The following is a 249,869-nucleotide window of genomic DNA, read 5'->3' on the forward strand; positions in this document are numbered from 1 at the left end:
GAAGCAGCTGCTGCAGATATGTGTTGTACGGACATGCTCAAACTTTCCTCAAACTTTCCATCGAGGGTTAAAGGAATCAAGATGAACTTCTAACACATCAGTACATGTGTTCTGCTATTGCTGGGACGCAGGAATCCAGCCTTCTAGCGCAGCTATGGAATGCTTCACAAGGTGGCTTCAGCACTCTACAAGCCTCCTCTAAGTAGTCAGCTGCTGTTTCCAGGCTTTTCTTTATGGTTCTCTGTCCTCGAAGGAGGGTCCGTATGAAAATTAAAGAGGAGGAGGGTAGAGAACAAAGTCTGAGCTGTTGTGATGTTTCACCTGAGGAGGATCTGCTTACCGTGGTGCTTGGTGGCTCATTTTGTTGCAGCATCTTAGCGATATCAGCATAGTCCAAGAGAAGTTCTGATACATGGAGGGATAAAGCAGGTGAACTCAGTAACTGATGAACAGCAGCCTCTACTGTGTCAGGGAAATTATCTGTTTGTAAACTCATTCCAACATATATATACACCAGGCTTCTTACAGCAAAACTATAATTTTTATAATGGCATTGTACTGGTGCCACATTGTCCTGCAAGGTGTCCATGGACTGAGACATTCTAGAATAAAATGATGGGTCTATGTATTCATCTTTATCATATCCCATTGTGGCTTTCATCTCTTTCAAAGCATTGATCAGGAGCTGCAGATTCTCTTTAATGCTAAAGTTTTCTTTTACTACCAAGATGGGGAATTCAGTGCCAAGATAATGATTGAGGATTTTGTATATTATATTGGTTGAAGAGACACAGATGTATACTAAGTCATACAGATTCTCGCAGGCTGTAAAGATCCTTTCTTTATCACTCTGAAGACCGAGGCAGGCTAACATTTCCGGAGTGAGGGTTTGGCTCTGAAAAGGAAACAGAAGAAATCCAGGAGACAGGGAAGGGTGGATGGGTGGGGGAGTGAAAATATTTTCATCTAGAATGTTACATTTCTGAAACTAGTATTACAAATTATCAAACTACCTGACCCTCCCTCCAGGCGTTCAGAGTTAGAAAAGGCTCTTTGTTAGCCTCTGAAGGGGTCTTACCAAGCAGGCCAGCAAAATGTGGTGTAAACAGCTGCTAGTGTAGTTATTCTTGTGGATGCAGGAATTACAGATCTGACCTTCAGCATGTCATCTGAAAAGCAACAGAAGTAGTGTAAATGAATTATTCTCTCCTTTTTGATGTTATTGGTGAATGTATGGAAGTCCTATCAAACAATCTACTTTACATCGTCCTTAGAAATAGAACCCTTTGGTTTGTATGTACTGGGGGGTCTGCACAGAATTAAATGTATTCTGGGGAGGGGGAATGGACACAGCAGAGTCAAATGCGTGAGTCATCTACATGCAACAGGCAAAGCAATTGAAGGCTGAGCAATGCAGTGTTTTTTCTCAGGCTAGTGCTTGCTGTGAAGTGACCCGTGTCTGTCAGTTCACACAGTGGCTAGACATTGCAAGCATTCCTTGAGAGGTGGAAGTGAAAAACATTCTCCTTGCCTTGGCTCCTCTCTACAGCTCCGAAAACAAGTGGGGTTTGGTACTCTATTTCTGGGTTGACTACAATAGCTCATTTTTTCATGGGAAAAGAAGCTGGAAATTGCAGTTTACTCATTTTATGCTTTATCTTGCGCTTTCATCTTAGAACCACTCTCTCCTGAGGAGACAACACTGGCAACCAGATGCCTGTGGGCAGGAGGCCCATCTTTTGAAGGATCAGAGCTTGGAAGAAGTCTAACCTGGATGAATGCAGAACTACAAGATTTTGTTTTGCTGGCACACATGAAGCCTGTACTGATTTCACTGTCAGTGCTGGTTTTTTGTATTTATGTGGGACTGTTCAACTTTTCTTCCATAATTCACAGGTGTACAAAACCAGTCATGACAACAATTCATTATTTCAAAAACAGAAATAAAAATGTATAAATCCCTATAGGAAACCAAATCTTGTACCCATACAAATGAAAAGTGCTTCCCAACATGTTTTATATCCTGAGATCAGCAAGTAATACCTTCCCCTTCCAGCCCTGGCTGCAGGTACCTGTGAAGGTACCTCTGTCATAGGCAGACACATTCATGCTGTACTTATTCTCTTCAGGAACAGGTGGCCTTAGGAGGAAATAACAATTTTGAGGTAGCATCAAATAAACTGAGTTAAAATTGGAAGGAAGGGGAAACGAGGGAGAAAATGAGAAAAATCAGGGTAAACATCACATAATAAAATTGATGACAAACAGGCAGGCAACAGGACCCAGCTGAAGCCCAGCTCTGGATTCCTAACTCATCAGATGCTGCTGGAAACCACCAGAGGAACACAGGGGAAAGAGGATGAGATCACTGTCCTGTACGCATTCATCCGATTGCAGGAGCACTCAGGCAAAAACAGGTAGGCAGTCTAAATGTTTAACTAGAAAATCCTCTGGGAAAAATCTCTGGGGAGCTCGAGAAATAAGCAGAAATACAGAGATATATGTGGTGTCTGCCTAACTGTAGAAAACAAATGTAAAAATTGGAAAAAGTGTTAATGTGAAGAGTAAGAGGCTGTTTTAGGTTTAAAGGACATAAAATCAACAGCAGTCACAGGAAGATGAAAGAATGATTCAGACAGAATAGATGTTCCAAGTCTCTTCCACAGCTTTCTAGTATGTAAAATGTTCACTGATGTGCCGTTCCTTTTGGAATATTTTTTCTTCTCAATTTCTGCAAATGAGCATAAACAAATGGCCTTTCAACAAAACGTCACTGGAGTGGAAAGGATTAACATAACACTGAGTCAGAGAGCACGCCACCAACATCCCAGAGGCAGAGCTGATATGAAATTATACTGGCAGGGTTTTATGTCTCCTGAAAATCACAAACTTTTACTGTATACGAACTTTGCTTGCTCCAGCTTGAAGAAAGATGAGTTAAAGAGTTTATTCTCTTAACAGAGATGCAAGGTAAGCGGCTGAAAGAAATGTACACTGCTGTGCAAAACACTGTGGAAAAAATATCCCTTCAGACTGGTTTGTATTTCAAAGCTGAGACTAAAAGCTGTCTAGAGGACTGCTGAAATCATTCTGTTTCTACAGTGATCTTGTTGGGGAGGGTGTGTTTAGTGAAATACAGCTGGGTCAGTGCCAGTTGATTTGCAGTTAGCAGATAACGCAAGAACTCCAGAGGACCAAAATGACACAAATGAATCTTTTAAGAAGAAAAATCTAGCTAGTCTCCTACACACAACTATTTGTACCTATAGCTGTGGTGTGTAGGCACCAAGAGCAAGAAAGGACTTATCTTGGAAAAACACAAAGTAACGCATGAAGTTGGCCCAGATTTGCAATAAAAGGGTTGAGAAAATGAAAGTACCAACAAGAAACCAGTCATCCTACTCCTCCATAATCTGCCCCTGTTGCAATGTAAGATGCACGCATCTAAGTCAAAATCATGCTAAAGCATTTTTACTTTGCAGCTGGTGATGGGTTAAGAGAAAGTGGCACGGGGTTGATTATAGAAGCTTAGAGATGAGAAGTAACTCCACAATCACTGATAACTCAGTCACTTTGGACGCCGTATCTTGCCAGGCAGGTAATGCTTGACATTCACCAGTGAAAAAACAACGGGGATTCAATGACAGCATTAGAAGGGGATGTGATTAGGAATATTGAAGAAAGAATCAATGAGGGAAAAGGGACTAAATATCAGGGAAGAAAACACAGTTGGAGCTGTGTGTAAGGTGCAATAGGTTAGGATGTGTTTGGGATAGATAATTTTGCCGTTCTCTTTGAATTCCCAAATGTGAGTTGATTAGCATGCACACAAATGTCTTATATGGTAACATTTCCTCTTAAATGCAAGGAGTGGCTTTAAACACCCTTACACTGGTACAGACTGTGCGCGCTCCACCAATCATCACAGTCATTTAAAAATTAGATGCCACTGACTGAAAAAAATAGGCTGATACAAAAGTGCCTCGGTAACAGGCCTTTCATTTCCACAGCTTATTTTAGACTTTGCTGACTAGATGAGCTTGTTCTGTTTTTTAGTAAACGAGTTCGGCTTCTACCATCTGCAGTTTCCTAGGTGAAGAAAGACCCATGCTCATTGTAACAATATGCTAATTACATGTTTGTTAGCTGTTTTTGTTGCTCTCATGTCTCATAAGGTCCTTTTGCAATCATTTGGCTAATGATATGAATCAATGTTTAAGATTTCTAGATTTACAAGCTATGTTTTGGGATTTGATTTGCTGAGTATAAAAAGAATCGGTGGGGCAGGGACAAAGCAGCTTACATTTCACTGCTTTTTAAGGGCTGGGACTATGGGTGTAAACAGTGAGAACTTTCTTTGATCTCTTGAAGTAGCTGACTTCTGAGGAATGGCGCTGAGTGACCTCCTTTATCCAGATAACCCCAAGAGACGACAAGAATTGATCCATCTGCACCAGGAATTGCTTGACTGCATGTCCATGAATTTCCACGCAACAAATGAGCTGGCTGGAGTTCTGAATACACACCTGGGATGTACTATTAGCCACATCAAGATGAGAGAGAGCAGCACTGTCAAGGAAAACTGTGACATTATCATTCAAGCGATGAGTGAGATTCAGCGTCAGGTGCAGAAGATTGATAGTGACATGAAGGAGAAGCTAGAGCCTGTGCTATACCAGAAGCTGTATGACATCAAAGAGCCTGAACTGGAGAAACTTGCAATAGCCCATAGAGTTTTTTCCATCATTCTCGGAGAAGCAACTTCTACAGCTGGGATGGTAGCTATCAAGCTAATTGGCTCCAACCTTATAACTCTCACTGTTAGCAAACTCGTCAGCCTCCTTGCCCAGATCGGGGCATCCGTTCTTGGGGGAATCAGCATCACCATTCTTGGGCTCGGCATTGAAATGATCCTGCATGCCATTCTGGGAGCTGTGGAGAGGAATCAGCTCCTGGCTGCCGTGAGAAGCTATGAGGAGCATCTGGCTGAGTTTAAAGAAGCCTCAGAAAAATACCAGCGTGCCATACATGAAGTGACTTCCTCAGTCAGACACCAGGTTCAGTGAAAGAAGTCAGTGTTCTCTTTCCTGCTGTGACAATGACTGCAGCAGCTACTCCTGCAGATATTTTTGTTTGTTTGTTTGTTTGTTTCATTACAGTAGATGAACTTTGGATTTTTTTATTATTATTATTATTATTTTTTCTTATTAGTGGCAGCAGAGAAAAGATAGATGTGTCAGATCAGAGAACTGGCACAGAAATATGTTGATAGTGAACTGGCTTAAAGGTGCTCCTGGGAGGCAACAGTTTAACTACTTGGCACCTTTTCAGCTGTTTTCCAGAATGCATTGTAGATAACCTTGAAACGTTATTAGTAGTGGTGACAATAATATTCACTGCTGAAACAGTAGCGGTGAGAAGGTGTGATTTTTCTCTTACCGAGTTGCTTTGTCAAAATGACATCATGATGGGAGACAATTATTTCAACAAAGCATTCCATATCCTCATCTAGATGGTTCATCACAACAGGTGCAGTTGCTAAACTCTCTTAACGTGGATTTGTTCTAAATCTGATAGGCTCAATTCCCTGTTCACAGAAGCGATTACAAGGACTAGCTGAAGCACATTTCCTGTCCCATTCCTGCCTGAGGAGCCAGCCAGAGATCTTTAAATAAAATCTAATGCCAGCAGATTAACAGATAAGAAAATCATGGGCCTACAGCCAAACACACACAACCTTGCCCCACAGTTGAGGGAAAGCAGCTGTAGAGCAGCAGGCGTGTCTGACTGTGAGTAACCTCTCATGCTCGGTATTGCCCTGCTCCTGCTCACCCACAGGTGAACATTTCTGTGCACAGCTGCTGCTCTGTTTATTGACATGGCACTATGCACTTAAACAAGGGTTGGTAGGATTACAGCCCTATTAATGTGCTGAATTTGTTTTCAAGTCCTTTACAAGCCACCAATGGGGGACTGCCAAGAACATGCACAGATTCTTCTTTTTGCAGTGTGCTCTCAAATGTCCTTATTTTGCAGATTTTAAAGAGAAAGCTAGAAGAACATGGTTTGCTGTCAAGCTCTGATTTGCGTAGAATGCCTTTTTTTTGTTTTGATCTTTGAAGAAAAAAAATAATAAAAAATATCTATTTTAAGAGCTCTCTTTCATATACTTTTTTTTGTTGTTGTTGTTGTTGTTGTCACAAAGATCGATCTCAAACCAAATCGTGAAAAAGATTAAAATCTTCATTATACATGCAGTTTATCAATTCTTGTTTGTCTCCATGATCGATTAATCTAGTAAAATTACAGTCAGTAGAATGTATAGATCCATTTTGAGTACCAGCTCCCCCCATACTAGAAGCATACTCAAATTCATACGTACTTGTTAATATTCAATATTATACGTTTATTTTAATAGCTAGACCGTGCCTGTGAAAATAAAGAGACGTGTGAGATTACATCAAAGAAGCTCTCCATTCCATTGTCTTCTTAACTATTCCACCCTCCCCCCCCCCAGCCAGCCTCCTACGATTCCCATTCTAAACCATTATCTTCCGACTCCTTTTTCTTTTGTGTTCATCTGCGAGGAAGCCACTAGATGGCAATGGGAATGCAGCTGCTGGCTCTCGAGCAGCTCTCACAGCCGCTAGGGACAAAGCCCAGAGCTCGGGAGCTTAGGGGGCTCAGAGGCCAGGGCTGGAATGAAAACCAGGGACCAGCACAAGCTGCAGACTGGGCGATGTGGCTCAGGAGAGGCAATTCAGAGGAGACAAAAAGCATTTCCTTACCTAGACACAATGTTTGTGGTGACATGGTGACCTGAAACAGCTAGTTTCTATAAGACATGACTTCTCCTTGCTCCTGACCCACATGGCACTCAGTTTAGGGGTATTTGTTTAGAGGCGAGCGATCAGCAGAAGCAGCAATACTTTGAGTGCTGGAGAGGCAGGAATTCCTGGTTCCTGCTCACTTTCTATGTGCAAATGTACATTCTAATTTAGGAAGAAAAAGCACAAGCTCGGTACGTGCCTGTGAGATTGCTAATCACTGCCGTAGGAGAATAGTGGAGCCAAATAAAAACCAATCTATTGCACTTTTCAGGCATTTTGAAAATAAATGCTAAGCAGTTTGGGGGAGGAAGGACATGGAATGAAGGTCATAAATCCACGCAATTTGTATTTACCTTTTGATAGATCTTTGTTTCTGGTGGTCTTAAAAGAAAGACATCTTCCCTGAAAAAGCAGGTGTTAAGGTGTTATGTCCATGAGATGTTGGAAGATGTTGGTGGTGCTGGAGGCTGATGGTCTGCAGCCTTTTCTGCTTATGAGGTAGGCCGGAATCCTGAGCGAGGTGGGGCAGGCACCCATGACCTCACAGAAGGATGTGTATGGCACCTTCCAGCCCCATGAGGCAGTTTTGAGGTGAAAAAAAAACACACACAAAACACTGATCTCCTTAAGACCTTCCCAAACTCTTTCCCCCAGCTCCAGCAATAAGAAAATCATGGGATTTGCTTGTGTTACTGACAGTTCTGTTTTATTTTTACTTTGTTCTTGAACTCAGTGCAGCATGCATCCAACTGGCTAAATGAGAGAGGCCAGCAGGGCAGAATGAGTTCACCTCTCTGCTTCTGCTAGGTTACTGAAACACTGTCCCTCCAAACAGGATATACTTGCCTGCTTTTCCTAGTCCTCTAATCAGTCTTACACTTGATCTTCCATGGGTATCATAACCAGTCTGAGGCCAGGCTGCTGGCTCTTCTCCTCTAGACTCCTGGTGCTACTTCTCTGAGTGACAGAAGTATATGGCAAGTGAGAAGTATGGGGCAATATCACACTCCACATCAGCTCTGGGTCAGCAGTCACTCCTGGGAGAATGCAGCTACAGCTGCTCCAGACTCCCACAGACTTATCAAATAGCTGCAGTTCAAGTTTGTTAGCAGAAGCTTCAGCTCCCGTAGGAAAGCAGAGCTATCTAAATCCGTGCTTGCTTTTTATTTTTATTTTCAATGTAGTAATTTAAATGTCATCGGTTTTCTTTAGTGTGATTTTCTTAATTTTTGTTTTTTCCTTCTTATTTTGTGTGATCATTTTTTTTGTGATCAAAGTTATTACCTGTGGACCAATTTTGTAAATACATCTCGTTTCCAGGTCAGGAAATTCCAGAAGAAGGGAGAGAAGTGGAGGAATATTCGGAAGAGGAGGAGGAGGAGGAAGACGACTCAGAGTCTGAGGAGACATCACAACAACAGCAGCAGCAACACAGTGATTAAGGAGGTATTGGGGAGGTATTGGGGAGGCAAGGACAATCCCCAGACATGGACTGTATATCTCGAAACAAGACACTGGAACTCATGATAAGGAAGCGGCAGACGGACAGAGAAACAAACGTAAGGACTATAAATCTCAAAACTGGACATTGGAATTCATTATAAAGATACAACAAATGGAAGAATTAGCAACAACCAGCTCTTGCAATTAAGAAACCTGCCAATTCAGCAGATTCCTGACCAAAGGTGAAAAGTACACTGTGAGGAAGACTCGGGGTCTTCCTCCCAAAGACCCCTGCCCACGTCCCAAAGACCCCTGCCCACAATTCTTGGAAGGCTCTACGCAGGCGCAAGGTGCCAAAAGGCTAATTAGCATGAGAAGCGAGGGAAGGCGGGGATAGGTAATGAATATGTATAGGTGCTTGTAGAATATTGATAGATTGATTGTATAAATTCAAGACTGCTTTCCGCTTTGGGTATGCACGATAGGTGGAGAGATCCCCCGTGCATCCAGCGCTGCAATAAAGAATATACCACTTAAAGGAATTTCGGCTTCGATCTTTGAATCAATCTGGCGACCCAGATGGGACAACCTCTCTGCCGGACCGCAGGACCCGCTGGGGACAGGACTCCCTAGGGTACCCCCGGGATTTCCCGGAGGGACTCCTCGACTCACCGGATCACTGCGGAGGCAGACAAGGACCCCATCATTGTAAGTGAGTATATTCTTTATTCTGGTTTGGTTTTCTGGTAGACCGGTCATCTGGGACTGTCCAGTAAGTCGGAAGGTGACTTCTGCAGGACAGTATTTGGTATATACTTTGTGGTTAGTACCACAAGTATATCTGGGGACCTTGGGGTCCATCTGTATCTGGAACTGTCTGTAAGTCAGAAGGTGATCTTCTGTGAGGCAGTGTTTGGTATATACTTTGTGGTAAGCACCAAAAGTATATTTGGGGACCTTAAGGAAAGAGCTCGCTTTAAGGTCCATCTGGAATTGTGTTGTCTATTTCGGTTTTCTGACTCATGGAGTATGGTATTTAACTTTGGTTATTGTTACTGTGATTTTGGCTATTTTTCTGGTGGTAATAGTAGGTTCGTGGCATTGTTATAAGAGAGAGATCGTTACGGTGTTACACAGTTCGGTTTTCTGACTTATCGCATGTGGAATTTGACTCTGACTATTGTTATTGTGATTTTAGCAATATTGCTGGTAATAGTAGCTTTGTGACATCGCCACTGAAAGATATTGCGTGCCCGTATTTTTGTGAGTGATACGTTTTGTGATACGCTTTTGTAAGTAACATGTGTATTCTGAAAGTGTAAACTGGAAAATGGGGGGGCAAACAAGCAGTGAAATTTTAAAGAAAAGTGTGTTAGGATGTGTTTTAAGTCACTGGAAGGATATTGGAGGATCTGCCGGTGGAAGTGTGAACAGGAAAACATTGATAAAATATCGTAATCAGTGGTGGCCACTTTATAAGCTGGAATGTGGAGAAAAGTGGCCCCTAAATGGAACTTTAAACTATAATATTTTGCTACAGTTAGTGTTGTTTTTGGAGAAGCAGAACAGGATGAAATGTTGTATACTGATGTTTCAGCATCTTGGTGGGAAAAGGTACAGAATTAAGTTGGCCCCTGACTGAGCCTTTGATGATGGCATTAGAGAAGTACAGGCTGGAGAAAGATAAAGGAAGTGTTGAAAGGGTTGTTGAAAGTGTTAAAGATGTTTGAAGTTGAATGAGCAGGGAAAGAGGATGTAGGAATGATAATAGTTCTGCCTCTGCCCGAGGCAGAGATCTTAAAATCAGGGGTGTTAGCCCTTTGGGGCAAAGGGACCACAATGGGTCTGAGAGAGTTGTCACAGAAACAGAAAAGCAGTTAACTCTTAAAAAACCTGAGTTCATGTGCGAGCTCAGATTGCCGATGGGACCGCTCAGGGAACTGTGGACAATTGCATTCCCCTGACCGACCCCCACTAAGACCCGAATCATCCTGAAAATTATGAACGGTTAAGTAAATACTAAAACCTGGATGAATTGGGAATTGAGAATATGCTTCCAACAAGGTCTAAAAGAAACCCCTATGGAATTTTTGGACCAACTCCGAAATGTAATGAAAATAAATAAATAAATAAATAAATAAATAAAACAAAACGGTTTGGACCTGGCTTTGGAGGACAAATTGACTAGCCTTTTCCTAGGGTAATCGACCCCTGATTTCAACAGGAATAATGGGGACTTGGGGAATCTACCCTAGCGGATCCTCCACTGGTTATAATGAAGCTAGGGGAGGAATGGAAGTGAAATTTCGTATTGATATGGGGCAACATATTCAGTTCTAAATCAAGCATTAATGCCTTCACAGAATTATTATGTTAGGGTAAAAGATGTGTCGTGGTTTAACCCGGCCGGCAGCTAAACACCACACAGCTGTTCGCTCACCCTCCCCCTCCCTCTCTGGGACGGGGGAGAGAAATGGAAAGTGAAGCCCGTGAGTTGAGATAAAGACAGTTTAATAAGACAAAATAATAATAATAATAATAATAATAATAATAATAATAATAATAATAATAATAATAATAATAATACAATGATGATAATAGTACCACTACTAATAATGTGTACAAACAAGTGATGCACAATGCAATTGCTCACCACCCGCTGACCGATGCCCAGCCTAACCCCGAGCAGTCCGGCCCCCTCCCCCCGGCTAGCCACCCCTATATATTGTTTAGCCTGACGTCAGATGGTATGGAATACCCCTCTGGCTGGTTTGGGTCACCTGTCCTGGGTCTGTCCCCTCCCAGCTCTTACTGCACCCCCAGCCTGCCTGTTGGCAGGACAGGGCAAAAGGCTGTGATGTCCTTGGCTTGGTATAAGCACTGCTCTTTAACAATTAAAACATCGGGGTGTTATCAGCACTCTTCTCATCCTAAGCCAAAACACAGCATTGTACCAGCTACTAGGAAGAAAATTAACTCTGTTCTAACTGAAACCAGGACAAGGTGTAACTGAAAAGGCTTATTTTTGTGATCCTTTGAAGTACAAGTTAGGGAAACAATGGGGCATACACAGATTTTTATATATGCCTAACTCCTCATGGGCACTCTTAGGTAGAGATTTATTAGAGCAAGTAGGAGCAGAAATTGTCTTTGAAAAAGGGAAAATGGAATTAAGTATAGGAGAAGAACAACTAACAAATATGTTAAGCTTGGCACTAATACAAACTGACCCTAAAAGTGAAATACCTTTAGAGATCACAGATCAAGTATGTCCAGGAGTTTGGGCTACTGAAACCCCTGAAAGAGCTAAAAATGTGACCTTAATAATTATTAAATTAAAGCCAGGAGAGAAACCCGTTAAGGTTAAGTAATATCCTTTGAGGATAGAAGATAGGAAAGGAATTAAAGAGATAATTAATAAATTTTTACAGTGTAGATTATTGAATGCGAATCAGAATACAATGCACCCATATTGCCAATTAAAAAGGCAGATGAAAAAGCTATAGGCTAGTTCAGGATTTGAGGGCCATAAATAAAATCACTGAGCATATACATCCAGTAGTGGCAAACCCTTATACTTTGCTGACTAAATTAAAGAATAGTCAAGTCTGGTTTACCGTACTGGATTTAAAAGATGCCTTCTTCTGCCTAGGCTTAGCCACAGAAAGCCAAAACCTATTCGCCTTTGAATGGGAAAATCCCGATTCAGGCAGAAAGACGCAGCTTACGTGGACATTACTACCTCAAGGATTCAAGAATAGCCCCACTATTTTTGGAAACCAATTAGCAAGGGAACTCGAAACATGGATGCCTCCGGACACTGAAGGTGCTTTGTTACAATATGTAGATGATCTCTTAATAGCTACCGAGACTAAAGGGAGTTGTATTCAATGGACTATAAGTCGTCTTAATTTTCTGGGTTTAAATGGATATCAAGTCTCTTGACAGAAAGTCCAGCTGGCTCAACAAAGTGTGACCTATCTGGGATTTGAAATTTCGGAAGGACAACGAGAACTAGGAACTGAACATAAGGAAGTCATTTGCCGGACTCCAGAACCTCAAATGGTAAAGGAGCTACAAACCTTTTTAGGAATGACAGGTTGGTGTCGCCTTTGGATTTATAATTATGGGCTATTGGTAAAGCCTCTATGTGAATTGATAAAGATTAACCAGTCAAAGTTAGTCTGGACTGGAGAAGCACAAAAAGTCTTTAAACAACTTAAACAAGAATTGATGATTTTGAAATATCAAGCAATATTGGTAGAACAGGACAACGTGGAAATTGTGATAACTAATATTGTGAATCTAGCCTCTTTTCTTAGTGATGCTCCGGCACAACCTGTGATTCACGATTGTTTAGAAACTATAGAGACTGTGTATTCCAGCCGACCAGACCTTAAGGAGGAGCCTATGGAAGATGCGGAAGAAACTTGGTTCACGGATGGGAGCAGTTTTGTTACGCAAAGACAACGTAAAGCTGGATATGCTATAACAACTACTCAGCAGGTAATCGAGTCTAAGCCTTTACCCCCTGGAACATCAGCTCAAAAGGCGGAGATAGTTGCTCTCACGAGAGCATTGGAACTGGCAGCGGGAAAAAGGGTAAATATTTGGACAGATTCTAAATATACATTCGGCGTGGTACATGCTCATGGAGCAATTTGGAAAGAACATGGATTGCTGACCGCTCAGTGAAAACACATAAAGTATGCTGAAGAAATTTTAAAATTGTTAGAGGCTGTAAAACAACCAGAAAAAGTAGCTATCATGCATTGTCAGGGACACCAAAAGGGGAACACCGATTTTGAAATTGGAAATCGATTGGCAGAGGCTAAGCAGGCAGCTGAAATAACTGAGGTGAAGGCATTGTCTTTGATACCAGACAGTAAAATCCAAACTATATCCAAATTATACAAAAGAAGACTTAAAATTAATTGAAGATTTGAAAGGTAAAATGAAACCAGATGGATGAGTATATTTAAAAGATAACCACATAGTAATACCCTCTAGTTTGACATGGCCCATAGTTCTTACAGAACACAATAAAACGTATTGGGGAGCTGGCACACTGCATAAGAGCCTGAGTCAGACATTAGTGGGACTCAACAATGTAGCATTTGCTTACACAGTAACCCCAATACCAAGAATAGAATAAAATTTGGAATAATTGGTAAAGGAAATTATTTGGGGCAACAGTGGCAAATTGATTTTTCAGAACTCCCTAGAAAAGGGGGGTATCATTATTACTGGTTCTGACTGACATGTTTTCAGGAAGGCCTGAAGCCTTTCCCTGTCGAACAAACAAAGCAAGAGAAGTGGTTAAAGTCTTGTTAAATGAAATAATACCATGCTTTGGGATTCTAGTAGCAATGTCTTCTGATAGAGTTTCACATTTTTGTGCACAAGTGGTAGGACAGATAAGTAAGATTCTAAAGATAGATTGGCAACTGCATACTCCTTATAGACCACAGGCAAGTGGACAGGTAGAAAAAATGAACCATTTAATTAAACAATAAATAGCTAAAATTGGATAAGAAGCTAATTTGTCATGGCCTCAATCCCTCCCTTTAGCATTACTTGGAATTAGAGTTAAACCTAGAATAAAAGGGAATTTGAGTCCCTTCAAAATCTTATATGGAAGGCCATAGCAATTTCTATTTAGTGGAGAGGACCTAACGCAGTTAGGATCAGAATATTTATATGCTTATATAACTGAACTTCAGAAACAATTAAATAAAGTACATAAATTTGTTTTAGGGACCAGGGCTAGAGGGTTGGATCAACCAATCCACCCCTTTAAGCTCGGGGATTATATATATATAAAGACTTTTTCAGGACAACCCCTACAGGAAAAATGGAAGGAAAGTGGACGGAACCATACCAAGTATTACTGAAAACACACACCGCCATTAAGATTAAGAAGCAAGCAGCTTGGATCCACAATTCAAGGGTGAAGAAGGTCCCGGCGAGGATATAGACCACCACTCCAATTGGACCAACAAAATTACGGTTTTCCAGATCCTAATGATTGCAGGGGTGCGGTTCTCGGATTCGGGGTGGGCAACTTGGGATGAGAACTTACACCTGACCTTAATACAAACAATTTCTCAAGTAACTAATAAGACGAACTGTTGGGTATGCACCCATCTGCCACAGCATGGGAATAAGGGTGTATCGTTAATCTGGATTCCATTGCCTGCAAACTTATCTTGGACTAATTTGTGGGAAAACACATCTTGGGGTCGAAAATATTAAGCAGTTTTGGAACTAGAAGTGAGTAGCTTCATGCCGTTAGAATCCTATTATGTATGTGTACAAAGGTGTAACCCGCCTAAGGGTATAGGAAAACAGCATTGTATAAATACGGATACTACTTATGTGGGAAATCAGACATCTTGTAATTGAACAATTGATATTAGTACGACTAGCGGCTGGGCAAATTCAACCAGCTGGACAGTTCCAGAAGGAAAAGGGTGGTATTGGCTATGCAATGATACAGCCCGTAAGGTCTTGCCTGAGAATTGGAAGGGAACTTGCACTCTTGGAGCGGTAGTCCCCAATATGACAGTACATGATGTAGTGCCTCGAGGTTACCTGAGAAATCATATCCGGAGAATCAGATGAAAAATTAACAATACATTGGTAGAGAGACACACCCCTTTTCATAGTTTTGTGTGATGGTTTATCACATGGTTAGGAGTGAGTGAATTGGAAAAGGCAATAGTTAATATTTCTGCAATTATAGAGAAGTTAGAAAACAAAATTCTGGATGCTATAAAGGCTCAACAAGAAGAGATATCTAGTTTATCACAGGTAGTATTACAAAATCGGATGACCCTAGACTTGTTACTGGCCACTCAAGGGGGAGTCTGTACAGTAATAAACACAAGTTGTTGTGTGTATGTAGATCAGAGTGGAAGGATCTCTACCGACCTGGAAGAAATATGGAAGCAGACCAGGATCCTACATGAGATCAGTAAAGATGATCTTTCATGGAGTTTTAGTGAACTATGGAATAAGTTAACCTCCTGGTTGCCCAATTTCCAATGGTTGAAACAAGTATTCATTGCTCTAATCGTATTAGTAGTGTTAGGAATATTTGTGTGCATGTTGTTTAGATGACTGCTTTGTTGTGTTACTGTAAATAATGAAAGTATCTGATGCAAAAGAATTTGCATGGGAAAAGAAAAGGGGGGATTGATTAAGGAGGTATTGGGGAGGTATTGGGGAGGCAAGGACAATCCCCAGACATGGACTGTATATCTCGAAACAAGACACTGGAACTCATGATAAGGAAGCGGCAGACGGACAGAGAAACAAACGTAAGGACTATAAATCTCAAAACTGGACATTGGAATTCATTATAAAGATACAACAAATGGAAGAATTAGCAACAACCAGCTCTTGCAATTAAGAAACCTGCCAATTCAGCAGATTCCTGACCAAAGGTGAAAAGTACACTGTGAGGAAGACTCGGGGTCTTCCTCCCAAAGACCCCTGCCCACGTCCCAAAGACCCCTGCCCACAATTCTTGGAAGGCTCTACGCAGGCGCAAGGTGCCAAAAGGCTAATTAGCATGAGAAGCGAGGGAAGGCGGGGATAGGTAATGAATATGTATAGGTGCTTGTAGAATATTGATAGATTGATTGTATAAATTCAAGACTGCTTTCCGCTTTGGGTATGCACGATAGGTGGAGAGATCCCCCGTGCATCCAGCGCTGCAATAAAGAATATACCACTTAAAGGAATTTCGGCTTCGATCTTTGAATCAACAGTGAGGAAGCTCTTGCAGAGACTGGGTCTTCCGCTGCAACCTCAACGCAGCAGCAGCAACAGTCCTCCCAGTCTGCTGCTGCGAACCAGATACAGGCACCTCCTATGCCTGGGCCACCTCTGCTAGGACCGCCTCCAGCCCCTCCACTGAGGCCCCCAGGACCACCCACTGGCCTTCCTCCTGGCCCTCCGCCAGGTGAATGTTTGATCTGCTCTGAAGGCTGCAGGCTGTCAGTTGTACAGACATTGAATCAGTTTGGGAGGTTTGAAGCAGAGCATGTTGCACATGAAGTAGAGAAGCCCAGTGTGGTAATTGCTGAGGCCTGTGTGGTGTCTTCTATGGTCAACGTATTGTTTTCTTCCCAATGTCTCTCCCACAGTTTGATTTCTGTTATCTCCTAGAGGAGGAACCTTAAACGTCAAAACAGCTACTTAGTCAGTAATTTTGCTCTATTCTACTTCTCAGGCCAGAAGCACAGTCAAATGCTTGACTGAAAACTTATTTCATTTCTAGCTCTTTAAATTCAGATAACCCTAACTGAGTAGCTGTTCCCAACTATTACTTCAATGCATGGAGAAGAGTCTTTCTCCAGGTTAAAGAAGATGGATGCACGAAATGGTGGAGTTCTCTATTCTTGGCAAGGCCAGGAAGGGGACCAGTAAAACCGCTGTATTGGACTTTTGGAGGGCTGACTTTGAGCTGCTCAGGACACTGGTTGGTAGAGTCCCTTGGGAGGCGGTTCTGAAGGGCAGAGGAGTCCAGGAAGGCTGGGCGCTCTTCAGGAGGGAAATCTTAATGGTGCAGGAGCGGTCTGTCCCCACGTGCCCAAAGACGAGCCGGCAGGGAAGAAGACCAGCCTGTCTGAACAGAGAATTGTGGCTTGAGCTTAGGAGAAAAAAGAGGGTTTATAATCTTTGGAAAAGTGGGCAGGCCACTAGGGAGGACTATAAGGATGTTGCAAGGCTGTGCAGGGACAAAATTAGACAGGCCAAAGCTCATCTGGAGCACAATCTGGCTACTGCCGTTAAAGATAACAAAAATATTTTTATAAATACATCAACACAAGAAGGAGGACTAAGGAGAATCTCCATCCTTTACTGGATGCGGGGGGAAACTTAGTTACAAGAGATGAGGAAAAGGTGGAGGTGCTTAATGCCTTCTTCGCCTCAGTCTTTAGCGGCAATACCGGTTGTTCTCTGGATACCCAGTACCCTGAACTGGTGGAAGGGGATGGGGAGCAGGATGTGGCCCTCACTATCCACGAAGAAATGGTTGGTGACCTGGTACGGCACTTGGATGTGCACAAGTCGATGGGGCCGGATGGGATCCACCCGAGGATACTGAGAGAACTGGCAGAGGAGCTGGCCAAGCCACTGTCCATCATTTATCAGCAGTCCTGGCTACCGGGGGAGGTCCCAGTTGACTGGCGGCTAGCAAACGTGACGCCCATCTACAAGAAGGGCCAGAGGACTGACCCGGGAAACTACAGGCCTGTCAGTTTGACCTCAGTACCAGGGAAGCTCATGGAGCAGATCCTCTTGAGAGTCATCACACAGCACTTGCAGGGCAAGCAGGCGATCAGGCCCAGTCAGCATGGGTTTATGAAAGGCAGGTCATGCCTGACGAACCTGATCTCCTTCTATGACAAAGTGATGCGCTGGGTGGATGAGGGAAAGGCTGTGGATGTGGTCTACCTTGACTTCAGCAAGGCTTTTGACACCGTCTCCCACAGCATTCTCCTGAAGAAACTGGCTGGTCTTGACTTGGACTGGCGCACGCTTCGTTGGGTTAGAAACTGGCTGGATAGCCGGGCCCAAAGAGTCGTGGTGAATGGAGTCAGGTCCAGTTGGAGGCCAGTCACTAGTGGCGTCCCCCAGGGCTCGGTGCTGGGGCTGGTCCTCTTTGATATCTTCATCGATGATCTGGACAAGGGCATTGAGTGAACCCTCAGTAAGTTTGCAGATGACACCAAGTTAGGTGCATGTGTTGATCTGCTTGAGGGTAGGAAAGCTCTGCAGGAGGATCTGGATAGGCTGGACCGATGGGCTGAGGTCAACTGCATGAAGTTCAACAAGGCCAAGTGCCGGGTCCTCCACCTGAGGTGCAATAACCCCAAGCAGAGCTACAGGCTGGGAGAGGAATGGTTGGAGAGCTGCCAGGCAGAGAAGGACCTGGGAGTGATGGTTGATAGTCGGCTGAATATGAGCCAGCATTGTGCTCAGGTGGCCAAGAAGGCCAACAGCATCCTGGCTTGCATAAGAAACAGTGTGACCAGCAGGGCTAGGGAGGTGACCGTCCCCCTGTACTCGGCTCTGGTGAGGCCGCACCTCGAGTACTGTGTTCAGTTTTGGGCCCCTCGCTACAAGAAGGACATTGAGGTGCTTGAGCGGGTCCAGAGAAGGGCGACGAAGCTGGTGAGGGGCCTGGAGAACAAGTCCTACAAGGAGCAGCTGAGGGAGCTGGGCTTGTTCAGGCTGGAGAAGAGGAGGCTCAGGGGTGACCTTATCGCTCTTTACAGATACCTCAAAGAAGGCTGTAGCGAGGTGGGGGTTGGTCTGTTCTCCCACGTGCCTGGTGACAGGACGAGGGGGAATGGGCTTAAGTTGCACCAGGGGAGTTTTAGGTTGGATTTTAGGAAGAACTTCTTTACCGAAAGGGTTGTTAGGCATTGGAACAGTCTGCCCAGGGAAGTGGTGGAGTCACCATCCCTGGAAGTCTTTAAAAGACGTTTAGATGTAGAGCTTAGGGATATAGTTTAGTGGGGACTGTTAAGGTTAGGTCAGAGGTTGGACTCGATGATCTTGAGGTCTTTTCCAACCTAGAAATTCTGTGATTCTGTGATTCTTATATTTGACTATAACCAAGAAACTTTCACTCTACACCTCCTGCCTTTTTTTGAGACTTTCAGGTCTATTTAATCTGACAGCTGGTTGGTATTAGAACACCTTTCAAGCTTGTGTTGAGGATCATTAGTGGTAGCTGATGGGATTGTTCTTTTACCCATGAATTCAGTCACATGTTGGATGTGACTGAAATGTATTTACCTGTCTTTTTGCTTCAGTGCTCTGCAATGACTAATGTTGGGGGTTGAACTTCTACGTGTTTACTTACCAGTTTTGGGGCCTTAGATGCCCAAACTGGAGCAGCTATGAAGTTCTTCCATCCCCAAAACATAACAATGTGGAAAAGATAAAGAACATTTTCTGCCTGCAAAATCCCCCTTCCAATATGCCTACCCTACTTCTTCACCCGTGGTTCCTCACCCCTTGGGCCTGGGCTGAGGCTATGGTCAGGAGACCAGCTGTGGTGATTTAACTTTGCAGTGGAGTCACCAGATAATTGAACTGAAACTCACTGATATGTTTCATAAATGACCCCTGAGTGGTAACACCTCTCAGTCACCCGTGAACTTGGCAGGAAGCTGTGTTCACCATCACCTCTCCAAAGTGGTAAGCAACAAGTTAGTGATCCAAATGAGATCTGAATATAAGAGGACTGCACAAGTCGCTGACCAGCTTATTAGTTAAAGGTAAGGATATTCAAAAGCACCTGGGTGAACTGCTTTACTCTCTGAGCAGCTCCATGAAAGCTTGGAGGTGCCATTCCCTTGGAAATCCTGTGGCAAGGAGTGCAGAACTTCAGGCACCTGAGCATTAGAAATGTAGATACCTAAGGAATGTGGGGGTCTTTTTTTTTGTTTGGTTGTTTGTTTGTTTTGGGTAGACTAAAAGGAGTAGCTTGAGTATCAGCATTGCAGGTACCAGATTTAGGCATATGCAATGGCAGAGACCATCATCGTCTGATATGTAGTAGCATGTTCTGTCCAGCTGAACTACTGCTCCTGAAATCCTGAGGCGTATTTGTCCACACAGTTAGAACAGATTTAATACAGAACTATTTTACTATAAGCTTATTTTGTATTTATATTTCACACCACATTTTTGTTGTTTTTGCTTTACCAGTGACTTCAAATAGTTTACCAACAGAACTTTATTTTGACGCCTAAATGCTCGGAGATACGAAGTACAGATTTCAGAAAGAACTACAGAGAGAACCAGAAGCAGCTGCTGCAGATATGTGTTGTACGGACATGCTCAAACTTTCCTCAAACTTTCCATCGAGGGTTAAAGGAATCAAGATGAACTTCTAACACATCAGTACATTTATGGAGCTTGCAAGTTTTCTGCTATTGCTGGGACGCAGGAATCCAGCATTCTAACAAAGCTATGGAATGCTTCACAAGGTGGCTTCAGCACTCTACAAGCCTCCTCTAAGTAGTCAGCTGCTGTTTCCAGGCTTTTCTTTATGGTTCTCTGTCCTCGAAGGAGGGTCCGTATGAAAATTAAAGAGGAGGAGGGTAGAGAACGAAGTCTGAGCTGTTGTGATGTTTCACCTGAGGAGGAGTCGCTTTCTGTGGTGCTTGGTGGCTCATTTTGTTGCAGCATCTTAGCGATATCAGCATAGTCCAAGAGAAGTTCTGATACATGGAGGGATAAAGCAGGTGAACTCAGTAACTGATGAACAGCAGCCTCTACTGTGTGGGGGAAATTATCTCTTTGTAACATCACTCCAACAAATGCACACACCATGTTTCCTACAATCCCCTTATAATTATTATAAAGACCTTTTACTGTAGCCACGTTGTCCTGCAAAGTGTTGAATGGTTCAGCAATTCTAGAATAAAATGTTGGGCTTACGGTTCCATCTTCATCATATCCCATTGTGGCTTTCATCTCTTTCAAAGCATTGATCAGGAGCTGCAGATTCTCTTTAATGCTAAAGTTTTCTTTTACTGCCAAGATGGGGAGTTCAGTGCCAAGATAATGATTGAGGATTTTGAATATTGTATTGGTTGAAGAGACATATATGTATACTAAGCCATACAGATTCTCGCAGGCCTTAACGATCCTTTCTTTATCACTCTGAAGACCGAGGCAGGCTAACATTTCCGGAGTGAGGGTTTGGCTCTGAAAAGGAAACAGAAGAAATCCAGGAGACAGGGAAGGGTGGATGGGTGGGGGAGTGAAAATATTTTCATCTAGAATGTTACATTTCTGAAACTAGTATTACAAATTATCAAACTACCTGACCCTCCCTCCAGGTGTTCAGAGTTAGAAAAGGCTCTTTGTTAGCCTCTGAAGGGGTCTTACCAAGCAGGCCGGCAAAATGTGGTGTAAACAGCTGCTAGTGTATTTATTCTTGTGGATGCAGGAATTACAGATCTGACCTTCAGCATGTCATCTGAAAAGCAACAGAAGTAGTGTAAATGAATTATTCTCTCCTTTTTGATGTTTATTGGTGAATGTATGGAAGTCCTATCAAACAATCTACTTTACATCGTCCTTAGAAATAGAACCCTTTGGTTTGTATGTACTGGTGGGTCTGCACAGAATTAAATGTATTCTGGGGAGGGGGAATGGACACAGCAGAGTCAAATGCGTGAGTCATCTACATGCAACAGGCAAAGCAATTGAAGGCTGAGCAATGCAGTGTTTTTTCTCAGGCTAGTGCTTGCTGTGAAGTGACCCGTGTCTGTCAGTTCACACAGTGGCTAGACATTGCAAGCATTCCTTGAGAGGTGGAAGTGAAAAACATTCTCCTTGCCTTGGCTCCTCTCTTGCTACTGTTCTGACTACCAAGCAAGTTCTGCTGTTCTGCTTACACCTAAGAGGCCAAGGCCAACTCCCAAGGCCAACTGCCAGCACAGTCCTGGGACAACATGCTGCTGAGGGACTGCTTCCGATATCGTCTTTGTCTCTCCTAGAGCCCTGGGAAGACAGACTGGTTGCATCAGACAAATTTTATCAGCTCCATCCCACTCCATACTCTTTAAGGCTTTTCTCTCAGTATGCAGCTCAACTCTGCCTCTTCCTTCTTTCCCTTCCCATGAAGCAAGTGGTATGAAATCATATGAAATAGCAATTTTTTTTTTTTCAGTATCCACCGTTGTTCATCCAGAGCTGTCTCTGGGACTCCACATCTTCTTCCACTCCCAGAGCACCAGAGGAAAGAACCTGGGGAATTGCACCAAAGAAGGGTGAGAGACACTTCAGACGAAGTCCTTTCCCCAGACTTCATAAAGATTTGAAGCAACAGCTATTTATCTTCCTTAAAGAACTGGAGTAAACCAGGAACAAAACTGCTTGACTATTGTTTAAAAGATTTTCAGTCATGTTCCAAAGGATAGATAGAGACTCAGAAGAGAATTGGCACCCATCGCTAACCTTGAGAATCTAAAACTGGCTTCCAGACTACAGGATGTGTCACTGGCAGTTGCCAGCCTGATGAATTCATTTCAGTCCTGTATTTGAAGAAGTATTTCAGGCCTACATAACATTCTCAGTTAATAACAGGAGTCACAGATGGGAAAAAGCTGTGAGCAACTAACTGATCATTGCAGACATGTAATAGTGGTAGCTAAATGACTACTGATCTCTCAAAGCTCATCTTCACGTCTACAGCTCTGAAGACAAGTGGGGTTTGGTACTCTATTTCTGGGTTGACTACAATAGCTCATTTTTTCATGGGAAAAGAAGCTGGAAATTGCAGTTTACTCATTTTATGCTTTATCTTGCGCTTTCATCTTAGAACCACTCTCTCCTGAGGAGACAACACTGGCAACCAGATGCCTGTGGGCAGGAGGCCCATCTTTTGAAGGATCAGAGCTTGGAAGAAGTCTAACCTGGATGAATGCAGAACTACAAGATTTTGTTTTGCTGGCACACATGAAGCCTGTACTGATTTCACTGTCAGTGCTGGTTTTTTGTATTTATGTGGGACTGTTCAACTTTTCTTCCATAATTCACAGGTGTACAAAACCAGTCATGACAACAATTCATTATTTCAAAAACAGAAATAAAAATGTATAAATCCCTATAGGAAACCAAATCTTGTACCCATACAAATGAAAAGTGCTTCCCAACATGTTTTATATCCTGAGATCAGCAAGTAATACCTTCCCCTTCCAGCCCTGGCTGCAGGTACCTGTGAAGGTACCTCTGTCATAGGCAGACACATTCATGCTGTACTTATTCTCTTCAGGAACAGGTGGCCTTAGGAGGAAATAACAATTTTGAGGTAGCATCAAATAAACTGAGTTAAAATTGGAAGGAAGGGGAAACGAGGGAGAAAATGAGAAAAATCAGGGTAAACATCACATAATAAAATTGATGACAAGCAGGCAGGCAACAGGACCCAGCTGAAGCCCAGCTCTGGATTCCTAACTCATCAGATGCTGCTGGAAACCACCAGAGGAACACAGGGGAAAGAGGATGAGATCACTGTCCTGTACGCATTCATCCGATTGCAGGAGCACTCAGGCAAAAACAGGTAGGCAGTCTAAATGTTTAACTAGAAAATCCTCTGGGAAAAATCTCTGGGGAGCTCGAGAAATAAGCAGAAATACAGAGATATATGTGGTGTCTGCCTAACTGTAGAAAACAAATGTAAAAATTGGAAAAAGTGTTAATGTGAAGAGTAAGAGGCTGTTTTAGGTTTAAAGGACATAAAATCAACAGCAGTCACAGGAAGATGAAAGAATGATTCAGACAGAATAGATGTTCCAAGTCTCTTCCACAGCTTTCTAGTATGTAAAATGTTCACTGATGTGCCGTTCCTTTTGGAATATTTTTTCTTCTCAATTTCTGCAAATGAGCATAAACAAATGGCCTTTCAACAAAACGTCACTGGAGTGGAAAGGATTAACATAACACTGAGTCAGAGAGCACGCCACCAACATCCCAGAGGCAGAGCTGATATGAAATTATACTGGCAGGGTTTTATGTCTCCTGAAAATCACAAACTTTTACTGTATACGAACTTTGCTTGCTCCAGCTTGAAGAAAGATGAGTTAAAGAGTTTATTCTCTTAACAGAGATGCAAGGTAAGCGGCTGAAAGAAATGTACACTGCTGTGCAAAACACTGTGGAAAAAATATCCCTTCAGACTGGTTTGTATTTCAAAGCTGAGACTAAAAGCTGTCTAGAGGACTGCTGAAATCATTCTGTTTCTACAGTGATCTTGTTGGGGAGGGTGTGTTTAGTGAAATACAGCTGGGTCAGTGCCAGTTGATTTGCAGTTAGCAGATAACGCAAGAACTCCAGAGGACCAAAATGACACAAATGAATCTTTTAAGAAGAAAAATCTAGCTAGTCTCCTACACACAACTATTTGTACCTATAGCTGTGGTGTGTAGGCACCAAGAGCAAGAAAGGACTTATCTTGGAAAAACACAAAGTAACGCATGAAGTTGGCCCAGATTTGCAATAAAAGGGTTGAGAAAATGAAAGTACCAACAAGAAACCAGTCATCCTACTCCTCCATAATCTGCCCCTGTTGCAATGTAAGATGCACGCATCTAAGTCAAAATCATGCTAAAGCATTTTTACTTTGCAGCTGGTGATGGGTTAAGAGAAAGTGGCACGGGGTTGATTATAGAAGCTTAGAGATGAGAAGTAACTCCACAATCACTGATAACTCAGTCACTTTGGACGCCGTATCTTGCCAGGCAGGTAATGCTTGACATTCACCAGTGAAAAAACAACGGGGATTCAATGACAGCATTAGAAGGGGATGTGATTAGGAATATTGAAGAAAGAATCAATGAGGGAAAAGGGACTAAATATCAGGGAAGAAAACACAGTTGGAGCTGTGTGTAAGGTGCAATAGGTTAGGATGTGTTTGGGATAGATAATTTTGCCGTTCTCTTTGAATTCCCAAATGTGAGTTGATTAGCATGCACACAAATGTCTTATATGGTAACATTTCCTCTTAAATGCAAGGAGTGGCTTTAAACACCCTTACACTGGTACAGACTGTGCGCGCTCCACCAATCATCACAGTCATTTAAAAATTAGATGCCACTGACTGAAAAAAATAGGCTGATACAAAAGTGCCTCGGTAACAGGCCTTTCATTTCCACAGCTTATTTTAGACTTTGCTGACTAGATGAGCTTGTTCTGTTTTTTAGTAAACGAGTTCGGCTTCTACCATCTGCAGTTTCCTAGGTGAAGAAAGACCCATGCTCATTGTAACAATATGCTAATTACATGTTTGTTAGCTGTTTTTGTTGCTCTCATGTCTCATAAGGTCCTTTTGCAATCATTTGGCTAATGATATGAATCAATGTTTAAGATTTCTAGATTTACAAGCTATGTTTTGGGATTTGATTTGCTGAGTATAAAAAGAATCGGTGGGGCAGGGACAAAGCAGCTTACATTTCACTGCTTTTTAAGGGCTGGGACTATGGGTGTAAACAGTGAGAACTTTCTTTGATCTCTTGAAGTAGCTGACTTCTGAGGAATGGCGCTGAGTGACCTCCTTTATCCAGATAACCCCAAGAGACGACAAGAATTGATCCATCTGCACCAGGAATTGCTTGACTGCATGTCCATGAATTTCCACGCAACAAATGAGCTGGCTGGAGTTCTGAATACACACCTGGGATGTACTATTAGCCACATCAAGATGAGAGAGAGCAGCACTGTCAAGGAAAACTGTGACATTATCATTCAAGCGATGAGTGAGATTCAGCGTCAGGTGCAGAAGATTGATAGTGACATGAAGGAGAAGCTAGAGCCTGTGCTATACCAGAAGCTGTATGACATCAAAGAGCCTGAACTGGAGAAACTTGCAATAGCCCATAGAGTTTTTTCCATCATTCTCGGAGAAGCAACTTCTACAGCTGGGATGGTAGCTATCAAGCTAATTGGCTCCAACCTTATAACTCTCACTGTTAGCAAACTCGTCAGCCTCCTTGCCCAGATCGGGGCATCCGTTCTTGGGGGAATCAGCATCACCATTCTTGGGCTCGGCATTGAAATGATCCTGCATGCCATTCTGGGAGCTGTGGAGAGGAATCAGCTCCTGGCTGCCGTGAGAAGCTATGAGGAGCATCTGGCTGAGTTTAAAGAAGCCTCAGAAAAATACCAGCGTGCCATACATGAAGTGACTTCCTCAGTCAGACACCAGGTTCAGTGAAAGAAGTCAGTGTTCTCTTTCCTGCTGTGACAATGACTGCAGCAGCTACTCCTGCAGATATTTTTGTTTGTTTGTTTGTTTGTTTCATTACAGTAGATGAACTTTGGATTTTTTTATTATTATTATTATTATTTTTTCTTATTAGTGGCAGCAGAGAAAAGATAGATGTGTCAGATCAGAGAACTGGCACAGAAATATGTTGATAGTGAACTGGCTTAAAGGTGCTCCTGGGAGGCAACAGTTTAACTACTTGGCACCTTTTCAGCTGTTTTCCAGAATGCATTGTAGATAACCTTGAAACGTTATTAGTAGTGGTGACAATAATATTCACTGCTGAAACAGTAGCGGTGAGAAGGTGTGATTTTTCTCTTACCGAGTTGCTTTGTCAAAATGACATCATGATGGGAGACAATTATTTCAACAAAGCATTCCATATCCTCATCTAGATGGTTCATCACAACAGGTGCAGTTGCTAAACTCTCTTAACGTGGATTTGTTCTAAATCTGATAGGCTCAATTCCCTGTTCACAGAAGCGATTACAAGGACTAGCTGAAGCACATTTCCTGTCCCATTCCTGCCTGAGGAGCCAGCCAGAGATCTTTAAATAAAATCTAATGCCAGCAGATTAACAGATAAGAAAATCATGGGCCTACAGCCAAACACACACAACCTTGCCCCACAGTTGAGGGAAAGCAGCTGTAGAGCAGCAGGCGTGTCTGACTGTGAGTAACCTCTCATGCTCGGTATTGCCCTGCTCCTGCTCACCCACAGGTGAACATTTCTGTGCACAGCTGCTGCTCTGTTTATTGACATGGCACTATGCACTTAAACAAGGGTTGGTAGGATTACAGCCCTATTAATGTGCTGAATTTGTTTTCAAGTCCTTTACAAGCCACCAATGGGGGACTGCCAAGAACATGCACAGATTCTTCTTTTTGCAGTGTGCTCTCAAATGTCCTTATTTTGCAGATTTTAAAGAGAAAGCTAGAAGAACATGGTTTGCTGTCAAGCTCTGATTTGCGTAGAATGCCTTTTTTTTGTTTTGATCTTTGAAGAAAAAAAATAATAAAAAATATCTATTTTAAGAGCTCTCTTTCATATACTTTTTTTTGTTGTTGTTGTTGTTGTTGTCACAAAGATCGATCTCAAACCAAATCGTGAAAAAGATTAAAATCTTCATTATACATGCAGTTTATCAATTCTTGTTTGTCTCCATGATCGATTAATCTAGTAAAATTACAGTCAGTAGAATGTATAGATCCATTTTGAGTACCAGCTCCCCCCATACTAGAAGCATACTCAAATTCATACGTACTTGTTAATATTCAATATTATACGTTTATTTTAATAGCTAGACCGTGCCTGTGAAAATAAAGAGACGTGTGAGATTACATCAAAGAAGCTCTCCATTCCATTGTCTTCTTAACTATTCCACCCTCCCCCCCCCCAGCCAGCCTCCTACGATTCCCATTCTAAACCATTATCTTCCGACTCCTTTTTCTTTTGTGTTCATCTGCGAGGAAGCCACTAGATGGCAATGGGAATGCAGCTGCTGGCTCTCGAGCAGCTCTCACAGCCGCTAGGGACAAAGCCCAGAGCTCGGGAGCTTAGGGGGCTCAGAGGCCAGGGCTGGAATGAAAACCAGGGACCAGCACAAGCTGCAGACTGGGCGATGTGGCTCAGGAGAGGCAATTCAGAGGAGACAAAAAGCATTTCCTTACCTAGACACAATGTTTGTGGTGACATGGTGACCTGAAACAGCTAGTTTCTATAAGACATGACTTCTCCTTGCTCCTGACCCACATGGCACTCAGTTTAGGGGTATTTGTTTAGAGGCGAGCGATCAGCAGAAGCAGCAATACTTTGAGTGCTGGAGAGGCAGGAATTCCTGGTTCCTGCTCACTTTCTATGTGCAAATGTACATTCTAATTTAGGAAGAAAAAGCACAAGCTCGGTACGTGCCTGTGAGATTGCTAATCACTGCCGTAGGAGAATAGTGGAGCCAAATAAAAACCAATCTATTGCACTTTTCAGGCATTTTGAAAATAAATGCTAAGCAGTTTGGGGGAGGAAGGACATGGAATGAAGGTCATAAATCCACGCAATTTGTATTTACCTTTTGATAGATCTTTGTTTCTGGTGGTCTTAAAAGAAAGACATCTTCCCTGAAAAAGCAGGTGTTAAGGTGTTATGTCCATGAGATGTTGGAAGATGTTGGTGGTGCTGGAGGCTGATGGTCTGCAGCCTTTTCTGCTTATGAGGTAGGCCGGAATCCTGAGCGAGGTGGGGCAGGCACCCATGACCTCACAGAAGGGTGTGTATGGCACCTTCCAGCCCCATGAGGCAGTTTTGAGGTGAAAAAAAAACACACACAAAACACTGATCTCCTTAAGACCTTCCCAAACTCTTTCCCCCAGCTCCAGTAATAAGAAAATCATGGGATTTGCTTGTGTTACTGACAGTTCTGTTTTTCTTTTTACTTTGTTCTTGAACTCAGCGCAGCATGCATCCTGTTGTTTTGAACAAAGATTAGAATTAAAACTGTACTTTGTGCATATTCTTGATAAGAACAACTCCAACGAGGAAACGAAACTGTAAAACAGGCAAAATGAGTCTAAGTTGGTCCCAAACCTATGTAGGGAGATTGTTACAAACAAGAGCTGAGGAAAAGGCGGAGGTGCTCAATGCCTTCTTTGCCTCAGTCTTTAGCGGCAATACCGGTTGTTCTCTGGATACCCAGTACCCTGAACTGGTGGAAGGGGATGGGGAGCAGGATGTGGCCCTCACTATCCACAAAGAAATGGTTGGTGACCTGGCACGGCACTTGGATGTGCACAAGTCGATGGGGCCGGATGGGATCCACCCAAGGGTACTGAGAGAACTGGCAGAGGAGCTGGCCAAGCCACTGTCCATCATTTATCAGCAGTCCTGGCTACCGGGGGAGGTCCCAGTTGACTGGCGGCTAGCAAACGTGACGCCCATCTACAAGAAGGGCCAGAGGACTGACCCGGGAAACTACAGGCCTGTCAGTTTGACCTCAGTACCAGGGAAGCTCATGGAGCAGATCCTCTTGAGAGTCATCACACAGCACTTGCAGGGCAAGCAGGCGATCAGGCCCAGTCAGCATGGGTTTATGAAAGGCAGGTCCTGCTTGACAAACCTGATCTCCTTCTATGACAAAGTGATGCGCTGGGTGGATGAGGGAAAGGCTGTGGTCTACCTTGACTTCAGCAAGGCTTTTGACACCGTCTCCCACAGCATTCTCCTGAAGAAACTGGCTGGTCTTGACTTGGACTGGCGCACGCTTTGTTGGGTTAGAAACTGGCTGGATAGTCGGGCCCAAAGAGTCGTGGTGAATGGAGCCAAGTCCAGCTGGAGGCCAGTCACTAGTGGCGTCCCCCAGGGCTCAGTGCTGGGGCTGGTCCTCTTTAATATCTTCATCGATGATCTGGACAAGGGCATTGAGTGAACCCTCAGTAAGTTTGCAGATGACACCAAGTTAAGTGCGTGTGTCGATCTGCTTGAGGGTAGGAAAGCTCTGCAGGAGGATCTGGATAGGCTGGACCGATGGGCTGAGGTCAACTGCATGAAGTTCAACAAGGCCAAGTGCCGGGTCCTCCACCTGGGGCGCAATAACCCTAAGCAGAGCTACAGGCTGGGAGAGGAATGGTTGGAGAGCTGCCAGGCAGAGAAGGACCTGGGAGTGATGGTTGATAGTCGGCTGAATATGAGCCAGCATTGTGCTCAGGTGGCCAAGAAGGCCAACAGCATCCTGGCTTGCATAAGAAACAGTGTGACCAGCAGGGCTAGGGAGGTGACCGTCCCCCTGTACTCGGCTCTGGTGAGGCCGCACCTCGAGTACTGTGTTCAGTTTTGGGCCCCTCGCTACAAGAAGGACATTGAGGTGCTTGAGCGGGTCCAGAGAAGGGCGACGAAGCTGGTGAGGGGTCTGGAGAACAAGTCCTACAAGGAGCAGCTGAGGGAGCTGGGCTTGTTCAACCTGGAGAAGAGGAGGCTCAGGGGTGACCTTATCGCTCTTTACAGATACCTTAAAGGAGGCTGTAGCGAGGTGGGGGTTGGTCTGTTCTCCCACGTGCCTGGTGACAGGACGAGGGGGAATGGGTTTAAGTTGCACCAGGGGAGTTTTAGGTTGGATTTTAGGAAGAACTTCTTTACCGAAAGGGTTGTGAGGCATTGGAACAGGCTGCCCAGGGAAGTGGTGGAGTCACCATCCCTGGAAGTCTTTAAAAGACGTTTAGATGTAGAGCTTAGGGATATAGTTTAGTGGGGACTGTTAGCGTTAGGTCAGAGGTTGGACTCGATGATCTTGAGGTCTCTTCCAACCTAGAAATTCTGTGATTCTGTGATTCTGTGAAAATCTGTACTGCAACAAATTCCTCCCAGTAGCAGGACAAACATAGAAGCCCAAAGAGGCACAAGGGGCTCTGCTGCCTGTATGCACAGTGAGCACACACGGTGAGTCTGAGGTGCTGAGAGCTCTCAGGACCCTGGCCCTGGAAATGCTCCCGGTGTGACCGTCTGGTAACTTGGGTGCCGTGTGGCTTGCGGCTGCTGTTGGTGTCACCGTGCTGCAGTTCACAGCCTCGTGTTTTGCCTGCAACGATTCTTCATAAAGCTCCAAGTTCGCCCCCTCCCTATTACAGAACGGCACAAGGGCATCCTCCACGTATCTTTATTCTGGGAATTCACGGGGGCTCTGACAGGGGACTTCTGCCAGGAGATGCGCTGCGGGCACTGAGGCAGAGCAGGGAACCGCCCCCCCCCCCCAACGGCCGCCCCTAACGGCCGCCAGCCCCGCCCCTGCTCCGCCCAGCCCAACCATAGAGTCGCGGTACCATAGAGTCGCGGTGGGCGCGCTGTCGTCCCCATTAGCGGAGCGCGTTGCGACAGCCGTGCTTTACGGCGGCGCCCCGCTCCGTCCCGGTGCAAGATGGCGGCGGGGCCGCGGCGGCGGCGGGCAGCGCTGCGGGTGTAGGGGCCGCACCGGGGGGGAGCAGGGCCCGGCCCGGGGTGAGAGGAGCGGGACGGGGACGGGAACGGGAACGGGCTGGGAGGGAGCGGGAGCGGTAGGGAGCGGGTTTCTTGCGCTGCTTTCCCTCGGGGGAGGAGGAGAGGCCTTCGTGCGCCTCATGGGAGGCTTCTGCCTCGCTCCCCAGCGGCCGCGAAACGGTAGATGGGGCTCCCTGGTTGCTTCCTGTCCCCTCCCGTCCTTTTTGTTTCGAAGCTCTTTGCTTTGTGCCCGATAAGGGTTTGGGATGGAGGTTTGAGGAGCTTTCTCGTTCCTCTTGAAATGTGAGGTGTCTGGGGAGCGTGGGGTGCAAATGGGAATCCTGGCTCTGGTTCCTATGGAAGGAAATAGTAGCATCTGTAAAATCGCGAAATTATTATAAAATACACGTAGTCTGAGGAGCAGGAGGTACGCTACTGGTGTTCCCAAACCATGGGGTGCTTTAGATGCCAGCAGGCCAGCTATGAGAATAATTTGGTGATGTGAGGCATGAGCAGAGCTCTGTAGTTTTTTAGTGGACAAACATTGAATGTGGTCGCTTCCAGGAGCTTGCTAAGAAGCCTTTCCATGAGGTGTTAATGTGCTAAATGACGCTTCAGCTTATTTATTTATTTTTAAGAGGGTAGATACTTCAGCAATTTGTAGGTGGCATCTCCTGCATTTAGGAAAGAAAGATGTGTTTGGTGACTTGGGTGAGGCTGTGGGGAACTGTAGATTGTGCTTACAAAGTCTTTGTTTGGATGCTGCTGGTTTGCACACAGGATGGCGACAAAACCTGCATCCCATCAGCTCCTGGATCTTAGAGGTTGTTTCAGATTTTGGCGTGGAATCTGGGTGTGTTTGGTTGCTTTTTCTCTAAAGTGGTGGGTTGCAAGGGGTACCAAAAGGTACGAATTAAAGCTGTGAGAATTTTGTACCAAAAGGTACAAATTAAAGCTGTGAGAAAGGCAATGTGCCTGGCTGTAGTTTAACTGCTACTGAAGTTGTCTATAAGTTAAAGAACTTCTAAAGGTCTTCTAAAACATCTAAAGAAAGGAAATAACTCTCCTCAGAATAAACTTCTTTCTTTGGTCATTGTAATGCAGCTTGAAACAGTGCTGATGGAGGTAGCATAGGGGCAGGGGCGTGGCAGTGGTCTGTGAGGAGCAGAAAAAGGCAGGAATGTGTGCAGAGCACTCTGATGGATATGGTGGTTGCTGGGGAGAGATCAAGAGCAGCTTAGAAGCCTGAGGGAAGAAGGGAATTTGTGGGAAACAAATGCTTGAAATGGAGAGCTCTTATGGGAGTAAATGAAAAGCTAGAATAACTCTGATATGCAGAATGTGCTCCCCTGCCCCCTTCCATACCATAAGCAAGAAGGTTCTAAATTCAAGTCTGGAGCAAATGCCAAACTGACTAGTTTAAAGTAGGTACTTGGTTAAGTGGTTGTAAGTACATAGTTAAGAAGTGGCACTTAGTTAAAATAGGATGGTTTTGATGGGAATGTCTGAACTTCTGTAGGATTTGAAGATCTCACAGTATCTGAGGGTTTTCTCTTTTTTTTTTTTATCAACCTACTGCTGATACAGGGAGGAGGAGTAAGTGTACTCATACTGCTTGTGTGCAGTACCTGAAACTGAGGTTATCGTTTCCAGATCTTTTTCATTTTGAGACAGAAGAAAAACAGTCAAAATGGGGCGGAGATCCACGTCATCCACCAAGAGTGGGAAGTTCATGAATCCCACAGATCAGGCCCGTAAGTATGCATAAAATCTAAGCAGAAGGGAATGGGGGTGATAAGGAGTAAATCTGTGTCTCTGGAAACAGATAAAAAGCTCAGTTTTGTCTGGTGTAAGAACTTCCTGAGAAGGCTGCTTGCTTGTGTGCTGTGGCTGCTCTGCAGTATTTTACTTTTGACTGCAGTTAGCAGTGCTCTGAGGTCTCTACTTAATTGTTGGCTAAGCTGCTTCTTAGGGTGAAGTTTGTCTGAGGCTAGAACCTGAGGAACGTGTCAAATTTAGCAAATGCTGTGGTTACATGAGGGAGTTGTCCAACTCTGTCTTACCTTTTTGTGACATCCCAAATGGCATCAGTGCTAAACAGATACAGAAAACCCAGACTTCCACTGTGAATGCTTCATTTCAGATGGGTGTTCCAAACCTACTTATTTTTAAAGTGCATCATTGCTCCTTGGCACTACATTTCAGTGGCAATCCTTTCATGCTTGCATGAATTGCTATGACTTGTGTTGTCTTTTATTCTTTTCTGTGTAAAACACCCCAGCTTCTGGACGTGTGGAGAAATGCTGTATTTCCTTCTCCTTCTGTATAACACACATAACATAGGCATCTATTTCTAGACTTGAAATCCATTTCATATATGAAATAGGAATGTATTTCACACTGTATTTTTCTATCAATGGGAATATGACCTTAAAAGTTGCATTTTTTTGTAAAATGAATGAACTCTTAGAAAAAAAGCACTAGTCTTGTTGAAGGTAAAGTTGTTCATGGATTTGATTGTCTCAAGTTATTTTCTTTTCCTTTTTTTTTTTTTTTTTTCTTCCACCCTCTCTAGGGAAGGAAGCCCGGAAGAGAGAACTAAAGAAGGTAAAGAGACCAGAAACATTTACTTGGCATTCCCTGTGCTATTCGTTGTGTTTGTGATTGTAACGACACATGGCAGATGAACAGACCAGCTACGTGTCGATTGATTTTGTAAGATTTAGTTTGGAAAATACTGTCCGAGTAAGTGGTTTAAGAAAACACAGACGTCTGGGTTTGAGCAGCCATATCACGTCATCTGCTATGTTTTTGAACTTTTGGTGATTACAGCTTTCCACAGCATTGTTGTAAATACTTGGGAATTTAAAAACAAAAAACAACAAGAAAAAAAAATCACAAAAACAACATAAACTTTTTTAGTTGTTAGCACGATTTATTATGTGTCTTAATTGGATTATAGAAGCATTTATAAGTAGTGAGGTAGTGGAATTAAAACTCATGTTTTTTTAAATATCTTTGCTGCTGACTTGTGCTGTGGTTAGTATTTGCAAAGCATTTTGAGGTGCCTTTTTTGCAGACTGGGAATATTGAGAGAGTAACTGGTACAAAGATTGTCTCTTTTTTCCTGTGACACTGTTGTGATTTCCTTGATCTTTGATTGTCTTAGAACAAAAAGCAACGAATGATGGTACGAGCAGCTGTACTGAAGATGAAAGATCCAAAGCAGATCATCCGGGACATGGAAAAATTGGATGAAATGGGTGAGTGAGAGGTACCAGGTGTTGGACTTAGGCAGTGGTTTATATAAACACAAAACATAGTTCAAGGGTTGACTGGGAGACTAAAATAGAACAATCTTGTTTTTTCCCGCTTTAGAGTGGGAAATTCTATGAATAATCAGGAATTGATTATGGTTTTAAGTAGATTTCTTCAAAGTGTGTTTTTGTCTTTTTGGGAAGATAGCTGACATAAGCACTGAGTAAAGGATATGGGAGTGACTTAGAGTCTCAAGACTGAGGAACTCATGAAAATAGGAACTGGAGATGTTTTACTTTGAAGTTGTTTCATTAGTTACAGTTGCAGAGTAGAGTAACTGTAGGAATTTCTGGTTTGTTTTTGCTGTCTTGGGTTAGAATTTAACCCAGTACAGCAGCCACAGCTTAATGAAAAAGTGCTAAAGGATAAACGCAAAAAGCTCCGTGAGACTTTTGAGCGTATCTTGCGGCTTTATGAGAAGGAGAATCCTGACATCTATAAAGAACTGCGCAAATTGGAAGTGGAGTATGAGCAGAAAAGATCACAACTCAGCCAGTATTTTGATGCTGTCAAGGTAATACTTGTGATACTTCAGGTTTGTAACTGTGGTAGTGTATACTTCAGTGTCCGCTCTTACGTGCAACAGTTAAAAAAAATGTGGGATCTTCATAAGAGACCATTGTATATATACCTTATGTGGGCCATATTAAGCACTTGTGTTTAATGGGCTGTATCTACAGTTCTAGCATTTCAGTGAAGACAGCATGAGGGATGTCAAGTCTGTATTTGTTTCTCATGTATTGATTTCATTTAACAATAAATTACAGGGAAAAGGGAAACTTAGGTTGCAAATCAGTATCAGAATCTGTTCTCTGTATCAAGAAGAGAGTTTGTGAGTGTGCAGTTGATACTTCTGTGAATTTCTGTTAAACCTGGTGCTGGAAATAGTGAGTATCTTTTGGCATTTGCTTAAAGAACTTTCTTTTAAATTCTTTCCAGCTGTATTGTAGAACATAATGTTGCACAACTGCAAGTATCTAAAGTTTTCTTTTCTTAGAACATGCAGTGCCTGTGATTTGTGCCTTCAAGATACTTCACAGATGTGGGCATACTTGTCTGCAGCCGCTTTTCTTTGAGGATAGAAGGTCTAAAGGGGGATGGAGATTTGACTGGGGTTTGCCTGAAAGACTGAAGCTTTTCATGCCTGCACCTCTTGTGTGGTTTTTGTATTGAAAACTTACTGTTGACTACTGCAAGGCAGCTTGCCCTCATAACAGACCTTTGGCAAGTGATAGCAGGTCCCTTGTGTTGCAGACCTCTGAAAGGTAACGAGGCTGTGTGGTAGCTTCTGTGGAAGTAACTTGTTCTCTCTCTCCCCCCACCCACCTCTGTTTTCTTTTTCCCTCAGAATGCTCAACATGTTGAAGTGGAAACTATCCCGTTACCAGATATGCCACATGCTCCCTCCAACATCCTCATACAGGACATTCCCCTTCCTGGGGCCCAGCCACCTTCTATCCTCAAGAAGACATCAGCCTATGGGTGAGGGAAAATAAGTGTTCCTGTTTTAGTGGGGAAGAGTTGGGTAGAAACAGAGGTAATACTAAGTAGCATAAACTGGGGATTCTGTGGGAGTGATTTTTTTATTTTTTTTAGTGAAAGACCTTAATATTTCTCTACTGTTACAGTTTTTGTTTTAATTGGTTTATGAGTAGTATACTGTACCTTCTGGCACTTGTCTTTCGGTTTTTCAGTGAAACTGCTGCTTCGTTCTAGCATAAATACCTATGTGACAGTTTAAGAGGCATTTTTCTGTTTTGCTGGTGTATTCAGTTTAAGCTCGTAGTTTACTTGTGTATCTGGTTCTCATTCTAATACTATTTCATTCTCAATGTGTTGGTTAGTTCATTGTATTTCTGTGGTTGGATTCAATACTTGCTTTGTCATCTTTGGTTGCCTTCTAAGAAACTTTCTCTTTTTGTCTGATTTTAAGCAAAAAGGTTGTAAACTCCTTGGGGCACAACTGTACTTTTGAAACAGTCATGTTTCTTTATGGAAGTCTGCTGTGTAAACAACTTGTCTGTGTTTTTTCTGGTTTTAATTTCCTGTCTTCTTTCCAGACCACCAGTTCGATCCATTTCCATGCTTCCTCCTCCTGGTCTCGGTATTCCACGTTTACCTCCTGGCAGGAAGCCCCCTGGGCCTCCTCCGGGGCCACCCCCACCTCAAGTCCTACAGATGTATGGCCGTAAAGTGGGTTTTGCTTTAGAGATGGCTCCTCGAAGGCGAGAAGAAGAGATTTCTTACGGTTCTGAAACAGGTAAGGACTCTCCCATCTCTCTCTTAAAAGGTGTACTCTGGGCAATGTGGATGTTTATACTACTTGAAGAATGTTGTGATTTGCAATTCTGAGATATTTTGGTATATTTCATAATATCTACGATTTAACAAAATTAGCTGTATTTTTAAATACTGTGACTTGTAATTACAACTTCTCCGTTACGTTGCATAGATTATTTTCCCATGTAGTCTTAACAAGGCTGAAATGTGTGGTTTTTTTTTTTTTTTTTTTTTTTTTTTTTTTTAAAAAAGAGATAGTACGTATATCCTCAGAGAACTCTTCCTTTTTCTAAAAATGAAACCTGACAAACCAAACAAAAACCCCTCAAAAAAAGTAGTGAGGGAATACTTTGGCTAGGAGAACGTAGTTTCTCCTTTTTCATACAACTGCTGTGTCTGCCATAGAAAACTGTGAATGGGTAGATTAGGCCTATTGCATGCCAGAAAGGATAGATAAGAATTGCCTTTACTTGTTCACTGTGCAAATTAATCAGCTATTAATAAGAAATTTTAAAATAGACTCTCTAAAATACTCTTTTAGAGTGTGCTAAATAGTGAAGGATTGACAATATATTCACTTGGTTTCCAGGAAAATTTTCCGAACTGTGGACATAAATATTCTGTCTTTCACACCAGTATATTTGGAGTTTATGCATTTCCTAATACTTTGCTTCCTGCAGGACAGCGAGGGCACGATGATGATATGTCTAGTACCAGCGAGGATGAAGGCTATCCTGAGGATATGGATCAAGACAAGCATGATGAGAGCAGTGATGACAGTGACAGCGATAGGTCAGATGCAGACAGTGAAGGTGAGGACTTCCTGCATCGTGATAATGACAAGGAGAGAGAAGGTGGAGAAGAAAAGAAATCAGGTATGATGGGAAGTTTGAGGTTGGGCTTTGAGTTTTCGGAAAAGAATATTTACTTAACAGAGTTTCTCTGTTTTCCTTACAATGGGGTGGGGGGGAAGTAGTTGGCTTATCCGATTAACTCTGTTCTAACTGACTTAAATTCCAGCTGAAGAATCTTCCTGATAAAATGGATCAGAAGGAAACTATCTAGAAGTGAAGTGGAGAAGATGTGCAATGTACATCTCAGATTTAGCTGTTTATTAGCAGTTGAGTTAGCCTAGTGAGGGTGTAAGCTGTTTTATCACCTGAAGTATTGGGGAAAAAATACAAAAATTAAAAAAAAAAAAAAAAAAAAGCCTTAATATAAATATAATTGCTGTTCAGTGACTTAAATGTTACTTTGAGATAACCACGTTTTGTACTACTAGTGCTTCTGGATAATTTTTCTTTTTTTTTTTTTTTTTTAAGGATCACAATTGTTAGAGAATATTAGGTTAGAAAAACTTAAGGCTAGGAAGACTACGCCTAACTCTTATGTGGGAGCATTGTTACATTAGCGTGATATATTATCCATACCTGGTAAAAGACTTCCATATGTCTGAAATATATTTGTGTATGTATTTTTGTTTTCTCTCCCCCCAGATTTTCACCCTGGTTTTTGTCTGTGCTTTGCTTTCCCCAGGTCATAGTGTACGGTTTGCGGACATGCCTGGGAAGTCACGGAAAAAGAAAAAGAACATGAAAGAACTGACTCCACTCCAGGCCATGATGTTACGTATGGCAGGTGGGTGGTATAGATAAAGTGGAGCTATACTGTTACATTTCTGGTTAAGGTTTCTCTTGTGAGCTTGCTTTACGCAATTCCTATTTTACAGGTGTAAATGAATTACTGTCATGATGTAAGATCTTCTAAGATTGTCAGCTGTGAAGCTGTGATTAGTGTTTTTTTTAAGATTATTATTTTTAGTTTAGTAATGTATGTTTTTCACATTGAGTTGAAGTTAAAATAGCAACTTTTTATATATGTACTGGGATTTTTCTTTCTTTTCTAAATCTTTGCTTAATTTTTAATCAATTGGCCAAATGAAATATGAAGCTCTTAATGAAAAAAGGTGATATTGTGTTCAGCTTGTAATCTACAGGGGTTAAGACTATCTAGAATATAATTTTGCGGAAAGAAATTAACCCGTGGAATTGAGATTGAGGTGTCTTTCTAGAAGAAGAAAAGCAGTATCTTTTAGGAGGGTTGCAGTTTCTTGCAAGTGGGAATTATGTCTGTTTAGGGGGCTAAATAAACGTTTTAAAATTAAAATAGAACAGATTTTTCTCTCTCCACCCTCTTTCCTTTTTGAACTATTCTGATCATAGGAAATAATTCCATGTTCCTTCTGCCCTCCCTGCCCTGCTCCAGACTCCCACAGACTTATCAAATAGCTGCAGTTCAAGTTTGTTAGCAGAAGCTTCAGCTCCCGTAGGAAAGCAGAGCTATCTAAATCCGTGCTTGCTTTTTATTTTTCTTTTCAATGTAGTAATTTAAATGTCATCGGTTTTCTTTAATGTGATTTTCTTAATTTTTGTTTTTTCCTTCTTATTTTGTGTGATCATTTTTTTTGTGATCAAAGTTATTACCTGTGGACCAGTTTTGTAAATACATCTCGTTTCCAGGTCAGGAAATTCCAGAAGAAGGGAGAGAAGTGGAGGAATATTCGGAAGAGGAGGAGGAGGAGGAAGACGACTCAGAGTCTGAGGAGACATCACAACAACAGCAGCAGCAACACAGTGAGGAAGCTCTTGCAGAGACTGGGTCTTCCGCTGCAACCTCAACGCAGCAGCAGCAACAGTCCTCCCAGTCTGCTGCTGCGAACCAGATACAGGCACCTCCTATGCCTGGGCCACCTCCGCTAGGACCGCCTCCAGCCCCTCCACTGAGGCCCCCAGGACCACCCACTGGCCTTCCTCCTGGCCCTCCGCCAGGTGAATATTTGATCTGCTCTGAAGGCTGCAGGCTGTCAGTTGTACAGACATTGAATCAGTTTGGGAGGTTTAAAGCAGAGCATGTTGCACATGAAGTAGAGAAGCCCAGTGTGGTAATTGCTGAGGCCTGTGTGGTGTCTTCTATGGTCAACGTATTGTTTTCTTCCCAATGTCTCTCCCACAGTTTGATTTCTGTTATCTCCTAGAGGGGGAACCTTAAACGTCAAAACAGCTACTTAGTCAGTAATTTTGCTCTATTCAACTTTTCAGGTCAGAAGCACAGTCAAATGCTTGACTGAAAACTTTTCATTTCTAGCTCTTTAAATTCAGATAACCCTAACTGAGTAGCTGTTCCCAACTATTACTTCAATGCATAGAGAAGAGTCTTTCTCCAGGTTAGAGAAGATGGATGCTTATATTTGACTATAACCAAGAAACTTTCACTCTACACCTCCTGCCTTTTTTTTTTTTTTTTTTTTGAGACTTTCAGGTCTATTTAATCTGACAGCTGGTTGGTATTAGAACACCTTTCAAGCTTGTGTTGAGGATCGTTAGTGGTAGCTGATGGAGTTGTTCTTTTACCCATGAACTAAGTTGCTCTTCTCTTGTGTGTATGCTTTCAGGAGCTCCTCCTTTCCTGAGACCTCCTGGTTTACCAGGTCTGCGTGGGCCTTTACCTCGACTTCTACCACCAGGCCCCCCACCTGGGCGACCACCTGGCCCTCCACCTGGCCCCCCGCCTGGTCTGCCCCCAGGCCCTCCTCCACGTGGGCCCCCTCCTCGCCTGCCACCTCCTGCCCCACCAGGTAAAGTACTCTGTTTGCTTCAGAGCCAAGTCTCTCCCTGCTTTATTTTCTCACTTTGCTTATAATCTTTGCTCTGGTGACCGAGCCAGTACATCTAATTGGTAGCAAGGCATTATTTAAAGTCTAAAAGAATGTTTCTCCAATTTCCCTTTGTTCCTGTACATGTGGCTAAAAGCACACCCGTAAGTTTTTCCAGGTTTGCACCTTAGGGTTGTATCTCTTTTGGTACAAATAATTCCATATATTCCATATTGCTGTGTGTAGCTTGGTAGCAAGATATCTGTCATTAAAAAAAAAAAAAGGAATTTCAGAGTTTAAACTTATGTTCGTCTGTTTCTGAGTTGGAGATAGGGTGTGGTTTGTGTTTTTGTCGCTAGCCATGGGTTTGTGATGCTGCTTAAGTTCTAGTGGGATAAATCATCAAAAACTTAATTTTCAGGTTACTTTAAAATTTGAAAGAGCAATACATGGGATCCTGTAGTTTTCAAAGTCAGTGGGGCACTTTTCTTGTCCTGATTCTTCTTCCTTCTACCTTCTTGGTGGGAGCTAGCAATTGGTGCATGGTTAAGTATTTCCCCTCCCTCCTTGTCTAAAGAGAGCACTACTCTGGTTGACGTTCCTTGGCTTTCAGAGCCTTTGCATTTTATTTGTAAAGAGGTTTTAGAATTCCCAGGTTTGGAGCCATCTTATGCTTTCTCTTTGTCTTACAGGTATTCCTCCTCCTCGCCCAGGCATGTTACGGCCACCTCTGGTGCCTCCATTAGGACCTGCTCCACCTGGGCTCTTCCCCCCAGCTCCCATCCCAAATCCCGGGGTGCTGAGTGCCCCACCCAGCTTGATTCAGCGCCCCAAGGCGGATGACACCAGTGCAGCCACCATCGAGAAGAAGGCTACAGCTACTATCAGTGCAAAGCCACAGATCACTAACCCCAAGGCAGAAATCACTCGCTTCGTGCCCACTGCCTTGAGAGTGCGCCGGGAGAATAAAGGGGCTCTGGCTGCCTCCCAGAGAAAACAGGATGATGAGCCTGCTCTGCCATTAACCAAAGCTGCCCCTAAGGCTGGATCGTCTGCCCCTATCTCTGTACAGACAAAGGATGATGTGTATGAAGCTTTCATGAAGGAAATGGAAGGTCTCCTGTGACCTGTCCCAGTCAGCTTTCCTGCCCTCTGAACACAGATGTGACCACCACGGAGGAAGAAGGAAAGGTCCTTCTGCAAGCAACGAAAGGGCTCGCATGACAGGGAACAGTTCCCTACCCACAGGTCAACTTGCCCAGTGTGCTCTGAATAGAGACCGCTGCAGATGAGGTGTGGCTAGGCACCTCCTCTCAGAGCTAGCATGTCTACTTGGTGGAAGGAAATCACAGTCAGTAAGGCGATGCTGCTTCCCTCGAGCCCTCCCCCTTCCTTAGAGGGAGGGAGTGGTACTCTGGGGAGGGGGGCTTGGGAGTGGGAGGCACCTCTGCTCTGCCTGAGTCCTTTCACGTCCTGAATGCGCTGGTGAGGGTAGTGGAACCAATTTTTAAGGAGCCAGAAAAGTGTTAGCAGCATTTCATACACACATGGTTGTCCAATTTTTATTTTCTGTACTGTTCTTTTCTGTAAATATTTTATAGTCCTGTTTTTTTAGTTGCAGTGAGATCGATCAATCATCTTCCGGGGTAGTCAGGGAGGTAATTTGCGTATACTGTACACTGGAATTTTGCACCCTGTCCCCTCTACAGTCCTCTTGATGGCTTTCATCGGCAGGGGAAACTTCATTTTGTCTTGTGAAAGACAATAAATGTTCAGTGTATCAAAATACTGGCTTTCTTGTGATATGTATAAATATAGAATACAGATGGAAGGGGAGGAGGTTCTTCACTGGCCTTGGGGTACAATACCAGCATTCTGAACCTCAGGAAAGAAGAGCAATAGCTACATTATAAATAATATATACAATTAGGCTTCTACCATCTACCAACAAAGGCCATAAGAAATGGTTTAGAAGTTTTTGAGTGTATCAGGACTCACCGTAAAAAAAAAAAAAAAAAAAGTCTAATGCTAGTAATTATAGAAGTTTATTTTATGTATTTGAAAGGCTAACCTGATATCAAATGTCAGATACCCACTGCATGTGTCCTGGACAGAATACTTTAAATAAAAATTAGTAAAGAAGTCTAAGAGCTTGACAGATGATTTAACTTTTGTAAAATCTCTGGTTCCAAGTTCATGAAGCTGTTTATATAGCTGCAGGTCTTTTTTTTAAGGGCATTTTCATTTTCCATCTTATTTTTTTTCTGATTTTGATTGAAATGTTTCTCTTGTTTCATTATTTATGCTGACAGACAATATTCTAATAAGCCTTACCACATGCAAGAAGCAAATATTTGCAGTCTATTTCAAATGAGAATAAAATATTGTGGGATCTTGTAGACAAAACTACCTACAAGACATTGTAAAAAAAAAAAAAAAAAAAAAAAAAAAAAAGACCGGTGGAATAAGTTTGTGTGGGCAATAAGTCTTTTCCAAATGAATTTTGTCTGGAACACTGAATTTGAGTACAAGATTAGTGATTAACTATGTAGGTGTCTTTATCCTGCTTTTAAAACAACAACTACAAAGAGTTACTATTAAAAGTAGCATATCCCATAAGAGAGATTGGTAGAACTTTGTTTTCCTTGTTGAAGGTCTTGTGGGTGTCTTTAGTGCCTTACGAATGAGTTCTCTAAGAACATATCAATTTCTAGGTGAATATATCCAGACACTGGTGATTCTTCTTAGATTTCAATACAGTTTATAATAATTTTAGGCTGCCAGACTACCAGGTAGCTCAAACAATACCTTTTGTTGGTTATAAGTCTCAGACATTCAGTGTTTTGAGGTTAAATCCATTTTAAGGAGACAAAATGATTAATGACCCAAACTCACACTTGGATTTTATTTTCATGATTTCTGGATACAAACAATCTTTTTTTACAACAGATTGCTTCCTGGTTCAGAAGTTAATTACAGTTGTGTCAACAGCATCTTAAATATTAGTGGAAAAGACTTATGGGATATAATCTGTTTAGTTTATTTTAAATTTTTGTGTTTTTGTTTTTATTCTTTAGAATGAAATATGTGAATGATGATTTGGGGAAGGGAGGGGTTGGGTTATCGCTGTCGTACTTCTGACCTTGGTCTTGATAATATGGTTAGACATCCAGCCCAGGAAAGAGCTTGAGAAGAGGAATTTGTTCTGGGGTAAGGACCTCTGTCCCTGTCATTCAAGATCCAGAAAATCTCCCTAGCAGGCCTGTGATTACATCACTTGCCTGCTGGAGTCATTTGATTCATTCCATTCCTTCACTTAAATCTGATTTATTATTTTATTTTTAACCTTTTTTGTTTAGGGGTTCTATTTGCCTTATTCTCACATAGGTGAACCAACTTTTTTCTTCTGTTGGAACAGCGAACATCTGCCTGAGCCGTAACTATCCTCTTCAGACATGGAAAAGGATTCACCAAATGTATAAGCGGGCTCAAAAAAGAAATTTCATGCACAAGGAGTGTGCATAATGTCAGAAACAAAGCTTCTTTTCCCCTGCCTTCAACCTGGGCAGGGCAAGGAGGGAGGTAGGTTCCTACAACTGCTAGATCTCTCAAATGCCATGGGGAGGGAAAAAAATACAGGTAGGGGTGAGATAGGGGGAGGGTGCTCCTGGATGGGCTCTGAGTCCAGGCAGAAGAGCTGGATTTGACTATACAAATTCTCCAGGAAACAATTTTTATTTTCTGGGAAGAGTCCAAGGTGGTGCCTACCTCCTCTTGTGTAGTGCTTGTTCACAAGGCTTCTCGCATTGTTCTGTGGTTTTGGATAAGCTGCAAACACACATGGCTGGGACTGTGCATGTAGAAACTGGTTCATACTTCATCTGAAGGACCTGATCTCTGGCTTGTCTTCAGCTAAATTAACATGGGGGATTTTTTTTTTTCCCCTTGCCTTTAGCACAGTTCTAAGTGGAAAGAGCACAAACAGACAAATTCTTTGTTGTTTTTATCAAAGCAGTGGGTTCCGGGGGTGCTCGTGCTTCAATCCATTTGCTCCTGTAACTGTCTCATACTTCAATCACTCAAGTGATAGGCTTATGGCAGGAAGGTCAGATCCAGCACTGAGGATTGCTGCCAACCTTTTCTCCTCCAGTTGCAGTGAAAGCACTCAGAAATGGTTGTGAAATAGTTTCATTTCTAAACTGGCAATACTCACAGCATCTAGATTATTTTTTCCCTTTATCCGTGTACCTTGTCTTTAGCTTCTGGCAATGACAGATCAATAAAATTTGCTTTGGCAAAGCATTCACATCCATTGAATTACACAGGTGTGTTTTTTATTTTTTTAAGGTGTATCATGGATGGCCTGGTGGGTGTGGGGTCTCTGATTTTCCCTGTAATACCACAGTGATAGTATCCAGGGTGAGCAGAGTAGTCTGTTATCCACACTGTTCACTTCATCATAATTTTGTGATATGCATCTCAGATTCTATGATATGAATTACAAAGAAGAGTGATGGGTCAGAGCATAACAGCATCAAGGAATGAAGGTGGGAACAACAACCAGGCAGAACTGGAATTTATTTAAAGGAGAGAGCAGAACTCGGGCTGTGGGGAAAATGGAGGAGGAGCCTACCAAGCACTATGGGATAGGAGAAGGATGTGGCTAATTCCAGCGTGCAGGCTTCTTTGTTGGTTTAGACAACGATAGTGCGTGCACTTGCTAGAAATATATAGAAGAAAGAGAAAAAGATAGCTGGAAATAGAAAACATAAGTAATTAGAACAATGAAAGAGGAAAAATGTATATGAACCTGTCCATAAATGAGAGCAGATCACAATACAGGCATCTTGAATGTTGATGAAGTTGTTTATGTGTGCAGTTGAGATGTTTTCCAGTCTGAGTAAAGCATTGCAGACTGACCTCTAATGCTCTGCAGAACAGACTTACACCCAATATTTCCCTTTGATTAGAGTTATAGGTGAGTGCTCAGAGAATTTTCCTTTGTTTCATGCTCCTGTCTCATTTCCGCACATATCGGTAGTGCGGGGTTGCAAATGTGGTTTGTAAATTAAAACTTAACAAAGAAAGGAACGACAACGACCATGATGCTGTAGCAGCATTTGTAAACACGGGCATTTCTAAGCGACCGCGGCCTTAGCACAGGTTCCCCTTGCTCCTGGGAGGCAGCTGCACGCCTCTGGTCTCCTCGTCATGGGATGCCCGGACTGGGGCACGGCCGGGGCCCGGGGCCCGCCGCCAGCGGGGGCGAGGCACGATCGGGGCCCGCCCCGGGAGCGCCCCCGCGGAAGCGCCGCTGGCGGGCGGGGGCAGCGCGCGGGATGGGCCGGGGCCCGCTCCCCATTGGGTGGATTTGGATCCGCAGCGCCATTGGTCGGAGCGAGCGAGAGCGCGGTGCAGCCAATCGGAAGGCGAACCGGGCCGCGCGGGGAGGCTATAAAAGGGGCCGGGCGGGGGGCGTAGCGACGCGTGTTGTACGTCAGCTTGGGTGGCGTAGGGGCAGTGTCGGAACCATGTCAGGCCGCGGGAAGCAGGGCGGGAAGGCGCGGGCCAAGGCCAAGTCGCGCTCGTCGCGGGCCGGGCTGCAGTTCCCCGTGGGCCGCGTGCACCGGCTGCTGCGCAAGGGCAACTACGCGGAGCGGGTGGGCGCCGGCGCCCCGGTGTACCTGGCGGCCGTGCTGGAGTACCTGACGGCCGAGATCCTGGAGCTGGCGGGCAACGCGGCCCGCGACAACAAGAAGACGCGCATCATCCCCCGCCACCTGCAGCTGGCCATCCGCAACGACGAGGAGCTCAACAAGCTGCTGGGCAAGGTCACCATCGCGCAGGGCGGGGTGCTGCCCAACATCCAGGCCGTGCTGCTGCCCAAGAAGACCGACAGCCACAAGGCTAAAAGCAAGTAAAAACCCGGGGACTGTTCCCACCTCAAAAGCAACACAAAGGCTCTTTTTAGAGCCACCCACTTCCTCGTAAAAGGAGCTGTAGATCCTGAGCAAAAAAAAAAAACCCATCTTTGCTGTTGAAAGGCAGCACAGTATCGATGTGTTCTACACACCGGAGTAGAAAACTCCATCTGATAAAATAACTTAATTGCCCATATATATATAGTAGGAAAAAAGAAATGATTCCGTATCAAAGGAGTCATTTTATTATAGAACAGGTGATAAACATAAGAAGCGGAATGTTAGTACAACAAAAAAGCTTCATCCAGCAAGTCTCCTTTTTCAGTTCAATCCTACGTCAGGTTGAGCTAATTCACTGATGTCAGTCAAAAAAAAAAAAAAAGAAAAAAAAAGTCTGTAAGCCTGTCCCTAACCCCCTCCAAACCACTTACAGATTTAGAGACTTTGTCATTTTTCCCTAACAATAGGCATTCAGAATTATTAATTTTTAATGCAGATTTCTCATTGCTATGTGAGCTACCGTGTCCATTTTCTGTCTGAAATCTGAATGAGAACAATTTAAAATCATTGGGAGGCACTTTGAGGTTAAAAGGACTGTTGCCAACTTTGATTTTGCCTCATACAAAGCGCTGAACATTACAATAAAGATATTGAAACAAACAAAAATCACTGGGCATGGGTCAATAAACACATTTTAATATTTTTCCATTTGAAAACATAAGAAATTATGTGAATCAAAGTGATGCTAAATTTTAGCACCACTGACAGTTACAACAGCAGCAAGAGGTAAAGAACAGCTTATGGGTAGTCTTTGGAAAAACAAAGGGCTGTGGACAATAATGAAAAGAGCATGGGGAATTAAAACTAGCATCTTCTGATAATAAGAAACAAAACGTGTTTATTTTATGGTCTTGATAAAGTGTGTGTGAAGACTTTCCCCTCTTGCTAGCAGTCACTCGCTTTAGAACAACAGATGCATCAATTAGATGTTATTAATATGACTTCCAATGTAGGAATCAGTCACTGTATAGTAAAAAATGCAATATTTAGCTATCTGTTGTGGAAGGAGAGGTGTAAAGAACGACTTGAGAAAGTTTTACAGTTTAGAAGAATGGAAAATCATCTGCAGCGCTGTCTCCCTAGATAATGATGACTCAGATTTTCACCAATCAAACTGGATCAAAATAAAAACAATACCGAATTATAAATTGTCAGGGTATCAGTTATAATTGTTAATAACAACAGGCTGTTCGAAATTTTGATGCCACGTACTTTATTAAGAATAAATATTTCTGTAAAGCAGCAATAGGGAACCATGTCTGCATTGTGCACACAGAGCAACACAGTACAAGCTGCAATGCTATAAAAAGTCATCTCCTTCTGGGGCAGAAAAAGTCCTTTAAGAGACTTTAATCTGCTTCTCGCCTCGTTGCATGATGCACTAATTTAATTTATTTTAATTATTTTTAAAGGGGTAAAGGATTTTGGACAAAGAAGCTAATTTCTAATCCATATTCAGTGCTCAAGATGAGCCTGTGTTACTTCCTCCTCTTTGAAATCAATTTGCGATGAAAATATCGATTCAAATCCCTAGTTTTCTGTTCAGATTAAGAGAAGACCCTTTAAAGAATAATAATTAATTACTTTGGAAATTTAGGTGCCCACGACGTAGATTTTATTTGGAAGGAAAAACAAAAGTTTCTGTCTCCCGAGGTCTGTCCAGGTCCAGGACTCAGGGTTTATCGGCTCTTTTTTAACTCACCCTTTGCCTCTTCGAAGGGAAACTTTGCCCAGGGGAACAACAGTCTTTCTTTTCCACGCCGCTGCGAGCTGGGGCGATTCGGTGGCAGAAATTCTCGAAAAAACACGCTTTTTTGACTCCTAAGAAACACAAAATGAGCGGGGAGAAGGGACCTTTCTGCCGTGCAGCGGGGCGGGCTCTGCAACGCACCAATCACCGCGCGGCTCCTCTCTATAAATACGAGGCCACCGACTTGCTCCAGGCCCAGTGGTTTCCCCTGATTCGTGGACGACGGCTGCCACCATGTCGGAGACCGCGCCTGTTGCCGCTCCCGCTGTCTCCGCTCCCGGGGCGAAAGCGGCCGCCAAGAAGCCGAAGAAGGCGGCGGGCGGCTCCAAGGCGCGCAAGCCCGCGGGCCCCAGCGTCACCGAGCTGATCACCAAGGCCGTGGCCGCCTCCAAGGAGCGCAAGGGGCTCTCCCTCGCCGCGCTCAAGAAGGCGCTGGCCGCCGGCGGCTACGACGTGGAGAAGAACAACAGCCGCATCAAGCTGGGGCTCAAGAGCCTCGTCGGCAAGGGCACCCTGGTGCAGACCAAGGGCACCGGCGCCTCCGGGTCTTTCAAGCTGAACAAGAAACCAGGCGAGACGAAAGAGAAGGCAACTAAGAAGAAGCCAGCGGCCAAGCCCAAGAAGCCGGCGGCCAAGAAGCCCGCCAGCGCTGCCAAAAAGCCCAAGAAGGCGGCGGCAGTCAAGAAAAGCCCCAAGAAAGCCAAGAAGCCGGCGGCTGCTGCCACTAAGAAGGCAGCCAAGAGCCCCAAGAAGGCTGCCAAGGCTGGCCGCCCCAAAAAGGCAGCAAAGAGCCCGGCCAAGGCAAAGGCGGTGAAGCCCAAAGCTGCCAAACCCAAGGCAGCTAAGCCTAAGGCGGCCAAAGCCAAGAAGGCAGCGCCCAAAAAGAAGTAAAACGACTGAGAAGAAATTAGTCTACTCATTTAAATAAACCCAAAGGCTCTTTTAAGAGCCACCCACTTATTCCCAGAAAGAGCTGGAGCGCTACGCTAGTCGCAGCGGCAGAAATCTTTCCAGGGCACGGATTGAGGCGCATCGGCTCCAACCTGCACGGCCGATAAGGGCTCCCTCAGAGAGGAAGCGATTCCTGACGTCTAATTCGGGAGCCCCGCGACAGCAGCGCCGCGGCCGCGGCCCCGCCTCCCTCCCGCCCCGCCCCGATGGGCGCAGCCGGAGCGCGGCAGCCGCGGGTCCCCCCGGGCGGGGCGCGGCGCGGCCCTTCCCGGGCAGCCCGGGGGAGTTCGAAAGTCCCGCGCTGGGGCGGGATTGGCCCCGCCTGGTCCTGCCCCCCGCCGGCCCCGCCCCGAGCCCCCCCTCCGCGGAGGAGCCGCGGCCCCGCCCCCTGGGGGGAACCCCGGCCGTGTCGCACCGGGGGCGGGCAATGGGGGGTGCGCCACCCCCAGCGCTCCTCGCCCCGTGCGCCCCCGCCTGCCCCCAGCTCTCCCCGAGAACTTTATCCTACAGCGAGCCAGCTGCAGCGCGAGATCGGGCGGTGTCGGTGGTAAAACGAGGGTGATGAAGAATTCCTCCCCCTGTCTAATGGGCTAAGCACAACACCATTAGATAGTAATGAGGGGAGGGGAAACTGAGGAGGGCACGCTGTGACATATGGAGCGACAAGGAACGGCTGGAAAACCTGTTTCAGTATGTGCTTCCCACACACTTGTTTGTGACTGAAGTCACTTGTTTGTGACTGAAGTAGGTAAAAAATAGGACTTTTCTTTTATGTGTGAACATTTGTAGAGTACACAAAGCAAACTGCAGCATCAACTAGGACTTAATTGCAGTAACACTTAGAAGTACAAATCCTTAGAAATTAGAACAATTATCACAGCAATGTAGATGAAGAAGTACTTACCGTCCCCAACAACTGAGTTTGAATAGCTAGCAAAAACTGCATCAGAACTTGCCCAAATCAATAGCATACAACTGCTTCAGCGTATCAAATGTTATTCAGTACGTCTAGTAGAAGCTTAATTCTTGCCTATATTCACAACATTTCTCTCTTGAAAATGAAATGCCATGATTAATGACACCTGCCATAAGAAATTAAGTACTTCTACAGCTAATCGCACACCTCCTACAGAAACCAGCAATACAGCCCTTTTACTTGAGCAAGTTGGTGGCTCTGAAAAGAGCCTTTGGGTTAAAAACAGGATCCGCGGCGCTCTACTTGGAGCTGGTGTACTTGGTGACCGCCTTGGTGCCCTCGGACACGGCGTGCTTGGCCAGCTCGCCGGGCAGCAGCAGCCGCACGGCCGTCTGGATCTCCCGCGACGTGATGGTCGAGCGCTTGTTGTAGTGCGCCAGGCGCGACGCCTCGCCGGCGATGCGCTCGAAGATGTCGTTGACGAAGGAGTTCATGATGCCCATGGCCTTGGACGAGATGCCCGTGTCGGGGTGCACCTGCTTCAGCACCTTGTACACGTAGATCGAGTAGCTCTCCTTGCGGCTCTTCTTGCGCTTCTTGTCGCCCTTCTTCTGCGTCTTGGTGACAGCTTTCTTGGAGCCCTTCTTGGGCGCGGGCGCAGACTTGGCCGGCTCAGGCATTGCGAACGTTCCCCTGTCCCTACACGGCCCGGAGTGGCGGCCGAGGCGATTTCTCTCCTATTTATAGGGACCCTATGCAAATCACTGGCTCCAGCTATCAGCGCCTCCATTGGATAACGAAGCCTGTGACGTCTCGCCTCGTACGGACGTCTTTGTAATTGGTCCATGACAAATCCCATGCTGCTATTGGTTAATGATTCAAATCCCTTCAACCAATCACGGTCAGCTCTTTCAATCCCATCGTTCTACGGCAGAGCTCGTCCTCCGTTGCCTGGAAGCGCGCCGCCTGGGGGGACGGCCGGGAACAGCCCCCAGCCGCCCCCAGGGGTCGGTCTGTGCATAGAGAAAGCGTGGTTATCGGTTATCTCCAGGAAAAATAAAATAAAATAAAATAAAATAAAATAAAATAAAATAAAATAAAATAAAATAAAATAAAATAAAATAAAATAAAATAAAATAAAATAAAATAAAATAAAATAAAAAAATATCTGCAAGGCTACTTTTTCCCACCCCCTTCTTCTTCAAAAAGAAGTTTATCTGAAAATATCATTAATAATCTGCATTTGTAACAAGCGTAAATTAAATACAACCAAAAAGGTATAAAGGCTCTGGAATAATATTCATTGCTAGTACTGTTTGAAAGGTGGGGCCCTCACATCATGGTTCATATTTCAGAATGTTAAATGAGATTAAAGCCCTGATTTAATTTGTAATTGAAAGAACGTGGACTTTTTTTTTTTTTAATCGTAATAAATATTAGAATATTTTGTTTCAAAACCGAAGATATTCCTAGCAATAAAATTGAAACCTGGATTTAAGATTAAGCTTTAAACTCATCATGAATCAGAAATTCAGCTGCTTTCTTGCTGAGTTGACTTCACTGCCCGAGAGGAAAATAAAGTTGTTTAAACAGACTGAAATTATTCTATGATGTTAAGATTCCTGATTTGATGATATTTGTGCATTATGATAGAGAAATTGTTATGTTTTATAGCAGTACTCTATATATTCAGAAAAGGAGTATTTATGATTTTAGAATTAAAGTATCACATAGCAACATTATAAATTAAAATTTTAATTAATTCATGAATAAATTAGTGTTATAAACCACTTTTAAAGAAATTAAGTTATTTTTTTGGTTGGATGGAACTAGGGCTACATAGCCTGATACATAAAAATAATACAATATATATATATATATATTCTTTTTGGAACCTTTAAGGGCCATTCAAAGCCTAGATTTCTTGGTATCAGACAAATTGATTTATAGACCTATAAAAGAGACCTGTCTGGCATAGCTAAATGCAGATTAAAAAGGATTAGACTGCTAAAGTCATAACAAATCTAATCTTTCAAGGTTTGTCAGAATAGTGGGAAATATTCTGATGCAGCAATACAACATTCTGTACACCTTACCAGGGTGTTACTGATTTTGCATTTTGCCTTTTACCCTGCTGTACAATATTCTGGATGCACAAAGATTTCCATCCTATGTCCAAAGTAGTGTTGTCTGAAGAGAGGGACCCAGGATGCCAGGGGGTTTGCTGTGCTGAACTTCTAAGCAAGGAGAGAAGCTTCACTCAGTTTCTGTGATGCTCAGACTCTCCGATTTAACACCCATTCCCCCCACCCATGAACTCCCCTCATAAGGAACAAGTGGGCATAAAAATGGTTTGAAAACTACTGAGAACACATTTGTCTAGTAATGGCAGTTCTCTTGTGAACATCTGCAGTGTTCAGATGTCCAGAAGTCCAGACCTCAATGTACCAGTCTGGGGCAGTGTAGCCCTAAGATCTCTGGTTTTGTCTCCACAACACATTTTGTTACAATGCTCTGAAAGAGAAAATTTAGTGTAACATTTCATAAACCTTCCTTATAACTTCAAAAGGACGCAGCATACCTTAGAACCACATTTAAGAAGCCTATTTTAAAGGATATCGATACTTATGACAGTTATTTTAGATGTTCAGACTGAAATATTAAACATGTGTTATATTTTGTATACATTGTCATCTATAGCTGCAAGTTTTCTATTTTTATTAGCTGTTGACTGTCACTATTGTCTAAAGACCTTATAGCTATTTAAAGATGAGAAAATTTCTACAATATTTCTAGAGCATTTCTGTACTGAAAAAGACATAAAATGACAGAAAAAGATAAAGAGGGAGGGAGAATTTATTCTCCATTTTCTGTGTTGAATAACATGTGAACACTTTACTTTTCTAAAAATGATTATGATGCAAATCATTAAAATCATGTACTCTTCCCTGTCAGTGCAGTTGCATAACTGCAGTTAGAAAAGATACTGTGCTTTCTGTTCAGAAAGTACAAACATGAAGAAAAAAAGCAAAGGGAACACTTGGCAGTATTATGTGTCGACAGTGTGTAGCTATCGATTTGGAAAGAGTATGAACATGAAAGTGAGCAAAGAGTGACACGTTCTTAAAAGATTTCGAAGCAATGTACATATTTCCATGGGTACATTAACTTCAAACACAAACCTATTCCTTCACCAGCCCCACAGTCCCATGAAAGCAAACAAGCGCCGTGTTTCATCATACAGAGATGTGGCAAATAAAAGCAAACAACTCTCCGACACACAGGCACACGAGAACGCGAACGCACCCCCGTAACGAAACGTAGGAAGAGGCGACTCTCCCTAGGAAAGGATGAGGTTTCAACCCGAGAGCGCGGGCGCAGCTGCCCCCGGTCCGGGCCCTTTGTGTGAGCGCCGCGAAATGGCGGCGGGGCGCGGGCGGGGAGCGGCGCCGCCATTGGCTGGGATTTGGTGCAGGGCCGCGGCCGCGGGGCCCGGGTCCCCCAGCGGCTGCGGGGAAGGCGAGGCGGGCGCCGGGAGAACGGGCCGGGCCGAGAGGCGGACGGGTCCCGGTCCCCGCCGTGCCCGGGCCGGGCCGAGCTGAGCCGAGGCAGCAGCGGCGGGGCCGTCGCCTCCCGGGGCCGCCCCGCGGCGCCCGCCCCCTCTCGGAGGCGCCCCGGGGCGGAGGCGCGGAGGAGAGCCCGCCCCTGCCCTGCCCCGCCGCAGTCCTCAACCAGGTCGGACCGCCGGCAATATAGGGGAGCGCGGGCGGCCGTTCCCGCCACTCGCTGTTGGGGCAGAGCGCGGCGGTACCATGTCCGGCAGAGGCAAGGGCGGGAAGGGGCTCGGCAAGGGGGGCGCCAAGCGGCACCGCAAGGTGCTGCGCGACAACATCCAGGGCATCACCAAGCCGGCCATCCGGCGCCTGGCGCGGCGCGGCGGCGTCAAGCGCATCTCGGGGCTCATCTACGAGGAGACGCGCGGCGTGCTCAAGGTCTTCCTGGAGAACGTGATCCGCGACGCCGTCACCTACACCGAGCACGCCAAGCGCAAGACGGTCACGGCCATGGACGTGGTCTACGCCCTCAAGCGCCAGGGACGCACCCTCTACGGCTTCGGCGGCTAAACTCGTCGTAGGTTAGGACTCGCTTTTACCAAACACAAAGGCTCTTTTCAGAGCCACCCAAGCTTTCAAGAGAAGGGCGTTAATCACTGCTCACACGCGTATTGCTCGTAGTGTCGTGATGTACTTCACTGGGGAAAAAAAAGGCGGCTGGGTTCTCCCGTCTTGGTCCGGGATCGTCGCCCCCCCACCAACACCCCGGTCTTTATCTCTCCTTCCTTCTAAGCAGCAGGAAAGCTTGCACTCGAGGACGGGGGGGGGGGGGCTGCCCCTGCCGCTCTTGGACTCTCCTGCAAAGAATGCGCGGGGAGCGGCTGGAAGGCTTGACTCGCTCATGCGGTTCGCTGGGCTCGAGGAAAGAATCCCTCGGTTCCAGCTCCGGCCTCTGCCATTCTCCCCCAACAGCCGCTTCCCCTCTCCCAACGGTCCGACGTGGGGTGGGGGCGGGGGCGGAGAGGGAAGGGAAACCAGCGGTGCGGGGAACAAGCGCTATTGCGAGCCGCGTCTCTGCTACCGCCCTCGGAGCAGCAGCCTCAAGCGGGAGGCTCCTGAAATGGCGGGGCTCTGTTTCCTCCCGTCCGCTCCCTACGCGGGGATTTGGGGGGGGGGGGGGGTGTGGAATAGCAGCAGCCACCATCGCTCGTGGCGCCCCAGGGACAGGGCAGGAAGGAAGCGGCACGCCCTCAGCGAAACCCGCTTCGCTTATTGCCCTCCTCCCGCTCGCTGCCCGAAAGGCTTCCTGCCGGCTCCCTGGGCTCGTCTCCCGCTATCCCCCTTCGCCCCCGCCCCCCCCCTCCGGCAGTTTGAAATAAAGAACCAAGGAGATCCCCCCCACCACCACAACACACAAGGGGCGGGGGCCCGAACTAAACACAGCTTGTGGGCCGCATCCCTCCCAGCTCCTTCGTTTCCGACCGTCGCAAAAGAGCCCTTGCACGAATCATCGCGCGCCTGCCGCCGAAACGGAGATTCAGCTCTCTCTGGTGGTCGTGTGGTGGCTCTTAAAAGAGCCTTTGGGTTTGGTGGTCGAGGGGCAGCAGCCTCAGGCGCGCTCCCCGCGGATGCGGCGGGCGAGCTGGATGTCCTTGGGCATGATGGTGACGCGCTTGGCGTGGATGGCGCACAGGTTGGTGTCCTCGAAGAGCCCCACCAGGTAGGCCTCGCTCGCCTCCTGCAGCGCCATCACGGCCGAGCTCTGGAAGCGCAGGTCGGTCTTGAAGTCCTGCGCGATCTCGCGCACCAGCCGCTGGAAGGGCAGCTTGCGGATCAGCAGCTCCGTCGACTTCTGGTAGCGGCGGATCTCGCGCAGCGCCACCGTGCCGGGCCGGTAGCGGTGCGGCTTCTTCACGCCGCCCGTGGCCGGCGCGCTCTTGCGGGCCGCCTTGGTGGCCAGCTGCTTGCGGGGCGCCTTCCCGCCCGTCGACTTACGCGCCGTCTGCTTCGTGCGCGCCATCCCCGATCTCAGAGGCTTTTCTTGGGAAAAGAAAGAACAAGAGCTGCCGGCTCTTATTTATAGGAGGTGTCCCCTCCTCCTCGCCTGAGATTGGCCGACAAAGCGATGCGTGTTATTGGTTGACTCGGAGCATTCCTCGATGCCTCACGGTGCGGTGAAGATGTGCTCGGTCCATCCATTTCTAAAGGGAGTCGTTTGTACATTTTCAACCTCTATTTCCTTCCTAGAAAGAAGGACTTTTAAAAAAATCTTCCTTTTTTTTTAATATTCATCTTTGTGCCTGTGTGTGAATCGTCGTTGTTGTGTATACTTGTGTACATGGAAAGAAAACAGGATGGATGTAGTACAAGAAAAGTGCACTGGCATAACAATCTTTATTGTTGAAATTCAAATAAAACGATCGGTTAGGAAAAAAATTCTTAGCTGTAACAACAAAACAGAAGCCAGTAAGATATTTATTACTTCAGTTTTGCAATGTAGAAATGAAAAAGCACTGATTTCCTGTCTTCTAAACGTGGAAAATAGTATGTATATATCTGCTTAAGGGCTTATAAAACATAAATATAGAGGAAAATAGCTTTAAATAAGTAAAAAAAAAAATACACTCTGCTTTACTCTGAGGATATATTTACTGCTCTTCGGTAGCAGACTTCTTCCAAAGGTTAAATGGGGAACATCAGAATATTATTGAAATCTGAACGTGACCATTAACGTAGAGAAATAGTTAAAAGGAAATGTTTGTAGAAGAACGAAAGCCGAAAAGATCGAGCCTTGGATTTAACGATTAAAGAGGTTATCCAGAACACAATGGGGTTAACGCGGGATTTTCAAAATGACCCAATGAGATCGGTGCTTTCCATCAGCCAATGGAGAGGAAGCGAGAGGTATAAAAAGGGGGCGGGCAGCGCCACAGCTCACTGCTCGCCTTGTGCGGCTTTGTCAAGGTCCGAGGCGGACGCTGAGCGATGGCGCGCACGAAGCAGACGGCGCGTAAGTCGACGGGCGGGAAGGCGCCCCGCAAGCAGCTGGCCACCAAGGCGGCCCGCAAGAGCGCGCCGGCCACGGGCGGCGTGAAGAAGCCGCACCGCTACCGGCCCGGCACGGTGGCGCTGCGCGAGATCCGCCGCTACCAGAAGTCGACGGAGCTGCTGATCCGCAAGCTGCCCTTCCAGCGGCTGGTGCGCGAGATCGCGCAGGACTTCAAGACCGACCTGCGCTTCCAGAGCTCGGCCGTGATGGCGCTGCAGGAGGCGAGCGAGGCCTACCTGGTGGGGCTCTTCGAGGACACCAACCTGTGCGCCATCCACGCCAAGCGCGTCACCATCATGCCCAAGGACATCCAGCTCGCCCGCCGCATCCGCGGGGAGCGCGCCTGAGGCTGCTGCCCCTCGACCACCAAACCCAAAGGCTCTTTTAAGAGCCACCACACGACCACCAGAGAGAGCTGAATCTCCGTTTCGGCGGCAGGCGCGCGATGATTCGTGCAAGGGCTCTTTTGCGACGGTCGGAAACGAAGGAGCTGGGAGGGATGCGGCCCACAAGCTGTGTTTAGTTCGGGCCCCCGCCCCTTGTGGTGGTGGGGGGGATCTCCTTGGTTCTTTATTTCAAACTGCCGGAGGGGGGGGGCGGGGGCGAAGGGGGATAGCGGGAGACGAGCCCAGGGAGCCGGCAGGAAGCCTTTCGGGCAGCGAGCGGGAGGAGGGCAATAAGCGAAGCGGGTTTCGCTGAGGGCGTGCCGCTTCCTTCCTGCCCTGTCCCTGGGGCGCCACGAGCGATGGTGGCTGCTGCTATTCCACACCCCCCCCCCCCCCCAAATCCCCGCGTAGGGAGCGGACGGGAGGAAACAGAGCCCCGCCATTTCAGGAGCCTCCCGCTTGAGGCTGCTGCTCCGAGGGCGGTAGCAGAGACGCGGCTCGCAATAGCGCTTGTTCCCCGCACCGCTGGTTTCCCTTCCCTCTCCGCCCCCGCCCCCACCCCACGTCGGACCGTTGGGAGAGGGGAAGCGGCTGTTGGGGGAGAATGGCAGAGGCCGGAGCTGGAACCGAGGGATTCTTTCCTCGAGCCCAGCGAACCGCATGAGCGAGTCAAGCCTTCCAGCCGCTCCCCGCGCATTCTTTGCAGGAGAGTCCAAGAGCGGCAGGGGCAGCCCCCCCCCCCCCGTCCTCGAGTGCAAGCTTTCCTGCTGCTTAGAAGGAAGGAGAGATAAAGACCGGGGTGTTGGTGGGGGGGCGACGATCCCGGACCAAGACGGGAGAACCCAGCCGCCTTTTTTTTCCCCAGTGAAGTACATCACGACACTACGAGCAATACGCGTGTGAGCAGTGATTAACGCCCTTCTCTTGAAAGCTTGGGTGGCTCTGAAAAGAGCCTTTGTGTTTGGTAAAAGCGAGTCCTAACCTACGACGAGTTTAGCCGCCGAAGCCGTAGAGGGTGCGTCCCTGGCGCTTGAGGGCGTAGACCACGTCCATGGCCGTGACCGTCTTGCGCTTGGCGTGCTCGGTGTAGGTGACGGCGTCGCGGATCACGTTCTCCAGGAAGACCTTGAGCACGCCGCGCGTCTCCTCGTAGATGAGCCCCGAGATGCGCTTGACGCCGCCGCGCCGCGCCAGGCGCCGGATGGCCGGCTTGGTGATGCCCTGGATGTTGTCGCGCAGCACCTTGCGGTGCCGCTTGGCGCCCCCCTTGCCGAGCCCCTTCCCGCCCTTGCCTCTGCCGGACATGGTGCCGCCGCGCTCTGCCCCAACAGCGAGTGGCGGGAACGGCCGCCCGCGCTCCCCTATATTGCCGGCGGTCCGACCTGGTTGAGGACTGCGGCGGGGCAGGGCAGGGGCGGGCTCTCCTCCGCGCCTCCGCCCCGGGGCGCCTCCGAGAGGGGGCGGGCGCCGCGGGGCGGCCCCGGGAGGCGACGGCCCCGCCGCTGCTGCCTCGGCTCAGCTCGGCCCGGCCCGGGCACGGCGGGGACCGGGACCCGTCCGCCTCTCGGCCCGGCCCGTTCTCCCGGCGCCCGCCTCGCCTTCCCCGCAGCCGCTGGGGGACCCGGGCCCCGCGGCCGCGGCCCTGCACCAAATCCCAGCCAATGGCGGCGCCGCTCCCCGCCCGCGCCCCGCCGCCATTTCGCGGCGCTCACACAAAGGGCCCGGACCGGGGGCAGCTGCGCCCGCGCTCTCGGGTTGAAACCTCATCCTTTCCTAGGGAGACTCCCTCAGGGGTCTCCCGTCAGTACGCGTCGGCCCCGGCCCCTTCTCCTGAGGGCAGGCGGTGCAGAGCCGCCGAGCCCCGGGTGCGCTCACATGCCGTGTGACTTTGGCCCTCTTTCTTCCTAATTATACTTACCGGGAATATACATTTCTGGGTATTCTCCTGTGTTCTTGAAAAATCATCGATTAACTTGTATTCCAGACGTTGAGAACATACCGTTTAATTCTTTCGAAGACTATTCTCTGTCATGCCTGGTTAGTTACAGTATTAAGGTCTTCATATATCCCACACTTGGGTATATAACTATATATTTACTGTATTTTTCTCTAAAAGGTCTCTACTATTATTATCTTGAACATAAACAGTTCATGTTTGTTTTTCATGTTAATTTAGTGACTCTTTTCCTTTCAGGTACTATATTAGTATTTCCTATTTTTTTGTCCTTTTACATTTCTTTTTCCCGAACTTAACCATATATTGGCCAACACTAGGCTTGTCAGTGTTTCTCACATTTTCCTGTTCTAGTGTAAGAGTACTATGAAAAGCAATGAAATTGTATCCATTTTTTTAAACCATGTAGCACAAGACTGAATGATTTTTTCTCACATCCCCTAGATTTTCTGGAGTCTTTCTTTTTGCACTTTCATAAAGTTTGAGAAATTATCAATGTTTCATAAAGTTTGAGAAATTATCAATGTTATTTTATATTATTAGTATCTTCCTTAATTAAGTTTAATCCGTTGTTGTGGTTTAACCCGGCTGGCAGCTAAACACCACACAGCAGTTCACTCACCCTCCCCCCTTCCTCTCTGGGATGGGGGAGAGAAACGGGAAAGTGAAGCCTGTGAGTTGAGATAAAGACAGTTTATTAAGACAGAAAAATAATAATAACAATAATGATGCTAATAGTACTACTACTACTAATGTGTATGAGACAAGTGATGCAGAGTGCAATTGCTCACCACCTGCTGACCGATGCCCAGCCTGTCACCGAGCAGCCGCCCCCCACCCCTGGCTAGCCAACCCTATATCTTGTTCAGCATGATGCCCTATGGTGTGGAATACCCCTTTGGCCAGGTTGGGTCAGCTGGCTCTGTCCCCTCCCAGCTCTTGCTGCACTCCCAGCCTGCCCACTGGCATGACAGAGCGAGGAGCTGAAAAGCCCTTGGCTTGGTGTAAGCACTGCTCTGCAACAATTAAAACATCAGCATGTTATCAGCACTCTTCTCATCCTAATCTACAACATAGCACCCTACCAGCTACTAGGAGGAAAATTAATTCCGTCCTAACTGAAACGAGGACATCAGTAAATGGAGTATTAAACTTTCCTGGATGAATTAAATATCTCCTAATGTGACATATTGGTCTTGTATTCCACGCCCAGTGTTTACCCTTTACTCCTGGTGGTTCTTTTGTATGGAGTTTGGTACTCATAGACCCCAATAAGTTGTTATTAAGCTATGAACTACCTATTTGTCATTTTTATAGGTCAGCTTTCCCTGTTAGTCAGAACAGAACGGAGAGGGTAATTAGTTCTGTTCTCCTCTTCCTGATCAGGCAGCATCAGTTGGAAGAGGCTTTAGCTGTCTCTCAGACATGGCAAGGCAGACAGAGAAAACAGTTGGAACAGTCTGGGAGAGGGCAGGAAAGGAGAGAGAAAAGAGCTCTGCTCCTGTATGTCATAGCAGATCATAGCACTCATCTTCCCCTCTGCATCTGCTCTCAATCACACGTCTTGCCATTCCCACTAATACTTCTGACCTTCCCAAAAGACAACCAACACTTCAAGGAGAAGACTGGTGAAATAATGTGAATTTCAACATTTTTTTTCCCACTACTTTCTACTCTCCTTGGGGTGTTGAGGAAACGTGTTTAGTTGTTATAAAGGAGCTCACCCCACAAATATGGAACATTGAAGATGTCAGTCTCTGCTCAGGCCATCAACCTACACCTCTGCACAGGTCATCTTCCATGAAACTGAAGACAGGTCTGTAGTCAAAGTTGGTGGTTACCCATCAATATAAAGGAGAATCCTGCAGTTTGAGCCTTGTAGCTCAATATGCTTCTAGATTACAGATGGTCTGTCTTAGTTTTGGTCAGTTTAGCCCTCATTTCTGTTTTCCTTCAGGTAGACTAACCTGTTGGCCCTGACAGCTGGACTTACAGCTCCCTGTGGGTTTGCCTATCCAAGTGCAGAGCAGCAATTCTTTTCAGGTGTGAATTTGCCTCTGGGCTCTACCTGCATCTGCATGCTGAAGACCACCGCTGTGTTCAAAGTCATTTCCCTCTAGGTAGAAACTAGAACTGCTTGTGCAGTGAGGATTATGACATCTCCTATCCCAAGCCCAATGGGGTTCTTCTCTGACAGAGCTTTATAAGTCTTGCTAAAAAAAATAATCCTGTGCTGGCCTATCTTAATAATACTTTTTTTTTTTTTTTTTTTTTTTTTTTTTTTTTTTTGTGCTAGCTTATTGCCATGGAAGTAACATGTAACCAGGAGGTAAAGGTGCAATAGGGAGGGACAGCATGCAACAATTTATTACCGCATTAACAAGTTTTGACATTAAAAAAAAAAAAGTATGCATGTGTTTATTACTGATGCATAAAAAAATCCTGTCACATCTGCAGACAATTAATGCATGGTTAAATAAATCATTTGTTCAATGCTCAGAAGCGCTAAAACAAAAATAATTTGAATGTCAAGAATCACTGGAAGAGTAACAGAGAGCAAAACAGAGCATACCATATCTTTGTACTATAGAAACATTTGATAAAATAGATGCACCTTAGTTAATTGTGTACATTTTTGTTTAAAATTAAATTAAAATATTTTTCTAAAGTGTAGTGGAATTGGAAAAGAAAGTTCTGGGAGATGTAATTAAGATGATTTAAGGGTCTGAAATGGCTTCCATACAAGGACCTACTTGAGACTAGGACAATTTCAGGACATAGACAACTATTGGGTGAAGATGGTTTTACTTATCTCCTTTACTGTTTATAACATAATTAGTTAAATCTGTCAGTTCAGTGAGGTCGATTTTAACATCTAAAGTTAGTTAAAAAGCAAAAAGTTACAGAGGCCCAAAGAGCTGTCTATGCACTGCAGGTTTCCTTGAACAAATGGACTCCCTGTCTCTCTAGTCTTTTTCCAAGGAAGGAAGAGCTGAATGTGGTGAGTGAAAAGTTGAGGATGGATCTCTCTCTCCCCTCTACAGAAATAAATTCTGAAGAATGCAGCTGTTTGCATAACTGTGAACACTTCCTGCTGGTTCCCACAGGCATTTCTGTGTTTCTCACACAAACCACGTGGGCAAGCAATGAGGAAAATGTTGCAGAGGAAAGCTGCAACATTTGTAGCAGGAGGGAAGGAGCTGGTTTTGGTTTGAAATCCTTCCCCATGTATCAAAGAGCAGTATCATTCATATGCAGAGTGCAGACTTTACCAGTCAAATTCTTAAGGAAGCGCCTTTCTTCCTACTATTTCTTAAAAGAAATGCCATCCAGAAAGGAAAAGATTTGTCCACCTTGGCCTGCTTAAGATGGTATGGTTGTTTTTGCACTAGTCAGACATCAGGTTTTCTAATACAGAACGACCATGGGGGAAAACGCTGTAACGACAGACTCCTTACAGAAGCAGTTTTTCAAGCAGATTGGAGCATTTTTTGCTCTGAGCTGCAGAACCAAAACAATATTTTGTAAGAGGGCAAGGTGATAACCCTGAGTGCTCCTTGGCTGTTTACGCAGAGCAGCAGCCACCATACAAAGAAAACGCGGTTTAAGTAAGACCAAAGCTCGATCCCAGAAACACGAGAGGCATTCAAAGCACGGGCTGCTTTTAACAGCTGCCTTCTGCTGCAAGGAAGGGGGCTGCCCCCCCACCCCCCTCCGCCCCCCACGCCCTTCGGCGCTTTCCTACCCCGCCGGGAGGTGACTGAGATGAGAACGAGCCGGGGAAGAGAGCGCCGGGGGGGCAAGGAACAGGAGGGGAGGGAGGGAGAGGAGAGAGGAGGAGAAAGAGGAGGAGGAGGGCGGGCAGCTCCTGCCCGGGCGGGATTGGACAGAAATTGCTGCAGCGCCGGGCTGGGGCCGCGCTCCAGGGGCAGGGGCCCCGCACCGCGACCCCCCCGCCCGGCTGTGCTACAGCGATCCTAGGGAGAACCTGCGACGATGCCGAGCGTACAGAGCGTTAGCTGCGTTTTATTACATCGATCCGCCTTTTGTGTTACTGTTGGATACACTCGGAGCGTTTATTTTTTACTACAAAGGCAGATTTTCTGCTGTGCTTGTGCAGCTACGAAGTAATTGGCTTTCAGACCCCAATCCTCCCATTCAGATTTCCTGAATTCAGAGGCACTGACTGAAATTACTACGTGAATGAAGTCACATGATTTCCTTTCGTGTTTACCAATCAGTCCTGTACCATATATCTCAGAGAAATTAATAACATCAATAACTTGTTTTCATCCCCTTTGCTGTCTAAGCAGATCGGTTTTCAAGGGCTCACAAACAGTAATGTATTGATGATATTATTCAGAATGTTTCTGCGTTACAGCAGAACTGAGAGATATTTCTACCTGATTATATCTTGATTTGCTATGTGCAGTTGCAGAAAGGTACTAAAGGAGTTAAATATTTGAGTGAAGAGGTTTGAGAGGAATCAATGAAAAATCTATGAGTATTTATGTTTTGTATCAACTGTCACATGGTCACAGCATTAAATAAGATTTACACAATTTCACGGACTTACCCTCAACAACATACAATTCATTCAATTATTTTTTGTTCGAATTGGGGGAATTCTCTAACTTGCCTACACACTTAGAAAATAGCATATCCCGAAGCAACATCTCCTCCTGAAAGGCAGGAAAACATAAATAAATAAAAATCACACCTTCCTCTAATGGAAAACTGTTTAGAAGCAAGGGAGCTTGGATTATATCTTTTTGCCATCCACAAAGATGTCATGTTACAGAGCAATCAAATACTGTCTTTAAGAAAAGCATGGATAAATCTTTCTGAAAGAAAGAATATTTGAGGATTTTTTTTCCATGCGCTACTGTCACTGTAGTAAAGTTAACCAAAATGTGAATTTTCTTTTATTCCTTTATAGTTTTCCTTATTTTTCTACATACTAGTAAATGTTTGTGCAACCAAGTATGGTTTCTTTTTTGATATCATTTTGCTTACTATCTTTATGGAAAAAATATCTATGAAATAACTACAGGGACCTATAAAGCAACTACAGGTTGAATAACACCCTTTGAGGCCAGGCTATCTGAGAAATGGCATCACCTATGCTATGCTATACATTCTTATGCTCTAAAGCATAAAGATATGCTTTGTATGGACTTAATAGTCAAAAGATTAGGTATGTCTGTGGCTGTTGTTTTTTTTTCCCCATGACTACCAATACCTGTGATGAATCATTCTTAAATAACAGGTTTCCTCTTTTATGTAGAAATACTTCCATACTTTAGGCTGGCTGAATAGCTGGTAAAGACATTTTGGGAGGGATCCAAATAAAATAGAAGTTCTGCATATTAACTGAAATTTTTCTAAATAGCACTTTTTTTTTTTTTTTTGTCATTCCATACATAAATAGCTGTGCTCATCCACTTCTCTTTTCTAATTTAAAATATCCATGACTTTTATGGAACTATTGTACAAGGTTAAAAATTGTATTAATCTAAACCAAGCATGTTAACATGAGGCAGAAGAACATATTGCCTTTCCATTTTAAATACAGATTGCCAAGAAAAACAAGGAAGAGAAAGTATAGCTGGTAGTTGTACGAAAATATTCCAGTTATGTTTTAGCTGTAGAATAGGGGCATTTGGAATATATAGGTCAGAGTATGCCTTATATAACTAATTAATAATTGTAAGATGCCATGATAGTGCTTTGGTGGCACATAAAAAAGAACATTAGTCATAAAGTGCTATGAAAGAAAGCCATGATATTTATTTACTCCACTGCAAGGTAGAAGCATGGGTGGTAAGGCAAATAACAAAATATTAGTTGGTGATTTATGACAACTAAGTGGAAATTTTTTTTTAGCAAATAGAACAGAAAAAAATCTATTTCGGACTACATTTCAACCAAGACAAATGTCATTTGAAAACATAATGTCAGAATACATGTGTTTTCAAAGGATGTTTCAAATATCTTTATGGAAAGATATCCTTCCTTCTTAAACTTCCAGGACAAGCAAAACAGAGGCTTTCTTGTCACGCACTTCAGCTTGAGCGTCGATTCTGAAAAGAGAGAAATGCTCCCTCCTCACACCGTGATTCCAAAGTAAAAATGAAATCTAGGAGGCCTCGGTTTCAAAACTGTTTCCCAAAAGGCCCAATCAGCACCTTCTACAAATTAATGCTCTCCTTCAAGTTAATCTTATCACTTCCCACCCCCCATACTAAGAATCTACCAGGAGGTTATTCTGTTTAACACACTATATAAGTGAAACAGATATTATATTTAAAAAATCCGAAAGTTTTAAACCTAGTTCCAACCTCGAATTTATGCAGAACTACAGTCCTGCAATTATTACGTTTTCAAAGTTCAACTTTTCAGGAGAACCACTTTAAAAGTAGGAGAAAAAATCACGAATCAAAACTGGGCATTGATTAAGTAATAACCGGTTAAAAACAACCGCGCAATTGTCATCATGTTTCCAAGCAACACTTCTGAGCCTCAGATTAACACATCGCCACAAGTGACCCGCTCCTCCTCCTCCTGAGGGAGGACGCTGAAAAGAATAGCATGCTGTTTTCCTCCTTGTCTTTCTCAAGAGCCGCTTTTAGAGAAGACAAAAAAACCTCCCCCAGGCCATACTCTGCCCAGCGGAGCCTCACGCAGAGCCTCCCACAGCTTCCGGACCTTGCATTCCAAGGCTGTCCTTCGGACAGCTTTATTTTCTTGCACATAAAACATTACTGAATAAAAAAAAACTATATATAAAAATTGCTTTTCCTGTATCTGCCTGACAAAGCGGAACATGCAGGGTCCATTACAGTGGAAGAAAAAAAAATATATATATATATACAAATAAAAATATACATATATGTTCCGGAAAAACACAGAGTGGAGAGCCACAGCAAGGCAGAATCCGAATCCCCGAGGCGCGAACGGTGGGAGGCTCCTCCTTGCGGATACCAGCTTCTGGATGATTTCACTTGTTTATCTTCCTCCTCCAGTTTTAATCCTCTCTCTGAGCGCGTCCAAGACCGCGCCCACTGCCGTCAGGAAAGCGGTCAAGAGCCTTAAGTGAGTGCAGCTGCCAAGCCCCAACAGAAAGCAGTAGCAGCAAAGTATCTGGCCAAGGCAGCAAAAGGCCCAAAGCAGCCAAGGCAAGAAATGGCCCAAGAAGATGTAAGGATATCAGAAAAGAAAACTTGCAGATAAAACCAAGAGCACCTTTAACAGCTAGCCATGCTGTTGGAAGAAAAAGAAAAGAAAAGAAAAGAAAAGAAAAGAAAAGAAAAGAAAAGAAAAGAAAAGAAAAGAAAAGAAAAGATTTCAGTTTAAGCCCAGACAGGTGCATAACAATCCCCTATAGGAACTTATGCGGTGCAGGAAAGTACCCTTCAGTCTATTTTACTCGTGATCCTCCATTACCTCCACTGCATTTCCAATATCATGTACTTGAACAGCCCCCCCGACCTTTAGAAGCTAAACCTGTGAGATAGCATCCTGGTGAGGAACTTACAGATCTGCCAGTGTTGCCTGAAAGCTCTAGTAGCAATACATGGCAAGTGTAAAATTCAGAAAGAAAACAAAACAAAAAAAAGCAGGAAAGAAGAGGGGAAGGAAAAAAAAAAGCCAAGGGGAAGGACCCAGCGCAACCCGGAAGGCAGAGCGCCCCTTCCCGCCACGGGTTCGAAACTCGCGCGCTTCTCCCTGATTGGCCAGGCCCGGCCACGCCCCCTCCCGCCGCCGGGGGTCCGCGGGGCTTTTCCCCTCGGAAGCCGCGCGGTGCCCGGTGGGGCTGGGCTGGGTTTTGTCCTATGGCGTGTCCAGGGACGGAGCTTGGTGGTGGTCTTTTCGTGTCCCCCCCCCCCCCCCCCCAAACTTTATTGATTTTTAGCAATAATAGTAACTTGTTAGAGAATAAAATTGAAGGGACTTACAGAACAGAGCTGGTTCATTAAATATGGAGTTGCTGTTTAGGAGAACTCCCCCTAAATGCAAGTTTTCTGTTACATAAAATCTGTTTCCAAAGAAACAAGTGATCCCAGTACTTATACTTAGGTGTTCCTGCTCTTTTTAGGAAGATGTGGGTGGCTCTGAAAAGAGCCTTTGGGTTGTTTGTTGCTACGGTTTTACTTGGCCTTGGCCTTGTGACTGTCAGTCTTCTTGGGCAGCAGCACAGCCTGGATGTTGGGCAGCACCCCGCCCTGCGCGATGGTGACCTTGCCCAGCAGCTTGTTGAGCTCCTCGTCGTTGCGGATGGCCAGCTGCAGGTGGCGGGGGATGATGCGCGTCTTCTTGTTGTCGCGGGCCGCGTTGCCCGCCAGCTCCAGGATCTCGGCCGTCAGGTACTCCAGCACGGCCGCCAGGTACACCGGGGCGCCGGCGCCCACCCGCTCCGCGTAGTTGCCCTTGCGCAGCAGCCGGTGCACGCGGCCCACGGGGAACTGCAGCCCGGCCCGCGACGAGCGCGACTTGGCCTTGGCCCGCGCCTTCCCGCCCTGCTTCCCGCGCCCAGACATGTCTTCGGCTGAAGTTCGGAAATCGGCAAGGCCCGCAGAAGAGAGCAGGAAAGCGGCGAAATCCGGAGGAGTAAAGCAAAAGCTTCCACCCGGCCTTTTTATCCCTTCCTTCTGGGCTTCCGCGGCACTTGTGATTGGCGGAGGCTGCGATTGCAGAGTTGGCCAATGGGGGCACCGATGCGGCACAGGCCAATTGCGCGCCGGGAAAGGCTTTGACATCACCGAGCCGGAGCGTCCAATGGAAGAGAACAGCCCTGAGCCGCCTCATTTGCATACCGCCCCTATAAATAGAGGCGCCGCCGCTATTGTATTTACGTCGTTCCTGCGGTAGACAGGTAGTGACAGACCCCTGAAATGCCGGAACCAGCCAAGTCCGCTCCCGCGCCCAAGAAGGGCTCCAAGAAAGCCGTCACCAAGACCCAGAAGAAGGGTGACAAGAAGCGTAGAAAGACCAGGAAAGAGAGCTACTCGATCTACGTGTACAAGGTGCTGAAGCAGGTGCACCCCGACACGGGCATCTCGTCCAAGGCCATGGGCATCATGAACTCCTTTGTCAACGACATCTTCGAGCGCATCGCCGGCGAGGCGTCGCGCCTGGCGCACTACAACAAGCGCTCGACCATCACGTCGCGGGAGATCCAGACGGCCGTGCGGCTGCTGCTGCCCGGCGAGCTGGCCAAGCACGCCGTGTCCGAGGGCACCAAGGCGGTCACCAAGTACACCAGCTCCAAGTAGAGCGCCGCGGATCCTGTTTTTAACCCAAAGGCTCTTTTCAGAGCCACCCACCTTTTCAGTAAAAGAGTGGTTCACACTTGTTCGTTTCGGTGAGTTGCACTGGTATTTAGTATTAGCTTTGTCTTCCAGATTAGGATGTTCCGATTAATAGGGGGGAAAAAAATAATTCTTTGCTTGTGAGGAGAAAATGGGATTTTTAGTGGTGGATTTTTATATGACGTAAGTGGGCTCTTGCAAGGACAGATATATAAAGACTGAAAATCAAGTTCTAAGCGATTAAATATTCGTCTTGTCTTCTCATTAGGGCATTTATTTCAATCTTTGGATTTTGGTAGTCCTAGAGATACACACGGTTTTCTCTGTCCCTCCGGTATGAAATAAACCATTTCTAATAAAGTGCCGCCGTCCCCTTTAAGCATCAGCTGCTCTTCCCAGGCGACTTGGCCGAACGCCACCGAGCGGGTTGTTTACTTAGGGTACTCCATGGGGATTATGCCGCATATGCGCGACCTTCGGCAAGGCAACACTGTTTCATGGGGGTTACCGAGCCACACAGAGCTGAAGATACAAAGTACAGAGAGAAAAGTATCATTTTAACGAGCCTCGGGGATACCCCAAGTGCGTGGTGCAGATCGCTTTCCCGTCACTATAATAAAATGAAAGAAACGCTGGGGAAAAAAGGGGATCATCATCGCCTGAAATTAACAGGGAACGATAGAAGTAAACAGCAGGTCACGCCCGAGGAAAGTAACCAGGAGAGCGAGCGCGCTGTATCGAAGTGGGGGTCGCGCAGAATGCGTCGGGGGGGGCGTAACGCGGGGGCTGGGAACCGGGCTGTGCGGGACGGGGGCGGCGATGACCGCGCCTGGGTCAAACCGGCCGTGGGGTGAGGGGCGGCCGGGGCCGGGGCCGGGGCCGGGGCCGGGGGGGGATAGAGCCGGGGCCGCGCAAGGGGGGCTGCGGGCGGGGAGCGGCCGTTACCTCCCCCCGCAGCGCGGGATTTTCAAACGCCCGCCGCAGACCAATGGAATGTGCGCCATCCCGCCAGCCAATCACAGCGCGGACGGGTCTATAAATAGCGGGTCCTGCAGCCGCATTCTCCCAAGCCCCTCGTCCTTCAGTGCCGGGAGGCTGCTCCGGGGGAGATGGCGCGCACGAAGCAGACGGCGCGCAAGTCGACGGGCGGGAAGGCGCCCCGCAAGCAGCTGGCCACCAAGGCGGCCCGCAAGAGCGCGCCGGCCACGGGCGGCGTGAAGAAGCCGCACCGCTACCGGCCCGGCACGGTGGCGCTGCGCGAGATCCGCCGCTACCAGAAGTCGACGGAGCTGCTGATCCGCAAGCTGCCCTTCCAGCGGCTGGTGCGCGAGATCGCGCAGGACTTCAAGACCGACCTGCGCTTCCAGAGCTCGGCCGTGATGGCGCTGCAGGAGGCGAGCGAGGCCTACCTGGTGGGGCTCTTCGAGGACACCAACCTGTGCGCCATCCACGCCAAGCGCGTCACCATCATGCCCAAGGACATCCAGCTCGCCCGCCGCATCCGCGGGGAGCGTGCTTAAGTTTCCAACAAAAGGATCTTTGACTATCGAAAACCCAAAGGCTCTTTTAAGAGCCACCACATGGCCATTAAAAAGAGCTGTAAACTCTTCATGTTGCATAATAGAAGATGCGCTTTCCTGCATCTTTTGTAATTTTTCAGGGGCCAAAGCACATTTCTTACGAGGTAAGTGCCAAACAATGTAAGCTACGTTTTTTTTCGGGTTGAGGACATTAAACCAGTTTGGATTAATTCCTGCTGTGATTGTTACTCGACAAATCTCCATTAATGGGGAACGCTTCTTTTCATAGGTTTTGTCAGTCAAGTTGAGGTATTAATGAAAAAGTTCTTTTCGCGGGCTTTGTCAGGCTGAAAGTGAAACTAGTTGTTTTACTGTCTGCTCTTAAAAACAATCACGAATGCACTAATGCAACTCTATTTACAGTTCTGTTTTCTTTGATTAGTAACAATGAATTGTGAGGTTAGTATATTTTAAATACCCCTTCTTACACAGCAAATACTATTTTCTTCTTGTAGTACCACTAACAGTTAATCCGTAATAGCAAGTGTTTCCCTTTCCAAATGCTTTTTCTCTTTAAATCTTTTATTTCTGAAGTGAGAACGTTTTCTTTCCCGCCCTTTAATGGTGGGTGTTCTGTCAGCAATTTTCTCAGTTCTTTATCACTCTGCTCTGAACGTCTCTATCACGAGTGACATTGGTCTCCGGCCCTTCTCAGCACATAATTTTTCTGAGATAAGTGTAATGTTTCCCTGCAGAGCTGGGTGTAGGGCAGTGGGAACCTAGGGTTGGGCAACTTTGGAAAACATTGCCCCCTGTTTTGGGTAACTTTTCCAAATTTAACCTAAAACGTTTAGAAAAATGTCTGCTCTGAGATGCACTTGTGGCATCATTCATGATTCTGGCTCTGAATGCTTAGGGATGTGTATCTGGATCAATTTTCTCCCGGGAATGTTTAGGTTCCCCCAAAATCTTTGCTGCACCCAGTACACACTGTTTTTCCCATGGACTACTAGTGATTCATAACTTGATACTGTGTCCAGAATATCATTACATGCAGACTCTCAGCCACCTGTTGTATTCAGTGGCTCTTGTAGACCTTCCAGGAAAATGATATTTCTCCCTGACTGTTGCGCTCACCTGTACAAACTCTTGTCCTCCTACTCAATAGATTTGGACTTAGCACCTAAAAAGATATTTCCAGATCTTTTTCTGGATTTCCATGGTGTTTTATTTATTTTTCAATGCAGTAGGCCCTTTATGTAATTCAGGGAGCTTTCTGCTCCATTCCAGTAGGAAATCTAAGTCTCAGTTTTGCAATGCGACGCTTGAACGGATGTATCTGTAAGAGGCAGTTGGATTGAGTTCAATTCAGCTTTCTCTTAAGCGGATAAACAAGAAAACAGGGAGAATTGCTTAGAGGAAATAAATATTTTTTGAAGCCTTGTACTGTAAGATTCCCAGGCTCTTTTTATTTATTGCTAGCTTTTATTCTCAGGAAATATTCCTTTCTCTGTATCACGGACTTGGACTCTGCAGCAAAATCTGACCAATCAAATTCCATGATGCACCATTTTGTTTCCCTTGCTTTTTTCTTGCATTCAGCCATTTTCTATACTCACTCTTGGCGCACTAAAGCAGGGGGTGGGGGGGAAATGGATCTCAGAAGAGTGCTTTGGGAAGTAAGATAATCAGTGATTTTAATTGATTTCCCTCCCCCGCCCTTACTTTATGGCATAAGACTTGTCTATTTTGGAAATTTTTTCTTTTTTTTAGTAGATAATTGCTGATGTGAGTTTAGAAATTTTAGTGAAATGTAATTCATTTCCTGTTACTGCCTGTTATACCAAAAGAAGGGATCTATTTACCTGTCTGTCAAAATATATTTAGCATAAACTCAGTGATAAGATTAAACTGTAAACTAATGCCCATTTTTACTATGTACTGGGTATTGACCATCTTATGTAAGCCAGTATTGAAAATAGTTACATTTTGGTAGCAATTTGGGTGAAAATGCTGAATATTTTTACATGCTCATGAAATAAACTATTTTGAGAAGAAAAGGCGATGGGCCTTATGGATTTTAAGTTTTGTCAGTTTTCTTCTATTATTATTAAAAGACCATGGACTTTTAATAAATATAGTATTACTTTCTCTCCTATTGTGAGAGCTACCTGTATAAATGATAATAAATGCTAACACATGATCTGTTGAGAAGGAAGCAAAAGTGCAAGTGTTTGCAGGAAAGGTGAGCTCATTTGAACTGTGAATTGTAATGCTTGATCCTGAAGAAGTTTTGAGATAAACTATAGAAAGACAATCTGTCATAGCTTGTTCCAGAGGATGAGACTAGCAATGGATTTTGAATTCAGTTGGTTGCAGATGGTTGTAGTGGTGATATGGCAAGCCACAGTAGACTGACTAGCTTATGAAATAGGCTTTGCTCTTCCCTCCTTACATAATTTCTGCCTGGAATTCTATGAGTTTGCATATGATATTAAATCCTTTAACTATGACAGTAACCACAAAATAACAAATCATATCTGGATAGAAAAGAGGTTTCTTTCATAATATATGAATAAGAACTAGTAATGGGAATACTTATGTATTTTTGACCAGAGATATATTAGTTTAGGGATTTATAGAATTCTATCAAAACTCAAAACCTGAATACCGGTCTGATACATAATAAATCTGGTAAGAAGTTTGCCTTCAAGCACAGCAGCAACACAAAGCAACATAGATTTTGCTATAGATTTTTTTTTTTTTTTACTTTAGCATTTGCACAGTACTAAGTCACACACAGGTAACTTAATGCTGAAATTTCTTAAATTGAAGGGAACTTTTCTGTGAGTTTTTTAGGAGAGGGCTGGAGATAACAAATGCTGCCAGGTAGAAGCTGGCTGTGTGCAGAGGACTGGCTTGCAAACTGCTGCTGCTTTGCACTCTGTTGGTTAGCATGTAAAGTGCTTTTGCATGCGGCTTTAGTTGCTCAGTGAGATATGAGCCGGACTGTTTCTGGTTGCTCTTCCACCCACTGAGAGTGATCCACAACTTTTTATTGGCACAGTTTGGATTAAATCATTGCTTGGATGAATCAGTCCAATGGTTAAGATAAACCATAACCACTGAGATCCTGGTGAAATTAATCCTCATTTATCAGAAATGTATAGAAGAAGGACTGATCAAAATACCTTTCTCAAACCAAAATATATGAATCAGCTCTACCTCAGACATTTATTAGTTCAGAAAAAGATCTAAGCAGAAGCTTTCTCCATATGAAAAAATGAGATAAAGCTTTCATTTGCATTGACCATTGTAATGTAAAATCTATGTGGAGGTGGTATGGTTGTGTTCCTGCAAGCCAGTAGGGGAAGATAAAGCCTATCGTTCTCTTCACTTGCAAATCCCTCTTAAGGGCTTCCTCACATAAATGGGTCATTTATTTTTTTTGTTTCCAGTCTTCAGTAACTATGAAGAGTGAAGCTCTGCCAGCCAGGGCAGTTCTGCCTTGCTGCATCTTCCCTTCTCTCTTCTCTCTGGCTTTAAAGTTATGCTGTCTCTTCAGCTGAGCATAAGCATATTCAGTGTTGTAGATGTACAAATGTTGAGGTGCAGAGCAAACATTTGCTGTATTTCCATATTATTCATACATTAAACTCTAGGAAGTACTATTTCCCAGTTACTAGGAAGCTATAGTAAAATGAGAAGCTGTTACCGAAGGCATAATGACTAATAACAAAGAAAACCTACTAATGGAACACAGTACATAAATCAATACAGTAAAAAAAAAAACATTTGATCGGAGCAGCTGGAAGCTGAGAATTGTAAGCTTAATGTGATAATTTGGCTTTGAAAACTAATTTCTTCTAACTACCAAGTAGTTCTATTAGTGTTTTGAAACTATATGAAAAATAGACACTGCCCTGGAAGTTCTGTACACAGTTCGAGTACTGTGTTCAGTTTTGGGCCCCTTGCTACAAGAAGGACATTGAGGTGCTTGAGCGGGTGCAGAGAAGGGCGACGAAGCTGGTGAGGGGCCTGGAGAACAAGTCCTACGAGGAGCGGCTGAGGGAGCTGGGCTTGTTCAGCCTGGAGAAGAGGAGGCTCAGGGGCGACCTTATCGCTCTCTATGGGTACCTCAAAGAAGGCTGTAGCGAGGTGGGGGTTGGTCTGTTCTCCCACGTGCCTGGTGACAGGACGAGGGGGAATGGGCTTAAGTTGAGCCAGGGGAGTTTTAGGTTAGATGTTAGGAAGAACTTCTTCACTGAAAGGGTTGTGAGGCACTGGAACAGGCTGCCCAGGGAAGTGGTGGAGTCACCATCCCTGGAAGTCTTTAAAAGACGTTTAGATGTGGAGCTTAGGGATATGGTTTAGTGGGGACTGTTAGCGTTAGGTCAGAGGTTGGACTCGATGACCTTGGGGTCTCTTCCAACCTAGAAAATTCTGTGATTCTGTGATTCTAAAATTAGGTCTAACAAGCATTTCTGTGCTTTTCAAAAGGTTAGGACAATATACCACAGTGTAAATACAAATAACTGTGCTTGTAAGCAGTCCCCTTTAGAACCCTCTTGGTAATGTGAAAGTTAAAAGATGAGACATTTTTTGCCTCTTTAATCTCATTTATCCTGGCACAGCTGTTTTTCCAAGGACCACACTGGCAGAGTCCTTAAGCAACCCTCTTTCAGTGTGAGAGAAAACTCTTGACTTCCATGCAGGAATGTCCTGGGTGATGGTGCAGGGCTAGGATGGAGCAGCACTTGTACATGGGGTGCACTTCACCATTCAGCAGCTACTGAGCTTTGGAACCGTATGTTTTCTTGGGGAAAAGCAGTGGCCTTCCAAACTCCTGTGAGTACTGACACAACATTAATAGCTGAAATAAGATGTGAAAGAATTCACATTTTCTCAGAGATGTGAAAAAAATACATATTCCAAGAACTCTGAAAATAGCGTGCGTGTTAGCACCAGATTGAGCAGAAAAGAAGCTATAAGCACAGTAGTCAATTGCACCAATAGAGTAGATAATCAAGATACCAAAATATCTGCTTGTAGCTTCTCTGGGACATCCAGGCTGCTAGAACAAAGCACAGCATAAAACAAGGGATGGACTACAAAGCAATTGGGAGATAACAGGAAGATAACAATCTGTCTCAGAGCAATAAGGCTTTCAGCTGTTGGTCAGTGAGTAAATTTTAACATTGACAGAGGTGTTATATGGCAGAAAGAGGAAAGAACAGAACCTCGGGTAGCTTCTCAGCTGCACAAGAAGTGCACTCAGACACCAGCCCTGCTGCAGTGAGCGCAAGACCTGCCCCTCCTGGGACCCATTGAGGGCACATTGCTAGCATTCCTGGTCCTGCCTGTCCCTGCAAGCAAACCTGCCCTGCCCACTTGGAAACTTGCTTGGTGTTTGGAGTGCCTGTGTGTTTTAGGGTGTGTGAGTGAGATCACTTCTTTTAAAATAAGATTACCTTCCCTTCTTTCTATGTTCTTGCACTGTGTTTTGCAACAACACAGTGTTGGGTGCTTTTCCTTCTTTTTTTTTTTTTTTTTTTTTTTTTTTCTCATTTCATAACATTGTTTAAAAATTAATAACAGATGTAGAACTATCCATCACTTTTCAGTGACAGTATATGGCTTCAGCTACAGAACTGTCTTGGAGACTTGTATACCCACGAATTGTGTCAAGTTGCTAGCATGGAAATGGAGGGTATTAAGAATGTGTCTGTCTTGGCCTGATCACCCCATGTTTATACATCAGCAATGATGGTACCGTGCTGTGCTAAGTCCTCTGTGCTAAACACACTGATGCACATGTAGAGATGAAGTACAGTCAAAATATTCACAAAGCTGTTCAAGTCTGCTCTATATCCTTTTCAACTGCTTCTTTACACTTATCCTGATCCATCACTCTACATCTCTAAAGACCTTTCTGACATTTCTTTGTATACCTGCCCTATTATGAATATTTGAGATGGTTACAGACATCTTCGTGCTGTACCTCCACTTTTGCATGTTGTCCCAAGCACACTGATCCAGCAAAGCTATTAAAAATTCGGGCCTGCACTAGCTTCAACCTGTGAGGCTACTAAGGAAGTAATTGTTCCAGAGGGCATGAGAGAGAATTTTCAGTTTTCAGATTTTAAACAAAAAATGTATTCCCAAGGTGTGCTACCACAGGGATGCAGAGTATAAGACATAGTATAAGAAGTGTGATGGAATAGAGAAGGATTTTTTCAGTGCAACAGCCTTTCAGGAAGGGTCACTAATCAGATGCAAGCCTTTCAGTGCATGTCAGACACATGCAATAAGCCAAGTGATGTACCTTTTTAGAATGAACTCAGAATACTGATACTCTGTGAGAAGATAAGATCCACAGTGTACCTGTGCCATGTTTGGTGTTAAAATCATTGTTACATGAAGATTAGAGGAATTCTGAGCAAAGAACAATGCTATCCACAAATTGAGTTAGTTATGTAGTGTCTGAAATGTTTAAGAAAGCTTTTTTTCTTTTTCCCTTCCCGTTATCAATATATGCTGCTTGTTGAAATGCTATTTTCCTTCATTGTGCGAGTTTTTATCTATCCATCAGTTCTTCTGAGAGGGACACAGAATTTTTGTTCTGTTTATAATGAAAAGCCACATTTCCAGAAAATAAATGATGCTCATTTACCTGTATTTGGACCCTTCCAGTTTCAGGAGAGAAAAGTCTAAGAGAGTTGATGATACAGGTACCAAAGAAAATGATTGGGATATCAGTGTTTTATTCTCTGAGGGTACTTTGATAATCTCTATGTAGGACAATACAGTACAGAAATTTCAGTAGATAAAGTACCACCCCAACTCTGCAAGGAACAACTGATGTTTTTAATAGCCTGCATTACTGTCAGGCCAGATCTTGCTGTTTCACTGGTTATTTAGGCAGATGAGTGCAGTTTGTGATGTCCTAGCTGCAAAGCAAGTGCAGCCTTCATAGAAATAAAATGAACAGCCAGCTAATGCGAAGTAGTCAATACTGATTACATGCTGTAAGGACATGAGACACATATTATACATTTTTAGATATCTGTAATATATGTAGATATTCTGGAATATTTATTCTTTGCACAAACAGAAGGTTCTTAAGGCTACAAAATTTCTGAGGCTGTATGACCCTGGAAAAAAAATGGCATTGAGGCCACAAAAGAGAAATTTGAGAATACATTGCATTTTGAGGCCTACAGCACTTACATTTGCTGATACTTTGTATTCTAAAGACACACACGTACACCTTTTCTTTCTCTTTTGTTCTTTTTCTCTCTCTCATTTCTTTTTCTTTCTCTCTTTCTTATATTCTTATTTATATTATTTATTCCTATATTATTTTCTTATATTCTTTATTCTTTCTTATATTCTTTTAAAGTGTATTATAAATAACATTTAATGGATACTAAAAGTAACTGGTAAAGTACAGGTAAAGTGGACCTCACCCAGCTTCCCCGAGACCCTCATAGAGCTCCTCTAGGTGTTTGTTGTTGCAGAGGAGATCATTTTGCATCCTGTCTCCTCCCTGGAATAAGTTTCCATAATTGCTTCATGTATCCATCACTCCTATAGACATCTTCATAGAGTGTTCTGACATGGGTTGTTCAGTTGCTGTTGGTTTTTCTTGGTAAATATAAGAGGCTTATGCAGTGCATTACTGTCTGACCTGATGCTGACTCCAATGTGTGAAAGAATCTATCCCTTCATGTTAAGATTCATCATTTTATACATGGGAATCAAATAGAAAGCTGACTGGTGGTGTGTCTAAGATGACAAATAAGCTGGAAAGCCAGCAGGATCTTTTATCAAGAAAATAATTTCAAAAGGTTTATGACATTTCCCTGAAAGCTGTAGCCACAATTCTTAGTCAGACATTTATCTAAATGATAGCATTGATTACATTAATGGATTTACACAATTTCAGAAAAGGCATCTGAAGAATCTTGAACCACATTTTGTCTGGTGAAACAAGAAATGGAAAAAGAAATAAAAGCTAACAACAAAGGTATAAAAAACAACAAAACCAAACAGGAACAAAAGCACAACAGTGTTTTTTGTCTCTGTGTTTAGAAAAGGTAAAAGAGAATGAGAGATTTTTTTTCTTCTTTCTCGCTTTTGGCACCTGTGCTGAGTTCACTTTTCTGGGAATGCAGGAGGAGTGGGAATGGGAAAGAAACAGATAAATTTGTTAGCACAGAAATGTGGAACCTATTATGATTAATAAATAAGAAAGGTTCAGGATTGTGTTGTGGTTTTCACTGAACATTTCCCATTTTCCAAATAATAATACTAGATGGTGATCATTAAAGAAGTCTCAAAATATGAAGACTGAATGCCAATAATAAGGAAAAATAGATGACACAAGAACAAAAAACACAGAAAACATTTTGTATTGTTCACACTTTTTGAAAACATATTTATTTCATTATTGCTCTTTAAATCACAAAAATATTTACTAGCGCTGTAGTAAAAATTTTTGAAAATCTGTGCTGCTAAAAACAAAAAAGAAAACCCCAGCTACACCCAAAATGCTTCCCTTGCCCCGCACAAATTTTATCTCAGTGGAAATTAGATGAATGTTTTCTGTGTCAGGAAGTAAAGTGTACTAGTATGTATAAATCTACCCTAACCCATAAAAGTAAAATTTGAACAGAGTCCTCTTGTTAACCATTGAAAAAATAAGTTGCTTTACTGTTTTAATTGACATATATTTAACAAGAAGATAAACCAAGGATTAGAGCAACACTATTATAAATACTCTGTTTTCCCTTAAATATTAAAGAGCTGAGCAAGCACGGGTATGTGCGTGTGTGCGCTGGAGAAAAAACCTAAGGCGTTCTCGTCCACATGAAGGAAATGCTATGGAACATTCTAAAAGGAAAAAGCTATTTCATGAGGGTTAAGCAGTTCCGTCCCACCAAACGCGGCACTCAATGACAGGAAGAAGCTGGAAGTCGGATAGGGAAAGGCGGGCAGAGATTATTTCGGTCTGTCTGAGAAAGGCCTGCAGCAACCGGGCACGGATTTCTGTGTTTCGAAAGTATCGCCCGGGGCAGCCAACGCAGAACAGAACCGGGGGAGGCAGGCGGGGGATGGGGGCGGGGCGGCGGCGCCGCGCAGGGCCCGGGATTGGCCGGATTTTGCCGCAGACCCCCGGGCAGGGACGGGCCGCGCCGGGAAGCCCCGGGGCTGCTGCGGACACGACCCCGCGCGGGGGCACGGCCGGGACCGGGAGGGACCGAGCCCGGCGGGAGCCCGAGCGGGGGCAGCGCACGGGGAGCGCCGAGCGCGGAGAGCGCCGGGCGGGAGCCCCCGAGCGGGCGAGGCCGCGGCTGAGGGCGAGGCCCGGGGCGGGCGGAAAGCGGCCGAACGCGCGGCTCGGCTGCCGGCCCGCGGGAGGGGAAGGGAGCGGAGGGGAGGGGAGAGGAAGGGAAGGGGAGCCAGGGCGGAGCCTGCGGGGCTGCCCCGCCCCCTCGGCGCCCGCCGCAGTTCTCAACCAGGTCGGACCCCGCCACTTAAACTGCGCCTCGGCGGGGCTGGCGGCGCGCAGTGTGGTCTGCGGGCGGTGCGAGCATGTCCGGCAGAGGCAAGGGCGGGAAGGGGCTCGGCAAGGGGGGCGCCAAGCGGCACCGCAAGGTGCTGCGCGACAACATCCAGGGCATCACCAAGCCGGCCATCCGGCGCCTGGCGCGGCGCGGCGGCGTCAAGCGCATCTCGGGGCTCATCTACGAGGAGACGCGCGGCGTGCTCAAGGTCTTCCTGGAGAACGTGATCCGCGACGCCGTCACCTACACCGAGCACGCCAAGCGCAAGACGGTCACGGCCATGGACGTGGTCTACGCCCTCAAGCGCCAGGGACGCACCCTCTACGGCTTCGGCGGCTAAACTCCCTTCTGAGACCGTGCACTGTTAAACACAAAGGCTCTTTTCAGAGCCACCCACAAAACTCACCACGAGAGCTGTTAATTACTAAAAAGTAGAAGTTACATAGTTAAGTATTTCAAGATACACGTAGTTAATACCTAGGTCCATAAACACCTAGGTTCATAATTTCTTTCAATTACTTTTAATCAGCATTTACAAGGAAATTGGGGGGGAGGGGGAAATCTGAAAAATAACCAAAGGTATCCTTTTCAGTTTATTTGCAATTACAGCTCTTTGTAAGAAATTTTGGGGGGCTCTTAAAAGAGCCTTTGGGTTAGATTAAACTGATTTACTTGGAGCTGGTGTACTTGGTGACCGCCTTGGTGCCCTCGGACACGGCGTGCTTGGCCAGCTCGCCGGGCAGCAGCAGCCGCACGGCCGTCTGGATCTCCCGCGACGTGATGGTCGAGCGCTTGTTGTAGTGCGCCAGGCGCGATGCCTCGCCGGCGATGCGCTCAAAGATGTCATTGACGAAGGAGTTCATGATACTCATGGCTTTAGATGAGATGCCCGTGTCGGGGTGCACCTGCTTCAGCACTTTGTACACGTAGATCGAGTAGCTCTCCTTTCGTGCTCTCTTTCTTTTTTTGTCGCCCTTCTTCTGGGTCTTGGTGACGGCTTTCTTCGAGCCTTTCTTAGGCGCTGGAGCTGATTTCGCCGGCTCAGGCATCTCTCAAACTTTCTTTCGGAGCTCTTCACCGGACCTCAACAACACCGAAAATGGCGCCTGCTCGCCTATTTATAAGGACGTTATGCAAATTAGAGGATTGTAATCACTCCATTCTTATTGGTGCAAAAGAAAGCAACGTAGTTAGTGGCACTTCCGATCTGTTGCCATCATACCTTTTACGATGTGTACAAATAATAGATTTCCCGTTACGTTGATGTCAGTAGTTTTAAATCAAAAATTTGAAAATGTAGCGAAATATGTACTGCGATTTTACTAACGAAATGTAATATTGGAACTCAATGCGCACATCGTGCACGCTATAACATTTGAACTGTACGTGTTTTCTGGGACTGTTTGTAAACATATTACTTATGTTTGTAAAGAACTATTATTTTTTGAATGTTATAAGCATAGTGACTTGCCCTAAATGAAGGCAGTAATTAGCAGCTCTCGTGGTGAGTTTTGTGGGTGGCTCTGAAAAGAGCCTTTGTGTTTAACAGTGCACGGTCTCAGAAGGGAGCTTAGCCGCCGAAGCCGTAGAGGGTGCGTCCCTGGCGCTTGAGGGCGTAGACCACGTCCATGGCCGTGACCGTCTTGCGCTTGGCGTGCTCGGTGTAGGTGACGGCGTCGCGGATCACGTTCTCCAGGAAGACCTTGAGCACGCCGCGCGTCTCCTCGTAGATGAGCCCCGAGATGCGCTTGACGCCGCCGCGCCGCGCCAGGCGCCGGATGGCCGGCTTGGTGATGCCCTGGATGTTGTCGCGCAGCACCTTGCGGTGCCGCTTGGCGCCCCCCTTGCCGAGCCCCTTCCCGCCCTTGCCTCTGCCGGACATGCTCGCACCGCCCGCAGACCACACTGCGCGCCGCCAGCCCCGCCGAGGCGCAGTTTAAGTGGCGGGGTCCGACCTGGTTGAGAACTGCGGCGGGCGCCGAGGGGGCGGGGCAGCCCCGCAGGCTCCGCCCTGGCTCCCCTTCCCTTCCTCTCCCCTCCCCTCCGCTCCCTTTCCCTCCCGCGGGCCGGCAGCCGAGCCGCGCGTTCGGCCGCTTTCCGCCCGCCCCGGGCCTCGCCCTCAGCCGCGGCCTCGCCCGCTCGGGGGCTCCCGCCCTGCGCTCCCCGCGCTCGGCGCTCCCCGCGCGCTGCCCCCGCTCGGGCTCCCGCCGGGCTCGGTCCCTCCCGGTCCCGGCCGTGCCCCCGCGCGGGGTCGTGTCCGCAGCAGCCCCGGGGCTCCCCGGCGCGGCCCGTCCCTGCCCGGGGGTCTGCGGCAAAATCCGGCCAATCCCGGGCCCTGCGCGGCGCCGCCGCCCCGCCCCGCCGCCCGTTCCCGCTTCCGCTCGCTGGGGGCCCAGCGGGGGCCATTTCCGCGGCCGCGCTCCCTTTGTTCGGTGCGAGCGCGGCCGTTCCGCGCCTTGTTCGCCTTCTCGGGGGCTCCACTCCTGGCAGCCGCTCCCCTCGTCTGCTCAGCTCCGCAGTTCGGGCCGCGAGTGTTCGGCGCTTTCGTGCCCGCATCCGCAGCTCGGTGAGGGGATCGGGGAGCGAGGCGCTCTGCGACGCTCGTTGTGGGGCTCGGGTGGGAAATGCGCGACCCTGAGCCTCCTACGGCGCAAATCGGCTACTCGGTCGCGCAGGAGGGCCCTCGTCTCTACCCCCATCTGCTTTCCTCCTCCCCGCCATCCCCCAAGCTGCCCCTGGAACGGGGAATTGCTCGCTAATGCGTGGCTGGAGACTACAAACGAAAGAACGTTATAAACATTACCAGAGCATGTCTGAATGACCACTGAAAAAGGAAAAAAAAAAAAAAAAAAAAAAAAGAACGACAACCAAGTATATTTCCTTCAACTGACATGGCCAAAAAGTTTGTTGCTTCACATCTCTGCTAATGGACTTGTCACATATGCTTCTGAGAATATGTCAGGCTGTATTCAAAAGTAGATGAATTAGTCAAGATTTAAGAGCCTACATATTAAAATGTATCTTTAAATGTCATTTTACACTAAATAAAACCTATGATAGTGACACTTGCCCTTTGCTTATACTATTAGCATGTTGTGCACATCCAACTTCTCTACCTCATTTTAAGTGAATTCCTTTTAAATTTGTACAGATATTTATATAATTTAATTTCTGAACATAATTTACATCACGTGGGCCGCATCTCCATTGTATTTCTTGGCAGAATATATTAAATTAGAGGGACAATATGATAAAGATTTTCAATTTTTAATTTACAGGTATCCAAGAAAGCACAAGTCTTTTCTATGATTATAACTAGTACTATAATCTGAATTTATTTACAATAAGTTTGAATTGAAATGAAAATGGAAGAATTACCTACCAAATGCATACAACCTGATCTGGTAGAAGCAGCGTTCATTTTGTCGTCTTGTGACTGAACAGAAAGAACTCAAGTTATTCACACAGCAGCTGGAAGGCATGTCAGTGGTGGACCTGCCAAGCTGGTATCAACTATTACCATTTGGCTGCATGGTGTCTGCTTTGTTCTTTATACCTAAAGTTCTGTGTCTAGACATGTTTCCTGAAGCAGTGGAGTGTCAAAACATTTAAAACCATCGCCAGAATACTTACCAAATCATAAAAGAATTACAGAAAATATTTTCTTCTTTTAGAGTTATAATTTCTTCATAACTCCTAGTGCATGGTGAGTATTCTTGTGTCACTTTCTCCTCCAGCAGTCTAAGCACTGAAACACCAGAAAAATAGCCTTCCAAAGTGTTCTGGCAGAACAGTGGTACAGAGGCTGAGACCAGTAGCTTACAGATTGATTACTGCAACCCACTTTCCCCAAGGTGTGGAGCATATTTAAAATACTTTGATATCATACTTCCTGGGTAGCTGCCTTGTCTGTAGTGACCACAGACAGGTGTTTCCCATGTGTTTCTCTTAGTTATATTCCCAGCTCTGTCATGGACCAGCAGCTTTTCTTATACAAAAAACACTTGATGCAGAAAGAAAATTGTTGCTCAGTAGTTTCTAACGAAGTTGCTTTTACTGTGGCTTGGAGACATTAACTGTTAGGTGGATCAAACATCATCCTAAGTTAAAAAAAAATAAAAAAAAATCAGCACAAGTGAACTATATATTACTTCAAAATTACCCTTGATTTTCTTGAAAGCTTAAGTGGCAATTTATGTCTGTGTCTGTATCTATTACACCTGGAATAATGCAAATTAAAGAGATGTGGGATTTTTATTTTTTAGCATGCCTCTATTCTTAACGTTGAAAATAAAGGTGAAAAATTATGCACAAATCTTTAATTTTGCTTTTAAACTATGCAATTCTAAGGCTTGATATATAGACTGGCATTACAGAGTTACTGATGAATCTAATTAACCTACATTGTTGGGGGGAATTATTTTTTTTTCCCTCTTCTTTTTCTTTATCCAGCATAATTTGCCTGAAAGCCACTGGTCTTTAACTACTGAAGGCTGGCCAGAACTCTTACGTGATAACTCATTTTACCTCAGAATTATCTGACTTACAGGATGCGTAGCTTTGGAGCCTCAGTGTGTTGGCAGCACTGGAATCACAACTAGTACAACCACTAGTAACTAAGAACAAAAATAGGGAATGCTTAGAAGTGGACATAAGTATTACAGAGGATAAAATTACAGATTTGAGAAGAGATTTGAGAGAAATAGGCAGTGCTTGGAATGAGATTGTAGAGAAAAATAGTGAATTGCTGGTCAGACAAAAAGAATTCTGTGAGCTATGCTGGATGTATCCCTGCATGCAGCAAAGGGCAGGGGTCCTCTCCCGTGGTTCCAACTGATTGCCATGTCCAGGATTTTGTTCGTGATCTGATCCCACACCAGGGTACAGATGCCTCCAACCCCTGTGCTTTTTATGGCATTGCAATGCTTTAATCTAGCTATTGCAATCCTCAAAACACACAAACACACAAAGAACTCTGTTCTGGAGATTCAATATAAAAGAAATATGCATGTTAGAACACATTTTTTATATCATTACAGAACAGAACCATTAAGCACAGATACTGCTACCATGTCAGACCACTTTTCTGCCTCACTTCCATTCTGTCTCTCTGCACCAATTATCCGCAATATCCTACTTCAGATATGAGAGCCCTCCCCCCAAAGAGTATTTCTGCTACAGCTGAGGTGTGTGTGGGGGGTGTGTTTACCTTGAATAGGTGGTATTTTTCTTCCTCTACAGCTCTGCTCCTCCTCCTCAGGGGATCGAGGGGACAGACCCATTGCACAGGTGAGAGCAATGGCCTCACTGCACTCACGGGCAGCTTCTAGGAACACCCTCACAAGAGGAACCCACCACTTTCTAATAACCCACATCAGAGAATCCAAAGTGCTTTAGCGCTGTGTTCTTGGGTGACATCTGTGCCAGAAAATTATAGGATTTATTCACGTAATGCTGCCCACTTTTAACTGATGTAACAGAGGAATAGCAACGCACTGTGAGGGAACTTAAAAAGACTTTCACATCTGAAAATCCTGCTTAAAACAGGAACGTGTCAGTGCTGGTTTCTTCTGAATGAAAAGATGCTACAGTTGGTGATTTAATGCCTGAGTCTGACTAGTTGAGGGTCCAGATCAAAATAAGCTATATCCCCTAAGGCATTCCCAATTCAATACCTATATAACAAAGTACAGCCACAGTTAAACTTTTTTTTTTTTTTTAAAAAAAAAAAAAAAAGAGACCACGGGCCTCCTAAGGAAACCTTTACTCATTGTTAGCTGTAGTTATGTGGAGTCAGGTCATTCACTTATGTACCATGCTGTTTTTCCCACCTTTTAGCTACCTCTTGCCCCCCTTCATTTCACAGCATAAGAGCATAACATGCCATTTAGAGGGTCAATAAAGTCGAACAAATTGAATAAAACAAGCACTTACAAGAAAAAAAAAAAAAGCATCTAGTATAAAACTGTGTATATATTCAGCTTTTCTTTGTTGAAAAGGATGATTCATAGTTGAAGTATCTCAGGTCTTATGTAGGAACCTAAAATTTCAAGACACTGTTACAGAGCATAGATTTAACTGTGAAAACAAAGGCAGCATGAAAGAAACACTTGACACTAAAAGCACTATCACAAAGAAAGCAACTCAACTCTTTTCCGACTACGTGGGTGGCTCTGAAAAGAGCCTTTGGGTTATATTATGCTTTAAAAAAAAAACTAAGCTGTTTCGTTGATTGAACTTATTTGCTCTTTGCCTTGTGGCTTTCAGTCTTCTTGGGCAGCAGCACGGCCTGGATGTTGGGCAGCACCCCGCCCTGCGCGATGGTGACCTTGCCCAGCAGCTTGTTGAGCTCCTCGTCGTTGCGGATGGCCAGCTGCAGGTGGCGGGGGATGATGCGCGTCTTCTTGTTGTCGCGGGCCGCGTTGCCCGCCAGCTCCAGGATCTCGGCCGTCAGGTACTCCAGCACGGCCGCCATGTAGACAGGCGCTCCAGCCCCGACTCGCTCGGCATAGTTACCTTTCCGCAGCAGCCGGTGCACGCGGCCCACGGGGAACTGCAGCCCAGCCCGCGACGAACGGGACTTGGCCTTAGCCCTGACTTTACCTCCCTGCTTCCCACGGCCAGACATCGCTCTGCTGTTAGCACACAGAACCACAGACCACGAACACCACGAAAAGAACGCCGAGTAAGTCTTCCCAGCACCCGCGCCCTTCGCTTTTATACCTTCCCTGGGCGGGATTAGCCCCGGTGATTGGCTGGTGCCGGGCACGGTGCGAGGAGCCAATGCGAGAGCGGATCGCGCCGCCACCAATAGACACAGAGGAACGGCCGCGAAACCGGGCCCAATCGCGTGGCACGAGTCAGAGCCACTGTATTTGCATAGTAGTCCTATAAAAGCGGGGCGCCGAGGCCATCTTAGCTGCTGTTCCTGTTCAGCACGAAGGAGAAGCGCTGTTAAAATGCCTGAACCAGCCAAGTCTGCGCCGGCGCCCAAGAAGGGCTCCAAGAAAGCCGTCACCAAGACCCAGAAGAAGGGCGACAAGAAGCGCAAGAAGAGCCGCAAGGAGAGCTACTCGATCTACGTGTACAAGGTGCTGAAGCAGGTGCACCCCGACACGGGCATCTCGTCCAAGGCCATGGGCATCATGAACTCCTTCGTGAACGACATCTTCGAGCGCATCGCCGGCGAGGCGTCGCGCCTGGCGCACTACAATAAGCGCTCGACCATCACGTCGCGGGAGATCCAGACGGCCGTGCGGCTGCTGCTGCCCGGCGAGCTGGCCAAGCACGCCGTGTCCGAGGGCACCAAGGCGGTCACCAAGTACACCAGCTCCAAGTAGAGTGATCTGTAGAAGATCCTGCTTTTAACCCAAAGGCTCTTTTAAGAGCCACCCACCTTTTCCCTGAAAGAGCTTTAACACAGCATGTCACACTGTTTAATAGACTTGAAAAGTAACTTAATAGACAAGCAAAGCGAAGAAATACTGCTTTTGTACATCCAATTTATAAGAGTTTGCACTGATTAACAAGATTAATTTCTGGAATCATTGGTCAATATCTTTTACCTTTAAGCTTTTAAAAATGTTGACATCATCACGTCAGAATAAATCTTTTTCCAATAATGCAAGCAGTACTGTTAAGTGATTTTCATTTAATGAAGCACACCAGTCGATCACAAATAGAAATTAACAGGTGTCCTAAAACTTTCATTAGCACATCCTCTTGGCCGGTGGGAGGTATATAAAAAAGCCTTTTTTTTTTTTTTGGTGTATAGTAGTTTTATGATTATTTCGGGGATATTTATTTTCTTTCTTTTTGAGAGAGCATTTAGCTCTGCAGACCAAGAAAAGAATACAGACTGGAGGCGGGACGGAGGCTTTCGGAGGATGAGCTTCCCGGGGACAAGCTCGTGGAGCTGGCGCCGGCCGCGCTCCGTATGCCGGCAGCAGCGCGGGCTTTTCGAATTCTCCCGGATGACCAATCAGCGGCCGCGGCTCCCCCCATCAGCCAATCAGAAGAGGCCAGAGGCTGAGCCCCACAGCCGCGGAGAGCTCGGCTCCGCTCTGCCCGGGCTGCGGCTCCAGGTCCCCTGGCGCGGGTCGGGGCAGCGACCGACAGAGCCGCCGCGCTCGGGCTGCGGGGAGGACAGGTGGCAACGCTGCCCGCCTCCCGCTCCGGCAGCTCCCGCTCTAGAAGCGGTGCTGTGAGGTCAGGCAGAAATTAGGAGGCGCCCTGCCGACCGGAAAGCTCATTGCCAAGGACGCGGGAGAGCCGTACCGACGGGGTCCCTAAAAGGTGCGTCTGGAGCTGCGGTTAGGAACCGCGCTGTGCTGGTTAAAGCACTGAGCTGGTTAAAGCACTGAGAGAAACCTGCACGCCCCACAGCGATACCCGCCCTAACCGGTCCCTTTAACAAAGGCACCCCCTTGCGGTGCTCAAAAAAGCCAGCCTGCGAAAAGCTTTTTCCAAGGATCGCAAACTTTATTTTTCCCAAGTCTCTACGGCCGGAAGCTCGGCGTCCCGTCCTTCCCACAGCCGAACGCCCCGTCCCACACGGATAGCAGCGTGTGGTCAGCACGGCTGCGGGCGCGGAGCACGGTGACCGAGTGTATCAGCTCTTTTTCGGACAGTAGTGGGTGGCTCTTAAAAGAGCCGTTGGGTTTAAGTATTTCCACTTCAATACTTCACTTTTTGGGCGCTGCCTTCTTTGCCTTGGCTGCTTTGGGCTTGGCCGCCTTGGGCTTGGCAGCTTTGGGCTTCACCGCCTTTGCCTTGGCCGGGCTCTTCGCTGCCGCCGCCTTTTTGGGCTTGGCAGCCTTGGTCGCCTTCTTGGGGCTCTTGGCTGCTTTCTTGGTGGCAGCGGCCGCCGGCTTCTTGGCTTTCTTGGGGCTCTTCTTCACCGCCGCCTTCTTGGGCTTCTTGGCGGCGCTGGCGGGCTTCTTGGCCGCCGGCTTCTTGGGCTTGGCCGCGGCCGCCCGCTTCTTGGGCGCCTTCTCCTTCACCTCGCCGGGCTTCTTGCTGAGGCGGAAGGAGCCGGAGGCGCCGGTGCCCTTGGTCTGCACCAGGGTGCCCTTGCCGACGAGGCTCTTGAGCCCCAGCTTGATGCGGCTGTTGTTCTTCTCCACGTCGTAGCCGCCGGCGGCCAGCGCCTTCTTGAGCGCGGCGAGGGAGAGCCCCTTGCGCTCCTTGGAGGCGGCCACGGCCTTGGTGATCAGCTCGGTGACGCTGGGGCCCGCGGGCTTGCGCGCCTTGGAGCCGCCCGCCGCCTTCTTCGGCTTCTTGCCGGCGGCCTTGGCGGCGGGGGCCGCGACAGCGGGCGCTGCGGCGGGAGCGGTCTCCGACATCGCTGCCGAGACTTCTTCCTAATCAAAAGAAAGTAATTGGGCTACAGTAACCCCGATGCCTGAATTTATAGCGAAGCGGTGATCTGTGATTGGTGCTTTGCAGAGCCCGCCTAACTGTTAGCCAGGAAGAGCTTTTCGTCCTCCGAGTCTGTGTTTCTTCGGAGTTATAAATTCATATTTTTTGGAAAATGCCTGCCGCGAAACCACCCCAGTTTCTTCGGGGAGTAAAGAGAAGAGTGTGAAGTTTCATTCTGGGGAGTTTCTCGCTGTAGACACCCACGATGAGAGAAAAAAGATGCGTTTAACCTCCCGTCGTGCAGCTAGGGAGACCCCGGGGAAGGCGAACTTTTGTTTTTCCTTCTAAATTAAAATAAAACTCGTAGCTAAAAAACTTCCCCCATAATGCTGGGGTGTTCTTTAGGGGCTTTTCTCCAGATTAGAACAGGTACCGAGGGGGCAGCTTCAATACTTTTGTCATAAATTGATTTCAAAGAGAAGGAAGTAACACAATTTCATGGCTGAGCTTTGAATATGGATAAAGAATCGGCTCCCTTAACCACATCTTAAACTATTAAGGATACTGTATTTCCACAGAATTTCATGTTTGAGGAAAATAAGAGACCTTCAGACGAATATATATACTTCTTAAAACTGTCTGGAACTTGTCATGGCTCGATATCTTTTGTGGTGTGCTGTAAATGAATGGCAGGATTCTGATTTTTTTATTTTATTTTATTTTATTTTATTTTATTTTATTTTATTTTATTTTATTTTATTTTATTTTATTTTATTTTATTATTTTTTTATTTTTAATTGGGTCGGAAAACAGTTTGTGTTTATAAAAACGAAGCTGTTAATGTCTTGTTAACACAAATAAATTCCGGATAAACTGATAGCTTAACGTCTCATTTACAATACTGTATATTACTATTCTTTAAAACTTGCAGCAGTAAACATATTTGCAGGGTAAAAAAGTCAAACATGTATAGATACACAAATAAGTATCACACAATTCTTAAACATTAATGGAGCAAGCTGAAGCATCATTTATCCGCAAATAAATACAATAAAATGGAATTCTGGCCTCTCTGAACAGAATGAATCAGACTCCATTTTACTTACTGATGTTTGCATATGGACTTTTTTTTTTTTTTTTATAGGATTCATAAAACCTAACACTCTTCTTTAAAGAAGAAGTGTTAAAGAGTCTTTAAAGTTTTTTACAAATCCTCATAATATTTAAATAATTTCCTGATAATCCTCATGAATAAGAATCTGCTTTGATTTTCATTTAATTATAAAATCTTGCAAAGTGACAGCAGAAATTAAATCTCTCTCTCTCTTTAAATACTTTTAGTATTTTTAAGGAGTACTACGTATTGTTATCAGTATTTTTGGGTTTAATCAGAAGACAGTAGCCTTGATTGGCTTCAAATTAGAATGCAAACAAACATTTACTCCTTCACTGAGAAGATCAAATTAAGACGAAACCTAGCGTTTTGCCCCATATTTGCAGGAATACCTGCCATGCAAAACATCAGTGTGCTATTTCAGCAGAGAAGCATTTCTTCCAGCACTTATACATTTGAGACTCTAGAAGACAAGTAAAATGCTAGAAAAGGCCCTGATATTTAGTTTTTTTGATCAAATGTTGAAGATATCATTACATTTTTCTTAAAAGTATGTAGTTTTGGTTGAAATGATGTTAGGGAGAAATGAGATACATTAGAGTAGCTAGAGTGAAAACAATGAACTGCCACCTTCCCTTTTCTTATTCTGATTTGGTTCTATATTTGATAGCTGTGTCTGCATTTATGCCAGCTAATAAATACATTGAAAGTGAGAAGGAGACGGAGGTAAACGCAGAGGAAAGGAAAAATTAAGCTTTTCTGTACCCTACTGTAAAAGCCAGATTGAATGGCACCCTGAATTTGGCTGTGAAATCTGCCATGCTTTTCTTGTGAACGTGATGTCATTCACAGAGAAGCAACCAGAGCACATCCACAGAAACCACAGCTTTTGGGATCTCAGGCTGGTAATCTAAATGAATAATAGGAATGATATTCATGGAGGCAAGAAAGGTCGTTGCTAGTAGTAAGATGAAGGCATTGTGCTAATTTTCAAGATTGGTTGGACGGAGATGTCCATGCAGCAGAATCAGGCTGTAAGTGACACAAAAGGGCTGTCAGGCATTCAGATCTGCTTAATGTAACGCACACGTCTGGGAACAAGGCTGGAGGATGTGTAATGTACCTTACTCTGCAGCTCGGACGATTTAAGGCTAGATCTCTACAAGTCAGGCTCAGTATAGGCAAACTGGCCAGGACGCTGGGAGCAGCTGGGGCCGGGCAGCCCCAGACACGGGTCTTGCTCCAGGTCCATCCCTCACCTACGCACCTTGGAGCATGCGTCCCTCCAAGCTCGCTCTTTGCAAATGTGTCCTCAGAGCACCAGCAGATGATTTCCTCCCTCTGCCCTTAAATGGGCTGTAGGTTAGGGATGGAGATAGGAGGCGGAGAGAGGCGGTAGGGCAGTTCTGAGGTTTGCTCCCTAAACAGCGGCTCTGGCCGGGCTCCCCCCACGCATGATGTCGGCAGGTCGGGATGGCAGAGCCTGCCCCGAGCCAAGACCTCAGGGAAAAAGATCGCCTCGGCTTTGGTAAGGGAAGATGGTGAAGAAGGTCCCGGTTTGAGGATTGCAAGGAGAAGAATTTTGGACTTCTCCCGGTTTTAGTTCTAGATGAGTCCGTGTTATTTTATTTATTTATTTTTTAATAGTTCTCTCCTCCTGTTGCTGACTCTTTGGAGTTGCACTTATCGAATTCTTTGCTGTTCCCTGGTTGTCTGAGGCATGTGAACTCTTGGCAGTTGGCCTCCAGCATTAAGTGTCAGCATCCTTTATACTTTATCCTGTTCCTCAACCATCAAACCTGCCCTGTTCTGCCCAAAGCCTTATCCCTGGCCTACTGCTGGGAGATGAGTATTTTCTTCATCTTACCAGTTATTTCTGCACAAGTTTTAAAGGGTGGGGCTCTAGAAATATGAGGTGGCGTGACAAAGTTAGTTTTTATTTTTTACTATTATTTTTTTTTACAGTTTTATTTCCCTCCCCTGCATGTAGACGTGAAATTTTCCAGTTAATCAGATAAAAACAACTTGTCGGTAGCTCTGACAAGTTTGCTTTTCTGGTTGGCTTTTCTGGATATAGTTGTTAAACGCAACACTGAACCAAAACAACAGTTCTCAGATTTTAGAGACTAATCAAAATCTACTTCAAAAATAGCATGGTTATTGCCCCAGATGTTTTACAGATGAGAGAGAAAGATAAATAAAATAATCATCTCAGCACTTAACTTAGCAAATCAATGAGTATGGAACAGAAAACAGTTTTTCAACCTCACAGAGAAATTTCTTACTGCCAAGCAATATTACTTGAAGCAGAAGTTTTTGAGTGAGATGATGATGATAATGATTGATGATGATGATGATTTTTTTTTACAGTTTCCATGTGAAGAAACAGGTATATAAACGTTACTCATTTTATACCAGATTTCAACCAAACAGCAAAGATAGAAAATTCTCCCATTTCTCTTTCTCCCTTCAAAGCATCCTGTTCAAATGCAGGTTTTGTTTTTCTCCTGCTCAGCACCTCTAACCAATCTCTTTTTTCTCCTTACATTACATAAGCCTTAATTCTTGAAAACAGAACTTAAATTCCAACTATCATCACACAATGTATCCTGACTTCCCTCCTTGCCTACTAGTAGAGGTACTAGTAGAGGTACTAATGTAGATTACAGAAGGTACTACAAAATGCCAATGCAGAGAGGTCCAATGTAAGTATGTTCAAAACAAAAAGAATTCCTATATAAGAAATCATTCCTACAAGTGTATAACAAAGGAAGAAACTTTTTTTTTTTTTTTTTTTTCTGTCTTCCCCCCCATCAGGAAGTGGGCTCCACATGGAGGAAAAGCAGATTAGACATTAGACAGATAGAGACAGATTAGATTTACAGACTACAGGGAAACAATCTGGATAAACTGATTAGCCAAATGTAGCTGAAAGACTACACTAATGATATTTACTGTTCTCAGCATGGTGTAGACAAAGAGAAATAATGATCTTTTAATTTAAGCATCCCATTCTGTTGACAAAGGATGTTTCTGCACACATTTAGGTGAGCACCCAAACATAAAAAGATCAAGAGATATTAGTCAAGTTCCTGCAAATTTCTTGACATACTATTTCAGCAATTGCAAAAAATTATATACTATGGAAGAGTTAAGATGTTAAAGAGCTATCAGTGATAAAGTGACCTGTCCTTTATATATATCTCAATAAAGCTAACAAAAAATACATCACTGGATGTTAGGGCATCATGCTTCCTAATTGAAGTATCTTGCCTTCTAGTTTACTACCTGAAGTGATATAACAGCTTAGAAGGTTATGAAAAATGAATTTCCATTTGGTATAAGCCAAGACACATAGTTCTAAAGATACGCAAGAAAAAATTGACCCATGGTCAAAGGTCTAATCCAGACACTTGGAAAAACACTGTGAGCCATCTCTAGGAAAGAGAATATAAGCAAGTTCTTTTGCAGCTGAGTAGTAGTAGGATAGCCACTGCTGCTTTCTTTCTTCAACACATGTACATTGCCATGATATGTTTTAATCCTTGAGTTCAGGAACAATTCTGGGCACTGCTACACAAAGAATGTCTAAGAAAGTGAAATCATAAATATTCACAGAAAGGAAAATAACTTTGAGGACCATCATCTCGCTGAGATCTTAGAAGTTGAGATATGAGGGTAATGTTCCTACCAAAATCTCTCCATCATAGAAGAATCTAGCTATCTCCCTAGTAGTTTTCATATTTGCTTAGGTTCAGCAAAGCAGGATTGCTGTCAGGGATGCACTCGAGGATAACAACAGGGATTTGTAAGACCACAGTGATTGTAGAATGACAGTTCAGATGAAATTTGGAAAAAGTCTCTAGAAATCATTTAGTCTAAACCCCAAAGTCAAAGCATGGTCAGCTCGAGCAGGGGGACACTATAACTTCTCTGGGCAGCCTGTTCCAACATTTGACCACTTTCACAGTAAAAAACAAACCAAAACAAACAAACAACACTTTTATGTTTAAGTAGATCTTACATTTCAGTTTTTACCAAGTGCCTCCCATCCTGTCACTTAGTAGCACTGAGGAGAGATTGGTTCTGTCTCCTTTACTCCCCCATCAGGTATCTATACGCATGGGTAAAATCTCCCTGAGACATCTCTCCTCCATGCTGAGCAGTCTTAGCTCTTTCAGCCTCTGCTTGTATGACAGATGGTCCTCCTATCTCCTTATCATATTTGTGACCATTTGCTGCTCTCACTCCAGTTATGTTCATGTCTCTGTTACACCAGGGAGCCGAGAATCAGATGCCACTCTCCTGACAGGTCTCATCAGTGCTGAGTGGAGGGAAATGATCACCTCCTGCAGTACTAGTTTGCAAACTGCAGTTATCCGGGTTAAATTGTAAAATGTGTATGCAGATTAATGCTGAATTGTACTCCTGCCACTTTAACTTCTGGTTGTAAAATAGAAGTTGCTACTACTCTGGTTTGGCTTTGTGGTCATGTTGTCCATGGCTGTAGGATTTGTTAAGCTTAGTTGGAGTCTCAGCGAACTGCCACATTAGATAACAATACAAATCAAAATGAAACAAAAGCCCTGCATCCACGGTTGATCAAAAGGTTGGTACAAGAAAGGGAATTAATCAGAAAAAAAAATAAGGTGATTGGAATATCTAAGAGGGATCTAGTACAGGTTCTGTTTTTCCTCTATCCTTCTATCACATGCACTTCTATCCTGCATGTGAGTAGATAAAAGAAAATCAACAAAGCCAGTCTAGGGAGAAGTGACTCCCCTATCGGCCATCATTGCTGAATATTTGCTAAATAGAAAATAAAACAAGGTTGTATCTTTTCATGAACAAAGCCCCAGATCTCTTTGTCTGCATGGAAAACAGCAGTCTAAATCATCGAAGTGTCCTTTCTGGCTTTGAAAGAGAAATCCTCACAAAACCATGTTTTATTTCTATCCTCCCTTTACTGAGACTGAAAATTATCATTGATGTCTTTGTCTTGTTTTCAGTAGAAGAAAAAGATGAAGCAGGTAAATAAAGGCAAGAAAAAATACTAGGGGCCTGGAAAGGAAAAACCAAACCAAACCAAAACAAAAAAGGTAGCTGAGCCTAGGCCTGATGCTATTTTCCCAGATGCTCACAAGAGTGCCTTTTGTGTGTTTGTGTTTCAGTCACATTGCAAATACTAACTTAGTGTCAGAGATGTAAATTGAAACTGGGTCATCACTATAGAAAATCTAAGTCTTACCCCTTTGGTGGCAGTGAGGATGTGCATGTTCTTAGGTGTCATTTCTTAAGATATCAAAGGTAGTTCTAACCTATCATGATGAGTGAAGTTAAATAGGAAGTTCACCTGTGATAATACTCAGTTCCATTTCTTACCTAGGTGACTACTCTTACTCTTAAGATCTCTAAAGAGCATGGGCAAGAGCTAAGCTACATGGCTACAGACTCAGCATATCTTGGGAAAGGAATACCTCATTGACATTGAGTTGTACTAGTTACCAGGCCAGCCAAATTCAAAGAAGATATGAAACTGCTCTGTTCCAAAATTAACTTTGTTTTTGAAATTAACTTTAGATTTAAATTAATTTAAAAATAATTTAAATTTATTTATTTAAATTAAATTTGGAAGTATTCTCAGTAGAGAATGGAATATTTCTCAATTGCTGCCAGATATATTACAGATTTTCCCTCCATTTCAATTTTACTCAGTTTTGGAAGTTCTTATAAGCACAAAAAATATTGTAAATGAAACTACTAATCAGGACAACTTTTTCTAACACAAAACAAACATGTACATGCAGTGGGTACGAATTTATATTTGAATGCTTATGATTGTCATTTATAAAATTAAAATGCTGTGTCAAAAAGACTCCTGCAAGGGTCTATCCTAGTCCTGGTATAATTTTATTATTGATTTGAATTATAGTCTACAGTGCACAACTAGAGGTGTTATGGGTATCAACAAGCTAAAAAAAATGCTAGAAGGATGTGGTGCAGGTTATGAAGTGACAAACGCCGTATAAATTGGAGACACTGTCTTCCCAAATGTGAAACTCACTTGGAAAAAAATATGTCAGTTTTATAAATATTGTACAATGGTAGTTGACTAGTGCCTGAGTAGATCTGTATCTTCAGGTTATACATGTACCTATAGGGTATCAAAGGTTGTATATATAACCTGAAGTTATATATTTATAGCTTGACAATGAACCAACTATTTTACTAGGTATTAAGGAAAAAAAACATGATTATATGTGTGATGAGTATACAATGATTGTTTCTGCATCATAGGTGGAGAAGATCTTCCACTTTTAGTGCAGAACATCAGGTAATAAGAAGAGGAAAAAAAAAAAAAAAAGCAACAGTAACCATCAGAAATCTAAGAAGTATTATCTTATAGAAAGGTGCATACAATTGCAGTTGCCTGTCTCAAAGAGAAGGCTGAGAACCTGAAATTCTTTCTTGCACACCTAAAATATTAAGAGGAGGGGCGTTAACTTTGCTGAGTGTACATTGTGGGAAATACAAAAAAATGTTATTTGCTGCAGCAAATTAGATGAAAGGAAATAATTTCTAATACAGACTAGAGTGACACACTGGAAAAATGTAGCTTGGGAAGACTGTGAAGTGTCCAAGAGTCAGTGATACTAAGCAGCTGTCAGAAATAAAAGGGGTATGATTAACTGTTGATAATGGGTGGAGGGCAACAAATAAATGCTGATGTCTAAATATTGGTAATTATCACAGAACTATGGATCAGAGAAAATCTGCATGTGCAAGGGAAGAGTGCACTACACTTTGCAATTAGGAACATTTTTGGAACAATCTCCCACAGCATTTTCATTTGGGGTCTGAGGGAATATGGGCAGGATCAGCAGGCCATTAGATGTTTGAAAATTGGCTGTAGCATGGGGTCAAAGCACTGCAGTTAACAACTCAATGTCAGTGGACACTCATAAAAGAGAAGAAATTCCCAGGACTTGATACTTGGAATAATTTGGTGTTTTCAGTAATAACCTGGAAGATAAAACAGAATGGCTTGTGTGGCAGACACTAAGTTAGATAGAAGGTAGAAAGAGACAAAAGTAAGGTATTTGATTCCAATAGATTTAAATAAACTTGAAGATTGGGCCAAGATAGAATTTACGCAGTCTGTCAAATAGAAATACAAAGCAGAAAAGATACTTGCATCAGCGTGGTCTGGGAAATGACTGGCTGGAGCCTCCCTTCAAAGGACCTGGGGCTTAAGGTCATCTTTCCCGGGTACTGGGTGTTTAAAGGGAAGCCTGTTGCTGTGGCCAGAGCCTAAGAATAAATAAAATTCTGTAAGCAGCTGGGGTTTCAAAAACAAAACAAAACAAAACAAACAAACAAAAAACCCGCCTCCCACATCTGGGTTTCCAACCAAAATATTAATGAAACAATGACAAAAGCACAGCAGTAGTGTCCGGAGACACTGACACAATGCATACCACCATTTTACAGACTTGGCCTCCTCCAAAAACAGACAGCCCAAGACAAAATTCAAGACATTTCTGCAGGCATGCCCACAGTAGATTCATTTCTTGGAAAACTATGCCCCAGAATCACTCCTAGGATTGAACAGTACTTCAGCTGCTTTTAAGTATTTACAACTCCATAGGAGCTGGCAGAGTTCAGGAAGAAAACTTATTGCCCAGTGCAGCTCTGCAGGATCCCAGGCAAGGGAAAATCTTAACAGTCTCTGCTGTGTAGGAAACTTCATGCTTACAATGCTTTCATTAAAGGTTTTTCTAGCTTAATCAATGGTCAATATATCAGGAGACCTGTGCTGTTTCAAGTGCCAGTTTAGGAAGTAAAATCAGAATTTAAGAGAAGCAGTAAGTATCAGCAGAGTTGGTGAGCAGGTGTAGGAACAGATATGCATGGTGTGCTACAGAGCTTTGACATCTATCTACCACCCTGCTCCTGGAAAACCACTTGAAGCAACTGTTGGTGAGATCTGACTGGGCTCAATCCTGTTTTCTTCCTGGAAGAAGTCCAGAGCCCAGGGAGGACAACATGGATGGGCAAGGTTATGCCTGTCCCCAGTCTCAACTTATTGCCCTGTCCCTTCTCTGCTGTTTCCTAAAAGAGCTTCATGTGAGGAACTAGGTACGCTAATATCTTCCCAACTCCCCAGTACTGGTCGAGGAGTTCCCCCAGTCTTTCTTCATAGAGGTATTCAGCTACACCAGCTATTCAGTGAGCCTGCCAGCACCAGCCCATGCCTAGGTAGCCTGGGGGAATTGCCAGGCTGCAATCACGAGTGCATATCTCTTAAGACTGTGGAATCATAGAATCATAGAAACACAAGGTTGAAAAGGACCTACAAGATAATTTAGTCCAACTGTCCTCCTGTCACCAATGCTATCCACTAAGCTATTAAATAGTGTAGTGGCAGGGGAAAGAGGGACCTATATATTTCAGCTAGCATGCAGCTCGTGTATGGTGAGGTGGGGAATAGGCTATAGGAAGCCTTCTCTTTACAAGGTAGACACACCAGATTTACTAATCCAGAGGCATGCTAGTCTGGCCATGACCTTCAGTCCTGAGAGCTGTTATGTTGCTGTATGTGAGAAATACCCTACAAAGTGTGTTTTTGTAATTCTAACACAAACAGTCCTGTCCAGGCCTCTGAAGGCTCCTACCTGGGACTCCTGAAGGCTTGTAACCTGTAGAAAGACTACACAAACTACAAGTCTCCCTATTTTCTTCAAGGTTTCCTTTTTTTTTTTTTTTTTTTTTTTTTTTTTTTTTTCCCAGCTTTTGCACCCCAGACTTAATTCCTTTACTTCTCTCCCCTGGTGGTGGTTTTGGCTGAATCTTGGGGTATGCATGCACAACATACAGGACAGTTTTTGGTTTGCTTTAGTTTGTATTTTCAGTCCAATTGAAAAGTGTTTCAGACTATCTACCATGGCATCAGCACCAAAGTAATAGTTTTATTTTTAAGCTCAGGATTAAATTAAAAACTGTATATTCTAATTACTTACTCTGAAGTTATCAATGCATACATAAAACCCTCCAGCCCTATCAAATAGTGCTATAGTTTAAACACATATGAAAAACTACATTAGTTAACTAGAGGGTGAAAAAAAAAAAATAATAATAATAAAAAAACAACAAACAAAGCAACAACACAAAGAGAATATAAGTGTGGCAGTCAAAATCTTACAGATGGAAACCAAAAAATCCAGAGTACCTATCACATGGATGGATAGCAAGTGTTGTCAGCACACCAGAATCATTTGCTTCTGTCTCACAAAATCCAATCTGTCGTGATTCCATCTTGCTGTGAATCTTTCCTTAGTATGCATTTGTACTAAACATTCAAAAAATGTTTAATGCTCTTGCAAGAGCACTGTCACTACTATGTATTGGCTGGTGTCAGGGAGCAGAAGGGAAAGGCTTCTGAAATGTTGTGTTCTGTTGATAGCGAGGCACTACTAAGTGAAGTAAAGACAGTACGACCTATCAAACAAACAAAAACCTTACACAGTACTAGAATCTTCCTTTAGGTTAGTAACAGCAGAAAATGCCCAAGCTTGCTTACTGTTTTGTGACTTGACAGGAACTGAAGCAAGCAACATTTTTATTTTTATTTATTTAATTTTAAGCCCCAGTATTGTACTCACATTGCCTGTTAACTCCTCCCAGGGAGAGAAAGGAGATATTAATAAGACTATGGCAAATCTACAGGAATTTAGATTATACCTAATTATATTACAATTTAGATTATACAAGAGTATACCAACATCACTTGGTACCTCTGGAAGAGCAAGCACAGTTGGTACAGCTTAAATAAAAACTGTGAATGCTTCTACTAGGTGCAGTATAGCAGTTGATTAGAAGGTTTTAGTGAGGGATGGTTCACATAGGGAGACAGAAAAAAAAAAAGATAATTCCCTTGTTTTTTAGCATACAGCTTTTCTGCGATAGTGCATATTGGATAGGCAGGAAAAAAAATCAAAACAATAACAACAATGGAAATATGGTAAAAGATAAGAGAAAAAGAACTCACATTAGTAAGTGCAAATGAGCAAAATAAAGGTGATCATAAAATATAAATATAAATATAAATATAAACATAAATATAAACATAAATATAAACATAAATGAAAAGATTCAATTCAGTATTATGGTTAATGTGTGTATATAGACTCAAACTTAGTTATGTAAACATGAGAAAAGAGTATCACAGTCCCCTTTTTAGAAACGAGAGCTGGAAACCAAAAGGCAAAAACAATATTTTAGAAAATCTGACAGCACAAATATTGTGAAAAAAGCTCCAAAGAACAAAGCCTGTATGGCAGGATATCAAAACATGAAAACTTTTGAAGAAAAGTTCATCAGTCTGAAATATAAACAAAAGAAACCAGTAAATGAACAACAGCACGAAATTAACAGGAGGTCAAAGTAACTTAAATCTCAGTCAGTGAGAGAGAATAGAAAGCAAAAACGGCGGGAACCCTGCCCTGTGCCGGCGCAGTCCCCAACCAGGTCGGCTCCCCCGCTATAAAGGGCGCGGCGCGGCAGCGGGCCGCTCACAGCTCGGCTCAGGCAGCAGCAGCCGCACCATGTCCGGCAGAGGCAAGGGCGGGAAGGGGCTCGGCAAGGGGGGCGCCAAGCGGCACCGCAAGGTGCTGCGCGACAACATCCAGGGCATCACCAAGCCGGCCATCCGGCGCCTGGCGCGGCGCGGCGGCGTCAAGCGCATCTCGGGGCTCATCTACGAGGAGACGCGCGGCGTGCTCAAGGTCTTCCTGGAGAACGTGATCCGCGACGCCGTCACCTACACCGAGCACGCCAAGCGCAAGACGGTCACGGCCATGGACGTGGTCTACGCCCTCAAGCGCCAGGGACGCACCCTCTACGGCTTCGGCGGCTAAAGCGCGCAGGCAGCTGCTTCTCGGACCCTCTCGACACCCCAAAGGCTCTTTTAAGAGCCGCCCACCTTCTCTTCAGAAGGAGCTGTGTTGCTTTAAACGTAGTGAAAAGAAGTTTCACTTATCTATGCCTTGTTTCTTTAAAGTTCAGTCATACATGGTTTACTAGGCAGCCTTAAGTGAGACGTACTTAAGCACCCAGTTACTAGTTTTGTGTTGTTTCGTGGCTTGACTTCTGTTAAGTCAGATAAGCGAACAAGAGAATGTACTATGTAACTGATTTCCCCTTCGGCAGTGTAACGGGAATCTTAAGGTTAGGATTGGCTTATTTCCCGAAAGATAAAATAAAATAGGCCGGATATCAGAAGTGAACCCCCCTTAATTTACTACTCCAGGCTGGAGCTGTTGGATCAGCCCGGGGGCAGGTCTGCGTCGCCCAGCAGGGGCCTCCTCTGCAGGGCTGTTCTCAAACGCTGAGTAAACAAAGAGCGGATGTAGGCAGCTATTTATATTTAAATCACGTTGTTCCCTGTGCTGCCTTACAGCAAAAGGAAGTGTGCTGAGGGAGAGGGGTGCTGGAGGAGGGGGAGGGGACATGCCCACAGCTGCTCGTCCCCTGAACACCTCATAAGCACGCAAATACTGGAATGACCCCAAGTGTCCGAACGTATTTTTTCAGAAATCATCTCAAACGATCTGTATGTGAAGTGTATTAAAACTCGTACCGTCTCTTCTTTCAATGCGGAGCTGTTGAAGCCTGAGCAGTTCCGTGCATCCACTTTTCATCAGCGCTCTTCATTTCGCTCAAAAACCCGTCCCCGTTTCAGGATCCCTCCCGGCTGGGGAACGTAGCACAGAAATAAGCGTGCTTATTATAGCATGATTTATAGTACCCTCTATACTAAAAGAAATTCTGTGTTCAAAACCTCATTCCTTGGATTAGAGCATCTTACAGTTCATATCAGTTGGAAAGCATCTAGCACACACGATGCGGTATTAATTTGTACTTCTCAAGGACTAAGTTCTCTTAATGAAAGGATCTGTTGTAAGGGTTCCTGTTGAGAAAAATCTGGAGCACGCTTTATGTTCAGAGCTCGGGTGCAAGTGAGTTGAAAGAAAAGGAACGCGAACGTACCATGTGGTTGGGAAAGCGTAACAACGTCTTTCCCGCAGACCTCTGCAAGTCTCCATTTTGGAGATACAACGTGGAGATCTCCATCCCTAAGGAACAGACGCGGCCGAAAGCAACAGCGGCGACTCCGAGGAGGGGGAGGGCAGGCGCCGCTGGCCGGTTAGCGAAGAGGCGCGCTTTCGAGGCGGGCTTTTTGAATTTGAAAGCACCCAATGAATCCGCAGTATTCCTGCCAGCCAATCGAGGAGCGGGGCACGCTATAAGAGCGGCCGCGGAGCCGCAGCTCGCCCATCGCACGGCTCCCCTTGGAAGCGGCGGCTCAGCAATCGGCAGGCGATGGCGCGCACGAAGCAGACGGCGCGTAAGTCGACGGGCGGGAAGGCGCCCCGCAAGCAGCTGGCCACCAAGGCGGCCCGCAAGAGCGCGCCGGCCACGGGCGGCGTGAAGAAGCCGCACCGCTACCGGCCCGGCACGGTGGCGCTGCGCGAGATCCGCCGCTACCAGAAGTCGACGGAGCTGCTGATCCGCAAGCTGCCCTTCCAGCGGCTGGTGCGCGAGATCGCGCAGGACTTCAAGACCGACCTGCGCTTCCAGAGCTCGGCCGTGATGGCGCTGCAGGAGGCGAGCGAGGCCTACCTGGTGGGGCTCTTCGAGGACACCAACCTGTGCGCCATCCACGCCAAGCGCGTCACCATCATGCCCAAGGACATCCAGCTCGCCCGCCGCATCCGCGGGGAGCGTGCCTGAGGCTCCTGACTCAGCCCTTCCACCTCTTTTGCTGCGGCAGAGGAGGCTGCACTCAGACCCAAAGGCTCTTTTAAGAGCCACTCCATGCACAATAAAAAGAGCTGTAGCACTGTTCTTAAGTAGTTTTTAGAAATAGTAACTTGAAATATTTGGTCTTTTTCCAAACTGCAGCACTGTGTTTGAGACCCCTGCCCTCCAGATTCTTGTTAACTTAGTGCCTGTATAAAGATATTTCATGTATTTCCCAAGTATTTTGAGGTGCTGACGATTTCTCTTTTATTAAGAGATTTACAAAAATATTAAGAGTGAAGACTTTTTTTTTTTTTTTTTTTTTTCCAATAATCAACATATATAATCTGTTTGAACTTGCGCTTCCATATGTATTAATGAAAAGATAGGCACTCTTAAGCAGTTGGGGAAAAATACTGAGCAGTATTAGAATTCTAGGATTAAATAGCAGGCTGTGGTAGTATAGATGTATGTATACATGGCTTTCTCAGGTAAGAACATCTCCCACTTACCTTTGCACAAATCTTCACTGATACATTCAGAAGTCTTATATGAGGCTTTGGATTTGTAACAGAGAAATAGGAATTTCTCCTGTTAATTTGAAAAACATCTTCTCCTTCTCCCTTAGTTGTGAAAGCTCCCAGTTCATTACCTGGGGTATGACACTAAACCTGGGATGGCACTGAACATGGGCTAGCAGTTAAGAGTGCTACCCTGTCAGAGCAGTCACCTGTTGCACTTAGAGTATTCTTAAGACATAACTTGCTGTGCCTTACAGTCCCAGAGAACACTCAGAGATAACGAGAAATGAGAAAAGGAGATGGCAACATACACTGACTGTAGTAATCATCCCAGAATGAGGTTGTGGATTTCCTTCTTGTGCTTCCCCCTATCTCCCCTCCCCCCAATTAATAAAGAAATCAAATAAAATAATTCGCCCAACACATTTATCTTTTTGTCCTTATTTTGAGATTAGGTTGTAAAGGAAGTAAAGGGATTAAAAGTTACCAAATCATAAAGGAAATGGACAAAGGAGCTACTCCGTTTTTTGATTTTTACTTCTTAAGAATAGGATATATGTGTGTGTGTATATATACACATATATAAACCACAGATTTCACCCCTATTTACATGTAAATAATGTAATAACATTTCTAATGTCATTTTGAGTCAAAGTAAAAGAAACTCAAAGGATACAGAAAAAAAATATTGGCAGGTTTTGGAATTGAGGTTTTATGGTATGTCATAAACATTTCTCATTATTGTAACATTATGAAGTGAGAAGTAATATTTAATTTATAATTTGGAAGTTTCACGTTCTCTCAAAAATCAGGGGTCAAAATCATAGCTTGACTTCTTTATTGTATTTTGGTTGTTATAGAACATATTTTATATTCACTGGGCAGAAGAAAAAATATATAAATAAATACAAAAATGCTGCACTGTTTTATTTCAAGTTTTGTCTTTTGTAACTCATCATAGCTATTCGTTTTGGGTCAGTTTTGATAGATACTGCAGATACATGACCTGGGATTAGATTAACTAATCATCAGTCATGATGAAAAATTTTCCCATTCGCTGTAGCAATTAGCTCCATGGACTACTATCAATGCAGGCTCCACTCTGTGATCAAGCATGGCACTGTACATAGGCAGCAAGGTAATTTTTATTCCCCTCTTTTATCTTCCCCTTCATTTAATTTCATACATAACAAGGCTGCCTGCTTTGACAGTTTAACCTTTTCTAACCTCAAAGTGGTACTTGGCTACAAACTTAAGTCATTTCAGCAACGAATCTCTTGCAAACATGGAACAAGAAGAACAAACAGTATGTAGCCTGTTGTCCAAAGTCTTAGAGTATAGTCAGATACATAGTTAATAATTCCTTTTAACTTACACTTATGGGCACAGTCTATATTACTCTAGCTTAAGCAGTTCCATTTAATCAAATTTTCACCCCTTATTGTGCAAGTGTTATTGTGCAAACAGAGTAGTTTCTTCTTTCACTTCTTTTATCAATACAGCAGAACTGATCAGAACCACAGAGAAGAAAAAAAAAAAAAAAAAAAAGAAAAAGATAAATCCAGGTCATTCTGAGACAGAGGGAATTTGGAAAGAAAGATGATAGATACTGTGTGAAGGAAAAGTATACATATATATATATATATATATGTGTGTGTATGGACATTCATGTCTACATATAAAATATGTATGTCTGTATGTATGTATTGCTACCCTACATGTGACCTTCACAGAAAAAAAAAAAAAAAGCATTGCTGTTTTCTAGTCCCCGTCCCTTTCATATCTAAAATAACGTTAAGAATATTTCCTGTATCGAGCATGTTTTACCTCCTGTGTAGTGTTTCTGAAACGCCCTGTGAAACTTAGTGCAGGTTTCCCCAGATGCCATCCTCAAATAGTTCAATTTCATTTCAGACCAGTTTGGATGATAACATTTACAGCAGCATATTCGATAGGCCAGACTGTATGATCAAGGGCAGAGGAAAAGATGCCATAAGAATCAAAATCACAGTAATCTGAATGTTTTATTTGTGAATGAAAATAAATGGTGACTATTCTGAGATGTTGAACAGATAGAGACTGCAAGACTAGACAAGATAAACTGGAAAATGAAAGTGAGCTAGAGGCCAACTGTAATTTCCTGCCTACAAAAATCTTGCACTAACAAACTAAATTCTAGTAAACGTTGATCTCACATTGTATTTCTCTTCTGACTCTACCTTCTTTTTAGAATCAAATACAAACTCTTGTCCTCAGTTCTCAAAGCCATGCAAAGATGTTTCCTACAAGCCTCTAACAAAGCCTCAAGGGCTTGGCAGCTGCTTCCCCTCCCCTAGATCTTTTGGTCCGAATGAAAACCACAAATATTCCTCCTGTGCCAGTGCTTCCTCTTTGAGAAGGGCAGGGGGAGGGAGGGGGTTGGGAGACATGGGCGAGGAGAACGGAGCGGTGGGGGAGGGACGGATGGAGGAGACAGCAACCTTTCCCAGGAGCATCCTCCAGATTCTCCTCCAGCTTCTAGCTTGTTTTTCCCAGCCTCGCTGCTTTACAGTGCTCCAGCCGGATTTCTCCAAGTCAGGCAAACAACACTGAGAATACAAAAGAGCAAATAAATTCACTTGCTTCAGTTTCCTATTATCCCTAACATAAGGATTTCTTAACTAGTGTTTTTATTTTATTCACGTGATGCACAAGGAAGTAGGACTCTTACATACCTTATAAAGTCTTAAGTCTTACACTATACCCTCTTGTAAGTAGTGACTCAGTACATTTGTATCAATTACATTAATAAAATTTAAAAAAAAAGTGTTATGTTAATCTTCGATATACTAACACTGACCTTGCCTTCCATGTTCCTTAACTGTAGTAACCCGTGCAGGGGCCAATAATACTGCCAATCTTTTTTTGTTTGTTTGTTTGTTTTAAATGAACGGTATAGCTCTCACCATGCTTAATGAATATCTCATTTGCTGATTTTCTCACAATTTCTAATTCAGTATAGCCGAACAAATTTATTTCCAAGCCCATCAACTAAAACAGCACATACCACCGTTTACTTAAAAACCCAATAGGATACTCCTGAGAAACATTTACAAACTTTTTTTTCCTCTGGAGTATTGATAATAAACTGCAGAGCACAGGGAGGTGAAACTAAAAAAAAGCAAGGTTTAATAGTACTTATAAAACAGTCTAAAATGTACAATACCGTGAAAGAACTCAAAGACTGTCACGTATTCAAATATCGGGTATGGCAGTGTCTCAGCTCTCTCGAGTGGTTAAGTGGTGGCTCTTAAAAGAGCCTTTAGGGTGCAGGGATGAAGTTGAGGACCAAGGACCGGGAGGCTGGGTCAGGAGCCTCAGGCACGCTCCCCGCGGATGCGGCGGGCGAGCTGGATGTCCTTGGGCATGATGGTGACGCGCTTGGCGTGGATGGCGCACAGGTTGGTGTCCTCGAAGAGCCCCACCAGGTAGGCCTCGCTCGCCTCCTGCAGCGCCATCACGGCCGAGCTCTGGAAGCGCAGGTCGGTCTTGAAGTCCTGCGCGATCTCGCGCACCAGCCGCTGGAAGGGCAGCTTGCGGATCAGCAGCTCCGTCGACTTCTGGTAGCGGCGGATCTCGCGCAGCGCCACCGTGCCGGGCCGGTAGCGGTGCGGCTTCTTCACGCCGCCCGTGGCCGGCGCGCTCTTGCGGGCCGCCTTGGTGGCCAGCTGCTTGCGGGGCGCCTTCCCGCCCGTCGACTTACGCGCCGTCTGCTTTGTGCGGGCCATCGCCTAACACTCACCGAGCAGGCTCTGCGACCAGGGCACCGCAGTTGCCTGCGGAGCATCGCTATTTATAGAGCCGGCCCATCGCTGATTGGTCGAGAGGAGCGCTATCCTCATTGGGTACCTTGAGATCCCGGCCCGGGCTCAAGGAAGGCGGATGCGCCGCTGCCTGCCCCTCTCCCCCCTCCTCCTTCTCCCCCCGTCCCGGCGCACTCCGTGTTCGAACCGGGGTGGGGGAGGGGGTCGGGGGTGGGAGGGGCTGCATTTCAGACACAGCGCTGACATCGCTTTTGCTTCTCTGGCTTTCCCTCTCTCCCGGGTTCCTGACAGATTAAGAGCCGTGTGGAGGCTCGAAGAAGATGCAGTTTTATATAAATTAGCTTAATAGTTTCTTTTGGTGATCTGATTACAGAATAATAATAATAATAATCATACTACTACTACTATTATTTTATACATCCTCCCCTCTTACAGTAACAGGCACACTAACCTTACAGCCTCGAAGAAAAATCCCCTAGTTTCCCAGAGACAAATGCCTAGGAAATCCTATACTTACCACAGCTACAAATTTTCATTATGTTACGAGCTGTAACAATGAAGATAAGTCTTTTCAGTTACTTTTCTTACGTCATTTACTTGTTGCTAAAGGAAGTCAACATGAGAGATCATAAGCATTGTCAGCTAAATTCTTGACTGAGAAATTTTAGACAAGGGTCATTCTGGTGTAATGAAAAGCACTTTGGAATAGACTGATTTCTTTTGGCTCTACTCCACTGGTGAGAACTTAATCTGTAAGAAACAGAGAAATGACCACGAGCATCTACTGACAGCCATTTGAGTCGACTTTTGTAACCAGTATTTTAATATAAGTATAAAAGATTTTTATTTATTTATTTATTTTACATTTGATCTTCATCTATGATGAAATGAAGAAAACATTAATACTTCCTTGAAAACTGAATTGGGAGGGAGAACTGCATAATGACAGGAGCCTATGGACAATTCTCCTTTTGATAAAATAATGGATGGGGATTATTTTTTATTAAGATGTGTTGCCAGGTGCATGAGGGGGAAAACTGTAAATATATATATATTTTTTTTCCAAAAATCTGCATTAAATACTACACGTGAAAAGGACTTTTTAAAATATTTAACATAGAACTGAAACCAGATTACAGTTAAGAAAATTTATTTAGAAAAGTTATGAGAAAAGAAACATTCATATGGGAGGAACTTCCATCTTTTCTTCCATTAGCTTCCCTTTTCCTGTAAATGCAGATAACCTATACTTACATATAAAACATTTTAAGGAATAACACATCGAATAGTATTCCAGGTTACACATAGGTCTGTGAAAATGAAAAAAAAATGTGATTAGGAAATCATTGGTCTCATTAGCACACTAAATTTTGGCAGCGTGCTCAGCAATCACAGGGGAATTAATAAGGCTTTCACAGAGCACAAGCAACTTTGCCATTAACGTTGGGAAATGGATGAAACTGCCATTACCATAAGTTCTTCAGAAACAGTAACTGTCAATACAAAGAAAGGCTCCAGTAAGCAGTAAGTTTAACACACAGCTCTTTCAAAGAACACATGCAATGTCACAGCTCTTCTGAAGAGAAGGTGGGCGGCTCTTAAAAGAGCCTTTGGGGTGTCGAGAGGGTCCGAGAAGCAGCTGCCTGCGCGCTTTAGCCGCCGAAGCCGTAGAGGGTGCGTCCCTGGCGCTTGAGGGCGTAGACCACGTCCATGGCCGTGACCGTCTTGCGCTTGGCGTGCTCGGTGTAGGTGACGGCGTCGCGGATCACGTTCTCCAGGAAGACCTTGAGCACGCCGCGCGTCTCCTCGTAGATGAGCCCCGAGATGCGCTTGACGCCGCCGCGCCGCGCCAGGCGCCGGATGGCCGGCTTGGTGATGCCCTGGATGTTGTCGCGCAGCACCTTGCGGTGCCGCTTGGCACCCCCCTTGCCGAGCCCCTTCCCGCCCTTGCCTCTGCCGGACATGGTGCCGCTGTTGCTGCCTGAGCCGAGCTGTGAGCGGCCCGCTGCCGCGCCGCGCCCTTTATAGCGGGGGAGCCGACCTGGTTGGGGACTGCGCCGGCACAGGGCGGGGCCTGGGGCTCGGTCCCGCCGAATGTTCCCGCCGGTGGTTTAGCGAGCCCCAATCGCACAAAAATTCGTGAGACTTGTGAAATATATCGGGTAAGATATACCTGTAGAAGCTTTTATTTTTCCTCTTCCCGCCCCCCCAAGTCTGCTACATCACGCTGAGTTGGAACTAAAATCTCGATCATATAAGGGTATCCTGGTTACTGCAACTCTGAAATTTCTCTTTCAATTGTAATTTTTATTTTAAAATATGGGTACATAGTTTGTATTGCAATTGAACCTCTTCGACTAATTTTCCAGTAGCATTGATTCTTATATATGGATGTAGTTTTTAAAAAAGCTGCTCCTCGTTTTTTTAATGGTGTGTCTTGCAGCAAAATCTGTCCAATAGCATTTCTAAGATTTTTTTCCTCCTCCTTGAATAATCTCTATTTCCTGCCTTTTCTGAGCGTTCCTTCAATGAAAGTCTAACAACAAAAATGTACATTAAACGAGAGAGTTTAATCTTTATTTACTGCATTTTAGTTTCTTTTTTATGACTAAATGTGTTCTTTGGAGAAATAGTTGCATAATATTTTCCATTCCTATGGTAGTATAAACACATATTTAGATATTTTTTTAAAGAGGCTGAAAGATTAAAGATCTGAAAAACAAGTTGTTTTTATACTTCGGGGGAGTGTATTTACTTCTTACTTTGCTTTCTTTTGGAGTGGAAAATCTGCTGCGGTATTACTGTTGCAAGCAGTATTTATCAAAGATCTCGGCGACCGACATTAAGTAGCTGGCTTTCAAGCTAAAAAGGATCACAAATGAAAAAAATGTTTCCATTATTGAGTGTTTGCTGCCCTCTCATGGACATTTTTTATTCCCCCCTCCTTTCAAGCTGAAAGGCTTCATATAATGTATCCTCCCATAAAGATATCACAAAACATTGATCTATGAAAAATATGCATTTTCGGCCTGTGATTTTACGTGTTCCTTCCCACCACCGCCGCCCCCATTCTCTCTCATTGCACAGCTTTTTGTTTGACGGTACCCAGTCAAATTCCACTCCTTTTTAACCAGGTGTAGGTGGCTGGAGAATCGCATTGGACCCAGTCTCATCGAGTCAGTGCCAGCAGTCGGGTGAAACCCTCTAAAATTAATTGGTGTGACACCCGACAGCCTTCATTTATGGTAACCACGAGAGCATGTTAGACACACACCTACACTGCAAAGGCACACGCATCTCCGCTCAGGAATTTGAGTTATCAGGATGCAGGGACGCGGCCCAAGAATCTTAGAAAAAAAGGAAAAAAAAGAATGTGATGTGTATGTGGGTTTCTATGTTATGTAGGGGAAGAGGCAATTTCAAATAAGGGCCAAAATGTCAGCTGTATTCTAGGTAGACATGCAGAAGAAGCATAAGAGAAATGTTTCAGGAAAATGTATTTAAAGACACCTTCCTCAACCACAAATCGGGAAGGGTCTATTTTGTATTCACTACGTTTCAGCACAAGGACTTAGGACGTCCATTATTTATTTATTTATTTATTTATTTATTTCAGCAACACGGTAATCACGTCTCAATTTCTTCTCTAAATTGCAGGAACCCCGTTTTGGGTTAATCACTTTGGATTTACGAGCTACTGACTTGAGATCAACCGTTTTTGCTGAGAGCTGAACAGATAAATCTACGAAATTCTTCCTTCCGCTGGGGAAAGTGATACCAGAGCCATGACTAGAAGCGAGGAAAGAGCTTTCCCGTCCCTTTTCCTTTCTCCTGCCACCAAGCACCCAGGCACAGCTAAGGAGAGGGAAAGCATCCCTTGAATGCGGTGAAGGCGGCGGGAGGAGGGTACGGTCAAATCGCCAGGAAGAGGCGGGGGCAGCGAGGTTGGGGGACAGGCGGGGGACGCTTCGGGCCCCCGCGGTTTCCTACAGTGCCCGTAGCCGCCTCCCCTGGCGAAACGAGCCCCTAGATCCAGGCCAGCAGCTCTAAGGGACAAAGACCGGAGAGCGGGGACGCGGGCAGCTCTAGGGGCGGCGAGGAACACCCCAGTGCCGCCGGCAGTCCCCTCACCCTACGACTTCCGGGGGGGGCAGATATAGACTGGGAGTGAAAAAGCCCCCAGCTGTGAAGCAGGCTCGTACCAGGAAGCTCATAAACCTCTTCCTCTGCGGGAAGAACGTAAAACCCCGCCTGTCGGATTAGAGACGGGGCGTCTGTTTAACCCGAAAACTCCCGTGCACCAGCAAAGCCCGAGAGGCGCAGCCAATCTACGCGCAGCGCGGGCTTTTCGAAATGGGCACAGCTCCGGGGGCGCGGGCGGGAGCGGCCTCGAGCGCGCCCCCCGCACCCCCTCCCACCCTCCCGGCGCAACTCCCGGGCTGACAAGGGACAGAGCAGTGCCTGCGAGAGCTGCCTCCCGCCACGGGCCGGGGCGGTGAGCGCTGCCCGAAGCACAGCGGGTCCGGGATCGTACCCGGGGGGCGCCCCGCAGCTGCCCTTGAGCTTTTTCGCACCGCGCCCGCGCTGCCGGGCTGCAGCGAGCGGCACCGCGCTCTGCCGGAGCCGCCCGCGGACAACAAGGACGCGGAAGCAGCTGTGTGCACCGTTATCTGAGGGACTGCCAGCAGCAGTAGTGCCGGAGTGCGGAAGTTACACCAAGAACCACATAAAATAGTAAGAAACAGTGTTTCAGCTCTTTTCATGAAAGGTTGGGTGGCTCTTAAAAGAGCCGTTGGGGGTTGTCTGCAAGGCAGACGGGAGTTCTTCAGGACCATTTACTTCTTCTTAGGCGCCGCCTTCTTTGCCTTGGCTGCCTTTGGCTTGGCCGTCTTGGGCTTGGCAGCTTTGGGCTTCACCGCCTTTGCCTTAGCCGGGCTCTTTGCAGCCACTGCCTTTTTGGGCTTGGCAGCCTTGGTCACCTTCTTGGGGCTCTTAGCCGCCTTCTTGGTGGTGGTAGCAGCCGCCGGCTTCTTGACTTTCTTGGGGCTCTTCTTCACCACTGCCTTCTTGGGCTTCTTGGCGGCGCTAGCAGGCTTCTTGGCCGCCGGCTTCTTGGGCTTGGCCGCGGCCGCCCGCTTCTTGGGCGCCTTCTCCTTCACCTCACCGGGCTTCTTGCTGAGGCGGAAGGAGCCGGAGGCGCCGGTGCCCTTGGTCTGCACCAGGGTGCCCTTGCTGACGAGGCTCTTGAGCCCCAGCTTGATGCGGCTGTTGCTCTTTTCCACATCGTATCCACCAGCGGCCAGCGCCTTCTTGAGCGCGGCGAGGGAGAGCCCCTTGCGCTCCTTAGAAGCAGACACAGCCTTGGTGATCAGCTCGGTGACGCTGGGGCCCGCGGGCTTGCGCGCCTTGGAGCCGCCCGCCGCCTTCTTCGGCTTTTTGGCGGGAGTTGCCTTGGCCGGAGCCGGAGGAGCGGCGGCCACATCGGGAGAAGCGACGGGAGCGGTCTCAGCCATGACGCCTCCTGCGGAGCAGGCAGAACAATGGCGTGGCCGCCGCCGCCGCCCCTTTTATAGCAGCGCCGCGCGCGCTGATTGGTGCGGCCCGGCCCGGCCCGGCCCCGCCGCGCTCCTGCATCGCCCCCAGGCGCCTTCGCCTCCCAAACTCGCCGTCCCTGCTCCGTGCCGGCAGGGAGTGGGGCGCGGGCTCTGCCGGCGTTTCCCGCTGGCAGGAGGAAAAACGAGCGACCTGCGACCCGAGAAGCCCCGCGGCGCGGGGCCGTTCCTACGCAGGGACAGGGAAACTTTGGCTTTGTCTTTTAGATTAAAACCCACCCATCCCCGAGCTGGCACAGCCCGCGGGCATACTGCGGTCTGGGAGGTCCTCTCCAGAGCAGGGCCAACACCGGAGTGGTTCCAAGGGCTGAAAACCGCGCACAGCGGCGGTAACCCCGAGGAAGTAACGCAGCGGGGCCCCCTGTGAGGATTCGGGAGCTCAGCGTCCCTCCGGCCGCCCCCACGTCTGGCAGAAGCCGTCGCTTCAGCAGCGTGTGGGAAAGCCGGCATCACTTTGCGCCTGTCTGGGTGTAAAATGGAGCAAAGCACCGCCGCACCTCTCTGTGCGGGCTGATGTTCCTGGGAATATGCTTTCGATACACCCTTCGGAAAGCTGCTTCTGTCTGCTGACTTTGGGAGTCAGCATACTTACTACGGCAGTACACTGTCTTTTAATCTTAAAATATAAGAAGTATGTCCTGTGTATCGCAAATTATTAACATTCCTTGAGAAGCAGAATCTGGGGCGTAGTGAAAATTTGACCTGAGCGGTGAGGTAAAGCTGCAAACCCCGTCCTTGGTGAGTGCGACCAGGACCCTTTATTATGCAGGACTGATTTCTCTGTTCTAATGAGGGAATGTTGATGGTATTGCTCGGCTGACAGCATCAGATGACTCGCCGCTTTGATCTTTTTAGAAGAAAGATAGCTTTTTACACCGTTTCAAGAAGTCTCTTTCTCCTCGACAGTGGCAGCTCCATATCCAAACACACAAATAATCCAACAGAAAAAAAAACAACGAATTCTTGGTTTCTGCCTTCAAGCCTTCAAAAAATTCCCTACTTTTATAATTATAATAATTATTTTTAATATGAAACATTTAACAGCCTGGCTGCAATAACATTGTATCACACAATAGATAGTAGGCTATCATCAGCCACTCAAAACAGCAGAGCAGATCTGTCCAGGGCTACAAGAAATTGTAACAAGGTAAATCAAATGACTGTACAGCGTAGAATTCCAGAAGCCCGGGACTGGGAAAATATACAAACACATTGTCTTGAGTGTCCACGTTACATTAGGGAAATGTCATATTCTTTCCTATTTACACGTGTTTATGTGAAACTGAATGTCTCTAAGAAATAACAGGAACTATATCCTGACAGTAACCCCTGCTAAATGAAAGAAGATGGAAATATCACATGACCCCTCTGAACATTTTTTAATAATTGTGTTTTATTAAAGTCACTCAAAAAGCAAATCATGTGAAATCTTTACATTAAAGTATGGACTTGAATTATTCAGTAATTTAACACACATTTTTTATTTTTCTCTATTTGGAGGTGAAATGAATGAAGAAATACATGGCTATGTGAGGTGTCCCAGAGAATGCAGATCAGCCTGTAAGACAAAGGTAAATATGTCTTCTGAAAGATCTGTCTGTGATAACAAGCAAGACAGAAATGCTAGGTATGAGTTTGCAGTATTGTGTATTGTATGAACACAGAAACTAAAAAAAAATAATTGTATCTGGTGGTTATTTATTAAAATTCAGGGAATTAAGATCCTCAGGGACATTACTGAAGACTGTCTTGCAAGCAGTTCCGACACTCGGAGGAAAAGATTTTTCTAAACTAGTAGCAGTGACCTCATTGTAACAATGAACGTGGGTATGAAGTCCTCACAGAGATAGAGGAGCTAAGCACTCTCTAGTTCATTAACACTTGCACGTGTTTTTTTTGTTCTTGCTCACTTTCTTGCTTTCTTTCTGTTCAAGCTTATTACATTAAATGGCTTTCTGTCAACTCTCTGGACTTGTACAGTAAGCAATATTGTCATCCTTATCAGTCTGAAAGATTCTTAATAAACTTCACCGTAAATTGTGGCTTCTGCAATGATGAGGCTCTTGGCTTATAAGTATGTCAGTCTTATTTGATTCTTTTGTCAAATTCCTGGATATTGGCTGCAGTTCAAGGCGGGATATGCATTAGAAAATGTTCCAAAGAGCCTGTATTCTACATTTGAGGAAATTTCAAAATCACATTGTTCTTCAAACAACAGGACTTGCCTTATTACCAGGAAATATTATTATTTATAAATCACAGAAATGCCATTAAAATACAGATGAAACCTACTTCCCTGTCTTCCGGCCTTTTTCACTATCACTCTCAGAGGACCGAAACATTGCTACTGAGGAAACAGAAGCCGCATGCTGCTCCAGTGGACTGGAACTTTTAATTTTTCTTTTTCTCCTGTGTGGAGCAAACACAGTTTATGATAAAGCAATAGACCAAATACCTGCAGCTGAAGCGAACTCAGCATCACAAGAGAGGAAATGATAATAAGGAACAATTTTTGCTTAGTCAACAGTATAGGTCTAGAAATAAGGATTTTTAGATTAATAGAAATTAGGATGGGCTAGAAAGTATTGTTTTTCAGTTCTCAAATTCCCAAAGATGACTGAAGAATGAGGTGACTTAGAGCACTTTTTAAAATATCAGATTAGAACTCCATCCAGAATTGCAGAGTTAGGACATGAATGGGGCCATCTTGCCCACAGGCAGCTAGTAGTTATTGCCCTTTGGAAACTCCAGTTATGACACAAGCAAAGTTTGAGTATAGTAGAGGAAAGCCAGGATGCTTGGGAAAACCCTAATGTACTTGGAATGTCTTTTATTTCCCCAGAAGTGGCAAAAGCAGTATGTGGATTTCCCCAACACCACTGATACCAATAAGCCTAATTCCTTCTATGGTATAATTGGTCAAGCTCCTTTGCGGCCTACCGGAGCCCAAGCCTAGGTATTTCTACACTAAAAGGAGTGCCTCTCTGGTTCAATGCCAGAATGGTTCACTGCTCTAGGTTAACTATTTAATAAACAAACAAATTAATAAATGTAATTGCAACATAAAAACTTAAAAAGACTTTAATTTTCTATTATATTAACATAAAATGTCATTTGGATCTTCTGCTAAGTCTCTGCTCTACAGAGACTGAAATTTGTCCTATAATTCTTAAAGCTCCTCTTCTCCTTTAACACCGTGATTGATGAAACCTTAAAATTATCATTTGCATTATAGAACTATTTACTTAAATTCTAGTAACCACAACTATGAGACCTGATATTGGAATTTCGGAAAGCTTTCAAGAGAGCTTCCATCCAGTTCTTGAAGCTTAGAATTCATGAATAATCCCCCAAAATTCAAGGGACAGTGAATTTCTGTAATCTCAAATAGATCCCTTCCTGCTTAGCTATTTTGTGAAGATTTTAATCCTTGCATGTATGAATAGATTGGCATGTGAATACTTCAGCATATACTGATGTGGAGACAGCAGGGAAAAGTAGCAAGGTGATACATAAGTGAGTGGAAATATATTTCAGAAAGGTATGAAATAAGATGTGCATGAAATACTGCTTTCTAAGGCTCCAATAGTTGAAATAATTTAGGGACATAAACAAGAACAAAGAAGAAGGCCGACCTTTTGAAGTGATTTCAACTGTTTATTGATTCTGTGTGTACTCTTTTGACATTCATCTTACATCTGATGATCACGTTTCACATCTTCAACTCTGGTCTTCACAAGAGGTTGACTTTGTGTTTGCAACCTATAAATAATATTTTCACCCTCATATAAAAGTATTCCTGCACTAATAAAACCTCTCTGGTCTCTATAGTAATAGTCTATGTTGACGATTTATGAAGATGAAGCTAAGAAGAGTATTGTAAGAAAAGTAAAAATGCAGATAATTTAAGAGAACAGGGAACAGTTATCATTAAGAAACTCTTCAAGAAACACATCCAGAATTTACACAGGTACTTAAAAGGATATTTTCTATAGTTCGCCTATTCTTTTATAAATTATTTTTAAAATATATTAGTTATAATTTTTGCAATATATTATTTATTTCTACATCTACTAGTATTTACAAGAGTTTGGGACATAAGTAGGACCAAAATGCATAATACAAAAGGCCAACAGGAAAAAAGAAATATGGACATACCGTTCAAGTGTTTTTACACTGTAGTCATCTTCGTTGCATGCATACTGTACCCAGTACCGAAATAACTATAGATGAAAATTTCAGGGATTTTCTGCAATGCAAAAAAGAAGAAATAAAAAATATGTAAGAACAGCAACCAATCTTACAAACAAAACATACTCAAAACCTACAGGGTAATTTACACCCAAGGGTAGATATGTCAATAACGAAGAAGATGTGATGCAGAGAGACAAAAGAAGTAATAAACAAAATAATCATAATTACGAAAAAAAAAAAAAGATAAGCAGAGACAAAAAAATATATATATCAATACATGCTCCAGAACTTATTTTTCACGTCAAATCTAAAAATTATCAGAATTTATTGATGAAAATGAACTCATGCCCAGCAGATGGCAGAAGACAACAATCCAGGCAGAGGAGCAGGGATCCCGCATTGCTCGGAGACCCTGCCCTGGGGCGAGCCGGGGCCCGATGGATCGCTCCGAGGAGCCGCCACGGTCCACGGTCCCCGGCCCCCTGCGCAGGGACGCGCCGGGACTCGGTCCAGTGAGGCAGGGCGGAGGGAGCACGCCGATCTCGGGGGCGAGCTCGGCCCCGGAGAGAAAGAAGCCGGAGCGCCACCGCCCCGCCCGGAGCCGCCGGGGACCGGGAGGGGCGCGGCCGAGGCGGGGCCGGGGCCGGGGCCGGGGCCGGGGCCGGGGCTGCGGCGGGGCCCCGGGAGGTGCCCGAGAGAGGCGGTGGAGGGCGGAGGGCGGAGGGCGGAGGCCCCGCCCCGCCCCGCCCCGCCCCGGCCGCAGGAGGGGACGCGCCGCCGGGACCGCCCCCGCCTCGCGCCCGCCCCTGCTTCCAACCAGGTCGGCTCCCCCGCTATAAAGGGCGCGGCGCGGCAGCGGGCCGCTCACAGCTCGGCTCAGGCAGCGGCAGCGGCACCATGTCCGGCAGAGGCAAGGGCGGGAAGGGGCTCGGCAAGGGGGGCGCCAAGCGGCACCGCAAGGTGCTGCGCGACAACATCCAGGGCATCACCAAGCCGGCCATCCGGCGCCTGGCGCGGCGCGGCGGCGTCAAGCGCATCTCGGGGCTCATCTACGAGGAGACGCGCGGCGTGCTCAAGGTCTTCCTGGAGAACGTGATCCGCGACGCCGTCACCTACACCGAGCACGCCAAGCGCAAGACGGTCACGGCCATGGACGTGGTCTACGCCCTCAAGCGCCAGGGACGCACCCTCTACGGCTTCGGCGGCTAAAGCGCGCAGGCAGCTGCTTCTCGGACCCTCTCGACACCCCAAAGGCTCTTTTAAGAGCCGCCCACCTTCTCTTCAGAAAGAGCTGTATCGCGTTTGGTCGGGTTCTTGAAGCTGTTTCTGTACAGAAGTATGTTGCAACTAGTTTCTACCCGCCCCACTAAGGTTTTGGTGCCTAGCACCGTATCGTATCGTGGTGCTTGAGGCTGTTTCGCAGGGCTCTGTTACGTAATTCCCTTCCCACTTCCCTCGCTGCTCTTCGCGTTTAGCAGCCGCTTCCGGGACAAACTGGTTGGGCTGCTTGTTAACTGAGCGCTGTACGAGCCGGTGGCCCTTCCGAGGGAGGCGCCCACCGCTACTGAGAGCAAGCCTGCAATGTGCTGGGCGTAGGCTCCGATCCTCCCAGGGCTGTAGCCACGTCCGGAAGAGCCGCGAGCGAAGGGGGGGCCCTAGCGAGCAAGGGGGGAGGAAGGTATCCGCCTTGTCAAGCACCCTGAGGGCATGGGGGAGGCCACTCTTCCCTCCCAGTGGCTCCAGCCCACAGAAAAAAGCACAGCGACCACGCGCGCTGGGCTCGCTTTAGGAGGCGGAGCGCCCTCACCCTTTGAAAAGCCCGCGCGGGGCAGCCACAGGCTCCAACTGCTCCCGCGCCACGGGCGGCTCTGCTCGAGCCCGGCTCGCCGCAGCTGGCGGCGCCTGGGCTGAGAGCGCTGCTCCGGGGGTGAGTGCGGGGCCTACGAGGAAGGGCCGAGGCTGCCCGGCCGCAACCGGGCTCTCCCATGTAGAGCCTGGGCGTTAGAGCAGGGCAAGACTCCCGCACACTTCTCGTCAGAAGGGCGGGCGTACACCCCCTCTCCTCTCTCTCTGTACCTCTTCAACAGGAGCGTCTCAAGCTCTTTCTCGAGGCTGTGGGTGGCTCTGAAAAGAGCCTTTGGGTTTCAGTGGTCCGCGCCGGGCCTGTCTCCGGGGCCGCTTTACTTGCTCTTTGCCTTGTGGCTTTCGGTCTTCTTGGGCAGCAGCACGGCCTGGATGTTGGGCAGCACCCCGCCCTGCGCGATGGTGACCTTGCCCAGCAGCTTGTTGAGCTCCTCGTCGTTGCGGATGGCCAGCTGCAGGTGGCGGGGGATGATGCGCGTCTTCTTGTTGTCGCGGGCCGCGTTGCCCGCCAGCTCCAGGATCTCGGCCGTCAGGTACTCCAGCACGGCCGCCAGGTACACCGGGGCGCCGGCGCCCACCCGCTCCGCGTAGTTGCCCTTGCGCAGCAGCCGGTGCACGCGGCCCACGGGGAACTGCAGCCCGGCCCGCGACGAGCGCGACTTGGCCTTGGCCCGCGCCTTCCCGCCCTGCTTCCCGCGGCCTGACATCGCTGCTCGCTCTCTGCGCGCTGCACACACACCCGACGAGAAGCCCTCTCCGAGTGAATTACCCGCGCCCCGCGGCCCGCCCTTATATCCCTTCCCCTTGCGCGGCCCGCGCCTCCTGATAGGCCCAGGCGCACCCGGGGAGCGCGCAGCCAATGCCCGAGCGAATCTCGCCCTCACCAATCGGCACGGCACAGCGACCCTTCCCCCCACCTCTCCTTCTCGGCCCAGCCAATGACGCCGCGGGACGCACCGGGCGGCTCCGCTCCGATCGCGGTGCGAAAACTCGGCGCCAGCCGCTGCAGCCCTCTTCCGCGCCGGCCCCCGTCCTTCTCGTCCCTTTTGTCACCGCTCCTTTTTCCTACGGCATCTCTGCCGCTAAGGGGGGGGGGGGGGGCGAGTGGATGACAAACCTGGGGGATTTGAGAATGGGGGCAGGGAGAAATGTTTGGGCGGGTGCCTCTCAGCGGGTGAGGGGAGATCCGGCAAAGGAAACATGGTATCTCCTTGTTTGTACTTATAATAACCATTTATAATTTAGAAACGATTTTCAGAAGGATGATCTGCTTTACCTGATACCTACACCTTGAAGATATAGTTCACAATTATATTCCAATAAAGAGTGCCACAGCTCTTTTTACGGTTTATGTATTGGCTCTTAAAAGAGCCTTTGGGATGATGATAGTTGTCGTGTAAAATTGAAATTTTGTGACTGAAATCTGCTTATGCACGCTCCCCGCGGATGCGGCGGGCGAGCTGGATGTCCTTGGGCATGATGGTGACGCGCTTGGCGTGGATGGCGCACAGGTTGGTGTCCTCGAAGAGCCCCACCAGGTAGGCCTCGCTCGCCTCCTGCAGCGCCATCACGGCCGAGCTCTGGAAGCGCAGGTCGGTCTTGAAGTCCTGCGCGATCTCGCGCACCAGCCGCTGGAAGGGCAGCTTGCGGATCAGCAGCTCCGTCGACTTCTGGTAGCGGCGGATCTCGCGCAGCGCCACCGTGCCGGGCCGGTAGCGGTGCGGCTTCTTCACGCCGCCCGTGGCCGGCGCGCTCTTGCGGGCCGCCTTGGTGGCCAGCTGCTTGCGGGGCGCCTTCCCGCCCGTCGACTTACGCGCCGTCTGCTTTGTACGCGCCATCGCTAGCAACAGCTACTGCAAGCGAAGAAACAAAAGGTAGTGAGAACGCGTTCGCACACTGCCTGTATATATAGCAGCGTTCCCAGCTCTGATAGGCGGATACATGCACGCTGAATCTCATTGGTGGATTCTAATTTTAAATTTACCGCCTTTGGAAAAGACCACCCCCTGGTTCCGTCTTTGTCCTTTCTATGTACTTAGTCACACGGATAATTTCTGATACACGGTATCAACTTGTATTTCCATTTCAGGAATATATCCACATACTACCTAAAGATTCTTTACAAAAGCTTAAATATATTTTACTTTCCCTTCTGCATATTTCTTTATTAACCCTATGCAGAAAAAAAAAATGTATGTTTTCAGCATCGATGTTTTCATGCAGAAAGGCTTTAGTTTATCGTTAAGTTCTAAAAAGCCTTACTTTAACTTTTTGAAATATTGCAGTAAAAAAGAAATCAGAAGGCAGGAAACAATGGTATCGAAGATACATAAAAATTAGGAAATGTGTAATGGAATTAAAGTGAAAAAATCTACTCTATTTTTTTCTGATGATGTGATAACAACACTTTAATTTTAATCAGAGGACTAGACGCTGTTTAAAGTCATTGAATCTTTGTGAATTCGACTGAAGCTACCGCGTTTCGTCTGCCAGACCCCCCACCCCTCTGCCCTCTGAGAGTCCTCCAAAGACACACAGATCTGCATTTCCCTCTCTGCATCCCCCCCGCCTCGGCGATCGAGCAGCCGAGAGCGATTGGTGAGGGCGAGATTCGCTCGGGCATTGGCTGCGCGCTCCCCGGGTGCGCCTGGGCCTATCAGGAGGCGCGGGCCGCGCAAGGGGAAGGGATATAAGGGCGGGCCGCGGGGCGCGGGTAATTCACTCGGAGAGGGCTTCTCGTCGGGTGTGTGTGCAGCGCGCAGAGAGCGAGCAGCGATGTCAGGCCGCGGGAAGCAGGGCGGGAAGGCGCGGGCCAAGGCCAAGTCGCGCTCGTCGCGGGCCGGGCTGCAGTTCCCCGTGGGCCGCGTGCACCGGCTGCTGCGCAAGGGCAACTACGCGGAGCGGGTGGGCGCCGGCGCCCCGGTGTACCTGGCGGCCGTGCTGGAGTACCTGACGGCCGAGATCCTGGAGCTGGCGGGCAACGCGGCCCGCGACAACAAGAAGACGCGCATCATCCCCCGCCACCTGCAGCTGGCCATCCGCAACGACGAGGAGCTCAACAAGCTGCTGGGCAAGGTCACCATCGCGCAGGGCGGGGTGCTGCCCAACATCCAGGCCGTGCTGCTGCCCAAGAAGACCGAAAGCCACAAGGCAAAGAGCAAGTAAAGCGGCCCCGGAGACAGGCCCGGCGCGGACCACTGAAACCCAAAGGCTCTTTTCAGAGCCACCCACAGCCTCGAGAAAGAGCTTGAGACGCTCCTGTTGAAGAGGTACAGAGAGAGAGGAGAGGGGGTGTACGCCCGCCCTTCTGACGAGAAGTGTGCGGGAGTCTTGCCCTGCTCTAACGCCCAGGCTCTACATGGGAGAGCCCGGTTGCGGCCGGGCAGCCTCGGCCCTTCCTCGTAGGCCCCGCACTCACCCCCGGAGCAGCGCTCTCAGCCCAGGCGCCGCCAGCTGCGGCGAGCCGGGCTCGAGCAGAGCCGCCCGTGGCGCGGGAGCAGTTGGAGCCTGTGGCTGCCCCGCGCGGGCTTTTCAAAGGGTGAGGGCGCTCCGCCTCCTAAAGCGAGCCCAGCGCGCGTGGTCGCTGTGCTTTTTTCTGTGGGCTGGAGCCACTGGGAGGGAAGAGTGGCCTCCCCCATGCCCTCAGGGTGCTTGACAAGGCGGATACCTTCCTCCCCCCTTGCTCGCTAGGGCCCCCCCCTTCGCTCGCGGCTCTTCCGGACGTGGCTACAGCCCTGGGAGGATCGGAGCCTACGCCCAGCACATTGCAGGCTTGCTCTCAGTAGCGGTGGGCGCCTCCCTCGGAAGGGCCACCGGCTCGTACAGCGCTCAGTTAACAAGCAGCCCAACCAGTTTGTCCCGGAAGCGGCTGCTAAACGCGAAGAGCAGCGAGGGAAGTGGGAAGGGAATTACGTAACAGAGCCCTGCGAAACAGCCTCAAGCACCACGATACGATACGGTGCTAGGCACCAAAACCTTAGTGGGGCGGGTAGAAACTAGTTGCAACATACTTCTGTACAGAAACAGCTTCAAGAACCCGACCAAACGCGATACAGCTCTTTCTGAAGAGAAGGTGGGCGGCTCTTAAAAGAGCCTTTGGGGTGTCGAGAGGGTCCGAGAAGCAGCTGCCTGCGCGCTTTAGCCGCCGAAGCCGTAGAGGGTGCGTCCCTGGCGCTTGAGGGCGTAGACCACGTCCATGGCCGTGACCGTCTTGCGCTTGGCGTGCTCGGTGTAGGTGACGGCGTCGCGGATCACGTTCTCCAGGAAGACCTTGAGCACGCCGCGCGTCTCCTCGTAGATGAGCCCCGAGATGCGCTTGACGCCGCCGCGCCGCGCCAGGCGCCGGATGGCCGGCTTGGTGATGCCCTGGATGTTGTCGCGCAGCACCTTGCGGTGCCGCTTGGCGCCCCCCTTGCCGAGCCCCTTCCCGCCCTTGCCTCTGCCAGACATGGTGCCGCTGCCGCTGCCTGAGCCGAGCTGTGAGCGGCCCGCTGCCGCGCCGCGCCCTTTATAGCGGGGGAGCCGACCTGGTTGGAAGCAGGGGCGGGCGCGAGGCGGGGGCGGTCCCGGCGGCGCGTCCCCTCCTGCGGCCGGGGCGGGGCGGGGCGGGGCGGGGCCTCCGCCCTCCGCCCTCCGCCCTCCACCGCCTCTCTCGGGCACCTCCCGGGGCCCCGCCGCAGCCCCGGCCCCGGCCCCGGCCCCGGCCCCGGCCCCGCCTCGGCCGCGCCCCTCCCGGTCCCCGGCGGCTCCGGGCGGGGCGGTGGCGCTCCGGCTTCTTTCTCTCCGGGGCCGAGCGTGACTGCATACGCTTCTCCAATATTATTTTTTAATTCTACATATTGTTTTTAAAATAAACATTTATAATTTAATATTATTAGTAATTAATATTAAAATCAATACAATTACAATTTTCTCTTATTTCCTGTTAAGTGGGCTGTTTGACACACAGGATACTTGGTAAACCAAGGAGTACTTGAGTGGTAATCAGTTGTGTGAAAGCAATCAGTTTTCATGCACCTGGAAGCAAATCTCTGAATTTTACCTACAGAGATCATGCATTTATTAGTAAGTATAATAACCAGATACAGTTTTCTAGCTTAAAATATCTGTCCACTAATTTGGTTACATGCCTACCATGCATGCTACTCACTCCGAAGTTTGTTTTTTTGTCCCTGCAAATCTCTAAATCTAGTCCTACACTCTCCTCGATTCATAAATGAAGGTAGCATGTAATAAAGTTTGTGGCTGGGATAATGCACACAGCGTGTCTCCCAATATCCCCTGGAGCACCCATGAATTTAGAATTATCATTGCCACTTCCAGTGGCTTCTTTCTGTCATGTTTACAAGATTCTTGGGGACTGCTCTTGAGAGCAGAAGCTGGGATGTCACTGGGTTACTGTGTTTCCAGGTGATAGCTTCTCTGAAATATTGCATTCAAAACACCCTGCATGCTGCACTAGGCAACTGTAGGAAAGCCATTTTCTCCCAGTCCATTGTTGTAAGTTCAAGAAAGCCTTTTGTCATTCATTCCAAGATATTTGTCTGCATCATAAATAACCCATTTCCTTATATAAGTGACTATGCTACATGAGTTTGATACATGAGCCTGAGAACTAACTTAAGCACAAGTAAGAAATAGAATCAATTTCCAGATGGGAAAAAAAAAAATCTTAGCTCACCTCTGCGCAACCATGAATTAGTCAAAGACCCATGTTAGCCACTTTTTGAATCAAGCAAATTGTGTGTGTGTTGCTGACAACTGCTGTTGCTAAGATGTGAACCATGTCTCAGTACTTCTGAGGTCATATTGCAAGAACTCAATGGTAGTGCTGAGCACTGGCTGCTAAATGTAAGATGTGATGGGTCACCCCAAGGCCTTATGCTAGCATCTGGTTTGTGCTACAGGCCATTAAGAAAGCCATTTCTATGCCTTCACCTCAGGTTAGAGAAAAGTGTGCATCTTATTGTAGAAGCTGGCTATGCCTGACACTCAGACTGTGGTATCGATGTCGAGTCCATGATGGGCTTTATCAGCACGGAGCTGGAGTTGATCCTTTTTTTCTCTCCTGTGTCTGGAGTGTTGCTGAAGATTAAGTCACAAAGATCCTGGTCATGCTTAAAAAGGATTATACATCCATCTAGATCACTGCTACTAATTGGATGAAAATTAGTCATGCACATCAAATGCACAACAAAAGTGACTACTTCAGCTATGTGCATGTGTACCTCCATGACTGCAAAGATCTGACATCATTCTGAGTGGATAGGTACTTTTTTTTATTATTATTTTTTTCTTTTCATGTAATATGTATTTGTTGCTGTGATACAACCTCACAACTGAAAATCAGTCATCACAACAGTTAAAGCTATACCTCAGTTTCTGCTGGCTGTCCTTGCAGGGCTCAAACCCCTCTGGGGCTGTAAGATTTGCATAATTCCAGTATGGAGAGTGTGACTACAATCCTGATACACACCTCATTATCCAGAGACAGAGGAAAGCCTGTCAAGATGAAAGGCTCTGGGAACTCTGACAAGCCTTTCTCTAGCTGGCATTGGCATTGGTTCTGTCTCAGTCATGGTGACTCCAGGAGGGAAGGTCTGTGCAAGTGATGGGATCTAAAAATATAATGATGAGGTAATTCTTTCCCAGCACCTTTCAGCTCAGATATTTTACACAGGAATCTCTCTGCCTGGCCTTGAAGGCTTCTGATTTTTTCCTCTGTCCTGTCAAATTACTTGTCGTTCCCTCCCCAGTAGACATATTCTCTTCACCTCTCCTCAGCCACAAGAAAGGGTGTTTAGCCTTCCTACTGTGCTGGTTGCCACTTTGTCCCACTTCATCTGCACCATAGAAAGTACGTTTTTCAGCTTTTTGCAAACACATACAGACAGGTCACTTAACTGCATATAAACGGGATTCTTCTCAAATAAATAGATAAATCCCACTTAGTATACATGTCCATCAACTGTTCCCCCATCTCCCACACTCACTTTCAATGTCCCTGTTCCTCAGCTTCTTATTATATGTCATGCTAAATCATGTAATGATTTAGTATCTCTCATGTAATACTAAATCATGTAATCATGATACTAAATCTGTATACAGAGAAAGTCAATAAACACTGGATAAAAAATCCATTGAGGGCTCTCCAGTTCAAAGACATCCCCTCTGGCTCACGGTGCCTCTGGCCTACAAATCATTAGGAGTTAAGAGATCATTTTGGTGAGACAGTGTTCTTACACACTTTTTTTTTTTTTTTTTTTTAATTTAGCTGGCCTCTGTCACAGATGGGATATTGGCCCACAAGACAGTTTTTTGTGAATGACTCAGTTCTTGCAGTGTTATGATAACAAGTCACTATCTAGAATACATTACAAAGGGCAGCAGAATCTCAAGGCTGCCCCAGTCATATTGCTCATTCATTTCTCCCTGCTTAGGATCCAGGATTCCTTAACTGCAGAATCAAGTTCAACTACTACACCTTGTATTCCTCCTCTGTCCCCTCCCAGAGTTATGTCTTATGTGTCCCTAATACTGACCTTATCTGAGCATGAGCAAATGTCTCCCTCATCACTGAAGAGGCCATAACCAGGTGTTCCTGTCACCCTAGTGGGAAGGAAGTTACAAAAAAAGAGATAAAATCATTTTCAATAATCACCATGTTAAGAGAATAAATATGTTGTAAAATAAAAAGAGAAAAACCTAAAAAGTAATATTTTTAAAGTATAAGAATGCTTTACTTTTTCCTCGGTGTCAAAAGCAAACAAATATTTCTGGCTTTGTACAGTGATGTGGCTGACAGCAGTAACCCTTGAAAGCTTTTCCATGCACCCAAGGAAGCCAAAACCTCTTTTCTCCTAAAGAATTAATTAAAGAACGAGCAGAGATTACACCTTTGTCTCCACTTAGGTTTTGGTACAAATGTTTATCCTACACTGTTATGTTTTTTGTTTGTTTTTTGGTTTGTTGGTTGTTGCTTCTTTTTTTCTTCCATTTTTTCTTTTTCTCTCTTCCTGCCCCCCTCCCACCAGCAGATGTTTATTTAAGTGAATATGCATTAAATGTAGACAGTTGGTATTAGAATTACTCAAATAATGAGCAGACCCTTCTCTCAACAGACTTGGATTATGGGGACTATGAATTTTCCTTCCTTGTAAGGGCCTCCTATTGCAGTTTGGGTAAATCCACAAACCCCAAAACCCACCTGGCTTCTTTTCACTTGCTACCTCTATAGAGCTGGACAGAGGCTGATCCCTGCCCATAGCTGCTTAGTGCTGGCTTTGTTTCCTGGTCTTTAAACCTTATAGTTAAATGGAAGGTGTTACAGACTTCTAAATTTAAACAACACACTAGTTAAGCTTATTATTCTGCTCTTTATTTCATGTACAAATCAACAAAAGATTCACTACATTTTCAGCATGTAAGAAACAAAACAAACAAACAAAAAAACTGTATCAGGAAGGCCAAGGTTTAGACTTTAATACACTTAACTACTTAACTACTTCCTCAGACTAGCATACACATGGCAGGTTGCAGGCAAAATACATGAAAAAATAAAGTGCTGGGACTTCTTGAATGTGCCCATCCTGTACACACATATCTCACTCAGCAGCCTGTGAAGCCAAATTCCTGACTTCCTAGCTGTCTGATAGCAGGAGTGCTGAGTGACGGCCCTCACTTGTTTATTGTAGGGAAATAGGGGCACCTGCCAGCCCTAGCAGTGTCTCTGGCAGTCTGGGTGACCTCCTAACCAGGGACAGTGCCTCTGTGGCACCAGCGTTTAGCTTTCACAGCTGTGAAGCATGTGCTATAAAAAACATAAGCTAAAGCACAGCATTTAATACCTCTGCAAAACCTTTTTTTTTTTTTCTGTTTTCTAAAGGAAGACAGCAAGCCTATGTCACTGCCAACCTAATGCTGCCTTGTGATACTCCTGCTCTAGAACGATGGCACAAACAGCCCTATCTGGAGCAAAGACCTGTTTCACCCCCACAGCTCAGTAAAACTGGCAAGGCAGCATCCCTTAGCAAAAGCAACTTCACAAGCTGTATGACAAAACACTTTGGCTCTCAGTGATGGTGTGTGCCAAGCCTACATGGTATTTGGGTACCACTGTCACTGCTTGTGTGACAAAAAAAAAAAAAAAAAAAAAAAAAGGTGGTTGTTGGGTTGCAACCCAAATCTACCTTGCATCTTGTCTCATCAGCACCTGGGGTGTTATCCATCAGGGTGGACTGCAGACCTGCTCTGTATGCATGTACCAACCTAAAGTCACTTTGTTCCCTGAGAAATGTCAAACAGAGCTCTAACTGGAGGTAGAGGAGCATGTAGATTGATCATATTGTTCCCTGCAAGCACCAGTGCTGCTCTTAGCAGTATTCACAGGGCGTACAGGCACACACATAGGAAAGGGTGGAGAGCAGAAAAGGTGAAGAATTGCCAAGGGGTTATGGGGAGTAAGAGCAGGCTGCTCAGCATTGCTCTGTGTGGGCTGCTCACTGGTCTGAGAAGTCAGACCTCCGTGCTGATGGAGACACTACTCTGAAAGGACAATGTGGTAGCACACTTTCTTAATGACATTCACTGTTATTAAATGAGGGTAAAAGAAAAGCACGAGCAATTCGGGTGGAAAGGAGTTCTTTGTGTAGCAATGGATGGTTGAGCTTCTGTTCTTGTTGCTTACATATCACAGACAGCTTGTCTCAGGGCCTGACATTCTTGATCTATGGCTGATGACTACATTCAAAGCATGTCAGGGTGGTCCAGAAGTTCATCTGTCAAATGCCTTACTTTAGTTTTGGAAGACCAGAGTTCTTTAAGACATGAATAATACTGTTCTTTGATAGCTGACTGACAATGAGGACCTTTTCTCTGCCGATGTGTGAGAAAAGTAAAAATATTTTAACCTGGTCAACAGTAGAGGCTCCTGTGTGGTACGGAGCAAAGTGCATCTTTTTTCCCCCTTGCTCTGGGGGAAGGTTTTGGCCTCCAAATTTTTGTTGCTTATTTTCCCTTCCCCTAAGTACCAAGGGGAATGCCCACCAAGAAGGGCATCCTTCCCTGTTCCTTTGACTATTGCCATATCCAGGTTAAAGACTAGGTTTTCAGTTCCAAAATGACACGGCATAGCAATGTCAATGCAGGGAGGCCTCAATGAGTGCCCCATCCCTTAACCAAGAGTACAGGGAGGAGTGTGCAGCATTCCAGAAAGCTGAGTCTACAGAGACAGTCACCCACTGCCCTACCCTACTTGTCCTGCCCACTACAGATGCTTGGCCCTATGCTGGCTTAAAAAGCCCTGCATGGCTTCATTACACCTGGGAGTCTTCCTCAGCATCAGCAGCAAAAGCAACACTGGTGTTATGTAGGCAAAGACTTGAAGAACTGCAATGAGTTTGTAATTTGGTAGGTACTACTTTGAAATTGCACAGCAAAGGGTTAAAAAGCTGTTAAACTGTGCTGGCTGGTTGGATCACAAGAGTTATTACATTTGTAACTCGGATAAAGATGAAGTCACTGAGGGTAAGTAAGACATGGGTGTAACGTTGTAATATGAGTGTAATCACGGTTGCAGGGAGTATTTACACCTCATTCCTGAGGAACATGTACACAGGAGTGCAGCACACAGCATAAAGACCCTCACTGAAATCTCTGGAAACTGTTGCTTGGAGGAAAGGAAGGGACTGTGCTGCTTGGGCATACCCACTGTACTTTCTCCAGCTGTCTAAGAAAGATCCATCACAGGACTCTTCCACAGCTGGTGGAGTAGACCATGAACCATGTTTGCATGGCTAGCTCTCATGCTAATGCCTCCTAACCAAATTCCTTGAGAACAACCGCCATGTTACCCTGCACTAATGCACACATATCTAAATATAACCCAGAGATCATATTCTGAGGAACAAGTACTGGCAGGTCCTAAACTGGAGATGGGAATGTGATAGTTCTCACGTGCTGCACCATCTCTTGGCTGTGGTTTGTGTCTCCTTGCTTACACCAAGAGGTCTTAATAGAAAAATGCAAAAGTTGGACAGAACTGGACATCTGAAGGGAAGTGACTTGTAGTGCTCAGATTGCAATCATGTACAGGTTTGTGATGTAGTGTGGCCTGCTGGGCTGCCCACAAGGTGAGAAGAATTGAAGTCATTCAGATGTAGCAGATATTACAGTGATGATCTCTCTAAAGTCACCTCTGGAGATCCTTATGTCATTCTCCTCCTTTTTTAATGAATGAGGAAGTCTACCTCCCTCCACTCTCCTTATTGGGAAAACCAAACTGCAGGCAAGAGTTTAGGTAGGGGCCTATTGAGGTCTTTCTATAACAAAATATGCCTAAAATGCCTAACATGCATAAAATAAGATTATTTTTTTTTTTCCTTTTTCTCACTTGCTCACCTAGAGATTAAACTGTGATTCCTGTTTCCTTTAGAATCCTTCATCACCTTTTTTATTTGCCTGATTACATTTCTCCATTCCTTCTTACCTATCTGTTCTGACTGTGGAGCAAACTCTTTTTCAAACTCCCAAATGCATTATAGCTTTCCACAATATTGGTCCTGCATATATTTCTTTCAAGTAGAGATGATATGCTACAAACACAGTTCTGTGTTGCTGAAGTTATTTTCCACCTTTGCCGGAGAGCCACTAGAAAAGAAAGAGCAGAACCTAGTGTTATCCCCATGTCATGAAATTTATGAAGTTACTTCAGTTTATTTTAAAGTGGCAAGCTGTAACTGTTGTAGATCAGAAGCTCCTACCCATATTATTAGCTGGCCCTTCTGGGAAAGGGAGAGGGTAGCAAGTGCTGGGAGAAAGGCTAGGCAGACAATTGGGACAGTGACCATCTTAGCCACTTCGGTTTCAGCCCCCAATAAACACAAATCAACACCTTGTGAAGCCACAACTGAGGGGTGCAGTATTTAAATCTCCTTCAGTGAAGCCTACTGAAGTTAATGCATATGAGTTCAGAATAACAAGATTGGGCAGGAACGGTTTTCATGCTGCAGGCATGTCATACATGATCTACACCTTTCTTCTGTCTTCTGTGCCGTGAAGTCTCTTGGCAGCTGTTAAATGTCATCTCCAAGCCCTGCTAGATGTTGCCCTATGTAATCAAGTCACTGGAACATCTCATTCATTGGTTTATGAGCACGTGTAGAAAATGAGCTAACAAAAAATCTTATTTTACTGCAATTTTGGTAACTGATGGAGGTATGTCTTCAATATCCACATTCAGTCCGATATATTTCATTCTCATATCCTTCTCTTGTGCTGCATAATTTTTACAAACAAGATCCAGAAAGCTCCAATGAGATACCTCCTTCTATCACCTTCCTCTTGTAACATTACAGAGCTCAAGTGCACTTTTCCTGCAATCCTTTTCCTTATAGTTTTGTCTTCTAGGATGCAGGTTGCATTGCTTCTCTTTATAGTGTTTGGTTTTGTAATCAGTGAAACCCAATTTAACAGAAAACTAACGTTTTCGTGTTGTATTCATGTTTAGTGTTGACAAAGCAGCAGCTGTAAATGAAAAAAAAAAAAAAAAGTGGAAATAGAATTACACTTATCTAAAGTTAAGCATTTATACAATTTGAAATTTTGGTTGCCAATATCTGCATAAATTGTGTTTACATCTGTGCTATATCTGGTGATATCAAAGAAAATGAGAAAGCTAAGTTTAAGTGTAATATTTGTGTGATTCTTAAATAACTATTAAAAGGCAATGGATAATATGCTTCTTTATAAAAAGGTACAGATTCAGTAGTATTATTCCAGAACTCCATCCTGTTTTCAGCAGATTACATGATCTTGAACCAGATATCAATATTGATTGAATTCTTCCTGGTTCTTTAGGAGTGAACTATGGCCTACCACTCCCCTAATTGAAACCCAGGTTATCACAATAAGTTCTTGTCAGGAAAGCAGTTCCTCATTTCTATGACTGTAAAATGCCTAAGAAAGAATTAGGTGGGCTTTTTTTTCTTTTTTCTTTTTTGAACGGTGAGAAGATTCAGCATTGGCTTTGTTGAAACCTTTGTTTCAATACACTGTCTGAGAGGCACAGAAAAAAAAAAAAAAAAAAAAAAAAAGTAATGTGGTTTTAAATTTTCCAGCTATTACAAAAAATACACAACAAGATAATGCTTTCTGGGCAGTAAGAACCTAACTACATAACTGCTACGTTAGGTCCTCCACATCTTAAATTACTAGAGACACAAAAGTAATATCAATAAAAATAACCAGAAGTTTAGGAGATTGCTTTCTGTTAGAATGCTGCTGTTTTGTAATGTAGGGTATTGAGTTACTTGAAATAGAAATGCAATGTGAAAAAAAATAATCTTGATCCACTTAATAATTAGTACAGAAATTCATATGGAAAACAAACAAAGGAAAAAAAGCACAAGGCAGCAGGGTAACTTTGCCTCCCTTCTAGTGAAATTCCAAGAAGACAAAATAAAACAACTACATGTTCATAGATTTCCAAACATTAACAAATTGCTTATGGCTGTATAATAAGTGCAATAGGAGGTAGTATGAGACACTATTTCAATAGACTTTAGCGTTTTAGGAGGTAAAACACATGGTCAAAGGAACCGGTTCTTAATCCATATTCAGAGCTGAAAGAGGAGTCTGTGTTACTTCCTCCTCTTCAAAATCAATTTAAACAGTCAAAATAGCTTTAAATCGGCAGATTTCGGTTTAGACCACAAGAAAACCCTCTAAAGAATCAGATATAGCCGTTGCCGTGACATTTATGTCGAAAGGAAATTTTTAATTTGCAATGAAAAACAAAAGTTTCTCTCTTCAGAGGTCTCTCCAGCAGCAGCACACGGGATTTCTGGCTTCTCCTTTATCTCAGGACGCGTGTCCGCGGCTGGAAACTCTCCCGAACGCAAGTACCTGGTCTTCTCCTCCCTCCCCGGGGAGATGGGGCGATTTGGTGGCAGAAATTCCGAGGAAAATACACTTTTGTTAGTCCAAAGAAACACAAATCGAGCACACCGAAGGGCTCCCCGGCCGTGCAGCGGGGCGGGCTCTGCAACGCACCAATCACCGCGCGGCTCCTCTCTAAAAATACGAGCATCTGACCCGCGCCAGCCCAATTGTGTTCGCCTGCTCCGCAGAGGACGCCGCCGCGATGTCCGAGACCGCTCCCGCCGCCGCTCCCGATGCGCCCGCGCCCAGCGCCAAGGCCGCCGGCAAGAAGCCGAAGAAGGCGGCGGGCGGCTCCAAGGCGCGCAAGCCCGCGGGCCCCAGCGTCACCGAGCTGATCACCAAGGCCGTGGCCGCCTCCAAGGAGCGCAAGGGGCTCTCCCTCGCCGCGCTCAAGAAGGCGCTGGCCGCCGGCGGCTACGACGTGGAGAAGAACAACAGCCGCATCAAGCTGGGGCTCAAGAGCCTCGTCGGCAAGGGCACCCTGGTGCAGACCAAGGGCACCGGCGCCTCCGGCTCCTTCCGCCTCAGCAAGAAGCCCGGCGAGGTGAAGGAGAAGGCGCCCAAGAAGCGGGCGGCCGCGGCCAAGCCCAAGAAGCCGGCGGCCAAGAAGCCCGCCAGCGCCGCCAAGAAGCCCAAGAAGGCGGCGGTGAAGAAGAGCCCCAAGAAAGCCAAGAAGCCTGCAGCCACCGCCACCAAGAAAGCAGCCAAGAGCCCCAAGAAGACCGCCAAGGCTGGCCGCCCCAAGAAGGCAGCAAAGAGCCCGGCTAAGGCAAAGGCGGTGAAGCCCAAAGCTGCCAAGCCCAAGGCAGCCAAGCCGAAAGCAGCCAAGGCAAAGAAGGCAGCGCCCAAGAAGAAGTAAATTATCCTCGAAGAGTTCTGCTGTACATATTTTGTTATCCAACGGCTCTTTTAAGAGCCACCCACACTTTCCCTAAAGGAGCTGAGGCACCGAGGTCGTCAGTCACCTGCAGCAAGGATCCAGAAATTCGTAAGTCGTCAGAGGTCAATTGTCTTTTTCCCCTGCGATTTCTGAAGCGAACCCTAACGAGCACGGTATAGCGCGGCGGCTTTAGGGAAGTGTAGACTTTTGCATCTTTTGCCGAGTAATTGGTTTGACTGCCACGACGAAATGTTTTATAATGATTTGATAAAAATCGGATGTAACTTTTTTTAAGTATATATTTTGTAACAAAAGTAATGGATTTGCCAGGCACGCTACTACTGAGCCATGTCTAATGTATTGTATTATTTCTTAAGGTGCCTCTTTAAATGCTTTGTGTACTACGGGGGGAGGAGGGGAGGCTTTTTCTTACCGCCCCGAAAACAGCCCTGAGCTCTCCAATTCCTTTTGTCCTCTTTGAGAAAGAAAAGAAGCTTTAGGTATTGGAAAAGCCCGCCCTGACCAAGGATTGGCCAGCGCCGAGCCCAGCCCGCTGCCCCCTTCCCCCTCCCCGCGCGCTTCCCCGGAGAAGATCGCGGCTGGTGCGGCGGCTGCTGCCGCCCGTAAGGAAGGAAAACGCGGAAGGGGGACGGAGGCGGGACTTAACACCGAAATGGGTTGTTCTCGCTTTCTGCGGTTTGAGAACTAAACGTATTCTGTCTCGTCCCTGGAGGAGTTTGTTTCGGGAGAACATTATGGCACGACTTTGTTAACAAAAACATGGAAAGCGTTGCTACTATGGCCCAAACAAAAATACCGATAATAAACATATGAAAAAAAAAAAAACAACACAGCACGGCTTGAGTAGTTCATGCAACTGCGTAAGTGTATTACGGATTCCTGAGCTCTTCTATGATTTTGTGGGTGGCTCTGAAAAGAGCCTTTTAATTATCATCTCGAGGTGTGACAACGCGCAGCCTTCCTGTTGCATTCACTTGGCCTTGGCCTTGTGGCTGTCGGTCTTCTTGGGCAGCAGCACGGCCTGGATGTTGGGCAGCACCCCGCCCTGCGCGATGGTGACCTTGCCCAGCAGCTTGTTGAGCTCCTCGTCGTTGCGGATGGCCAGCTGCAGGTGGCGGGGGATGATGCGCGTCTTCTTGTTGTCGCGGGCCGCGTTGCCCGCCAGCTCCAGGATCTCGGCCGTCAGGTACTCCAGCACGGCCGCCAGGTACACCGGGGCGCCGGCGCCCACCCGCTCCGCGTAGTTGCCCTTGCGCAGCAGCCGGTGCACGCGGCCCACGGGGAACTGCAGCCCGGCCCGCGACGAGCGCGACTTGGCCTTGGCCCGCGCCTTCCCGCCCTGCTTCCCGCGCCCGGACATGGCAGCGACCCGCTCCGCACAGCACCCAGCAGGGGAACGCAGCGCGCAGCCGGCGGCGCTCGGCTATACCCCCGCTATGGCCGGAGCCCCCGCGCTGATAGGCTGGCACGTCGGGCTTCGCTGGGCAGCCAATGAGGGGCCGAATCCAGTTCGGACCAATAAAAGGCGGCTGTACAGGACGGATGACGCGCGGTCGCGTACTGACCAATGAGAGGAGGCAAAAGGAATGCTGCTCATTTGCATAGGGGAGCTATAAATAAATGGCCCGCGGGCGCTTCCTCCACTTTCGTCTTCCTGTTGTCAGCTGAGTGGAAGTCGCTCTCTGAGACAGTCCCGCCGCGAGCAATGCCTGAGCCGGCCAAGTCTGCGCCCGCCCCCAAGAAGGGCTCCAAGAAAGCCGTCACCAAGACGCAGAAGAAGGGCGACAAGAAGCGCAAGAAGAGCCGTAAGGAGAGCTACTCGATCTACGTGTACAAGGTGCTGAAGCAGGTGCACCCTGACACGGGCATCTCGTCCAAGGCCATGGGCATCATGAACTCTTTCGTGAACGACATCTTCGAGCGCATCGCCGGCGAGGCGTCGCGCCTGGCGCACTACAACAAGCGCTCGACCATCACGTCGCGGGAGATCCAGACGGCCGTGCGGCTGCTGCTGCCCGGCGAGCTGGCCAAGCACGCTGTGTCCGAGGGCACCAAGGCGGTCACCAAGTACACCAGCTCCAAGTAAGCTGCCTCCGCAGCCTGTGCCAGACCTGCTCAACCCAAAGGCTCTTTTAAGAGCCACCCACCTTTTCAATAAAAGGGCTGCATAGTCACAAAAGGGGGGGGGGGAGGACGATTCAAGATGTTATTTAATGTGAGAGTCATCTGGAATTACAGTTAAAACTAATTATAGTAGAAAAATTCGTAGCCAATTCTGTGTATCAGAAAATGAAAAACTAAGTATGTGCCAGTAATGTCTTTATTGTGATGGAAATAATTTTTTTTTTTCTAGGTGAAACTCAACCTTTTACTTTTTCACTTTTGTTTTTAAAATTACGTATTTATTGTACAATGCATCCTGATCAATGTCCTGTTTCAGTTTTCCTACAGTTTTCATGTATCTGCTGCAAATTTAAGGAAAACGTTTGCGTAGATTATTAGGTCTTGAGAGAGAATTCAATTTGCTTTATGGAAACTGCGTACGGTGTTGTAGCTGCTGTAACGACGTCTACCGCTTGAGGGTGCCTCAGTCCTCATATATTTTCAGAGTTGAACTAAAGCAGGTGACCACAGTGCACTGTAATGTAAAAACTTAAATAATAACAATTTTTTTCTTGATAAGCTGTTAATCGCTGTTACTAGCTACCAGCTTCCACGTCTAAAAAAGCATATAATGGTTAATAAAACACAAGTTTTTTTCTAAAAGTTACTTACCTTCAGCAGTTTTCTTCTGTACGTGTGAATTTTGCAGTAGTTTGCACGGCTTCTCCCTACATCTTCTTTAGGAGAGAATATTCCCCTTACAAATGCCAAATGAACATGAATATTATTTCATATGTACTTCAGGTTTCCTACATTTATATCTCAGTTATATTGAAATGATTAAGAACTTCAAAACTAGGCACTGTGTATCACGAGCTTATTGTAGTTACTGAGTAGCCCTGAAGTCTTTCATTCCCCAAATCACTGTTTTTCTGATTTTCCCCATCATATACATTCTTGGGTAATTAGACATTTCTGCAAATGCAGATCTGAGCCATAATAATCCTCTTCCCCAAATGGATCTGAATAATCCTTAATTCCAAATGTTAACTTGTGGCCTCATCAACACACTTGGCCCCATACGAGGACTGCCTAACCCCAAAGTCAAGCTTTCTGGTACTGACTGACTGTTGTCTGGTAGTGCTGGTACAGAGGCAGGCACTAAGTCTGTTACATTGGTTACTAATGTACAGGAATTAATTTCAGCTTGAAGGCTGATGGGGGACATCTTGGATTGGATTTTGGACATCTGATGGTAGGAGCCCTCCACACTCCCTGTTCTGCAGTTTCAAACTGTGTCTGGAGATCTGCTCTCAAGCGCCGTAGTATAAACTAGTTTTAACTTAATAGTTTTAATTTTCTGTGCCTCTCTATGCATCCAGTACTTAAAAAGATGAATGTTGTGTTCCAGTCTCTAGGTTCTTATGTAACGGAATAAGTGGGTGGCTAGAGAGGGAATTTAGAAAGAATCTAAAAGCGCTCATATTTTGACAGTGGTGATGATCATTGGAACAATTTGGCAGAAGCTATTATTCTTAGTAATCAGTTATGTAAAAGTCAAATTCATTTCTGTTGTCCTTAAATAAATAAATAAAAAGCTTAGTTTAAACTGCACCTACCACAGGAGCCCAGTGGTGCATTTTGTCCCACTAACTCGGGAATCCACAAGCATTATTACAACTTTTCCTGTTTTTGTATGCTGGCTGCTTTATCTATGTAGCTTTCACATAAATTTTGTGTGATCATTCTCTCTGTTTACTCTATTTTAAGACTGTTCAGTATATGCATTAAAACTGTTTCAGTATGTGCAGTTCTTGCTAGAGTCCTGGAATTTGTCTCCAGATAAACTATTGTTTATGATTTCTTCTTCCAATCTTAGTACAATAGTTAAACCTCAGAAACATTATTGGGCTATAATGTGAACGAAGCATTTCAATCTGCACACATGCATCCTCAGATCTATTTGTAATCCAGAAATTGTTCTTTCTTTCAGAAATTGTATCCCAGTGCTGAGACCCAAGTCACTGAGACAAAACCCAACTACTGTGGAAAATGTGTACTTGTTTTTTTACCACCAGCAGTAGCAGTAGGATTTAGGCTAGGCAAGAATAGCAAACATAATGATTTAATTCCACAGGAGTATGAACAGTGAAAATTAATCAAGACAATAGTGTGAATATAAAATCACATGATAGTGCATTCATACATCTTTCATGTCATTTAATATTTACTATTCAGTTCAAAGTAATTTTCTTTGTCTTATATGAGACATTTTTCTCAGATTATATTGCCCAGGAACTGTAGTGTGGCATAATCTTCAACTACATCATCCTAGGAATTGCTATAAACCGTGATCTTTAAACAGGTCATTTATACTGTATTTTTTCTACTGTCTGTGCCTGTCTTCAAAACATCTCTCTATTCGCAGCAACAGAAATACAGGGTATATTTATTTTTGTTTATACAAACGTTGTAAAAATACTTTTTTTTTTAATTAGTACCTTCTATATGAAATGGTCAGAGTTATGCTGTTATGTATGCCTGTAGTGCATTATCAGCCACAATGATCTGTAAAGAGAACAATCTAAACAGTCAAAAAATTCCATTGTCTTTTTTTTTTTTTCTTTTCAATAGACTAGTAGAGTTTGTAGCATTTTGGGAAATACATACCTTCTCTAGATCAGTGTACCCTCAGTAAATTGTATATTTATCAAACATTATGGGTTAAGCAAAATGAAATAAAAATATACTTTTTTTTTAATTATTTTTATTTTTTGCTAAAAGTAAATAAACCACCTCGAATAACTATGCTTCTCTGATTACTTAATGGGGCAATAAAAAAATTGGAATAAATTTCAGAAATGATAAATAAAATGATTGATGTCATAAACCTGATCCAAAACCAGAACAAAACACATGCCTGATATAACAATTTTATACTACTTTATGTTTTTTTGTTTGTTTGTTTGTTTTTGAGTAAGTTAATATTTGCTCACCTACTTATCAAGTTGTTTGTCCTAGTGGCCAGAGACTATTTATTATTAAAAATAGTGACAAGTATTGATATTTTAGTCTAGCCACTTTCTCAGAGTCTTTATTTTCCAGTTTTATGAAGAAAGAGTATATTTCAAAATAACTAGCATTAAGAGAGAAATTATTAGCAGGAGGAATTGAAAAATATTTGGACTTATTTATACTTTGATTTAATGCTTTTGATCAATAATGAAAATATGACTAGTTCAGATTTTAAATGAAAATATGGAGTCCTCAGCACCAAAAATGTGATCTCTAGGTTGTGCTGTATCTAAACACAGGGCAGCTCAAGACATGACACAAATCTCACTGCATAAAATGCCTGGAAGTAGAGAGGAATACATCTGGGAATGCCTCTTCTTCACATACACACAAGGAGAGAAGAAACATAAAGAGCAGAGCAGCTCTGTCCTTGGCGACAGGGGTCACAGAAACAGAGGCCTACATAGGTTCAAAACAACCTCTGGAAGTCATCTGCTGCATTAGCGTTTTTATTACTATTACTCTTTATTACTATTACTATAATTTTGTGGATGCAAATTACTTGTACTTCATGACCCCTCCTCTTGCTTCCATCAGAGAGGTTTCAAAAATATTCCTTGTAAAAAATGACGTTGAACTTTAACCAAAAAGTTAATTCTGTTTATTTTTGACAAACACAAACATGTGCACTACCATTGTGCAGCATCAGAGACATGAAGAAATGCATACTTCTCTTGTGTGCATTCACTTTTCCTTTTGCAGCAAGTAGCAACCACGGCGATGCCAGTGTTTTTTTGTTGTTGTTGTTGTTGTTTTTCCTTATAACCTTGTATCACAGAAAGACTATTAAAAAAAAATAATAATAATCATTCCTCACAGAAAAGAGATCATTACCATAGGAATGAGATATCCCCAGTCTTTCTACACATCAGAATAGTTCCTTGGATAGAACAGCTCTTGCTGTGCTCTGCACAAGACCAGTCTCACAGCACCGCAGGCAAATAAAGGCTGCCTGGACAGAGCCGAGCTGGCTCAAGAAGCTCAGACAATGTATTCAAATCTGTTTCACTCCCTGTACCGAGAAACTCGTAAAGTCTGCTGTTTGAAATCACTGATACAAAGCCCATGGAAGAACAGAGCTGGTCACATGGTTGTAATGCACATTTAGGTCTTGGAGAAAAGAGCAGACCAGTTACCTAAGCTAGAGCAGTTTTAGTCTTATACAGCTACTTAAATGTCACAAAACCCCATGGAAAAACGGCGTGTGTTGTACTGCACGTTTATAATAGCAACCGTCAATAACATATCAATACCGTTAATTACATATCAATATTTATTGATATGGATAAAAATCAGACATTGAAGTGGTCTAAAATGCTGATAAAAACAATCAGAACAATTAACCCTTCTGACAACACCATGAAGGCAGAAGAGTCTTCAACAGCTCTTTAATTTCGCATTATTTTCCACTTGGGAACATTTGCATGACAGAACGGATGTCTCAGGAGGAAATGGTTCAGGGCTTAAGGAACAGTGGACATCAGGTAGCTTCAGAACAACAGGGGGTTATTTACACTTTTTCTTTGCCTTTAGCTGAACTCCCCGACCCTTTTCTTATCCTTCCCAGGCGTCTCTTGCAACCCTGGGCTTTTCGGAGGCTTGGGCCCCGAGTCCCTCCCCGCTTGTCCTCCCCGTGCCTTGCTGGCTCCTCAGGCTCGTCCCTGGCGGCCGTCAGCCCCCTCCGCTCCGGGGCCGGATTGGTCCTCACGGCCCCGGAGCGGGGCCAGGCCGCCCGCAGCCCCGGCTCGCCCGGGGTGCTGAGTCCTCCGTGACTCCTGGTGGCAGGCATTCGATCCTCCTCGATCTTTCCTCCTCCTTTTTGCCTTTTCAATAACCAAAGTGACGGTAAGGAAGCGATCGATAATTTCTCCGGGCCCTTTAGGCGAGGCGCTGAGTGTTCATGATCACCTTCGTGAGAAACACTCCGTAGCCAATAACAGGCTCAGGCGAGGATCTCAGTGAAGTAGTAATTTATTCGCGATTGCAATGGCGGGCCCCCACAAGCAGGAGCGCGCCTACTAGTTCCAAAACAAAGTTTATATACTTTTTGATGACAGGACCCTCCACTGTTTCCCCACTGCGTGGGTAATCCAGGTTCACAATCTATCTGATGCTTCAGTTACAATGCATGACCTTCAGTTGCCAGCCTGTTAAATTTCAAATTTCTTTTGACATTTTTACTGTTTAATGTTTCTTCACTTATCTGACTTGACTTAACACCGTGATTTTCACCTATTTGCTCTGAGTCTGGTTGTCTGCATTTTACAAGGTCGCCTGCTAAGCTTTCTTATCACTGTAAGCATATCTCAATACCACATTCCTTTCCTCTAAACAATGTAACTCTGCAAAAACAACATTTCTATTCCCACACCTTATAAGAAACGTTTTCAAAAAAAAAAAAAATAATAAAATAAATCCATCCACTTACCCAGTTCTGGAAGCTCACTTTTATGAAGCATCTCCACGGAAGTGTCTGGCTGTACAAAATGCATTTGAGGCCTGCCACCCTTCACAGTTCAGACCTCACACAGCCCTACAGGCTTATTTACTATTTTTTAGGCTTTGTTTTCCGAACATATGATTGGAAACTACAGGTATATAATGCAAAAAATAATTATGCAACAGGGAACTACGAGGGACATTTACAAGAATAATATAGTATCTTCCATACCTTTGCATTTGAACTTTTGATCCCAGAGTACTCATTTATAAGGTAAAAAAAATCCCAAAGGTTGTTATTCTGAAAGTCTCTATGGTTTAGGAGCTAGAATTAAGATTCTCTCACACAACATCGGGATGATCCACGTGTACCCTGGGGGGTTCAAAGGGACCCTCCTGCATTTCTGCTGCAATCCTCAGTGGCTGATACAAAGACAGTTTCACAGCGTGGAACAAACGGATGGGGAGTGAAGACTTTCCTCCCCCGGACTGGGAAAATTTATTCCCGAGTCGATTTAAGGAAAACTAAACTCAATAAACACCAGATGTATAGATACATTAGTCCACATCTATCTTGGGAAGTACCGGGGGCAGAGGAAGGGAAATCCGAGGAGCCTCGCTGAAGCCAGGAGAGAGAAGCCGGAGCCAAACAGAGCAACACAACAGAAAACACTGAAGCGGCCGTAAAAGCGCATCACATCCCGCTGGAAGCTCGACAGCCTTTCTTCGAGCCGCTTGTACTGGGTCTGGCTAGGATATTAAGTTTTCCTGTAGCAGCCCATACAGTGCTGTGTTCTGCACTTGTAGCTAGAACAGCAGTGTTATCACACCAGTGTTGTGTCTGCTGCTGAGCAGTGCTGGCACAGCATCAGGACTCTCTAACCCTCCTAGGGGGTGGGCAAAAAAGTGAGAAAAGAAACATCACCAGGGCAGATGACCTAAACCAACCAAATGGATATTCCATACCATATGATGTCACACTCAGCAATAAAATGTGGAAACAGGAGGAAGAAGGGAGGGGTGGGCTCTCATTGTGAAAACATCAGTCCTCTTCCTGAACACCAGCTACGTGCGTTGAGGCCCCTGCTTCAAGGACGTGGTCAAGCATTGCTCATTTGTGGAAAGTAGAGACTAATTTCTTTCCTCTGCACTTCCACATAGCCTTTATTTATTTATTTATTTATTTATTCCTTTTTTCCCTTTCCCCCTCCCTATTCCCCTTTACCTTTTTTCCTCTTTAGTTAAATCGTTTAGTTAATAATCTTTCCTTAATAATAATAGTTATTATTTTTCCCTTTAATTAAATTATCCTTATCTCAACCCGTGAGTTCTTTACTTTATTTCTTCCCCTCCTCATCTAAGGAGGAGGAGTGAGAGAGCGGTTGTGGTGTTTAGCTGCCTAGCACGGTAAAACCACCACACCGCTCCCGAAGCCGGCCGGGAGCTTGGAGCTCCCCGCGCGTTCTGGGCAAGAAGCAGCGCATCGGGCCGGGAGCAGTGGAAAACCGAAACCGAAAGTGGCGGGGACAGCGGAGCGGCCGCAGCCTTCACCGCCCCGGCCAGCTCCGTCAAGCTACGGGCACTCGCCCACGTAACAGCGTTAATGAGCCGATAAAAGGGAAAGCACCAAGGGGCCCGAGGCAGGGAATTATAACCCTTCCCCCTGGGAAAAAGCTAGTTCAGTGGAGACACCAGGACTGCATGCTATTGTTTGATATGTTTTTATTTTGTTATTATTTGGTTTTCCTTTTCTCCTCCGCTTGAAAACGCGTTGCCCATGAGGCTCCCTACCCCTGGCACACGCAGCCATCCAAGGCTGTGGGACCCTGGTGCCAGATGGGTGGAAATACCACAGCCGTAGTAGAGCTCATGCAGCACCCAGGCTGAACGACTCAGCCCTCCCTTTGACAGGTAAATCAGAGGAAAAACAATACACAATAAGGCATCGATTTTATGTATTACCCTGTAGTTACAGCTCTAATGAGACTTTACAGCAACACCGAGTACATTTGGTGAGACATACATCAAAAACAAAAAAACAAACAAAACACCATGAAAGATCTGTTCTCCCACCCCACCCAACATAAAAAAAAAAGTCACAAAAGTAACTATTACCACCCAGACAGACAGGTAGAGGAAGGAGAAACACTAACAAGAAACAATTTACACATTTGCATCAGCATTCATTAGAAAACTCAGAACTACAAAGCATGACTCAACTCTTTGTGAATTTTGTGGGTGGCTCTGAAAAGAGCCTTTTGTGGATGTTTCCAAATGTATCATAAATATGTTCACTTGGCCTTGGCCTTGTGGCTCTCGGTCTTCTTGGGCAGCAGCACGGCCTGGATGTTGGGCAGCACCCCGCCCTGCGCGATGGTGACCTTGCCCAGCAGCTTGTTGAGCTCCTCGTCGTTGCGGATGGCCAGCTGCAGGTGGCGGGGGATGATGCGCGTCTTCTTGTTGTCGCGGGCCGCGTTGCCCGCCAGCTCCAGGATCTCGGCCGTCAGGTACTCCAGCACGGCCGCCAGGTACACCGGGGCGCCGGCGCCCACCCGCTCCGCGTAGTTGCCCTTGCGCAGCAGCCGGTGCACGCGGCCCACGGGGAACTGCAGCCCGGCCCGCGACGAGCGCGACTTGGCCTTGGCCCGCGCCTTCCCGCCCTGCTTCCCGCGCCCAGACATCGCAGCGACTCCAGCAAACACCACACGCAGCGACCTGCCCGGGGCCGCCCCCGCCGCCTTATATTCGGCTCGGGCGGACCGCGGGCGGCAGCGCTGATTGGCTGCGAGGGCGGCAGAACGCCGGCAGCCAATGGCAGTGAGGATCCAAAGGCGTCCAATGCCGAAGTCTGGCGTTCGGTGACGACACAAAGCCAAACTTCCAGCCAATGGCGGCGCGGAGCGGTGGAGCCGCTGCTCTGCATCGCGCCCCTATAAGAGCGGCTGCGGCGAGCGGGTGCGGCACTGCGCTGCTGCGAGGAGAAGCGGAAGCGGTGCTGTTTGCTGTGAGACGGTGATCGCCATGCCCGAGCCGGCCAAGTCTGCGCCCGCCCCCAAGAAGGGCTCCAAGAAAGCCGTCACCAAGACGCAGAAGAAGGGCGACAAGAAAAGGCGCAAGAGCCGCAAGGAGAGCTACTCGATCTACGTGTACAAGGTGCTGAAGCAGGTGCACCCCGACACGGGCATCTCGTCCAAGGCCATGGGCATCATGAACTCCTTCGTCAACGACATCTTCGAGCGCATCGCCGGCGAGGCGTCGCGCCTGGCGCACTACAACAAGCGCTCGACCATCACGTCGCGGGAGATCCAGACGGCCGTGCGGCTGCTGCTGCCCGGCGAGCTGGCCAAGCACGCCGTGTCCGAGGGCACCAAGGCGGTCACCAAGTACACCAGCTCCAAGTAGAGCGCCGCAGATACTGTTTTTAACCCAAAGGCTCTTTTAAGAGCCACCCACCTTTTCACTGAAAGGGCTTTAATTACCATTAAATATTATTAAGGGTACATTCTCCGATCTTAAATACATCTTCAGTGTGGATGACTTAATAGTCCTTGTGTTATACCTGTGTTTTATCTTCTGGTCCTGACACTGTGTTTAATGCACACAAACTTAGTGCTTTCTATGCTATAATCATAACTTGATTTCAGTAGCTTCTTTACCACCACCCTTTACTGCACTCTTCTGGGCTACACTGTTAGTTACTTGTGGCAATTCTTACACATGTGTGGCACTGCTCAATGAGCATCCCTGCTGTGTGCAAGGGCAGAAAGGGAAAGTCATGTCGATGCTCAGTCCTTTGTTCTTGCTCCTGTATCATCGGCTTTACTTTTGCAGTAGTGTACATAATCAAATATACTTATATCCTTTCGTATATTTAACAAATCCACAAAGAGAACATTTATCTTATACTTAAAACATATGTTAGAGGTTATTATTAGGTATTTCATAATATTTCTTTATTCTAAGGTTTCTAATGCAAGACCATGAATTATTTTAGCGTGGAATATTCAGATGGGTGAGATCTGTGTTACTTTTTGTGTTGTCCTAGTCTCTACTGCCCCCTGACGGGCTTTCCCGGGTTTTCTAGGCACCGTATGTTTTATAAGGTCAAATAACACATCTCATCTTCAGTGGGAAATCTGCAACAGAATGAAAAAATACACTTAAGTTGGTCTCAAAATAAATAATGCAAGCTAGGTTTACAGGACAGAGAGTACTGACAAAGCCTTTCAAATGAAAAAGTGGGTGGCTCTGAAAAGAGCCACGGGAGTCACAAAGGATCAGTATGGAAGTGATGTACCTGAGCTGGTGTACTTGGTGGCCTTGGCGCCCTCGGACACAGTGTGCTCGGCCAGTTCGGCTGGCACAGGTGCCACTCGGGGAGAGTCCCCGGCCCACGATGCGTGGAGCCGGGAGGTTAAATCCAAACAGAAGTGGTTAATTGCCTAACGAGGCAATTTGAGCCCATGCGGTGTTGCTCCCCATTGGCCGGAATGGCGGTGGTTGCCACCACCGGGGGCTGCATCACTCTGATGAGAAAAAACAGGTGGGAGGGCCCTAGCCCGTGGCCAGAGATGTTAGGGTATTTGTTACCCGCGGATGTTACCGTTAAGGGGGTGTACAGTTGTTTTCCGGATGAAAATTGGGATGCAGCAGCCTCAAAGATCACTGTGATAAGACTTCCGTGCTGGGACCCTGGCACACTTGGGCAAGGACATCAGGTCTTCCTTCTGCTGCGTCAAGACACAGAGTGCTGTGGTGTCCACCTCACATACAGCATCATTCACCCCTTTCTTATTGGATTACTGAGCCCGTCCCTCACAGCAAATAGCCACAAATGAAGACTCGGAGAGGACAGCCTGCAGCAATCAGGCTCAGGACTGAGTCACAGCAGGGCACTGACCTGCTTGCACAACACTAGTCCCCACTGCTCCCTCTCCTCCCCATTTTCCCCAGCTGTTTCCTCCTCAGTTCCCTTGAGTTTTAGGCCTGCATACTCACTCTATTGCTTCACATGGTAGCTACACCTGCAGCTCCAAGCTCCACACACGGACAGCCCAGCAGGAGGGATCTCCACATAGGAAGGGAGGCTCTAGCAGAGCTCCCAGCAAGGAGTGGCCCCTCACCCTGTGTGGAACAGGATAATATGCACAGGCAGCACTCAGGACAACCCAGCACCATGCCCTTCATCAGCCAAAATCCTTCACTTAACCCACACTAGGGGCAAGTATTTCAGGAGTCTTCCTACCTCCCATCCATCTGTAACACATTCTCATTTGCACAGATTATGCAGGAAACCCACCCTTTGCCTAATTAAGAGCTCCACATGAGAGTTATCATGCACTAATTTTCTGTGCTATCATTAGCCACACAAGAACAAATTAATATGGGCCCAGCACAGTCGAATAGTTAACAACTGTAGGAACATCCTGGCATGAGATGAAGTGTGAAAGTTCCTCCTTTCCTCAGAACTATGACTACCATCACTGATATTAGCAAGTACTTTACCAAATAGCTTAACACTTTGATTTGCATATGACCCGTACCCTTAGAAACTCTCATTTATTATTATTTATTAGATGAAGAGATTCCAAATTCAAACCCTGTTATTGGATTTTGCAGACAAACAATTATCATCTCTCTGCCATTTATTGCCTGCAAAATATTCTCCCTAATAGACACAGGTGCGTATTACATATTTTCTGGGAGAGAAAGTTAAATGTCATGGAAAGAGATGGAAAAAACAGCTGGAATCAGCACCAGAAGGTTCACTAAGTAAATCCCAGGCAGCATAAACCAGTTTTCTTCTGGGAGTTCACCAGGCAGTCACAAGCATAAGAAAACAAAAACATTAGTCACCAAGTTTTGTTAGATGCCTTACTAGACACATTGTTCTAAATTAGATGGAGAGCTGAGAAAGAGGAAGCTGAAATCATTCCTCAGGCATGGGTCTACCAACCTGATGTCAAAGGAAATGGGAATTTACTTAAGACAAAGAAGAAATCTGCACATTTTAAAGAAGCGGTTTTAGCACCCTTTTGTTCTCTTGAAACACTGTCTTTCCCACAGGAACAGCACGCAGAGACACACAACCAGCCTGTGCTTCCCCTGGCCTTTTGTGTGCTTTCCAGTTTTACCAAAGAGTGGATTCCCTGAGCACAGAATGACATTTGGAAGAATTTTGGGTTCTGGTTCCATGGGATGGAAAATCCGACCCTTATCCAGCAGTACAGAACAAAAAGGCTTTGTATATCATGTTAACTGCATAGAGGAAGATTTTACTCCAGTTCTGCTTATGCTTCTGCATTTGACAGGATTCTGTTCCCACAAGGAAACCATACTTCCTTTTTCTATGTCCTTTTTCCTCCTTTCCATTTGCCATACTTTAAGGCAATTTATGCCAGGATTTCTTGGATTCTCAAGATACCTGCTGCTGGATTAATGTCACGGTAGGCTCCCTTTGATTTGAGTAAAGATGACCAATTTCCTACTTGGAATGACCCAATTCAGGATTGCTGTTGTCCTGGTTTCAGTTATGACAGAGTTAATTTTCTTCCTAATAGCTGGTAGGGTGCTATGTTTTGGATTAGGATGAGAAGAGTGCTGATAACACACAGATGTTTTAGTTGTTGCAGAGCAGTGCTTACACCAAGACATTTCAGCTTCTCATTCTGTCCTGCCAGCAGGCAGGCTAGGGGTGCAGCAGGAACTGGGAGGGGACAGACCCAGGGCAGCTGACCCGAACTAGCCAAAGGGGTCTTCCATACCATAGGGTGTCATGCTGAACAATATATAGGGGTGGATAGCCGGGGTGGAAGGGTTAGGCTGGGCATTGGTCAGCGGGTGGTGAGCAATTGCATTGTGCATCACTTGTTTCATACACATTATTATTAATAGTACTATTATTATTATTATTATTATTATTATTATTATTATTATTATTATTATTATTATTATTATTATTGTTGTTGTTGTTGTTGTTGTTGTTGTTGTTGTTAGTATTATTTTTCTGTCTTAATAAACTGTCTTTATCTCAACTCACAGGCTTCACTTTCCTGTTTCTCTCCTCCATCCCAGAGAGGGAGGGGGGAGGGTGAGCAAATGGCTGTGTGGTGTTCAGCTGCTGGCCGGGTTAAACCACAACAGCTGTTTGAGTGAATATTGACTGCAAAGTATCATAGGTGTCAACAGTGCTGCCCATCAGTCTGTTCTGTCTTTGCTTTCTCTTTCTTTCACCTCTTTTCCCTCTCATCCACTTCACCCATCTGAAGGTGCCTCCTGCTCTTTGTTTCTCTTGTCTCCAGCAATCTGTTACACACCAGCACTCCTCCTCCCAGAGAAGAACCATTTCTTCTCTACAGTATACAAGCAAAGCCTGACATTATTAAATATGTAACATCTATCTCCTCCCTACCTCACCAAATGTGCCTACTTTGTATCCCTGGATTGAGGTTTTGAACTATAGCAACTCAGCCAAGAAATGTGCTGAATGTCAGTGTGGTTGGCCTAGACAGGTGAAGCTTGTAGCAGATATTAAGCACCAGAGAAGATATTTTTATCATTCCTTTGTCCAACTGAACAAAGAATAGGTATCACCCTCCCCATCCTGCCTCAGTTGTCTGTGTGCAGTCAAGCACGCAGGGGTAGATCTACAGCAAGAAAAGAATGGACAAAGGAGATGGACAGTGGCAGAGGTGACACAGTGATGTAAGTGGTTGAATAGTTTAAGGAGATACCAAAACCCCAGGGAACCTGTGAACCAAAGCTGAGCAGCACTGACCACCTGCCTCAGGTGCCCATATGCCCAGGAGATAGTTGGCAGCATCCTAGAGGGAAGTGCTTACTTCTGGTCACCCACACATTCCTATGCAGAGGTCCTACTGACAGGTGAAGCAGCCAGGGTAAGGGCCCATAAGCCATGTTAGGAAAGCATCACCAAAAATTGGAATATCCCAGTGATTTTGCTGGTACCAAGGCTCATCCTGTGAATACTGGGCTGCATGTAGAGAAATCTTGCCAGGGAAGTTTCTAGAATGCTCTGCAAGGCCCATAACACTTGTTTGTTTGTTTGTTTATTTATGAGGGGGAAGGAGGAAACAGCAGATAGGGGCTGGAGGAACCAAATGAAAAAGCTTATAGGAGGAATACAAACAACACCAAAAAAAACCTCACACCTCTATAATTCCCTGGGTATCACCAAGAAGGAAAAGACTACCAGCTCCTGAAATGCATGGTTTTCCCAACCTCAAAAAGTCTGGGAAGGAGCCACGAATACCAACTTTTCAGCATCTTATCTGTGTTCTCAGCGCAGTCCTCTGTGATCTTGCAGTCCTCTGCTGCTCATATACCACAGGCTACAAGGGGGAAGGGTGGCGCAGATGTCTTCCTCCTCCTGAAGTACTGCAGCTGGTGGCACTCTTCCCATCTGTGTAGTACTTCTTTCCAGAACTGATCAAAGATTTTCTCCTGAGCCATGTCACCAGGCAATTAGGAAGCAGCTCAACCACCCCATGTCTGTCCACACTGCTTACTGATGTAGGAAACCATACAGGACTTTAGAGTTCTACAACAAGGTGTACTGCTACACACCTGTCATTTCTTATTTCACCCTGACAAAACCTATACCCATACTGCTGCAGGTGCCGGTTAGAAGTCAAAACTAATATTTTGTTCTCAAAGCCTTGAAGTGCAAATAAAGACTTGGCTGGGTAAACCAGCATTTTAATGAGGCTGTTTGTGGAGTGGACAGCCTAGGAGAATGCCTCCTCCTTCTCCAGAATAAAGCTGAAGTGGAAAGGAGCTGCTGTTTCACCATGGACAGGACAGACAGCAGTGGTCCAAACATGCAGCACTGGGAGATGTTGGATGACACACGCAACATGTTCTGCAGCAAAGAAAGAAACAGTCAAGTTAATGTGCCATTGTGAAGTGATTTTTCACATGTTCACATTTGCCAAAAAGATCCTGAATGTTTGCTTGAATGACTACAAATATTCAATTTCAATATCAATGGTACACAGTTTCCATTCTACGCATCCTACAGGTTTCCAAACTCTTGAATACATTTTCCAAACATGTCATACGCTGTGTCTCCTGTGACACTCCCAGCTTGTTAAAGGAATAAGGTAAATGGAAAAGAAAAATGATGAATGGCTACTTTCTACTTGAATCTGCACTTCTTATCAGTAAAATTAAACTTTTTTAGAAATCATTGGTATACACATATAAAGTAATCCAAAACAGTAGTATTTTCATATTGTATTTTTTCATTTCATTTTCATATTTCATTTTGTATTTATATCACACTGAAATGAAACTTTATATTGACTGATTGAGCTGAACTGATTCTTGAAATTATGCCTTAATTTGGAGCTTGGAATCTAGCGAAAACTACACATTTATTCTATTTTTTCTTGGAAAATATACAATGCTTTCACTTCCTATTCTTGCAGATGTGAGATATGTTCATCTGATTCATGTCAGTATGGAACAATGCTAGGGCCGCATTTTATGATGAATGTGACCTTCTGTCTTACATACCCTTGTATAACCACAAGTCTAAAAAAACAGAGTGGTTAATGTATCTTGCATTATATATCTTAATTATATATCATAATATATCTTGCATGTTCTTGTATCTTGCAAAGGAATGTTTTAGCAATTCATGTCAATAGAGAGCTTGAAAGGAAATGTATTTGTAGGCTTTTTCTTCAAGTCTCTGATATCTGGGGGTTTCAGAATAACTGCTAACTATTATGACTATTGCATGGGACACTATGCAAGTCTCTGATATCTGGCCAGGAGATTAAGAAGACGGGGAGAGCTGAAGAACAACTAAAAGACAAAGCTTGCAGGGGATATTGCACAAGTCTCTGACGTACAGCCACATTGGACAAAGGAGAAGGACAAGAGGGAGGAAGACTATGAGCCTTCAGCACGAGAGACCCCTAGAGACCCCTAGAGGGACCACCTGAGACTGATACGCATGCTCCAGTAGGAGTGTTTAGATTCCGGAAACTAATTATAATAACCCTGTTTTTTTTTTAGAAGTAGTAATGAATATGTATTAGCCTAGGAGCATAAAAATCAGCTGCTTTATGTAACTGGTGTGTGTCTTGGTGGAGCGGAGACTCCCGGCGCACCCAGCGCTGTTTGCTTACCTCTATTCCTTTAATAAATTGTAAACTTTGATTATAGTCCTATTTTGAAGACTGAGCCATTTATTACACAGACATGCCTTGTTAGCCTATTCTCTACTTCTCTAGTCTCCACTGTTTCTTCCTATATTTCTAATTTTATTTTATTTTATTTATTTTCAAATGTTTAGCTTGTCAGTAGCTCAAGTTCCATGCTCTTTTGTTCCATGCTACTATTTTTTTTTTTAACAGTCATCTTCCCCACATGCAACTTCTGTCAATTTCCACACTTGCTTTTAATCTTTCCTTAAAATGCAATTTTTTGGGGGGCAGGGAGAGTATAACGATGTTGATAGTGCAGAGCCAATTACCTGGAATGGAAGTTTATATGGAGGTAGCAATGAAGTCAAGAGGGATAACTTTAGGGTATAGAATAGAATTTATAAATAGAAAAAAAAAAAAAAAAAAAAAAAAAGAAAGAAAAAGTGTATATTCCTTAATAGTTCATAACAAGTTTTATAAAATTCGACTTTTATATTAATTGTGAGAAAATAAGTTGTATGCCCATTTTGGAGAAAAAAAAAAAACAAAAGTTAAATCAACAATTGCCACAAAATCTTCAGCTATTCCACCTTTTGTGTCTTGCTAGTGTATTCCTCAGGCTCTTTCCAAAGTAATTCATCAAATGATATGTAACTATAAGAAGCAATTGGCTGATGTTAGATAGCTATGCTGATACCTCTTTAATTTCAAAGGAAGCTGTGAGATAGAAATTGGCCAACAGCAACTGTATCTTTTGAGGGTTGACTGATAGCCTTGCTTGAAAACTTTTTTTTTTTTTTTTTTTTAATTAGTTATCTTGTTTCTTGTTAGACAAAGTGGGCAAACCATCTTGTGGTTACATGGATATACTACCTGGACAAGACTGAGAGCATCTGGAGAGGTTCAGCCTGAAGAATAGAAGGCTCCAGGGTGACCACACTGCAGCCTTTCAGTACTTAAAGGAGGCTTATAAAAAAGATGGAGAGCGACTTTTTGCTCAGACAGATAATGACAGGACAAGGGGGAATTGTTTTGAACTAAAAGAGGGGAGATTTAGATTAGATGTTAGGAGGAAATACTTCTCTCAGAAGGTGGTAAGGCACTGGAACAGGTTGCCCAGAGAAAGTGTGGGTGCTGCATCCTTAGAAATGCTGAAGACCAGGCTGGATGAGGCCCTGGGCAATCTGATCTAGGGGGTGGCATCCCCGCCCATTGCAGAGGGGTTGGAACTAGATGATTTTTAAGGTCCCTTCCAATGCAAGCTGTTCAATGATTCAATAAATGGCCCGGAATGATCCAGGAGCTATTTCTCTTTTGCTTCGCATCAAACTAAAGCTGAATGTTGGAAATCTGAATAATTTCGCAGGGAGTTCATTTTAATGAAAAAGGTAAAGGCTGTATAGATCTCTTTAACTAGATAACGGCAAACTTTCTGCCTCTGCCTATCATTTTCTTATGTAAAGATAATACTGATCTATCTGGGAATTTTAAAAGTCTATGAATAATAAAATCCTTTTATTATGGGAAAGAATCAGTCCCAGACACTGAGCAGTATGCAATAGTAACTCTTTCCTATTGAGATACAAAAGTGTTTGTTTGTTTGTTTTTTAATGTAAAAATGTATTATGATTTAGAACAGCATGATAAACCAGTTTTTAAATAAAATCCTACATCCATAGCTGAAAAGTGAACCACAAATCATCCTAAGCCTGACAGATTTCCATTGTGATGAGTGACTTGTGACTTCATTTGTTTTCTGGGTATATCTGGACTACCCAAAAGTCAGAATTAATCTAAATAAATCACATATAACAAGCGTTAATGAAATTCAGCATCAGTGTAGATATTAGCTCCAAATTCACTTGATCTCCTTATATTGTTGCCATACTTTTGCAAGTAATGCCATTCTGTCTTTTGTAGACAAAAGCCACTCTCGAATGCTACCACATCTCTTGGCAGTTTCTCACACTGGCTACACCTGAGTCATGGTAAATCAGCATCACTAACAAGACCTTTAAACTGTCCCCTCTATTGCCCCAATCCACAAGAATGTCTGTGTGAAGTGAAGTGAAGCAAGTCAAATGACTGCATTTTCATAATATCAAGTGATTTACTAAGGTCTCCTATTCTTTCCCACATTGTACTGCATGTTTCTAAACAAGTAACTCCCCTATCCAGCCCATCCTAAAAAATTCATTTTATACATATTCAGTTTATCCCACATCACAGACTCCTGGCTTGGAAAAAGAAACCGCACCCCCTACCACCCCGCCCCCGCCACCCAGTTTTTTCTCATCTGCCAGTTCAAAACATGAGCTCCTTTTCATGTATGTGCATGTGCATGTTTTGCCACTCTCTGACCTTGTAACAAGGGAAGGGAAATTTGTGATAACAGGAATGAACAATGCTCTGCCTCAGCAACCTGAGCAAGTCAAGAGAAGAATTTTCCAAAAGCTGCTATGGCCTCATTTCTTTGTTTAAGCAGTTTCCTCAATGACCTACAAAAAAAAAAAAAAAAAAAAAAAAAAAGAGAGAGAGAGAGGAGAAAAAAAAAATGCCTGCTGGCAGTAGGATCAGTGCTGAGAGCAGGAAAATCTGTGTTGTGGTTGTAAGTTATTCCATCTTGTGTGAAGCCTCAGAGCAAGACAAAAGCCTGCTGCTGCATCCTGTCTTCTCACCTTAGTTGTGTTTATGATCTCTTCTGCAACAGCAGTTAATAACTGGAAGGCAAAGTCAGGGTTATTTTCTGTTTTCATGAGGGTTCATCCAGTAGCCTATGAACAGATTCTGTCTGGACGGGTCCTATTTGGATTCTGCTTCTACAAGTCTCATGAACTATGGCACTGGCCATCTTGATCCTTGTTTTAACGTTTATGTGCAGATAAAAAAAATATATGCTGTAAGATGGAAGATTTGTGGCTATGCTTTACATATTTGCTGTGTTTCATGTATTTCTGGACAAATGAAATACAGGATTATAATAATAACTTGTACATTAAGATGAGTATGACATAGAAGACATGCCAACAGAAACATATCTCTCATTATAACCTGGACATTATTAAGACTCATAATACTAATTATGACTTTAGAGTTCCACACATGATCTTCTAGAGTAAAGAAGTGTGCTAAGGAGAGGAGACAGCAGGTACATGCATATGAATTGAGAAATCTATTGGTTGTATTTACAAAACTTAGCAAATAATGTACCATATTGAAATTCAATTTAGAAAGATGCACTTATATGCAAAATAAAGTTCTCACAGGTTATTTAACAGCATTCTTGACCTGAAATTTAAGGAAAAAAAAAAAAAAAAAAGGCAAAAAAAAAAAAAAGACATTTTCATGAGAAATAGTGAACTATTGTTGTATTATAGAATTTCCTCCTAATGGTTTCCTTTAATCCTCTGCTCTAATTTACCGCAATAGTACTAAGGAGATAATTGATTAAGCCAGTGGATTTAAATCATAATATTAAAAAACTTCCTGCAGTCTAACCTGGTTATATTTTATTATTTGTTTTTCACAGGGAAAACATGCACATCACACTTTGATTATTTTTTGCTCAAGTGCTCTATTTGTCTGACAAAGTACCCTGCAGTACAGTACAAAGATAAACACAAAAATAGATAGTTGGTCTTAAAATCTGAAAATATGAACAAATGTGCCTATCTTGCTTAATGAAAAGAACTCTTTTGGAGAAAGAAACAGAAATATAATTAAGCAAAAGGTTAATACAAGAATGCAGAAAAATAAAGGAAACAGAGGAAAAACTTCTCTATCTTCTTATAAGATGTTGAACACACCAGCTAATTGAACAGACGTGGTTTTAATGTAAACATTTCTGGTGAAAGACATCTTTCTTTTACTTTTTATAAGTCCTGTGTAAAGCTATATAGGGCAGTATGCCCGAAGGTTTCATTATTTTTAAGAGATGAAGCCGTATTACGGGAAATAACTCATAACCCAGTTTCAGAGCTCAGAGGCTACTTTGTGTTACTTGCTTCTTTTCAAAGCTAATTTAAGCGACGAAAATGACTCGGGATTACCTCCATTTTAGACTACCCTGATGAAAAACCGTCTCAAGAACACGAATTCGCTGCCAGTATGGCAGTGCTGTCAGAAGCAGAGTTGTAATTCAAAAGTAAAAATAAAAATCTTACTGTCCGGCTCTGCGTGCAAACCCCAAACTCAAGGATTCCAGCCTCGCACGAAAACCATTTTAACCCTGAGGCGAAAGAAAAACCACAAGACCAAACTACATTCTGTCCCCAGCACCGCTGTGAAGAAACGGGGTGCCGCGGTGACGAATTTTTACGAAAAACACACTTTTTCGAGGAGGAAGAAACACAAGCGGAGAGGCAGCGCGCCGGGCGGCGGGGAGGGGCGGGCTCTGCAGCCGCACCAATCAGCGCCCGCTGCGCTCCCATAAATAAGGGCCCCGCCGGCCGCCGCCAGCCGCTGCGCCCAGCTTTGCGCCGCGCCGACATGTCCGAGACCGCGCCCGCTCCCGCTGCCGAGGCGGCGCCCGCAGCCGCCCCGGCCCCTGCCGCCAAGGCCGCCGGCAAGAAGCCGAAGAAGGCGGCGGGCGGCTCCAAGGCGCGCAAGCCCGCGGGCCCCAGCGTCACCGAGCTGATCACCAAGGCCGTGGCCGCCTCCAAGGAGCGCAAGGGGCTCTCCCTCGCCGCGCTCAAGAAGGCGCTGGCCGCCGGCGGCTACGACGTGGAGAAGAACAACAGCCGCATCAAGCTGGGGCTCAAGAGCCTCGTCGGCAAGGGCACCCTGGTGCAGACCAAGGGCACCGGCGCCTCTGGCTCCTTCCGCCTCAGCAAGAAGCCCGGCGAGGTGAAGGAGAAGGCGCCCAAGAAGCGGGCAGCCGCAGCCAAGCCCAAGAAGCCGGCGGCCAAGAAGCCTGTCAGTGCCGCCAAGAAGCCCAAGAAGGCAGCAGTGAAGAAGAGCCCCAAGAAAGCCAAGAAGCCGGCAGCCGCTGCCACCAAGAAAGCAGCCAAGAGCCCCAAGAAGGCGACCAAGGCTGCCAAGCCCAAAAAGGCAGTGGCAGCAAAGAGCCCAGCTAAGGCAAAGGCAGTGAAGCCCAAAGCTGCCAAGCCCAAGGCTGCCAAGCCCAAAACAGCCAAGGCAAAGAAGGCGGCACCCAAGAAGAAGTAAGCCCCCATGGAAGAAAACTCTTGATCCGCACTTAAACCCAACGGCTCTTTTAAGAGCCACCCACATATTCTCTAAAGGAGCTGAAATACTCTGTTCAACATTAACATAATAAAATATGGTAAAATCTGGTGAATAACTTACATTAAGACAACTCACACTATCGTGTATGGTTTTTCCATTGAGATATAAATACGAGCATTTCTTGATGCTACTCCAATTATCACTGCAATAATGGGGAAAGCTTTTTCCTTTTGTTTATAGAGGACTCAATTCCTTTCTTGTTCTTCAATAGTATAGCAGCCATTACTGCTTTCCCTTGCTCATTGACATATGCAACTACCAGAGAAAGAAATGAGAGTAGCAGATGAAGTAACGTTCATGTGTCACCATGTATTTTAGTTCTGACAAAATTATATGTGTGGTAACAGGAAAACAAAAGCAATTCCGCATTCAAGTAAAAATTGTTACTTCTTTAAGTAATAACAAACACAAAAAATAATCCAGCTCTTTTATGATTTTGTGGGTGGCTCTTAAAAGAGCCTTTGGGTTTTGATGGGAAGAGCTTCCCAGGCACAGTTCTCGGTATTCACTTGGCCTTGGCCTTGTGACTGTCGGTCTTCTTGGGCAGCAGCACGGCCTGGATGTTGGGCAGCACCCCGCCCTGCGCGATGGTGACCTTGCCCAGCAGCTTGTTGAGCTCCTCGTCGTTGCGGATGGCCAGCTGCAGGTGGCGGGGGATGATGCGCGTCTTCTTGTTGTCGCGGGCCGCGTTGCCCGCCAGCTCCAGGATCTCGGCCGTCAGGTACTCCAGCACGGCCGCCAGGTACACCGGGGCGCCGGCGCCCACCCGCTCCGCGTAGTTGCCCTTGCGCAGCAGCCGGTGCACGCGGCCCACGGGGAACTGCAGCCCGGCCCGCGACGAGCGCGACTTGGCCTTGGCCCGCGCCTTCCCGCCCTGCTTCCCGCGCCCAGACATCGCAGCGACTCCAGCAAACACCACACGCAGCGACCTGCCCGGGGCCGCCCCCGCCGCCTTATATTCGGCTCGGGCGGACCGCGGGCGGCAGCGCTGATTGGCTGCGAGGGCGGCAGAACGCCGGCAGCCAATGGCAGTGAGGATCCAAAGGCGTCCAATGCCGAAGTCTGGCGTTCGGTGACGACACAAAGCCAAACTTCCAGCCAATGGCGGCGCGGAGCGGTGGAGCCGCTGCTCTGCATCGCGCCCCTATAAGAGCGGCTGCGGCGAGCGGGTGCGGCACTGCGCTGCTGCGAGGAGAAGCGGAAGCGGTGCTGTTTGCTGTGAGACGGTGATCGCCATGCCCGAGCCGGCCAAGTCTGCGCCCGCCCCCAAGAAGGGCTCCAAGAAAGCCGTCACCAAGACGCAGAAGAAGGGCGACAAGAAAAGGCGCAAGAGCCGCAAGGAGAGCTACTCGATCTACGTGTACAAGGTGCTGAAGCAGGTGCACCCCGACACGGGCATCTCGTCCAAGGCCATGGGCATCATGAACTCCTTCGTCAACGACATCTTCGAGCGCATCGCCGGCGAGGCGTCGCGCCTGGCGCACTACAACAAGCGCTCGACCATCACGTCGCGGGAGATCCAGACGGCCGTGCGGCTGCTGCTGCCCGGCGAGCTGGCCAAGCACGCCGTGTCCGAGGGCACCAAGGCAGTCACCAAGTACACCAGCTCCAAGTAGAGCGATCTGTAGAAGATCCTGTTTTTAACCCAAAGGCTCTTTTAAGAGCCACCCACCTTTTCAAGAAAAGAGCTGAGGCAGTAGCAATCACTTGCTAATATTTTTTTCAGACGTTACGTATTTGTAGTAACACGTAAGTCGAAAAGCTACTAGTGCAAGTTTCACGCATGGAATGTATAAGTAAGACCACTTCTCTTGTGCCTCATTAGAGATGGCCAGATAATAACTACGGCTCGTTGATGTTCCCAGGGGTGCCATAACTGCAAGTGTTTTGGAGAGGGAGTGTTGATTTCCCTCATGAAATCCTTATGAGGACTATTATCTCGTGAAGCACAAAGTGTTTAATCTTTCCCTGTGTTCACAGCAGACAAAAGGCAAAGGCTCGTGGGGCAGACAGCCTCACCGCTAGCGTTGTTGGGGGCGAGCTGGAAAGCAACCCGTTAGATTCTAGCGGTCTGATGCTCCCGTGCCGCACAGCACCGCAAGTACCCCCCCAAGCACGCTGTACCCTGCGGTCTGCTGCGCTCCCGGCCGTTTCTCTGCGCTCCCCCGCAACGGAAATCTCCGCGCTGAGGCGCCCGGGGCAGCGGAGGGAGGGGGCGGGCGGCGCTGCCGATCCCCACCGCAGTCCGACCTGAGTGAGAACTGCGCAGAGCCTCCCGGCAGGCGGCCCCGCCACGGCTCTGGGAGGGGGCGGGGCCTGGCGGCGTTAGGCGGCTCGGAGCGCGGCCCCGTTTCCCCGCGGGGAGCGGGGCCTTAAGGCGGGGGAGAGGGGGGCGGGCGGCTGTGCGGGGGCTGCAGCCAGGAAGCGTTCCCGGTGACGGAACTGAGCCTAGTTCCGCGAACTACGCCTGGGAGGGTCCTGTTATCACCCTGAACGGGCAGCGGTCGGTGAAAGAGCAGAAACAGCGATCTTACGGGCGGCGGGGCTGTGCTGCTCCCGTCCCTTGTATCCGTGTCTGCCGGCAGCGCCAGCCTCTACGCCCGCCACGCCGCTACTCGTGGGGGAGGCTCCCGCATTGCTCCTTGGGCAGCACAGCAGCCAGCGCCTAAAAGCTGCGGAGGACCGGCCCGCCCGCGGAAAGGAGCGGAGCGCTCAAGCACGGGGCTGGCCGCGGCGGGCGGGGTCAGGCGCTGCCGGCTCCGGCTCCCGGGGGGCGGGGCAGGCGGGCGGGCTTCCCGGCCCCGAAGCGCGGGCTTTTCGAGCGCCCGCCTCGGCCAATGGCAGGCGGCCTCCCGCGGGCGGCCAATGGGCGGGGGCCCTCGGCTATAAATGCCGCCGCCGCCGCGCTCTCGGCACTGCTCGGTGCTGGGGGCTGAGAGAGGGCGGCGGTGAGTGTTAGGCGATGGCGCGCACAAAGCAGACGGCGCGTAAGTCGACGGGCGGGAAGGCGCCCCGCAAGCAGCTGGCCACCAAGGCGGCCCGCAAGAGCGCGCCGGCCACGGGCGGCGTGAAGAAGCCGCACCGCTACCGGCCCGGCACGGTGGCGCTGCGCGAGATCCGCCGCTACCAGAAGTCGACGGAGCTGCTGATCCGCAAGCTGCCCTTCCAGCGGCTGGTGCGCGAGATCGCGCAGGACTTCAAGACCGACCTGCGCTTCCAGAGCTCGGCCGTGATGGCGCTGCAGGAGGCGAGCGAGGCCTACCTGGTGGGGCTCTTCGAGGACACCAACCTGTGCGCCATCCACGCCAAGCGCGTCACCATCATGCCCAAGGACATCCAGCTCGCCCGCCGCATCCGCGGGGAGCGTGCCTGAGGCTCCTGACCCAGCCCTTTGCACCTCCTCTGTTCTCAGCAGAGGAGGCTGCACTCAGACCCAAAGGCTCTTTTAAGAGCCACTCCATCCTCAAAAAAGGCTGTTATTACTTACGTTTAATGGTAACGTTATATTAAATCCTAAGTCCCTCAAAACACATGAGAAACTAGTTATTTCTCTAAGTTTAATTACAGTACATATTATGAACGATAGATGCTTCCATACCAAAAGTGTTCCAACATCAGACAAACTAGATTTATCATATAGATAATTGTAAATTCTAGGAAAAAACGATGTGATAGTATTAGTACGTGTAGTCACTAGCTACCCTATGAACATGGTAATTAGCGGAACCATTACACTGTGCCTGAGGCTCCTGCCATGCCATCACCAAACCCAAAGATCCCTTTTAAGAGCCAATCCATGCACAACAAAAAGAGCTGTTGACAGTGTAAATGGTCCTGATAATTACTCTTAACACGATAATTAGTAACTATCACATCTAACATCTGTGGTGTTTTGTTTTGTTTTGTTTTGTTTTTCTCTCTACAAATCACAATAATCTAGCTAGGTTATGCCTGATTATAACGTATTTTAGAAAGCTTTTAGTATGCAGACTCCTAGTGTCCATAATGTATACTGTAATTAAACTTAGAGAAATAACTAGTTTCTCATGTGTTTTGAGGGACTTAGGATTTAATATAACGTTACCATTAAACGTAAGTAATAACAGCCTTTTTTGAGGATGGAGTGGCTCTTAAAAGAGCCTTTGGGTCTGAGTGCAGCCTCCTCTGCTGAGAACAGAGGAGGTGCAAAGGGCTGGGTCAGGAGCCTCAGGCACGCTCCCCGCGGATGCGGCGGGCGAGCTGGATGTCCTTGGGCATGATGGTGACGCGCTTGGCGTGGATGGCGCACAGGTTGGTGTCCTCGAAGAGCCCCACCAGGTAGGCCTCGCTCGCCTCCTGCAGCGCCATCACGGCCGAGCTCTGGAAGCGCAGGTCGGTCTTGAAGTCCTGCGCGATCTCGCGCACCAGCCGCTGGAAGGGCAGCTTGCGGATCAGCAGCTCCGTCGACTTCTGGTAGCGGCGGATCTCGCGCAGCGCCACCGTGCCGGGCCGGTAGCGGTGCGGCTTCTTCACGCCGCCCGTGGCCGGCGCGCTCTTGCGGGCCGCCTTGGTGGCCAGCTGCTTGCGGGGCGCCTTCCCGCCCGTCGACTTACGCGCCGTCTGCTTTGTGCGCGCCATCGCCTAACAGTCACCGCCGCCCTCTCTCAGCCCCCAGCACCGAGCAGTGCCGAGAGCGCGGCGGCGGCGGCATTTATAGCCGAGGGCCCCCGCCCATTGGCCGCCCGCGGGAGGCCGCCTGCCATTGGCCGAGGCGGGCGCTCGAAAAGCCCGCGCTTCGGGGCCGGGAAGCCCGCCCGCCTGCCCCGCCCCCCGGGAGCCGGAGCCGGCAGCGCCTGACCCCGCCCGCCGCGGCCAGCCCCGTGCTTGAGCGCTCCGCTCCTTTCCGCGGGCGGGCCGGTCCTCCGCAGCTTTTAGGCGCTGGCTGCTGTGCTGCCCAAGGAGCAATGCGGGAGCCTCCCCCACGAGTAGCGGCGTGGCGGGCGTAGAGGCTGGCGCTGCCGGCAGACACGGATACTGGGGACGAGAGCAGCACAGCCCCGCCGCCAGGGCCTCGGCCTCTATCCACCGCTGCCCTGCTCAGGTCTCTTTCCCACCCCCACGCCCCCCCCCCCGGGCACAAATCAGGGCTGCCGGCAAAAGCTATTTGGCCAGGCGGCCTCCGTCTTTCTCTCGAGATCGCTGTTTCTACTCTTTCACCGACCTCTGCCGCTTCAGGGCCATAACACAGCCCTCCTAGGCTTAGCCCGCGGCCGCCGTTCCGGCACCGCGAACGCCTCCTAGCTGCTGCGCCCCCCGCCTTAAGGCCCCGCTCCCCGCGGGGAAACGGGGCCGCGCTCCGAGCCGCCTAACGCCGCCAGGCCCCGCCCCCTCCCAGAGCCGTGGCGAGGCCGCCTGCCGGGAGGCTCCGCGCAGTTCTCACTCAGGTCGGACTGCGGTGGGGATCGGCAGCGCCGCCCGCCCGCCCGCCCGCCCGCCCCCTCCCTCCGCTGCCCCGGGCGCCTCAGCGCGGAGATTTCCATTGCGGGGGAGCGCAGAGAAACGGCCGGGAGCGCAGGAGTTGGCCGCGGGGTACACCGTCCTCGGGGGGCAACAGCGCAGTGAAGCAGCCCGGATTGCTTTCCCGTTCGCCTAGGTCTACGGAAACGCCGAAGTCGTCCACTGACAAGCCTCTTGCCTGCTTTAAGCAAGATTAAACACTCGTCTTTAGCCGTCTTGCCCTTTATGTGAACGTCTGGTAGGAGGGGAGGAGAAGGGAGGAGGGGGGCGGGAAGCAAGTGTCTCCTCTCCAGAACACTTAGTGCAGGCACCGATAGGAACACCGATGATCCTGTTATTGTCTCAAACTAAACACAAGAAACAAGTGGACTTCCGTGCACGTTTAGGAGTGCGTTAAAGGTGCTATGGCATGTTTGCAACTTATACCTATTTTCAACTAGGCAATGTCTAAAGAAAAAAATATATATATTTGCAATCCACCACCACTGCCTCAGCTCTTTTATTGAAAAGGTGGGTGGCTCTTAAAAGAGCCTTTGGGTTAAAAACAGGATCCGCGGCGCTCTACTTGGAGCTGGTGTACTTGGTGACCGCCTTGGTGCCCTCGGACACAGCGTGCTTGGCCAGCTCGCCGGGCAGCAGCAGCCGCACGGCCGTCTGGATCTCCCGCGACGTGATGGTCGAGCGCTTGTTGTAGTGCGCCAGGCGCGACGCCTCGCCGGCGATGCGCTCGAAGATGTCGTTGACAAAGGAGTTCATGATGCCCATGGCCTTGGACGAGATGCCCGTGTCGGGGTGCACCTGCTTCAGCACCTTGTACACGTAGATCGAGTAGCTCTCCTTACGGCTCTTGCGCCTTTTCTTGTCGCCCTTCTTCTGCGTCTTGGTAACGGCTTTCTTGGAGCCCTTCTTGGGGGCGGGCGCAGACTTGGCCGGCTCAGGCATCGTTTGTCTGTTCCCGCACTTCTTCAGAAACTGCTGAGATGTTTCCGGCAGAGCAGTGCTCCCTTCTTATATAGTAACCGTATGCAAATTAGGGGTTCCTCGTTCCTCTGTTTCCATTGGCTGATTCGTATCCCTACTCTCATAGCTCTCCGTCTACTGTCTCCATTGGTCAGAATTCGATCCGCCTTCCCATTGGCTGCTTTCGCTGTATCTAATTCTCGGCCTATCGAATCACGCTGCTTTTACTGGGAAGGGATATAAGGCCGAGCTGCGAGGCTGCCGGCATTTCTCCACGTCTTCCGCTGGTGATCAGTCAGTCGCTGCCATGTCCGGGCGCGGGAAGCAGGGCGGGAAGGCGCGGGCCAAGGCCAAGTCGCGCTCGTCGCGGGCCGGGCTGCAGTTCCCCGTGGGCCGCGTGCACCGGCTGCTGCGCAAGGGCAACTACGCGGAGCGGGTGGGCGCCGGCGCCCCGGTGTACCTGGCGGCCGTGCTGGAGTACCTGACGGCCGAGATCCTGGAGCTGGCGGGCAACGCGGCCCGCGACAACAAGAAGACGCGCATCATCCCCCGCCACCTGCAGCTGGCCATCCGCAACGACGAGGAGCTCAACAAGCTGCTGGGCAAGGTCACCATCGCGCAGGGCGGGGTGCTGCCCAACATCCAGGCCGTGCTGCTGCCCAAGAAGACCGACAGTCACAAGGCCAAGGCCAAGTGAATACCGAGAACTGTGCCTGGGAAGCTCCTCCCATCAAAACCCAAAGGCTCTTTTCAGAGCCACCAACAGGTCCAGAAAAAGAGCTGCAATCTCATTGTTTACAGTCAGTAAAAGCAACAGTTGTTCCACAAAGTTTTAATCGGAGCCGGAGCACTGAGCCCCAGCAGCAGGGCGCAGCCCTTCCCGGCCCTGCCGCCGTTCCCCACGCCCCGTCCGGGGGCGGAGCCGCGCGACGCTCGCGGCGCTGCGGGCGCAGCTCGGCAGCCCCGGGCCGCCGCCAATCCCGGCGCTGTGCGGGTGGTTCAAAGCGCTGCTGCGGAGCTTTAACTCCCTCGCCGCTCCGTTTCTAAGCGGCAGGGGGATTTCAGGTCCGTAGAGCGTCTGGTCCGAGCCTGCTCTGCCTGTCCCCTAACTAAAACGTACGTTGTCCTCAGTATCTGCATTATCCTTCTCAGTACCTATCGTTCCCGTGGTCTATAAGAGATCGATCTCAGTGTTTCAGCTCTTTTTGGGAAAGGTTGGGTGGCTCTTAAAAGAGCCGTTGGGTTTAAGCGTCGAAGGTTTTCTTCCACATGGGCTTATTTCTTCTTGGGTGCCTTCTTCGCCTTGGCGGCTTTCGGCTTGGCCGCCTTGGGCTTGGCAGCTTTGGGCTTCACTGCCTTTGCCTTGGCCGGGCTCTTTGCTGCCACTGCTTTTTTGGGCTTGGCAGCCTTAGTCGCCTTCTTGGGGCTCTTGGCTGCTTTCTTGGTGGCAGCGGCCGCAGGCTTCTTGACTTTCTTGGGGCTCTTCTTCACTGCTGCCTTCTTGGGCTTCTTGGCGGCGCTGGCGGGCTTCTTGGCCGCCGGCTTCTTGGGCTTGGCCGCGGCTGCCCGCTTCTTGGGCGCCTTCTCCTTCACCTCGCCGGGCTTCTTGCTGAGGCGGAACGACCCCGACGCACCGATGCCCTTGGTCTGCACCAGGGTGCCCTTGCCGACGAGGCTCTTGAGCCCCAGCTTGATGCGGCTGTTGTTCTTCTCCACGTCGTAGCCGCCGGCGGCCAGCGCCTTCTTGAGCGCGGCGAGGGAGAGCCCCTTGCGCTCCTTGGAGGCGGCCACGGCCTTGGTGATCAGCTCGGTGACACTGGGGCCCGCGGGCTTGCGCGCCTTGGAGCCGCCCGCCGCCTTCTTCGGCTTCTTGCCGGCGGCCTTGGCGGCGGGGGCCGGGGCGGCGGCGGCTGCGGGCGCTGCGGCGGGCGCGGTCTCGGCCATGTCGCGACGAGCGCGGATCGCGGTGCTGGCGGCGGCGGCGGCGCCCCCTTTATAGCAGCGCAGCGGGCGCTGATTGGTGCGGCCGCCCCGCCCCGCCCCGCCGCCGCCCGGCGCTCGGCGGCTCGGCTTGTGTTTCTTGGGCGAGAATAAAGCGGTTTTTAAATATTTTATCCCCCGCCAAGTTGCCCCTTTTCTGCCCCTGGGGGGTCGTGGGGGTGTCTGCTTTCGTCCGTCGGGGTCTCGTTCCGGGAAGAGTTGAGTTTGGGGAGAGAGGGGAGCAGAAATCCCGCGTCCTGGAACCGAGCGGTCCTTGAGAGAGCGAAAGTTTTGTTTTTCTTTGTAAATTAAGAATTATCCTTTAATGATAACGGGAGACAAGACACTCAGTGCTAAACTTCAGAGGGTCTTCTTCCCATCAGAGAAGAAAGCTAGCGTTTAGAAGCTACCTGCTTGAAATGAAAAGCTTTCAAAGAGAGTGAGGTAGCACAAGCTCCCAGAAGCCGTGCCGCAGCCTTTCTCACCGAGCGTTGTACCTCCGGCTCCTGAGAAACACTGAATTAGTGATTTTTTCCCCCGTATTTCCCGAGCTACGATTTCCAGAGCGTCCCTGTGAAGCAGTAGATAGTGTACGCTTTATTCACTTCCCAACGGGCAACATTCTCTGCAACTCTTTGCTGTTGTTAGCGCAGCACAGGGCTCTTTAATGTTAATGTCATGAACAGGAACGCGAAGACCAAATATGAAAACGTTTGTGTCGAATCACTGAGCTTCATGTACGTCTCCGGCATAGAGAAACAAGCCACACGCTAAATAAAGCACATAGTGCTATTTCTGTGAAACATGTTGGTATGATTCAGTAACATGGACATAACTGACAAGAGATCACATCTGCGGGAGACATAAAACACCATTCTGTGCATATTTTGATGCCAAACTAAGAAGAAAAATCACAGTCTTTGCTCACTGCTCATTCTGCAGATTACAGATAAAGTCACAGCAATTTCTGTACACAAAATCTTTAACTGCAGTATACAGGGACCCAAAGCTGTTTGTCCATGCTGTGGTGACAAATGGTGACCCTATTAGCACGCATGCCTCCTTATCAGCAAAAACTTTGTATATATTTTTGTGAACCTAACAGGATTTACAACTGTATTTATCTGAAAGGTTGTCTGTTAATAGCCATTACCTTGTTTAGCACCCTGTCATTATATTGCTGTCTTTATGCCTAATGTATAAAAATTGTTCTTGTATAGTTTGTACATGGTGCTGACCAGAAATTCAACTTCATTGTTTCAACAAATTGATCACCCCTCTCATTCCTCTACAGGACAGGCAAATTAACCTCTCAGATCTCTCAGATCTTCTGGGTGACCCGTCATCTTCAGTTAATTCATACAGTCCCATTCTCAAAAAAAAAAAAAAAAAAAAAAAAAAAAAAAAAAAAAAAAAAAGTTGTATGCATATTTTGACCTTTTCTCCAATCCTTCTGGTAAAAATGATTTCAGGAAAATAAAAATATTCATCTCTCCCACTTATGCTTTCTACCTAACTCTTCCTCATCATCGGGGTTTCCTAGTTGAGGAGTTATTCCACAGGAAAGGAGGGTATTAGATGGAAAATCCATCACATCTGGATGTGGGCTATCCAATAGTGTTGGAAGCAGGATGGCTTATATAGTTATATTCTCTAGGAATTTTACAAGGGCAAGAGTACTTGACTGTAAGCCAGATTTACTGCACGTAGCAATAGGGGGAACAGAGAACTGACTAGTGAAATAAGTGTCGTCTCCTAACTTTTCCTGATATCATGTGTATGATTACTTCTCTTCCATCCCATCTAGGTCTGGTAAAACCCTTAGTGTTTCCTAAAAACTATTTTTGTTGCAGTGGCTGAATCTCTCAATATTCACTAACTCTTTTCACATCTCTGGTGCCGAGACTGGGGGTTGGGATGGAAACCTTTCTACCTCACAATAAAACAATTTCCCCCATTCTCTGCAAGATTTTTCTCCAGTCTGTAATTTGATATTCTCAAGACTGTTTTCCTCTGAGTATTAAAAATCTTGCACACGTGTAGTCAAATGGAACACAGCTGTCTGCCTAAATCTTATATAGCAGTGATAAACTACAGCACCAACCATCTTCAGGGGAAAAGCCTCTCGATATGTGCCAGAGCAATGCTGCAGCACCTTGATGTAGCCCTCACTCCAGTTTTAAAGTTATTGATCTCCACCAAATGTTAAATGACAATTTTAAAAATTGAAGCCATTTTTATAATTATTTTAACTGCTTCTGATTATTTGATTTTCCATTTATCTGCTTACTCCACTGTTCCCTTCCATTCTTGTTTAGAAGACAGTATATTCTCATGACCATCTCAGAAACAAGCAGCAAAGCAGTGCGTATGAGGGTGGAGGGTGCATAAGTACCAGAGAAAAATCAAGGCATACAGGGAGAGCTGAATACATGTATAGTGTCACTTCACTCGTCAGTGAATGAGAAACCACAGGGACAGTGGTTTGCCCTCCTCCCCCAAATACAGCTATTCCTTGTGTGCAGCACAAAGAAAAACCCACACGAAGTTATGCACCAAGGTTATTACTCTAGTCATGATGAGGCCTAATTAGGATACACAGAAGTAGTACACATTTCCCTGCAATGCAGACACACAAAAACAGCAGATAGGGAGGATACTTGCTATGAGAGATTCTCCCTCCCTCACCGTCACCGTTCTTATCCATTTACCATTGCAATTAGAGCAAGCTTTGCTGCCTCACATTAGAAGAGGCAACCATCAAGAAATTACAGGACCTCGGAGCTGTTGGCATGGAGAAAGATATCTGGTAAGGTAATCTGCCAGCAAATCACCCAGAATGTTGCTGCTAGTGCTATCAACGTGAGCCAGCTTAAACTGCAAAACCAGACCTGAAAGCCTTTGCAGAGCACAGCCAGCATGAAGAATATGGATTGTTGTAACCAATAACATATGCCTACTAACTCTAAAAAAATACAGTAATTCAAACCACACTTAAAGCCTGCAAGACAATAAGAAGTTGTTGCAATATTAGGGTAGTTTTCAATTTATTGCATGTCCCTTTTATGGTCACCTTGCTCTAGGTAATGAAGCATAGAGGCCACCATCAATGTCATTACTGGCCCTAGGGAGATCACCTTACAGTAACCTAGCATTTATCTGTCTACACATACTTGTGATAATTCTTCCTGACTTCTTTTTGCTCCTCTTCCTGCCCTTCCTTATGAGTTTTCCACGTGCCATTAGTGTTTAAGCACACTGTGTTTGTTCTTTTTGTGTTTCCACATCTTTCCAAAACAAGTAAAGGCCACCCCCACTTTAGAGGTGGGAGAACTGGAAGTCACTTTTCCACATTTCTTAAAAATTGAATCATATTTGGATCCTCCAACTTTTGTCAGGTTCAGATTTTCTGCACTCCTGCTGTTAAGATGTTAATTCTCCACATTTCCTATCAGGAGAAAACAGTTCAGGGATGTTCATTTAATTTAATAGAGGAAAAGAAGAAGAAAAAGAAAAAGAAAGAGAAAAAGAAGAAGAAAAAGAAGAAGAAAAAGAAGAAGAAAAAGAAGGAAAAAGAAAAGTCAAAATGCAATTAATTTGTTTGTTTATTTTCACTTCCAATTTGTCACAAACCTCAGCTCCCTCCTGCGCTCACACAGGCCGAGTGGGGATGTCAGCCTGCAGGTGTGGTTGGCCCCATGGGGAAACACCTTGAGGGGATGTGGGCTAACAGCAGCCAGCTTCAGTTGCCAGCCTGTCCTAGATAACATTTCCATCTGCTCCAGCAAAATACAAACTGTAAAGAGACCAGTAGTAAGAGCCATTTTTTCCACCTTTTAGCTGCTGTCTGCAGAAAATGCTGCTGCAGGGCTGTGGGTTGGGTGAACACACCAAGTCCCTGATAACCACAGGTGAGAACCCGTGGGCACCCAGCCCACTCAGAGCCACATCCCCGTGTCACAGGGCTGCCTCAGCCACCTCGCGCTGGCTTCCTCGAAGGCAGCTGGTCTCACACCACCGGCTGGTAAATGTTCCTCGGGTCTCACACACCCTGGGCCTCCCCTCCCAGCCTCTCCAGAGGGGAAGAGCCAGAGGCAGTGGTGGTCACCAGGTCTGCCAAGGAGAGGACAACTTCTTTCAGTTGCTAGTAGCAGCCGAGCCTATTAGCTCTCCCCCCATTACTCTAGATGCTTCAGAGCTGTCTTCTGAATCCATTTCAGCTCTCTTGAGTGTTGTGACCCAAGTTTTGGTAACACAACTGCTTGGAGATGAGCACGCGCTGCGTTTAGGCAGCCCTGTAGCCTCCGCAGAAAGACCCTTCATGGTCAGCTTTGTTCCTTTTTTACCCATAGCTTTGACACTTTTCACTTCCCTTCTTCCAGCAGCCAGTGTGCCACGGTACCCAAAGCCAAGAGCAAGCCCTCAGCTCTGCGCAGAGGCCGAGGAGATGCGCTGCGCCCTGCGCGGACAGGGTCCGGCCGGCGCCTTGCTCCTGGGACAGACGCCCACCGCCCGGGGAAGGCTCCTCTCCCCGGGCTGCTGGAGGGCAGGACCCGAGGCTGATGCTCCCTGCACTTTTCCAGGAGGCCACTGGGATGCAGAGTCTGCAAAGGAAAGGAGCAGCTCGGCGCCGACGTCCAGCCGCTGAAGCGCTTTTAGCTGCTGGCATCACGGCTCCTGCACAGCCAGGGGAGCTGCGTGGGGCTGGGCAAGCGGACATCAGAGAAGAGCTGGAGGAGGAGGGATACTTCTAGTGGGTTGTTTTGCCACCTTCCTTTTGAGCATGTGGAGGGTGTCTTACGTACAGTGCTCAGTTCTGGGACCCTGAAGGCATCCATGACTCTTGTTCCTTTTACCTGTGCAAGCAACATTCTTTCCTTCTTTATTGCTGGCATGTATTCAAATGAGAAATTCCTACAACAGATGTCCTATTCAGACAAAAATGAAATTTTATCCCAGAGGACACAGGAATTTTGTCCCTTTCTTTACACAGGAAACATTCCTTTTGGCCTACTGATGTCTTTTCTTTCCCAGTAAATGTAAAGAAAAGAATGCCGTGGCCTTGAAGGCTGAATCAGTATTCCTCACATCCAGCTGCCTAGAATCAGAAGCATGAAGTACATGCAGAAATGGAAAGTCTCACCCTTCAATCTTGATGGGGCCTGGAACAACAGAATTTAAAATCACAGCCTGACCAGTGCTACAAAAGCTATGCTGGGTCACAGGGTAGCCTCAGCAAGCAAATACTCACCTGAAATTGAGGCCACCTACATTCAACATTTGGTTCTGCCCGCGAGGCAAAGAGCAAACCACCAGCTTTCTCCTTACCTTTGTTTCCCTGCATGTCAAGAAGATTTGTGCAAAGAGGCACCTTCAAAGTTCATCGAGCTCTCTAGCTGAAGATTGCTGCAGAACAGCTAGGAAGTGTGAGCAGCTTGTAGCTTCACATTGATATCAGAAGTCCTACATTCACACTGATCCAATTTTTGAGTATACATCAGGAAATGCATCAGTCTCCATATGCTTCTCAGGTCCACTTCTAACCTGAAGAGCTGCTTCAGATGTGAAAAAGTTTTTCTAAAGCTCTGACAGTCAGTAAAAATATTGCCATCTGATCTATATAGTCACTCAATCTCTCTTGTGCTGCAAAAATAAAATAATACCCCCCCAAAAAATAATAGAGGGGAGCCCTAGGACACTTCAAGAGAAGTCAGCAAGTATAAATTTAACATTATGGATTTGGATTAAAATCTAACCTAAGCATCAAGGATTTGATTTGTTCCTAAAGGCAGAGTCCACAACCAGCCTAAAAAGGCAGCTTTGTCAAATTTGGCATCTTGATTCAAGGGAGTTCAGTGGAACCATCTCTGCTCCCAGAGATGTATAAATTCAGTAGCAGTGGCTTTACCACACCTTTCAAGAACATCTGGCATAGAGCACTGGTGACAGCCACCTTCAGTTGAAATTCTCTGCCCATAAGGTGCAGCTCAGATCACATCCTGTTTCCTAGACAAGCCATATCAGTTTATCTTCTATCAGCTCTCTTTGCAGACTTCCAACCTTACTGGTCCATGTGAGACATAGGAAGAAAGCTGAAGGGGAGAAGAGAGGAGGGGAGGAGACAGGAGAACAGAGAATAAATAAATACATAAATTTTCTGTTTTGTTTTGTTTTGTTTTGTTTTATTTTTATATTATACTATAAAATATAAAAAAAATTCTTATATATTATATCATATCACATCATATTGTATTATATTATAAATTTTCATATTTACATATTTATATTTTTATTTTTAATTATTTTATTTATTATGTATATTGTGTGTATTATATATACTATATAACATTACATTATATTTCAATTTTATTTTATTTTATTTTATTTTATTTTATTTTATTTTATTTTATTTTATTTTATTTTATTTTATTTTATTTTATTTTATATTTTCTCTGTTCTCTTTTCTGTTCTGTTTTGTTCTGTCCTCCCAAAGCTGTAACAGCAGACATGGATTACGGTTATACTTAGTGGACATCAACCTCACATTGCATTAGTGTTGGTATTCACTGAAACAAAAGCTTCTCTAAACATATAACTGCATCAGCATTTTAACTTGCCATATTTTCTGCAGAGCCCATCATCTCACTGTTCACCCCCTTTTTCCGGGTCATTTAGTAGCTCTGTTTAGTAGCACAAATCCTAGTGCAGACCCCTGCAGAACTCGCTGATAACCTTTCTCTATTTAGTTCTGTGCTTTTTCCATTCTTTTATTACTTACCTCTCCACGCTAGATTTTCCCATTTACCTTGCTGCTGATTATTTTTCTTTAGGGTCTTTTCAGTGAGGCTTTGTTAAAAGCCTTTGGAAACTCAAGCCAATCATGTCAACTAGGTCACCTTTCTCCACGTACCAGATGACCCCATCAAAAAAACCTTCATGATGTTTGTGAGGCAGGACTTCCTTTTGCAAACTGAAACTTTGCTGACTTTAATGAAAAGGCTGTATTTATCCACGAGGTTGTTCTGATCCTTGTTCTAGCTCTACCAGTGTGTCTGGCACAGACAGTAGGCTTACAGATCTGGAGTCTTGTGACCTGACTGGCTCTCTGGTAGGATTTTTGCTGCTACTGTGACAGATGGAAGAATTAGTATTAGTTTTGATTTGATTTTTATTTTTTTTAAAATAGCTGCTCTTCTAATCCCTTTTTGGCCAACTCAGTTATACTCTTATATGCAATCCACTATAGTTTATGTTTTTATCTGTATTCCTTGCTCAGACACTCCTGCAGCTTTTTGTATGATGCTTTCTTACCCTTAGCCCTCCATACTGTTATCAGTGCCAGTGCCAGCATCTTCTTTCCCTTTTTCCTGTCGTTTCCCCACCATGGTCACTTCATCCATCTCCACCCACCTGTGAGAACTTAATCCTCTGAGCTGTTCCTTTGAGCTTCTTTCTAACCTGCTCAAGGTTTGCAAAGTGTCTACCATATCTACCATATCTTCCTCTAGAGCAAGGACAATGGGAACTTCCATTTTCATTCTGAATGGACTTCAACAGGATCCAACTGGCCTCTCCAAACAAGAACCAAGAAGTACTATCTGATTTTTCAAAAGTTTACGTTTGATCAAATGCTACTAGAGAGGTATACCACCCCTCCAAATCTTTGTACCTCCCAGGATGATGGCATTTTTAGAAAGCCTTTTTTTAAATTGTATGTGTTTGCACACCAAGAGGTCACTCAAACATGCCCTGCCCTTATGGCTTCTGCTAATCTTGCAGGGTGTACCTGCGGATGCAGGGAAGTACACTCTTTCCCAGGTTTCCTTTCCTCCCTCCCGTGTTGTGATCATTTGTCCAGGGTGTCAGGAAACAGGACAAATCCTTCTGGGCCAAGAACACCTGCTGACCATCCCTGTGCTATTAACAAATGGCTTTGGGGACACTGGACAGCAGAGCGCTTGGGCACAGCACACATCTCAAACAAGAGCCTGGGAGAAATGCCAAGTGCCAGTCCCCATCACAGCCTGGCTTTGTAGCAGGGCACCTTCCCCTCTTCTGGAAACGCAGGCTCACGGGCTTTATGGGAGTGGTGACTTGCTCTTGCCAGATCTCCCAGTAACAGATTTGGTCCTTGGCTTCATGAACATAGCAGGATGTCCTTCATGCCATCCTAAACCCCCCTCTCTTCATAAATTTCCCTTCAGAGAACTTTATGTCACCAACAGCTACTCTGTCATCAGGCCTGGGGAGCATGTAATAATTTCTGATGCTGAGAAAGATACAAAAAGATCTGCCTGGCTTTCAGAAATGAAGTATTTCCCTTTCTTCCTCTGTCTAAGTACACTGGCAATAGGACTGAACATTTCTGATTATTGTTCCCAGTCCTCATGTGTTGCCGAGAGGAATCACCTCAGAGATATTTTATTTTGAGAACGGAAAATTGGAGATGTGGTGCATTACAAGCCAGTACACCTGCATAGGTAGTTTAGCTAGCTGCCATTCTCATCTCCACCTTCTCTGACCTACCTGTTCCTGTCCTGCCTGCCAGCAGGCAGCCGGTCCCTCAGCAGCAGGATTGGCAAGTCCTTGTTGGATGCACATCCAAGCATTCATTGGGTGCTATAGGTGCCCACTGGAGACTGTTTCTTACTAGGAGTCCTTCCCTATTATTTTGGATGAAACTCAAGCCCCAGAGAAATGCAACAGGGGAATCCTTCCCTTCCCAAGATGTGCTAGGGATCAGATTTCTACTTTGTTTTTCAGCCAGTTTTAGGTGTGTTGAGAAGAGCTGGAGTGGAAATGGCCAGTTCTCCCTGCAGGCTGTCAGCTTTTCATTGGGAAAGAACAGGGAATACTTAGTAAAAAATAGTTGTAACTAATCAAGCTACATGGAGCCCAGAGAAAGCCCCAAGTGCCCAAAGGCAGGAGAGTCCATACAGAAGGAGGGGAGTTCTGCTATCGATACTGTAACTGTGTGCAGTGCCCTTCCGTGTCCTTCTCCAGAAGGACCAATAGATATACACAGGAGTATATACAGGAGTATATATAATATATAGGAGTATAAAAAATACTGCACCTATTTTTTGACCTGTTTTTTAGTAATTTCTTTCAATGTAGAATGTACCCTGCAATTTGTTTTCTAATATTGCAATGAGGATCTTGTGCTTTTTACTTCTAGGAAGGAGTCAAGCCGACCTGTTTTTCAGTGCAGTTCTTATCCAGATTTGACTCTAAATGAAACTGTCTTAATCTGGCATCTATTCAACTCTGATATAACTTGAAAGTAAAAGTCTTACTTGGGGAAAAAGTAAAATAAAAATTGGAATTGTTCATTCTGTTCAGATTCAGTCTTTTAAATCTGAATCTTAGTCTCTCAGGACCTAGAAGAAATCATTAGGACTGTGATGCAATGATATTACAGGTTACACGTTTTCTTGGCATTCCCAGTTGTTGCTCAGAAAAGTCCTTTGTTCTTCTGTATGTGTTTGGCTTGTACAAATCCTCCACTATACTAGAAGATGTGACTAACAACTTGTCACTTGTGAGCATGAGGGGGGCCACGTGCCACACACCATGCAGTGCGTAATAACCAAAGCCATGGGTAGGGAAAAAGCAGAACTCTTCTTTCCCAAATTCCACACTGCTAGAACAAGGGTCACTCTATGAAACTGGTATGTTAGCTGAAAACAAACAAAACAAAATACTTTATCTCATGAGTAACCAAGAACTTCTGGGCTTTGCTGTCACAGCAGTTGGTAGAGGCAGCTGGCATCAGCAGGGTCAAAAGGTACGGGGTAAATCTGTAGGCAAGAAGGCCCTTATCATCAAGGGAATGGTGAGGGATGTAGCACTGCACCCCTAGCCCAGGCCAGGTAGCACTGCACCCCTAGCCCAGGTGCTGGTGGGGTGCACAAGGAAGGCACTGCAGAGAGATGAGACTCCCACAAGCTGACAGAACAGCATTTTCTACTGGTGCTGTAGGACTCCAGGTGATGGGTTACAAGGACCATCTTTGGCCAAGAGTTCTCTCTGTGGGATGAGGCATTCAAAACTGGAGCATAAACCTAACAAACCTTGGGGACATTGAATGAGGTGGGAGAGGGATAAGGAATTGCGTGAACTGCTGGTCGATCTCCCAGCTGACACTACAGAAACATGACAGATACACAAAGGCCTAAAAGTCAAGGAGGAGTTAAAAACTGTTTCCTTGAACTTCAGGCAGGGATGTGTCTCACCTAATTTCAGTGCTCTTCAGAAGTTTGCACCCAGCCCATTAATTCATATATTGAGGCTCTCTCTAGAGCAAGGAAGAACAACAGCCTTTTCCAAAGGCTGGTTCAGCACATCTCTTTCAGGCACCCGCTCTGTAATAAGTGACTTAAATTCTGGAGGTACCTGCCCATAGAGAGAGCCTAGGCAACTGTCCTTAGATAAATTGTTGATAGCTAAAGTTAGGTGAAACAAATCTTGCCTTTATGAGTAAAGGCTGGAACAGCAGCTTGTCCACCCATAGCGGGCTTTACAGGTATTTGATCAACCAGATTACCCTGTAACAGGTAAAAGATCACTGTAAGGGTAGGAAGAGGTGCTGACTTCCCATAAAACTTTAATTTTCTCTGGTAGAAAGCAGAAAGTACTGTAGTTTTTTTTTTTTTTCATAAACATGCTCACTGACGAAGGAAATAGGTTGAGACAAATTCATTCTGAATTTAATCAGTATAATTAATTTCATTATTTTGTTTTCATCATAATGTATTTTCATACAGAATGGTTCCTGCTTAATCTTAAACCTAGTAGTAAAACTTTAATATGAAAGTAAACAAAACAACAACATCTGCCAAGTCTTGGAAGTGTTTAAAAACCCTGCAAAACAATGAGAGGAGACCAGAAGATTTTAGAGGAGTCTAGGATTTTGTTTTTCATCACAATGCAAACTGCTTGACTTTTCATTGATCTTCAAATGTAGCATCAGTTTCTTTATGAACTGTGGATAAAATCTTTGATGATGAAGGAATGAAACTCTGACACATGACTGTGACCATCTCAGCACAAGTCCAATCCCCCTTTCTGAAATTCCAGTTTTTGAAGCTGAAGGACAGCACCAGACATATTATCAAGTCATCGTAATTGGTAAAACTGGAATGGAATTAACATGCAGACCTACAGTGCAGCCTCCATCTAAAATAATTCCACTTCCAATAACTGTATTTGATAGCTAGTTCTCTTATCTAAGTTATTTCTCAATTAAATCCCTGTGTATTGTTACGAATATTGAGTTATCTCTCTCAAGTAGCTGCAAAAGTTGTGCAATGCACTGCTGGTTAACCTGAAAGATGCAAGAGAAGAACTCTCCTTTCTACTAAAAGAGAGAGAGGGAGAGAAAAAAAGAGAAAACTTCTAACCCTGGGACCCAGCAGTTAAGGTCAAAAGCACCAAACATGACAAAAAATGCCTGTTAAAAAGATGGCATTTAAATGTGAATGCACTTTATATCAAAATAGTATTAATAAAGGAAGTGCATCTATGAAACTCCACCATCAATTGCTACACTGCAGTAGATCAAAACAGTTTCACTCTGCTCTACATCCCTTCTGCCGGGGAGATCGAGAGCAGAAAGTCCAGTCACTTCTGCCAAAATCCACTGGAAGGAAGAGAGCTGAGGCCATAAAACATCCTTCCTTCCTCTTGCTTGTCATCTGTTCTCTCAAAATGCCTTCAGGGCAGATTTTGCATGGGTCTGGCTTCTGCACATTTCAGGAGGATGAGGCTAGATGGGAAAGGGTGGAGCAGAGGGATGATTTTTGGCCAGTGTAATCGTGAAACGCCTGCTGTACCTCTTCCACCCTCAAGCACCAGCTCTTCATGAGCCAAGAATGAAGAGACTGCAGCAGCAGCAGCAGCGGGGCTTGGATGAACACATACAGCCAGCAGGATCTCTGGGCCTCCACTAGCTTGCAGGACTGCCCAGGGAGGGTCGGACATGACCCAACAGTCTTGAGGTCTCTGGCAGCTGGTTCAGTCAGCGTCCCTGGGACCTGCCTGGTGACTCAGCAGATGTGCTCACATCTGGGCAGGTGTACTAATGGCACTGAAAGCCTTTCACTCCCTGGGAGGTGTTCAGAGATGTTCCTTGATGGTTCTGCTCCCACTCCTGCCAGTTTACCTTCACTGGTGTGTTCTCTGTGGGAGTGAAGACCAATGCTCACAGCAAAGCGATGCTTGTAAGGGTATGAACAGGAACAGAAACAGACCACAGCATATTGCTGTTGGAAGACTCCATAGGAAATGAAGTTTCTTATTTGAATTTACATTTCCTTTTAAAAATCACGTTGATATTATTTGTAGCACTTAATGGGAATCCCTTGTTTTCTGCAATATTTTCTTATTCTTCCCTTCCCTTCCCTTCCCTTCCCTTCCCTTCCCTTCCCTTCCCTTCCCTTCCCTTCCCTTCCCTTCCCTTCCCTTCCCTTCCCTTCCCTTCCCTTCCCTTCCCTTCCCTTCCCTTCCCTTCCCTTCCCTTCCCTTCCCTTCCCTTCTTTTTTCTCATCCTCCTTGTCTTCCTCCTCCTCCTCCTCCTCCTCCTCATTGTCATTGTTGTCATCACTGTCATCATCCTCTCCTCTCCTCTCCTCTCCTCTCCTCTCCTCTCCTCTCCTCTCCTCTCCTCTCCTCTCCTCTCCTCTCCTCTCCTCTCCTCTCCTCTCCTCTCCTCTCCTCTCCTCTCCTCTCCTCTCCTCTCCTCTCCTCTCCTCTCCTCTCCTCTCCTCTCTTATCAAAACTCGCTGTTCCAACAAAAATATCTATGCCAAGACGAGTCACAATGCAGGTGCAATTACATCAAGAAAGCTTTTTCTGTTGGGAATGTGTGAAAGAACTCTCATGTCTATCAACTGCAAACCTTTGCCAAAGCAGACGGGCTCCAATTCAAGCATATTTTTGCTAAAACAAAAGGAAAGGCTAAGGCACAATTTCCCTCAGTGTCAAAAGTCATCTTCCTGTTAACATATAATACGTACAAAGTGTAACAGACCAAGATTGCTTATTTAAGCATCTTCAAAACAATGTTTTCTCTTTCCATTCTGTGACAGGTTGTAGAAGCTTTTTAACGCTATTGATTTTTTTAGTTCATGTCCAGTTTCATCCGCCCATGACAAAATACTTGACATACTGTTTCATGGTCAGATGTTCTAAAACCAAGCTGCACTGAAATGAGCAACCCCAGCTTTCTCCTCTCCCTGCCTGCTCTTTCACAGTCTTTGTCCCTTCTCTGGGTCAGCTGCAGCAACTGTGTGGCTACACACTTCACAGATTCAACAGTAAAGACTTGCCACTCAGTAAAAATTATGTGGCTTTCAAATTAGCCATGCCTGGGGGACCCTGAGGCAGAATGAGAGGCAAGCAGTCCTGAAGGAACCACCAAGCAAGAAAGTACATTTGCTGTCTTCCAGCACAGCTGCTTGAAACGGATGCCCCTGGCACTGCAGGCCCTGTGTAAAGAGGGACATGCACCACTCTGGTCTGAGGTGAACTGCACCACTTAGTGCCACCAAAAAGTCATTTCCTTTTCCTGTCTTTAATTCAAGCTGGCCCTGGCTCAGTGTGAAAGGCAGCACCAGAAGTGTCACTCAGACTGTTCCTCCCCAACACCTTGACAATCTCCTCCTTCTGGCCACATCAGTAGGTGGGCACGGCTGCCAGGCAATAGCAGGCAGCAAAGGAGGAGATCCCAGTGACCCCTTCTTTCTGGTCATCAACTGCTGGGCATGCAGTTTAGGAAAATAAGAGTGCCCATGGCTGAGAAACAGAGCAACAGTTTTGTCTACTGAGAAGGGGCAGGGATGTGAATCCAGAGCCATCACCTTGCCACTTGCTGTTTCCCTTACATGGGCTGAGCACCGCTCCAGCTCTCACGCAGCACTGCTGCATTCCAGCCAGTCACAAGCACCATCATCCCAAAGAGACGGGATTTTAAAAGTACACTGGCCTTGAATGAAGTAGCTGAATGGCTGATGCTCTAGATGTGGAGTGGGGGGAAACTTCAGTCATCAAGTAATTGGCGGCTCCAGCATAGAGTAAAGTCAGTTGCTATTTCAGGGAAAGGAAAGGCAACTGCTCCCTGGGGGGAATGACTGCACTAGCTCAGAACCAGGAATAGGCCGAGATTTTTTTCATTATTATTTTTTTCCCCCCTACACTGCAGGAAAAGCGAACACACAATGTTCATTCGCAGGGATCGCTTCCTGAACATGATGTGTGCTCGCTGTCCCTCAGGTCACTTTCCAGTGTGTCACATCCTTCTGCACAAGGGAGAGCAGGAAATGGCAAACTCCCAGTATGAGGCAAAGCATTCCCATTGCAGCAATTGGTCCACAGGAGCTATAAATTGGTCTCCTCCAGAAACAGACCAAAATTTGTCTGTTGGGAGGTCAGCTGGAAACTAAAGGTAAGTTTGAACCAGTATTTCACTGGAATCTGTTTGAGACCTGCATTAGGAAAGCATGTGCATTTTAGAAACTGATTTGGGACTATTATGCACAGTATTTAATAATATTTCTAAAGCTAATATTTATTAATAATTTATTATTAAACTGTATTTATAATTTCTTAATAACAGTAAATTAATTAAAAAAAATATTGTTGGGGAGATTTTCCCCTAAAAACAGGAGATGTCTTGGTTTTCTTTTATGCTGGTATAAATCAGTGTAATCAAAAGAAATGTTTCACTGTACAGCTGAGGCTATATATTGAATGACTGTTCTACTAACTGTGCAGTTAGATGGCTACTGGTATTACTAGAGTGTTCTCAGAGAGAAAATCTGCAGAACAAGTTGTTAAGATGCTACAGGAATTGATATAGTTAATGATCACGATATTGATCTGTTGCTAAGTCATTGATGATGTGCTCATTGCTCATTTTGACACCAGTATTTATTTAGCTTAGTGTTAGTCCTTCTCCCTTCAGCTTCATCTCTGATTATAGCCATATTAAAAAATGCCTCCAGCTAAGAAAAGCACAAGTGGCTCAAATAGCTTGATGATACCAAGGGCCTCAGAGAGAATGGGATGTTGTTCTGACAGTCACAGGAGACAGGGGAGGCCCTAAAGGATTCTGTGTGAGAAGGATTAGGACAAGCAGTAGGGAAAATAAAATAGTAATAATAATAATAAAAAGCAACAAGAATAATTTATTTACATACTTCAGGATGGAAAGACTCTTTGGTAGGTGGTTTCTTCCTTCTGGAAGACAGGGAGTCTGCAGAATGAAAGCCCCAGGGTGTGGGAAAGGAATTTGCAGGTGGCTCCCTGCTGTTTCACACATCACTTGAGCAAGGTTGAGATAACGTAAATTGGCTACAGTGTTAAAGATGAGCTTTGGGCAGTGGCCAGTTGCTGGCTGGCTCGAGGCACATGTCTGAGGGTCTCTAACCAATTGTATGACAAATTCGGGTGCATGGAGAGCATGTGGGGCTATGGGGACAGTATATGTGAAAAAGTGAATAAGGGTAATAAGTGAAAAAAGGTAATAAGTGAAAAAGGGTAATAAACGTCTCCTGTTCAAGAGCCATCAGGAGACCGTGTCTTGCATCCCTTCACCAGGGGACCTAGTCATAGTGTACCAGTGTGAGGGGCCAGGACCCTCCAGTTCACAGTACAGAATACTTAGAAAAGATGGCTGCATTAATGAACAGCTTTGCTTAGCTGGTCCTGAAACGGGGTTTTTCTGCTACTGAGATCTCCTCAGAGTCTGTCCTTTCTTGTGATGGATGCCCTTTAATATTGCAAATCCTCTGAATTCCATGGTGGGGACAATACCTATTAGTTCTGGCAGCATTGGACACCAAGTCACTTAATCTTAAGGAAATTTTTGTTCCCAGGGTAGGAAGAGATATTTTGTGTGCTCACAGAAACAAGAACAGTACCTCAGATGCCAGTCCTTAAGATATTTTAGTCTTCTCAAGGATCAAGAAAAACATTTAAAAATTCCTCTGTCTGAAAGTTGGAATACGGTAATTAAACATACACGTGTGTACGTGTGTGCGTGCGTGTGTGTACGTGTGTGCGTGCGTGTATGTACGTGAGTGTGTGCGTGCGTGCGGACAGCCAACCTTTCAAGTAGCCGGGAGAAACTAGAAAATTGGCTGGGTGCCATCCCTGAAATGGAAGTCCGGGCTGAGCATGTCTTTTTTTTTTTTTTTTTTCCTGTAAATCCCAACTTAACTTTTTCTGTTTCTGGACAGAGGCCATGGAGAGGAACGGTGCTGCCCTTCCCCAGACAGTGGACCCCACGCACCACTTCCATATAGCACTGCTGGATCAGAGACGAAGGCTGCGTGGTCAAATTGCTCACCTCCACAAGGCAGCTCGTAAAATAAACAAGCTCCGCAAAAGGTCCCTGATTGCCAACATCAGCGGGAGCTCGCTGACTGCCGCGGGAGCAGTCACGGCCATCGTGGGGCTGTCCCTGAGCCCAGCTACACTGGGAGCCTCCCTCCTGGCATCAGCTGTGGGTTTGGGCCTAGCCACTGCTGGGGGGGCTGTCAATATCACCTCTGATCTCTCCTTGGTGCTCTGCAATTCCCGGGAGGTGAGAAAGGTGCAGGAAATTGCAACGACTTGTCGGAAACAGATGAGGGAAATCCTCGGCTGCCTGGAATTCCTCCGCCGGGGGCAGGGCCCAGGGGACCCCGCACTGCTCCAGTCAGAGAAGAGGGCCTCCATTTCGCTGTACAACTCCGTCTGCTTCTTGGTCTTCTGCGGCTCCCACAGCTTCCTTGTGCCAGAATATACAAAGGAGGTTACGAAAGTAAGCCAGGCCGTGCTGAAGGCCAAAATCCAGAAGCTGGCTGCCAACCTTGAGACCTGTACCAGGGCAATGGATGAAGTCTGTGAACTCCTTGAGTCCAGGACACAGCTTTCCCCACGGATGAGGAAACAGCCTGGGTGCTAAAACCACCACCAAGACCCCAAGACCATCCATCTGAAAGAGTTTGCCCCATAATTAAACCAAGTTATGATGGACACATGGAGTCTGATCACAGGGGAAGGTGGCCATTCCTCGGTCCTGTTTCCCCAGCCACCTAACTCTGCCTTCCCATGGCAGCAGAAAGGAGCTGGTCAGTAGACCCATGAAATCCCTGCAGTTTTGGTGCTGACTGACCCTCGGTTGTAAATAACTCACAAATCTATGAACAGTGAGGGGGCTGGGATACCCTCAAAGAGCCAGCAGCCACCAGTTTCCAGTAGATTACAGTCCCATTACCAAGGTACATCTGGAAAGGTTGTTGAAGCAAGCAGCCCCAGATATGATAGACTGTATGGATGGCTCTTCATCCCAGGGTGAAAATATATAGTGGCCAGAAACTGTTGTCTGTTTTAAAGAAACCTTTCCTGGCTGAGAACTGTGATATTTGTATTCTATTTATTTAAAGAGGAAAATTTTAGGGTTTTGATATTGTATTTATTTTTTTTTTAAAAGGAGATCTCTGCTCCAAAGTGATACAGCAGTTCTGAGAGGCAAAGCAAGTCTGTGGCATGTGAGAGCAAGTTACATGATCTTTGTCTGTGAAGGAGGGCAAACCCCTATAGGAAATGGAAAGCATGGCCTGAAAGATGGTAGTTACAAAGTATGGGGAACTATGGTTAATCAGAGACAGATCTTAGGAACCAAAATAGGGAGGAAGATTGGTCAGTGACCCTGGGACCAGAGACTGCCTTGGGGGACTCTTGGGGAGAAAAGTAAGTGTACCTTTTGGAGCAGGGAGGGAAGAGCAGGCTTGTGTTACTGGTCTGAGCTGGAGCCTAGCACTGATGCGAGCACATCTGAGAGATGGAGGTGTCACTCTCTGTGCAGTCAAACAGCCTGTGAAACCCACAGTGACTTGTCTGGGAAGGGAGGAGGCAGTGCCTGCGGAGAACTATACTTACTCTTAGCAGTGCTTCCAATGGAAGGCTTCACATTGACAATACATACACAGGTACTAATAATCAAGAGGGGTGCAGAGGAGAAGGATGATTCAGTGGTCAGAGCCCTTAGGAAGCAGGAGGAATGACTTGGGATCCAGTTTCCAGTGACTGTTCTGCTAAGTACGTACCTAGTGATTTTCAGCCCCTCAGTGCCTCAATTCCCTGTGTAAAAATGGGGATAGTAGCACTTCCCTACCTCACAAGGGTGTTTCTGGGACAAATATCGCAAAGCGCTCAAGTGCAGTGATGATGGGGATCATGTCAGTACCTGGCAGAGGTACATGGAAGACACCCCGGAAGCTAGCTTGAGACAGATAGAGGACTTAACACAGCGACAATTCCACCTCCACAGGTAGACCCCAATCCGCAGGGGAACTTCCTGCAGAAACATGAATCAAAATTATCAGAAGAGCTAATCTGTAATTCTGTAGCACCAAGAAAATCGTGGGAAGGGAAACACTCAATCTCACAAATTTTGACTACTTTTCCTTACCTTGTCTTTCTCTCATGACTCCCACTTTTGTTTTGGCACATAAAACAAAAGCTTTGGTCCCACAGAATGTGACTCAGATTTCTGTAATGCCCATGTCTGTTTGCCATAAATGAACAAGTACATTGTTAGTTTGATTAAATGAATATGAAGAACTTTTGTGTCAGTGTCTCTCTGCACACCTGCATGTGATCACATTCCTGCCTCTTGCCTCACCCCACAGCTCCAGACACTGTATGAGCAGCTGGATGTGCTCAGAAGGGGAGAATGAAAAGTGAGGTCATTGACTCCATGATACCCAGCTGGCGTTCACGTATGAATGTCTGCATTTATATCTGTGTGACTGCATATCCTGGCGTGCACATGAGCCCATGTACCCTGTGCATGCTGGTCTCTGACATGCAGATGCTGCGAGATGCGTACATGTGAGCATATAAGTGTGTTTTCAGAGTGTGAACTGCATGCTGTGCAAAGACAGGCATGGTGTGGAATTTTTCTTAGTGCTCCAGCATGTCACCAGAGAGCTCCATACCATAAACACCAGGTTCTTTTGAGACAGCTGCTTTCGTCATCACAGACAAAATTATATAACTCATTTCTTCTTTTACGCTCTCCCCAGTTTTTCTGGCAATGCATCTTTTGTGTTCATGTCCCACCACAGGGAACAACATAGGAACAACAACACAAATCTGAATAGACAGATCTAAAAAAAAGATCTGAATTTGATAGCTCAGAGTTTCTTTAGTGCTGGTTTGTTTAACACAGTCCTGCACTGCAATCACAGCCACCTCTTCAGTAGCTGAGGACAAATCAGAGATACTTTTACTTCCATTCTTAGCTACACAAGCAAAAAATATTTCTTTTTTCTTTTTTTTTTTGGGGGGGGGGGGGGGGAGGGGAGGGAAGGCTGGGCAGGGTTGGGGTGGAGCACATACCCCAGTATTGGCTTAGTTGCAATATTTTGACTCCCTTAGAGTCAAAAGCAACATTTAGGGGAGCTGTCTTATCTCAGCAGCTTTTTTTAATAGTAGTTATGCTATTAGTCCTTCAAATTTGTAGATGTGTTTGTTGGCTGAACTCTTCCTTCAGCAGCTGGGAAGTGGGGGAGAGAAGTGTGTATGTGTGAGCTGATGAATAGCCTGGGTTGGTAGCTGTGAATCCTGGCCTCCTCATGCCATCCTTACTCCCCTTTTGCTGAAACTGCTTCAGGGAGGATTGATTCGGTGATGAGGTAGGAATGCAATTATCATTTTACCACGAAATCCCATAGTACGTTCTGAAAGCATAATAAAAAGTATAAATGACAGAGGAGTCTGAATAAAGTCAGGAAGCGAGGATATTCTAATAGCCTCCCTGTGCGTCCCAATGAGTGGACTGGACCATTTAGCATTAACTATCACCCACTATACACATCTTGTCTTATTATGCATCGCTTCTGAAACAGTTGCTATTATACCTGTACTAATGGGAGGCTGTACACAAGGAAATCACCTAAACTGGAACTTACCAGAATAGCTAACGAATTGCTCCCCTTGCCCCCACAAAAACAGCACCTATCATGTTATCTGAGCAGTAAACTCAACAAAGAATCAGAAACAGTGACTTCCATCACATCCCTGACTCCATTTCCCAAGGCGTCCCAGTGACCCTCACAGGGGTTCATGTCTGCGTACTGTCCAGGCCTACACTTCAGATACAGCAAGCTTATAGCTCAAACCCTTATAATTTTATTTTTTTTTTTTTAACATATTTTCATAGCTAGCATTTACATCAGGTGCTGTGGTATTATTTTTTTTAAATCATTGATCCTGATCACAGTGGGATGCAGCAGTTTAATTTCCACTGCTGCACAGTGAATTGTTTCAGGTTTCCTCTCCTTTCCCTGTCATGCAGAGAGTTTGTTCGGATTTCCTCTCACTTTCCTCATTGTTCTGGGAGCAGAGGAAATGGCACACTTGGAATCCAGTGACAGATGCTCAGGTACGTCAGCTTTTCCACTATGAGCACACCCAGACAGGCTTCCCAAGTGGCAAGAGATGGAGGTCTGCTCAGAAACGCAGTTTATGAGTTCTGTTTTGCAGTCACCTCTGCTGTCCTTTTCAGGCCCAAGCCCTTTGATATTGTAGCATCATTCTTCCTTAAAGTAAAGGACATTCACCTAGCTGCAAGAGTGCCCTGCTGCAGTCAGTGTTGGGACTGCAGATCAGAGGGCACACCCGGACCAGATGGAAGGGGGGGAGCTCAGGAACGACTGCCATGACATGGAATTTTGGCACCGCTTTCCCCTGAAGGGCACCACATCCCCTGCCATTTTCACCTGTCCCTGTGCACCTGCAGGCTGCCTGCCTGGGTGGTGACAGTGCCTCGAAAGAGAGCTGGGGGAGTGTTTGAATCACAGAGTTATTAAGGTTGGAAGAGATCTTCCAGACCATCTGGTCCAACCATCCCCCTACCACCAATGTCACCCACTAAACCATGTCCCTAAGCACCAGGCCCAACCTTCCCTTGAACACCCCCAGGAACGGTGACTCCACCACCTTCCTGGGCAACCCATTCCAGTGCCTGACTGCTCTTTCTGAAAAGAAATGTCTCTTCATTTCCAACCTGACCCTCCCCTGGCACAACTCGAGGCTGTTCCCTCTCGCCCTGCCATGAGTTATCTTCCATTCCCAATGCCCGTTCTCTCATTTTGTGCTCTGTCGCTACAGTTTGGCATGTTTTGTTGCGTTTCAGGCACTTTGGTAACTACCATGCACATGAAAACAAGGATGAACAATGACAGTTTTTGCCGTTTGCGGTTTCTTTCCCCCACACTGGTACTCCAAAATGAAGCTCTGAATAAGTTAAATTGTTCCTTGCATGCGTGCACTTCGGGGGCTGGCTCGCTCATTTGCCTGCTTCCTCTACAGCCGCAGGATTCAGGAGCAGGGACGCCCTGCACACCACACACGGTGCCCAAGCACCACGAGAGCCGACCCACAGCCCTGCGGCCCCTGGGCGTCCCGTCCCGTCCCGTCCCGCACTACAAGTCCCACAGCCGCCCCGGGGCACACTACAGCTCCCAGCGTGCTGCGAGCCGCGCTACGAGGGGACGGCACAAAATGGCGGCGGGAGCGGCGCCGGGGCGCCCGGCCGAGCAGGAGGCGGCGGTGGAGGCACCGGCGGAAGAGGAGGAGGAGGAGGTGGCGGCAGCGGCAGCGCAGAGCTTCAAGGAGCTGGTGAGGGGCGACCGGAGCCGCTGCCGCTCCCTGCCCCAACCCGAGGGGCGCCCCGGGCCCGGGGGAGCTGCTGGTGCTGGGGGAGGACACGTGCGTGGCAGCGCTGCCCTGCCTGGCCCTGCCCGCTGTGCGGCTGTTGCTGCCCCGGGTGCTGCCTCCCGGCCGCTTGCCCCTATTCCAGTTGCAGCAACTTGCCTCGGAGTTTTCCTTTTTTTTTCCGTCCTAATGCCATCTGCCCGCGGAGGAAGGAAGGCAGCTGTCTGTGTGGGGAAAGTTGCTTGTGTAACCTAGGGGGGGAATGAGTAGTTGCTTGCTGATGGCAGTCACTTCTAATGGGTTTGGGAAGATCTAGGATGGGACTGGTGGAAGTGAGCATCTCTGTGAGCAAAGCGTGCTTACGTGTAGGTGATTTGAGGGCTTGATGGGATTTGGCTGTGTTAGAAACAAGCGTGGCTCTGTTGCAGTATGTATGTAAGGCAGTGACTTAATTTAGAGCTGCCTGATGATATTTGTCTCCATTTCTTCTTTTCACTAATATTCAGGGAGTGACAGATGTCCTGTGTGAAGCTTGTGACCAGTTAGGATGGAAGGTACCAACAAAGATTCAAGTTGAGGCTATTCCTGTGGCTCTCCAAGGTGAGTAGCGTGCTCCTCTGATCCCAGGTATGGGTATCGATGCTTCAGGAGCTCTGAGGGAGTAAACTTTGCTGAGTATTGACAGGGCTGAAAGCATCCTCATTTCATCATGGAAGATTTCTGTATAAAAGGAATTTCAGTGTTCATTCTTATGTCCTTTCCTGATGGAGCTTGAAATGTTAATTTCCCCTGCAACACTGCCTGAAATTTCAGACTTTCAGATTAATGTGTGGGTTCTTATGTGTTTGCTACTGTTGGATAATTCTGGCACTCTGTGTTAAATATAATTGTTTTCAGTTATTTGAGCTGCTAGTCACCTTTGCCCGTGGTCTTTCTGAAGTACTCAGGGATATGCTGGATGCTTCTTGATAGACTTAGGACTGTTCATCTTCTGTTAGAGATCTACAATGTGTGTTTGAAATTGGAGATACCTTGACTGATTGCATAGCTTGTGTAATCTGCTTTGTTGTCAGCATACAATTCCTTGAAATTAGAGTTCTGAAGTGAGAAATAATGAAGCAACTATGACTTTCTATAATCATACTGGACTGCTGGAAAATACATTATTAAATTCAGCAAATATTTTTACCTCTGGAATATTTCATATGAAAAAATAATCCATCATGAAGTCACGGCGACAGTTTAATGTAGTGATGCTGGTTTAAAAATGGAAATAAACTTAGTGTCTGGTCTGTCCTGCACTTAACTGTTGTCATGCTCTTTTAATCCATATATAATATTTTCTTCAAAAACAAAAGTAAAATTGTGTTCCTGGGTTTTCTGTTTAAGGCCTGTTGGCAGCATGTTCTCAGCTGTTGGGATTTAGGAAGTTAGAATGGATCCTGCTGATGAATTCTACTCTGCTGCCTATGTGGTGTTTTTTTTGTGTGTGTGTACGTAGAGGACTTGCTGTTTTAATCCTTGCTGGATGCAAGCAGGTTTAGATTACTGTTTTAATCTATGGAACCAAATACATTGCGGTTTGTGAAACGTATGAAAACTTGTATACTGTCAGAAATTTATTTGAAGAACGAAAGGAATCAGGACTGTAATTATTGCTATGGTACATTTGAAATTAAACTCTTAAAATTCTGTAGACATGTTCTGAAGTTCTTTTTTTTCCTTCACCCTTTGTGTATTTCTTTTTTTTTTTTTTTTTTTGAGGAGCTATTGCAGAGGCTATTCTTTTTATCCTTAGTGAATTCTTGTACTTTTTGCACAGTTCCTTGAAGTCCTCTTTAGTATAGAATTGTAACAGTTCTTGCCCTTCTTCCTTTTACTTGTAGGCAGAGATATAATTGGACTGGCAGAAACTGGCTCTGGTAAAACAGGAGCTTTTGCTTTACCAATTCTTCAAGCACTGCTGGAGGCACCTCAGCGGTTATTTGCTCTTGTCCTCACACCAACAAGGGAGCTGGCCTTCCAAATCTCAGAGCAGTTTGAAGCTCTCGGATCTTCCATTGGTGTCCACAGTGGTAAGTAGCCTTACCTGGAAGACAGACATATCAGTTGTGGGAAAGAAACTATACTTGTGACAGTGTGGTCTTCCCTTATGGAACACTCTGCAGTTCTTATGCATTTTATGTCCAAACCATAAGAAATGGAAGTAGGAGAGAATATTCCCAATAATGAGTTTGTGTTCAGTTAAATTGAGTAGAGATCTGCTCTGTAGTATGTTGTAATTTAATCTTGCCTTTTAACTGTGTTATTTTTTGGTTTTGGATATTTTTAGAATTCTGAGACTCTGCATCTGAGTTAGGCTGCAAGGAATAGATTCTGTCTGTAGCTCTTGAACCGTGAAAAAATGTTTGAGGCTGGTAAGGGCTTCAGTGTATAGCTTAAGAGGCCTGGGAAGGTCAGGTGTGTGGAAATACAGTGAATTCTCACAAAGAAAACAAACTTTTAATTGGTCTAGTGCTGTTGTGGGTGGCAAGGAGTGAGAGAAAACGCATAAAGGTTCAAGGGGTTGGCTGTTGCTAAATTGAAAGATTGACACTATTCTGTTTGTCCTGCAGCGGTTATTGTGGGTGGAATTGACAACATGTCTCAATCTCTGGCTTTAGCCAAGAAACCGCATATTATAATTGGTAAGTCAATGTGCAGGAGGTATGGGGTATGAATATGATCAAATTGCAGTCATCCAAAGAAAGAGTGACACAAGCTTTTATGTGTTTGAAAAAGTGAAAGTACTTCCTTCATTTGTTTTAATCCTGAGATCTGAGTTCTAGCTTGTTGATGTTTTTAGAGAAGGCATCAGTAACCTTGCTGCTATGAGCTCATTCCAAAGCATTCCTGCTAGATTGCCTTTGTCTTGGCTTTTCATTCTTCTGAAGTATTCAAAACCCTGATCTCATTCTTCTCAGTATATCTCATATGCCATCAGTTTTGTTTTGCTTTTTGAGGGGCTGGATGCTCTTCGGAGAGTCTGACTCTATTAGTCTTACTTCAAATCACTTCAAGGATAACCTCTGAAAGAGTGCTTCCCACAAAGCAATCTGGTTTCTCTTCAGTGAAGAATTCAATTTCTGTAACAGATGACATACCTCGTTGGATCTTTTCCTTTGCTTTCATTCTTAACTTGCTCTCTCTGATTCTCTTGGTAGCAACCCCGGGCCGTCTAGTTGATCACCTGGAGAACACGAAGGGCTTCAACTTACGAGCTCTGAAATTCTTAGTGATGGATGAAGCTGACCGGATCCTCAACATGGATTTTGAGACAGAGGTAGGAATGTGCTAAAGGAAGATTTTTTGGAACACCACAGGGGCATCCCTTTAAATTGCTTCATGCAGTCATGTAAATGTTTCAGCAAGTAGTTCTGTAGAAGTTAATAGCAAATTGTTGTGAAGATCTGATAATTGCATGGAAGCCTGTGGTGAGAGCTGAATTTAGCAGGAGAGTTCTGCAGAGTACTAGGGGGCATTTTGTCTATGAACTCTACTGATTTCTCTGGAATGCCTGACATGTTATACAGTAACGCATGGGACAATCACATACACCTTCCTGCAGGAATATTGCTTGCTGTTTGCACTGCTGTTTGACTTCTAGAGTGCACACTGCATGACTATCAACAAAGTATCAGCCCAAAACTTCCCATGAGAAGATGGGAAATTTATTCCTAGTGTGAGCTGAAGTTGCATGCGGGGCAGAACTCCTCACTTGGATGACAGTTATATTTGGAGGGGGTTTATATCTTGATTGCTGTTCTGTACAGCATTTCTTTCTTTTCTCTTTCTACAGGTAGATAAGATACTGAAAGTGATTCCTCGAGACAGGAAGACATTCTTGTTTTCTGCCACTATGACCAAGCAGGTGAGAGCAGAGTACTCTGCTTTAATTATCTTTCCATCAGGCTACACTTTTGTCTCGGCTGCCTGGTACATGTCCAGGTTTCTGACAAAGTCTCTGTCCATATGGTATTAACTTACTTTGATCTTCCAAGGTTCAAAAACTCCAGCGTGCTGCTCTGAAGAATCCTGTTAAATGTGCTGTTTCTTCCAAATATCAGACAGTTGAAAAACTACAGCAGTACTACATTTTCATCCCATCCAAATTCAAGGTAATACCCCTGGATACAGAATAAAGAATATGTTCTTTGTATACAGAATATATATACAGAATATAAAAAATATATTCTTTATTCTGTATCTTGTCTTGTTGTTCCTACATCTGCAAAATATCTTGTCATTTTCTCTAGCTTGTACTGAACTTATTCTTTAATGCAGCATATGTGATTATCCTTTTTTTTTTTTTTTTTCCCTCCCTGTTTTTCTTTACAGGACAGCTACTTGGTTTATATCTTGAATGAACTAGCTGGAAATTCTTTCATGGTATTCTGTAGTACATGTAACAATACTCAGAGGACTGCTCTGCTGCTCCGCAACCTGGGGTTCACTGCCATTCCTCTCCACGGGCAGATGAGTCAGGTATGGGCATATCCCACAGAATGGAATAGACAGGAGTCATGTCTCTTGGGAAATGGGCTGTACCATACTGAGTCACAACTACCTTGCAGAAGGAGTATTTCACAACTAGTGGACTGGACTGATCCCTAGAAGCTAATCTAATGTGAGTGCTGCCACTGATTTCTGTAATAGTTCAAAAAACAATTAGAGAAGTGAGTTTTTTATTTTTTTTTTTTGAGTGGTTTCTCCTCCAGTTCTTCTCTAACAGTGTTTCAACAAGAGCATATTAACTGGAGTGAACGTTATGCTCTTTTTGTTGTCCTTTCTTCCAGAACAAACGCTTGGGCTCTCTAAACAAGTTCAAGGCAAAGGCACGTTCTATTCTGCTGGCTACTGATGTTGCAAGCAGAGGTCTGGATATCCCACATGTAGATGTGGTGATAAACTTTGATATTCCTACGCACTCTAAGGTAAGTTAGTGTGTGTGCTAACTGAGGGTTTCCTGTCACTGTGAGGCGTATTGAGTGTTGAAGCTAGACAAAGAGACAACCTGTGTTCTGCTGACTGGATGTGTAGTTCACACTTGTGTTAATGAAAAGAAGTTATTCAGCCTCTGCGATTGAGTTGATACCTATTATTTGGTTGGGTGTTCTGATCTGGTTTATAGAACTGATCCTATAAGTTAAGAAAAGTGAGGGATGTTCTCTGTCTTTGTATTTCTGCTTAGAGTATGTGTTTTGTTGTGCTGCATCAAGCAGATTACAGACTTTGGAAATAGTTTTACCATATTACAAGTTTCAGGAAGTCATCTCTGTACCTGTGATACGGGTGCTGTCTTTGCATTTTAAACTGTTGAAAAGGGCAAAAAAAAGAATCTCCGACTCTAATGTTCTTGGAGGATTTCTTTGATCAAGAAAGATGTCTGCACGTTCCACTTTCATATCACAAAATTATAGCAAACTGAAAAAAAAAGCGAGTTACTAAGTTTCTTCCTTATAGAAAGCATAATATTATCTTAGGGATGTGACTGTTCACCAGCCTAGTTTCAGAAAGCACACTACTAACATGCAGTTAAGGATTTGCTGTTGTTCCCTGTAATGCTCAAAGGTACTATACACTGCAAACAGAAGAAAGTATAGTTCGTCTTTGAAGACATTGCTTTTTCCATCGTAAAAGGACAAAAGTTAAAGTTGGGGGACCAGGCACATGAACGACATCATTAATTTTGTGCACCTCCTTCTCAGCTCACCATGTCACAGAACATGTCCTTTGATTTCTCGTGTTATAGCAACGTCCACAGACACTGCTTGGAGGATAAAGTGTTTTAACTTCTGTAATGCAGTATAAAACCTGGAAAACAGCCCAGAGCTGTAGGTGCTAGATAGAAGCTTCCAAATTGTTCTCATCCATCCTCCCTTTCACTCTGTTTGCCAGTTTTAAATCTACTTGCAAGAGAGTTTGTATGGAAGACAGATGATGTAGAGCACTAGATCCTGAGAATGAAAATGGAGGCATTGGCTCACTTTTATTTTAAATACTGTCTTTCCAAGGAAGTGATAGTACCAGTAATAGGTCATGTGGCACAACTTCTGTTCTGTAGTCTTGAGTAATGAGAAGTGATCTTTTCTTTTAAAAAGAAAAAAGAAACGTTTAAGATGCTTCCACAAGCCACATCATATCAAACCTTAATGCTGCACACAATTTGAGTATATAATCCTGGCCCTATTTTCTCCCCATTTTCTTCCTCTGCCCTGAAGAAACAACCATACAGTCTGATTTTTTCCCCTACTTCTTTTCTGTGCTCGCTGTGTATATTTTTGGTGTGATATTGCTTATCAAGAAAATTGCTTTCAGGATTACATTCATCGTGTTGGGAGAACAGCTCGAGCTGGGAGGTCTGGAAAATCTATCACCTTTGTCACACAGTAAGTCTTAAATTACAGCAGACTTATTCTTCCTAGTTGTCTTTTAGAGTAGAATACAACTGACCTGATCCTGGTTGAGAAGAAAATACTGTATTTCATTTTGAGGCACCAGTTGGATTTATGTAGCTAAAGGGGAGAGCGTTCAAAGCCCAGGGGAGTGGGGAAGGAGAAATCTGCTTCCAGAATTTATCCTGGATCTATGTAAATATCAGAACTAATTGTTTATCATTTCACTGTGTAATATATGTACATTTTTATAATATATGCAGGTTTAATATTTTTATTTTTTGTTAAGAAATGCTGAAGTATTCCTCTAAACAAAGTGTTTGCCAAATGCTTCTGAGGTATATCAGTGAAGGATAGCATCATATGGATGCATTTAAGAGTTGCTTGTGAGACCATCAGCACAAGCCAAGTGTAGCTATTGGGAGGAATTAAGGGACAGTGTCTGTGGGTAGCGATGACTGAATGAATCCCATCTGGGCTGATTCAGGGTAATGTCTTTTCTCAGGTATGATGTAGAGCTGTTTCAACGCATTGAACACCTGATTGGCAAGAAGCTGCCAGCATTCCCCATGCAGGAGGAGGAGGTTATGATGCTGACAGAACGTGTGGCTGAGGCCCAGAGATTTGCTCGAATGGTAGGTGGTAATGTTTTGTTGCTGTACTTGTTGTAGTCTGAATTTCCTTGTCTGACATAACTTCTGATTGATCTTTTGATTGCATTGCAGGAGCTGCGGGAGCAGGGAGAGAAGAAGCGATCTCGGAATGGTGATGATGATGACACAGAAGAAGCTCTTGGTGTCAGGAAAAAGGTGGCAGGTGGGAAAAAGAAGAAACGGAAAGCCTTCTAGCTCAGTGTTTGGACAAGCTTTTACTTCTTTATGGCTACATGAGCTTGGCAAAAATGACCTTCAGCATCCATCTCCAGTGGATTTTTTTTTCTGGACTGCTTAACATTTAATTGGGTAGTCCAGATGGAAAATACCTTCCTCTCTTCTGCTTTGCAAGTTATAGACTGATTGGTCCACTGTGGTACCATGGGGTCAGTCTTCCTTCCAGAGACACCAGACCATCTCCTCAGGGCATGGAAGCAGATGTGGTTTGGCCCCAAAGAAGTCCAGGGTGGTGCAACTTTCCTTTTGCTGCAGCCTATGTCCGTAACCCAAACTCACTGAGTACATCTGGAGTCAAATAGGTCTGTCAGAAGAAAGGAGAGATGAAAAAGTTAAAAGAAGTAATTGAGTTTCCACAGCACAGTTGTGTTATGATTTTGCCTTAGAGAAGGGACATGTGACATGGACAACTCCAAATATAGATTAATTTTAAAGCTAGCTGGTTTTTCGTGTTTTGTCACTGACCTGTTATGCTTGTTTTGAGTATCAGCTATGCCAGAAGGTTTTCCTCCTAGGTCATTCTTATTAGCGATTCAGATGTGACATAAATACTTCAAATGTGTCAGCTGAAGAGTGGACCAACAGAAATAGAGCCAGTTTTGGCTGGGTTGGGCTGTTTACTGCCTGGAATTCAATCCAGAATATGTAAAGATTGGCAAGATCAAGGGTTGTTTTGTTTTGTTCTCTGGCTGATTCCTGTAGTGCTTACAGACTAACACAAGAGGGTGGTATTTACATGGAAAAGCACCCAACGCGCTGGATGGTGGAGAGTAGACTTTTTTTGCCCTATTTATTTCTGTGGCAGTTCTCTTTGTCTTGTACGGAGATCAGCATCATATAAATAGACTTGTGAGCATGGAAAAAATATACTTTTCATATCAGACTTGAAGGTTAGTGCTAGTTCCAACTGGCAATAAACATATTTATACTGGCCACTCTGGTGGACAGAGAAGGGTGAGAAGCTCCTTCGTGATCATTCAACACAGAAATGCAGTGTCCAGAACCACCCAAAAACTGGGCATTCTGCTCCATGAAAAGCAAAAAAAATTCTTCTCTAAGAGGTAAATGGAAAGCAGAAACTACTGCAGTAATTAAAACCAGAAGGAAGGTTACTTTCATAGTGTCAACATAAATCTAATATACACATGTATGCTAGTCAGAATGCCCCAAACAAAAGTATAAATGCAACACATTTTACAAAACATGAATGCTAATCAAGCTGTATTTTGTAATACGGGCAATGTGTTTTCTTTAAGTCAACTCTCGTATCTTCATGAGGAACATACTAGTGTTGAGAAGAATGCCTGAGTTCTAACTTTCTCCTTTTTTATAATAGTTTACTCAAATCTTCCACATGTTTGTCTTCAAGTATGATGATTCTAAAGCAATCTAGGATTAGTGCAGAACTCGGATATGTTGACTGCTGAAAGCATTCCTATAAATCAGGAAGAGAGTGTGCATCTTCTGTGGGCTTTGCAGCAGGGAGGCAGGAGTAGAAGTGCAGTAACAATGTTAATTCTACAGGGTCCTTTGGTAGGCATCCACTTGGGTAAGAGAAAACAGGCCCAGAAAGCACCAGAGATAGAGGAATAAAAATGAGTGAACATATGGGTGGAGATGCAAATGCTTGTTCCCTATGGAGCAAGGGAGCTCTTCTGACTGCTCTTCAGGTCTGCTGGGTGCTTGAATTTATGATTCATAAAATGCATGGGATTAGACCTGTTATCAGCAAATTAAGATTATGTGAAGATTTTGTATTATACTAAATGAAAACTCCGCAAGTTTCTGGGTCCCTTGAAAACCCATGAGTGCTCTCTCAGCTGTGGAACTTGGGTGGCACACAGAGCCAGTCCTGAACCAATCTCATAAAGTGATGTGGAGGGCAATTTTACTGCCAGAGGAAATGGGGCAGGGTCATTCCTTCCAGAAGCTGCACGGGGCTTTCCTAACAAGTTTTACAGACTCCAGAAATCTCTGTGCTCTTTCTTGTGTGGAAGGCTGTATCAGCGGGGGGGGGGGGGGGAGAATATCTGTCTTGCCCCTAGTAGCAAGAACAGTGCAAGAGAGAAGTAGTATACTCTTTGTAAAAGGGTGCAGATCCTCCGTGAGAGGAGTGACGCCTAGACAGTTGGGCACCTCCCTTTGGTTGGAATGATAAGCTGTAGAAACCATTGGCATTAGAAAAGCAAAGGTCTGCCCACATCCACGTTCTCACTGGTGCCTCACCTGCCACAGGTATGTGCATTCAATTTCAACTAAAAATACTTCAGCCAGTTGGAGTGGCAGGAAATAGATTCTTACTCTGACTGTGCCACGAGGGATAGGTTGGAGGGTGTTTATACAACCCAAGTGGAATAGGGAGTGTCTAAAGATGAATTTGGTCAAAACAATTTACAGCCAGACTAAAGCAAAATCTGTGGCTGATCTAATGAAATGTGAGGTGAAAAGAATGGAGCGAGACCTGTCTCTCTCTGGATAAAAGAAAATACCAGCACTGATATGTGTGTGGCTTTGTGTACTAACTGGTGCGGGCGTGTTTGTTCAGTTAGGAGAACCCTTGAAGGGCAATTCTGAAGCATACTTCTACAGAAGCCTCTCAAGTCCCTGCTCACCAGGGAGCTGAGGTGGAGGATTAACCTTAGTGAAATCAAGCAGGATCAGGCTAGCACAACCTGCCAATTTTTGTAGTTGAAACTCAAATGAAATTTCAACAAAAGCTGTTCTCAAAAGCTGTTTTCTGCACTCCCTGAAGGTGAAATAATGAGAGGATGGTGGTTTATATACTTATAAAGCATGAAAATATTTATTACAATTTTGATTTCTAATGCTGCACAGATGTTAACCTCAAGTGGTAAAGGACTGGAATATAATGTCTTTCATTTTAATATTACAGAGCTAGCAGAGGCAGGACAATCTTTCGGAGGGGAGGAGTAAAACATTGATGTTAGGGTAGAAAGCAGGGTTGTGTTCAGGCCTAGTACTAGGAAACCAAAAATTGTTTCTGTTTTATTGTTACGCCACATAAACATTATGAGGATAGCTGCAGAGACGTAGCATGGTTCCCTGCAACCCTACCATGATCCAGAGCTGTGTTATCTGACCTGTCTGAAATGGATTTGGTTGTATCAGTTCCGCAGGGCAGTGCCCTCTGCACAGGGGTTACACGACCAGACATAGGCAAGAAAGCACAGCTGGGAACCAGTGTGGGAAATCCCAGGGATTTATACTCTGTGATGGCAGCCCAAGTCTGCTTAAAGTAGTCATAGGACTGAAGGTGGATATATCAGCTCAGTTTGAAGGTTGTGTGTGGAATGCAGTGTGGTCCAAAGACCAGACAGCCTTCCTTTCAGTCAGCCCCCAAGACCAGAGGTGACAGTGGTGACGTTCTTGTAACACCGTTTGTTTGTGCTATGAAGAGCCTCAGGTTACGTGGGAACTGAGTAAAAAGTGATTGGGAATCTGGAGGAACTTAGTTATGAAGCAGGTCTGAAATTAGTAAACATTCACAGGTTAGCTAAGCACTGAAGAAGGAAAACATCCAACATACTTTAAAAGTTCTTAGAAGTACTTGAAAAGGAATGGAATTGATTACATGACCTGTGAAAGACACAGGCATGTACCAAGCATTTTGATCTTGTATAAATATGAAGTTGTAGTTTGCCTGCGGTGGCATGCAAGGACTTTCTGTGAACACTCAAGTGAGCAATTATTTCTAGTAAATGTTGCAGCACAAACAAATGCTGTAAAAATACAGTTTTGGTGCTAGAAGTAGTTGCATAGTCATTCTGAATTCTTACAGGCTCTTGCATAAGTACTTACCAGTTGATCTGGGGGAAAAAAACCTCACTGTGTAAACTCAGAGAATCAGAATATGAGTTTGACATAGAAGCCCAAGCTTTGGGTTAACCCCTGAGTTTTGAGGAGGGAAAAAAAAAAAAAAAAGTTGAAGGAAACTTTCTTAATCCTTAGAATTTGATTATTTTTTCTTTCTCCTGGTCAAGCTATGAAAGCTCCTTCTGAATAACTATTTGACAGGAAGAGTAGAGGATGTTTTTTCTCTGGCACCTGGGAAGCGAGAATAGTCTCTCTGGCCATGGGATGGATACAGCAATGCCTCCAGAGCTGTACCTCTTTCTGAGAGTCCTCCAGATGTGGGAAGACACTAATGACAATAGCACTTTCTGCTCCCAAAGCCCCCTGGGACATGGGTTTGTGCCTTCCTGCCTATGATAGGCAAGTGCACATCATGTTTCGTGGGAGGGTATGTGTTGGACTGTGCCAAGGTCATGCCTAGTTGTGCAATAGGGGATGGCAGCACTGTGCAGTTTTCAGCTGTTTACACTGTTGATCCTTGGGGAGGGGTGGGTGCCCTTGGAGCTTGTTCAGTAGTTTTGGCGGAAGTGTTTGTAAACATGAAGCTGTGCTGATTAGAGGCTGATGCAGGGTAATTCGATGTGCCCACAAGGAAGAGAGCGTACAGCAAAGATTTTATCTTTGCCTTCTCTGCTGGAGGATCATCATAATTGCAGAGATGTACATGCAGCTTCATTGCCTTTCTATAATAAACTCTAGTGGTAGGACTTCGTCAGAAGTGTCTGCCTTTCATTATGCATTTGGCTTGGTATTTCTGTGAAGGTTCCTGAAGACAGAAGATGCAATGTGGACTTTCTGTGTGAAAGGGGGAAAATGTTTTGTCTTCCATTCAAATCCTAGCAAAGGCAGAAAAAGTTGACATGCCTCTCACAGAATCTATTTCTTCTGTCCAACACTTCTTCCTTTTTATATATTTTTCTTAAGCAAGGTAGCTAGTCATCACGTTTCCCGTTTGGACTGATTTAAATCCCCCATATCCTCTTCAAGACTTTTCACCCACAAACACGTCTCTGTGTAAAGAAAAGCAAATAGCAAAAGTTGCTCTGCAAGTCTTCCATGTGAGGTAGAGGGAGGGTTGCATGATAACTTTGAATTGCTTCAGTTATGTTGGCTTTCCAGAAGGAAACTATTCTTGTGTGTTTTTCTTGTTCTTCTGATCTATCCCATGAACCAGGGCTTATGAATGAAATCTGTTGGCTTTAATATAGAAAAAGGTCTTTTGCATAATAAAAGTTGATGTCATAAAAATAACTTCTGTGGAGTAGCAATGGAAGGCGAGTGCAATATCCATGGAGCAAGCCTTGCAGAGAAAGTGTGGAGAGTTGTTCAGTTTTACTTAATGTAACAAAAAGTAAGGAATGATAAATTTGCTACTAGTGACTGATTTCCTGTTCCTTCTGTTCATGTGCATACATGCAGGTGTGTTAAACCTTTTATCTTGGTGCATGCTAGAGGCTCTATATGGTTGTTAAGGACTAGTCATCCCCAAACACAATCAACAATATAAAGCAGATACCGTAACAGACCCCTTTGACAGAGCCTAGACAGAATCAGTTTTCTTTTCCTGCAGTTGCAGGTCTCAAAAAGCCTCTTAGAGATTCTGCAGATCTTTGGCAATTTTCCACTAGACTTGTCATCAATATGTATCTTTGTCTAAGGCTGTCCACACCCTTTCACGAGGATTACTTTAGGAATCTTGGAGTCGCTTTTCCAATTTTTAAGAAAAGTTTAGGTGAAAATGCAAGTTTTAAAAAATGCAGAGTATTGGCTCTTCTGTCCAAAATGGATAGTACAGAAACTGTTTATAAATGATCTGTGGAAGAAATGTTAGCAGTAATTTGATAGCCTATTGGCATTAAGATCAAATGTAGAGGGAGCTTCCCTTCTGCCTGCTTGGTGGTCTTGCTCCAGTCAAGCTTCCTATTTTCAGTCAGGTTTGTTAGGGAACCTTTGTGAGGCACCGCATTGCTAGTTGATCAAGGGAAAGGATTGTGCCACTCTGCACTGCACTGGTGCAGCCTCAACTTGAGTGCAATTTTGCACACCACAGCATAAGAAGGCCATAAAACTATCAGAGTGTGTCCAAACAAGGGCTATGAAGATGGTGAAGGGCCTAGAGGGCAAGACGTATGAGAAGCAGCTGGGGCCCCTTGGTTGTTCAGCCCCAAGAGAGCAGGCTGAGGGGAGGCCTCATGGCAGCCTGCAGCTCCCTCACGAGGGGAGCGGAGGGGCAGGTGCTGAGTTCTGCTCTCTGGGGACAGTGACAGGACCCGAGGGAACGGCATGGAGCTGGGACAGGGGAGGGTCAGGCTGGGGGTTAGGGAAAGGGTCTGCACCCAGAGGGTACTCAGGCACTGGGACAGGCTCCCCAGGGCAGTGATCATGGCACCGAGCCTGACAGTGTTCAAGAAGCATTTGGACAATGCTCTCAGACACATGGTCTGATTTTTGGTTGGTCCTGTGTGGAGCCAGGAGTTGGGCTCGATGATGCTTGGGGGTCCCTTTCAATTCAGGATATTCTGTAATTCTGTTTTATACATACAGCAAAGAAGGTTCTTGGTTTGGGGGGGGTTCTTTAAAGCCCTTTGGGGCTTTAAAGCCCCAAAAGGGGCTTTAAACAACCTTTGACAAGCAGAGATCTGAAGCCAACCATGGCTAGGTGACCCTGCCTTGAAGCGATCTGTCTCCCAGGATCTGGACGCTTGTCTCACTGACCTTCACAATGACAGGACAAATGTGTCATCTTCTGCCTGCTTTGCTGAAGTGAGGTAACTGCACCAGAAGCCATGTTGAGCCTTAAAATTAATCTTGGATTGAAAGATTTCACAGGATTCACATCCTGTGAAATTGTGCATGGCCCCAGGCCCACCTTCAGCTTGGAAGTGTTCTCTGTGATTGAAATGGGCAATGGGCTGGGTCCTGAGGTGGAAGACAGGACTGCCCCCTCTGAGCAGGTTATCCTGCCTGCTTGGCACCTCAGCGAAATCTCTGCCCAGACAAGCAGAAATAGGCAAGCTCTGATTTTCTGCATTGTCTGCAGGATTGCATCACTACTTAGTCCTCTCCCATCATCTGATCAGATAAAGCCGAACCAGGGACTCCACTGACCTTTGGAAGCATTTGGTGACTGCAATCCTGGGACAGTGCCAGCTGCAGGTGAACAGAGCTGGGAGACACCTCTGCCAGCGTGGAGGAATCTCTCTGCATGGCCTAGGGTAGGGGAGCCCCTCTGCCCCTGAGTCCCTGGGTGCTGCCTCTCTTCCTGCCTTCAGGCCTCTTTGCATAGACTGATTATTTCTGAAGTGTCAGCTGAGGCCTCCTTTCGTGTAATTAACCAGCACCCAAATTCAGATGGCTCAGGCCTGCTGAACCCTGCTGCTATGCCCCCTGAGAAGGGTTTCCTCGTGCTCAGCATGCCCCAGAACATGGTGCTTTATTAAGCTTCCATTATTCGGTGCATTTTTGGGACCTCTCATCTCCTCCTTACTCATTCTTACATGTCTGACTTTCTGCTTTCACCAAGACAGTCTCACGCATGCAAACCCCTTTCTAAAGTAGCTCCTGCACTCTTCCCTGCTCGCCTTGCCCATCTGATCAGCCTGCAAGCAGGTCCCTAAGCTGCCCAAGAGATGGTTCTCTGCTTTGCTGCTCACGTCTCACCATGATATGGTCCTGTGGGCTATTCTTCTTGGCAATGGGCAGGTGCCTGCCTGGCCCCTTTGCCTCCAGCTCTGCCTGCCTTGTGTTTTCCAGGGCAGGGGGAGATGTCAGCTGCCTCAGCAATTCCTGTGTGGCTCTCCCTGTATTGATGGCATTTTAGGAGACATTTGTGCTTTGAAGCCTCTTGCTAGAGGAAACTACTGCAGCCCTGTGCAGGTGGAGGTCCCTCCACTGCACAACTGCAGGACTATCTTATCCAGTCAGGGACAGGCTGGGGTCTGTGTTCATAGATGCTCAAGAAGATGCAAAGCAATGAGATAAATTAAACAAGGCAGTGGAGATCCTGCTGGGCCTGCAGGACCAGTCTCTCATTGCTTGATAATGTAGGACTGCTTGTTAGGAAGTGGTGGTTAATTTGTATTCAGCAACTTGGATTAGTCTTAAATCTGATTGGTGAGTAAAGAGAATGATGGTTAGATAGAGGGCAAACCTATCGAATTTTTCTGCTGTCGTGGAAGATCAGGATACATCCTAACCAGTAACACTCAACAGCCCTGTTTCTCTGGTTCACAATAATACATGAGTGGTTAGGAAAATCAGATTTCAATTGGCTGGCAAAGGTTTTAACTATGTGTACATCTAGATTAACCACTTTGGAGATTGGGGATTAACTGTTATGTAACAGCAAACATTTTTTAATTAGAAACAGGATGGCAACAGATGCTGTGTTTGCTAAAGAAGCCAGACTGTCATTTAATAAACACAGAATGTGTGTTTTGTTTGGCAGGATCACACACAGATTGTCGCTTTCCTTTGCCTTTACCTCTAGTAAAAACACAGTGCTGGTCAGACAGGTGAATCATTATAGGTTGGATTGAGTTCATAGTTGGGGTGTCAGGTAAGAGCTGAAGCTGGTTTAGTGCTGTTTGATTTCACCACAACTTCAGATTCACTGTGTGAGTTCAGTTCTGGTTCAAGGAAACCTAACTGTAAGCTGGCTGATTGTGTTGAGGCTGGTTCCTTAGAGCTGGAACAGCTATTTAGGCTATGAAAGCCTAGCATGAGAAGTCATAGGGCTGTTGATGAAGACATCTGTTGACCCAATCCAGAATAACATCCAGACTCTAATCCCATGTAATGTAAAATCTCATGGTAACTTCTTCCCCTACATACATAATGGTTCTGTAACTTGGGGATCAGCAATAATTTTGCTCAGATCCATAGCATAAGTGGAATTCCTTCATTCCATTACAGCATAGACTTTTTTCAGGAATATATCTTAGCTTATCCCACATGTGATATGATGTGTCATGTGCCAAACAGAAGGTCAGAGCCAAAATGTGTAGCAATTCCTTTAGCCTTCTAAGAATGTAATCACAAAGGCAATAATTTTTCTGTGTGATTATGTGAACCTCCCTGCAGGTCCCAGAGGTGGGTTATTACTTGCTCCCTAAAATGTGGTGGCATTGTCTGATGCCCAACAGTGGCTAGGTTTTACCCTGGGGTGAGGTCTTACATGTGGCCAGGGATTCCTGGAAAAGCACTTCACAGCTTTTTCAGCAGAGCTGCTCCTACACCAGTCAGTTTTTTTCCATTACTGCAAATAAATGTCTGTTGTAGCAGTTTGTTAATAATGATCAAGGAAGAGATGATCAGCCAATGCAACAACTGTGGAAAAAGAGCAGAACCTGCTGTGGGGAGATTGCAGCTTCCATTTGCCATGGGAAAGCATGCACACACCAAGGGCAGTATCATCTCTCTGATGCGTTGCTGGATTGCTGATATCATTAGCTGAAGCTGTGTTTGCATTTTTAAGGAGGTTAATTGGCAACTAAACCTTCATTAAACACTTCCCTGGGGCATGGCTGTTACTGGGACTGTGTGTAACTTTGTTTACCAAGCAAAGCATCCCAGGGCTGCTGGGTCTGGAGAGCCCAGCAGCTCTCCAGGGACAGTTTGTTGGCCCATCCCACTAGAGGAAGGGTGAGAGTGAGTGAGGGGAGAGGAGTGGAGCAGGGCCAATTTTTAGCTTAAAAGGTGCTCCTTAGCTGAGGTTATTGGTCCAATTTGGCCAAAATCCACTGGCACATGCTCTCTTTCTCTCTGTACCACAAGCCAGAAGCTTTGCAAACCTGACTTCTTCCTGCCAAGTTCTCTCAGTTTGACTACTAAAAATGGCAGCACATTGACATTCTTCCACCTAGCTTAGACGAGCTCCTGGGCTGTCAAGAAGGTTGGAGGAAACATAAGTAATGCCAGAAATTTGGCAATCAACTTTGTGTTCTGTCTAGTTCAGACACCCCTTTTCTCTTTTCCTTCGCCTCCACCCAGCCCTGGGCACAGCATCCAGACTGGATGTTCCTGGAAAGCACAAGTTTCTAGTTGATGTTTAACAGTGTAATGCTCTTTCCTAGCCCAGCATTGCATGTTATTTCAATCTTCGTACGTGCAGTAAGTTTGCAATGTCTTTTGTGACCACCGAGCAAGAGAAGAGGAAGGCACCTGGCTCAAATGTTGGCAGCCCTACAATCTTATCTTAAATGAAATCCTGGGGTGAATCAGAGAAATCAATCCCAGCAGTAAAAGAGGAGACACTTCAAGTCCTGCCAGCTGTTCTGAATCACCAGTGGAAATTTCCATTTTTGAACTTTCAATGGAAGGATGGCTTTTTGGTTAAAGGAGTGAGGAAGAGTGTGTGTGTGTTCATTCTCTATGTGTGTGACTCCATGTGTAAGGCTGCATATGCTGAGTTATTTTTCCTTCGCATTTGTTGGAAAGATTAATATGGTAAGAGTGGAAATTTTATATATAGACTGCACTTTCCAGTCAGCTCTCCCCTTGAGATCTCCACTCTTTATTACGATAGAATTAAAGGGAAAATAATGAAATGGATTACATTACGGCCTCAGCTTCAGTTCTCAAGTACTTAATCTCCCTGGCTAGGATTCAAATCTGTGGCCTTTAAGTGCTCCATCTTATAAAGTGCAGACACTGAACCAAATAGCATTTAAAGAGTGTAGATTTTTCAGATCCAACTTTGGAAAGCAAGGGAAGAGGTCCTGTCACAATGGAGCATGGGCAGAACAACCTGCAATGAGTTTTTAGGGGAAAATCTTTTCAGTGGTGCTAGTGGCTTGCACTTGTCCTCTCTCTCTTATACTCTCTGGCTCCTGCCTTCACCAACGCACCTTGCAAATCCTATATTTTTATCTATTTTTAATACGGATTGCAATAGCAGAGGCAGGGGAGATGCAGGTGGCGTGGGACTGGGTGCGGCCAGGCTGCTATGTGTGCATGCCTGCGAGCAAGAATGTGTGTTCGTGTGCGGGTAAATGCCCACCCAGATTGGCTAGAAACTGCAGTGAGAGGCATCATCTTACAGAAGCAAGAGGCTGGGGCTGGAATGCTCTCAGGCAGCTTAGGCACACCCACTTAAATTTCTGTCTTGGTTAAACAGATACAATAGGGCACTGTTTCCTCCTCATTTTCCCTAAGTGCAGCTATTTGAATGTGTATCATTATGTCATAGATTTCGATGCTGTTTAACCACTAGATGCAGCAGGCATGCATGAAATGAGTATTGCTATGGCTCTTAGTGAGCTTAATGTCATTGGTGATACTCGGAGGTTGAAGGTCTCAGGAATGTTTCTTGTGCAAAAACAGCCCTCCGCAGAGCCTCTTATCCGAGCCACAGCTATCAGATGAGATCAGCATCACACTCCAGGGCAGAAAGTATGTCTTGGAAAATCTATTGCCAACAGCCACCTGTCCAAAGAGATGGTCTGAGCATCTGCCAGTGAGCATCTCAGCCAGCCACCTCAACCCCCAGCAAGGAGTGAAAAAGGGAATCCTGTTAGAGGCCAGGCAGGGTACCCAGACGAGAAGGACTGGCACAAGGGAAAGCAAAAGCCAACTTCTTCTGGTGCAGTTGCAGATAGTTTCTTTGCCAGACTTCACCAGTTAAAGATGCAGCCAGACATCCCCTCCCTCCTAAATCATTTGCCCAGCCTTGGGATCATCCTTTTCTCTCTCCTAGAAATGTAGGTTCTTCTGATTACAATTTGGCATGTCTTGCTTTCCAGGGGTGTCAGGTCACATCCCCACTGGTTGGTATGTTTTCAGATCCCCTGTTTCCTGAAAGTTGCACGCTTCTCCCCAAGTATGTGTCTACATACATGACCCACCAGTGCAACTTTCTACTTTAGGGACACACAGCATCAGCACAGAAATGGATGATGTTAATGCCAAAAAGGACTGGAACCCTATTAGCTCCCCAGGTGGTGGGTACAGGATATCTCCAGAAAACTACATCTGAAGGAATGACTTGGTTGTGATCAGTGAAGCACTTATCAGCATATACTTGGAAGTCCAAAAGGAATTGCTAAATCTATTTTTCATTGAATTTTCTCACAGCCTTCAAGGGTACCAGTCCCGTTTCATGAGAAGGCTCTTCCTAGGCAAAGTGGTCCCAGCCACAGATGCTCATAGTTGTTTTCCTCTTCTTTCTTCCTGTTCTTGCTCAGGATTCTGCACTTATAGTGTATGAAAAATAATGTGAGTTGGTCTAGGTGCAAGTCTAAGTATAAAGTCAGGACAGTTTAGGTGGGTGCTTCAGGAGCCAACGCCTGGGTTTCCAGGTACAAAGGTAGCCGTACCTGGGATTGCATAAGGAAGCAATCTCATTTGCAGCACAACAGAACATTTTGTTCCTGGTGGAGGAGTAGACAGTCTATTTCTATCACATTTCCAGAAGTAAGGTCTTCTAACCAATTAGGGATGTTCTGGCAGATCATTCACAGAATTGAAAGTCTCTGTTTGTAATACATACTCAGTAGCAGTGGTCTGAGTATTTTAACAAATCTCCTTGCTCTCCTGTCCAAATCTCCCCCCTCCCAGAAAATGAACCCTCTGTACTAGGAATCTGGGCATTTAGGAGCCAGGAATACAGAGAGGTTGGCCAAAACCTATTAATTTAATGAAGAAAGTGTCAACCAGCACTTCTGGCAAAGTAACACACCACTGTTACATACTGGAAATGTTTATTTTGTTAGTGAAACTGAAAATGGTAAGCAGGACACGTGCAATTTGGAAGAGCTGATGGCTGCAGAGACAAGTAACAGCTCTGAAGGACACCGCTATGAGGTTTTTTTTTGTTGTTTTTTTTTTTTTTTTTTTTCAAATTTTTTAGAAAACATTCACTTCTTGGCGTCATGTATTTCATTTCCAAACAAAAAGCACTTGACTCAGGTAGCGTTTTTGGTAATCCTTGGACACGTGCTTTCTGAGCCAAAGCAGAGGGGCTTCAGGGATGGGACCCCCAACACAAAATCCAATGTTACAGGGAGGTGGCACCCAGAAATGACAGCCCCTGCCCTCGTCTTCACCCCTGACTAAGGCAGAGTGCTCCAAGCTGGCTGCCTGTGCTGGAGGACTGTCACCTCTGGGCTAGTCCCCTGCCCCATGACTATTTCCAAGGGTGTTGTAATGTTTGTATCTGATCTGATTCAAGACCGCAGGAAATGGAAGGGGCAGGACAGGGTGGAGGCTGCTGCAATGTTAGCTCAGTATGAAGGAGATAAGTGCTGGCAGGGGGAGTTTTCAAGGAGAAAGTCTGCTCTTGTGTTGTCAACATACTGCACAGGTAACTAAGCAGAAGGAATGACACAAACATATTCACAATTCAGCGAATATCACTGACCAAAAATACATATCATTTAGACATTCGTTACAGAGCACTAAGCACTGTCTCTCCCCATGTGTCTAATTGCTTTATTACCTCTTTTTATAGAAGTTACAAACTCACTCCCTGAACCTCCTTGACACACTCTCTCCTCCAGACCTGTCTGTGATGAGACGGGCTGCAGTGCTTCACCCTTGATAGATGGCTCCATGCTGAAGCTGGTGGAGCAGGGTTGGCCCTGGACTCCAGGGCACTGTGGGCAGTACCAAGCATTGGCACCTCAGGACCAGAGAAGGGGAAAAGAGTAGAGCCAACACAGAGGGATAACCCAGCTGCTGCTCCCTCCCATTCACCAGCAGCCAGCTTAGCTTTCCAGGGCCATGCAATGGCCAAAGCAAGCTAGTTTGCTACCAACAGCCTCCCAATCTAAGGGACCTGCCAACATCACCAGTTTTTTGCTACTGTCTTGTGTTGCAATGATTTTGGAGGCTTGGTATGCAACTCAGCTGGCAAGTATAAAGATCTGTATCTGAATTAATTACCTTACATCTTATCTCACTTTCTCTCTGATGAAGGGAAAAGAGTACTTCTTAGGTATGATTTGGTTCATCCAGAGCAGATCAACTGAAACTCCACTGGAAATGTTTCTTTTTCTTCACCAGTTGCAGTGGCAATCTGGACAACTGGCTGACATGAAGATGCCTACTCTGTAGACACCCAGGACTCAATTCAGTTGACTACACACTACTGCCATCTGAGATCCCCTGGGTTATCCAGTGTCAGCAGCTGCTCCAGAAGTGTAGCTTCCCACAGCTCTTGTGTCCCATATGCCAGCCCCATGCTGGTGACTCAGTTACTCTACAGTACTTTGACATACATGTATTTGGTGTTGATGCACCAGAATGAAGCCCATATGGTGAACACCCAGGTGCCTTCCTATAAGCCAGACATCTCAGCTCTGAAATAGTTGGTGGAACGTCAGTACTCAGTGGAAAAATTTGCTCTTACGAAGGTGATTTGAGATGCCTTAGGATATCTAAAACATCTGCACAGAGCTGCCAGATCTGATACAGGAGGTATGGGAAACACATGTGCTCCTGGAGCAGCCACTGGATATATATACCCTGTGGCATCTCAAATGAGTTCTGGGACACCCAGCTCACAATTAGGTAACAACCCATAAACATCTAAATTTAGGTGCCTCTATCTGCAAGTTACATCCCATCCCTAAAGTGAGGTGACAGTCACCTCACCTTTCCAGTGTGAGCATCATGCCATTTACAAGCTCTCATATAGACCGGTGACACTTCTCCACCCTCCTCAGCACAGCATGAGGGCCGTGGGCCACCACTTCTCACTCTACCACAATTCAGCAGCCCTTGAACTCCTTGGTCACTTGGGATATTTTATAAAAATCCAGCTCTATGTATTAGTTAGTATCTTGAAAGTACAGAGTGTGTTTGATGACTGACTCACAAGGATTTCTCAGGCATTCTGGAAAATGTCAGTGTTAATCTTCTTATCTTTTCTTCATTTTTTCCCCACAAACCTGATATAATTTGACGTGCTGACTTCCATGGGGTTTTGTGTGTCTGCGTAAATGTAGCAAAGTAGCTGACAATCCATAATGTGCTCTGACAAGATGCAAATGGGCTGGCGAGTGACCGGTGACCTTTGAAAGCTTCTAGGGATTTCTTCCTAGACCAGCTGGGTCCCACTGAGCCAGAGCTAAACCCCTCTCCATCACCCCCTTCTTTCTTCCTCTCATTTTTCACAACTGCCTCCTTCTTGGCTGGCCCACTGAGCCTGGGACCTACTTTCAAGTTAAGATTAATTTTATATAAAGAAACCTGCTATGCTCTTTCCTGAGAAGCCTCAGCTTTTTCCAGTGAAATGAAAGCAGGAAGGCCACGAGGAACAGCCCACCCCACAGCGGCTGCTCCGAGAGTTGCCCTTCACTCTAGGAGCCAGGTGTCCTTGTAGTCCCCCATCTACTTCTAGGGAGCATGCAAAAAGAAGACTCAGAAAAACACATTTGTACATGTTTTGTGACTATCTCCATGTGCAACATTCAAATTAAATAAACCATGGGCTCCAGACTAAGAGGTGAGGTAGCCACTGGTAGCCAGACCTCAGCACAGGCATTTGCAGCTACTCCCACAGTGCTGGGAAAGATCACGTCCTTCATGGGGTGGGAGGGATTTCCAGACTTAGGGGCTTGGTGTGGATGGGCCCAAATATCATTTCTTTAATAATAATAATAAAATACTCCCAGTGAGTAACTTTTGAAGCAATAGATGAAGTCACGAACCCATTGAAGATACCCCCCCGGCTTTGAATGGATTTGTGCTGATAGGCGTGTCAGGCCAGAGGCACAATGTGGAGCAAGGGGGAATTTGTCATTGCCTTCACCATTTGGGCCAGCACTTTGGGCAACATGACTCAGTGCCTGCGCTGCCAGAGAGCAGGGCTGGGCAGAGCGAGGCCCCAGGAAAGGCAAGCTGCCCTTGGGAAGCAGCACACGGCTCTCTCTGGCACCCATGGAAGCGATAAGAGGAAAGACAGCAGGACATGTCCCCACTCATGGATGCAGATCCCAGCAAGAGCCCAGGGAAACTGTCTCTGGAGCCAGGCTTGCAGCTGCTCTTCCTCCAGGTGCTATGGGGCCATTTGCATCCCGAGACTTCCTCCGTGTCCACCTCACAAGCAGTTATCTGGCAAGAAAGCATGCACCCAGGAAAAGGGCTTGGAGCAGATAGGGGACACACTTCAGTTCATAGCCACGACCCTCCCCTACAGGTGCCAGGAGCCAGACAGAGGAGTGCCTCATCTTGCTTGGCTGAGCAGCATTCGGCCCAGACCCTGGGCTGGGACAGGCTCCATCCCCACCCTGCCGCAGGGGTGACTGCCCCGCTGACGTCAGAAGCCCAGACTTCATTTCCTGGCACGGGGACCGTATTTTCATCGCAGCGTCGGAGAGGTAGTGGAACTGGAATAGGTGTGCTCAGCCACACCTCCACAGCCCTCCAGCTTTTAAAGCTCTCAGGAAGCTTAAGCACAGGGCTGCTGCTCCGCTGGGGTCACAGGAGAGGAGGTGACTGTGTTACTGGTGTGCTGGGAGGTGGCCTCTTCCAGCTGAAGCCTCTCTGCTGCCTTCTCCGGGCAGGACACACAAAGGTAATTCCAGGCAATGACCTACAGGATCCAGAGCAGACCCACGCTGTGTGCCTGGGGTGGGATGGTTTGCAGGACCATGGATATAGGGATGGGAGAGGAGGGTGCATGGGGTGCCATGGCAAACAGAGACTGCCTCCCACCCCTGACTCTAACCTGGGGCTGCCAGCTGGAACTGGAGGAGTTACGACAGACTTTGCTGGGATGTAATTTGAAATTTGTGGCTGGATGGGCATATTTTATGCACAATGAGAGAGCAGGCTCAGGCTGGGGGGAGAAGACTCAGCACTACAGTGAGGACCACGGTTTGGGGTGAGCTGTGATGCAGACACAGCAGTAGTGAAGTTACCACAGCACGGGCTTCCTTGCACAGACTGCAGAGCCCCTGGAAATCCCAGAGATTTATGTAGGTGCCGAATGGGCAGGCTCAGCTTCTGGGGAGAGGGAGACAGGGCAGCGACTCTTCGTACCTCGTATGACATCCATCCTGGGAAAAAAAGAAAAAGGACTAAAAATAAAAGTAAGTGGCCCAGTTCTCCAAGACATGAATGTTTTCTACATCCTGTTTGTTCCAAGTGCCTGGAACAAACAGCTGGTGGTGTGGCAAGCACCACTTGCAGTAAGCATCGGACAGGTCCCACAGTTAGGTGTGCACTCTGTGCTGCCCCAGGGTCTTGTTGGCTCTCTGGGCTCTCCACCTGCCCTGACAGCCAGCATCGGTCTGGACCTGCCAGAGCTGGGAATAGACAAACCGATCTGATCAACAATAACTTTATGTGGATAAAATTGTAGCATTTGCTCTCTAGTTTTTCAAAAAGGTTCATTATTCGTTTTTCACAAATGTCAAGATAACTCAGCTATTTGTAGAAGTTACTGTAAATCCCCATAATGTTGTGAATAATGATTTGCAAAAACTTTTGCATGCATTATTCACCAACGTCATTCTCTCCACAAGATTTCAGAGCTCCCACATACTTTGCATTTTATTGTAGCCAGCTTTTTGAAGAGCTGCACATCTCCTTTAACAGAGTGAGCTTAAAAGCTGGAAATATATTTCACCATTTCTAATCAGGCAACATTGAGGTGTATGTGGGGCTGGGAGTGATTCAGTGACATTTTCCCCCTACATTTATCCCTTGGTTAGGTCAGCTGCCATTTATTGAAGACTCAACCTCCTCTCCCCAGAATGTGTCTTAACACTAACCTTGTAATTGCAGTATGTTGTTTTGGAGGGGGGAAATCAAGGTAAATGGCACAGCAAGAACTAAACACTAAATTTTGCAAGATCAACTTTTTTGTTGTTGATATATCAGAAAAGAAAGACCTTGGCTTTCCAGTGTAGGTCACCATTAAGGCCAGATTTTCCCATGTTTCGTGCTGCTGTTGTGTCTAAACTCCTGTTTTGAGAGATTTTAGAGACTAGATCTAACTGAACAATTTGCACCTGCAAAGCACTACCTGCCACTGAGATCTAAGTTCACTCAGTGCCTGCATAATGGGCAATAAAGTGTCCAACATCCTCTTGCAGTGGTTTCTCCACATGCTTCAGGCTCCCAAAGAAGTAGGCAACTTAATTCCCTGTGGCGACAGGCAGAGCTCACCTAAACAGCCCTTTGATCCCCAGGCGAGACAGGCTTAAGCCAGGCTTACTCAGCCAGCACTGAACTAACTCTTCGTGATGAGACAGCAGGAGCACGCTAGATGTGTTGGAAGACCGTGCGTACCCTTGACTCATGGACTCCTCGAGCAGTAACTTGTTGGTTACTTCTCATGCAATGACAATATTAGCTCTGACATGTCAGGCTTCTAGCTACACAAGGCAATAATCTGGGGAGGGGGATGAGATATTTGGGATAGTTCTTATTGCTGCACTACCCTGAAGACGGAAGACTGTGAGCTTGGGGTTCATGGTTGGTTTCATAGAATCACAGAGTCATAGAGTCACGAAATGGTTTGCGTTGGAAGGGACCTTAAAGACCATCTAATTCCGCCCTCCTTGCCATGGGCAGAGACACCTCCCAACATACTGGGTTGCCCAAAGCCCTACCCAGTCTGGCTTTGAACAATGCCAGGGATGGGACATCCACAGCTCTGGGAAACATGTGCCAGTGCCTCATCACCCATGTACTAAAGAACTTCTGAATATCTAATCTAAATGTACTCTCTTTTAGTTTAGAGCCATTACCCTTTGTCATATCACTGCACTCCCTGATAGAAGAGCCCTTCCCCAGATTTCCTGTAGGCCCCTTTTAGGTAGTGGAAGACTGCTGTAAAATCTCCCTGGAGCCTTCTCTTCTCCAGGCAGAACAACCCCAATATTTTCCTTTATTTGCCATTTAAATTGCACTGAGAAGTATTGTGCTGGAGGCATCCAAGTTAGTTATCTGCAGGATAAAAGGCAGTTAAAGCTTTCTTTCACTCATACCCATAAACAAAAGCCACAAGTGTTTCAGAGAAAGTAACAGAGGGAAACCAACCAAGGAGAGTTTCCTGTTCTGTATTGCTCATCTTTGGATCTCACTAGTACTGGGTACTGATGTTGTTTGAACTTGTCAAAAGAGTGTAAACTGTATCATGATTAACACCTGCTCTTGTATCACCTGGGACAAAAGTGACAAGGCAGCTCAGTCTCAGTGCCACAGGGCACTGGGCTAACACCTTGAAAAGGGCCTCATCTTCTTCCTGCTGCCCACACTCCTGCAGTATTGCACAACCTTGTGCAAAGTGCAGAGGACTTGTAAGGTGAATTGGCTCCTGCTAAGGGACTTGGCTTGCCCATGATAGAGAGCCAGTGCCAAACAAGGGGACAACTCTGCTGCCACAGCCCTACATTCTTAAAACTGTGGTGTCCTTTCCTGGTGAGGTGGGGTTGAACATCTGTCCTCTCCTTCCCCAGTGCTGCAGCACCCAGGTGGTTGATGCAATAGCCTCTGACTTTTCTCTTTCTACAGCTCCGAGGAAACATTTCCCAGTGGGGTTGTTCAAGAAGGCACCAAGATGACGACGCCAGCTCCCCGAGGCTGCGGCAGCATCCATTCTGACTACTACCTGCTCTGTGACATGGATAAAGCCTGGGGGATTGTCCTGGAGTCACTGGCTACAGCAGGAGTCCTCGTCACCATTTTCCTCATTTGCTCCCTCTTCTTCCTCATCTGTAAAGTCCAAGACAACAACAAGAGGCACATGATCTCCATTTACTTCTTCTTTCTCTTAGGAACACTCGGCATTTTTGGTCTCACTTTTGCCTTCATCATTACAAGCAATGACAATACTCGTCCCCCTCGCTTCTTCCTATTTGGAGTCCTCTTTGCACTCTGCTTCTCCTGCCTTCTCACCCATGCCTTCAACCTCATCAAACTAGTGAGAGGAAAAAAGTCCTTCTCCTGGCTGGTGTTGCTGCTACTCATTGTTTCCTTTGCCCTCGTGCAAATTGTGATCAACATTGAGTACCTAGTCACCATGCTAGTAAATTACAGAGATGATTTTCTGAGTATGTCTTCAGAGAAGGCCAACAAGGACTTTGTCATGCTTCTAATCTACGTGCTCTTCCTGATGGCTTTGACCTTCCTGATGTCCATGTTCACATTCTGTGGGCCATACAAGGGCTGGAAGAGACACGGGGCACACATCTTTGTCACTGTCCTGTTCTCCATTGCCATTTGGGTTGTGTGGATCACTATGCTCACAAAAGGCAACCAACTTTTAAGAAGACCTGAATGGGATGATCCTGTTGTGGCCATTGCTCTGGTGTCCAATGGATGGATCTTCTTGATAATGTATATCATCCCTGAAATCTGCTTCCTCACTGCCCCTGTGAAGCTGGAGGACTACCCTCCAGAAAATGACTTCTGCCAGCCCACACTGATAAAGCAGACTACTGGAGTGGACAACCGTGCCTACACCCAAGATGAAATTGTGCGAGGTATGATGAATTGATTGACTGCAGTCTCCCCCAGCCCTAAGCATGCATGCACCACTGCATGTGCAGTTAAAAAATGTAGGAGGGCTACAAGACAAGACTTGAAGGTGATGAATAATTTAGAGGTAGGAAAGTTTCAGACTGATGAAGAAATGCAAATGGAAATGGATCTCCAGACAGACCAGGGAAAAGAGTAAGGATCAAAGCAGAAATCACAGATGTGTAGGAGGAGTGACTGAGTGTCCTGGTGTGTCAGATTGAGAGGTAATTCCCTATGACTCTATTATGTCTGGAATGTCCATGTAAAAAATCAGGACAGTTTTTTGTTTGTCTCTTAGCAATGCTTCTGCACCTGGGACCTCTCCAAGTTATACCTAGGATATTTTTTCTTCCAGTTCAGATCTTGTTCCCATTATCCATTTAAAAATAAAATCCAAAAAGGAGGCGAGGAGGTCTTACTTTGCTGTCTAAGTCTCATTCCTACTGGGACAAAGCAAAACATTTTATCAGTTGAGACCTTCCAAAGCTATGGAGGGGAGGTGTGACTGCACTTCTTGTGAATAGTATGATTGTCAGCAGATCCCAGTGATCTGCTGTTGAGATCACGTTTGTCCCTTGCAGTCAGACCTCCTGGTTTGTCAAAGAATAGCAGAGAAAGGATGTGCTCTCTCAGGGAGTACTACAGAGGGGGTTTTGTGAATGTCTTTTGGAGGGTTTTGGGCAGAGAGGAGGAGAGTAATCGTGAGACAACAGGAGGTGGTCTAAACTCCAAGGCCACCTTAGAAATGTACTATTATTTGCAATACCATTCAGTCCTGCTTTTGTAAAGAAATGTTTAACAAGAAACTGACCCATGGATTTTAATGCATTCCTGCATGAATGTTGCATTGAGTTTCGTCAAACTAAAATCAGCTGTTAACATAGTTGCAGGCTCTTAAGTCTCCCTTGGTGTGGTATTTCTGAGCTACCAAGTGACACTAACTCACTAACTTTTCCCCCTTTTTGTCTTGTGACTCAGGAGACAGGGAAGACCCCAGCTACTCCCCGTACTCTTCTCATTTTCAGCTGAAGGTAAGTTCACACCCCTTTTCACCCATTTCACCAGATGTAGGCCACAGTCCAGGGACTGACTGGAAGGGGAGGAGAAGGGTCAAAGCCAGATGGGCACATAGTAGTCTCTGCAGAGGCAGCTGGATGCTTCCCATGGAGCTAGGTGATGCCAGGATGTGTGCTTGTAGAGGTGCCTGTGTCTGGGAGGAGGGTTTGCCTGTGACCATGGGAGGCAAGAGGGACCCAAGGCAAAATCTCAGGTTGTGGTTTTCTATGATTCTTGATGTGATATCACATAAGAAGTTCTCTCTTTGAACACAGCTCCTGCAATAGTCTGTGCCCATTCCTCAGCAGACTGCTCCTTTTCCCATCCCATGACCTGAATATATTCTCACCAGCCAACACCACGAGTTGGTAGTGCAGGCCCAGAGTGTCAGCCTGCATGCTGCAGTGTGTGTTCACCAGTCCTCCTTCAGCCCATGGCCTGGCCAGGACTAGTAGCTCGCCTTCTGTCCTCACATGTCCTCTGGAGGCATGTCTCAGCAGCTGGTTTGTGCTGCCAGGATCTTCTTCTGCAGTGTCATCAGTCACAGTCTTTGGAAACCTTCAGTTCTGTTTCCTCCTCCCCCTGTATTTTTAACTCTATTTCGTAACTTTTTTTCCCATTTTTTGAAAGTAAAAACCTTCTCACTTCCTTTTCAGACCATTGACACCCGGAATGATTTCTCCATCCCTCGGCCCAAGGCACAGACAAGCCCATACCATGACTACACTGGTGGGAAAGGCCCCATGTAACAGCTCTGCAGGCAGCAAAGAGACTGTGCACCCATCAGCAAAGGCTCGGGGAATAGGCCACACAGTGACAAGCACACTGATCCTGCAGAAGAGACAGTCTCAGACCCCCACTGGCAATGCTGATGATAAGGAGAGGGGCCCTCTTTTCCCTCAGTTCTCCCACAGGCACCCTTGTAGCCCCCTCTCATTCCTCGAAGACTTTCAGACATTGCTCTAGCAATCCTGTCCTTGCTCACCCAGATTCTCTGTGGGATGGAGCTCATCTCTTCAGATAGAGAAATGTACTAGGAAGAGCCTGGCCTGGCCTATTTTCAGCAGGAATGCTGCAGGGCTGGAGGAGCAAGATCATCAGCTGGGCATGGGACCTGCTCTGCCCCAGATCAGCCCACGTGGCTGCCTGGGCCCCATGTCAGACAGGAGAACAGGAGGGAGCAAGAGCATCAGCCCTACATGTCCTGGCTCCTACCCACCTGCGAGCACGTCACAGGTACTGGCAAGGTGCCCTTATCTAACCACTATCACTTTTGTGCCTGTTCCCAGCCCTGCTTGGCTCTCCTCCAGCAATCAGTGGAGGAGAGATACAGAGAGAGATTTAAAACAAACAAACATACAAAACATCATTTTTTTTTCCTCTTAGATCCATCAGCTAGGGACCATACATGATGAAGAAAAATAAAAGGCATAAAAACATCCACACATATTTACTGTGACATATTTTCTGATTTGCCCTCTATTATCAGCCTTCCCCCTAGCTCTGACTCCTGACCACGAGCCCCACTGAGCCCCCAGGGAGCCTGCTGTGCCCCGCAGACCCTCCCTGCCACCCCAGCCTGTGGGTGCCTGCAGACAAAACCCCTTCTCTGCAGCTGTCTGCAATACCCCGGTGGGATCCCATCCCATGCACCTCTGAGCTCTTCCTCCCAAGTGTTTCTGTGGCATTAACATCGACATTTCCCAAGCAGCCAGGCTACGGAGGATGGGCACTCTTTGTCCCAGGAATGAGCGAACACGAGTGTGTGCACGTGTGTGCCTGTGCTTGTGCTGCAAGGACTGCACCCTGGCGATGAGCAATGAGCCTGCAGAACTGAATCACTCTGCAGCCTGCATCTGGCGAATAGCTTTCCATGGAATTTCACATATAAATACACAGAGCTCTCCAGGTCTGTGTGTATGGTACACTGGTGTCTGACACAGCTATATATTTATTTAGTACTTTGTATGTGGAATATTTAATTAATAAAAACCTGAACCACCTCACTACAAGATACTGGTGTTTTTCCTCGGTGACACAGCTCCTCTAATGGCAGGTGGGGTGAGAGGTTGACAGCAGCAGCTCTCCATGGCTTGGTGTGGGCCACCTGGGAGATTACATTTGGGGGCCAAATGGGAAAGAGTTGCTGGCTTCTTCAGGGCCATCACTATGGACCAGAGATCAGCTGCCTCAGGGTGCAGAAGAGGGTTAGGAGCTTCTCCGTGCTACTTCTCCTGAATACAGAGAGCTGATTCAATGCTACAAGTGCACAAGAAATGAAGAAATTTAAACCCAAGCCACAACAAGCAAATGAAGGAGGAAGGATGTGATCTTTTCATCGCAGCATTTGCTTGTGTCTGCTGGGTCTATACTCCTGTATTCATCTGCTTGCATCTTTCTGGGTACATCAGGGGTAGGAAATAGTTGTGTAGGTATTTATTTAATTCAGTTTGTAAAAACACATCTTTCTGATGTTCTGAACCCATGCAACCTTTTTATTTGAAAGCAGAAACAATATCAAAACAAAATAATAATAATAATAGTTAAAATCATCTCCTGCTGGCATGAGGCTGTAATCTCCCAGTTTAGAGACTTTCTCTACCGTTAGCTTTTCCATGGTATGTCAGGCTCCCACATATCCCTCCTCTACTTCTCTCCCCTCTAACCTACCCAGTTCCACAAGAATGGGAGAAAAAACTCGGGGATACTGATATAATATCAGTAAGCAGATTGGGAAGGGGGTAGGTGAAACCATGACACAAATTATTGACTTGTAAGCTGAAGGTAAGTGGGATGTGCTTGAAGCAAGAGCAAACTTTCAAGGAATGGGCTTTTTAAGCTCGTGTGGTGACACTGATGGCTTAAACGTAGCTAGAGGGTGTTCCAGGAGGAGCCCAAAATGTGGTAAACAGAGACAGAGCCATCCCCTGCTTCAGTGAGGCCTGCGAAGGAAAAGGCTAACAGGAGAAATAAGAGCTGAGTACCCTCACTCCAGGTTTCTGAGGCTCTTAGGTGTTTCTGTGAAACTCCATTTCTTCCCAAATACAAGGGTTTTACTGGGACCTGGCTACCCCTGGGATACAGAGATAAGTTTTCTTTTACAGTGTTTGCTTTTAAAACTTCTCCATCCGAGTCCCAGCCATGGAAGTGAAGTGCCACTGGTGCGGTGAGGGCAAGGTAACACTGCCTCCAAAACTGCTCCACTGCTGGCACTGTGAGCGTGGGGAGAGCTTGATGCCATCTGAGTAAGAGAAATCAAGTCAAGAGATGTTGCACCTCCGTGAATCCCAGGCACAAATCAACTCCTTCATCGAGTGGCACAGACCAAAAGATGCTTTCCAAATGCACCTGGTCCCAGAGGCAGCACAACGAGAAGGGATGAGGTATATCATACACACTTCCATTGATGCAGGGGACAACATTTTTTGTGATTAATTGATTGTAACTGTGCATGCTGCTCCACACAGAGTGAAATTCTTTTCCCTTTCCCCCTCCTCCCCCCCCCCCCCCCCCCCGCAATGGATTTACAGTACCTTTCTGAGTCCTTTTTTCTTTTTTTTTTTTTTTTTAAACACTGTATAATGAGACAAATATTCACATGCACAGAGATATCTTGCAGTTCAATATTGAGGTATCTTTGGGTGAGGGCTGATTTAGTTGCCAAACTAAACACCAACCTTGGTGGCACTGCGAGCTGGCTGGGAAGGCGGGATGGTGCTGCCATGCAGGAGGCACAACGGGCAGCCCAGGGCTCCATAAACCTCAGGAGAGGATTTTGGGGAAAGCAGCAGTTTCCTCTTTCCTTGCAAATGAGCAGAGGACAGCACAGCAACCTGAGCCAGCCAACCCAGACGGATACTTAGTCACACACACGTGCCCTAGGGAAATCCTGAACTGGTGGGGCAGGATAGGCCAGACCTGGAAGGAACAAGTGAGTGGAGGAGGCTCCAGCTGCTTTATTTTTTTTGGCATCTGCAGGTCAGGGTGCCACAGGAGGGAGAGGAACGGCAGCACCACTGCTGGGGTGCAGGACCTTCCCAGGGCTGTCAGGCTCCACTGGCCTGGGCAGGGGGTGCCATAAAACCTTGGGGCACAGCACAGGGCCAGCAGGGCCAGGACCTGGCATGGGGAAGGATCTCACTCCTTCACCTTCCCAGTGCTCGCTGGCTTGCCACAGGCAACAGCTAGCTCCCTCCTTCAGGTGTCCCTTGTGCTGCCACCCGCTCCCCTCCCTGTTTCAGTATGGGACACTCAGGGGTGTCACCAGGTGACTCGGGCTGTGCATGACTCACGGGGGCCGGAGGGGGGCTGGCTGGGCAAAGTTCTCTTCAGTCAGCTCTGATCCACGGGGAGCCAAATCCCGGGGACACGCCTTGGTTGTGGCAACTGTTGGCCCAAGAGTGGTGGTGCTCCTCTGCCAGAGGTGACCGTCCCCGGAACAGGGGAGTGTCTGGTCCCCGGTGACATGCACAATCCCCAGGGAAGGACTGGTTTTGCAATGCCTGAAAGAAAAACATGAGCTCTGAAAGCTGGCAGTGTGTGGGTCACATACTGGATGCCTCCTGTTTTGTTCTGCCCCAAGCTCCCTTCAAAGCACCATCTCGCACGCTAGCAGGGAGGTGGTAGCTCTGAGGCTCTTCCTCATTCCCAGCTCTTCTCTGCATCTGAGCAGACATTTGGATCAGATGGGACCTCTGGAGGGGTCCAGTCCAGCTTCTGCCCTGAGCAGGGCTTACTACAGAGCTAGACCAGGGTGTCAGGGCCTTGTCTAGATAAGCTCTGAATATCTCTAAGGATGGAGACTTGATCACTCATTGGGACTTTTTTCCTTGTTTCTAAACAGAATTTAACTTGTTGCAGCTTGTATCTGTCACCCCTTGTCCTTTCACTGTGAACCTCTAAGAAAAGTCTGGTCCCATCTTCTGTATAGCCCCCATCTGCTAAATAGCCAGCAGCAGCAGGATGCCCCTTTGCCTTTTTTCTCTAAGGCTGAGCAGCTCCCTCAGTCTCTCCTGGTGATGGCTCCAGCCAGTCCCCGATATCTCAGTGGTCCCCCTGCCAGACTTACTCAGCTTGATCAATCCTTCTTCTGCAGTGAGAGGCCAAAACTGAGCACAGTACTACAGATACATCCCCACAAGTGCTATGTAAAGGGGAAGAACCAATTCCCTCACCCTGCTGACTTCACCGTTACTCATGCAGCCTGGTATGTGCTCAGCCTACACTGAGTGCACGATGCTGGGCAATGCCTTCTTCAGATTAATTTTCCCCAGAACCAGTTAATCTCTTTGCCCTGGAGGAACTTGTGTGGCTATAAATAGGACTGATGATGCAGTCCTGAGGTTTCATCTCTAAGGCACGTGTACAGGAGCCAGAAACAGCAACCAAGGCTACTCGTGAGCCAAGGGCTGCAGGCAGCTCTCCCAGTGGGCAGCCCCACAGAAGGAAGCCCAACAGCCCCTGCTGATACTTTCCAGCTTCCTGGGGGCTCTGTAGGCAGAGCAGAGGTGCCCTCAGCCTCAACAAGCACAGCCCTTGGGTACCAGCTGGTCAGCATCACTGCCCAGGCTGGGGTTGGTGAGATGCTAGTGACCAGCTGCCGTCCATGGATCTATGCTCTCCCTCTGTCACACAACAATGGGAACTCTCCCCTGGGGAGAGGGGGGTCGCTGCCCTGCTCCAGGAGCCCTGGTTCCCCATATGGACCTGGCACTGGTCCTGTCCCTTCTCCCTGCTTGCAGCACACTCAGCCTTCTGTACCAAGCTCCGTCCTACATGGGATCTTCGCCCTCCCTTAAAGTCAACATGCTGTGTCTCCTGGCCAACCTTTCGAGGGAAAGTGGTGTTTGCTTTGCCTTCACTATGGTGACAAGTGGAACACCACACTTGCTACAAGGAGCACTGTTTCCTGCAAAAGTTTTTTTCTGAAGTGCAAGCAGGAGCTGCAATTTGGGTTGGCCAGGCTGGCCTTGTGTGGAGGGGCTGAGTGCCTTCCTGCCGTCATCTGGGGCTCCACCTGACTGAGGAGTTTCTCCCATTAAACCAGTAACAGGTGTATTTGAGGAGAAAGCAAAGGCTGTGGCTTAAAAAACGGGCATCTTGTTCTCTAATGGAATGTTCAGGAGTCAAAAAAAGAACACCCTGTCTCCAACACACAGCGGTGTCTGCTGTTTCCTTCATCTCACCACCTGCCTGCCCAGGCAGAGCCCACCGCAGCTCCTGCCCCTGCCTGACCTTGGTGCCGAGGGTGCTGTGGGGTACTCGGGGGCAGGATGCTCTCAGCGCCCACCGGGTCCCGCGGGCGGCCGCTGGGTGGCGCCGGTGCTCCGCGGAGCGCGGCGCAGCTCCGGGGGGGGGGACACGAGGCTGGGGGGGGTCTGCCTCCGGGGGGACATAGCAGAGCCCACACGCTGGAGTCCTGCTTGAAAAATAAAATAAAATAAATAAAATAAAATAAAATAAAATAAAATAAAATAAAATAAAATAAAATAAAATAAAATAAAATAAAATAAAATAAAATAAAATAAAATAAAATAAAATAAAATAAAGTAAAATAAAGTAAAATAAAATAAAATAAAATAAAATAAAATAAAATAAAATAAAATAAAATAAAATAAAATAAAATAATAAATCACAGTCTTTCTTTGAACTTCAATAAAATTTGCAATTTTGCTCCCATGAAATGACTTCATTTCTTTGACTCAGCATGTTCCAGCAAGAAAAACAAAATATATCCATCCTAAAAGGGAAGCTTTTCCATTGCACCATTCAGCTTGTTTTACACAGCAATACAAAAAGCTTCTCTGAGCTCATTTTATTTTGGGCACGGTTTGGTCTGATTTCAACCAGCCTCTTTCTAACTGCCTGAACTGCAGCTGCCAGGGAGAAAAGGCTGCCTGGGGAGCCTCCTGCCCAGCTCTGGTGAGGTGTGTGTGGGCAAGGGGGCACTGTCATTCCCCGCAGCCTAGGGCACAAACTCATGGTGCTTCAGGAGGCCACAGGAGACAGACAGCCACTGGGACAGAGCAGCGAGTGTGTGTGAGGGCACGCTGCCTGCAGGCTGGGTGTCTGAGCAGGTTATGGCTCACAGCTCCTCTCCCCGTGCCATGCAGCCTCTCAGAAGGAGGCTGCCAAATTCTGCCTGGGTGGGTCAGCCGGAGAGGAGGTCCCCAGCAGCAGAGCTGGTGACAGATGGCAGCGATGCGTGCAGGACAGCTTTGTTACACAGAGAGGCAGCAGGTGGATAACATTGCAAGGTGCTGTTGGTAGATAACACACGCTGTCCAAGTCACTTCTCCCCCTGCCCCGCAGCCACCATCGCCACTATATGGCAAGGACGTGCTCTGGTTCCCCTTGCTATGTCCAATCTTCTGGGTGCCAGATGGCAAATGCTTTCTGTCAGATGACACCTTGGCAGAGTCAGGATTAAATGCCCAACTTTTAAATGCAAGTCACCTCAAAAGAAGATGTAGTGACTTCTGCAAGGATGTGTGTGCTGATTCAAAGGGGAAAGGGTAGAAAAGTCTATCAACCCATCTTTCTGGCTCTCTTAGTGGTCTAGGGAGAAGAGGAAAGCATGCAAATTTTCCAGCATGACAGATCTACCTGAGAGTTTCTGGCAGCATGGTAAGCTATTGGTTTGTGAGAAGAGTCTGGTGGGCCAAGGTATGCTCAGCCATATGAGATTGCATCTGTTTCAGAGTAGAGTCTCAAGCTGCATCAAAAGCAGCTTTTCTGCTGTCACTGTCCACAGGGGAAAAAAAAAAAAAAAAAAAAAAAAAAGAGATTCCTTGAGATGGCCTTGCCACTCCTTGCGCATCCTCTGCTGCACAGCACAGAGCGGGGAAAGGCCAGCTCCACATCTGGGCCTGCCTTGGCAGCCCCAGCCCCAGAATCTGTTTGTACCTGGCATGTAGAAGACACATGACTTTAATATAAACAAGCATCTGTTAGGCTTCTAGTGTGCTTCCAATCTGGGTCACACAGCTTTGGGCCCAAGAGATGGATCTGAAAGGCAAGATTTTGGCCGGAAAAGGTAGGGTCTATTGGGGAAGAGCCACAGCCAGGACTGGGGGCATGCTTCGATCGCTGAGCCCCTTGCAGCTGCACCACAGCCAAGCTTGGTGTGTGCTCCCTGTAAGAAAAGCACAGCATCTCCCCTTCCCTCTGAGACTCTCCAGGAGCCTGCACAACCCACAGGAGGGGCGAACTGCAGCAGCTGAGCACATCGCACAGCCTGCCCCACATCACACATGGAGGAGCCTGACTGGGGTGGTGGTGGGGAGCATCTCCTCCTGCTTGTATTGCATGGACAGCAGGTTCTGTGAGGCATGGGTGGCTGCTAGGCTGCTGGAAGGACTGCGGGTTCTTCTCGTGCTACGCCAAATGACCTCGGGTCTGCTGCTTTCCTGCCACCCTGCTCCTGCTGCGCTTTGGTGTGTTCCCTGGAAATCAGGTGAAACCTGGCCCACGTGAGGACCTGAAACCTGGAACCACCTCCGTTTTGGTGCTCCTGCTCTGCCACCTGCTGGAGCCGGGCAGGGGCATCTCCAGCCAGCACGGCCACATGCCCCATATCTGCTGAGTTACCCAGGCAGGACCCATGACGATGGATCATGAAACATTTTGTAACCAATTCAGAGTATTAGAGTGAGTTCATGCAAGATCAGTGCTTTGGATCTTGTGGCCACTACATTTTTCATCCAACAGTAGTCCTAAAGATTTACCAGCATGTCTGGCCCTTGTTCTAGTTACAAGTGATTTTTTTTCCAAATCCTGGAGACAAGACGGGTGGGACAGAGGAAGGGCCTCTCTGCGAGTTTCATTATGCACCTTGTCTTTTTTTGAATAACATTTGCCTTTATTGTCTGGTGGCAAATTCTAAAAGTGGAAGTAAATTTCTCTACATTGAACAAATGTGTAAACGCTAAAAGAAACTATATGCTCCTTTACAGGAACCCAAAGAGATGAAATGCTTGGTAGCATCTCTCCTGATTTCTCTTTCACAGTGCACTCTTCAACTGTAATCAGCTTTTGTGGCTTGCTCCATCTCCAGCCGTGCATACAAATGCTCACACTGAAATTAATAGAAGCATCATGATGTATTTGAAGTGAGAAACTGGGACAAAAAGTTAAATACTTGATGTTAAAATCACTGACAAAAGTTTCTTTGGCTTTAGTTCTCATGTTAGAGGCATCTGGGTATGTAAGACTGGAAAGAATCATTTTTATGGGTATATGTGTCTTAGCAACATCCTAGGAAATAAATATGCATGTATGTTGTTAAAATTTTATACGGGGAGTTTGGAAATGCATCCTCATGGCCTCCCTCTTAGCAAAGATGTGCTTCTGTCTTTAACCCCATGGCTTCACCCCCTGTTCTGCCCCAGGGAATATGGAACTGCTTGTGATTGATGGGATCATCGTAACACATGTGGACAAGGCACTGGGCTTGAGTTTGTACTGGTGACCTCAGATTTGGCATTTAGTAAAGCTCCTGTTGTGTGTTTGGTGTGTCCATTGAATTGCCAAAGCTCCTGCATGAGACCTTCCACGTGCTTATCCTTCTGGCATGCCCTTGTGATGGGGAAATGCTGTTTGCTCTGCTCAGGGCACGAGGTGAGGGGCAGATTGTCACCGTGCCTAGGTGTCTGTTTGCCTTCACACCCAGGGTGCTGTCTGACACTCGGAGAAGAGACTCAAACCCAGGCTGCTCTGGGCACAGACTCAGGGCACGGAGCCCTCTTTCCTCTCACGCAGTGGAGGTGGTGTGTGGGGAAAAGTGTGTGCCTGCAGTCCCTGCCTCAGTTCAGGGGTAGCTGCAGGGGAGCCAGGAGCTGATCCACGCCAGCTCCTGCAGACACACATCCTCCCATGCACACACCAGTGGCTCCTTACATGCAGAGAACCGAATCACTTCTTGCATGATCAGCCTCACTGCTAAAACAGACCCAGCCAAGCTCTTGCTGGTTTGCAGGGCAGAGGGCTGGTCGGAGTAGGACAGCTCTTTTCTGAGGCAGCAGCCTTACTCAGGAGAGGTACCACCATCACATGGATCAGTGGGATTTAAGCTTCCCTCCTGAAGCAGGATGCTCTTTCAGCTGGTACTGAGCACTTGCTTGAGTGGGAATCTCCACATGAAGAAATGAGGAAAGCTGAGATACCTGTGCGCTCTCACAGCATGAAGTAAGGAGGGCAGGCCAGGGGACACTGCCACTGAATGGCCCAAGCACAGAAGCTGGGCTCAGCCCATGCTAGCAGCTGGACTCCAGGCTCCCAGTGGACTATCTGCCCTGGTCCTGACAATTTGCCCTGTACTGTCCTGATGAAGCAAGCCCAGGTTTCCCAAAACAAGCTGCATGCCTGCCACTTCTGCTATGTAAAATCACCCAGCAGCAGCAGCTTGCTGCAGGGATTTCATAAGAGGGAGGAAGTCACGGGTCAGAGGCACTTGGTCAAGGGTGTCTCTGGCTGCAGCTCTGCCTGGGAAAAGCTCCTGCCCCTTGTCTCATGAGCTGGATCATCTCTGCGATCACGAGCAGAGAGCAGGGGAGGAGGAGGGGGGTAGCAGTACCTCCAAGCCTGTCTCCATGGGCAGAACAGAAGCACCTCCTTGCACACAGGTCATGCATTCCCCCGTTGCGCCGTGACCTCCTACTTCTCCTCCAGCTGTTATCCCAGCCAAGGGGAGGAGAAGGGCAGGAGCAGGATGTGCTCCCGTCACCTTGTGCTGACAGTGAGTGTTCACCCTTTGCAGCTTTCTCTGAGCATCTGTAGCACTGATTTTCCTGCCTCGGCTCTGTCCAGCTCTGCAGGTGAATTCCCCAAAGTGCTGTGAACTAACTGCACTTCCTAAAGGTCTGAAGAATGAGGACATTATTTACTTTAGGCTGGTGATGGGCATCAAATGGTGTGAAAGAAATGTATTCCTCAGCTCCGTCACTATCTGGGACCAAAATAACAGATAAAAGAAGAAAATCAGTGGGAGTTATCATTATATGGAGTTGCCATGGAAATAGCATGAGAGAACTTGGAGGAGAGCTAGCACACCATGTCTCCAGGAGGGCATAAATCCCCTGCTAGCCTCACGCCTTTTTATCACATTAGCAGGCAATATTTCTTGATTTAGCAAGAGGTGGGAAAACATCAAAGCGCTGTTCTGACATTTTTGTCTATTCCGTGATTTCTCTGACCAAGACCTTCCTGACCCTTCAAGAAGCAGAAATGTGAACCCCAGTGCTATTGGAAAGTTGTCCTAGCAACCACTTGATAATTTCAGTAAAATGGTAAGAGGGATGTCATTTTCCCCAGAAAATATTTATTGAATTTTGTGGATTCATCTGAAAATCCTTCTTTTTTTTTTTTTAATGTAGAATTCTAAGATTTTATTATTTTTTTTTCAAAGAAAAACATCACATTTCATTAGAAGTGCTTTTTAATGGTGATTTCTAAAGAAAAGCATTACAATTTAAATTATTTCCAAGTTTAGCAAAGCTGCCATCTTGTGCAGTTGCACTGTTCTGGGGACCCATTTTATTCTCCTCTCTCAGTCACTGCAACTTGCTTTTAAACTGCCCTATCCCCCCCTGGTCAGCACAGCATAACTGCACCCATTCGAGCAGTGTATCAGGAGACGCCACAACCACAAACACCACTCTGAGGCACAGTGTCCTGGGGGGGTGACACTCCCAGTGTGTGCATCCTGCTCCCCACCCTGCAGCTCCCCTATGGCCTGAAGGTCCCTATGGCCATCTGGCATGGAGCTGGAGGAGGGAGACTGCAGGTATGTGCCTCCTGCTTCTTGCAGGCTCCAAAAGGCTGCAGAGGTGATTGATTACCAACAGGGGACAACTGCCCGATGCTCCTCAGCAATACTGATGCCAACCCCACTGGCAGAGGTTGTCCCACTGGTGACAGCTGTGGCTCTCTCTCCCAGAGTAAACCGCCACTTAGATACTGGCATCAGGCTGCTTATGATACATGTAGATAAATCTTTCATATCTATACAGATATGAGAGAGTGAACGAATGAAGCAGTATGGCTCCAGTGTTCCAGTATTTTTTCCCCTGGAAGTCTTCTTCCCCGCTCCCAACTCCTTCTCCTCCCTATGGCTTTGGCCACTATGTGATGTGACCACCCCTAGAGATAAGAAGGATCCTCAGCAGGGCTCTGAGATAGATGGCAGGAGCAGCAGGGCAGCAGGGAAGCCTCTACACTTGCATCTGCAGCCTTTCAGCAAAGCCAACAAGTTGGAAAGAAAAGATGCTGAGCAGCCTCCAAGGAGTCAGACTTGTACCTCTCCTCACCTTCTTCACCCACCAGCACCAGTGCTGTGTCCCTACGTCAGTGCTGCACGGGCAGTAAGACGAATGACCTGGATCAGGAAGGAGAGCAATGATAGAGGAAGCCAAAGAGCAACATCCCAAATGCTTCTTTAAGAGCCAGTCCAAGATATATCCCAGCTACTGACCCCAATTCTGGCTCAGAGACCCATTTCAGCAACTGAATTTCCATCACATCTGTGACTCCACTTGCAAAATCTGGGACACCAAGATTTTTTTTTTTCCTAAAACTGTCCTAAAGAAAGAAAGAAGGGACAGGGAGAAGGAAAGGTCACTTTTGTCATCTGCATTTCTAAGACAAAATTGTTGAAGTTATCTAAGGTGTTACAAGCAACTGAAATTTTTCCCTAGAACAAAAGTTGTGGGCTAAGTTCTTGTTGATTGTTTTGTCTGTTTGCTCAGCATCAATTTAAGATAAAATTACACACATAATTTTATAAACGCTATTTATAAGACTGTGAATACATATTATGCATATTTTGTGACAAAATGGATCCATTTTTACCCCTCTGAAATGACAACTCCCCAGCATTGAATAATTCCAGAGGGGCTATTTTTACGGCACTTGGTGTTACATTTGTTGCTGAGTAGCAGCTCTCTGTCTATAGCCATGGGAATAGACATCATTTTTAGCTCGTCATAATTCTGGTGCTGGATTTGTTCCAGAAGAGTTTGTCATAACAGTAGGCTGTGCATTGGCTATTTATGATAAATGGATTTGTTGATTGCAGGATTTTGGAAAGCGATTGTGTTTGCCTCCACACCAGGACTGTCTGGAGAGACCCCATTCCTCCCCGTTCCTGCATCGCCCAGGACAAGCAGCTGCAGTCTTAAGAAGACCCTCTGGTGGGTGGCAGCTGCCCACCTCCTTGGTGTGCCTGGTTGCATCTTGCAGCTTTCAGTAATTTGAAAGCAGCTGCTTCCACTTTTCCTTCAGGATTATTATTTTCAAACATTTCTTTCCAGGGAAAGGAAAAACATCCAGAGCATTTTCAAAATTTCAAATTTCAAAAGCAAGGTAATGGAGAATGAAAAATGTTGATTTACGTGAACTCAATTACCCCAAACAAACACCAGTGCAGTAACTAATCCTAACTGCCATCCTCTTTTGAGTACCCTTGCTAAATAATACTACAGTTCATGGAAGACATTTCAATGAGCCAGCACATGATGATTTGGAAAGATGTTCCCTTGCAAAGATGACTCATAAAGAGAATTGAGAAACTCTGCAGTCAGTGATTAAACAGCTAGAAAGATCTGCCAGCAGAAATGTGTGTCCAAAATTGTCACGCCGTACACTACCTTTTATTTCAGTACTTCGCTTTGGGTAAAAGGTTTCATTTGTCTCATTTGTTTGAGTATGATGCATGTCAAATTTCAGATCCTCTCCTCTCGTACCAAGAGCAACATTTAATTCTGTTAGTCTTGTACTTCATCGGTTGTGTGGGAAGGTGACTGAACTCTTTGTCTAATAGCAGAAGACACTGCAATTGGTTCTTCAGACACCAATTAAGAAAGGCCTTAAATTAAACATCAGGGATATTAAAAAAGAAAGTAAAAAAAAAAAAAAAAAAAAAAAAAAAAAAAAGACTGGTGGCTTGGAAAGCTCTGGAAAAATACTCAAGAGAGAATAGTTGCCATGGCAATGTTTCTCTGTTTTCCCTTGGAATAACAGAAGTATGTATGGATGGCACCTCCCCACCATGCACCTCACGCAGACCAAGCAACCCCCCCCCAGTGCTCCAGGCACGGACGAGGCTCAAACCCACTGAGCTTCCAGGTTCAACACAGACAGGGTGGTACAGCTGCCCACGTAGAGTGGGACTGTGCTTTGGTGCCCCAACACAGGCAGCCCCAGTGTCAGGTCACACTGCCAGTGCTACACTGCACTCCCAACACCACTGTGACACCTGAGCCATGATGCAGGTCAGGGCGCTGCAGCACATGGCCAAGGAACTGCTTTTCTGTACCTCTCACTCTTGGGTCTTGATCACACAGAGTAAGTGGGGTTGGTGAGGGGTTTGCAGCCTAAGATGTCCAGCTGCATCAGCTCATAGGATCCTGAAGTAGAAGGGCCACCGCATTTTTAAGTCCAGACTGCAGGCCAAGCTGCAGGGGACGTAAAACAGCAGGCACTGGCCTGAATCACATGCTCGGTGCATGCCACTGAGTTGACCCACATGCATGAGAATCTAAGTCCTCAAGGATGCTGAAGTACTTAAATACCAGTGGTATCATTCAAGATGTTGTTTCTGGGATGTTCCACTTCCATTTGTACTTTTGAAAAATCACCACCTAAAACTCAGGTTCCTGAACCCAAACATCTGGATAGCATGAAAGATACGCCTGAAGCTACCCCAGGACCTAGAGCCAGCCTATCAGCCAGACTCTGCACTCAGCCTCAGAAGAGTGTGCCTCCTTCCACCCCGTTCACTCAAGTTTCTCCCCATAGAAACTGAGGGGTGGGCAGAAATGAGGGGTAGGGGAACAGCATGCACCCAACTCTCACCTGGGCATGGACTCAGACAAACGCTGTGCTAGAAATCAAGCAGCATTTGCACTGACCCATATTTTGCAGCGGCTCTCACAGAAGACTAGGAAAAAAGCATGGCCAAAACCTGTCTTGTGCAACAAGAGAGAAAACTCAGAGCAAAGCAGAGAGATTATGAATGAGCTGACAAAACCAGCCTGCTGCTGGCATAGGCACTGAGCAGAGACAGAGCAGCTAGACTGGAAGTGTTTCATCCATTACTGTCAGAGAAGTCACTTTTATCACTGATCCTGCTCCCATAAATCAAGTTGCCAAGCAATTTTATAGAGACGTTATACATCCAAAGCTCCTTATGGTCCTGTTAAAAGAGATGCATTTCTTTTTTAGCTCGGTGTGGCTGAAATGCTGTCAGAGAAGAGAGCCACTGTTCAGAATGCTGTTATAAAAGAGGTAGTATTGTAATTACAGCAAGAGGGATAATGCGAGCCAGGAGCCACCATCTTCTTCCCTTGTCCCGTTGCCTTTGGGCAGCCTCGCAAAGCTGAAAATTTGCTACCGCAAGCACAATAGCTGCTCATGCACCCTTTGCCATGGTGATTGATGAAAATGGAGGAATAATGATGTTACTTCTCCATTCATCATAAATCAACCGTCCCCTGAAAGTGGCTAGGGAATTGTAAGCCTGCCCAGATTTATATGGACAACTTAACCAATTAGCTCTTTTATCAAGGCTGTCGTCTTCTTAATGCAGTGTTAGATATATTTAGGCATGTGCCTACAAAAGAAAGTATCTTTCTGAAGCTAACAAACCTCTGATCCTAGCAGACTTAAACCCTTGGTCTGCAAATGTTTGCCCTGTGGCTGTGTTTGCATTGGCAAGTTCTGTGACAGCAGAAGCTGACTAATAGCTGCAAGCATTGGGTCTGGAGGCCCCTACTTGTACGTGACCGATATAGGTGAACGTGAACAAATCCATGTAGTTACACACATAAACACACAAACATGTTTATCGATATATATGTTTTGGAGGTTCAGGAGAGATTGAGTCTGACCATGCTCAGCTGTCCTGACCTGTGGCTGTCCCCATTGCCTTCACAGTACTGCTCCATGCCATGCAGGGCTCTGCTCACATACCTCACCCACACACCAGGCCCCCATTTACCACCCCTCGTTTGGGAGGGAGGGCAGGAGAGCACTCTTGAGCATGGGGCTGAGCGCTGGCATCACTGACAAGGAGAAGCATTACAGCTATCAGCTAATTATCAGCACCATCTCTACTGTTTATAGCAAGCAAAGATAAACCCCAGCATGACCTCCCCTGCCTGCATATCCCTTAGGAAGCAGCACCGGCTGCTGCAGGGTTGCCCCTGGCTGATAGTTGCAGGAGAAAGGCACATGCAGAGTTGTGGCCCTCACTGTGCTCACCTCCAGCACCAAGCAACCCCTCATTCCACTGAAGCGCTGGAGCAAGCCTTCTGATTTCTCCCTCCCTGTACTCATACATCCATGTTGGTCTTGAGTCAAAAATCCAGAGTGTACCTCTGGCTTGGTTACACTCCTGGCCCCAGCAAAATGAGGTTACCAGACCACCTCTAACACCAATGGAGCATCCACCCAGTGATGGAGACATATCCAAAGGCTGGCTGGCCTTGCTGCCCAGAGCAGAGAGCCAACCTGCTGGAAACCCTCAGCCAGAGGATTTCTGCCCTTCCACATGCAAGGAGCTCCTTGCCAAAGGATGGAAGGATGCCACCAACAGTAAGCTTGCCCAAAATGTAACTGCACAAAAGCACAGGAAAAAGTCTATCTGGGTCTACTACACACAGAAACAAAATGCCCCGAGCCACACTGTGCTAGAGACCAGGGGAATATTTATAGAGGGAGTATCAGTACAGAGTTGCATTGATCCTGTATTCTGCCTTAAGTTTCCTCTGCTGTCCATCACTGAAAGCTGACTGGACTTTCATGTGACAGTATGTCTAACATTTCTGAATAGAAGTGCATATTGAAAAGCGGAGTCATGAATATTTGTCTGAACACTATGAACCCCAGCCCTGGGAACATAGAAGCGAAGACACAGTTTTCCTCAGGTGAGTTCTCAAAGTTTCTACATTAACACAAATAAATCAGTGAAAGCCTTTCAGTGGCTGAAACCAGTGGAAAGAAAAAAAAAAAGAGATTACTCCATCAGCTCCCACTTTGTAAGTCAGATAATGCAAGGCCACACCAAGATACCCAACGCAGAAATTTATTGGAAAAAGCGTTATGACTACATACAGATACTGTGACATGATTAGTAGCCCCAACTGGCAACCTAGAGTCTTCCAAATCAACAACTCCCACTGAGCTCACAAAGTCAATAATCAGCACAAAAATTGTAATTCACAGTATTATTATATTTATGTAAAACTCTAAAAATGCAGTCAGAACACAGGCATCTTTGCTTGTATAGAAAAGGCAATTCAGTCTGCATAAGCTTTTGATATCAGGAACACTGTTTGTTGAACTTTACCCTGTTTACTGCATGTAAAAGGCCAGGGACAGGACTGCAGAGGCAGAGCCTACAGACCTGGCTACTCTCATATTGGGTAAGACGTGCTTGCTCTCTGTTCAGAAGGTGTATGCATGTTACGAAAAAAAACAGCTTCCTTCCATACTGTGCTGTTGAGATGCGTAGCTCTGTTCATACCAGGTTTATTACTGGTCTTCCTAACATCTGAGATTTCACAGGAGAATTTAAAAAAAAAATCAGGATTTTGATCATTGCAGTACATTCATTGTCAGTACCCAGAAAGATTTGTATCCAGTCAGTCTATATCTGACTTCCAAAACCAACTCAGGAATGCATAACCTGAGCAGCAGTACACCCCTCCACTCCTTACCTGTGCAGGTAAAAATAATATGTGACATGAACAGGTCCCTTTTGGATTGGGGATGGCCTTAGAAGAGCCTCTGCTCCTTTAAGGAGCCTTCATAACCTGCCACATCCTTGACTTCCTTTTGATTTCTCTTACACTGTGCTGCAATCACTAAGAATGGTGAAGAGCTTTCCCTTTGATATTTATTTTTTTAAATTAACTGCTCATCTGCCTTTTACCCATCCTGACTAACAGTTCTGGCACACAAGGAACTGAAACTCTGTCGTGAGGTCCACAGCAAAGTTCCTATATGGCTCAGCAAAAGAGAAAAGAAAAAAACATCAGAACTTCAGGTTTTCTCCTGTTACTGCTAAGATTTGTTCTCAAAAAGAAGGCACATGTCGAAGAGCTCAACTGGTCAGAACCCCGGACTCCATCAGAACAATCTTTCAGCTCTAGGAGGAAAATGGCTTTTAGAAAGCATCTGAACTTTGAGGCACTTTAGCATCAGAGGAGTGCATCTCTTTTAGTGGAGTTAAGGAATTATACAAGTACCCACTGTATCACAGTGTGTGTGACTGTGTCCCCATTATAGGCATTTTACTTCCTGCCTGGCAGAGAGCTGACAGCTAAAATGCTGGTTTGATGCCTGCCAATTAAACACTGACAGTGTTCCTAAAACAAGACCCACCCTTACTATTGTACTTGAAGTTTCAGAAAGGCTACTTATTATTTGGTGTAAATCCCAGTTTTCAAGAACCTGACTGTCCTTTCTTTAAAGACAGCTGCTCAGAGAAGCCTTTCTGAAACTCACAACATTTAAGGAGAGGTTTTATAAAGATCTGCACCCACAGGAGTTCCACTAGACGCTCACCATTCTTCAGATGCACCCTTAGATTACAAATAATAGGTACCCACTTTTTTCACAGTTTCCATTTTTCTAATTCAATTAGATTACCATCTGCATTTCAAATTTGGTCCTTGTGTAGGGTAGCTTTAAAGAAACATTACACACAAGTAATAGGAAGGTGATGAAATCATCTTGGGGTCTCTGTGTCACATTGTCTAGCTGCTGGTTGAGATCAGGACAAAACAGAACCCAAAATGTCCCACCTTAGACAGAAGGGACAGCTGAAAACAGTATTTTCCCTCAAATAACTTTTCTTGGTCAGATGACAGAAATGTTGCTTTCCTGCACACACTAGAAAATGTAAAGGATGCCTATTTTCACTGCATTGTTTTGGTATCAATGCTCATGTCCCTTTACACCGCCTTTCAAATGGCACAGACAAAAGCAGAATCTTACAGCTGCAGCAAGCTCAAGAAGATAAAAAAGTCCCTGTATGCACTCTCGTCATGTTCCCCTGCCTGCCTCAGGTAAGACTAATAGTCTGCCAGCACTTGGACGTGACTCCTGTCAGGCACCAGTCTTGGTAATTAAGTACTTCAGCTGTCTCAGCATTGAGCTCTGGGAGCACGAGGGAGATAAAAGCAAGCTGCTGAGAGATCATGAGAGTCCATGTGGTTGAGGACTTAGTCTCAAAGGAAGGAGCACGATCATCAGGGGGGGTATGCAGTGTTCTTCTAAAATGGTTAGTCCTTAAAAGGGCAATGCACAGGTATGGAGGGAGGGGATTCTGTTTTTCTGCCTCTGTCAAATTGTTAATTTATTTTGAAGAGAAGAGGGACGTGGAATGGGGAGGCTATTAGTGCAAGGCAGTACCAACAGGATCCAGATGCTCACTCTTTCACAAACCAGACCTCATTGCGTCGTCCATAAGGCTTCATTGGGGGGTCGTAACCATTGCAGAAGTAGAAATCCTTGCGGTACGTAGCTTCACTTCCCAGCGCAGACTTCAGCTTGGCAGCATAGTTCACATAGTCCACCTCTTTGGCATAGCCACCAAACTGCCTGCAAAGAAGCCAAACATGGAGAAGTGCTGAGCAGCACTGGAATAGCACAGCACGAAAGAGAAGGAGAACAATGCACAGCTACAATATATTTAGCCTCTCGTTTTGATCCAGGTCCCGCCAGCATGCACTTGCGCAGGCACTGTTCTCTGAGAACCAGCACACTGCTTCTGCAACAGATCAATAGTCTCAAAGGTCACACAGCCAGGGTACTGACAGCCACTGACAGACCCCAAATGGACCCATGTATATCAGTCATCAGAATGGCCCTGCCCTTTGAATGAATGCCATATCAGAGGAACAGCTCCCCAGAGAGCAATGTTATCTCCAAGTCTGCTCAGCCCGCAGTCCTTCCACCAATGCTGTCAACAGCCATGTTCACTGGGGTGTGAACAACCGTCTGCTGGAAGCAAGATCACGAAGGGAAGCCAAGCTCAAGCTAGCCCAAAGAAAAAGGGAGGCGGGGAACAGAAACGTTAGCAATTACAGCCCACAATGCTATTTTAAAGGGGTGGGCTGGAATTGGTCTGTTTTATGTTTATCTCCCACAAACAGAAACGGTTTCCACATCAGCCTGCACCTAGCAGCCCTGCTTTAGGGCCAAGGTTTGAGACAAAACAGCCTGTTGCTGCAGAAGCAGCCCACACCCACTGCAAAGGCCAGGCAGCAGTCACAGGCATGGGAGGAACCAGCAGCCCAGGACAGTTCAGTCTGCCAAAATAGCTCAAGCAAAGAGGCAGGGGAACATCCAAGGGGTTAAAAATGGGGTAAAGAGTTTATCGCTGCTGTGATGCTGGCTTGAGTCCAGCTTAAGTCAGTCAATAGCCAAAGCCATTCAAAGGTGATTTGAAGCAATGCAATGGCCACTTGTCTCCATGATGGGTTCTGACATTTGGGCTTCAGCTGACTCCTATAATTTGATGTGAACCACACCAAGGGACATCCTTGATGACTAAGAACCATCTTGATCCCAGAAAATGGGGAAAACAATGGTTTTCAGAGATTAGGAATGACTCAGTCCCTTCATATTCACCCTCCCTGGCTCTTCACCTCCTCAGGTGAAACAAAGAGCCTTTCAGGGCTAACCCCTGCACTTGTTTTACCAGTTAAAAAAAATCAATATTCCAAATCTGTGCACCATGAATCATGACAAGAAATGACGTAAAGCACCTGCCTTCACAGTCTAGAAAGATTCCACCATCTCCTACCACACACACACCCTGTCCATCAAGTCACCTGATAAAAAACACCACTGTCCTTCAGAGCACCCCAGAGACTGGAGCACATGGGACTGGGAATCCCAGGATGTGTTCCTTACGTGGAATAAATGGTCAAGGCTTGTCTCTCTTCAATCTTAATGCTTTCATCGCTAGGACAAGGAGGACTGGCTTGAAACTGGTTTGGGATTCTCAGATAGACCTTCACTTTTTGCTGTAAGGATCCATCTTCAGCAGGAAAGGCAGTGATGGAGACTGGAGCAGTCATGCCCATTCCAACCCCTGAAAGAGACACACACAAATTACTACAGAAGCCTAGGTTCTCAGGAACTCAAAGCATTAACAGGGGATTCATAAACGCTAATTTTGCTTTAGGAAGGCTCCTCACCATGATCTCCTTGCGCAGCCAGTTGAGAGAGTGGGGTACTCTGAGGCATGCAGAACAGCCTTCAGGCTTTTGCTTGAGCCAAACCTCTCTTCATACTGACTCCACAGGGAGCCTGGGAAGTAAGGGCCCCAGGTGATTTCCTGGATGTTTTTTTCATGATTGGTTTTGTTTTTGTGGCTCTCAACTATATAGTGCATGCCACACTCTCTTCTGACAAATCACCTCTAATACAACAGGACCTACAGTTCTTGTGCAGTGGCACATTTATATATGAGTATTTAAATACACGAGTATTTAAATCATTATCATCTATACTTAGTATTGGCTGTAGCCAACACTGGGTGATAGAAGCTTTCTCCCAAACCCTTCCAAATGCTTCCACAGGTCCTACAAGTTCCAGTGCCCCAAAACTCAGAGCTTGTCTGGCTTTCAACAGGACTGTCCATACTGTCCCCAAGTCCAGGAACAGCACACCTCTTTTCTGCTCATTACTTCCCAGAGGTACATGGCATGCAAGAACATTTTTCTTCCCTGCCCTTTCAGCAGTAATGAACGTATAGCTTTCTGGTGGGGACATACCTCCACTGTGATCAGCAAGGAGTTCTTGATAGGCACAAAATGGACTGAAATCATGACATCTTTCTCACTTATTTGTACACTTTGATACCATACCCATCTCAGTGCCATGCTGCAGAAGGTAACTACAGCAACAGTGATCACCTTTCTGAAACTGTAGGGCTGTAAACGCCCTTTTCTTCTCTATCCACCTCCTATTCCCATGTAGACTATATAACTCCCTCTACCACATGTCTGAGAAGGGTATGAGATGCCTCAGATCTACTCTGTGGTCTTCTCAGCCTGTTATGGATGATTATTGATGCACATACTTTAGTAAGTTGAGAACTAGAGGCAATCACCTGGAAGCACCATTATAAAACACTGCGAAGTACCATTAAAAAGCACGCTCATTGTTCATTATCCTTTCATGAATAAAAATAACCAGGCTACACAATAAAAATTCAAGGTCATGAAAGTTATTTCCCTGCCTACAAGGGCAGGCTTTCCAGGCGTGATCACACAACCGAAGCGCCCCAGTTACCCTGGATTTCATCAGCTCCCGTGCACCCCGAGAGCCGTGACAGATCCACGTGTGCCTGTCCCTGCACTATCCCGGCTGCAAGGCAGCACATTCCTGCTTGAGCACGCCGCACGGCCTCTCACCCTTGTCGTTGCTTCCTCCGACGTACTTGAGGAGCTTCAGCACCCCTTCCTTCGAAGCCTCGTCGAAGGGCTTGCCCTCCACCTCCACGGCGGCGAACTGCCCGCCTTCGCACTCCCTCTCCTCGTAGCTGAGCTGCTCCTGAGGGAAGGCGAAGGGTCAGGAGCCGGGGAGGAGGAAAAGGAAGGCGAAGGGGCAGAAGGCGGGGGGCAGCCTCCCTCCGCGCTGCCTCCCTTCCCGTGGGACCCCCGCGCCACCCAGCCGGGCCGCCCCCTACCTTCTCCCCCCTCCTCAGCACGCGGTGGGGCCATGTCTCCACCGTGCTCAGCAGGGAGTTCTTGATCATGCCCAGCATGTCGCCCACACCGCCCGGCCCGGCCCGGCCCGCTCCCCTCGCAGTGCACCGCAGCGCAGCGCAGCACGGCCGGCAGGGAGCGGCCGCGGACCGCGGCGGGGCGGAGCGGGGCGGAGAGAGGAGGGGAAACGGCTGGGGGAAAGAGGTTAAACGGGGCCCAAGGGCTGCCAAAAATGTTGGGGGGTACATGGACAGGCTGGGGAGGAGGGCCCAGCTCTCCCGGAGCTCCAAAACTCTGCGTTTGTTGTAATTTTTGTTTTCAGTTTTGCTTTCTGACACCCGGCTCGATCTACGCGGGTGAAGCCCACCGCGGTGGCCCGTGGGGTGCTGAAGGACAGGAGCCGGGCGGAGGGGGGCTGGTGAGGAGCCCCAGGGCTTTTGCTAAGGAGCCCAAAAAAAAAAAGGGAATGTGACAGAAGAGATGTTAAGGCACTTCCCCCTTGATAGGGACCCTCCTGCGATGACAAAGCGGTCGGTGACAAGCCAAGCCCGGTGGCTGTGCTCAGACCGGCGCTGACAGGGTGACATGGATGCAGCTCTAGTCACCTATTAACTATTATAATTTGTTTTGTTTGCTGTTACACAAGAAGCTGTGGTTGTAACAGACACTGTGTGCTGCAGGTTATTGGTTCTCTTATGAAACGAGTGGTGACTATCTCCGTTGGGCTGAGTTTTGCCAAAAATACCTATTTGTGCCTATCAGTGGAGGAAAACACGGACTGGGTCAGACCGGAGGGGCCCATCGTGCCCAGTCTTCTGTCTGTAACAGAAGGTGCTGGTGGACATTTGGGTAAAAGGGCAAAGCCCATGGTGGCCAGGCCTGGCCTCCCACCTCCAGCCATCTGTGGCTGAGAGACTTCCCTGGGCCAGACATCTTATTGTCCCATTTCAAGTAGTCCTTGGTGGATTTTATACAACTTTATACAACTTCAGGTTGCCTGGTGAGATGCTCATGTCTGAAATGTGAGCAGGTAATGAAAGCTGACATCTATGTTGTATTTTTTCCTCCAGAAAGGCCAAGATGCCCACTAGTCCCTACAGCCCCAGGCGAGGTGTGCAGAGCAGCTCGTGCAGGGAGCAGCAGTGGTGCAGGCATACAGCTGGTGCTCCAGCACTGCCTTGTAGCTCTGAATGCAGGGCAGCAAGGAGGAGGTTGATGGGGCCTTTCTCTCCTGTTATTCACTGTCATTTAGGAAGATATATTCTAGAATCAAAATACATGTAGTCTACATCTCCTTAGAAATTATGATGAAAGCTTTGCCAAAGGTATGACTGTATTTCTTTTTAAAAAAAAAACAAAACAAAACAAAACACAGCCTTTTTATTTATTTTTTCCCTTTTCTAGTTAAACAGTGTTTCAGATTCCTAAGCAAAAAACAAGGAAATACTTACCAAATTAGGGTTTTGTTATTTTCTGAAAACCCGAATTCAGAATTTACACCCAGGAAATATTTACCAGATTGTTTCATATATTCCTCATACTCCCCCACTCAACTCCTAGATCCCAGCCACAATGCTCACTGAGTTAATTCTTGTGGTTCATTTTGAAAGATTTAATATGAAGTTAGGTTCTCCCCTTCCCTCTTAAAGTTAAATGTCACTGAACTTCTTTCCATATACTCAGGCCTTGAGAATCCTTAAATCCTTACTATGACTGAAGACTGCAAAAGAGCTCTTATGCCAGCCTTAGCCACAACCATTTAGGCATAATTCATTCTTTATTTTATTCTCATAAATTGCTTCATTCAGACCTTTAAAAATAGTTTATTTTCTCTGACTCTTTTATCTACGTTTCAAAAGATTTCAGGTATGCAGTTGGGTACAGTGCTGGGTAAGAATCTCTTTAGAGACCTGAAGCACAAGCACACTCTATCCTCCATTCAGTGCATAATGACTGGAGGTCTGTGTCTGCATGTGGAGAAGATAATCCATGAATTAGACACCAAATTACCAGTCGGACACCAACTGAATTACCTGTGATTTTGGAAACTAAACCGTCTCCTAAGCTATTTTGGAAAATTCTTCTAGACATCTATTTATGCTATTAGGTATCTAAATAGTTTTGGAAAAACATCCTGTTTTCCAAGGGTCTTGGCTGAAGTCACTGTGATGTCTTTCACAGTGTTGGAAGTTCTGGACATCTCTGTTGAATAACAAGGGTTTCAGTGCCCACTTCCAGATAGCTTAAAGAAAGCTCTCTGTAGAATGAAGATGTTGAAATTTGGTCCCTAGAGTCTGATACATCTTCACTCTTGAAACACTATGCACAGACCAAGTTTATCCAAGCCTACCCACTCTCTGAACACATGAACTGGGCATTCTTTGCACTGGCGAAGAATAGGTTAAGGCCATATTTTAAAACACAGCTTCCTCTCCCCCTCCCCACCCAGCTGGAAGTACAAAGCACTGAACTATGTTCCTGCATTCATATGGCATTCAGCACTTTTGAAGATTGAATTCCCCAGCTGTTTCTGACAGAGTGCTGTGAAAATAGGACAGAGAAATTCAACTGATCTTTATAGAAACAGCTTACTCTGGTAAGCAGAAAGAATGACTGCATAGCCTAAAGGTATTCACACTGAAGTAGACTGAGCTTCTCAACTCATTTTGCATGGGACACAAAACTGCCTTCATTGAAGAACAGGGTCAGATTTGACCTACCAACATAGGTTTGAAAGGGAGTGACAAAATGCATAAGTTCTGGTTTCCTCAGTAAAGCCTTCGTGTATGTGCTTTGCTTTATTCTGTCTAGCAGCATTGTAACAGGAAAGGCTTAAGCAGGTGAAAAAAAAATACAGAGATTTCCTTTTTTTTTCTCTGGTAGAAAATTAACTCCTCTGAAGTCTCCTGCGAGCATACAACCTTCTCCTGTGCATTGGGAGTCTCCGCAGCTGAGTATTTCCACGCCTTTGGCTCTGCAGAGCATTAAGTCGGATGGGGCGGACAGCTTTGTTGATGACATTGAGACGTTCATTGAGTTCTTCCAGCCTTTTCCTTATCGACTGGACTTCCCTCACAAGATTGTCTACAGCCGCAGACACGGGACGGAGACTACAGAAGAGTAACACAGAAGAATAACTCAGTTTGGGGGCTGTTCCTGAGTATGCTAAATAAATTAACAGGCTACCAGGCCTTGTGTTGCCTGGGGAAGGAGACAGGAGCTGAAAGAGCTGGAAGCAGTTGGCTAATAGATGCTTACAAAACACTCATGTAAGACACCCTTCTGAGCCCATCAGAAAACCATGAACTACAGGACCAGTGTGTGCAACACGCTCTTTTCATTTCTGCCGGAGCACAGCTGGCTCGGTGCAGGTTGACAGCTGATTTATGAGCTCCCATAAGCACTTCACAGCCCTGCTGCTTTCAGGAAGGAGATGAAAACCATCCTGCTTTGCTGGAACCAGTGGGGCTGAGCAGCCAAGAGCAGCAATGTGCAGGAAATCCTGTGGGGACTTCCTGATGAACGGCAGGGTGCTGCCTGTCACAGTGCAGATGGGATTGCAGAGCCCCCTCACTAGTTTCTGCAGTCTGTAACTCTCCCCAAGCTCAGGAGGGGACAGCTGAGTTTTTCAACAGGATTTAGCAAGGTGAGGGCTGCACTGATGCACTGGCATGCCTGGGAGTAGCCCTGGCCCTTCCTTTGGAAGGCTTTCTCTCAGTCTCCCTCTGGGTCTTACCAAGCTCTGACCATCATTCCAATCTCATGTGATATTAATAAGTATTCATCAGACTCACTGTTAACCAGGAACAGAAATGGAGGCTGGGCCACTGATTCCCACAGGCTACTGCCAATACTCAGCACTTAAAGTGGACCAGCCTGTGTCCTTACCAGCAAGCACTCACTTCAAAGCACTATGTGGGAAAAGTGACTGAACAGTCTCATTACCTCTCCCTGCACAACAGTTAATGAGTCAAAGAAAGATCTAAAAAGTCCTTAGATCTCTCTAAGTTAGATCTTTCCAAATACATGACTTAATGTCTGCCCTGAAAATCTTAGGCACTGGTAAATTTCTGCACTGGGGGTATGAAAGTTGTGATCAGTTCTGTGCTAATAACATCCCCCATGCAGGTGGGGAGAAATCTACTTGATGACAAAGACCAGCATATAATCTATGTACCGTATCCTCCTTAAACCCTAATTTGATAATGTGTGACTTTCTCATTAGTGTCATTTTATGCTCCTAGCCTTTCCTTTTCAACTGTCTCAATGCACAGCAGTTGTGGAGAGATTGTTTTGGGTGGTGTTTTTTTTTTTTGTTTGTTTGTTTTGTTTTGTTTTGTTTGTTTGGTTTGGTTTGGTGTTTTTTTGTGTGTGTTTTTTTTTTTTTTTTTGTGCATGTGTGTGTGTGGTTGGTTTTTTGTTTCTTTTTGTTGTTGTTGTTTTTCTAAAGAGAAATCTGAGCTGTGGAAGAGAACCATTTGCTTTAGGAACAACTCTGGTTTAACAGATAGTAGTTTCTTGTAGTTCCTGTGTTCCCTTCTTCTCTCTATTTTCCTCTGTCTTTTCCACTCTGTTTTTGGAAATGTCAGATTAAAGTGACATTTGAGTGTGTTCAATAGGAAATATTTCCTGTAATGCTAAGGGGGAAATGTGAGGAGATGGACTAGAGAATAGCTTCCACTGCTTAGGTGTTACAGAGACTGAAATCAAAATATCACAGGCCAGCTCAGCTTCTTCTCCCTACCCTGCGGCCAAATCCATGTGTGGATTTGTAACACAATTCATCACAGAAGTGAAGTGTTGAGGACAGCCTAAGTTTTCTTCAGGGTAATTCTTACAATACAATCATGGCAATTGGCAATCGTTCCCAATAAATAGTGAGCAGTATATTCAATTTACTAGGGTGCTCAGAGCTGCTAGCACAACAGATATCAAGAGTGGGATTCGTCTCCCTGCAGTTGACCAATCTGAAAGTTAAAGAAGATGAATCCTGCTCAAGGCAGGACACCCGGGGCAGGACTAAATCACACCTCCAGATAAAGGGAATTACCTGGAGATCTCCGGCAGTAAAGCGTTTGGGTTGTTCAGCAGGGTGTGTTTCATTTGCCAGAAGATGCTGTTTCCCCATTTCTCAAGTGTTTGAGTAATGCTGTTAACGCCTTCTATGTTGACCTTGTCAGCTAGGTTAGCAGGACATCCATGAAAGCGAGGAAAATAAATTTGACAGAACAAGAAAACATGAGCCAGTAGTCTTAGTTTAATTCCCCTCCTCTTCACCTCAGATGGGTTGCAATGAAAATATTCATTGCCAAATACCAAATATAAGGAGGATCTAAATTAAAAAGCAGATAACTCTCCCTCGCTATGTAATTCTCTGCCTCCTGCTGCCCAAGTTTTCTGCTGTCACTGAATGCCCCAGCTGATTATTTATAAAATCATTTTTCTCTCCAAAAATCTCAGCAGCTAGCCAGGAATCAAGAAAGACAACTCATGAGTGAGCAGCGTGTGTCCCACTCCAAGGGGAAATAGGCAAATCTTCAGCCCTGAGTTAGCTAATGCCTCCCAGGTTGACCCACCACCACTTCTTACCGCCATCTCTGTAGTCCCATTTCTGATACTGGTCCAGAAAGTCCTCCTGGGATTTACAGCACGGTAAGAAGATGAAGAAGAGGAAAAGAGGAATAGCCAGCATAATGGTGGTTCGTAGGGCCTTGGACTTCCCTTTGCTCTGTGGAGACAGAAAATCTTGCTAACTGCTTTATTTCTCTTTCCCTTCTTCCTCCGTCTGCCGTCTGTCACCCCAGCACCACCTTTCTCTCTGATGATGTATTTATTTAAAATGTTTTAAAAGTTGCTCAGCTGAGCTTTTACAGAAGCACAGGAGCTTTTCTTTTTCACAAGTACAAAGTGCCTTACCTTTTTTTCAAGCCATTGAGTGGTACCAGAGATGCTTCCTCAACTGACAGCAGCTAGGAAAGCCACTGGGACAGGCTGCCCAGAGAGGCTGTGGAGTCTCCTTCTTTGGAGATATTCAAACCCACCTGGGGGGTCATGTGTAACATGGTCTAGGTTACCCTGCTTGAGCAGGGGGGTTGGAAAAGATGATCTCTGGAGGTCCCTTCTAACTTCAGCCATCCTGTGATTATGTGATTGTGTGAAAGTAGCTTTGCTTCATGTGTAGCCATGCTGGGATAGCACCTTTTAGCTATGAATGTTTTGTGAGTGTCAGGAGAAGGCACTAAGAGGTACAAAAACAGCTGCATCCCCACTTTGCAGTTAGGGAAAACAAGGTAAAAAGTAGTGAAGCAATTCATCGAGGATTTAATAGAGGCAAGAATAGGAAATTGTTCTCTTTGACTTGATCCACAACCCAGCTACATAACTGAGATGTCACCCAGTGATGAGCCTCAAAGGAAAAAAAAAAAAAAAAAGAAAAAGCAACAAAGCAAACAAAATGAACATAATAAATAAATAAAAACACAAAGCCATGTGCTGTCTCCCCCATTAGCAGGGTGTGCTCCTCCTAAGCAAATCTGTAGAGTAGGCAAGGCAGGTAGATAAACTGATGTAACTGATGTGAGTGTTTACCTAAGATCCTCATTTTTTTTCAAGTTTACCATCATTTCCAAGCCAACAGAAGCCAACCCTAACTTACAGGTCCTCCTGGACAAGTACTCCTCTGAATGTAGGAGGATAGATTAGTCTCTCCAGAGTTTACTCATGCTAATTTTTTATTCTGTCTTAATTAAGTAGTCCTTCAGTGTTGAACCGGTTATTTTTATGTCATGGACAGCTGTTGTGGCAGAAACTGGCTGGAAATATCAATTATGCACATATTGCACACAACAAATGAAAAATATGCATTGCCAAGTTCATGAGTTCTAGTGATGATTTTTCAGTCATCCATAGACACAGTGATTGAGGGGCTCATGTGAGAAGTAGGCACATTGAGAAAACCCAAATTATTCCCCTGTTCATGTACATGCATCAGAAGTCTAAGACCTCACTGCAAAATACAAGGATGTTAAATTGCTTTTTTAGTATCATATAATCCTCATCTCCTAACCATCTGGGGAGAATTCAGCCACCTCGAAACCTACTAGGAGCTGTACCAGATAAAGCAGAACATAAATAAATCATTTTACTTTGTGCTGTTCTTACATTTAATTACTAGTGTATTTTAATTGAAATTGCATTTATTTTTCTGTATATTTAAAATAGCAGTATGAATGTAGCCATACTGATGGAAAATGTCATGCTACTTTAAAAATATTACTTTCCACCTGTCAGGATGTATTTTGTATTCTTCTAATTGCAGTGTTCATTTAAAGGAAAAAAATAAATTACCTTCTTCCTATCTCTCACATGCACACACCTCTTCTTCCCCCCCCTAACTCACCCAGAGCTGCCAGAATGCAGATCTCTAAGAAAGCTTGATGATATCACCAAGGCACATAATGAAATGGTCTCTACAGACACTCTTGAAACTATAACCATTGACACCAAAACTCCTCTGCCTCTCTGTCTTTCCAGATAAATATTCCTTGGATTATTTTTTTTTTGTTTGATGGCGATGCACTGCACATGCTTTTTCAATCTTCCTTGGTGGGAAAGGACTTCCCACACGCCAATGTCTCTAATTGAAAATGATTTTAAAATGCTGCCAACATCAAGGAGGCAGTGTGGCTTTCCAGCTCATTTTAAAACATCCTGAAGAGATTTTCCATTTCTTACCCTTTCCACGTACCACTTGTTTCAATACCCCAGGGCAGGGATATTTTGATCTTTATTTTTTTTATTAAAAGAAGGGTTGTGATAAGTTCCACCTGCATCTGGTACTGAAAATCCACCCTACTTGACCTCAAACCTTTTAAAGCATCACACATTCAAATGGATCACAAGACACACATGGTCTGTTTGCGAGGTCCCTCATGGACCAATTTCTTTGTATCTTTGCTCCCTGCATTCCTGAACGCCTGTTGTAATTTATTGTCATTATAAACATCAGGTTGTAATCATCTTTGAAAAGGGTTCCCATTTCTCAGATACTTACACAGAAATCAAGCATTCCTCCTTCTCTTAGGTAGAATTGTAGAAGGCAACTGGATCTTTACTAACAAGGTTTCTAGCAGAAAAAGTCTGTAGGGTCATCTGTAACAGGAACCAGATGCCCAGCCCATGGAAATTATGTCTTCAGATCTGTTGCAGTATTGCACTGGAAAACACTGTCAGGGTAGAAAGCAGATTCACAAACAGGGAAAACACACACATCTTTGGATGAAGCTCTTTTCTAAGTCCAGAGAATAACAATGATATAGTATCTTTGTTATTGCTACTACTAATTACAATAATATGGCATGCTCTCTGTCAGAAAATTGCATCATGTTCTGCCCTTGGAGCAGGGTAGGCGCAGTGATTCACTGCCTTCATCTGAAAGCAATGAAGACAGACGCACTCGTGTCATTATTACCCAATATTTTTTTCTTTTTCTGGCCTCTCAGTTCCTCACTGACATGATAAAAGAGCTCCGCGAGCTCAGTACCCTAAGCAAAGCACAGCCAGGATCAGCAGTTGTACTATCCAAGCCTGAATCTCTGCCCCAAAGCAAAGGCATGCTGCCAGAATTTGAACTCCCGTCCTTGTGTCCCTCTGCCGTTCACCCTTTCTGTTTCTGGCTGCTCCAGTACACTCCATTTCCAGTACTTATCCCTCCCTGCACAGAGCAGGGCAGGGAACACAACAGAGTACTGAGATTTCACTGGTACCTGCTCCAGATTTCAGCACCCATAGGGAAAGCAGGTGATGACTTGAGTTCCCCACTGCCCACAGCTTGTGTTGGCTGCTAGGGTATCAGGGAATTTTCTAGGTTACGCTCTCCTGGTGCCAGACACAGCTTCATTTCAGAGAGGAGTACATGCTGTCTTTGCTGCAGACGTGAGATGTTGCATTGTGATTCAGAGCTTGCCTGCCTATGTACAGCAAAGATTGAAACCTCTGCCTGCACTTCTAACTGCGCCGAGCACATACACTCTCCTGATGCCATGTGTGAGCATCCCAGAGTATCAGCTCAAGCCCATGCTTGCTTCAAGGTGAGGATTTTGTTGGTTAGAGGTAGCAGTCACTGTAGTGATACCTAAAATGAAGGATTTTTTTTGCTGCAATATTGGATTGGAAGTGAATTAGCTTTGTCGTTTGCATTTGAGACCCTTTCTACTCTCCTAATTTTCCCAAATTCCTTTCAAGCCACTTTAAAACTAAAGCTGACGAGTGATATTGGGTTTGAGGTTATTTGCAGAGGAATAAAATATACTTTTAAATGAATGAGGGAGTTTGATGTCAGGTAAATCATAAATGCATAAAATATAACTTGCACCCCAATGGTAATGGACATTTAAACAACAAAGTAAGCTTAAGGCTCTCAATTTTGTAAAGTATCTCAATATATAATAAAGATATTTTGCAGGCTGTTCGAATTTCTCTATTTTCATGTGAAACACTTCAAGGATATTTTAAGGTTATGTTACTTACACATACACAACTAAAATTTTATGTTTTATGTATAAAGTCAAGGAAGTTTTATGTTATAAATGAAAGAGTCTCACATAAAAATAAATAGAAAAAAATTAGTAGCTGCGCAATTTCTCAGTTAATGCCAGTTCTCCCAGAGCTCCCGGGCTGGGATCCTGAAAAGACTCTGAGCTGTGTAGAGGAGAAGGCTGCCAAGCCTGCGAGTCCAGAACAAAGAATGTGCAAGCCCTACTTGCGAAGCGGATGGCATTTGTTAGCTCTCTCAGCAGAAGAACAGGGTAATATAAACATTAGCATATGGTTGTAGGATTATGTAATGGTGCAAAGATCATGAAAAATGCCAAAAACGATTTAAAAATTGGAGCCTACAGTATTAACCCAGCCATGCTGGTACAGCTGGAATATCACCTGTTTCAAAAGTCCAAAAAGTTCAAAAGCTAGTAATCCCTTGTAATGTATTATTCCCCTGTTTATATGCATGTGGGTTAAATGCTGCACACACACATGCACACACACCTTTGGTTACACAGCAGTAACAATATCCTGACTTCTCCAAGCATGAGGACATACTTGGGTTGACACCAGAGTAGTAGTAGTACTTTTGCGTATAATTAAGAGTTAAATTGCTCATTTTCTACCTGCATGTTCTGCGAAAGCAAAGCGCACCCAACTTCCTCAAACAGCCTGTCCATCCTGCTAAGCACAGGGGTCTCAGAGACAGCCCCAGTGACTGGCAGTCAGGGTGATGCTTTGCCAGCAAGCAGGCATCCCGATGCTGAAAAACAAAGCCATCCAGGTGCATAGCACACATCCACTGAAAATCATAGCATTAGTAAACGTTTGGAGGAGGTAATGTATACCTTCTGCCTCTTCTCCAGGTGTACGTGCTTTTTCAGGTTATGTCTTATCTCCACCTCTCTCCCAGCTAGAGCTCAGTGCTCCCTCCTAAGAAGTTTCCTCTCTCTTCCTGGACAGGTATACACAGACCTGGCACTCTACATGTCTGTCTGTCTGTCTGTCTGTCTCTAAGGATCTACTCACTCTTCCTTTCTCCCTTGTTCCTTCACTTTGGACACTATTCTCCAGAAATGTAGGTAGCAAGCCACCAGCCTCCAAGTCTATGCCACTCTGTACATGTTCCCTCCTCTCCTGGCTCTTCTCACAGGTGCCTTTAGAGTTCCTCAACCCAACAGGCTCTGCCCTAGGTGCCTGGATGTGTCTCATCCAGAGGAAGAAGGCAAGCATTCCTGGGAAAGAAGTCAGAGAAGAGCATACAAGCTTTACCTGCACTCTTGAGGACAGTCCTTCTGTGTTGATGCTTCCAAATCTCTGCCTCCTTGCTCCTCTTCTCCTCACCACCCCCTCTGCATTTCAGCTTGCAATGAGTGACGTGTCCCTCGTCATTTCCCTGCTCTCCGCATTTCCACAGCCTTTCCTTGGAGCCTCCTCCAGCTGCACCTCTCCTACCCCTCCCTCCCACTCCTGCAAGCTGGCCATCTCCCCCACACATGGCAGCCTCATGGGAAGGGAAGCCTCAACGATGGAGCCCCTTCTGAAAGCAGCCTTGCCCGTGAGGACGCCCGTATCTCTTTGCCCCCGGTTCCTTCTGGGCAGCACTCAACCTCTCCGGCACAGCTGTCTGACTTCTCTGACTAGTCACAGTTTCCACTATGCACTGCTCCTCTCTGGCTGCTTGAACCCTCCAGCCATCCAGCCATGAATTTGCTCACCACGTTGTTCCTGCCTTTTAACAAACATGCCAATTAATTCCCTGCTGATTAGTTCATTCCCAATGCTCTCTGCCAAATCTATTTCTGGTGGAATAAACAAGGAGGGATGAATCGGCGGCAGGGTTATTATATTTTTCCCTGCTCCCCCTCTCCCAGGTCTGTGCCTGCCAAAACAAACAGGCTCAGGTCTGGTCAGTGCTTGATAAAAAGTCTCCCAAAGAAATAAATGCAAGGTGTTAAAGGGATGATTTTTGTGGAGCAGGAGGTGGGACCCCGAGTCTGGTCCCGTCTCTGTGTCAGACGGACATTTTGCAGTGGTTCGAGGATGTGCAGCCACCACGGCAGTGGCCCTGAGCAGCACAATTGCAGCGCACCCAGGCTCATGACTGGACCTACCAAGGCACTGCTTGCAAGTGCCTTGGCCAAATCCGCATTCTTCCTGATATTACTTCTCCAGTATCAGCTGGCAGCAACACCCTCTCTGCTTCCTGATCAGTCTATTCTTATTTAACTCTGTTTTCCGCGGCCAAAACGTCTGCACTCGGCAGTGAGAAAAAAGATCCTTTTCCATGGGGCAAAGGACCGTCCAGCTGCTTAGAATAAAAGCCGGCATCCAAAAATGAAGGAGCAAGAGGCTGTGTGTAAGT

At 45.9% G+C, this 249,869-nt stretch overlaps 47 protein-coding genes and 1 long non-coding RNA gene across 57 annotated transcripts in view; 26 read left to right on the forward strand and 22 right to left on the reverse strand.

Annotated features, from left to right (window-relative positions):
- The window catches only part of ART4 (ADP-ribosyltransferase 4 (inactive) (Dombrock blood group)), a 7,381-nt gene extending 5,163 nt beyond the window's left edge, over positions 1 to 2,218 (forward strand). For 3 of the 5 annotated variants that reach the window (XM_082756609.1, XM_082756613.1, XM_082756612.1), the window contains one exon: positions 1 to 566. This exon is cut by the window's left edge and continues 95 nt beyond it. The gene's annotated coding sequence lies outside the window, so the exon portion shown is untranslated. Of the gene's footprint in view, positions 567 to 1,676 lie in introns of those variants that run through there. The other 2 variants (XM_082756610.1, XM_082756611.1) reach the window with 2 other exon arrangements.
- An 81-nt stretch (positions 2,219 to 2,299) lies between these two features.
- Positions 2,300 to 5,974, forward strand: LOC309876897 (single-pass membrane and coiled-coil domain-containing protein 3-like). Of its 2 annotated transcripts, none has more exons than XM_082757760.1 (2): positions 2,300 to 2,417; positions 4,372 to 5,974. In XM_082757760.1, exon 2 carries the CDS (start codon positions 4,389 to 4,391, stop codon positions 5,064 to 5,066), a length of 678 nt encoding a protein of 225 aa, XP_082613886.1. In that variant the 5' UTR covers positions 2,300 to 2,417; positions 4,372 to 4,388; the 3' UTR covers positions 5,067 to 5,974. The 2 variants fall into 2 exon arrangements, with proteins under 2 accessions (XP_082613886.1, XP_082613885.1); XM_082757759.1 differs by having other exon boundaries at positions 2,309 to 2,417; positions 4,375 to 5,974.
- A 14,512-nt stretch (positions 5,975 to 20,486) lies between these two features.
- On the forward strand, positions 20,487 to 26,933 carry LOC309876533 (single-pass membrane and coiled-coil domain-containing protein 3-like). 2 transcript variants are annotated; one of them, XM_082756943.1, is made up of 3 exons: positions 20,487 to 20,585; positions 22,636 to 23,376; positions 25,331 to 26,933. In XM_082756943.1, exon 3 carries the CDS (start codon positions 25,348 to 25,350, stop codon positions 26,023 to 26,025), a length of 678 nt encoding a protein of 225 aa, XP_082613069.1. In that variant the 5' UTR covers positions 20,487 to 20,585; positions 22,636 to 23,376; positions 25,331 to 25,347; the 3' UTR covers positions 26,026 to 26,933. The 2 variants fall into 2 exon arrangements, with proteins under 2 accessions (XP_082613069.1, XP_082613070.1); XM_082756944.1 differs by having other exon boundaries at positions 25,334 to 26,933.
- Positions 26,934 to 30,923: 3,990 nt separating this feature from the next.
- On the forward strand, positions 30,924 to 42,853 carry WBP11 (WW domain binding protein 11). 3 transcript variants are annotated; one of them, XM_082778050.1, is made up of 12 exons: positions 30,924 to 31,057; positions 32,624 to 32,790; positions 33,612 to 33,643; positions 34,206 to 34,299; positions 34,672 to 34,868; positions 35,703 to 35,836; positions 36,415 to 36,614; positions 37,315 to 37,509; positions 38,171 to 38,272; positions 39,154 to 39,462; positions 40,086 to 40,268; positions 40,979 to 42,853. In XM_082778050.1, exons 2-12 carry the CDS (start codon positions 32,727 to 32,729, stop codon positions 41,410 to 41,412), a joined length of 1,944 nt encoding a protein of 647 aa, XP_082634176.1. In that variant the 5' UTR covers positions 30,924 to 31,057; positions 32,624 to 32,726; the 3' UTR covers positions 41,413 to 42,853. The 3 variants fall into 3 exon arrangements, with proteins under 3 accessions (XP_082634176.1, XP_082634177.1, XP_082634178.1); XM_082778051.1 differs by having other exon boundaries at positions 30,956 to 31,057; positions 32,690 to 32,790; XM_082778052.1 differs by having other exon boundaries at positions 31,040 to 31,057; positions 32,662 to 32,790.
- A 2,935-nt stretch (positions 42,854 to 45,788) lies between these two features.
- On the forward strand, positions 45,789 to 46,293 carry LOC309885567 (histone H2A). The gene has a single exon (XM_082775646.1). It carries the CDS (start codon positions 45,818 to 45,820, stop codon positions 46,205 to 46,207), a length of 390 nt encoding a protein of 129 aa, XP_082631772.1. The 5' UTR covers positions 45,789 to 45,817; the 3' UTR covers positions 46,208 to 46,293.
- A 1,937-nt stretch (positions 46,294 to 48,230) lies between these two features.
- Positions 48,231 to 50,010, forward strand: LOC309886780 (histone H1). The gene has a single exon (XM_082778006.1). It carries the CDS (start codon positions 48,252 to 48,254, stop codon positions 48,906 to 48,908), a length of 657 nt encoding a protein of 218 aa, XP_082634132.1. The 5' UTR covers positions 48,231 to 48,251; the 3' UTR covers positions 48,909 to 50,010.
- A 126-nt stretch (positions 50,011 to 50,136) lies between these two features.
- Positions 50,137 to 51,081, reverse strand: LOC309886790 (histone H2B 1/2/3/4/6). The gene has a single exon (XM_082778018.1). The coding sequence runs from the start codon at positions 50,562 to 50,564 to the stop codon at positions 50,184 to 50,186; it is 381 nt and encodes a 126-aa protein (XP_082634144.1). The 5' UTR covers positions 50,565 to 51,081; the 3' UTR covers positions 50,137 to 50,183.
- Positions 51,082 to 53,678: 2,597 nt separating this feature from the next.
- On the forward strand, positions 53,679 to 54,065 carry LOC309891796 (histone H4). The gene has a single exon (XM_082784641.1). The coding sequence runs from the start codon at positions 53,697 to 53,699 to the stop codon at positions 54,006 to 54,008; it is 312 nt and encodes a 103-aa protein (XP_082640767.1). The 5' UTR covers positions 53,679 to 53,696; the 3' UTR covers positions 54,009 to 54,065.
- A 932-nt stretch (positions 54,066 to 54,997) lies between these two features.
- Positions 54,998 to 55,473, reverse strand: LOC309891794 (histone H3.2). The gene has a single exon (XM_082784639.1). It carries the CDS (start codon positions 55,456 to 55,458, stop codon positions 55,048 to 55,050), a length of 411 nt encoding a protein of 136 aa, XP_082640765.1. The 5' UTR covers positions 55,459 to 55,473; the 3' UTR covers positions 54,998 to 55,047.
- Positions 55,474 to 55,661: 188 nt separating this feature from the next.
- LOC309885899 (histone H3.2) lies at positions 55,662 to 56,884 on the forward strand. Its single transcript, XM_082776299.1, has one exon. The coding sequence runs from the start codon at positions 56,424 to 56,426 to the stop codon at positions 56,832 to 56,834; it is 411 nt and encodes a 136-aa protein (XP_082632425.1). The 5' UTR covers positions 55,662 to 56,423; the 3' UTR covers positions 56,835 to 56,884.
- Positions 56,885 to 57,809: 925 nt separating this feature from the next.
- Positions 57,810 to 58,204, reverse strand: LOC309874071 (histone H4). Its single transcript, XM_082751990.1, has one exon. It carries the CDS (start codon positions 58,176 to 58,178, stop codon positions 57,867 to 57,869), a length of 312 nt encoding a protein of 103 aa, XP_082608116.1. The 5' UTR covers positions 58,179 to 58,204; the 3' UTR covers positions 57,810 to 57,866.
- Positions 58,205 to 66,764: 8,560 nt separating this feature from the next.
- LOC309873788 (histone H2A-IV) lies at positions 66,765 to 67,458 on the reverse strand. The gene has a single exon (XM_082751521.1). It carries the CDS (start codon positions 67,365 to 67,367, stop codon positions 66,978 to 66,980), a length of 390 nt encoding a protein of 129 aa, XP_082607647.1. The 5' UTR covers positions 67,368 to 67,458; the 3' UTR covers positions 66,765 to 66,977.
- Positions 67,459 to 67,696: 238 nt separating this feature from the next.
- On the forward strand, positions 67,697 to 68,181 carry LOC309873804 (histone H2B 8). The gene has a single exon (XM_082751553.1). The coding sequence runs from the start codon at positions 67,722 to 67,724 to the stop codon at positions 68,100 to 68,102; it is 381 nt and encodes a 126-aa protein (XP_082607679.1). The 5' UTR covers positions 67,697 to 67,721; the 3' UTR covers positions 68,103 to 68,181.
- Positions 68,182 to 69,106: 925 nt separating this feature from the next.
- On the forward strand, positions 69,107 to 85,509 carry LOC309886037 (histone H3.2). Its single transcript, XM_082776575.1, has 2 exons — positions 69,107 to 69,822; positions 85,495 to 85,509. The coding sequence occupies exon 1, from the start codon at positions 69,248 to 69,250 to the stop codon at positions 69,656 to 69,658; it is 411 nt and encodes a 136-aa protein (XP_082632701.1). The 5' UTR covers positions 69,107 to 69,247; the 3' UTR covers positions 69,659 to 69,822; positions 85,495 to 85,509.
- On the forward strand, positions 79,254 to 79,678 carry LOC309885272 (histone H4). Its single transcript, XM_082775034.1, has one exon. It carries the CDS (start codon positions 79,256 to 79,258, stop codon positions 79,565 to 79,567), a length of 312 nt encoding a protein of 103 aa, XP_082631160.1. The 5' UTR covers positions 79,254 to 79,255; the 3' UTR covers positions 79,568 to 79,678.
- LOC309884636 (histone H2B 7) lies at positions 79,770 to 80,384 on the reverse strand. Its single transcript, XM_082773753.1, has one exon. It carries the CDS (start codon positions 80,274 to 80,276, stop codon positions 79,896 to 79,898), a length of 381 nt encoding a protein of 126 aa, XP_082629879.1. The 5' UTR covers positions 80,277 to 80,384; the 3' UTR covers positions 79,770 to 79,895.
- LOC309885911 (histone H4) lies at positions 80,441 to 81,111 on the reverse strand. Its single transcript, XM_082776328.1, has one exon. It carries the CDS (start codon positions 81,107 to 81,109, stop codon positions 80,798 to 80,800), a length of 312 nt encoding a protein of 103 aa, XP_082632454.1. The 5' UTR covers positions 81,110 to 81,111; the 3' UTR covers positions 80,441 to 80,797.
- LOC309886054 (histone H2A.J) lies at positions 83,965 to 85,946 on the reverse strand. Its single transcript, XM_082776592.1, has one exon. It carries the CDS (start codon positions 85,853 to 85,855, stop codon positions 85,466 to 85,468), a length of 390 nt encoding a protein of 129 aa, XP_082632718.1. The 5' UTR covers positions 85,856 to 85,946; the 3' UTR covers positions 83,965 to 85,465.
- Positions 85,947 to 86,103: 157 nt separating this feature from the next.
- Positions 86,104 to 138,254, forward strand: LOC309886030 (histone H2B 1/2/3/4/6-like). Its single transcript, XM_082776560.1, has 2 exons — positions 86,104 to 86,563; positions 137,431 to 138,254. The coding sequence occupies exons 1-2, from the start codon at positions 86,187 to 86,189 to the stop codon at positions 137,519 to 137,521; spliced, it is 468 nt and encodes a 155-aa protein (XP_082632686.1). The 5' UTR covers positions 86,104 to 86,186; the 3' UTR covers positions 137,522 to 138,254.
- Positions 87,688 to 88,572, reverse strand: LOC309874439 (histone H1.01-like). Its single transcript, XM_082752606.1, has one exon. The coding sequence runs from the start codon at positions 88,569 to 88,571 to the stop codon at positions 87,912 to 87,914; it is 660 nt and encodes a 219-aa protein (XP_082608732.1). The 5' UTR covers position 88,572; the 3' UTR covers positions 87,688 to 87,911.
- On the forward strand, positions 100,304 to 100,901 carry LOC309874677 (histone H4). Its single transcript, XM_082753105.1, has one exon. The coding sequence runs from the start codon at positions 100,306 to 100,308 to the stop codon at positions 100,615 to 100,617; it is 312 nt and encodes a 103-aa protein (XP_082609231.1). The 5' UTR covers positions 100,304 to 100,305; the 3' UTR covers positions 100,618 to 100,901.
- Positions 102,083 to 102,532, forward strand: LOC309879082 (histone H3.2; the record flags this gene model as incomplete). Its single annotated transcript, XM_082762405.1, has 1 exon — positions 102,083 to 102,532. One exon carries the CDS (start codon positions 102,083 to 102,085, stop codon positions 102,491 to 102,493), a length of 411 nt encoding a protein of 136 aa, XP_082618531.1. The 3' UTR covers positions 102,494 to 102,532.
- On the reverse strand, positions 106,277 to 106,790 carry LOC309875735 (histone H3.2; the record flags this gene model as incomplete). The annotated part of the gene is made up of 1 exon (XM_082755408.1): positions 106,277 to 106,790. The coding sequence occupies one exon, from the start codon at positions 106,788 to 106,790 to the stop codon at positions 106,380 to 106,382; it is 411 nt and encodes a 136-aa protein (XP_082611534.1). The 3' UTR covers positions 106,277 to 106,379.
- On the reverse strand, positions 107,738 to 108,790 carry LOC309874068 (histone H4; the record flags this gene model as incomplete). Its single annotated transcript, XM_082751987.1, has 1 exon — positions 107,738 to 108,790. One exon carries the CDS (start codon positions 108,788 to 108,790, stop codon positions 108,479 to 108,481), a length of 312 nt encoding a protein of 103 aa, XP_082608113.1. The 3' UTR covers positions 107,738 to 108,478.
- LOC309881966 (histone H1.01-like) lies at positions 111,662 to 112,339 on the reverse strand (the record flags this gene model as incomplete). The annotated part of the gene is made up of 1 exon (XM_082768545.1): positions 111,662 to 112,339. The coding sequence occupies one exon, from the start codon at positions 112,337 to 112,339 to the stop codon at positions 111,662 to 111,664; it is 678 nt and encodes a 225-aa protein (XP_082624671.1).
- LOC309881985 (histone H4) lies at positions 117,426 to 118,707 on the forward strand. The gene has a single exon (XM_082768571.1). The coding sequence runs from the start codon at positions 117,530 to 117,532 to the stop codon at positions 117,839 to 117,841; it is 312 nt and encodes a 103-aa protein (XP_082624697.1). The 5' UTR covers positions 117,426 to 117,529; the 3' UTR covers positions 117,842 to 118,707.
- Positions 118,735 to 119,522, reverse strand: LOC309881976 (histone H2A type 2-C). The gene has a single exon (XM_082768560.1). It carries the CDS (start codon positions 119,200 to 119,202, stop codon positions 118,813 to 118,815), a length of 390 nt encoding a protein of 129 aa, XP_082624686.1. The 5' UTR covers positions 119,203 to 119,522; the 3' UTR covers positions 118,735 to 118,812.
- On the reverse strand, positions 119,681 to 120,722 carry LOC309891861 (histone H3.2). The gene has a single exon (XM_082784748.1). The coding sequence runs from the start codon at positions 120,331 to 120,333 to the stop codon at positions 119,923 to 119,925; it is 411 nt and encodes a 136-aa protein (XP_082640874.1). The 5' UTR covers positions 120,334 to 120,722; the 3' UTR covers positions 119,681 to 119,922.
- On the forward strand, positions 120,944 to 121,738 carry LOC309876724 (histone H2A type 2-C). The gene has a single exon (XM_082757362.1). The coding sequence runs from the start codon at positions 121,271 to 121,273 to the stop codon at positions 121,658 to 121,660; it is 390 nt and encodes a 129-aa protein (XP_082613488.1). The 5' UTR covers positions 120,944 to 121,270; the 3' UTR covers positions 121,661 to 121,738.
- LOC309877368 (histone H4) lies at positions 122,205 to 122,944 on the reverse strand (the record flags this gene model as incomplete). The annotated part of the gene is made up of 1 exon (XM_082758641.1): positions 122,205 to 122,944. One exon carries the CDS (start codon positions 122,942 to 122,944, stop codon positions 122,633 to 122,635), a length of 312 nt encoding a protein of 103 aa, XP_082614767.1. The 3' UTR covers positions 122,205 to 122,632.
- LOC309886018 (histone H1.01-like) lies at positions 132,607 to 134,159 on the forward strand. The gene has a single exon (XM_082776531.1). It carries the CDS (start codon positions 132,636 to 132,638, stop codon positions 133,290 to 133,292), a length of 657 nt encoding a protein of 218 aa, XP_082632657.1. The 5' UTR covers positions 132,607 to 132,635; the 3' UTR covers positions 133,293 to 134,159.
- Positions 134,300 to 134,709, reverse strand: LOC309886044 (histone H2A-IV). Its single transcript, XM_082776584.1, has one exon. The coding sequence runs from the start codon at positions 134,692 to 134,694 to the stop codon at positions 134,305 to 134,307; it is 390 nt and encodes a 129-aa protein (XP_082632710.1). The 5' UTR covers positions 134,695 to 134,709; the 3' UTR covers positions 134,300 to 134,304.
- On the forward strand, positions 134,902 to 136,044 carry LOC309886024 (histone H2B 1/2/3/4/6-like; the record flags this gene model as incomplete). Its single annotated transcript, XM_082776547.1, has 1 exon — positions 134,902 to 136,044. The coding sequence occupies one exon, from the start codon at positions 134,902 to 134,904 to the stop codon at positions 135,418 to 135,420; it is 519 nt and encodes a 172-aa protein (XP_082632673.1). The 3' UTR covers positions 135,421 to 136,044.
- Positions 138,255 to 142,889: 4,635 nt separating the features above from the next.
- LOC309881447 (histone H2A-IV-like) lies at positions 142,890 to 143,783 on the reverse strand. Its single transcript, XM_082767424.1, has one exon. It carries the CDS (start codon positions 143,630 to 143,632, stop codon positions 143,243 to 143,245), a length of 390 nt encoding a protein of 129 aa, XP_082623550.1. The 5' UTR covers positions 143,633 to 143,783; the 3' UTR covers positions 142,890 to 143,242.
- A 75-nt stretch (positions 143,784 to 143,858) lies between these two features.
- Positions 143,859 to 144,468, forward strand: LOC309881462 (histone H2B 5). Its single transcript, XM_082767449.1, has one exon. It carries the CDS (start codon positions 143,973 to 143,975, stop codon positions 144,351 to 144,353), a length of 381 nt encoding a protein of 126 aa, XP_082623575.1. The 5' UTR covers positions 143,859 to 143,972; the 3' UTR covers positions 144,354 to 144,468.
- A 10,575-nt stretch (positions 144,469 to 155,043) lies between these two features.
- On the forward strand, positions 155,044 to 156,445 carry LOC309881437 (histone H1.01-like). Its single transcript, XM_082767411.1, has one exon. The coding sequence runs from the start codon at positions 155,615 to 155,617 to the stop codon at positions 156,290 to 156,292; it is 678 nt and encodes a 225-aa protein (XP_082623537.1). The 5' UTR covers positions 155,044 to 155,614; the 3' UTR covers positions 156,293 to 156,445.
- Positions 156,446 to 156,732: 287 nt separating this feature from the next.
- On the reverse strand, positions 156,733 to 157,419 carry LOC309881456 (histone H2A-IV). The gene has a single exon (XM_082767437.1). It carries the CDS (start codon positions 157,266 to 157,268, stop codon positions 156,879 to 156,881), a length of 390 nt encoding a protein of 129 aa, XP_082623563.1. The 5' UTR covers positions 157,269 to 157,419; the 3' UTR covers positions 156,733 to 156,878.
- A 75-nt stretch (positions 157,420 to 157,494) lies between these two features.
- LOC309881467 (histone H2B 5) lies at positions 157,495 to 158,325 on the forward strand. The gene has a single exon (XM_082767458.1). The coding sequence runs from the start codon at positions 157,609 to 157,611 to the stop codon at positions 157,987 to 157,989; it is 381 nt and encodes a 126-aa protein (XP_082623584.1). The 5' UTR covers positions 157,495 to 157,608; the 3' UTR covers positions 157,990 to 158,325.
- A 980-nt stretch (positions 158,326 to 159,305) lies between these two features.
- On the forward strand, positions 159,306 to 160,323 carry LOC309891783 (histone H3.2). Its single transcript, XM_082784628.1, has one exon. It carries the CDS (start codon positions 159,336 to 159,338, stop codon positions 159,744 to 159,746), a length of 411 nt encoding a protein of 136 aa, XP_082640754.1. The 5' UTR covers positions 159,306 to 159,335; the 3' UTR covers positions 159,747 to 160,323.
- Positions 160,324 to 160,413: 90 nt separating this feature from the next.
- On the reverse strand, positions 160,414 to 161,020 carry LOC309891782 (histone H3.2). The gene has a single exon (XM_082784627.1). The coding sequence runs from the start codon at positions 160,988 to 160,990 to the stop codon at positions 160,580 to 160,582; it is 411 nt and encodes a 136-aa protein (XP_082640753.1). The 5' UTR covers positions 160,991 to 161,020; the 3' UTR covers positions 160,414 to 160,579.
- Positions 161,021 to 161,488: 468 nt separating this feature from the next.
- On the reverse strand, positions 161,489 to 162,836 carry LOC309880665 (histone H2B 5). Its single transcript, XM_082765808.1, has one exon. The coding sequence runs from the start codon at positions 162,809 to 162,811 to the stop codon at positions 162,431 to 162,433; it is 381 nt and encodes a 126-aa protein (XP_082621934.1). The 5' UTR covers positions 162,812 to 162,836; the 3' UTR covers positions 161,489 to 162,430.
- Positions 162,837 to 163,127: 291 nt separating this feature from the next.
- LOC309880657 (histone H2A-IV) lies at positions 163,128 to 163,530 on the forward strand. Its single transcript, XM_082765793.1, has one exon. It carries the CDS (start codon positions 163,137 to 163,139, stop codon positions 163,524 to 163,526), a length of 390 nt encoding a protein of 129 aa, XP_082621919.1. The 5' UTR covers positions 163,128 to 163,136; the 3' UTR covers positions 163,527 to 163,530.
- A 564-nt stretch (positions 163,531 to 164,094) lies between these two features.
- Positions 164,095 to 164,950, reverse strand: LOC309880648 (histone H1.01-like). Its single transcript, XM_082765781.1, has one exon. The coding sequence runs from the start codon at positions 164,771 to 164,773 to the stop codon at positions 164,105 to 164,107; it is 669 nt and encodes a 222-aa protein (XP_082621907.1). The 5' UTR covers positions 164,774 to 164,950; the 3' UTR covers positions 164,095 to 164,104.
- Positions 164,951 to 179,212: 14,262 nt separating this feature from the next.
- APOLD1 (apolipoprotein L domain containing 1) lies at positions 179,213 to 183,418 on the forward strand. The gene is given in 3 exon segments (XM_082761120.1): positions 179,213 to 179,252; positions 181,048 to 181,741; positions 181,743 to 183,418. Coding segments are annotated over 2 exon segments (738 nt in total). The 5' UTR covers positions 179,213 to 179,252; positions 181,048 to 181,052; the 3' UTR covers positions 181,792 to 183,418.
- Positions 183,419 to 186,339: 2,921 nt separating this feature from the next.
- DDX47 (DEAD-box helicase 47) lies at positions 186,340 to 194,279 on the forward strand. The gene is made up of 12 exons (XM_082753455.1): positions 186,340 to 186,481; positions 187,024 to 187,117; positions 188,404 to 188,592; positions 189,133 to 189,204; positions 189,721 to 189,839; positions 190,356 to 190,427; positions 190,558 to 190,674; positions 190,895 to 191,041; positions 191,353 to 191,490; positions 192,875 to 192,945; positions 193,457 to 193,586; positions 193,677 to 194,279. Exons 1-12 carry the CDS (start codon positions 186,365 to 186,367, stop codon positions 193,797 to 193,799), a joined length of 1,389 nt encoding a protein of 462 aa, XP_082609581.1. The 5' UTR covers positions 186,340 to 186,364; the 3' UTR covers positions 193,800 to 194,279.
- Positions 194,280 to 210,063: 15,784 nt separating this feature from the next.
- On the forward strand, positions 210,064 to 217,240 carry GPRC5A (G protein-coupled receptor class C group 5 member A). 2 transcript variants are annotated; one of them, XM_082764551.1, is made up of 4 exons: positions 210,064 to 210,231; positions 213,180 to 214,150; positions 215,166 to 215,218; positions 215,900 to 217,240. In XM_082764551.1, the coding sequence occupies exons 2-4, from the start codon at positions 213,226 to 213,228 to the stop codon at positions 215,990 to 215,992; spliced, it is 1,071 nt and encodes a 356-aa protein (XP_082620677.1). In that variant the 5' UTR covers positions 210,064 to 210,231; positions 213,180 to 213,225; the 3' UTR covers positions 215,993 to 217,240. The 2 variants fall into 2 exon arrangements, with proteins under 2 accessions (XP_082620677.1, XP_082620678.1); XM_082764552.1 differs by lacking the exon at positions 210,064 to 210,231 and adding an exon at positions 210,346 to 210,748.
- A 15,067-nt stretch (positions 217,241 to 232,307) lies between these two features.
- Positions 232,308 to 238,131, reverse strand: HEBP1 (heme binding protein 1). Its single transcript, XM_082752026.1, has 4 exons — positions 237,946 to 238,131; positions 237,671 to 237,809; positions 236,163 to 236,343; positions 232,308 to 234,845 (listed from the first exon to the last, which is right to left on the reverse strand). The coding sequence occupies exons 1-4, from the start codon at positions 238,021 to 238,023 to the stop codon at positions 234,674 to 234,676; spliced, it is 570 nt and encodes a 189-aa protein (XP_082608152.1). The 5' UTR covers positions 238,024 to 238,131; the 3' UTR covers positions 232,308 to 234,673.
- Positions 238,132 to 239,387: 1,256 nt separating this feature from the next.
- On the reverse strand, positions 239,388 to 248,896 carry LOC309891865. Its single transcript, XR_014319558.1, has 5 exons — positions 248,777 to 248,896; positions 246,018 to 246,189; positions 243,554 to 243,692; positions 243,015 to 243,144; positions 239,388 to 241,074 (listed from the first exon to the last, which is right to left on the reverse strand). It is a non-coding gene; the product is annotated as an uncharacterized lncRNA (long non-coding RNA).
- Between the last annotated feature and the right edge of the window lie 973 nt (positions 248,897 to 249,869).

The sequence above is a fragment of the Aythya marila genome (assembly GCF_965140915.1).
Source record: "Aythya marila genome assembly, chromosome: 1".
In the NCBI taxonomy this organism is placed as follows: Eukaryota; Metazoa; Chordata; class Aves; order Anseriformes; family Anatidae; genus Aythya; species Aythya marila.

Bases quoted from the DNA above. Each gene is read 5' to 3' on its own strand.
- LOC309891794 (XM_082784639.1), bottom strand. From the start codon at position 55,458: ATGGCGCGCACGAAGCAGACGGCGCGTAAGTCGACGGGCGGGAAGGCG.
- LOC309881976 (XM_082768560.1), bottom strand. From the start codon at position 119,202: ATGTCAGGCCGCGGGAAGCAGGGCGGGAAGGCGCGGGCCAAGGCCAAG.
- DDX47 (XM_082753455.1), top strand. From the start codon at position 186,365: ATGGCGGCGGGAGCGGCGCCGGGGCGCCCGGCCGAGCAGGAGGCGGCG. The intron at 189,205-189,720 runs GTAAGTCAATGT...TTCTCTTGGTAG, and splicing joins GAAACCGCATATTATAATTG to CAACCCCGGGCCGTCTAGTT. The intron at 190,428-190,557 runs GTGAGAGCAGAG...TGATCTTCCAAG, and splicing joins CTGCCACTATGACCAAGCAG to GTTCAAAAACTCCAGCGTGC.
- LOC309873788 (XM_082751521.1), bottom strand. From the start codon at position 67,367: ATGTCTGGGCGCGGGAAGCAGGGCGGGAAGGCGCGGGCCAAGGCCAAG.
- LOC309881447 (XM_082767424.1), bottom strand. From the start codon at position 143,632: ATGTCTGGGCGCGGGAAGCAGGGCGGGAAGGCGCGGGCCAAGGCCAAG.
- LOC309885899 (XM_082776299.1), top strand. From the start codon at position 56,424: ATGGCGCGCACGAAGCAGACGGCGCGTAAGTCGACGGGCGGGAAGGCG.
- LOC309881985 (XM_082768571.1), top strand. From the start codon at position 117,530: ATGTCCGGCAGAGGCAAGGGCGGGAAGGGGCTCGGCAAGGGGGGCGCC.
- LOC309885567 (XM_082775646.1), top strand. From the start codon at position 45,818: ATGTCAGGCCGCGGGAAGCAGGGCGGGAAGGCGCGGGCCAAGGCCAAG.
- LOC309886790 (XM_082778018.1), bottom strand. From the start codon at position 50,564: ATGCCTGAGCCGGCCAAGTCTGCGCCCGCGCCCAAGAAGGGCTCCAAG.
- LOC309886030 (XM_082776560.1), top strand. From the start codon at position 86,187: ATGCCTGAACCAGCCAAGTCTGCGCCGGCGCCCAAGAAGGGCTCCAAG. The intron at 86,564-137,430 runs GTAGAGTGATCT...TCTTTCTTTCAG, and splicing joins ACCAAGTACACCAGCTCCAA to AAATTGTATCCCAGTGCTGA.
- LOC309884636 (XM_082773753.1), bottom strand. From the start codon at position 80,276: ATGCCTGAGCCGGCGAAATCAGCTCCAGCGCCTAAGAAAGGCTCGAAG.
- LOC309874071 (XM_082751990.1), bottom strand. From the start codon at position 58,178: ATGTCCGGCAGAGGCAAGGGCGGGAAGGGGCTCGGCAAGGGGGGCGCC.
- LOC309880657 (XM_082765793.1), top strand. From the start codon at position 163,137: ATGTCCGGGCGCGGGAAGCAGGGCGGGAAGGCGCGGGCCAAGGCCAAG.
- LOC309874677 (XM_082753105.1), top strand. From the start codon at position 100,306: ATGTCCGGCAGAGGCAAGGGCGGGAAGGGGCTCGGCAAGGGGGGCGCC.
- HEBP1 (XM_082752026.1), bottom strand. From the start codon at position 238,023: ATGCTGGGCATGATCAAGAACTCCCTGCTGAGCACGGTGGAGACATGG. The intron at 237,810-237,945 runs GTAGGGGGCGGC...GCCTTCCCTCAG, and splicing joins TGCTGAGGAGGGGGGAGAAG to GAGCAGCTCAGCTACGAGGA. The intron at 234,846-236,162 runs GTAAGGAACACA...GCTTCTTTGCAG, and splicing joins GCCTTGACCATTTATTCCAC to GCAGTTTGGTGGCTATGCCA.
- LOC309891783 (XM_082784628.1), top strand. From the start codon at position 159,336: ATGGCGCGCACAAAGCAGACGGCGCGTAAGTCGACGGGCGGGAAGGCG.
- LOC309886780 (XM_082778006.1), top strand. From the start codon at position 48,252: ATGTCGGAGACCGCGCCTGTTGCCGCTCCCGCTGTCTCCGCTCCCGGG.
- LOC309891861 (XM_082784748.1), bottom strand. From the start codon at position 120,333: ATGGCGCGTACAAAGCAGACGGCGCGTAAGTCGACGGGCGGGAAGGCG.
- LOC309886037 (XM_082776575.1), top strand. From the start codon at position 69,248: ATGGCGCGCACGAAGCAGACGGCGCGCAAGTCGACGGGCGGGAAGGCG.
- GPRC5A (XM_082764551.1), top strand. From the start codon at position 213,226: ATGACGACGCCAGCTCCCCGAGGCTGCGGCAGCATCCATTCTGACTAC. The intron at 214,151-215,165 runs GTATGATGAATT...CTTGTGACTCAG, and splicing joins CCAAGATGAAATTGTGCGAG to GAGACAGGGAAGACCCCAGC. The intron at 215,219-215,899 runs GTAAGTTCACAC...CTTCCTTTTCAG, and splicing joins CTTCTCATTTTCAGCTGAAG to ACCATTGACACCCGGAATGA.
- LOC309891782 (XM_082784627.1), bottom strand. From the start codon at position 160,990: ATGGCGCGCACAAAGCAGACGGCGCGTAAGTCGACGGGCGGGAAGGCG.
- LOC309876724 (XM_082757362.1), top strand. From the start codon at position 121,271: ATGTCAGGCCGCGGGAAGCAGGGCGGGAAGGCGCGGGCCAAGGCCAAG.
- LOC309880665 (XM_082765808.1), bottom strand. From the start codon at position 162,811: ATGCCTGAGCCGGCCAAGTCTGCGCCCGCCCCCAAGAAGGGCTCCAAG.
- LOC309886018 (XM_082776531.1), top strand. From the start codon at position 132,636: ATGTCCGAGACCGCTCCCGCCGCCGCTCCCGATGCGCCCGCGCCCAGC.
- LOC309881462 (XM_082767449.1), top strand. From the start codon at position 143,973: ATGCCCGAGCCGGCCAAGTCTGCGCCCGCCCCCAAGAAGGGCTCCAAG.
- LOC309881456 (XM_082767437.1), bottom strand. From the start codon at position 157,268: ATGTCTGGGCGCGGGAAGCAGGGCGGGAAGGCGCGGGCCAAGGCCAAG.
- LOC309876897 (XM_082757760.1), top strand. From the start codon at position 4,389: ATGGCGCTGAGTGACCTCCTTTATCCAGATAACCCCAAGAGACGACAA.
- LOC309880648 (XM_082765781.1), bottom strand. From the start codon at position 164,773: ATGGCCGAGACCGCGCCCGCCGCAGCGCCCGCAGCCGCCGCCGCCCCG.
- LOC309876533 (XM_082756943.1), top strand. From the start codon at position 25,348: ATGGCGCTGAGTGACCTCCTTTATCCAGATAACCCCAAGAGACGACAA.
- LOC309885911 (XM_082776328.1), bottom strand. From the start codon at position 81,109: ATGTCCGGCAGAGGCAAGGGCGGGAAGGGGCTCGGCAAGGGGGGCGCC.
- LOC309885272 (XM_082775034.1), top strand. From the start codon at position 79,256: ATGTCCGGCAGAGGCAAGGGCGGGAAGGGGCTCGGCAAGGGGGGCGCC.
- WBP11 (XM_082778050.1), top strand. From the start codon at position 32,727: ATGGGGCGGAGATCCACGTCATCCACCAAGAGTGGGAAGTTCATGAAT. The intron at 33,644-34,205 runs GTAAAGAGACCA...TGATTGTCTTAG, and splicing joins GGAAGAGAGAACTAAAGAAG to AACAAAAAGCAACGAATGAT. The intron at 40,269-40,978 runs GTAAAGTACTCT...TTTGTCTTACAG, and splicing joins GCCACCTCCTGCCCCACCAG to GTATTCCTCCTCCTCGCCCA.
- LOC309886054 (XM_082776592.1), bottom strand. From the start codon at position 85,855: ATGTCTGGCCGTGGGAAGCAGGGAGGTAAAGTCAGGGCTAAGGCCAAG.
- LOC309881467 (XM_082767458.1), top strand. From the start codon at position 157,609: ATGCCCGAGCCGGCCAAGTCTGCGCCCGCCCCCAAGAAGGGCTCCAAG.
- LOC309886044 (XM_082776584.1), bottom strand. From the start codon at position 134,694: ATGTCCGGGCGCGGGAAGCAGGGCGGGAAGGCGCGGGCCAAGGCCAAG.
- LOC309873804 (XM_082751553.1), top strand. From the start codon at position 67,722: ATGCCGGAACCAGCCAAGTCCGCTCCCGCGCCCAAGAAGGGCTCCAAG.
- LOC309874439 (XM_082752606.1), bottom strand. From the start codon at position 88,571: ATGTCGGAGACCGCTCCCGCCGCAGCGCCCGCTGTCGCGGCCCCCGCC.
- LOC309881437 (XM_082767411.1), top strand. From the start codon at position 155,615: ATGTCCGAGACCGCGCCCGCTCCCGCTGCCGAGGCGGCGCCCGCAGCC.
- LOC309891796 (XM_082784641.1), top strand. From the start codon at position 53,697: ATGTCCGGCAGAGGCAAGGGCGGGAAGGGGCTCGGCAAGGGGGGCGCC.